General features: G+C 39.9%; 4 protein-coding genes across 10 annotated transcripts in view; all 4 read right to left on the reverse strand.

Moving 5' to 3' along the window:
* Window positions 1-4,917, reverse strand: part of aclyb (ATP citrate lyase b) — a 41,746-nt gene extending 36,829 nt beyond the window's left edge. For all 4 annotated transcript variants that reach the window (XM_017704494.2, XM_037544308.1, XM_017704491.2 and 1 more), the window contains exon 1: window positions 4,783-4,917. The gene's annotated coding sequence lies outside the window, so the exon portion shown is untranslated. The remainder of the gene's footprint in view (window positions 1-4,782) is intronic.
* Window positions 4,918-8,452: 3,535 nt separating this feature from the next.
* Window positions 8,453-20,542, reverse strand: LOC108431365 (dnaJ homolog subfamily C member 7-like). Its single transcript, XM_037544007.1, has 14 exons — window positions 20,398-20,542; window positions 18,427-18,515; window positions 17,627-17,751; window positions 16,420-16,533; window positions 15,831-15,905; window positions 15,286-15,404; window positions 13,335-13,488; window positions 12,763-12,927; window positions 11,813-11,904; window positions 11,663-11,736; window positions 10,922-11,068; window positions 10,242-10,388; window positions 9,094-9,159; window positions 8,453-8,971 (listed from the first exon to the last, which is right to left on the reverse strand). Exons 1-14 carry the CDS (start codon window positions 20,466-20,468, stop codon window positions 8,934-8,936), a joined length of 1,476 nt encoding a protein of 491 aa, XP_037399904.1. The 5' UTR covers window positions 20,469-20,542; the 3' UTR covers window positions 8,453-8,933.
* Window positions 20,543-30,273: 9,731 nt separating this feature from the next.
* LOC108431394 (zinc finger protein 385C-like) lies at window positions 30,274-176,555 on the reverse strand. Of its 4 annotated transcripts, none has more exons than XM_017704495.2 (10): window positions 176,464-176,555; window positions 127,249-127,512; window positions 65,023-65,165; window positions 59,571-59,681; window positions 47,623-47,812; window positions 46,196-46,546; window positions 43,397-43,587; window positions 41,429-41,527; window positions 36,899-36,988; window positions 30,274-35,587 (listed from the first exon to the last, which is right to left on the reverse strand). In XM_017704495.2, exons 1-10 carry the CDS (start codon window positions 176,510-176,512, stop codon window positions 35,357-35,359), a joined length of 1,719 nt encoding a protein of 572 aa, XP_017559984.1. In that variant the 5' UTR covers window positions 176,513-176,555; the 3' UTR covers window positions 30,274-35,356. The 4 variants fall into 4 exon arrangements, with proteins under 4 accessions (XP_017559984.1, XP_017559985.1, XP_017559986.1 ...); XM_017704496.2 differs by having other exon boundaries at window positions 36,841-36,988; XM_017704497.2 differs by lacking the exon at window positions 36,899-36,988.
* Window positions 176,556-195,465: 18,910 nt separating this feature from the next.
* Window positions 195,466-201,940, reverse strand: LOC108431395 (ras-related protein Rab-5C-like). Its single transcript, XM_017704500.2, has 6 exons — window positions 201,752-201,940; window positions 199,572-199,869; window positions 197,987-198,138; window positions 197,229-197,351; window positions 196,749-196,842; window positions 195,466-196,393 (listed from the first exon to the last, which is right to left on the reverse strand). Exons 2-6 carry the CDS (start codon window positions 199,720-199,722, stop codon window positions 196,272-196,274), a joined length of 642 nt encoding a protein of 213 aa, XP_017559989.1. The 5' UTR covers window positions 199,723-199,869; window positions 201,752-201,940; the 3' UTR covers window positions 195,466-196,271.
* Window positions 201,941-217,361: the final 15,421 nt, after the last annotated feature.

The following is a 217,361-nucleotide window of genomic DNA, read 5'->3' on the forward strand; positions in this document are numbered from 1 at the left end:
TGACAGCATAACAGAGCGCCAGTTGTTGGGTTAATTGTTAATAAAAAGCCACTGGCTACTCACAAGTCTCGGACAACATCAACACTGAGCCCGCTTTCTAACGGCCAGGGCACACAGACTGGACTAACGCAAACAAACAAAAAGATTCTAATGTTTGCAGTCGTCCTTATAAATGTTTAGAAAAATAAAATGAACTAGATGTTTAGTAACAAACACTGACATGACACTCCAAGCAGTTTGTGTTTGTCTCGCTTTAAGACAGTTAAAAAAATAAGTCAATAAATAAAAATAACGGTGATATAATACACACAGGCCAGGACCGGCTGCTCCTTTTCCCAACAGTGACTGATAGCGGACTTCACGGCTGAAAGTGCAGTGATGGTGGGGTAATTAAAGCCAGATCTACAGCTTACAAACTATGTAGTCACTCCAAGACCAGCTGAGAAGAATCGCTGTACAATGACATCACTGAACTGTCAACTATACGCAAACACATTAGCATTTATTCCATGCAAAATAAGCTGGTCAAACAAGAAACACCAGATGAGCAGTCCTAGCAAAACGGCTCTTCATAATACCAGATACCAATACTGTACAGCTTTCACTGCTCTATAAATCTAGTATAATTACATCCTCGTGGAGGCAAGGACAGCATAATCTGAATGGCACACATTAGAAGTTCGATTTTCTTCTCCGTCTTTTTTCCCCCCTACACAGTTTAGTAATTTCCAAGGACGACCCATTAGCTAGTTCTCCCCCTATTACACAATGCCATCACGCTGGGAGGATGAAGGCCAGCCTGTGCTCCCTCTGAGACACGTGAAGCACCACAGCATCACTCCAAACTGCCACCAACACGTCACTGAACAGCTCACCGTGATGAGAACTAACTTCCAACTCTGTTACATCACCTAAAAGACAGATGTGTTGACTCAAGTTGAGCAATGAGGTCGAAAGGGAGGACCACCCTACTCAGGGTACTTCAGAGACGGGGAGAGGGAGAGACGGGGAGAGGGAGAGACGGGGAGAGGGAGAGACGGGGAGAGGGAGAGACGGGGAGAGGGAGAGACGGGGAGAGGGAGAGACGGGGAGAGGGAGAGACGGGGAGAGGGAGAGACGGGGAGAGGGAGACACGGGGAGAGGGAGAGACGGGGAGAGGGAGACACGGGGAGAGGGAGACACGGGGAGAGGGAGAGACAGATGTTCCTCGATTTCTCCAGTGCCTTCAACACCACACAGCCAGGGCTCCTGAAGGACAAGCTGGAACAGGCATGGGTGGACCATCACCTAACGCACTGGATCCTGGACTACCTCACCAACTGTCCACAGTATGTGAGGACAAGGGACTGTGTGTCCGGCATGGTGGTCTGTAACACAGGAGCCCCCCAAGGGACGGTGTTAGCACCGTTCCTCTTCACCCTGCACACTGCAGACTGTACAACTCACCAAACTGCCACCTACAGAAGTTCTCTGATGACTCGGCGATCGTCGGCCGCATCACAAATGAGGACGACGGAGAGAACAGAAAACTGATTCAGGACTTTGTGGACTGGTGTCTGCGGAATCACCTACAGATCAACACGGGGAAGACCAAAGAACTGGAGGTGGATTTCCGCAGGCGCACACATCCCCCTCCAACAGTAAACATCCAGGGAACGGATATTGAAAGACTGGACTCTTATAAGTACATGGGTGTGCACCTTAACTATAAACTGGACTGGTCAGACAACACGGCTGCACTTTATAGGAGAGGACAGAGCAGAATCTACCTGCTCAGGAGACTGAGGTCATTTGGAGTGCAGGGGCACCTCCTGAGGACCTTTTTTGACACAGTGGTGGCATCAGCCATCCTCTATGGAGTGGTCTGCTGGGGCGGCAGCATCTCCACTGCAGACAGGAAGAAACTGGACAAACTGATCAGGAGGGCCGGCTCGGTCCTGGGAACTCCTCTAGACCCAGTGCAGGTGGTGGGAGAGAGGAGGATGCTGAACAAGCTAGCATCCATGCTGGAGAACGACTCCCACCCCATGTATGAGACTCTGGCAGCTTTGGGTAGTTTTTGGGTAGTTTAGCGGTTTAGGGCAGTTCCTTCAGTGACCGGCTCCTTCACCCCAAGTGTGTGAAGGAGTGCTATCGCAGGTTCTTCCTTCCTGCTGCTGTGAGTCTGTTCAACCAACACTGCTCCCAGTAGACCACACACACACACACACACACACACACACACACTATACACTTATTCATAATGCAAATTTTTTCATTGTGCAATATGTTCATAAGTGCAATACAGATCTTATTTTCATTCTTATTTTGTTGTAAATAGTTGAGATTTAACTTTTATTATTTATAATATTTGTAATGTTTATACTGTTTCCCGTTTCTATTACTGAGTGCTTTACTTCTATCACTCTGCTGCTGTAACACTGAATTTCCCCGCTGTGGGACTAATAAAGGATTATCTTATAACATGTAACAGAGTCGCTGATCAGTACATAAAGACACTGAAAAAGAACACAAGACGGATGAGCACATCGTTCTGATGCTGAAGCGCAGCTGCAATCCAAGTGAAATCAATGCATGCCGTCCAACCAGCACAACCTGCCCTACACACTCGGCCTGCTGCAGTTGTCTACACACGTCTCTCACACCCTCACCTCACTCTGCTGAGAGAGAGTGTGTGTGTGTGTGTGTGTGTGTGTGTGTGTGTACTCTGCTACGAAATCCTGAAGCGGATGTTACAGGGAACTAAAAATCCTTGAGATATAGCTGCTGGTCTATAGACACAGGTAGGCAGGCAGGCAGGCAAACGCAGCAAACCATCATTGCTTCAAGGGCAGCAACAAATATTCAATGTAATTTGATGTGATAATATTTGGAAATGGAAAATCAATTCGAACAACTGGAACTTCTACCCGCTTTTGTGAAAGATGGTAAAAGTTACCTTTCAGCCGCCGCACATCATTTATATTAGTCTAACAGAAAGAAAGTATTTTATGAAGTTAAACCTGCAGTGCATCTAAAGAGCGGGAGATAAACTGCCTGCAAGTCATGTAAACACCGCAATTAATAGGTGGGCTTTTTCGGTTTAGTCCAAAGGGTCTTCCTTGTTAAAGTTCTGCTCCAAATGCCTGTCCCTCAGCTCTGGATCGCCAGCTGCCCTACACTGCGTTTTTCCCCCAGAATAAACGGCAGGGTGCTGGTCAGTGAGCCATCAGTCCACAGCAGAAAGAAACCGCAATGGTCATTAGCACAGGTGTGACCAGAAAAGCTGTTTTCCGTTTTAAGGACAATGTATTTGAACAGATGCCGTTTCTCTTGTCCTGCACTGCGCATCCCTAACATGCAGTCTCACGAACCTGATCAGGGTTGCCAAATTTGGCAGGATCCCTCTCAAAAACACTTAATGCTATGACAATAATAGTTAAGCAGTGGTTTTTCCATGATGTTATAGTATCAACAACAACAACAACAACAACAACAACAACAACAACAACAACAAATAATTTATGTAATAATTAACATGAAAACATACCCTGTGGTCTTCACTGATAATCTTGTGTATAAACCTTCTTTATTATAATATTCAAGGCGACTTTCAACAGAATACTCAAAAATAAAAACACTGAATTTTACCAATATCATCCAGCCCTAATAGATTTAGTGTGTAAACTGTGGTTCTCCAAGGGTTCGTTAGTAAAGGGAATTGTTCCATTTGGCGTCACGGGAATCTTAAGTGATTCTCTGCATGGTGAAATCGTTCTTCAGACCGATGTGTTGGTACAGGCTTCTATACAGAACCTTTTTGAAAGTGATTCGATATAAGACCAAGCTTGCAACAATAGACGAAACCGTTATGGTGCAATACAGAACCGTATTCAACACTTTCTCCATCAATCTGGAGCACCATTTCATCAGGCACACAACCATTTAAGCATGCAGATCTATGCAGAGCTCATGCTTCTAAACCAAACCATTCCCTTCACCAAAGAACCCTTGAAGAACCACCTTGTTTAAGTGCGTGTGTCCCAAAAAAAAAGCTTCCCTTTCAACTCTATGGCACACACCCAACAGGGAGGTTGTGTATCGTCATTACAGCCATCTCTCTAAACCTCTCCATCCCATCACTTTCTTTAACTGACGTTTCATGGGTCATTTAGACAAACAGTTGGCTACTTCAGCATCCGATGGCTTAGACAGAGATTCAGTAGACATGGTCTCAGCTTCTACAGGCTTCAGAAGCGAAAAACATCACCGAATAAAAGGTTCAAGTAAATGAAAGAGGCACTGCCTCATCAGCTTAAGCCTGCGGGGGAGACAGAAAGGGCTGCATTTCGCGCTGCTGCCCGTTAATGTCCACTCATGTTTAGTCACACAATCTTTTAAGGCTTTCCACGCCGTCACTGCAGCGAAGTCTGCGGTTTGAACAGCGAAAGACGCTTTAAACTTCACCAGGAACACAAGGAGCAACGCAGAGCATCTCCAGAGCCGGCAGAGCGCCCTGAGATAAGGCCACAAACGGCGTTGAGCTAAACCAGCAAAGAGGACAGAAAGAAGCGAGGTTAAACGAGCCGGTCAGCTGCGCCGAGGCGAACCTGAGGTGACTCGACTCGTCAAACTGACTCGAGAATTTGTGCCCCAACTAGAACCGGTTAGCCAGGCAGGCTAAGCTGGCAGGTAAACTTAGCTTAGCCGGTTAGCCTGGCTAAGTTAGCCGTGCCCGGAGCGGGAGCTGTAAACTATTAAACACACTTAAGCTGCGCTTAACACGAACTCGACACGCCTTACCTTCACAGACAAAGAGAAGTAAATGATCCCAGCTGCTTTATTTAATGCCCGACACTGACTCGCCCGCCGTGCTCCAACACCAAACACGGCCGCTGAGGTACTGAGCTCGCTCCCTCAGCCTGTCCCTCACCTCATCATCTCCCCATAGCGTTATCCGACTCTGCGCGTTCTCATTGGCTGCGGACGACACTGCGCGTTCTCATTGGCTGCGGACGACACTGCGCGTTCTCATTGGCTGCGGACGACACTGCACGTTCTCATTGGCTTCTGTCTCACTCTGCATATTTTCATTGGCTCGGTCTGCTCTGCTCATTCTGATTGGCTCCTGTTTGCCTCTGCTCATTCTGATTGGCTCCTGTTTGCCTCTGCTCATTCTGATTGGCTCCTGTTTGCCTCTGCTCATTCTGATTGGCTCCTGTTTGCCTCTGCGCATTCTCATCGGCTCCCGACGGCAACGGGCATCCTCATTGGCTTCTGACGACCCTGTTCATTCTCACTGGCTGATGTTTGACTCTGCACATTCTCATTGGCTCCTGCCTGACACTGTGCATTCTTATTGGCTCCTGTCTGCCTTTGCTCATTCTCATTGGCTCCTGTCTGACTCTGCACATTCTTATTGGCTCCCGTCTGTCTTTGCTCATTTCGATTGTCTCCTGTCTGCCTCTGCTCGTTCTCACCAACTCCTTTTTCACTCTGCACACTCTCACCATTACGTTGTAATGGTCTGGCCTAAGACTAGAGTTTGATGTTATTTGCAGTGTTATGCTCTATTCTGTAGTTGTATTCATCTGCTTCATCAGCTTTACCAAATTGTTTTTTTTTTTTTACATATTCCAAACATTATGCAAATACATCAAATAAACACTTGGAATCCCCATGGCGTCAACTAATGTCCAGCCACTCAGTCAGTAGAGACTATAATGTTGTTGAAACTTGCATCTCCATTTTGGTCATTTTTTTTAGACCATTTAAAATTGCCAACTGCCTTTTACATGGTTTCAAAATTACAGGATGAATGGTTGGAATAGCAATGGTTCAAAAGTGCCTGGAATAAATCATTTCCATTAGAAGTTAAGAACATTTTTCCTTCTCTTGTAAAGTTACCTCTTTGGAGACACGAGATTTTGTTCCAACAGTGACTGTGTGTAAATGCTTAGGTTGCCAAACACTGAAGAATACAGTGATTCGGTCTTTGTTCAGTGCAAATTGGACATCAGGGACATATTCTTTTAACCATATTGACAAATGACCATCTTTTTTTTTCCAAAAAAAAACAAAACCAACACAAAAATTGAGCTTTACAATTTATTGGCAATATTGACTTTACAAATTGTGAGCATGTTCAGTTTATCACGGCGAAGTCTGTACAAGAAAAACCTGATTCAATTTATTTCTCTCGCTGCAGTAAGACTAGTTTCCTGCATAGTGGCCGAAAAGGTTTATTTAGAAGAAGAAGAAGAAAAAAAAAGATAAAATTAAGGAAAGGCAAGTTGCATATACATTGATTCTGGTTTCTTTTATACAGACATAAACCAGTAATGTATCTTTGCCTTTTTTTATCTGTTTTGACGTTTATAAAAAGACCACTGTAGCTGTAGCTTCCGCTTCACTATACAATAAATACAAACATGTATGTCAAAAACTAAGAATAGTTTAAAAGATATTCAATTATGAACACAAGCAAAACTTTACATTCCAGTAAAATAAACCAATGAAACAACACAGGAGCACGAGAGACCCCGTTTGTAAGTGAGAGACTGATGAGAGACCAACCATACAGGCTAATGTTGCAGACAGTGAATGGAAGCCAGCAGCCACACAGTACCATGAAGTTATTTTTCAGAATGCTAACCGATGGCTATTCACTTTCATTCACTGTTAGCGACATTAGCATTATTGAATGAGCCACTGCTTTAACGTTCATCTAGCTGACCTGAGTGTTTTACTATGGACTGAAAACACTTCAGTTATGCGGTCTCACGATCTAACCATGGATCCAAATCTTGTTCATGACCGTGTTTCGATTCTAACTGACACAGCTGGTTCAGGACAAACGGGACGAACCAATAATCAATCTGTGTTGCTGAAGTAGCACCAGTGGTTTTAGCAAACTTGCACTAAAATATTAAAGGACGGTGTACGGATCACGTCTGATTAAAATGGCACTACATTTATTTAATCTACACTTTATAGGAATCATAAACCGTGTGGCCACAATGTAGCCCAGAGTAGCCCTGAGTGTGGACAGCTTTGGTAGAAGAGAGGATACTGGGGGTGTTAAAGGAAAACTCCAGGGTTTTTCAACCTAAACTCCATCTGCTGCATGCAGACAGACAATTAACACTGACGATAATTTCAATGTTTTCCTTTCCTCAGAGCAGAAAAGAAAACGCACCAACTCAGAACAACACACAATAGAAGCTAATGGGCAGTCACTAAATTACATCAGCAAAAATGTACAGAAAACATGCATCTTTGGAGACCACTTACATGACTTTCCATTCAAAGGCATGTTTGAAATGAATATCAGAAAACGGTCTGGAACGTAACCAGGACTGCTTTCCTGTGTTGCTCTGGTGTTGAAAGCTTTGAAGAACAGGTTTGACATTCTGTCCATCTCATCCCAACACCTGAACAGTTGGAACGAAATGATTGTAGTTTGAAATTAGTGTCATATGTTATGTCACATCAAACATTTATTCAGCAACTTACAATTCAGCAACTACCCACTGGCTTCTATTATGAAGCGGTTCCAAGGCAACACTTCAGTTGTTTTTTTTTTCTTCTTCAATACCAAAAAAAAAAAAAAAAAAAAAAGAATGAAAAAAAGAATGAAACTACTGTCCATGGTAATCGATCATATGATATAGATGTGACAGATACACATCAGGTTGAAAAATGCTGAAGCATGCACTGTGCATGTTTTTAATCTAGTACAGAGAGAGAGAGAGAGAGAGAGAGAGAGAGAGAGAGAGAGAGAGAGAGAGAGAGAGAGAGAGAGAGGAGGGAGGAGGGAGGAGGGAGGAGGGAGGAGGGAGGGAGGGAGGAAGGAGAGAGGGAGGGAGAGAGCGAGGGAGGGGGAGAGAGAGCAGGGGGAGAGGGAGAGAGCGAGAGAGGGAGAGAGAGAGAGAGAGAGAGAGAGAGAGAGAGAGGAGGGAGGAGGGAGGGAGGGAGGAAGGAGAGAGGGAGGGAGAGAGCGAGGGAGGGGGAGAGAGAGCAGGGGGAGAGGGAGAGAGCGAGAGAGGGAGAGAGAGAGAGAGGGAGAAAGAGAGAGAGAGGAGGGAGAGAGGGAGGGAGAGGAGGGAGAGAGGGAGGGAGAGGGAGAGAGGGAGAGAGCAGGGAGAGAGCGAGAGCGAGAGAGAGCGAGAGAGAGAGAGAGCGAGAGCGAGAGCGAGAGCGAGAGAGAGAGAGAGAGAGAGAGAGAGAGAGAGAGAGAGAGAGGAGGGAGGAGGGAGGGAGGGAGGAAGGAGAGAGGGAGGGAGAGAGCGAGGGAGGGGGAGAGAGAGCAGGGGGAGAGGGAGAGAGCGAGAGAGCGAGAGAGGGAGAGAGAGAGAGAGGGAGAAAGAGAGAGAGAGGAGGGAGAGAGGGAGGGAGAGGAGGGAGAGAGGGAGGGAGAGGGAGAGAGGGAGAGAGCAGGGAGAGAGCGAGAGCGAGAGAGAGCGAGAGAGAGAGAGAGAGAGAGAGAGAGAGAGCGAGAGAGAGAGAGAGAGAGAGAGAGAGAGAGAGAGAGAGAGAGAGAGAGAGAGAGAGAGAGAAAGAGAGAAAGATGAAACAATATGCTGCCGCTCCTCTTGTCACTTGTCAATCTAGCGAATGTAACGGTGGCTCAGTGTGTCAGAGAGGACTTTGACTTGCCTCCAACCTTTTCAGATTCATCCAGATCTGGTCCTACATTCTAAATTTTTATTTGTTTTTAATCTTTTGTGTAAAAAAAAGTATTCAAGCTTCTTCCGAAATGAGACGAGAAAGTGATCAGAGCAGGATAAGTGCAAACGGATACGGTCTGAAGAAACGAGAGGTTTAGGGGAATTCTGGGTAAGGGGTGAGTGTTGTGGGGACACACTATTAGCAGAAATGGCAGGAGAAACAGGTTGAGGAAAAAAAAAATGTTGCCAGACTTCTCTTTTGTTCCTGAGCTGATGGAATCCACTTTAGCCAAACTGGAAAAAGAAATTTCCAGGTGCAGAGTCTAAAAGGGAAAACAAAGCAGTGTCAGTAATGTGATAAAAGGATATTAGGTTGTGATGTCACTCTGCTGGAAGGCTAAATTAATATACTGTCGTACTGATTACAAACCAAACGTATACTGACTTGTTTCGAAGCTGAAATTTCCAGGTCCACCAAAGAAGGCCTTAAAGATGTTGTTGGCATCGAAATCTGGAGGGTAAAAAAAAGAAAAAGAACAGGAAAACTGTTGAAAGTGCTTCTTTTGTTTTCACGATATATTTACGATTGAGCTCTTTACTGTAACATTGGTGAACTGCTTAATAAAAGAGCAAAGTGTCAATTACAATTAAAAAGTGTCAGATACAAAATACTCATACTGTGATGGATGCTAGGATAGAACAAAATACATGACACTATCATATATATATATATATATATATATATATATATATATATATATATATATATATATATATATATATATAGATAGATAGATAGATACACACACACACGTATTGTATAGAGATATGTAGAAATGTGTTAATGTTTGTTCCGTTTAGTAAAATGTCATCTTTTTGCTTGATGATATTAACAATGCTATTTAATTCAATTAAATTCAATACAATTATGAATGTTTCCACACTAGAATTAGTTCATTTTCCTGAACATAAAAGTGTTTAAAGCTACACTATTCTGTTTGAACTGCTGGAAACTGCAATATATGGGACAACGTTGTGCTTTGGACCTGTCGTGACTGTAAATGTGTTGTAGGGGGAAATAATAAATAAATAAATAAATAAATAAATAAACACTCAGAAAAGAAAAAAAAATAGGTATACAATTACTGACTATAACCCAACTATTGCTGCCCAATCTACCTTGGCCCCTCTAGCCTGTTCATCAATATAAAGAGACCATTGTATGAACCACACTGACCAGACATTACTTACAGTGACACTGACATGGCAGTGGCATAGCAGTGTGTGAGGTACCTATCAGTGTATGCTACAGTTCTGCACATCAGCGTTGCTACTATGCTGAGAGTGGACTATCAACCACAAATTTCCAGCCAAGATCAGGTCTGTGGTCAGAAACCCATCAGTGATGAGGTCAGAGGTTGGTTAATACCAATTGTGTATCAACAGATGAGCCACAGTCTCTAAATGTACATCAGCAAGGTGGATCTACAAAGGAGGGGCTTGTAAATGTGGATGAGAAGTGTGTACAGTACGTAAACTCCCCCCAGCATGTCTGGCTGGTAAGTCGGAGTACATAATGACACAATGACTGACCTCCCATGCCATCATCGTCCAGGTCTTGGCCGCTGTCATAACGAGATTTCTTCTTGGGGTCAGACAGCACAGTGAAGGCCTCACCCACTTCCTTAAACTTCTTCTCCTCTTCCTTCTGAACCTCAGCACTCGCTCCACTGTGCCGGTCTAAAATCACACAAGAAATAAAAGTCTGACTGAATAATGACATTTTAAGGTCTGTTGGGCAACAATCAGGATGTAAGGTTGCTCTTAGAAAGGCTGGTAATCTTTGACTGGTCACTGAGGAGGTCACAAGCTATGTTTCTGTCTAAAGGATTTTTACCCCAATTTATGCATTTTAAAGAAAACAAGCTGTTCAGCACCAAAATATAAATATTTTTTTACACACTTACAATCTTATTGCTTGCAGAAAGCGATGGAAATGTAGCTACAGTGATAAACCTACAGTGCTAGTTTCAAGTTCACGCTTTTTGTTAAATAACATAAAATAGTAATTTTTCTTCATCATCATCATTTTCATCAACATTACTCGTCGCTGTTCTTCATCCAAGCAATGCCGACTCTGAGCAGTTTTTAAAGCACCTAAACAAACCCCTGCAGCTAAACACAATGGAAAATGAAGTGGAAGGTTAACTTGGATAAACTGAAGCGAATATCCTGTGAAGGATTGTTTGCAGGTCTGTGTGTGTGTGTTTTACCTGGATGGTGCATGAGGGCACGTTTGCGGTAAGCCTTCTTTATCTCATCTTCTGTTGCATCCTTGCTGACTCCAAGGACCTTATAGTAGTCTTTCCTTTTGCTTTTCTTCAGCTCTAACTGAGCAGTCTTCAACAAAGTTTTATGCTCTGGAAAACAGACAGACAGTGAGAGAAGGGAAGAATACAATTTACAATTACAAAAAGAAAAACAATGAAACTGGGGAATAAAGAAACTAAATACAGACATATAAGGATGCCTAAAATTTTGCATACAACTCTACAAATCATAATATGAAGTGAAAATAAGGTGCATAAATATAATCCAAAAATTTGAATAATATCAGTTAATAAAGACAGTTTAGTCCTACAATCTACAAAGTCTGAAGCTGTTGTATCATTATTATTATTAGTATTATTATTATTGTACTTTACACATATTATAGCTCACAGGGACTAAATTTAGTATCAATGCGACAAAAAAAAAAATCTTGTAGTTATAACTGTAATAGGCTAAAGTGTTAATTGTGTTTATTATTAACAATGAATTGTTTTGAACATTGGTGTATTTGATCATACCGTATTCAATAACCATTTAATAATGCAATAATACACCCAAGATTAAAACGTAAGTGATTTTACTACACTTAACATCCTGCTTGACATTCCTTAACATGGGCAAATTCACCGTAACTTACGATCTACAGTGGATTATGATTTTATTTTCTAATAACAGAGTTTTACCTTTCGTCTTTTCTGTGTGGTAGACTTTCTCGTAGTCCCGAACAGCTTCTTCGTACTGCTCCAAGTCCATATAACTGCAGAAATCACACAAGTGTAAGCAAGTCGCTGCTATGGAGTGCAAACTGCAGTTCAGAGTGAACCATGTCTCACCACTGCGCTCTCCTCAGGTAGGCTTTAATGTAGCTGTCGTCCAGTTTGATGGCACTGCTGCAGTCTTCAATGGCCTGCTCCAGTTTATTCAGCTAGGAGAGAATAGAAACACATATGTATACATATAAATACTTGGATTTCAGTCTGATATAGTACATACTCTTTTATATAGTACAAATATTTTACTATCAGGCATATGTACACAATGCTTTTCAGTTTAATAAAGTTTTAATAAAGGAGTAAAATAGTGTTAAATGTGAAATGAAGACGGAGATGTGCCCAGAAAAATGAATAGAGCTGTAAGTGATTCTAAAATGACTGAGAAAGTTACAAAGCATCAAGAAGGAATTTATAATTAAAATAACATCCAAAACAACCGAAATTTAACTGAATATTTGATGACGAATAAGCCAACTTTAGCTTCGTACCAATGGTAGCATCTCCATTAGTTCACTAGGTTAGGCAGCAAGGCCTCTGTTGGATTGTAATGAAGGCGCTAGCAGAGCTTCAGCTGACACAAACACAGAATTCAGCCTCTTTCATCTCGCTACAACCGGTAAAACTGATGATCCCATTTAGATGTTTTTTTGGACCTGTACAGCTACACACCTTGAGCCACCAGAGCCAGACACAAATTCAGAACCAGAGGACACTGATCTACCTGAGAATTAATCTCATCGCTCTCACTCGGCAACAGAATTTTTGTTTTTAATTTATTTAAGTTTGCAACAGATATTACTGACTAGCATAGCCAAGCCAAATAAAGTTTTTATGAATTAGGGGAGGGGTCATGATGGGTATGTTTCCAGTGCATCGTTGAGCCTTGAGTTCAGGCCCACCCAAAAAACATAACTGAAATTATCTATCATTTCAAAATACCTAAAATACTGTATAAAACATCTAAAACCTTCTGGCGTGATCAGAGAAAAGCAGATGAAAAGTAAACACACCTTGGCCCCGGCGGTGGCTCTGTTGCAGTACAGCTTGGCGTTGGTTTTGATGTTGTTAGGGTCTATGGTCAGGGCCTCTGTGTACAGTTGATATGCAGCATCATAGTCGCGATCCTTAAAGGCATTATTGCCCTCTTCTTTCTTCGCCTTCAGAGCTTTAGCATTCTGAAAGAAGACAATTCCCTTAGAACTCAATATACCACTGTTGAATCAAAACAAACATTACTTCTAAATGAAATAACATTTAAATCAACTTCTCAGCAAATGAGCTTTGCTTATTTCATCGGTCCACTGTGTATAGGAACTGTGCAAGAACCACAGCAGGTGGAGCCACAAGACAATCGTTTGCACTAAAGCAGCCTGTCAGTGTAGACAGTGCCTTTCAATAAAACAGAAATACACTTATGTTTACGTCGTGCCGCTGATTACTGACACAACTGCAGCGCAGTAAATCAGTAGCAGATACACTCTGAAAAACCCCATTTCTGACTCTGCTGTTACTGTTTTATTTAGACCTTTTAGGAGTGCGGATTAGAGGTAAACCAGAGATAACATCACCAAAAGGAACTTACTCTGCACGCTAGGCGAGCTTTCTCATGATCAGGTGCCATGCGAAGAGCCTGGACGAAAAACTGAACGGCCTTCTCGATGCAGTCCTCATAATAAAGACACAACCCTCGCACATACAGGGCATCAGCATTAGTGGAGTCCATCCTCAGGATATCACTAACACAAAAAAAGAGGAAAACGGCATAATCAGTCACATGAATTAGAGAATTCAGCAGTAGTACACAAATATTCGGCACGAGAAGAGAGAGATTTAACCTTCATAAAACATTAAGAGTGACCCTCTATTTGTATTTTTACCCCACTTCAAGAACCAGGTACTAACTTTTAATAGTAAGCATCAACAGCATGAGTTGAGTTATTAGAAATACTACGTTATTTTATAATTATGGATTTCTGTTATGCAGACGTGTGTGTGGTTGCAAATGACATGTGAAACAGTTTAAAATACCTCTAGTCATAAAAGAAAAACACAAAATCATTGAATAATAAAATCACACATTTTTCTGTTTTGATATGTCAAAGAAACGACTAACACAGCATAGAAGCATCTTTAACTCTCATGAAGAACTCTCATGAAGAACTCTCATGAGAAGTGTGTGTGTGTAGAGTACTTAAATCTGGTGCACATACATACTGTAAATTCTATATATTGTTTTAAATTATTAGTAAAGTGTTTATTTTTACATAAATGGCTGCAACTGTAACAACTGCAATTTCCCCCTGGGATCAATAAAGGAATCTGAATCTGAACATGAAAACCTATGAATATGCATGATTATGTAAATGGAAAAAGTCCTGCTTGCTCTCCCTTTTTAAATCCCAGCCTTCCCTCACTACCATACAAACGGACTATGTTTAAGAGACGAGGCAAAAACAAAAATAAGCTTCCTATCTTTAATAATGAGAAAGATTTTGTCTGCCACTCCAGTACCAGTAACTCCTTTCATTTCATCAGATTTGAGTCTTTATCCTCTCAACTTGCCTTAGTGCAGCGCTAGTGAACAGAAACTGCTGGTGCTTTAGGTTTCTCGCCAAGTTAACGTTAACCTCGTGTTAACAATGATATAAAATAAAAGTAGCTTAAGCTAACAATCTACTTTTAAGGCCTTCTCACCAAGCTAAAGCTATCGTCCAATGCTCTAGTGGCGCAGTCTCTGGTCCATGCTTCACGCTCAACCTAGAGGCATTACTGTAGGTCACATACTGCAGGGCTGAGGCAACTGGGAGAGGAGAAACGAGCTCTCTCTCCTTCTCGGATCAGGTGCTTATGCTGGCCTGACTGAAAGGCCACCTGAACCTGGTTTGGCATCAGCAACATGCTGCTCACACCTGTATTTTAAATGGAAATATGTGAACTGTGTGCTACGGTACCCATCCTAGAGGAGTTAACCATTTATAATAAAACTTTACAGAGGGTTTTCAAAAAACTAGGCAACATTTTCTGTTTATTATTCTAAAGTGGTATTTACTTTCTAACTTTTAAATGGGTATAACAGGACAAACAAAATCAGCCATTTAAACAGTGCTGTTTGCATCATTTTTTGTTTTAAAGAATCCAGTTTCTCCTCATCAGCTTTAGACTTAAAATGAAACTCAAAACCTGGGTGGTTCATGTTCCTGGCATTATTAAGATCAATTCCTCATATCATATACTTTAAAAGACTAAACTCCTGTAAGAATTATAATAAATCAGCCTCTTTAATTTTGAAACATCACTGTGCACCAGTGGGTAGGGAATGATAATACTGCCTAGTAATATGTTTCACCCCCCCGCCAATCATTAAAAGAAATACCCAGCGAGCTCAAAGATCCTCCCTGAAATTGTTTCACAGCACAGAAGGAAAATGCACCATGATTTCTAAATCACACTGACTTCATGCTGCAAGTCATTCATTGTGTGTAAACCCATGCACTTTGTTACTGTCCACTACCGTCTTTCAGAGAGCCGAGTACCTGGCCACAGACTGGGCTTCGTGGTATCTCCCCAGCAAAGCCAAACATTCTGCCTTCAAGATCTTGAATTTGTGACAGGCACTAGCGAACTCCAGCGCTCGATCCATGCAGAAAACCACCTACACAGCATGGATGCAGAGGGGGACAAACAGGAAGCAATAAGGCACTGAAACAAACCTTTGGCCAGGATTGTCTAGAGGACCACACATAAGGACAAAACTAACAAAAATCCTGTAAAATCTGGATTAAATGAGCGGTTTCTATCCTGCCTAATCCTTTGATTAGCAATTAGGATGTTAAGTGTGCTTTTTTGCAATGCAACTAACTTACAGGGGGTTAAATATGCATGAATAGCTCATTCATCATCATCATCATCATCATCATCATAGAACATGCTAACATGGTTAACATTGCCTGGAATCGCTGTACTGTACTACCCGTGCTCATTTATTGTTAATCCAACATTAGCATTAGCTAATACATCATCATACTGTACAACATTATCATTTTCTATCTGATCTTTTCCTTTGAAGTTACCACCGTACCTTTCTGAAGTCCCTCTTCTCAAACCCGTACTCCGCCATCTTCTCAAACTCCAACAAAGCCGCTGCATTTTTGTGCTAAACAAACCAAAAGAAAAACCTCAAAAACACGATTCACTTGTATGATGGCTTTAAGGACGTATGCATCATACAGCCAAATATCTAAATTACAGTTTTTCCCCATGCCAAATGTAGCCAATCAGCCAAGACATGAAACTTTGCTGCTTTAGTTTTGCATTGGAGCCAAGAGGCCAACATAGCTAACAAGAAGTGGAAGGTTAGAGCTAAACAGCACTGACATCAAACTCAGGCATCAAATAGTATTGAGTTGTTAAGCAATCAAATACATTTTCTGACACTGCTTGACACGCTGTTATCTTTAAAAATGGACAGAAGTGCAGAAAATTTCAAGACAGCTGCTACTGCTGTTTCAGATGCATCACATATTTTACCCTATTTACCTTTTTACCCTATTTCATAGACAACCTTTCATCACCTGTTAGCTACAACTGTCAGCCCCATACCTCCAATACAAATGTAAGAAGTCACATGTCTTAGGGAGGTGACGGGGGTACTTATTCTACAAGCCTACCTCTTGTAAGGCCTGAGTGTTTGTGGGATCCAGTTCCAGAACTTTCTGAAAGCAGCGACTGGCGGCCATGGCATTGCCCAACGATAAGTGGCACTTTCCTTCTCTGAGGTGGCCCTGTAAAACACACAAATAAACACAGTGTTATAAAAAGGGAGAACGATCACTGTTTGAAAAACAAACGGGAAAACTTGTTACATTCAAAATGATGCCCATTTACACCGAAAGCCCCACCCTTCAAGAAAAAGAGCCAATCAGCACGCTGATTACCCTGCGAGTGGGGAAATAACTGCCGGGTGGCGTTGCAAAGATGGCCCCTTAGTGAACAGACCTTCCTATAAAGACTTATATGAAATAAAAGAAGGTTATGGTGCCTAAACTACATATGCAGAAAGATGCTGAAGAGAGCGAATGCTTATCGAATCAAAGGGCAGTGTTACACCTAAACTGTGAAAAACGCACATGCAAAAAATCCAGTCTAACAAGCCTAGTATCAGTGACAGTAAAGGCTAGACATTCTCTTAAAACAGCTGTTATAACCCTAAATCACACTGACTGCTCGGCACGCAAAAGAGACACATGACATCCTTCAGAGTGCAAATTAATATCTGTATAAGTTTGATCCTCAAACATCATTCCAGACGAGTAAATGTACTTAGAATTGTGCACCTTACACATTTACTTAACAGTAGTTTTGAAAGGCAAACTGCAGGTAGACTGCACGTACATAATCTCCTCATATTCTGGAGCTATTCTGAATGCAGCTATACCCAACTTACTGGAGACAGAGAGAGTGCAAAACACACAAGAGGAAAAGCATGAGACCCTGCATGTGAAAATCTGGTCCTGAACCCGGACCAAAACCTGATATTTTGATGTGCCCCATTTCATATGAATGCATATGAAAAAGAATGTGATGTGACTAAAAGGAGAAGATACTAAAAACCTTATCTTCCTTAAAAAATTGTGAGGTTGGCCAAGCTCCCTTTCAACCTACTGAGAGTTTATAGTGTTTTGTAAAGAGATGCTTCCAATTTAAAATGCGACACTACTGAGCTTGACAAAGTTCCTGGATCTAACTGAAAATACAGCGAAGACAAATTTGCCAGCATGTTAACTTTAATTACATGACACAGAACTGCAGCCAAACTGTTAATGTACTTTGCAGAAGGGTGTAACGTTGTTGCTGTAAGAATATTTGCCCTCGCACCTTCGTGAAGCAGTCGTCCAGCCGAACAGCCTGCTGGGAGTCCTCCAGCGCCTCTCGGAAACGGCTCAGCATCATCAGGGTGGCTGCGCGGTTGCCATAGTAACTGGCGTTCTTGGGACATGCATCTGTCAAAACAGCAAACGGATGTTTTGCATTGTTTCCTTATTCCAATTAGGATAAAATTCAGGCATAATATTTGTTTTTGGTGATCAGATCATGTTCGGATTTCACTTGACTGCATGAAAATCAACTGTAAACACCCCCAGGACGTCCTGTGTTTGGATTATGATCGGATTGCTCAAACCACATTTGGAGGTAATCAGAGATGGATATCGACCGTGTTTAGCACAAATGTAAATGGAATGTATTTTGGGCAGCTATATACAGTTAACTGACTAAAAATATGCACCTGCCACCACTGACTAGCTAGTTATGCCCTTCACGCAGCCCAGACTGATGAAAGCGTCCAAACAAAGTTTGTTGACTCGTATGGTAATGAGGGGAAAAGGTGTAAACAAAGGTATGTTTGCAGTAACATGCTTCTTATGCTGGAAAACTACAATCGGATCTCACGTGGTCACACAGGACACACATTATAGCGAAGAGTGTAAATGGGATCCGGCCAAAGTTTATCCAGATACGGTCCGGATACAAAACACATGTTAGTGCAAGATGTAAAGGAATCAGAAACATCTCCCCTTTATTGGCAGTGAGACCATGATGATACAAGTGCTGAGCTCCACTCATAAATACATTAAAACTGTTGAACAAACTATAAAACAAATTCACAGATCTCTTACCGATGGCTTTTGTGTAGTAGTTGAACGCTTCTGAATATTCTTTCTTAATGTAGAATGCATTTCCCTTCTCCTTGAAAATTTCCGCCTCCCTAATAACAGGAAAAAAAGGAAGAGATTCAGTTAAACAGGTTTATAGTTTCAGTGACTCCTGCCAATAAGTCCAACATGAGTTGCTGTATTTTACTATATAGTTAAAAAAAACACACAATATGATTCTTGTATTTTGCATCAAAAGATTCAGAAAAATTAAAAAAACAATGCCACTATGCTTCTTAATTTCCAGTGAAACCCGTCTTTCTACCCCCCGCGGCGGCTTAGTCTTTTGATATTACTCATTCGACTGGCACCCGAAAGCTTTAAACCGACTAAAGGCTCCAGTTGTTCTGCTTCCCAGTAACGCCTGGAAATTGTGTAAAACTCAAACTGCTCCGAAGGTAATACTTGTTTCGTGCCTCCGAGGTTGATTTCTTGTGGTCATCTTTGTCGACAATGTTCAGATCAGTCAAAAGCAGAAAAAGCCAAGTCTCCTGACCCGACCTGACTGTGAAACCATGGCCCAGACGCATCAAGTAACTGGGCCGTGACCGGAAGCCGGGCAAGGTGTCTAGCAAGGTCCAGCACCCAAACAGAACACGGCAGCGTTGTGCCCCCTTTCAGCAGCCCCGACACATCTTCAAATAACAATTACAAGAAGTGACCAGACATTACTTCCCAAAAATTACGAAGAGCGGTGATACCAGACCTGTCAACAGACCTCCTCCGGACACTTAGGTAAAATGGCATGACTGAAAGCGCAAAAAAGACGCGGGTGAAAGCGGCGATGCCAGGCTGGTATAGTGGGCAGCGTTAAACCGAGAATGACCACTACAAAGACTGCTCTCTCAGACAAACGTGGTGGGTCACAGAAATGGGTCATTTCGTCTGAGGCTTTCAAACGGCTTAACGTTAGTAGGTCACGGGCTGGCACTGCATTGGTCGTGTTTATGGCCTTCCCAGCTCAGACTGTGGTCCAGCGTTTTGGGGAATGTTTGGTTCCACTTCTCACTCCATCCGTTCCTCTTCATAGTAAGATATTTTATGGCACTGCAAATTTGTCCCCCAATTTTACAGACCTCCTTGAGTTCACTCTGTGAAGCAGTTTGAGCGAATCTACATCGTAATATAGGTGCTATGTTAATTAGTGTTGTTTATTTGGTGTCATTTTTGGATGTTCAGCTCTTGTTATTTCGTTTAAGACCTAATCCCTCGTCTTCATGGCTCCTCCCGTTTGTTTACAGGTTGTCACGTCGGTAAAAACGGGTTTATTCAACAAAACGGTGAGTATTTCTGGAATCTGAGACGTTTAATCCCGTGTGGTGTGTGTAGGACCAGTAATACCGCAGACTGGGGGTCAGGGACGCTTCATCCCTCATTAATCCGCGTTTTTACCAAGTATCGATAGTGGGTGCTGTGCGCCGATAGCATGGTTAGCATGGTTAGCATGCTAACTCAGGCCATAGAAGCCACTAGAAATCCGGCGGTCCTGAGTAAACCGAGCTTTATGGGCTATTCTGACCATTTAGAGCCGCATTTTGAGACGGTAAACACTTCCGAAAAGGGCTGTCAAGTGTTTCACGTTTGGGTGGACACGTTTATCAGGTTGGCTTCCTGTTCGAATTCCCCGTTCCACCTTAAATGTGCAGCATTTTACTGAAGCGCCAGAATGTAGCTTAAACGCTGCACGTTTAAGGTGGAACGGGATATTCGACGTAAACGTCAGCGTTAAACAGCGTTAAACCGGCCAAAACACACGCCGAAGACGATAACAGCGCGGAAAGGCTGTAAAACGTGAGCCGTAACTTTAACCTCGCTGCCCGGACGAAAACACGACCGTTACAGCCGCGATGCCCAGTCAGAGCTACAACGCACGACGACGGCCTTAAAATATGAGATACACATTGTTCAGGCGAAGCTGCCGTCAGGGCTCAGCACCTCTCCAGATCCTCCTGCGTTGGTATGTTACTCTCCGGGTCCACCGGCATATCACAGTCCACAGCTGCCATGTTATTCTTCCACACGGTGAAAAAAAAGAGCCAACATCCGGCCCTGCTGCGTCACGACGAAAACGGCGAGCTGCATGACGTCATGTCATACAATAATGTCATTATAGCGCCTACCTACCACGTGCTTCCGTCGTTTGCCTGCTTTATGAGCTCTACGTCGACTACAAGCACGGGTCTTTGATTATGGTAGTTAAGACCACAGAGAGTGACGCACACCTTTTCTTTTTCAGTTTGGGTGACGCTTAACGTACCGAGCTTTTGTGTTAATACCAGAGGTGGACGAAGTACACAAGCCATGTACTTGAGATAAAGGTAAAATATTACTCCAGTAAAAGTAGAAGTTCCTCCCTTTAGACCTCCACTTGAGTAAAAGTAGTAAAGTATTTGCCTTCAAATGTACTTAAGTATAAAGTAAAAGTACTAAAAGAGTAATTCTGGCTCTGATCTGGTCCTGTTATCATTTTTATAACCAGACTGGCTTCATGAACTCATTTCAGGTGAAAGTCCTCCAGCGTCTCTCTTGGTAAACCAGTCTTTTAATAGAACGTCATTAAATAGTGACGCTGACGTCTATTAAAATGATCAGAAGCACAAAACACTGAAGGTAAACAGTTTCCATCAGGGAGAACCGAGTGGCTCTGAAATCCCTTTTTACACACAAGCAAAGTTTCAGTTTCAGATGACTTTGTAAATTAGTTACAAGCTGAATAAAAACTGGCTTTAAACTCAGGATCACAGATGAGCTCCTTTACTATGTTGATCTGTAGGCGTCTGTTCATAAACATAAACCAGCCCAAACTAATTTACTATAAAATGAAAGTGTTTGTATGAATTCAGAAAAAAAGAAACGCGTCAGTCTCGACTGCATATGTGGACATATTTCTATATTGTGGTGTTTTTACAGGTTAGGTTAGTTCATCATTGGTGCTCTGGCTTTGAGCTTCTTTCGTTTTGACATGTTACATTTTTATACACACAGAAACCAAAAGGAACGACAGATTTCTCAAAATGTAGGAGGAAAAAGTCGGATATTAGACTCTGAAATGTAGTGGAGTGAAAGGAAAAAGTCACCCAGAACGGAGAAACTTAAGTAAAGTACAGATACATGAAAAAACTACTTAAGTACAGAAACCAATTACATTTACTGAGTTACTGTCCACCACTGGTCAATACGTAACTAAGTCTTTACTGACTACCATAGTCAAAATATTATTAGCGCCGAAAAGACCAATATTGAAAATAAAACTAACCTCACTGTGGCGTACTGAAGTCCATCTGTTGGTTATGATGTATCAAAGTCCAGGTTGGTTTGGTGCGAAATGCTCCATTCTAGAGAAAATTACAGACTCAGATGTCTTTACAGTGGCGGTAATAGGAACCAGGCGTCTAGATTTCTATAACTTTAATGTAGCCATTATATTTACTATCCAAAACCACCAGAGAACCTACACGTGTCTTCATAGAGTTTATATGTAATGTTAATAATGCTAAATAGATGAAACAAATACAACTTTGTAATCGAAAAGAAGTTACATTTCAGGCTGAATCTTAAAAAAGTTGTCAGACAACTGTATATTAACTGTGAAATCTCATCCTTTATTCGTATTGCTCTTATTTTGTGTTATAGTTTCGCTGTCTGCTGTCGGCCAGAGGAGGATGGGTTCCTATTTTGATTCTTGGTTTCTTCCTCTTGCTCTTAGGGAGATTTTTCCTTGCCACTGACTTGCACAAATAGGCCTTTGTCTTAGATTTTCTGTGAAGTTACTTTGTGAGAACGGCCAATGTCAAAAGGTCTGGATGGCCGCACGTGATGCTCCAAAACCCGTATATATCATTCAGCACCTTCACCATCACGCATGCCATGTACATTAATCGTGGATGCTGGATTTTGAACTGTGTGCTGATAACAGCCACGCCTGATTTCCAAAGAGAATTTCACATTTTGATTCAGGGACCTTTTGACTTTGCCTCACTCTGTCAGAAATGAGCTTGGGCCCAGAAAAGGCGGCAGCATTTCTGGATCATGTTTATACATGGTTTCTTTTTGCACGATAGAGTTTTAACTGCTTTAGTGGACGCAGTGACAAACTGTGTTCACAGACAGTGGTTTTGAAAAGTGTTCCGGCCCATGCAGTGATTTTCACTACAAGATCATGTGTTTTTATTGCAGTGCGACCTGAGGACTCGAAGATCACAGCCATCCAATATTGCATACAGATATTTCTCTGGATTCTCTAAATCTTTTAATGATATTATGCATTAGTCATTATGTCATGTATCATATACAACGATGATGAAACCCCAAAGTTTTTTGGTAATTTACATTGAGAAACATTGTTCTTGAATTATCTGCAGTTACTGGCAGCTGGTCAGTAGAGTTCAGCCAGCCAATCAGAACACCAATCAGATTCGCCTCAGTTAATTGTAGGTTAAAGTTATTTGATTTGTCTGAATTATTTCCGATTACAGTTTTGGGGCTTGTCCATTGTTCTTGTAGTGTGCTGGTCTTGACAAAACTCCAGGGCTGAATTTACTTCGCAGTTTAGCCCTGATAGAACAGCGTTCTTCTCTCTATACATACTTGACCAGTTGGCTCAACTTTTGTCTTGTCAGTCCACACGATCCTGCTTCAGAATTTTGTCCTAAATATTGCAGACTTCACTGTGCAGATGTGAACTTTAATGCAACTTACTTCCAAGGTCCTTTGCTGTTTGTTTTGAATTCTTACCCAATCTCTACAACAAAAAAATAATTATTTATTTATTTTTTCATTTTCACCGCTTATGTGTTTACTTCCTTCACGTCTTGATTACACTCTTTCATGATGATGGTAATCCTACATGCTTACAGCTTGTAGAAAGGTCCCTCATCACAAGTGAACAGTACATTGACTGACATTGTGATGTGTTGTTGTCCACATACCAGAAGGGGGCAGTAACATTCCAGTGCTGAAGATTAGCTGAATGTGGACAAAAGGTCTGAAAGGTAACTGTCCAGAACCACGGAGCAGAAGGAAGGTAGGTAAATAATTAGTGAGAGGGTGAGTCAGTGTTCTGTTCAGAGAAGAAAATGTAGGGAGAGAGAGAGAGAAAGAGAGAGAGAATGGCAAAGGGAGAGAGAGAGAGAGAGGGAGAGAGAGAATGGCAGAGGGAGAGAGAGATAGACAGAGAGAGAGAATGGCAGAGGGAGAGAGAGAGAGAGAGAGAGAGAGAGAATGGCAAAGGGAGAGAGAGAGAGGGAGAGAGAGAATGGCAGAGGGAGAGAGAGATAGACGGAGAGAGAGAGAGAGGGAGTGAAGTGAGAGAGAGGGAGAGAAAGAGAGAGAATGGCAGAGGGAGAGAGAGATAGACAGAGAGAGAGAGAGAATGGCAGAGGGAGAGAGAGGGAGAGAGAGATAGACAGAGAGAGAGATAGACAGAGAGAGAACGGCAGAGGGAGAGAGAGAGAGAGAATGGCAAAGGGAGAGAGAGAGAGAGATAGACAGAGAGAGAGAGAGAGATCGACAGAGAGAGAGGGAGTGAACTGAGAGAGAGGGAGAGAGAGAGAGAATGGCAGAGGGAGAGAGACAGAGAGAGAATGGCAGAGAGAGAGAGAGAGAGACAGAGAGAGAGAGAGAGAATGGCAAAGGGAGAGAGAGAGAGATCGACAGAGAGAGAGGGAGTGAACTGAGATAGAGAGAGAGAGAATGGCAGAGGGAGAGAGAGAGGGAGAGAGAATGAGAGAATGGCAAAGGGAGAGAGAGAGAGAGAGACAGAGAGAGAGAGAGAGAATGGCAGAGGGAGAGAGAGAGATCGAGAGAGAGGGAGTGAACTGAGAGAGAGGGAGAGAGAGAGAGAATGGCAGAGGGAGAGAGACAGAGAGAGAATGGCAGAGAGAGAGAGAGAGAGAGAGAGAGAATGAGAGAATGGCAAAGGGAGAGAGAGAGAGAGAGACAGAGAGAGAGAGAGAGAATGGCAGAGGGAGAGAGAGAGAGATCGACAGAGAGAGAGAGAATGGCAGAGGGAGAGAGAGAGGGAGAGAGAGAGAGATAGAGAGGGAGAGAGAGAGGGAGTGAACTGAGAGAGAGGGAGAGAGAGAGAGCGAGAGAGAGAGAATGGCAGAGGGAGAGAGAGAGAGAGAGAGAGTGAGAGAGAGAGAGAGTGAGAGAGAGAGAGAGACACAGAGAGAGAGAGAGATAGACAGAGAGAGAGAGAGAGAGAGAATGGCAGAGGGAGAGAGAGAGAGAGAGAGAGTGAGAGAGAGAGAGAGTGAGAGAGAGAAAGAGAGACACAGAGAGAGAGAGAGATAGACAGAGAGAGTGAGAGAGAGAGAGAGAGAGACACAGAGAGAGAGAGAGATAGACAGAGAGAGTGAGAGAGATAGAGAGAGACACAGAGAGAGAGAGATAGACAGAGAGAGTGAGAGAGAGGGAGAGAGAGAGAGAGAGAAAGAGAATGGCAGAGGGAGAGAGAGAGAGAGTGAGAGAGAGAGAGAGAGTGAGAGAGAGAGAGAGGGAGTGAACTGCTTTGAATATTTCTCACTTGGCTGCATCTGTCAGGTGGTCTATAGCTTCCACATAATTAATGCAAAAACATGCAAATAAAGGCTAGGCAGGAGTATGTGTATGGTTTCTCAGCAGAAGGGAATTAATGCATTAAAACTTTAATTTTGTATGTTTTAATGATGATTCTTTTTTGCTTTCACTCAGATTATATTAGTATATTATTGGCTCCTTACATCCATCTTTAAAAATGATTTTGACAACCAATCTTAAAGGGGAATTGCACCAAATTTTCAACATTTCTGCATAATTACGTCACACACCTGTGAGCAAAGTCATTCAGAGTGGTTTGGTGTAAAATGCTCTGTTCTAGAGAAACCTGTTCACAGTGGTGGCGATAGGAACCAGACATCTCAAGTGTTCGATGTCTCTAATAGCTCCCAAACAGAAAGATGTTTTATATTATTAGAGTAGCTTGTTGAGACATTGTGTTACGATAAAATGTGAGATCAAGTTTTGCTCTAAAACACATTGAAGTTTTTAGTTATAAATAATGAACATATGATGCTGTAGGTTGTAAAGGATCTGTCTGAAACGCATGACTGAGTGTACAACCCCAATTCCAATGACGTTGTGTAAAACATGAATAAAGACAGAATACGATGATTTGCAAATCCTTTTCAACCCATATTAAATTGAATACACTACAAAGACAAGATATTAAATGTTCAAACAGATAAACTTTATTGTTTTTTGTAAATATTCACTCATTTTGAATTTGATGCCTGCAACACGTTCCAAAGAAGTTGGGACAGGGGCGTGTTTACCACTGAGTTACATCACCTTTCCTTTAACACTCAATAAGCGTTTGGGAACTGAGGACACTGATTGTTGAAGCTTTGTAGGTGGAATTCTTTCCCATTCTTGCTTGATGTACAGCTTCAGTTGCTCAGCAGTCCGGGGGTCTCCGCTGTCGTATTTTGAGCTTCATAATGCACCACACATTTTCAATGGGAGACGGTCTGGACTGCAGGCAGGCCAGTCTAGTACCCGCACTCTTTTACTACGAAGCCACGCTGTTGTAACACGTGCAGAACGTGGCTTGGCATCGTCTTGCTGAAATAAGCAGGACGTCCCTGAAAAGACGCTGCTTGGATGGCAGCAGATGCTGCTCCAAAACCTGTATGTACCTTTCAGCATTAATGATGCCTTCACAGATGTGCAGGTTACCCCTGTCATGGGCACTAACACCCCCCCACACCATCAGAGATGCTGGCTTTTGAACTTTGCACTGATAACAATCCAGACAGTCCTTTTCCTCTTTGGCCCGGAGGACACGACGTCCATGATTTCCAAAAACAGTGTGAAATGTGGACGCGTCAGACCACAGGACACTTTTCCACTCTGCGTCAGTCCATCTCAGATGAGCTCGGCCCAGAGAAGCCGGCGGCGTTTCTGGGTGGTGTTGATATGTGGCTTTCGCTTTGCATGGCAGAGTTTTAACTTGTACTTGTAGATGGAGCGACGAACTGTGTTCACTGGCAGTGGTTTCCTGAAGTGTTCCTGAGCCCATGTGGGAATATCCGTTACAGAATGATGTCGGTTTTTAATGCAGAGCCGCCTGAGGGATCGAAGCTCACGGGCATTCAGTGCTGGTTTTCTGCCTTGCCGCTTACTTGCAGAGATTTCTCCAGATTCTCTGAATCTTTAGATGATATTATGGGCTGATGATGATGATGAAATCCCTAAAATCCCTAAATTCCTTGCAGTTGCACGTTGAGAAACGTTGTTCTTAAACTGTTGGACTATTTGCTCACGCAGTTGTTCACTAAGTGGTGAACCTCGCCCCATCCTTGCTTGTGAACGACTGAGCCTTTCAGGGATGCTCCCTTTATACCCAACCGTGACCCTCACTTGTTTCCAATTAACCTGTTCACCTGTGGAATGTTCCAAACAGGTGTTTTTTTGAGCATTCCTCAACTTTCCCAATCTTTTGTTGCCCCTGTCCCAACTTCTTTGGAACATGTTGCAGGCATCAAATTCAAATGCGTGAATATTTGCAAAAAACAATAAAGTTTTATCTGTTTGAACATTAAATATCATGTCTTTGTAGTGTATTCAATTGAATATAGGATGAAAAGGATTTGCAAATCATTGTATTCTGTTTTTATTTATGTTTTACACAACATCCCAACTTGGAATTGGGGTTGCATATGGACAGAAATGATGAAACAAAGCAGGCTTGGCAGCAGATGGCAGTAAAGCACTTTCATTTTTAAAGGAAACTATAACACAAGGTCCCTTAAACACACTGCTCTGTTGAGAACACACTGCAAATAAACGTTGTGAAGTGCGAGCAGTGATTCTTGTTTTTTTAAAGTCATGCAGTGTCCACTTTGACTACTTGAAGGGGAACTCTATAGGTTTTTTTAAATGTATGCATAATTCAAAGGTTGAGATGTAAAGAAAGTCATTCAGTGCGGGTTGGTGTGAATTGCTCCATTCTGGAGAAACTTACTGACTCAGAATTGTTTACAATAGTGGTGATAGGAGCCAGACGTCCACCTCTAAAAACTCCCCCACGGAAAGTTATTTCTTGAAATGGTTTGATCTATGTTGTATATGTTGAATGAGACATTGTTTCAGGAAAGTTTTGAGAAGTTTTGGCCTAAAATGTATTTTTATTTCTATCATGGTGGAGAGACACATATGGGGTGTTCTAAGGGGAAATAGTCCCCCTAAGAAATATTTCAGGTTTTACCATCAACATTACAGATATAAAAAGAATCACTGCTGGTTTGAATAGTAAAGAAGTTGGCGACATTTTAATTGTAGACATGTGACCCCTGGTTCCCATCACCACTACTTTAAAGAAATCTGAGTTGGTACGTTTCTCTACAAAGAATCATTTGAATGAATTTACTTCTCAAATCTTGAATTATGCATAATTTTTTGAACAGTCAGTGGAATTTCCCCTTTCAGCAATAGTCCACTTTAGCCTGTGCAGTTCTCACCCCTGCCTGAGATAAAATCACTGTAACAAACAGTTGCAGTGGCTTATTGCTTTAGTAGTCATGTTTCCATGTTTAATATGACAAAAAGTGGCTTTTTGTTTTTGTATAACAATTGACAATGTAAAATTTCTCAATAAATAATGTAGGTTGTTACTAATAAGATAGACATGTATTGCACAAAGTGTCAATTTTTGCAGTCATTTTATGAACTTTTTAAAAGTCTGTTGTACATTAATAAACATATAATAAACCACTGTTTAATTCAAAAACCTTCTTTAATCGCTTATATGCACATTATTGTACTGCAAATGTACACAACATGCACAAAAACCGCCGACATCTTCAGTTGCACGTTGCATATGGCTCGTTCTACTGAATTAGTTCAAAAGGTGGTCCCACAGTGAAAAAACTACAGTAACTAAGTATTCAGACCTAACGCTGCATCCCAAACCACACAGTTCTGTACTTTACCTATTACACTAACAAGTGCACTTCTAATGGTATATGCACGCTTTTATACACTGTTTAATGTGCTATTATACAGTTGGGAAGGGGCGCTAGTAACACAGCAGGAAATCTCAGCCATTTAGATTTTTAGCTTTCGTTATCACTACAGCAACAAATCAAATAAAAACAAGGCAATACACTCAAATATGTCAGTTAATATAAGAATATAATTTCTTTTACTGCCTTTGCTGAATCAGTTGTTGTTTTATCTCATTACAAACTGCTGATTGAACTCGAAGTTGCCTACCAAAAAAGGTGGCAACATGATTGTGACGTCACCAGAACACTATCAACACAGTGGGCCTATAAGGTAAGCTCATAAAATGGCCAGTGAGTGGAAACACAAGAGAGGGCAGGGGTTTCTAATAAATTACATGGGTAGTGATTATATATGGTTTTCTTCTAATGCGCTGGAGAGTCTTCAGATAGAGAAAGAAAGCAGAGAGAAGGCTAAAAATAATCATCATTGCTGCCATTAGTGGAGAAAAATCTTTTCAGTGGCTGGTAAAGCTGCTCCTGTGGATAAGCACTCCAACAACTCCAACAAATGCTTGAGGGTTACAGAGAAGGGCTTTAGTTTACGGCTGCCTGAAGTGCAACGCAAAGGTCAAGCACGCAGTTTGAAATGTTAATTTATGCACTGAGTGTGCATTTACAGAAAAACGCTAATGTGGAACATCTTCACGAACTAAGGAAGTTAATCGTTTGGATGACGTGGCCATCTTCAGATGTTCCTTCAGGTAATAACGGCTGGTAGAATTTGGTCTTGGTATTTTGCTACCATTCAATGTACAATTCAAATTATAGTCGCTGCTCTTTACTTTGATGAATGTTAATGTAATGTCATTCTGAATCATTTCTATTTTTCCACTCGTCACAATATATCCCCAGTGTAAAAGGCACCTGGTGTGTTTTGATCTCACAGAGATTAAGTGTACAAAATGAATGAATTCATATTAATTGGAAATAGGAAAAAGACAGCAGCGGTCTGGAGATCTGGTGTAAAGTATTGAGACGATAAATGCTGGACTTCAGCATCTAAACATTTATTTTTTATTATAATGGGTAAATGGATGGCCTTTCAGAACCAAGAAACTCTTCTCACTTTGAGTCACTCGTCTTCAGCTGTTTGGGTGTTGCCACCAACTCTTTTAGCATTTGTTACTAATTTCAGATGCTTTTGCTTCATGTCTTGAGGTTAATACCAACTAAGCCTGCATTACACATCATTCGTTATTGTGATACTGACCTTTACAATACTGATATCTCAGAATGAGCCTGTAACCAATCAGCGTTCTTTACTGTGTGCTGTCAGCATACTGACCAATCATTGTTCCAGTTGAGTTCTGTGGGTGTTTGATGAATCCCATCTAATCTTCACAAAATCCAACAAAAGTAAAGTATCTTGGTCAAGAATAATGCGGGTCAGGCGTTAATCATGCCACACTACTGATTCACCAGTATGTTTTAATACAATGCAAAGTTTATCACAACCACAAATAACAGCAGGAGGATCGTGATATGGAGTGTTAATAGTGCAACTCCATTACTGACCCAAACACCCCATAGTTCATCATGAACTGTTCAGGCTATAAGGTCTGCCAGATTGAAACCACAAATCAATAAAATGTGCACTGGAGCATTTCACTGAAAACCTACAGCTAAAATCTGACAGAGTTTAATATTTTTGCGGCCATAGTTAAAATATCCTGGTCAGTGTCTGACTCGGATATGAAGAGAATCTCCATATAAACACAAAAAAGGACACCAGACAATGTAAGAAATCAGAGCAGGAGAGAAAACTGTAACGGCATTGTTTTTTTATATGACCAATTACAACAATATACTATACACAAAATCTCTATGAATGGCTTTACATTATTGCAAAGGATACCCAAAAATATCCAGCAGAGACACAACAGGTGAGGTTTCAGTACAACTCAGAACATATGAGCTCATATCCTTTAATATTCTACTGCACAACGAGGTTATAAAATCACAGAGAAATGGGAGATGATAGCAGCTTCATATTACAGTATATACGACCTCCAAATACTTTATTACAGTATAAATCATTTCATACTGTAATAAGGTATGTATGAGTGTCCCAAACTGTATTACAGTACATACAGTACTGTGTAAAAGACAAAGACCACCCTTCATTTATTTAATTGCAGGCAAAACAGCCAGTAAGTGTTCATTTCAACGTCAGGAAACAAAGCATAAAACAGAAAATGCCATGAAGCCTCTAAGACTGTGTTCAGACTGCAGGCAAACTGCATTTGTTTCCCAAATCAGACCTTTTGAGACAACTGTCTGCACTGGTTTCTGCAGGTGATCGGTTCAGATTTATTTGTCCAGACATCATCAAGCTATTTGCCTGGGCTGGTAACGACGCAGCTATGTTGGTGACAGGGATTTCAAACGTGGATGCTGGAGAGATGGGGGTGTATTATCTCCCTCTCCAAACTCTTCAAAGTTCTCTGGGATGAGCATGAATCTTTGGGGTTCTTGATGAATACCCAGCACCTCCGACACTCTGGATCTGATGTTATTATGTTGTGAGGGACCCAAAAGGCACTTTTAAATCAGCTTTAAATGGCCTAGAGTCTCCAGACTGAGACACATCTGTAAAAATTCAATTGGAATTACATTGAAAACCACATCCAAATTGGATTTCATGTGATTTTTTTTTGTTGTCCAGGCTATCAAAAATCAATATGGATGCAGTCTGGATATTACAAAAATCAGATTGACCTGTCAGTCTGGACATAATACAACACAGCAAGTTAAAGGAAAATAAGTATGATATTTTTCAGAAATTACTGTATGCGCTCTTTCCATTATTACAACTTCCATTCTTTTCAGGAGACTTGCTTTCAGTTTTTCAAACAAATCTGCAAGGATATTTTTCCACACCTCCAAAGTCTAGTCTGTTTTTTTTTTGCTTATTCTCATTTGACTTTCTCCTTCCTTATGCAAGTACATCTCATATTCTCTCTCTTTAAAAACATATCCTGAAAAATAATATGTACTTAATGGCCATTTTGACTTGGGGCAGGGGGATCTTTGACTTTTTGCACAGAACTGTATATGATCTCCTCATACTGTAGTTCAAACACATTGTATCTCTTTCATAGGACACCAGTAAAATTGCTTAATATATTAAGAAATCAGATGACACAGGGATGAGGTTCAGGGACACAGAACTGCTAATAAAAGGTAAAAAGACTTTGTATTGCACATACCACTTAATAAACTGTGTAGCATCCCTTATGGCACTGTTATTAGGCTTCGTTATGACAAAATATTACAGTAAGGTGCAATTGTTTAGCAAAACGTGTCATGTTGTAGGAAGGATAGTGTTTTTACTTTGACATACTGTAAAATTGACTTTATTTTGTGCTATTTCCTGAAATATAAAGGAAAATATGAATGACACAACAAAACTTTGTATCTCTGAAACGGCAAGTTTATATTAAAAGGAATATTAAACATTATTAACTTGAATGTACATTAAAGATTGTATTCCAAGTAATTTTTGATAATTTACTCATCATGAATTGGTAAAAAGCATTCAAAGTAAAAATGGGAACAAAAAGAAGCTACAAGGTTCTGATACAACTGCAATGACATGTTGTTTCTAAAGCCAACATGATGTAGTTCTCCCAATACCAACTGATACGATGCGTTATTGTATAGAAATGGATGCAAATGAGGTGTGACAATGTCTCAGCTCTTTCAGAGTAAGTGTAAGACTTGCTTTAGATTCAGCTTAACAAATATATGGCTGTGTGTATATGTGTGAAGTAGCTTTCTGCTTCCATAACAGTTGTGTTTTATCCCATTTACCTGTTTTATTGTCCCTGAAAATGTACTTCTCCCTTCTCTCCTCTCGCCAGGTGTTTGTAGAAGATGCCTTCTCATGCATGGTCTTCATTTTTCCATGCATCAAGCTTAAGATTAGGGCCTGGGTCAGGGCTGATGATCCTTCACCATGGTATATCTAAGGGCATCTTCTACTGAGAGCCTTCCAACAGCCTGTCTGACTGGAACTGATTGTCAATGGCTGAAGAAAACAGTATCTTGGATAACAGGGTGAGAGGAAGAAATAAAAGGAATACAACAGCATTTTTCAAACTAATCTCTGTCACATCTGTATTGTACAAGGGTCAATAATTTTAACATGTTTCTCTGTAAAAAAGAATAGACAATGCTATAACTGGCTCGCAAAAGAAGCCAATGGGCAGTTGGTATGTTCCTTCAGTTATTGTTTGTGCTTAATAAGACTTAAGTAGATTATTTAGCTATAGATATATCTGTATGTATATGCTATACATATAATCTCGTTTTTACAAGGGAAGAACTTGTGGTTAGTGTTTACTAACACAGTGGTGCTGGCGAAGTATTCTGATTGCCATATATTCAAGAAAACCTTAGGATAGGGCTGCCCCATCCTGATCCTGAAGATTACCACCCTGGAGAGTTCAGATCCTACACATCTGTCCCTGATATTCAGATGCCTCTAAAGGCCCTCATAACCTAAATCAGGTGTGCCCGATTTAAGCTGAAGCCAAACTTTGAGTGGGCACCTTAGCGAAAGCGCAGAACTGTGTTTTTAGTTGCTCCAGTGTTAAAAACTTGGATAAAACCTCTTCTAAAGAACAGCTTTGGTAAGAGTTCTATGAGTCGATCTCATTCTAACACATGTAGTGTTTGAGTGGAACGGCCATAGTTTCAAATTTGTGCTATACAAGTCAACAAATCTTCATAAAATTCAGCAACTGGCTGTTATAAGTGAGTTTCAAGGAGGCCTGGTGCATCCAAAAACCATGGAGGGTGAGGGCGAGAAGGGGGGCAATGTATTCACACGACACAGAAATTATGGGGCAAGAAATGTATGGTAGATCTGACCAAAGCCATACATTCGGCAGAGACTCATCAAGAGAGTCACATATAAAGCAAATCACCAAATACCAATTTTGGAAGTTTCACTTTGTTTTAGCCTTCTGCCACCAGGGATGGAGGTGGTCACTTTGGTTGCCGTGGACTGGTCTAGACAAAAGTCCAGAGCTACATTTAGTTCTCAGTCCTGCCGCTATAGAAGCATGTAAAAAGTAGTAGGTTTACTGTGGCATGATGACTGGTTAATGGGGCACTGAGACACTAAATAACTCCCTGATGCTGGACCTGGTTTCACAGAGTCACCTAATTCTGTTTCATAAGAACAGGCAACTATGTTGAAATCATTGTCTGTGGTAGTTGCCTATATGCTACAACTGCAGCAGACAGAGAATAGGTTAAAAACACTGGTGTATTCCTTTAAATTGATTTACTTAACAAATAACTGCCAATTTTTGCCCATTAAAAATGACCAAATACCATTTATGGCAGCTTAAAAAAAAAACCCTTACTGCACTGTTATTTTTCAACTTAATACGGTAAAGCCCTCACCGTATAGTGCACATTTGCAAGTGTGAGAACAAGCAAAATAACAACTTTTCATTGCGTCCCACTTCTAACTCTTCATAGCTTTCTGTTCCTCATTTTCCCCCTCACAACTGCTGTTCCATCTCTGACTATGCCTATTATTCTATCCTACATATTTTTAAAAAAAGCCAACAATATCAATAAATCAAGTAAAGGGATTTTGGCATCTGCCTTATGAACACTAGAATACTCCTAAAGCACCTCTACTAGCTAAAAAACGATAAAACACAAACTAAAACTTCACATTGGTTCCCTCCTTCTGAAACGACCCATCTTCGTTGTTGGAGACAGGAGGTACCCATGGTCCTTTGCAACTGACCAGACAGGAAGAGGAAACTAAAGTATCCTTGGCATCAATAGATACGCCTTGAAAGCACCAGAGGAGTGTATGGACAGGCTTACCAGAGCCTGAAGGAAAGCAGGCCAAGCTTTACAGCACGCTGATGAAAATCCCATTCAACCTAAGGAGAAACTGTAGTGCACAACTCAGCTTTTGTCAAAATACCTTTTCAAGTGCGTTATTAATTTCACATTTGTACGCATGTGAAACACCACACTGTTAGGCTGGCTTTGCACAGTGAAACTTATAAGCAACTTTAGTGAAGTAAAGTCAGCGTTGACTAGCCAGTGTTCATTCTTTTGCCTGATGTTATTGTGAACTGCTATGCTAGAATTTCTCCTATTTTGGTGCACCCATATTTTACAGACATATAGATATGAAATTAAAAGAATGGCAAGGACAGCAGGAAAAACACATAAGATGTTAAAAAATGTTGCAAATATGTAAATTACACTGTCAGGTTGCACAGATATTATGGTGCAGACAACTCACAACATGCAACTATGCATCAAATGTATCAAAATGCATGAAATGCATGAAAGTTTCACTATGTAAACCCAGCCTTAAGATAGTTTTTTTTTTTGTAACTAACGTTTGCATGGTGGCAAAAGTGTTGCTGTTTACAGCCTGACTACTTTCAATTAGCTAAACAACACAACGCAGCTCAATAAAATCCAGCCTAATTTCAGGTTGAATGGGACTTTTGGGAACATTTTGTGAAAGTTGTTCAACTTAGCAACAGTCAATATGAAAGAATGCATTTGCTGAAGGAGCACGAATAGATCAGCAGTTCAAAAGGGAACTCAAACCAGAATATTTTTGACCCCAAGCTAACTGGTGTTTCTGTTGGAACTATTTAAGTGACTGGCTCATATTTTGTAGTACACAGCTGGCTCTTCCTAAATGGTCAGTGTATATCTCTCTCTGGCTGCATAGTTATTTCAGTGATAACCTCTTCTTGAGTGACCTCTTTGCAGTTCTTCTCCATAATAAAGTTTCCACAAAGTTTTTCATGTTTTCTTACGAGTCTATAATGCAGAGTCTCTGGTGGGCGGGGCTAATAAGGAGAGAAGATGATTGGAGCATGTGCTGCCCTCAGGGGTCCAGGGGCAGGTCTAAAGAGGGCAGGGCTAAGCAGGGGGGTTTGAATAATGGTGGTCGGCCCGGTGGTGTGGCGTAAGGTAAGAGGATTTGTTGCCATGGTGCAGAGGGTCGCGGGGGTCAGAGGTGAAGGTAGAAAGCCAGCGGTCAAGGTTTTGGACAGCTCCTTCTGAAGGGCTAATTTGGTCTGAGAGAGAAAAACAAAAACACATATAATGGATAAATGAATGATAATACAACAGTAAATCTAAAGCAATGAACAGTATTGCCTCTAATTTAGTGAATGTGTTCGTGGCAAGTGTGGGATGCATGGGGATGGGGGAGGTTGTATAGCTGGTATAAATTCAAATAATTCTCACTACTGGAATACACAAATGAGACTGTTTATTTTGGCAATCTATCATTGTAGCCAGAAATATCTAAATCCAAAATAAGCCTTGGTTTAGGACTGACAGCTGGATAAATACATGTCAACTGTAGTTCAGTGTGTCCACTATGCATGGATGAATAGTGCACCTACATTGCATTAGCGTCTCAAAGACATGTTGAGAGACTTTCTTTAACAGTGTCCGCAGACGTAGGGTTAGACAGCTGCACGAGCCTTGAGCATGTGCTGAAAAAAAGGTTTACTAACAAAATAACAGTGTTTAAACTCTCTGGGCCAGATAAACATGTGAAAAAGATGTGGGGAAAATTATGATATGATGCAGGTACTTTCTGCATTTGCAGTTTGTTATGATTTCACAACCTATTTTCTTAGCTGTAGAATGTTTCTGTATGAAAGAACACTGTTTATTAACATGCTTTCTCTTTGTTACTTTCATTGTCTTGTCTCGAGCTTATTGAAGGCTCCTTTTAAAATTCACCTTTTAAAACACTGTGCTTCCTGAGTGAGCAGGTAGTGGGCGGCACTACACACAGTTTGCATAGTAAGCAAAATTGAACATTATGTTCAGGCACAATGTGTCATCACATAGATCAACGCGCATTGTGAGCTCTGCCTGTATATATATATATGTGGTGCTCAGTGTCTATACACCTGCTATTCTTTTCACTCTGCAAAGCCATTTCTTTGTTGAATTGGTCTCCTTTACTGATCTACTTTCTCCTGATTTTTCAGGTTCGTTTTCTATATTGCCATTAGAGGCTGGCAATTTCTATTGTGATGTGTTCTTATGAAAAACACTATGTTTTTCTAAGTATACACTGTTAAAAATTTTAACTTGTGTCTGTACTCTCTTAAAAATTTTAAGTTAGGAGAACTTTAAACAGTTAACAGAACAATAATCTGTTTTATGCCCAGCTATCACATTATTTAAAGTTTTTTTTTTTTTTTTTACAAAGATTTCTTTCTAAAAGTGCATAAAATACACCAGAATTAGAACCTTGCAAATAGTTGGAGCTATGTACATGGTCCACAAAAAGAGATTCTGACCTAACCTGCCCTCATCACAGATGAGCCTTTGGGGTTTGGACATGATGTGACCTCCGGGCTCACCTGAGGAGTTATTGTGGTGAGGCTGTAGGGGTGATACACTCCCCCAAAGGCGGAGCCAGCCCCGCCCAACAGACCAGCCAACCCCGCATTCTACAAAGAGAGAAACGGGATGGGGCGCAGTGATGGCGTGAATGAGCAGCGTGTGAACAGTTCATACATGGAGAGTTCAACTGTACTATGAAGGCAACTCTACAGTGCAGTGAAACAAGTTTAGACACTGCTGTTATTGTTATGTAATACACTTCCAGTTCTTATATCTATACATGTACATACTTAATGTCTTTTGACTTGTGTAGTGCCATTAGTTGGAAAGTTGGGAAGATTTTTCACCTCAAGTAACAATCATGGTGAACGTGAAGGATTTTCCTGAATAGAAAAAGGTACAGAGGCCTAGCAAACACCTTAAACATGGCTTAAACATACAACATCCCTGTTATTGCAACTGATAACGTGCTATTGGTATTGGGAACCAAAGCTTTCCATCTTTATAATAGGGAAGGTAAAAGAGAAGCCAGCACTCACTTGAAAGTAGTGAAAAAATGACCAGAAAGCAGCAGAATTAACAGATCAATAAGTAGTGAATTGCACTGTTGTCTCCATTCCTATACCACAGGCAAAACTCTGTTGTTAAAAAAGACCACTCTATGACGTATAGAGTTAGGGGCATCATGAGATTGTTCTGATTCTCTACAAACGGTACTGGGGTTTTACATGGCAGGAAACATGAATAGAGTGATGTACTGTATTAGAGAAAAATAAACACTGTCAAGAACTCAAACTGTGGAAAAGACTGACATTTCTATAAGACTACAACCCCAAACATACAGCCAAAATTTTATTTAATTGACCCTTATTAGTCCCACAGCGAGGAATTTTCACCTCTGCATTTTACCCATCCGTGCAGCAAAATACCACATACACACTCGTGAATGCACAAACACTAGGGGGCCATAAGCACGCTTTCCTGGAGCGGTGGGCAGCCCTATCCCCAGTGCCCAGAGAGCAGTTGGGGGTTAGATGCCTTGCTCAAGGGCACTTCAGTCATGTACTATCGGCTCCTTCTTGTCACAAGACTGGTTCCCTAGCCGCCAGCCCATGACTACCTCCTAAAGAACTTGAATATGTGAGTCCAGGGCCCTATTGATGCTGAGCAAGCGCTCTACCGCTTCACCACAAATGCCATAAAATTACTCAAGACTTGTTTCTCAGAAAGAGGTGAAATGTATTCATGGCATAGTCTCCTGACTCTAAACCCTCTGATGAAATTTAAAATCCATCGGAGAGACCTTTGTAACCTTAGAAGGATTAAAGACTGTTTGGCCTACAGGAATGAGTGAAAACTGAATCACAATGCTGGAAAAAACTAATTAAATTGTTGTTTTATTTTTAAGAACAATGTCAAAAGACATTTGGCCAGATTCCTAAAACGCACCGCCAGATTCAGACATTTAAGACATTTAAGACGTTGAGACATTTACTAGTAAACATTAATTTCTTGCAAGTAAAAAAATACTTTTTACTAGTCATACTGTAATATATACAATGAATTTTACAAAAGAATTCTATTTACACATGTGAAAGTTATCACAAGTGAACATTTATTTCTTACAAATAAAAATGTAACTTTTTACTAGTCAGTCTTGCTGATATCATTTAAATATTTACTAGCTGAAATTTAATTTTCACATGTAAAAACAGAATTTTTTGTCAGTAAAGCCAAAAGGTAATTAGAATTTCAGTACAATCAATAAAAATTTTAGCTGTGTGTAAAAGATTTATATTTTAAACTTTCATTGATGTTATTAAAATTGTTCTTGCAATTATAATGAACTGGAAAAAGGGTTGAATTCTTAAAAATGAAAAATGAAATCTTGCTTGTTAAAATATCATTTCTGCATTTAAAAGTTGAATTTTAAGATGTTATACCTTTTATGCATGTCATTTTTTCTAATATCAAAAACATTTTCTGATAAAGGAACTTGATTAAACCTGATTAAAAGTTAAACAGTTTGTTGTATCTGTGCGCCGGGACTTCCGTTAATAATCTGGATGCATTTTTCCCATTTCTTTTTCTGTCCTGCCCACTTTTGACAGACCATAGCAGCTAATGTTGCATTTTCTGCCACATTTTTATGTTCCACATGACTATTATTTTCAACAGTTCTTTCCTTAAAATTCATATTTTCAGATTTTCTTTGGTTTTGTTTCTTCACTTGGTCTGAGCCTTTAATATGTATGACCTCAATTACATGTGCATTTTGACTAGCTCTTGCCTTGGACACCAGTGAAAATAACACAGTGTTAAAAAGACACCGAGACACTGTGCACTAATCACAGTGCCTTTCTGAACAGCGCTTATTTAAAGCGCTGAAGTGCTGTTGCCACTTAGTTTTATGAAGCTGGCTCAATATGTGTGTAAACTTAAAGTGGATTCATGGACAGGAAGTATTTTAAATAACAAAATAAAAGTGTCTCATTGCATGTTTGTCCTCCCTGTATATGGATTAGTGTGTACCGCAGGCCACTCATGTTTGCTGCAGCTATAAGTTTTTCGCTTTGTTTCATCTTTGGTCATTTGTTGAGTCAGTAAGGCTGACTCAGACTTTTAGCTAATTCCAATTAATAAGCCTGAAACTTTTAGCATATTTTATCAAAGCTCATTTAGAGCTTGTAAACACGGAAGCATACTGGAACAAAATTTATTAAAAATTTGAAAGTTTTACAAAGTTCAGGAGATTAAGATTTATTAAGACTTGAGAGATTGTTGGGGTGCTACCATCTGTCATTTATATAGCTTAAGTCTACCACAATTCAGCGTAGATAACTGTGGAAAGGGCAAGGGAAAAAAACACAACTGAATGATGATGATCTTCAATCCCTTAGATAGCACTGCATTAAAATCCTGCTTACTTTCTGTGGAAATACTTTGACAAACCACTGCTCATCCACAAAACGCAAGTTAATGCACAGTGGAAGTCATCAACGTCCAAAAACATCACCCATTTCTCTGGGCTCAGGCTCATCTGAAATAGACCGGTGCACAGTGAACACATGTATTGTGGTCTGATGAGTCATGGAAATATTCATGTAAATAATGAACGTTCTGTTTTCTGGTCCACCATGGGAGGGTATGGTGGTACTGTATTAGTGCCCATGGCATGGGTAACCTGCACATCTGTTAAGGCACCATTAATGCTGAAAGAAATATATACATTTTAGAGCAACATATGCTGCCATCTAATCAACGTCTTCGTCAGAGAAGTCCATGCTTATTTCATGACAACACCTGTTGTGTTACAACAATATGGCTGTATAATCAGAGAGTTGCTTGCCTGCAGTCCACATTGATGCAAGGTGTAAATAACCTTCAATAAATGCGCAGACATCTGGTTTCCACAGCTGGTATAATTCCTCAATATACAGTGCAAATTTACCAGATAAATATGTGTATATTGGGTTAGCACTGTGCATCAAGACAAGTGGCTCCAAACTTTGATATCAAGGATCCTTTCTTTATCACATTCACATGTGTTTCCTCAGTATTGCAACCAGAGAAATTGCTTTCAAATCACCTTTCAGATGCTTCAATCTAGATTAGCAATACACCTATAGTATCATTTTGTTGTATGCTTGTCTTCTCTTCCTGATCCAAAGTTCTCTAAATTTTGGCACATTATATACTGTCACAGTATGAAAAGAGACGTGTGGAAAAGCTAAACTTTCCCTAAAGGTTAAATGGTAAACTGAATTTTCCTGTTTTAATTACAAAGCTTGATGTAGTTTGTAAATGTACCAGTCTTTCTGTAGTCCATACGGTCCATATAGGGAAACAAAGCTATAGAAACAGGCTGTTTTGAATTCAATTATATTGAATTTACATATATCCATCTATTTACATATTTCCACCTATTCAGCCAACAGGAGTCCCTGTAGCCCCTGCCCATTCAGATGAAGTTTTAAGGAGTCTTTCAGCCTGGAATGCACAGGATAGCCAACTAGAACATGGGTCATTTATATATATATATAAAACTATATATATAAAACTTTAAAGTGGCAATAAAAGAAGGAAGTTTATTTCTAAGGGAAATTTTAAGAAAGGCTGAAAAATGGCCTTGAGAAAATGAATGAAAACGATTGTAGTTTATTTTTTTACCTGTTGTGCGACTGATTTAGAAACTTTCCCTGAATAAAAGTTGCATTATGTTTGCAATTAGGCTTCTGGTTTCATGTGAAGCTTGAGTAAGTGGTAAGACATTCATAAGACAACCATAATTTAAACACTTCAATTAAAGAAAAAACAGTTAAAAAAACTGGTATTCTGCAATGTTCTGATCCATCAAACATACACTACTTAAGACGACTTCAGTGATCATGAGTTAAATTAGGAACATACTTGATTTCAAGAAGTCAACAGGATTTCACAGTGTTTTAAGTCAAAGTTTGCATCTTCTAGTGTGCAGAAAACTGAAGTGATGGGTGAGAGACTCTTAAGGGTGAATGTTGTCTGCGACTGTGTGTGTTGTGACTCACCGCTAGCACTGAGCTGGCTGAACTCTTGTTGTAAGGGCTGAACTTTGGTTTGGGGGGTTTTCCTGCCAGTCTGTCTTTATGTCTCCTGCTGCTCATATGCTGCAGTGAGGACAAACTAGGTCAGATAGCATGCGGTAGCATTTATATAAGCACAGTTTGTAGCATTTAGCAAATCAGTTTATATACATAGATATCAATACTATATACACACAGAGCCAGTCAAAAGTTTGGACACTCCTAACTGAATGTATATTTCTCATAATCTTAAAGACAATTTAATCTAAAGCCTTATTGTTAAATGAAAAGGAAACTTATTCAAAACAAATAAGCAAGACTGTGTAAAACAGCATTAAGGCAAAATGGGACTTAAAAAAGGCACCTAAAAAAGATATCTTGACTTGTTAAATGATTTCTTTTGCTCTCCCAAATGGCATTTCATTGTTCCAAGTGATTTTTACTTATATTGCGTTTTTCCAAACTTTTGACTAGTACTATACGCACAGATGCAGGACTGTGCAAAAATTAGAGATCACACTTTATTTAATTTTTCAGCCAAAACATTTTTAGTGTTAGAAAAATGCAGAAAAAAGATATATTTACAATATAACACAAAAGCCACAGCAACTAAGTATAATACCATTTTTTCAGTATTTAGTGTGCCCACACTTTACCTTTATTACTGCTTTCATTGTTTGCAGAAGACCTGCTTTCAGTTTTTTAAATAAATCTTTGAATTTGAGCTTCAGCTCAGATACACATCCTTTCAGACGCTTAATCTCGTCTTCTCATAGTGGAAGAACACTGGTGGATTTTATCTTCTCTCTCAAAGATGAAAGATTTGAAGTGCTGTTAATCTAATGGGGACAGTTTTGGTGGTCTACCAGGACTTGCAGGTGGTTGCTAGGCATCCCATTTTCTTTGGATCTTTTAATCGTTGTTTGAGTTTGAGGTTTAGGAACTTTCGTTTTTACACTTATTTTGCTCTGAACTTCCTCTGCTTTATGCTAGTGAAATACTGTCTAATCTTTAACCATATCTCTAGAAACATTCATATCTTGTGCTGCTGTTTTGGCTGGAAATTAAATAAATGAAGGCTGTTCTCCTGCTTTTCCACAGTACTGTATATATAGTGGCATGTGCAGATTACTTGTTTGCAACTAATTGCGATTAATTACACAAAAGAATCTGATTAATCGCAACTGATTATTATAGTCATTTGTCAGTCCTAATGTATATAGCATATATACAGCCGTATGCAAAAAGTTTAGCGCCCCTAGTCAAATTTCATGTTTTGTTTATTTTCTAAATAAAAATAAGTTAACACATCCTCTACAGAGAACACACTTCTGCACATTTTAAGTCACAATTTCTCTTTATTTTACTCAATTTAATAATGGAGAAAACCGTGGTCTGTGCAAAAGTTATGGCACAATTTATTTTGTATGTTTTCTTTTTTTCCAATGTTAAACTCAACAGATCCATAAAAATTTAAAGTAAAAATTTGCAAAAAAAAAAAATTTAAATTGAGCATGTTTTAACTTTTACTTAGAAAATCAACAAAACCAATTCAGCCAGGGGCATTCAAACTTTATATCATACACAATGTATATATAAATATACATTAAACATATAAATATGCAAGAACAGTTTTTTTATCTTCAGAACAATCTTGCAGTGTGAAATTTATGTTTTGGTTGACATTTTTAAACATATCAACCAAACTTGAAAGTTTGTTTTTATGTATCAACCACACAAACAGCATAATATTTGCAAAAGGGCTGTGTGCTAAAAAGATGGTATGTTATGTCGTCTCAAAAAGACAAAACAAACAAGCAAACAAAAACTTGACTTCATTTATGTACTCATGCATTATTAAATGCGCATTGTCAAGTTTCTCCCATACCTGTAGAAATACTCAGTGTTTTTCTTACAAGCTTGAAGTTGCTAAACCTAATTTAGCAAACTAACCTGTTTCAGCTGAGTTTCTGAGTTGACAGTTATATCGCACACATCGCAATGATACGATTGGCTGCTGGAGGTGGCACTGTTCTTGTTGCCATGGCGCTTAGAACGGGGATTCATGCGGGAGGAGACCACCTTCCCTCCCCGTCGCCGAGGCTGCACACACTGACCCTCCAACATCAGCTTGTGCTTAGAGCCTGTAACCATGACAACATCAATCAGACCAATCACACAGTCGCCGTGGCATGGCAAATGGCACACTGACTCGAGCAGAGAGGGTTTAAAGCCAAAAGGCGGAGAGACGATAGGGCTACCTGGAACAGCAGAAAGCACAACACGCACAACCACCAAGCTCTGGACTGACCACATGCCAGTGAAATACTGAATGACTGCACATTTTCTAATGTCATAGCCAACTTCCTCCTCCCCACAAGGAAAACAGGCTTCATGCTAAATGTCGGGGTTCTCTAGGTGGCTGTAAGTTTTATTTAAATACATAAGTTACATTTAGGTTACATATAAAACAAGCTGTTCAATAATGATGCTTTATCAGTGGGATCTTCACTGATAATGATAAAGCCACAAGATACTGATATTACCTATAATCAGCCAACTGACACACTGACTGGCCCTAAAACTTACCATAATAACAAAATGCCCTTAAAATGACTTTGTCTGCTGTCTTGTAGATAAATGAGCAAATTTAGACTGTTCGCTGACTTGAAACTTTCTCAAAGCCAGACAAGTCTGTTCTCTCAGACATAAAGAAAGGGCCGACAAAAAGACTTATCATCTCCCATGTATGGAAGACATCTTCTTGCCGACAGCTTCCATAGTGTGTCACTGCTTTGTCAGCATGGATAGATTTCTGTGAAACAGTTAGTCACTTAGCTGTAGTCTGACTGAAGTCCCTTCAATGGGCGAGTTTGTTTGCGCTTAAATAAAACACTGAAAATTTCTTTACATTGTAAAATGAGAGATTTAGCCAGCACCCTATTATAATATTTTTGGGCGCTTACTTTTTGGTCCCAATGTTCTACATCTCTCACTTCTGTGTATAGCACTTATTGTATCATTTGTGACAACAAGTTGACTGTTTGCAAGCAATCTCACAAGTCCTGCCTCCTTTGCCTATGTATGTCAAATTCTGCTCAGTGGGGGCCTTGGAGTGACTTGTCACCTGGTCGCATCCAATTTAAAGAGGATCAGTCACGGAGTCACAGTCTTTTAATTAGCTGTCTGATCCACTAATCAAATATTTAATAAATATATTTAATGGAGGAGGGTGCTTCAGGAAATCTCTACTTAATAAGTCCTCAGATTGTCAGGTCATTAAATCTGTTTCTGTGATATCTAAAAATGTAGTATTTGTTTTAAAAAGGTAGATGTCAAAGATTATTTAAATGCAACAATCAATACATGGCCAACTTTAAAAAAAAATTTTTTTAACCCAATTTTCTCACCAATTTAATCGTCTCCAATTACACCCACTAGTTAGGACTCCCCCAATTACATGATGGCATCAATGCTAGGAGGGCGAAGGCTTGCACAGGCTTCCTCCGAGACCTGTGAAACCAGTCACTGCATCTTTTCAAACTGAAGCTCATGCAGCGTCACTGGACAGCTGAACGCGCTCAGAGGAAAGCATCAACCACCAGATCTGTTACGTCAACCAACAGACACCTGTGCTGACTAGCAGTGCGTTGAGTGGGGGGGGCATACTACCCACCCAGAGAGAGTGAGGTCAATTGTGCTCTCTAGGACTCCCAGCTACAGATGGGTGTAGCATCACCAGGCATCAAACTCACGACCACCTGATAGGACCAATGCTTATATGATTGCGCCACTCGGGAGGCCCCAATATGTTAACAAGTTTTTTACAATGTCACAGAACAGGGCCATGTCTAGGCAAGGTCACTGATTTATCAAGCTAAAAGAAGCAGTTACCTAGTTAGCTAGTATTTTGAACTCCTCCATGCCAATTTTTCAGCAGATCTTGGACTAAATATCTTTTTAGTCTGTGACAAATATATGTGCAAACTTCACCTTTGAGCATCATGACAAAAACGTTCACTAAAAGGTTGATTACTTTAAAAACGATACCATTTCTAGTAACTTATGATGGAGATCATATGATAAGCTATCAGCACAAACCATACTACTAGACATATTGTTAACATCCTGTAATGTTCTGTTTGTTTGAAAAGATACCTTCAAAGTAGTCAATCTGATTCATTACACATAAACACATTGCTACTTTTAGGTTACATTTTCACATTTGGCTCTCAATCTGAAGTACAATAAGTTGGATCAACAAGTTCACCACTATGCAAATTATATACATTATTTACTTCAACCAACTGGCCAACTTTTATTAGAGACAAAAGCCCAAGTGCCCAAGTTCATGCCCTAGCCATGGAGATGAGCCTGCGGTGCTTCATGGTCAAAAGCAAACTTTTGGCGGCTGGGATGAACAATAATGGGATTATTAATGGGATTACAGAATGTGGGGTAATGTGGTAGGCTCCAATTAGTAACAATGCAGTGAGAGTGGGAAGATTCATAACCGCTAGAGATAGCATGATACCACCTTTTCCTTTCCAATGCCAAAAAGCTTGAGTATCAGCTGATTTGATGGGATTTTTTTTTATACCACTAGATTTTTCCAGGGCCTGATCTGATTAACTCCTTTTCCCTCTTTGATATCAGACAAAGGGAATCAGATCTATGCCATCTCTAATAACTGCTCTTATTGGTAGCAGGTCATATCAGGCAAAATGCCTACATACCAAAAGCAACGCTTACCGCTGTAATGAGCATCCATTTGTGATCTGGAGTTGACTGTGACTTTGCAGACAGGACAGTGGAGATTCTGTTTGTTTTTCCGGCCCTCTCTGTTTGGCTCTGCCCCAGTCTCGTGTTCCTGGTCTCCTTTGGGCTGGTCTGAAGGCTCTGAATCTGAGCCCAGGGCAGGTGGGTCTGGGACAGCTTCACATGAGCTTACTGATTGCTGGGAATTGGGAGAAACCTGGGGGGACTGAAGTGGTGCTGGGTCTGTGGAGGAGGAGTCTGAGATGGGGGTGAGCATGACTGAGTTGCCCTGTGCATGGGCTTCATCCAGCTTCAAGTGTGCAACCTGAGAGTCACACATAATTGCTGAAAAAAGAGGTTACATAATAGTGCGGATTAAAGTTAAATATACACGTTCCCCCATCTGCAAAGAAGTTTGCTTCTTTAATTTTACATTGGAGCTAAGAGGCTCATATACCTCACAAGTAATGGAAGCTTATGTACACAAATTAACATCATGCAAAGTGCATTCCTAAATCACTGCACACCTGACTCAAACAGTGTTGTGTGAACTGAGTTGTAATGTAATTTGTTGCTGACACTGAATGGCATAAATATCATGTTTATTTTTTAAAAATGTACAAAATTATATTAAATAGCTAAAAAAGCACAAGCATACATGTCAAATGATGAAATCTGTTCACACTTTTATGTATTTTTATAAACAGTTTGGTTTGTTGGTATAAGCTTCCATATGCGTTAATGACATAAAACTCAAAAAGCAAACTTAGGACAATTTTCATATTAACCTTACGGAAGTATGTTTGCTCATTAACTTTCTTAGTAATTTCTTCAATCTGTTTCAGCTGAGACATTTGTGCAAGCTACACAACACAAGTTTGCACAGCACTATTTGGTGGAATATAAGCTTCCAATTCGTATTGGCTACATTAGGCTTGTTGCTCCAGTGCTAACCTAAAGAAGCTTCAGACAGCAAACAGTCTTGGCTGGCTGACTACATCTGGACTAACAAGGAAAACTGAAAAACTAACCATCACTTTAGCCACATGCACACATACACAATATTTGGTGAAATAGTCTGAAAAAGAATAAATTCGATCTGCACAGAAATCACACGATACATTCATGACAGATGGCTACATCTGATTAATTTATACTGTTTGTTTATCACAAGTATCAAGAGGAGGCACAAGCAGAAAGGAAAGTCCATGCTGGCACAATGACGCCATCTGTAGCCTCAGTTTTTGAAATGATGAAAAAATTCACAAATGACAAAAGAGCAAATAATACAATTCACTTAGATGGCCAACTGTTCTCTGGTGTTATGGAGTTAATAGACACAAGCTGTAGTCTACATGCTGTAATAATTTTAGTGAGTTTATTTAGTGTAAACTGTTTTTATATGTATTATATAAACACACCTGGCCTCTCCAACACACTGCTGTCCATCAATGCAGGAAGGTGTCCAGCCTTCCCCTCTTCTCTCGCTCTCTCTTTCTTTTTCTCTCTTTCTCTCTCTCTTCCCTGGTTCCTCTGTTTGTTCTTCTGGTTATCGATGGCTTTGAGTTTACGTGCATGTTTATGGCCTTTATAATGAGCTTCAGCTTGGTTCTGTCAAAACAAAGAAAAAAGAAATCACAGAGGTATGTGTTTAAACTAACTCAGTATGATGCAGCTACCAGTATAAACACAGTCAGTACAACTTTACAGGTGCAAGACTGAATTTACGTTTTTCATTTTTAGTCAGCGACAACTCAACTGATGAGGACTGCATCATCTATTGCTTATTGACATTTTAAAATATTTTACTGAACATTATCTCACAAATTCTATTACAGGGATCATGAGCTGGAGGGCTGTGGTCTGGCATGGACCCAGCAAAGTATATCAGCAGACTGAGTCTGTCAATTAACCCCTTACATGACCATGGACTTGCAAGTGGGCCCAAAGTTTTATTACACATTTCTATAACATAAGAATAGTTCAACCCATTTGCATTGAAGTCCCTGTAGTTATTGAATAACAAGCCTTAGTATGTAATAAGCCTGGGATTTTAAGGGGTTCATGTGTGTGAGGGGAAAAATGGTTGCATTTCAGCAACATACATGAACACAAACCAGCAAGGCTTCTGTACCACTCCTGTTCTACAGTTTATCCAGTCACATGCATTTACATTAATGTCTCTTTGGAACAAAGACTAGAGAGCTAAATATCAATGACATAAGGCAAATGAATTCACATATTTTCATAGATTTCTAGTTGTAAAGCGTTAACATGACTTGTTAAAATAGAACGTTGACGACAAAACAGTGTTTAAAAGTGACTGAACAGAGAACTGTGTGTATTTCAAGTTCCAAACTGATGTGTGTTAAGAAATGTAAAGCACCAACGAAACAAAACACACACACACACCCAGACACCATTTAAACTGCTTATCCTTCTGGGCTGCAGTGTGAAACAAAACAATCACTTTGAATTACCCTACCCACAAATTTCAAAAATAAAATCAAATAAAATAAAACAAATAAAAATCTCAACATGAAAGGTCTACCAGAACGCTCACCCATCCCTGAGCGCCAAAGCATTTTTTACCTTATGAAAAGAGAGGAAATTTGCCTTCTGTGGACAAATATATTTTCAAGGTTTTTACAAATGTTTCTTCCAATTGCAAACGTCCATACAATTTTATAATGCTCATTTGATTATAAAAATCTGTTCAAAATAAAACTGTTTATGAAATGTTATTTGAAGTGTCTTATTTTAGTAGCCTGGACTTAGAGTGGTTACATTTAAAGTAATGTTAATTGTTATTACATTTTCTTTGGCCTTTGTAAGCAAGTTTAAATGTTACTGTTCAATAACACTAACTGGATAGAACGAAAAAATACTTGACTATTTTATTACTATTATATATTTTTTTACTCTTTAAGCCCATCAAATTTAAAGTTACTTTGTTAAGGGTGCCATGACTTGCTTACAATTGTACATGTGAGATAAAAAATATGCTGTGATGTAAATATGTTTGCTACTATTGCTATTTAATCTGCTCTGCTCTGTTGATTTTTCATTGATGCCACTGAATTCATTTGAGAACTTGATGTAATAAAGTAAAAAAACTTGTGTAACCTTTTTAAACAAGCAAATATATGACTAGGACAACAGTCTCAGTTGGTATTCCGATGAAACAAATTAAGTCGATAATAAGAATAAGGTTGCACGCTTGCTTCACAGTGCATCCAACAATAAGGGAAGCCGTGTGCATGGTTTACATAGAGATAGAAAGCATGGCAGCATACAGAAGGCGGAAATTCTACGTGCTCTTGCACTATGGCTAGCGTGGACATGTGTCGTAGATCTTCTGGCAGCAGTGAAAGTCTCTGAATGTACTGCCAGTGAGATGTTCAGTTTGACAGACTTAATAGAGAGTTTATCCCCCTTTGCTGCAGTAACAGCCTCTGTTCTTCTGGAAAGGATTTGTACTAGAACATTGTGGTGAGGATTTGAAAACAAGAGCACTGAGCTCAGCTACAATTATAAAACATATGTGCACAGCTCAAACACTACTTCATCCTGAACTACAAGCCTGTGAAAATACATCAAACATTAAGATTGTTCACAAAACCAGTACTGTGTTTTAAGTGTGCGAAGAAGTAGTGGCTACTGTTACAACAAACATATTAAAAAAGTAAGCAAATAACCCAAAATATATTTTTCATTCATGTGTGTCTATTATAAAAATGTATTTTTGTTTTCTGTGCATTTATAGAAAAAGCTGGTAATGCTGACTGTGTCTGAGCCTTTCAGTGTGTTTGCAGTTCTGACAGAAATAACTTTCATTTCTTTTTTTATTTTGCAGAATAGTGAATAGTGCTTTTTTGAGAGGTTAGATAGAGCATTACATCCACTAATTGGCATACTATATTAATAATAATTTAGTGCTTCTCACATCACCGTCATCATGATATCCAACAACTTCAATGAATATTGCATGTCAATGAAGTACAGCCCTACTACAGATGTTGGATGATTAGTTCTGGATGACTCAGCCTAAACGTTTTGGACTGAGCTGCATCACTTTAGACAATACAGTTCCACTGTTCCACAGCCCAATGCTGGGCGGCTTTATGCTCCTCTAGCCTACGCTTGGCACTGGGCCTAGTGACCTTAGGTTCATGTAAAGCTGCTATCAAGTGTCCCATTCTATTGGTAATGCTTTCTGGCAATGTCAGTGATTGAATGATTGAATAATGGCTGATATTTAAGCCACCCACTAGCTTCTGACAGGCTTTCAGGCTTGCTTTGTATCCACTAAGTAAAGGTAAAGTGGGTCCTTGAACAAAACTACACAAACCACAGGAACATCACATAATTACTGCTTCCCTGTTTTGCTGTCCAGTCAACCACACAGAGAGGTTTCCCAACATTCTGTACAATTCAAATCACGTACAGAGAAACGTATTATACACATTTCATTTATATTGCAGTTCAACATGTCAAACGAGTTAACCAACTTGTGTTTGAACATGTATCCCCCTTACTGAGATACTGATATATAACATTGACATCTATGAACCTGTTCAAAAGCTGTATGTATGCTGTTAACACTACTTTTTCAAATCCAGTCTTACAGAAGATTCTTCAAAGCTTGTCCAGCCTCGGTACTATGCAATAATGCATCTGTGCGGTTAGCATGGATAGGTCGATTCAACTGAAGGAGAAAGTTTAGATGCAACATAAAATCTATATACATCTTGAAAAAAGCACCTTCTCTGCCACTGCAATTTAGTTGTCTAAAAAACTGACATACTCTGTGTGTGTGTGTGTGTGTGTGAGAGTGTGTGTATCAGTGAGTACAAGTGTGTGTGTGTGTGAGGCTCTGCGGGGGCTGTATTGTCCATTTAATGGTACTTTTATCACAGCAGAGCAGCAGCCTTACAAAGCCTGAGAATGCTTTACAGGCACACCCACACACACACACACACACACACACCCTATGTTTGTCTTACTTTCCATGTGAGGACATTGATTTTTGTACTACTATGCCACGTAAAACTACATCTACAACAAACAAACCTTAACCTTAGTATCCAAAAGGCAGTCTTTCTGCTCTTTTAGTTTTTCCAAAACACTACATGTTCATTGCTCATGTGATGACCACCAATTACCATCATTGGGAGGACATGATTTTTACAGGGGTAGTAAAACAAGTATACACACACACACACACACACACACACACACACACACACACACACACACACACACACACACACACACAAGCATAAACACTAGACTAAGCAGCCTTTCACTACCACATAACAGAAATAAAAAAAGTTGGCACCTATTTACACATAAGAAATCATATCCTGAAAGATGCTTGATGGCAAAGAAATCTTGCTGAGATCAAAGCCATTAACACAATTTATAAGCAATCACAGCACTGCACCCTAAAGCTGCAGTCACACTACATTTTTGCAGTCTGCATCTAATGGCTAATTTGCTAATGATGAACAGCAATGACACAAAAGTGTAAATCATTCACGAGTGTATAGCAAATGTACATATAACAGGTGTGGTTGGTAACAGTGTTGGGATTTGTGATCCTCAGTCCGACTGTGTGTTAGTGGCAAAGGAAAGCAGCTGCTCTTTTTAACAATGTTTTCTAAAGCATCTGAAATGTTGTGGTTTAAAAAGCACCGCATTAAGGGTGGTTCCTAATTGAATCAATTTTGCTAAAGTGTTGATCTCATGCTAAAATTTCCACTAAAGTACAAATCAATTCAGCATCTCTGGTCAAAATTCAATACATTTTTTTTAAATATAAGGAATGGCTAAAAATGTCCTTGTGTTACTATGTTAAAGTTTACATTTGTAGTTTATTGGAGCACCCAACATTATAAACATATAATTTCTGTGCTTTACAGTGTACCAATCTAATGCTCTAGACCAGTGGTTTTCAACCTGTAGGCCGCAGCCCCCAGTGGGACACTGTTATGATCTATATCATAGTTAGGTCGAGCTTACTGATTGGTCAAAATGCAAAATGCATGATATGACATAAATATGCAAAAGTTTGAACACCTCCTGTCATACGATGTTTTGTTGATATTCTGACTGAAAATAAGTGAACACATCCTCTCTCTCTCTCTCTCTCTCTCTCTATATATATATATATATATATATATCGCATATGCAGAGATAAGCGACGTTTATTATGGGCAAATCCAGGGTCATAGTCTAAACGATCCAGGGTCATAGAGCCAACACAGATTGATCGGGGGGGCAGACATGACAGAAACCAGAATCAAACATACAAACAGTACAACCAGAACAAAGACCAGCAACCAGACGGGAAAACACAGGGCTTAAATACATAAGGGTAAATGAGGGACAGGTGGAAACACAGGTGGAGACAATCAGGGGTGGAGTGACGAAACAAGGGGCTGGACTAACAACCATAACAAACAAACATGGAAGATCAAAAGTGAACAAAAAGCACATGGATTGGATTGGGAGGGGCCAATCGTGACGATACGTTATCCTCAAGCTAATGGAATAACCATAAGCCAGCATGCAAGTCAAAATACAACAATACAACATGCTGTGATAAATTCGACTCAATGTCATACACTCTACTGTTTCATCCCTGACCAGAACATGAAGATACACCACCTTAGCAGTGGTCAGCCTTTCCAAGATGCTGAAAAGGAAGTGTGTGAGCATGTGCATACACACACTCGAACTCAAACATAACCCATGCAAGCGCAAATGACCTGTCATGTTGGTTTGAAGGCTATGTGGTTTGTGTGTACGTGTTTGAACATGTGCCCCACCACATGTTTATGTGTGTGTGTGTGTGTGTGTATGTGTGTGTGTGTGTGTGTGTGTGTGTGTGTGTGTGTGCGTGCGTGCGTGCGTGCGTGTGTGTGTGTATAATCACTTCTGATTATGCACACAATCTTTTCAACAAATTCCACTTGGATGGACAACCCTTGGGTGCTCGGAGCATCCGTGTGTGTGGTGGGGGTTATGAAGAGAGGACGGAATAGGCACAACACACACACACACACACACACACACACACACACACACACACACACACACACACACACACAAACCCTCCATGTCACATCACATCAGCCCCCGGCGGCGCTTGGACCCCTAGCATTGCTATGTGACAGTGATGGGAGCGGAGGTTTCTGCCCTTAAGGCTGTCACAACGCTCCAATGGCAATGAGAGATAGACATTGCAGGCGTGTAAATCGTGGCTACGCACAAGAACACACACACAGACACGTAAATTTGTTTTTATAAAATATTAGGACAGGAGTCACACATATGCCTATATGTAAATAGTAAATACTATATGTACATGTGCATGTAAATAGTATTAGTAATACTTTGCATTACATGTATATATTACTATACTCTGTATGTATTACATATGTAATGACTATCCTGTCATTTTTTATCTTCAGTCAAAACAGCTATTAAGTTATTCAAGATAAGTAGAAAACAACAAAAAAATTCAGCGAATAAACTGAACGCCCATTTTTTCAGTATTTATTGTATCCACACTTTGCCTTTAGTACAGCTTCCACTCTTTTCAGGAGACTTGCTTCTAGGTTTTAAAAGAAATCTGCAGGAATATTTTTCAGTTCAGTCTTAGACATTGGTTGCATTCCCAAACACATACAGAGATGTTCCAGACTCTGGGGTGGTCAGTCCACCGAGAATAACAGCAGTTTCTTTGCTTGCCAAGTACATCAAGCAGTGTGCTTGGTGTTGTTAGCTTGCTGTAGAATTAATATGTTCATTTTCTAGAATGCATTGCATAGTGTATTAAAATGGGTCAAGCCTGTCATTGTTCCAGTGGATTACCTTGGTTTTCGAAGCAAAAAATGCAACCTATCACTTAGAACTGGAGGTGCTTATAAGAAGCATGGAAAATTGGAACCTGTAATAAAGGCAACAGGTCATATTTCATATTCTATTTCTATTCTATTCTAATTCTATTCCCATTTCATATTCTATTTAGTTGTTAATGCTTCTGTGTAATTTTCTGTCAAATAAATGTTATTTTTGACACTGAAAAATAAATAACTTGCAGTTAAGTGTATAAAAACAAGTATATATACAAACACACACACACACACACACACACACACACACACGCACACACACGCACACACACTATCAGAAAATCACTCTGCATAAATATAGTAATTTTACAATTACGTCAGAAGACAATTAGTGACTCATCATGACACATGACACTCCTCATTGGCTGCATCTACACTCAGTCTAACCTTCTACACCAATCAGAACTCATTCCTTGAGGGATCAGACGAAATCCAGTGAGAGGGGCTGGAAGTACAAGGGACATACACTAAAACCACTGGTCTGGGTAAACCTCATTATTTTAGTTTAGCGATGGAAAAGTGAACATTTTAATGCTTACATGCTGGACTTGGTACTCTGTCCTATTTTCAGCTGGGCACTGACCAATGAACATGCAGCCATGAAAGAAACATTAAGGCAAATGGGAAAACAGCTTATTTTTGCCTATAGCATGGGGCACAGACACACTGCATTAAATATTTTGTGTCAGTCTACGCTTGCTCATATGTTCAAAAAAAAAGAAACGTCAGAATATATAACTATAAGACATACGAATAATCACAAATCATTTTAACATCTAATCATTAATTCTCATTTGTTTCATAATGCTTTAGATTATTAAGTGGTTAATATGTACTTTTTAAAATGTTAATAGTCATTTATTCAGTTCCTAATATAAATTTGGAACTTCATTATGCAATTATAAAGATATACTGTTTTACTTGCTGTAAATATATATGAGCATTTACAGTGCTTTAATTATTTTCAGTAATTGGTTACTAATTAATTTTAATGCACAAGAAACAATATGATTTTTAACTATCATTAACAAACCTGGTTAAGTTGATTACTGGTTAAGTTGCTATTAACAGGGGCAAGTTATTATATATTTGCTGTTTTTTTTATTAGTGAGGCATATCTGTTTTCAACACAGAAGCCTGTTTGCCATTCTGCTGCTGAACTGAGGTTGAGATAACAATGCAGCAAGTTTAGAAACTTTTTGGAAAGTGGTTTGGATGTTATGAACAGAATGTTAGCAATCAGAAAATTAGGACAATTCATTTTTTAATCAAATTTGTAGAATTTTTAAATTCTGAATAGGCAGGAAAAGAAGCAATTTTTTGGATATAAAATCTACAACATAAGTGGCGCAACCAATGACAGCAATATAATCTAAGCATTCGTACTATTCAAAGTACACACCTTACTATTCAGAGTAAAGAGTCTAAAATTCCTGCCTTAAAAACTGAAATTGATAATATCTGATATGTACAGATCCTGGGGCCTGGGGCTGTGTCCTTCAAATAAATACTACCATTTCTTATCACACTCTCACAGCACTCTCTTTCTAATACACACTCCCCAGCATGATCCACCATCCATTTGAAAACAGCATGCTGGCATTTATTAAATAAAAAAATGGTTCTCATTGGAATTCAGAGTTTTTCGTCTTAACAATCAAAATGCAAATGTGTAACGGAATAACTAGCAGTGCAAAAACTGACGCTGGATTGAAAAAAAAAACAATCTGAGGAAAAGTGGAGAGTGGAGCAAGTGACTATAAAGAAAAAAGTGATGCCCTAAATTTGATATGAATGATAAATAAATAAAATATATTACATCTACAATTTTGTTTTTTGGTTTACTTACCAATTGCAATAGCTGTGCTGATGCAATCTTTTTTATTTTATGAAAAATGTACGTGTTTGAATCAAGTAAATGGTAAATGCAATGTTTATGTGTACATGCAACATCTATGTGTGTATGTATGTATGCACCTGTGGCCATGGGGCATTACCATGACACTACAGTAAAAACATCCATGACTATGCACACCTCTCATTTACAGCAGAAGTAAAAAAGTGGCTGATTCTGACGATTAAGCTCTTACTGATCAGAACTGTGCTCTGAATGAGCATGCATTTTACTCAATTCATTTTACTGTTGCCAAAGGAAGTGTGCACACTCCTCTACTGGCAGATTTAAAAGAGTGGCTTTCTTTTTTGTTAGTTTTTCCTGGTACAGGGCTAGTCAGGTTGATGTGTTTAAAATTCCAGTAGAAGGTTCAGAGCCATCAAAGAAGATTCCGGGGCATCACAGATTCTGGGAGGAGATTCATTGCCATCAAAGATTCTCATAGAATAGTCACAGCCATCAAATACGTTTTTAGTGAATCAACAATTCTGGGCCATCAAATATTCTGCTGAAACATTTAGGACCACCAAAGATTCTGGTAGAAGAATAAGGGCCATCAAATGTTCTGGAAGAAGAATAAAGGTCATTCAAGATTATGGTAGGAGAATAATTACCATCAAAGATTCTGGTAGAAGAGTAAGGGTCATTAAAGATTCTTCTAGGAGAATATTGGCCATCAAAGATTCTGGTAGAAGAATAATGGCCATCAAAAATTCTGGTAGGAGAATAAGAACCTTTTAAGATTCTGGTAGAAGAGTAAGGGTCATCAAAGATTATGGTGGAAGAGTAAGGGCCGTCACAGATTAGGGTAGAAAAGTAAGGGTCATCAATGATTATGGTAGGAGAATAAAGGCTGTCAAAGAATCTGGTAGAACAGTAAGGGGCATCAAAGATTCTAGTAGAAGAATATGGGCCATCAAAGATTCTGGCAGGGGAGTAACTTCCATTAAATATTCTATTGGAACATTTAGGGCCATCAAAGATTCTGGAACATTATTAAGGGCTATCAGAGACTCTGGTAAAACACTGGTAAAAAGGGCCATCAAAATCAACCAGACATGCTTATAGGTTTTTCTCCAGATTTGTAGCCACCGTAACTGCAATGGCCACCCTTAAATCTCCCTTACCGTGTCCTCATACATTGTACTATATACTGTGTATATATAACTGTATTGTTGTATAAATTCTTTGATCTACTAGATTCAATCTACTAGATTTACATGTGTAAATATTTACATATTATTCTTGTTTGCCTCTTTTTGTATCTTGTTAGTTAATAGCCTTGTGTACCTGTCCGGTCTATTAGATGTCATGCATGCGGTCAGTCACCAAGACAAATTCATCTTATGTGTAGCACAACAATTTGATTCTGATTCTGATAACTGGCTGCTTTTTAGCCACAAGCTTTTTATAATTCTTCATTAAAGCGTCACATTAAAAGGAAAGGGGAAGGATGTGAGGACAAAAAGAGAGGAATGAATAGCAATGGAGCGATAAAATGTTTCATAGTGAAAAAGAGGAAAGAGGACACTGATTGGAGCTGCACATTCCATTATTGGGGACTGAATACAGAAAAGAAAAGACACTTTAATTAGCTTAACTGAATAGAACAATTTACGGAGCAATTGAGATTCTACCATATATCAGGCCTTGATTTTCTTTCTTTCTTTCGTTCTGTGTGTGTGTGTGTGTGTGTGTGTGTGTGTGTGTGTGTGTGTGTGTGTGTGTGTGTGTATACCCGATGTGTGAGGAAAATTGGGTTGGGGGTTTTCAAAACCTACAGGGAGCAAGGAAATAACTATAGAGAGGTAAAGCAACACAGAGAGATATCAAAGAGAGAGAGAGCGATCTGGGGAGAGATACAGAGAAAATGAGAAACAGAGTAGAGAAAGGGTGAGAGAGTGAACAGAGAAAGAGAGGAGACAGTGAAAAAAGGGAGAGAGAGAGAGAGAGAGAGCAAAGACAGAATGAGAGGGAACAGAGAGAGGTGGGAACAGAGTAGGAGAGAGTGAACAGAGGTAGAGAGAGGAAACAAGGGAAGACAGAGAACAAGGTGGGAAAGAGAAAAAAGAGAGAGAGGTATAGATACAGACAAGGAGAGAGAGAAAGACAGAGAAAACAAGGGAAGAAAGAGAGAGGGAAAGATAGAGAGCGAGGAAGTGAGCGAGTTAAAGTCTACTATGAGGAACTGCATGAAACAGTTGTATGACATTAGGGATTTTAAGCATGCAGAGCTGCTACAGCAACCAGAAACAGTGCTGATTTCCACATGTGCATTTTTGACTGGCTAGTTCTTTTCCCCGTTTGGCTGAAGCCTGGCAAGCTGGTCTTCCACAGGCAAAAACACTGGTCCAGCATTAATGAATCTGCAGACCACAATATGTTCAGCTCATAATATTACAAAAGACAAAAGTACTATGAAGCGATCATGTTATCTACTCATGTCATCTACTTTATCTCTTGATCTCAGGTAGTTTCTTAACACTTTATTAGTAAATTACAGAAACAAAAGCTGATCAGAGGTTTTGATTTCCGCTGTTTCTGCTTTAAAGACAATTTCTGTAGCTGAAGCTTAAAGTTGTCAAAACGTAAAGTCCTTCTTGTAGGCATGACAGTGAATAATCAGGGAGATGAAGCAGCAGCTGAACTAAAATCAGTGCTATGTTCTAGTGTAAAGGTGAACAGACTGGCAAAAGCAGGTCAGCTGCCAAAGCTAAACCTGAACTGACACTTGCCAAGTTCACTGAGATGTCTGTTTCCCATAGCAGTGCAATAGCAGAGATGGACCACACCATAAGGCTTTTAGAGAACTGTACATTAACGAAAATGAAAAAAAAAAAAAAAAAATATATATATATATATATATATATATATATATATATATTGATAATTGTAATAAATTCACTCCAGTTAATGCTCATAGGTCCACATCCCTCCCCACAAAATGATCTTTCTTTGGATTAGGACAGATTCTAAAATTCTTTCTTTTTCTGTCCCATAAATGTTTAACCTAAGTCAAGAGGAAAGGGACAGAGAGAGAGAGAGAGAGAGAGAGAGAGAGAGAGAGAGAGAGAGAGAGAAAGAGAGAGAGAGAGACAGAGAGAGAGAGAGAGACAGAGAGAGAGAGAGACAGAGAGAGAGAGAGACAGAGAGACAGAGAGAGACAGAGAGAGAGACAGAGATAGAGAGAGAGAGAGAGAGACAGAGAGAGAGAGAGAGACAGAGAGAGAGAGAGAGAGAGAGAGAGAGAGACAGAGAGAGAGACAGAGAGAGAGAGAGACAGAGAGAGAGAGAGAGAGAGACAGAGAGAGACAGAGAGAGAGAGAGACAGAGAGAGAGACAGAGAGAGAGAGAGAGAGACAGAGAGAGAGAGAGAGACAGAGAGAGAGAGAGAGACAGAGAGAGAGAGAGAGAGAGAGAGAGAGAGAGAGAGACAGAGAGAGAGAGAGAGAGAGAGAGAGAGAGACAGAGAGAGAGAGAGAGAGAGACAGAGAGAGAGAGAGAGAGAGAGAGAGAGAGAGAGAGAGAGAGAGAGAGAGAGATCGTCACTGACTGTAGAATTGAAGCGGAGGTGACAAATGTTGCAGGAGATGATCTGTTTCTTTTTGATTGGCTGCGGAAGGCCGAATGTGTGGCTGATAACTGCCTTCTGAACAGGATCCATCTATAGAGAGAAAACACATACAGAAAATACATGTTTCACATACATTTACACATCACCTGGGCCACCCATAAGAGGTGGGCTAAAACAAATAAAACATGAAACTATTAAACCATGAATTACAAAATGTGCCCTAACTTCTCAAAGGCCACGTTTTATGTTTTATTTTCCCCAATATGCTACATTCAGCATATAAACAGTAGTTGTACATTAAAATGTACAACATTCCAATAACTGTCACCTCTGGTAAGTTTTTCATTTTTCAACACCGTCATGTATTCCGTTTGAGTTATGTTTGATGTGTGATGGCCATTACGATGGCAACAAAAAACAACTGTTTTCTAAATATATAGAAAATTTCTAAATATATAGAAATTTAGGTAGTTGTTTTTTTAAATTAAAATGGTCCATGTGAATATTATACACATGCTTGCATTTCTCTACATGTTTATATTAAATAATTAGCGAGGGCTCCTAAGTGGCGCACCAATCTAAGCACCCCCTAAGAGTCCCAGTGAGCTAAATGGCCTAGTGCTAGTGGTATCATGTGACTGGGGAGACCTAGCTAGTGGGTGCAACTGACCATAACTTAACTGGGGAGAAAATTGAGAAAAAATGCCAAAGAATAGCAGAATAACACTGTATAATTAAAGAAAAAAAAAACTTTTAGCTACTGCAAAAAAAAGAGTTTAACTACATATGGTTCATTAAGTCTCAAACTTCACCAGTTTGATTTATTTCAATACGATTCTGATTTTCTTCAAAACATACGCAATACTGATATATATCTAATAAAAACTAGGGATGCATGTACATGTGCGTGTAAAAATGTGTACACATATTTTTAGTACGTGTCTGATACCATACTTGTCACGATTGGCCGCTCCCAGTCCTGTCCATGTGCTTTGTGTTTTGGATGTGCGTTTTTTTTTGGTTCAGCCCCCTTGTTTGTTGACTCTGCCCCTGATTGTTTTCACCTGTCCCTTGTTATCCCTGTGTATTTAAGCCCTGTGTTTGCCCCTTGTGTTTGCTGGTCTTTGTTGGTTGTTGGTTATTCTGGTTACTGTGTGTGTTGTTTGAACCTGCTTATTGTTTGTTGTTGGTCTGTCATGTCTGCCCCCCATTCTATCCGTGTTGGCTCTATGACCCTGGACCGTCTTGACCATGACCCTGGATTTGCCAAAGTAAAAATCTCCACATATGCGTCCGCCTCCTCGCTCCTCATTACAATACTGAGTAAACTACTTAGTATTAAGTAATTAGTGTAAATGAGTGCAATGTACCTTAACAGTTATATCACTGAAATCTAGCTGATTTTAAATGACGTGCAATAACTAGCTATGTTACTTTAGTTACTTTTGATCAAGTAGTGCTGCAGTGGAGAAGAGCAGGTTGTGTTCCTCACACAGGTCTGAAACCTGATCTGTCTCTTTTAACAAGTCTCTGTAGCACAGTGACAGCAGGAATTGCATCTGAGGCTAAAGTATCCAGGGAGCTCACTAGTGGTGTTTTACATCTGAAGTCTTCTGTTTGGCTGTGAGCTGTTGCTGAATGTCCTCTCAAGCCAGACATAGACTTGGTCCACAAATAAGCACTCGAATTAAGCCCTTTTATTCCGGCAGGAATCTAGTAGTTTAAAGTGACCAGCAACTTTGTGTCCAGCTGTCACGGTGTCAGTAACACTCCTTCACTGCGTTTGTTCATTAGTGAGGCACTGTACACTCGGCCTACGTCACAGCAGGTATGAAAATGTTGGTATCGATGCGTTTTTATGAGTACGGGTAAATGAACATGGCATCAGTATCAATGCATCCCTAATAAAAGCCTTAACAACTAGCCCTCAAAATTTATTTTGTCCAAATAAATAAGAGCCAACACTATTAAACACTGCTGTAAAAGATTCTAAAATTCCAAATTGTCCAATCTGACGCCGTCTTAATCAGCTTAATGCGATGCTCAAATCAAGTAAATAGTCTTCCGTCAAACACCTTCTCATTCTCCTCATGGAGACAAACTATTACTAGAGGCTAAGCTGTTCGCTAACAGTCTTCGACAGGGTGGTGTGATGCGGCTGTGAGGTAAAGTGCAGGGGTCATTCCTCCCCTGAGGAGATTTGTTCAGGTTACATAACGCTTAGCCTCGCTAAAGCTTTGCAGCCAGCCACATTTCAGCACTGACAGCCACTTCAAATATAGGTAATATGCTGAAAAAAGGTTAGTAGACTATATGTAAACAAATAAGCATTTTTGCACAAGCAAGATTTGGAAGCATGCTGTAAATTTTTTATTTTTTCAAGAGTTACCCATTAAAGTTATTAGTTATTCATTACAATTTCCTTCTTTAGCATAACTAAAGACCTTATGATGGCCTGGACTGATCAAGATGGCATATGAACCAACATGTCCAGCTAACAGCAGTAACGTGACTAGATCAGGAAGAAGTGGAGACATTTTAAAAACATTATCTAAAGCCACAGAAGGAGACGAACCAGGCTGGAGAGCAGGAACTCTGCTGACATGCTATTTAAGCGTCAAGTAAGGAAAAAATTAAGGGCAATTGTTCCTCAAACGACTGGGAATGTGAACGCAGAACGTGATCAGACTAGTAGTGGTTCAGTATAATGATTCATCCGGTCAAAAATCTTTCTCAGGTAGGAGTTTTGTCATAACCGTTATAGCATTATGCATTAAATTAGCACAGATAACACAATGTACAAACACTGCAAGCTATGCTAAGATGATCCTTTTTAGCAGACTGTTTCAACCCCGATTTAAATGAAAATGAGAACACAGCAGATACTTGATCACCTCCTGCTGTTTAGTCTGTCTCATCTAAAGTAGTCCACTTTGTTTTGAGGCAGCACACAGGGAAGGATAGTCTTCCGTGGTTGGCCTTAGCCTACCATGGACACCAGACAGCCACAATTGTTTCCTCTCATGCGCGAAGCCACCTGACACAGTTAACTACATCAAATCTTCAAATTAAACGAGACACATAAATGAGACATGTGACTTGAGAAATCAGACGCAGCTTAAGTTGACTTCTTATTCTGCATCCTCTTATTCGAACTTTCTGTTCCACCTTTAATGGTGCAGCAGTTATATTGTGGCACCTGAGGTGCAATAATGAACCTGCTGCATCATTTAAGGGGGAACAGAAATTTTGACTAAGGTCCTCAAACTCATAATGGGACAATGTACTGATTTTCTGAATGCTGTGAGTTTCTTTAGCCCTGTCTTTGGTGGTCTTGGGTGGAATGATACCAAACTGCTCATAATTTTTGTTGTAAATGCCCCATCTTTTAGCTACTATATATATAAAAAGATGTGTTACAAGTGAATATAAGTTCCAGGCTCTTAACAACCTGAGGTATGGATTAGGGTTGTATATTGAGGCTTAAGTACTTGAGTAACTTGAGTAAAGCTGCTGGTATTTGAATAATGAAATTACTATTCAGGCAGCAATTCAATGAAAAAATTTTTTTTAACTGGGCTGTAACATGTATATGTGAGTAAGTATGTTTATTACACTGGCCACACTAATAGTGTCTAAATGTGAGCATGTTGCCAAGGATGTGTTGTTAAAGGCATGATTTAGAAGGCAGAGATAGTGTAGCTCTATCGCCAACTGGGCTAACCACACTGCAAAGCATGCCCAAAGCATCTCACTCCCTCCACTGGCTTCTTACACTGTACCTTGGTGCCATCACTACCCTTGCTAAACAGTGCACACATTCTTAGCTTGACATGATGTAAAAGAAAATGGGACTCACTGGACCAGGCAACCTTCTTCCATTGCTCCAGGGTCCAGTTTCTGACACTTGCCTATCCATTGTAGGCGCTTTTGAGAGTGTAGAGGCGTTAGCATGAGCTGAAATGTGCCGCCCCATAAGGAGCAGAGTGTGATGTGCTGTGTGTTGTGGCACATTCTTCCCATAACAATTATTTAAAATTTCTTTGACTTGAGCCACAGCAGACTTTTGTCAGTTCAGACAAGACTAGAAAGCCAGTGTTGCCCTTGCATATAGATGAACATCCTGTTACCTCTTCATGATTTGTCTCTCCCCAGACCAATATTAGCAGATACTCACCACTGCTAACTGAAAACACCCCACAAACCTTAATGTTTCAGAAATGCTTCGGCCCAGTCATCTGGCCATAACGATTTGGCCCCTGCCAAAGTCGCTCAGGCTTCACATCTGCCCATTTCTCCCGCACACAATACAAAGACTATGAAAACCAACTGTTCACTTACAATCTAACATATCTTGACATGTGCCGATGTTACAAGACAATAAATGTTATTTTCTTCAGCTGTGAGTGTTCATAGTATACTGGCTCATCAATGTATATTTCTCTAACAAACTAAAATGTCAGCACATTGTCCACTGAGGAGAAAATACTTCGTGTTTTCATTTTAAGGTTTCATTCTTCTTGTCTTTGCAAATCTCATCTCGTTGCTACTCTCACAGCATCTTATGACCTAGAAGTCTAAAGTCCTCTACAAACCCAGTGATATATTTCCCATATGCACTTTAAATATCCTTAATTAAGCTACAGCATCCTTTTTATTCTAAGCACACTGCTCCTCCGCTGGTACGTTAATTTACTGAAGGCTAACGGCTTATCACTTCCACTTTACCTCGGGACCCTCTCTGCCCCCCCACCCCCCTTTGATAACAAATCATGTTTTTAACCTGCAGCTCAGACTAGAGTGTCTGACTACATTTAGCTAAAATGCCTGTGCATGAGCAGAACGCATACAGATCTGTGCATTAGAACAGGGAGTTTCCTTATCTAGTATCAGCTCCTGTCTACTGAATCCTAATGGATATAATAGCTGGATTGACTGATGGATAGCCGAATGTAGAACAGCAGGTTCACTCTGTTTTCCATATTCTAGAGGAGAAGTCAGAGCTCTGTGCTTGTCAGCCTTCATCTACAACAGTTGAAGTCATGTTGTGTAATGTGTAGCAGATCGGACTAGCTGACTAGGAAAGTGAGAGTCACCAGATCCAGCTTGAAGGCTGGGGCCTTGGATGGAATAGTGGTTATAAAACAATACTATTTATTGTCGTGTTGTTTTTTTTTGTTGCGTTAATATTTTCATTAGCTACAGCAAAACAGTCCAGCTCAGTAGCATTTTAAACTGGTAACTCAAAACGTAATCTCCAACATAAATTCATTGTGTTGTTATTGTATTCATTGTTGTAATTTCTCAGTGGGTTGAATGGGATTTTACAATTATCCCAAATGGAAAGAACACATCGGTTGGCAGAGCACGGATACCCAATAACACTGGGTGGCTGAGGTATATAAACATGTGCAAGTGTGATTACACTGACCGTGTTAAAGTTGGGGAAGAGGCTGAGGGGGGAGGAGCCATTGACCCTCAGAGGAAGAATGTGCTTCAGGTCCAGCTGAGGCTGCAGCGGCCGTCCAGGAAGTGGCAATGACGTCAGTAAAGGACTGCCCTGGACAGGACTTCCTGCACGAACAGAAAACAAGAATCAAAGGTTAATTAACAGAATTGCAACAATTTTTCTTTATTTTTTTGCTGATATACAAAAATATCTGATATAAAAAATACAAAATTGACTCTAAGCAAAGCTTTTAATAACCAGCCTTAAGTCAAGTCAAGTCAAATCAGCTTTTATTGTCAATGCTAAAATATGCACAGGCCATACAGAGTACTGAAATTGCGTTACTCTCAGACCACATGGTGTAGCGATAACAAATAGACGTTAAACAAGAAAAGTGTGAATATACATAGATACAAAAAAACCCCACTAAACACTAATCATAAAAAATAAACACTAATTGTAGAAAAATAGAATAATAAAAAATAATATAAATATAAGAAGGTCCTGAAATTAACACTAAAGTGACATAAGGCACATACAGATTAAGGTCTGTGGGTATAAATAGTGCAAATATAAACAGTAGTGAAATTAGAATGAGCTTATGGAGCACTTAAGTAGTGCTTGAGTAGGCAACTTAATGTAGCTCAGATGTCCAGAACTTGACAGATAATTTGTCAAGCAATGTAGTTTATTAACAGTAGGTTATTTCTGTGAAAAAACATAACAGCTTTCAATAACTTGCTACATTAAAGCTGGCGGTATACTTCAAATGAACACAACGTTTTGAAGGAAAAAAAAACATAATTTTGGGTGCACTGGCTTGAGTTTATCTGAATATCACTGATCCTTATAATCAAGTGTTATGTCCTGAGCCCTCCCTCTGACTGAGATTGGTCCACTGCATGAAGAAGGCTTCTAGTGGTGCTGAGACATACTTTTCTTTACAAATATATTGAAAACAGCCTGTTTGGCAGGACTTCCTTTTGTCATTTGAGGTATACTGCTGGCTTACAACCAGTGTACAAGATCATAAGTGTGTACATTGAGTATTTTACAGATTTCATACATATTCATAGTTTAAAAATAAAAATGAGGCTCCCGAGTGGCGCAACCGGCTAAGTGTTGGCCCTATCGTCAGGAGATGGCGAGTTCAATCCCTGGTGATGCTACAGCCGTCTGTAGCTGGGAGTCCAAGAGAGCACAATTGCCCCCCCTTCTCCCCCCCCTCACTCAACGCGATACTAGTCGGTGCAGGCGTTTGTTAGCTGACGTAAGAGATCTGCTTTCCCCCGTGCGCGTTCAGCTGTCCCGTGACGTTGCGTCACCAGTGGCTGGTTTCACAGGCCTCGGAGGAAGCCTGTAGCATTGTGTAACATGGAGCGAGGAGGTGGACACACGTGCTGAGATAAGCGACTTTTATTATGAGCAAATCCAGGGTCATGGTCAAAATGGTCCTGGTTCATATAGCCGACACGAAGAGCAGGAGGGACAGACATGACAAAAATGAACACAGAACTCCAAACAGCATAAACATAAAACAGCCAGCACAATCAAACAGTACAAAGACCAACACAGACCAGGGAAAACACAGGGCTTAAATACACGAGGGCCAACAAGGGATCACAGGTCAAAGGTGGAAAACAGGTGGAAACAATCAAGGGCGGAGACAAGAAACAAGGGGCAGAACCGGGAGGTAACCAAAGAAGCACATGGACAGTAAACAAAAAAGCACATGGAGGAGTGGGAGGAGCCAATCGTGACACATTGTTAGTTCTAAGTAGTGGGTGGAATTGGAAACGACTAAATTGGGGAGAATATCAGGTTAAAAAAAAAGAAGAAAGAAACACAAGCGGTAGAAATCTCTGCTGTATCCTTATTTTATCTTTTGAATGACTCTTCTGTCTCTGTTTCCGATGGAAGATTAAGTGTCTCTCGATCTTTAACTGAGGGGAAAATTTCCTGAAGGAGATCAGGCACATTAGCAGCTAATCAGGATTAATTAAAACACTCACCACTTTCTTTCTTTATCTGTCCTTCTAACTCTTCCTCTCATACTGCATTCTCCTTCTTTCCTTCTCACTTTCTATTCACCTTCGTCCTGTTCACCCCCTCTCTCTCTCTCTCTCTCTCTCTCTCGGTTCCACACTCTCTCGCCCATCTGTCCTCATGGAGTTCTGCATCAGTGCTCATATTTGCTTTTGCTTGGGCTGCACAATGTATTAGTGCTGCACATTGTAGCCCTCAGGCAAGAAATTACCCTTTCTGCCCTCCACTCCACCAAAATGTGATTTATTTTTTTCAATTTTTTGCATGGCTATGCTTGATGACATGTTCATTGCTAATCCAATGAGGTACACAAGTGTCAGGTTTGAGGGTAGGAAAACAGTACTGTGTTAAACTTATATTATAGTTTTATACCCATACAGTACTGCGTTAAAGTCAGAGACCTTCCTACGTTTATTAAATTTCTGGTCTAAAATACAGGAAAGTAATTTAACAGAAAATTACACTGAAGCCTCGATACCTAAATGTAAAATTGATTTTTCAGTGTTTAGTTTGCCCATGCTTTGTCTTTATTACAGCTTTCAGTCTTCTCAGGATATTTTCACCATCTTTCAAAGATGAAAGCTTTGAGTGTTGTTTATCTGATGAGGACGATTTTGCTGGGCTGCCAGGTCTTATACGATCGCTAGAAATCAAAATTTCTGTGTGTGTTTCAATAACTTTTAGAACTTCCATTCTGGAAACTTGTATTTTAATTTTTTTTTACTTTGGAAGGGGAGGGGCTTGTGTTACGCAAGCACCCATGACTGGGCTTTGAATAAATGCTGTAGCAGGCACTGAAAACGCTCTACTTCAGAACTTCAATTTACCAGAGCTAAATCAGTATGTTTAATATATAATTATAGCTGAATATGGCTGTGGTTGGTTAGTGTAGTGGGTAACACCTCTGCCTTCTACACTGTAGACTGGGGTTCAATCCCCACCTGTGTAAACACCCTACACTATATCAATAAGAGTCCTTGGGCAAGACTCCTAACACCACCTTCGCCTACCTGTGTAAACTGATCAAATTGTAAGTCGCTGTGGATAAGAGCGTCAGCCAAATGCCATAAATGAATAGAATACTTGTCAAAAATCTAACTTAAAAAAAATTAATTAATATGCAAATTGTATCGTTATGCCCCAACTAAACATGCATGAAATCTGTGCACATTTACATTTTGACATTAACATGAACACAGGCCACAAAATCTGTATTCAGCAGTAATTTGAGGGCAGCGCTGACGAACAATCATTGACATCAAATTTAATTAAGCATTTAAAAACAGATACACCCTCCAAAAGAGCACTGAAAGCACTGAAATGTTAAATTATCCAGGTAGTGTAGGCCATTCATTCATTCATTCAAGCGTAGTATGTTTGATCTGTGACTTAAAGGCAGCCATCGAACAGTTAGATCAGACCAAGTTAGTATTAGTATGGGAAATTTGTAGGCCCAAGTCCTCAAAGGAGGAAAAAGTGGTATCGGCGTATCCTTCATGATATTTTGTTCACATGGTGCTGTCTGTTCTACCACCCACCTACCGTCTCTCACCTCTCTGATTACCCCCTCCTTTCTCTCTCTCAGCAGGAACGAGACATCGTCCTCATTCTCTGATTGGCATGCTGATTGTTAATTACTGATTATATGCGTTTGTGCTTTACACTAACTGCAAAGGGTGATGCTGTGCATTTAAACTAGCAGTATCCCTGCATTCAAAGTGGTGAGAGTTTCTCTGAATATGCATTCGGATTTCAATTATTATATCTTAGAAAACTCGAGTGCCATCAAAACTTTCATAAAGACCATGCAATTGTGCATGACATAAACAGATGTGTATAAAGTACTCTTTACTCAGTCCAATTTTTTTCCTAATTTCTTTTTTTGGGATTTATTCTTTTATGTAGCATCTGGACTTGTTTACTATTGCTCACACTGGTAACTTTGTAGCTTTATAATTTAAGACCAAAAAGAAAAATAGAGCCAAAGAAACAGTTTCTATGTTGATAGAGGCTGGATAGACTAGGTTTCACAGCAGTTCTTCGAAATAGTACTTTTTTTAACTAGAAAATAGGTTTCGGTCATTCTACCTTTCCCTCTGCACGGGGTAAGATTGGTCATCCAGTAAGATATAAACAAATAAACATTATAGCCATGATCTCTGATTGATGAAGGGCAAAACTTTTTTGGATGTCTGAATACTATTCATAAGAAACAAGAGAATACTGAATGGCAAGAAAACTGAAAGAAAATCTAAGAAATTTGCATAGCAGTATCATTTCAAACACCCACCATTAATGACAGCACTCTTTCATGAGGCCCATACAAATAAAAGCAAGCCAAAACTGGGTTGAGATCTATATAGGAGGCCATTATGAGCAGTGCTCAATCAGGCGCGCTGATGATAACTTTTTCTGTTTGCTTCCATCATTGGGTTGATGTTGCCCATTTAGCGGGGGCATACTGAGCAATGAGCATAGTTATGGTTTAATGGGCACTGCTGTGTGTTCTCCAACTGACAAAGTTTCAGTTTCAATGTTTTCAAGTTTCCTCATTTACTGGTGTATCTCCCAGATTATTCCTTTGCCTGATCCCTGTGCTGCTCTTTAATCTTCCATAAAAACTTGTCTCCTGGACGACTGGACTGTCTTATGGGCCAGAGGAGGATGAGCTTCCTTTTTGAGGCTTGGTTCCTCTCATTTGTTCTTCCTCATGCTCGTACGTAAATGAAGTAATTGCAAGTGAACTGACAAAGGAGAGGAGGTTAAATTCTCAGAGAACTTTTTGATAATTCTGTTCATGTCTTAAATTTGACACACTGTGTCTACCACTATGTAATGAATGAATCCACAAAGGCAGTTGTAGAATAATAGCTAGGTTACAGCTAAATTACAGTTGATGCGGTGTTCATTGGGTTCTGAATGGTTCCTCTTGCATGCAGCACTGTATTGTTGCTTTTAACAACGTAAGCACTGACCTAAGATAATTTCGTACACTTTACATTCAGTGTCAGATGTAAATATTTTGCAATATGAAATATGTAATGTAGTAAGCCACATAAATCTGTCTACAGGTCAGTTGTCTTAGGGGCTCTGTTTAATTTGAACAATATATATAAACTGAATTAAATGAAATCATATCCAAACACCAGATTTTGAGTTCTGTCTCCTGGTCTAAAAATTCTGCTACAAAGCCTGTCTTCCAAAATCCCTTCCTCAGAGCTACCACATAATGTATCCTCACCAGTAGCATTTAGCGAATGCAGACCACGCCTTGGTAAGTGAGATTATGAGAGAAGGGGAACTCTGAGGAATTTTGGACTAGAGTTCGGTATGGCTTCTGCGGGTCACGAGAAGGCCAACCCCCCATTAAAGATCAATTGCATGCATGGACAAGGTTAAGGAGAAAGGGGAGGAGGCGGGGTGCGAAATTCATCACGAGTAGGAGGAGTGGAGGACTGGTAGAAAGCTAGAATTAAGTAGGAGGAGTTTAGTGGTGGTCCCAAGGCCCTCATTGGGTTACCATTGTCACTTATCTAAGACATACAAATAATTCTGTGAGAAGATAACATGCAGCATTATCTGAAGCAGTATCATTTGAAGCAGGATACTCTTCAAAACAAAGGTTCCTAAATAGTCCTTGGCTTTATGTATGATTCTAGCAAAATAACTCTTATTGGTGTATTTCATAGATCCACTAGATTATTTAAAAGTTCCAGGGGTGCCCAATCCTGGTCCTGGAGATGTACCGCTCTGCAGAGTTTAGCTCCAACTTTCACATGGTCCAGGTATTGAAGGCCTTCATGGGCATCTGAAGCCAGGCCTGTTGTATCTGAACTCTCCAGATGGGAAGATCTCCAAGACAAAGATTGAGCACTCATGAAACAGCACAGGGAATTCAAATTATATCCAGGCTCTAAAACTGAAAGAGGTTATTTGTTCTTTAAAGAATCGTCCACTGTCAAGATCTTTAGGGCGATGGTTCTCAGAGAGCTCGTTGTGGAATTTTAAAGAGTGTAGTTACACTAGTAGCTTTATCTTCATGCAAAGCCATGAACAGGGACGTTACCTTGCATCCATATATGTGCAAAATTAGCAAACTGACTATTGAATGACTTAGTAATTCAGAGGATCCAGTGGCATTCGGGGTGAAAATGTATACTATGAATCATATTGGCTCTGAAACATTTTGTTTTTGTTTACTGTAGGGTGTGATAGCAGGGATTTCTGAAAATGTCATTCATTTATGCCATACAGAACGTCACCAACCACAGAAGGACAGACAACCTCAGAGGACTGTAATATCACACAGGGCAGATTCTGATCTGGTTCATGAGCTGCTGGAACCAATCTTTTATCTTAGTAAGAACCAGGTCACAGACAAGAATCTAACAAGATGTATTTAACGGTTTCTCTAAGCCAATCATGTGCATGACTGAGACGTTAACCTGGAAAGATGTATTAAGTTTGAAAATGGCTGCTCTGATCCTTATGAGAGTGAAAGTGATCTTCTCTGTGTGTCTCTCCCTCCTCCCTGCTCTCTCCATCCGTGATGATGGTGGGATGTGGAGAGAGTGGACTCAGACTGAAATGGGTCGTTCCGCTTAATCGGCTTACCATGGCTGAGTTGTGGAGAGAAGGCCACTCTCATTTCTCGCACTCTCAGTCTATCCCCTCGTTCACTCTGTCTCTGTTTCTCACTCTTTTTTAGCCCGTCCCATTTCAGCCAAGTGATAATTCCACTAACCAATCAGAAAATTGATTGCTACAGAAAATACTGCACATTGATCAAAGACAGACAAAGTCAGAAGAACATTCTCTCCAGGTGTGAGTTAATTTAGCTGATCTATGCAAAATTTCAGTCAATTTAGCTGGTTTTCTTTTTTCTTTCTTTTTTTTTCACTGCAGAGAGTCCCTTCAAGGCAAACTGAAGTTCCAAAGTGGGTCGCCATTAATTTTCATTTCCATTTATGGAAAGTAAATTAAGGGGAATCCGTGTGGTAAAGCTAGCATTACAGTGCATGGCAAAGAGAAATAACACAGGCAGGTTCTCTCTCTCTCCCTCTCTCTCTGTCTTTCTTACTCTCTCTTCCTCTGTGGTGCCCACAAACATCTTAAACATCTCAGTATATTTTCCAAGCTGTTTAATGATAAATTAGTCCTCCCTAATTATCTCTCAGTTCTTTTAACAAAATGGCGATTATCACCTTTTACACATTACTTGCCGTCACCTATTACCAGGATTTATTATTATATTACTGTGAGATTGATTCAAACAGGGCTACTATTACTAAAGGAGCTCATTACATTACAGAAGTTAATTTGCTCGTTAATTATTACTTAGAAGTCCAGGAAGTGGATTCCTACTAGATGAAAATCATTGAGCTTATCAGTAATTACTTAAATCACAGCATCTCACCAGGTAAAATTAAATCAGCTCCATAAGGGCTTTACTTATAAGAAGTAATGCAAATACTGAACATATTTGTGTCACCTGCAGTAGTTTAAGTACTATGTCATTAAAATACATACATAAAGCTCTCTGCATACTTTGTTAGCCCCCTTTCACCCTGTTCTTCAACGGTTAGGACCCCTAAAGGACCACCACAGAGCAGCTATTGTTGGTGCAGTGGATCATTCTCAGCACTGCAGTGACATTAACATAGTGGTATGTTAGTGTGTGTTGTGCTGGTCCAAGTTGAACAGACACAGCAGTGCTGCTGGATTTTTTTAAACACCTCAGTGTCACTGCTGGACTAAGAATAGTCCACCAATCAAAAATATCCAGCCAACAAGAATCCTGTGTGTAGCATCGTGTGACCACTGATGAAGTACTAGAAAATGACCTACACAAACTGTGCAGCAACAGATGAACTATCATCCCTGACCTTACATCTACAAGGTGGACCAACAAAGAAGGGTCTATAAGAGTGGACAGTAAGTATGTGGTAAGTGTAGCTGATTAAATGAACGAAAAGTGTAGATAAAATATAGATGTACTTCATGAAGTGGCCAGTCAGAGTATTTAACTAGATTTTACATATGTAAGTAACCATTATGTTAACGTTTTTATTGTCAATTGCAAAACGATAATAGTACAATATTTCAGACTTTACAATTGCACAGTGAAGTCCATGCAGGCTGGTCAGACATTAATTGCTAACATACAGGCCAAGAGCTAATACATTATCTCCAAGCTAATGTAACCACAAAAGACATTTTTTTCAGGCAAAGTATGGTCTATATATGGTTTGTTTTATTTTGTTTGACATCACATAGTATGTGCAGTATTGAAATAAGCACCTTATTTGCCCATGTCCATTGAATGTATTGGTTGATGCTCTGTGCATATCAAATTGAGAGCCTTGTCTAGAACAGTTAGATATCATTTGTTGTGTTGTTCCACCCAGCAGTGATAAGTGTGACTTCTGAAAGTTAAATCCAGCCCTATGTGTTTAATGCTAGAAGAGAAACAGACACAGCTGACGTAGATTTGAACGTCTTTAGATTCTTATTATGATCAGTTTCAGCTGAAAGGGGATTAACTAACACATACACACACACACACACACACACGCAGGATGTGGAATGAAAAAACGAGGGCTTAATCTCTCTATTATCAAAGGATTAAGCTTTTGGATGAGTCATAAGCTTGAAGAAGACTGTTCTAACAGTGGAGAAAAATGAGGGCAAACATCCTATTCAAGTAAACCCACTGAAAGAGAGAGAGAATGGGAGAAAGAGAGGGAGAGAGAGAGCACACAGAGCATGGAAAATGAAAGTATGAAGAGATAGAGAGACAAAGAGTGGAGAAATGATGGAGACAAAGTGGAGAGAGACAGAGAAAAGAGTTGAGTCAAAGAGAGACAGTGAAGAGCTAGAGAAAGAAAAAAGACAGAGCGAGAGAGTAGGAGGAGAGCGAAAGGGGAAAGACAGTATGAAGACAGAGAGAGAGAGAGAGAGAGAGAGAGAGACAGAAAAAGTGTAGGAAGTCTGAGATGGACAGAGAGTAGGAAGAGGAATAGAGATAGAGATATGTAGAGGGAGTACAAAGAGAAAGAGAGAGAGAGTTAAAAAGAGAGTGAGTAGGCAGACAGAGAGACAAAGTAAGAGAGAGCAGAGAGAGAGCGTAAGAGAGACAGTGAGTGAGAGTAGGAGGAGAAAGATGAGAGAGAAAGAGAGAGCGAGCGTAGAGGTGGGTGATAAATGAAAGTGGAAATGACTGAGTGATAGACAGAGTTTTCAACAGAAAGCCCACTTTAAGATTATCCCCCCTGTCAGCTTCATTCCCTCTGTTAATGGTCAGTTTTTTCCTCACAAACGCTTTCAGATGCTCCCCCAGACAATGTCCGTCCATGTCAATGCTTTAGAGCACAATTACATGACCACTTCTCAAACAAATGCTCTGTGCTGTCAGGATCTCACAGCCTTTTTTGGGATTGCTGCAGGCTAAAATGCTCGATTTTGCAGCAGCTTTTCTCAATATTAATAATAAAACTGTAGAAATTGTTGAAATTTGCATGTTCCTAAAAATACAAAGTAATTAAAAATTGGAAATCGACAGTCTTCTGGACATAATCTTCCTATTCAGCCTACAGCAGTTTAGCCTCGTCCGTTTATATCAATGTTACAAGGAGCATTTCTGAACAGGCTGCTTTTTGAATAAGGCACAGTATACAGTCGCCAATCAGAATACAGATTATTACTTTTAAATTAAACGAGACTGCATTTTTGTACTTCTGCAAATTAAACATCCACTGACCAACACTCATTGGGCAGAAGGCAGGAACCAACCTGGACAGGTCACCAGTCCATCACAGGGCAGACATACACAGTTACCCACACTCACACCCAGGGGCAATTTAGTATCTTGAACTGGCATGTTTTCGCACTCTGGGAAGAAACCTATGCAGACATGGATCCACACAGAAAAGAAAAGCTACACCCCACTTGACAGGATTAGGAGCTCTGTCATCTGGGAGGAGCTCAAATTAGAGCTCCTACTCCTCCACACTGAGAGGAGCCAGTTGATTTTGGTCCAGACACCTGATTAGGATTTTTTCTGTTTGTTTAAAGGATTTTTCAAAAAACTATACACATAAAAATAATTTAATAGCATGGCAGTGAAAAGATTAGAATACACACTTTCAACAGAATTTCTCTGATTGCTTCAATGAGGTACAAGTGAAAAAATTACTATAAAACTACAACATGCTTTTGTTATCAATGGTGATAAGTAAGACTTCTGAGGGTTAAAAAGGTTTTTGTCCCTACCAGTGACTAACACACTTAACTTTGAATAATAACTGTCACCTACTAAGCCTTTCAACCACTGAGTTGTTTGTGCTTGGCTGGAACAAAAGCCCAGATGCACATGGGCTATTAAAAATAAAAGCAATTACATACAGGTTATTTTAGAGAGCCATTTCAGAGCTTTAGGGGCTCAAGCAGAACAGCTGTTAGTGTCCACCTACTAGTCATTTTTCCTTGAGGACCATACACACCATTACAAAGGACATCAACTTCCAGTCAGAGCGAGAGGTACGATTACCTCTAAAGGCCAGAGTGCACCGATGGGACAAAAATGACCAAACACAAACATTTGATACCCATGTTTGATTGCTGAAAGACTCTAGAATGTTCTCTTTCCATTCACTCTAGTTATTTTTCTTTTAAGATTTTTTTTTTCTGAATATTCTAAGAACAACTGCAAACATGCAGAATGTTTTTGTTTGTTTGTGTTTGTCCCATCACTGTACTGGTCTTAAGATGAATAATAGACAGAACAAAGGAAATATTTAACCCTTAGAAGCTGGAGTTTGAAAGTAACTGCTGCATCAGTTAAGAAAAAATGCAAAAATCAAATTAGAAGCCAATTTTACTTTATTTCTTAAGTTGTTTGTTATATAAATGAGTCTCAAACTGTAAAAAAGAAACTAAAGATAGAACTCAGAATTTTAAGGCAACGTGACGCATAAAGATCTTTGAGGCTCACTCCAAAAGTCAGACCAATGTCCGATGCCTCGAAAACTAGGTAAACCACTCCAGATGAAACAGGGTGGTGATCAAGGGCCTACTGCGTTTTCATTGACTGAACATGACTGAAAGCCACCCAGCTAAAGGGACTAACGTTAGTGCCTGAGTCTGAGTTTGAGACTAACTAAAATACAACTGTTCAACTAGGCAGTATGCAGCATCTGCTACTAGTTCCTGCTAGTTAGTTTTTAAGCAAGTACTATACACTGTAAATATAATGTACTGTTTATCTCACTATCATTAAATATATAAGTACTTCATTACATTTTAATTGACCATAGACTTAAAGATAGACTTAAAGGTTTAAGATGGAGTAAAGGTCATCTTTGCCCATCAGCAACACTAATGTATGACACAAACATGTTACGTGGTATGGAATGAAAGTTCATTGGTTTATACATATAAATTTGACCTCAATATGATGAAATATGCCCTTATCATCTAAACTTCAGCACTTAACATTCAGAATCTGAATACTGACACCTCTCATTCCAAAAACCTTTTGAGTTAGCTGGGGAAAAAAGGCCACAATGATTGACGAACGCTACAATTACACAAGCACAGCTGTGGGGAAAGATTAGATTGAGGCTTCTAAATTTAACCGAGTAGGCAAATCGTTTCAAAAGCAGCCATAGTTATTGTGATCTAATTGGGCCACGTGTCAATAATGCATGCCAATCAAGTATACCTTGCAGAATACAGATGGCATAATTGGGGGAATAATAATAGATAATAATGATTTGCAATTATTTCATAGTCTGATACTCTTTATGAAGAGTTCAAGGGAGAATTTCAGAATTGCTTTGAAAAGAGAGAGAAAGAGAGAGAAAAATGCATTCAGAACAGGCTTGTCTTTTATTCTGAAAAACAACTTTCTTTCAGACCAGACCCTGAGCTGTGCCATTATTGCCAGCACTGGCAAGAGTAATTCGCTTTGCAATTGGTTTTAGGGTTATACAATCCTGAACCGGATATGGACTGTTTTTAAGCCGTGATCAAGAAATTGTTGAGCTGCAAGCTACATGAAAATAGCTAAACTGTTTTAAAATGCCCATTTCCACAATCAGGGCAGTAATTAATTAAGTTGAGACCAAACTTAAGACCATAAGAACAAACTGGAAGTTTTTAGCAAACCAACACCAGAAGAGAATTTGGTGTGGACACAAAGATAACCATGCAGAAAAGTACCTCAACCCCACTGTGAAGTATGATGGTAGATCTATGATGCTGTTTTTCTTCTAAAGGCACTGGACGTTTGGACATCATGGTATTACAGAATCCATCATGTGCCAGCAAATATTAAATCAAAACCTGACTGCATCAGCCAGGAAGCTTAAACTGGGCCAAAGTAATTACCCAACTATAAGAGCTCAAGTATGTTGTGCGCTGGAAGTTGTTTAGGTCTCTTGAAAAGAACCAGTACTCTAAACTACATTTTAAAAAATACTATCAAAACTGTGAGTACAATGATACATTTAGCATACTGTGTTGACGGAGCACTGCTTCAAACTAAAGACAGCTAGCCTTGGATGCTAGCGTTCTCCCACTCTCTAATGCCTCACAGCTTCCAAAGTTTACTTTTGTTTAAGTCAGGGCTGTAACTTGCATGAACCCACATCTTTCTGTCACTTTCGTTGCTTGGGAATGCACTAATACTAAAATATGACTGTTTGAGCACTGTAACACAACGTTGGAGTTGTGAGAGGCAGACGGGATTTAGCGCTGCTAAAGCTTGTTACAATGTTAGGAAAGAGGTGAGTTCACTGTAGGACAGTACAGTTACGCTGCTTATCTTGTCACTCGCACTCGGCCACAGGAGAACAGATCACCCATCGCTCCACTCAAACGGGGGATATATAACTGCATATTTCAGACAGAAATATCAGAAATATCTCAGCAAACAGTAATTATAAAAAAAATGAACATAAATAAGGCAAATTAGCATTATGTCAGTAGTAGAAAGGCCTGTCATAGCTATTACATATAATTGCCTAATAGGGCTACAACAAACGACTAATTTGATAGTCAAATAATCTATCAGTTATTGAAAAGAATAACCGATTATTCAGATTATGAATCACTATGTTACCAAAAACCTCTTACGTAGCTATTAGTTCTGTGCATTCTTCTGCCTGTCTACACGCAGCTGAAACTAAATTCTACAATCACAGGTCTTTACTGAAATGGAGGAAAGTCAGCGTCTATGCTCTTATGAGAGACTCGCTCTTCTCTGAGAGCCGATATTCACAACTGCAGAGAAGATGCTCTCTGATGGAGCAGAAGGGAAAGTGGTAAACTTGGTCTTTACACAGTTACATTTGAACGATTTTTGGAAACATTTCATTTCAGCAGCAACCCTCTGTCCAGCTGCCCTGTGAGTTCACTGAGAACTATCTCCTGTTTGCAAGTGAAGCCAAACGTCCGTGGAAAGCTGAAAATGTTCTCTCTTCCCCAAATTTGAACATACCATTACTACAATGATGCAGTGTTTAAAATCAAATAAAATCAAATGAAATCACGTTTATTACACAGGTGGAAAGTGAGTGAAAAACTTAGGTGTGTAGCCCCCTTATCTTATAGAATTTAAATACAAAAAATATATAAATATCTAAGAAGAAAAAGGGAAAAAAAAAAAAAAATATATATATATATATATATATATATATATATATATATATACACACACACACACACACACACACACACACACACACACACACACTACTCACAAAAAGTCAGGGATATTTGGCTTTCAGGCCAAATTTCAGGATGAACCTAAAATGCACTCTAACCTTTACAGGTGAACTTAATGTGACCTTCTCTAAACTTTTGAATGCACATGTGGGGCCACCACCCGCAAGGTCCAGCATGAGGGAGCAGTGCCGTATAGGTAGTGGGAGATTGCAGGGAGGCCCTTGGTGACCTAGACATATGTGGCAGAAGGCCTCAAAGTGGTTCTGGACAACAGTCCGGTGACTCAGGAGTGGTCGGGGTGGCCCAAGCTGTATTCGGCAAGGGTGGAGAAACTCTGAATTCAAATGAGGATATTCTCGTTCGGTGGAAGGAGCACTTTGAGGAACTCCTTAATCCGGGAGACGTGCCTCCCTCACAGTAGTCAGGGCCAGAGGCTTCTGGTGTGTTAAGTTCCATTTCCCGGGTGGAGGTCACTGAGGTAGATGGTAAGCTCTCTTGTTCACGAGTGATGGGAAGAGAGATTGTGAGATTGGCCGCAGGCTGGGACAGGTGGCAGCAGTAATGCGGTCACTGTACTGGAGTGTAGTGGTGAAAAGGGAGCTGAGCCAAAAGGTGAAGCTCACTGTTTACTGGTTGGTCTACATCCCGACCCTCACCTATGGTCATGAGCTGTGGGTAATGACCGAAAGAATGAGATCACAAATACAAGCGGCAGAAATAAGCTTTCTTAGTAGGGTGGCGGGCTACACTCTATTTGATAGAGTGAGGAGCTCGGTCATCCGGGATGAGCTCAGAGTAGAGCCGCTACTCCTCTGCATTGAGAGGAGCCAGCTGAGGCGGTTCAGGCATCTGATCCGGATGCCCCCTGGACTCCTCCCAGTGGGGGTGTACCAGGCACGGACAACTGGGACAAGACAAGATTATATTTCCAAGTTGGCCTGGGAGCGGCTTGGAGTCCATGGGAATGAGCTGGAGGAAGTTGCGGGGAACAGGGTCGTCTGGAATTCTCTGCTTTCTCAACTGCTATCACTACCCTATCTGGACTAGCGGTTAATGATGAAGATGATGATGATGATGATGTCCAACTGTTCAATGTTTCAGTACTTTTTGCACAACTTGCTGTTCTCTAACAAGGAGTTTAATGGCAAGGTGGTGGTGGTGGTGTTACAGTTTGGGCAGGTGTGTCTAGTCAATACAGAACTGCCCTACGCTTTGTGAATGGTACAGTGACCCAGTGGCCCATTCTACTTGAATAACATCATTTATCCAGTCATTGTGCTTCTGCATGATCAACACAGGCCTAATTTCATCTTCATGGACAACAGTGCTCCAGCTCATCGAGGTCGCATCATTAGGGAACGGCTGCTGGAGACTGGGGCACCTCAAATGGAGTGACCTGCACTTTCTCCAGACCTGAGTCACCGTGTAGAACCTCAATGAGCTGAGGGCCGCACTTCAAGAACAGTGGGACGCCATGTCTCAGCAGATAATAAGTCGACTTGTGAACAGCATAAGACGTCGTCGTTGTCACGCTTGACTCCTCCCACTCCCCATGTGCTTTTTGTTTACCTTTTGATAGTCCACGCGTTTTCTTTGTTTTGGTTTTTTAGTCCAGCCACCTTGTTTAGTGACTCAGCCCCTGATTGTTTTCACCTGTCCCTCGTCATCCCTGTGTTGGATTTAAGCCTTGTGCTTTGCCCTTTGTTTTGTTGGTCTTTGTTTGATGTTTATTTGTGCGGTTTGTTGGATGTATGTATTGTACTGTCGTGTTTGGTTCTTGTTTGAGGTTCTGTGTTGGTTATGTATGCACCCTGATCTGTTCGCGTTGGCTCTCTGACCATGGACTGTTATGACCCTGATTTTGGATATGCCCACAATAAAAGTTGCTTATCTCAGCACGTGCATCCGCTGAATCGCTCCGAGTTACAGTTGTCAAGCTGTAATTGATGCTCAAGGGCATATGGCAAGTTATTGAGATGACATTTTTTGTTAGGGTATACCCACCACTGCTATCGGCTTCTGGATGATTCTACTTTAGTGCCCTACTTACTTGATATATTACTGTAGCGTGAACTTTTTATGTTTTCCATAAATTTCACCCGAAAGCCAAATATCCCTAACTTTTTGTGAGTAGTGTGTGTACATATATATATATATATGTATATGTATGTATGTATAAACTGTAAATGTAACTATTTTGGAAAGTGAACAGGGTCATTATGAATAATAGTTACTTGCTTCTCTGTTCCAACTCCATTAACGAAATTGAAAACGTTACAGCTCATAACATGAAGTAGGACATGCCCCACACCATACACTTCTACACTTCACACACTACACTAATGAGTGCACCTCTAATGGTATATGTGCTATTTTACACACTATTTAGTGTGCTAGTATGCGATCTGGGACCAGGCGTATCTTACAGAGATCTTTCATACACTGAGCCGGCATTTCTTCTGCTCCAACATCTCCGTTAAGCGGTAAAGTTAAAACATTCCCAGTGATCGCGAGAAAAGACGTGTAATGATGTCACCAACTAATCAACTATTAAATTAGTTGCCTACTAATTTGGTCATCAATTTAAGTCGACTAAGTTGCATAATCACTGCACCCCTATTGCCTAATCACAATTATTTATGATAACCACAATTATTTAAGATAATTATAATTATTTAAACTAATAGCAATTATTTTCCATCGTCATTAGATTTCACAAGAATGTTAGGCTGCAACAAGCAAAATGTAAACTGGATTTGTTTGGTGTTAGGCAAATAAATATAAACACAAGAAAGCAGTAAATGGTGTTTTTGCTGGATGTGACTAATTCTAATCATTTCAGCACGTATGCTTGCAGAATGAGGGTTGTTTTGCTATTTTTTTCAATCTCCAGAAAAAATAAACTTGGTTGACTTCACATGATTCTCTAACTGCAACATCTGTAAATGAGACTGAGCAATTACTGAGCAACTAATCATCAGCTAAAATTTCATGATCTTGACAGTCTTAGGCAGAAATTTCCTGAAAAAATATCACTTGCAAAGCAAATTAAAAACAGTTTCTTGATCATTTCTTGAACATCGAGGACAAAACAAAACATTTTTTTTTACATTTATCAATTTATATCATTTTGTACATTAATTGGTAACCAGGTACTGGATGAACACAATATTTACTGGGAAAAGAATATCTCATATTTTGGGAAAACAGTCATACTGACCACAAACATAATAGCACCACATCATATATGGGACTTGTATTACACAGCCAATTTAGTGCTTTCTACCCATCCTCATAATCCAAAATGATCACACGCTGTGCTCATGAAGCACAGAGCACCATCACAGGAGGAAATAACAGAAAGAATAATTATAAGCAGGCTTACAGCCAGATAACAAGACATCAAGACAAATAGACCTTATGCCAGTAATAATAACAATTATTAGAAAGGTAGGCTACTCAACAGAGGAAACCAGGCAATAATAGATGAAATGGAAGCCAAGATAGGAATGGATAAAAGCATCAGAAACACTGATGATATACAAAATATTCATGCGTTGCTCTCTGCACATTATCTGGAATTAAGATGCCTATTAATCAAGCCACAAGAAACACAAACAAGCCACCGTCAAACCCTACCAAAGTACATCAAACGATGGTTCAACCATAATCCACATCACTCCGTAAAAAAGTCAAGGTAAATCACACTGTATTGCAGTGCTGTATTACTCAAGTCCAGTCTCAGGGACCTTTTTATATTGTCTCAGATTTGTCTTGGACCTGGCAGTTGGCCAGAGACCAGCTACCATTTATATTTGTTATTACAATTAATTTTAATTCCATTCAAGATTTATTTATATAGGGAATTTTACTTTGGGCGTTATCACAAAGCAGGGTCCAAGCCCCTGATTAGCAAAACAAGAGCAACAGTGGAAAGAATAGTTCACTAACAGCAACAAGAAATAAACCTTGAAAGGAACAAAGACCCAAAAAAGCATCATCATCAGTCAACATCAGATAGCAAAACAACAAGACAACAAAAACAAAGTGAATAAAGAGCAAGATTTGACAGTTTATGTCAATACTGAAAAAAGAAATCAGCTTGCACATTAGTATCAATATATGAAAAACTCAGTATAGTGTGAGGCAGGTGAACAAGGCCTATGATAAAACAGTTCCCTGATGGCACCAGCCTAATTAAAAATAATTAACAACAATTATTTGTATTTTTCTTCTGTTTCAAGATGCAATATAACAACTCAAAATAACTTTGTCTGCATTTGAATGAGCCAACTGGAAAACAGGCATAACTATTCTAATTTTAACCCGCTCCATGGCCAAAGTTTTATTACACACTTCTATAACCTAAGAATAGCTCAGCCAGTTTGCACTGAAATCCCTGTGTCACGATTACACCCTGCAGTTACTGATATTACAGTTATTTTAAAGGGTTAATGTAGTTAATAGTAAAGGTGGGGGCTTTACCTGAGATATGGACAGCAAACAAATGCTGGAGGTAATACTGAGACACAAAACATTAAAGTAAAACATACCACAGACAGTGCAAATTGGTTACTGCAACGAGTTACTCTAATATCTTATAGCCTTTAAAGTGACACCTGTAGCCCTGTGAACTAAAATCTGTACTGACCATTATGTTCACTGCATATGTAAGTATTTATTTATGGTATGTTTGTAGTCAGTGTTGCTGATTTGGTATGACATTGTTTTAGAGAAACATTAATTAACGTTACGTTATTAAACATTAACGTTAATTCTGCCATTTAATCTGTTCTTCTCTGCAAATAATGTGATTTCCTACTTATGTTGTTGCATTTATTTTAAATGTTAAGAAAACGTTCAAGGAGCTTTTTATTTCCATCCATCCAGCCATTTTCTAAGCCGCTTCTCCCTCAGGAGCTTTTTATTTATTATTATTAATTATTACCTGTATTTAACCAGAAAAGTATTCTCTGGGATGAAAAATCTCTTTTTCAGTAGTGTTCTGGTCAGAATAGGCAGCAATAGATAACACGCACAGATAAACATATCATGCATAAAACAACAACATAAAAAGAATAATCAACTAATCATAATTAATGATTTAAAACACTGAGAAACATTTTTACAACTTTCACTGTTTGAAGAATATTTTTAAAACTATTGAATTAACTATTGAACTAACTAATTCAAGTTAGTGAGGTCAATGAGGTCAAAGCTGCTATATGTCACACGTCAGTCACTTTTTACAGTTAATCAGATTAAACAAAACAATAAGCCAGTCCAATTTGTGCTCTGAATGAGCTTGTGTGCTCAGGAAAAAAAATCAGTGCATTCAACCATCAATCCTTTATACAGTGAAAGCAAACATGATACACTGAAGGTGGCAATTTTACATGCTGATACATATTACTAACTCCAATATGAACATGTAAGCCCTCTGGCAGCAGATTTATATGAGTTAAACAGGAGCTAACCAAATTCTCTGAACGGATCACCAGCGAGATGCTGACTTGATAAGGTTAATTATAAGTTCAGGTGACAGGTTAAGAAGCCTGATGGCTTGAGGGTAGAAACTGTCCCTTAGATGACTGGAGCTGAACCAGACGCTCCAATCACATTTCCCAGATGGCAGCAATGTGAAGAAATCTTGGCTCAGGTATGTGGGGTATGACACTGCATAACGTCCTCCCATAATGTTTCTTATCAGCGTCTCAGACAAGTGAGAATGGTGGCCCAATGAGGGCTTTGGGGACTGGTGTGGTGTAGCTGCCATACCAGACCACAACGCTATTGGTAAGGATACATTCTGTGGTGGCTCTGTGGAAAGTGTCAAGGGTTCTGGAACACAGGCTAGACAATCAGGTGAAATCAGTGAAGTGAACCAATGACGACCAGATGATGATCTTTTCTGCAGAATGGCTGCCTGACAATGTGAAGGGATGGAGCCGCACAAATTTCTTTCTTTGGTCAGCATTCAGTTTGTCAGCATTCAGTGAAAAGGTGTTGTCTGTGCACACCAATTCTTCCTTAACATATTTATTAATTCTGATCGGATCGGTAGTACTAACAGTCAGAAAATTTGACAGTATTAAGGCCATGCATGGATGCACCTGCCATGGAAGAAGACAAACTATAAGAGGGAACTTAGCATACAGCCCTGATGGACTCCAGTATTGGTGCTGACTGGTCTAGGAGGTGAACAAGTGGTTTAAAAGCACAGTGGCTAACACTGAAATCTATGAAGAGCATCCACATATAGATGTTCTCCTCCTGCAGGTAAATCAAAGCAAAGCAGAGATGGTGGATGTGAATCAAGAGACATGACTAACCACTCAAAGCCCTTCATGGAGATACTTTCCTCATGGATTACCTTCTAGCCTATTTTATAGACCAACATGCTTGCTGTGCTTCCACCTGCATGCAAACCAGGCTATCTATAATTGCTATAAATCTCTTCTTTATGATCCATGCAGCTGTTCAGTGTTCCGAAAATACTGATGATACCCTTAACGTACTCAGAAAAGAGTTTTGTGATGCAATGTAACATGACAATAGCAACATACGGCATACTGCCCAGCCCGTCTGCCATCCCTGTTTAAATACAGATTAAACTAAAATGTACAGCACGCCAATGTTCTACCAAGTAGGTAATTTGTATGTGCAAGCATGTTGATGAAGTATGAGCCACCAGTCTCCATATGTCAACAGTCTGTCTGTGGATCCTTTCCACCAAACGAATGGAATTTGCATGGATAGACTGAAAGCTGATCCATTCTGAAATGCCTTAACCTCTAAGTCCTACACAAAATGAGGCTATATCTTTTTGTCTACTCTTCTACTTTGATAATGTGATATGAATTGCGCTCTGAATGTGTGTGCACGCCTGCTCAGATACTACTGCAGCATAGAGCTTCTTCTACACAGCGATAGTAAACGTGCTATAGAAAGCAATTCCACATGCTGATCCATTTTACTATGACCAACGTAACATGTGCGCTACTCTGTGGACAGATTTTAATGAGTTAGAGGACAGAGACTCTGACTGGATTTGGACTGGATCACCAGCAATTTTCCCAATTTAAATGGGTTCCAAAACGAGTCTTAGTGGATAGTGTGTAGCTGTTAAAGCTTTTACGGCCCACCAACAGCCAATCGAGCACACAGAGAGGCCATTCAGTCCACAGCCCCCAGAAATGTGAACAGAAGCACTAGAAGAGCCTCTCAAAGCCAGTTAACACTCCACTTTTCTGACAACTTAAAACACCTGTGTTAAATAAATCATTTTTATTGTTGCAAAAGCCAATTTGGAACTGCTAGCAGCCAAAAATGCTAGTTTAGAGTCTGAATGTGAGTGTTTGCACCTCACAAACAGGCAGGCAGAGAGCATTTTTATTTCTCTGAACCTGTTTTAGATGTGTATATGGGTGCTTGTACTGTTTTGTTAAATATATAATGCTAGCTAAAGGCTGAACACAGCCACACTCCCTCTCATGATTTTGCAATTCATCCCTTGTCTTTGAAAGACTGAAGAAAGATAAGTCAGTGAAATGTTTTAAAATGGTAAGCAATGTTTACACAAACAGAACCAGCTAAATGCATATGAATTTAATTGGGTATAAATGACTTTCAAGTGAAGAAGCTTGCTCAGTCACTCATTTAGCTGCTAAATATGCTGACGGACAGATAAAAACAGAGACAGCAGGCTAGCTAATTGGTTGAAGCTGATTTCTATAAGATATAAACTGCTGACTGCCCTGTGATGGACTGGCGACCTGTCCAGGGTGTATCCTGCCTTCTGCCCAATGACTGCTGGGATAGGCTCTAGCACCCCCCCCGCGACCCAGACGGAGAAGCAGCTTAGAAAATGAATGGATGGATGGATGGATGGATGGATAAACTGCTGACAATCTGTGTGACTTTAGGTACCACTTTTCAATAACATTACCCTCATACAGGGTCTATGAATGGTTTAAAATGAGTCTATAAAAGGATATTAATTAGGTCTTGGACACCTTAAATCTTTTATAAGCAGTTAACACATAGATAAAAAAGGGTAACTGACAGGTTTAACGCTGACTGATGGAGAAGACAAAGTAAGATAAGTAACTATCAAGACCTGAGTAGTTACGAATGTGGGCTCACTAGTTGGCACAACAAATCACACTTTCCCTTTTTTTGTGTTATAACTGCTTATTAATGATTTAGCATTTATGACCTCATTAAAACCATTAATAAATTATTTTGAGTCCATTCATAAACCTTTTAAAAGGTTAGTCTTACTGTAAAGTAGCATGAATAAAACTCGCTAAGTTGTCAATCCTGTACAACATTAAGGTTCACCTATCAAGTTTATTTCACTCGCAATGCAATTGAACTTGGCTTTAATCAATAATCCTGCAAAACTGACAATGAAAATGCGTCACAAAAATAAAGATTTTGAAAGATTTGCTTTGTACTCATCATTGCTGCTGATTAGGTAAGCAGATATCTAGTCAGACTCATCTGTCTCCTTATCTGACAAAATATTATAGCACATCTGGACATGTCTCTAAGTATCTTGAGGATGTCCATTATACAGCCCAAAAAAAGGAATACCTTTAAAGTTGGGAATGTTTTTTCCTGCCATGTGTTTGTTAGTGGAGACTGCATATCTATGTGCTTGATTTTGCACCTGTTAGCAATGCGTGAAATGATCAATTAGAAGGGGAGTCCAGAAACCTTTGATATAATGTGCAGCCCTAATACACATATGACTAAATTCACTGCTGTAAAACCTCGTTGCATGTTGTTCTAGCTTGCTGCAGCACTGCTTGTGGCGTTTTGCGTTTTTAGAACGCCCTTCACAAACCCCTACACTCACAGCCAAATGTCTAATCCAACCACTGGCCATAGCTTGACCATGTAACAGGAGCAGAGACTGGAATAGTGATACAATATAAAAAGCTCCGGTTAACATTCTTACACAGGGTCAATGACTATCATGTGCAACCCTTTCTGTTGATACGTTTACGGCATATATTTACAACCTGTTCTAGTTAGAGCCTCTTATGCCGCACACTTTAACTGTCCTATAAATCGGTCAGCAACAAACAACACTGCTTTGCAATGATGATGAGCAATAAGCAGTATATAAATCATAACCAATGCCTTCCATATCAAAATATTTGCATAATATGCAAATAGATCCCTTAATGCACTGTGTGCTGGTTAGCAGGGTCAGAATGAGTCAGAGCAAGTTAGAGGAAATAGGCATAATTAGTCAGTTTTTGTTAAAGGCATTACTGTGTTTACTGTGGTTGTGTTTTATTTTAACGTAATTACGCAAATGACTCAAAAGGAATATTCAGTCCTGCAGTGAAACACTGAGTCACCGAGACAGCGTCTTGTGTACTTCACAGTGTTCCAGAAAACAAGGCGGTCTCTTCTGTTAGATTATCTCGGGAGACATAGGCTTTGATGGAAAAGGATTGCTGAGGTTGACGAGGAGAAGGGCAGCTGAACTCCTGAACTTACATATACAAGTATCTTGCCATGTGGAATCATCTTAAGTCTAGTTAATTCTGTCTAATATTTCTCATAATGAAAAGATTATTATGTGATTACTCAGTTTTTAGACCCACCTGACTTGTTTTGACGTTATCCAGTTAAATAACATTATTCCATCAGATGATTTTGCTTGTTTTAAGCTACAGTAACTTTCTGCCTATTTACTAAAATCATGGAAAAATGCTAAAAACAAGTTTAATAATTTTCTTTTTACAACAATCTCACAGTTACTATACTGTGCAACAGTCTTAGGCATCTAACTATACCGTATAAATCTATTTATCTCAACAGTAAAACACTACATTATGACTGGTCTGTCAAACAAAATTAATTAATAAAATAGTTTGGAGTAATGTGCCAAAATATACATACTATTACAAATTAAGAGTGAATATAAATAATAAACATGACATAAAATATATCGTAATTAATGATTATTAAATTGACTAATGGCTGAATGTATGTGTTTATTTAATTGTTATTTAAAGGACACTACTACCAACATAAAATAGGTCTGCACGCATTTAAATACGGAGGACGCAATCCAGAGGATACTGTTTTATGATTGGCTAAACCTCAAGGTAGCTGAATAAGTTAACCAGTTATGAGAAATTTACTTACCTAGTTTATCAACAATATTATAGACATGAACAGAGACATAACAACCTAAGTTGCTAGATATTTAGAAATACTGTACATAGCTATCCCTAGTTTCAATTCACTGGTGGTCACCACCAATCTGGACTGTCTAAACAAAGGCATACTTGCCCTGGTTATGACTATAGCCATTTCCTCATCACATAGTCCTACAGTCATTAGAAAATACATGTGTAGAGAGAATCGATAGGATGTGGCACTGATGTTAAAATACACTTATAAAGTTAAACAAAACAGGAGCTTTATTTAAGCTAAACGACTTGGTGTACAGTTTAAATTTCAAGACATATTGCTTGTTTCTTTTACTGAAATAAATAACTGAAAGAATAAATAAATAAACAAAAAATAAGGAAATATAATTGTATTATTACATGTTTATACATGTGTATACTTAGTTATTTAATTTGGTCAAAAATAAAGAAAAACATTAGAATAATGTGAATACAGTAAAATTAGCTGCTGTGTTGTGAGCTGGTTAGAAGAACTCAGGCTCGGCCCCACATTTCTCCTTTCCCCCAGCCATCACACACATTTGTTCAAGTCCATCACCAGCACACATGATTAAATTTAATGAAGGGTTGATTAGCAGCTTTGAGGGGAGGTCTAGAAATAGTTAATTGAACGCAAGACAAGAACAAGATAAACATTTGGTCAATGCAGTGTGCTAGAGAATATTGTGAATGTGCATTGATGGAGCTTTTAAATCTAGATTAAAAGCATATCTCTTCAGGCTAGCATATGCCTTCTGTACTGGGACTCTTTTTCTCGTCTTTAGTAATTCTGTCATTATTTAATCTGTAAGGTTATCTTTTATCATTCGAATGATTGATTATATTCCACAGATTCTGTAACTAAATAAAAAGTGCCATATAACTAAAATTATTATTATTATTATTATTATTATTATTAAGAAACGATCACTAGTGAAAACAATACTTATATAAATGCTATCAGTTGGAAAAAGGGCAGATCTGTAACATACACAAACACACTCCTACGTATAATACTATATATGGTGGTAAGAGCATATGTACGTACACACACACACACACACACACAAACCCAACTAAATACACATATACTGCCGGTTTTTGAGCCGTCTCCTCAAAAGCGTATTTTTCACAGCTCTAACGGCCCACTCAACATGGCTACCACTCAATCGGCCCTAAAAATAACCTCGGAGCATCTGCACTGGAGGAGATAAGACTGTTTCAATCAGGCCCGTGAATGGAGCTTACGCTGAGCATATAGCAGCTTTGCAGCCTCTTCTCGCTCACTTGCTCGCTCTCTCTCACTCCCTCCCTCCCTCCACTAGTGTGCGGGCTAATTAGAAGCATTCAGAGGCTTTTAATTATTATTGCTGCTTTGGGGCATTGGGGAAAGATTGGCTGAGCCACTTGGAAACCAAATGTGATCCACACTGGGGAGACAGGCTAAAACAGCCAAGCGATCTGTCAGACAACAAGAACTTCTGTTTCAGTCTCCCACTGCAAACAGCACTAGCCTTTCCAAACGGCACATAGGTATTTGCAGAGAGGACACATTATTATTACATATAGGAACATTATAATTTCATATAGGTAATTACATATATATTACACATGGAGCTTATTATTATTACTATTATTATTATATAGGCACTTACACATATAAAATATATAGAACACATAATTATGTGGGCATACATTTATAATACACATGGAAGTATTATTATTATTATTATTATTATTATTACTATCACTATTATTATTATCAGTACATAAAACAGTGCTTTGTGTTTAGCCTTTTTTTCACCCCTCATCTGAAGGGCACTGTCACCCAGACCTCTTTCTAATTAGACGTAGCATATAAATTAGTGGGCAGGGAAAGTAATCTCAAACACCCACCCATTAATCTCTTCAACAGTTACTACTTCTCTCTCTTTTCGTTCAGTGCTCCTCTTCTGATGCCAGTGTTCTTTACTCGGATTGGCTGCCAAATCAAGCAGAACGCAATATTCTATGCAAATCAATGTAGTAGCAATGCTCAAAACGCAATTCAAGGCTTTGGATTGCTTTGCATCTATTTCTTCTATTAAACTCATATACCATCATTCAAAAAATCACAATGTTAACTCTAGGCCCATAATCAAAACAGCATATGGGATATATTAGAACTTGTAACCTGACTTGTAGCTTCAATAGCCATATATACGTCATGTAGGTTCACCATCTGAACCTCAACTATGTAATGAACCACGTAATGAACAGGTTTCTAGGGGACCAGTAAAAGCACTGACTAATGACAGTCTAGCTAATCACTTAACCAACAACTCTGCTTAAAGTTGCATTAAATGAAGCCTTCAGTTAAATTTGCAATTAGCATGAAATGAGCACGTTGAACGCTTCACACATCTCAATCCAGCAGCTTAGAAAAAGTCTATGTTGACAGTGATGATTAAGAATGACAATTTGGTAAGTTCACAGAATTGGTTGTGGGCTAATTTTAGTCTCTGAATGCCCTTTATGCTGATGCAGTGTTTCCAGCTGTTATATGTGCGTACCATCTGCAGCAGTTCATCGCCTGAATCCCTTCAGCACAGTCGAGGTGTTTAAGTTCCCACATTGAACTTATGTCACAGGCAATAAGTTGCAAATGTTGGTCAGAAACTCAAACTAACAACTGCCCATCATTCCTTCAAAGAGGAATGTGAGAAGTAAGCCTGTCCTAATTACTATATAATCTAAATTATTTAAACTCTCTGCAATAGTCCCGCACAGTCGTTAGATTTCAAAGTAATATGTAATGCAGCAACAAGCAGAATGTCAATCAGATGTGTTGGTTTGATGCAATTAAATGTAAATTAAACTAAAAAAAAACAAACAGTTTCTGCACTTCTTCAAATCTTGGAACTCGTTCCAACCTGGTGCTCTAAAATGTTTAGAGTGCAGTGTGAATAATGTTTATTTATTAGCTAAGTAGCAAATTCTTGCATTGTTAGCATGAATGCTAGCAGAATCAAAGTTTTTTCCTTGTATTTTCATCCTCAAGTAAAGTAAAGCTTTGCTGGATCGTATATATGATCCTATGTGACTGCAGACATTGGATGGACTAAACACTTAAGAAGCAAGATGGCCAGTTAGTCAGTTTAGCCACTTTAGGTCTGCGCTTTAGCAGCTGTATACATTACAAGGAAAATAATAAATAAATCATGAATCGCAATGATTTCTATGACAATTGTCAGCTATTTTATGATCATTACAGGCCTAGTGACAAGTATGTAATAGTACTGTATATGTGCTTACTTTAGAAATTTGGAAATGTAGACTTTTGCTGTTGATACAGACTTTAAATCACGTGTAAGTCTAATTAATAGCACAATTCACTACGTAATTAAGATATAAGTGCTTGCCTACATTTAAGAAGTGTACCAAAATAATACTAATAACTTCTAAAGGCAAAGAAGTCTTGAGAAATCTCCATCTTTGCATCTTTTCATGGTGTTCTTTTCTGCAGTACACCTCCCATGTTGAGTTAACATTTTTTTAAAGTCACTGAATTGGTTGGATATGTTGTGGGATTAGTATAATCTGTAATTGCTTGTCAAAGCTAATCCAATGATTGAGAAACCGTGGATCATAAATAAAGAAATATTCTTGTTTTCACCAGTTAAAATGACCCTTTAGCACTGGCAATGACCAATAAGGATTACAGGACTTTATACAGAGAAAGTATATTTCTAAAATTAGACACAGAAAAGCAGTATTTGCGTATTTTTATGATGTGGCCTTGGATAGAGGATTAGAATAGCCTTAGCCTTGTGTAGGCTTGAACTGCTGACAGGCGTAGAACGACTACATCTTTAAATTGATGGGATAGTTCCCAAAATTAAAATTTAATCCTTTCGGATCACTTCGTATCAAATGTATCTAAAGGACAGCCAAACTGTAAGCCTGTAAGGAGTTTCTGCCAAAAATAGCAATCGGATTCAGAATGTCAGTCATAGTACATGGATAATATTCAAATGCAAGACCATGTCATCCTCCACATACTGTAAAAAAAAAAGATTTGTTTTAAATTTAAGATATCGCAAGGAGTTTACACATGGTGTCCTGATAGTTATCTGTAAATAAGGGTAGGAAACATGGTAAAACCACAGCATCACAATGCTTATAAATATTTTCATGACAAAAAATATGTATCACAATATCAAAACTGACAAAATGTACCAGCAGCTAAATTTAAAAAAAAAGGTTATGAAAAATGGAATTCATGTGTTACTATGAAGGCTGATATCGCTTTATTTGAACAGCCCTTTGGGCCTAAGTACTAATACTAGTCCCAATCCTAACACTGTTGACAATCAACTGTTATCCAAATATACCAGGGCCAGATGTTCAGGCAGTTACTATTCAGTGGTTGTTGCTGTTTACAGGCTCTATATAATTGGTCTAAATTAGAGATGGGCATTTCAATATGTGTCAAATTTGCCATTCAAATTTGTAAGGTGTTAAATCTGGTCTTAAAAGGCTTCAGGCCTGTGCAAAATGGGTGGCACTCAGCATCTTACTGTTTCAGTACAGTACTAAACTCATACTCAAACCGCAAGCGCACAGTAACTGACCTGTGGCTCTAAATTTACACAGAGAAAAACATCAATCTAAAGTCTTCAAGGTAAATATGTACTAAGCATCAGCTAAGGTTGCTAGGCTACTCACATCATATTTCACCTAGTATCGTTTAGCTAGTAACCAGGGGATCTGAGAAGAGCTAGGCAATACCAAAAGTAATTAATTAACTAAATAACATTTAAGGCTGTATTCAGTAGTAGTAGCAAGTTTACTTTTTAGACATTTCGTTCCCTCTTGCTATTGTTTACAACACTATTCATCACTATACAAACAATATAAATATTTTTAAAGGATTTAAGGTTTTAAGGTCCAACTGAGGACCTTAAATAAGTTTGTATTTGTGCCTTTTCTTAACAATAAAATAAAAAGCCTGGAGACAAGACAGAGTGTGTAGAGCTGACTTAAAAATGTTGTAGTGGATTGTGAGATAAATGTGCTGTTGACGTTCCCTAAATAAAGTTAATAAAGACATACCATTGAGAATATCACCCCAGAGACAAGACAGGTACCACCCCAGTGAGAATTGTTTTTCTATGAGTGTGTAATACTGTAATAAATTCAGAAAATATCATGAAAATGAAATTTCTCAGAAGACTTCCCTGTGAACTGTTCTTTGATCAAAATCAGTAAATCGAACATGTACATGATCCTAAGGGACAACAGTAGCAACGTTACAAAAATGAAGCAAGAATCAATAAGGCATCTAAAAGGAAGCAGGTGTGTAATAACCTTTGGTGGGCACACTGACCCGTCAAATGAACAGGCGAAAGGAAGCTACATCTCCCTAAGCGCGAAACTGCTCACTTTTACAGCCCAGCGAGCTGTAGGGCATGCTGAGAAAATTCAATCTAAGTCTGTCTATTTAAGTCCCTCTGTGCAGCCTTAATCCGAAAAGTGTGCACAGAAACACATTTCTGACGGAAGTGAGCGTTAACCGGGACAAACAGACGCTACAACATTACTCACTGCCATCAATACACCACTGTAAGGATGGTCTTGGTTCCTTCCAATTAGGTTATAACGCAGGTACTATTCCTCCTCAACACAGTCACCTTTGGCTCACAGTGTTAAATTAAAAACAAAATTAATCAGAATGTCTAAAAACTGCCTTCTGCAGCTTACGGCCAGTGATTAGCTGACCTTGTTGCAGGAATCAATCTGTAGAAATGAAAAGTAGTAGTATTTATTTTATCTTTTCACTTTATTTTCACTTTAAAGTAAATAAAGCTGCACTCGGATTTGATCATTTTAACAGACTTTTCCAGTATTTCCTTAAGCTGCTGCAAACATTCACCTGTTTTATAGTCCACTGTCTATAAACTATTATTTAAGCAGCTAAAAAGCTCTTTTATGGAACAAAATCTTGGCCTTGTTCAGATTCAGCACATTACCTTTTTCTTCCAGGAGCTGATTTTGGTCACCAGAGTATGCCTGTTTAGTTAATACTAGCCTCAGCCAACTTCCCTTCAATTTAGCTTCAACGGAGGCACATTGTCCAGTTATACAGGATGGGAAGCATCTGCTTCATAATAAAATGTGTGGTGACTTTTCCGTATTCAGTACTACATTATCTTGAGTGATGAAAGCTAGAGACTTCTCAAAAGAAAGCTGCCACGCCAGTGTAAGTTATTTCAGGCTTTGAAACAGTGAGTCAGAAGCCATGGGGCATTTCTGACATTTTATATTCATACCAATGACCTGTCTGACCACGTGACCAACTCCAGTGGCAGAGAAATGACCTTTGCGCCTGTGATCACTACCGTTGTCTGCGGGATCTGGTGTGAGGTTACTCTACTGTTTAAACCTGTAGTCATAATTTAAGACAGATATAAGTAAATTATCTCTATTTTGATTGGCTGTACTGAATTGTGCCTCATTCAAAAAGCAGTCTGGGCTCAACCACTCCCTGTAACCTCATTCACTCATGTGAATAGGTGGGGCTAAACTGCTGTAGGCTTAAAGGGCAGATGTGTGTAAATGTCTTGATTTGTGTGACATCACAAAAACTATGAATTCAAAACAGAGTGTTTTTGCAGCGTACTTTCCATATTTAAACTATATGGACTTTGGAGTGAATAACGCACTGTTGTACAAATATCTGCCTATTCTTTTATTTTTAAAAAACAAAGGCTGTCCTTGATATTTGCCTTTAAGACATTTACATGATCAATAATTGGAACATTATTTAAAAGTGTTACTTTATATAATGTCCAATCAATATACTCTGTGGAACAGCAATCATTTTGAGACTAAAGAGTATAATAGATGTTGAAAAAAGGTCAAATTTCATGTGAAAAGTTTTAAAAGTCACAAAGATTTTTCTAAAATAAATCTCTTTACATTCATGAACTATTACTTAACAGACATGACAATTTCACACAACCAAGGCTTTTATACAGGTCACAGGTTACCTTAAAAGGTTCAACTCTCGAAGAGATTATTTCAGACATAAAAGCTTTTCAATCATTCTCTGCCTTGAATACACATTGTGCCTTCCCTGCCATGTTAGCGATGAGCTGCATTACAAAGCATTTGATGCTATTCTGTGGTCTGCCAAGTTGTCATCTGTGTTTTTGTGCAAACTGATCTTGAACAGTGTTGAGCATGGATAGAGAACGGGATCCACACAAACTGTCTAGATGAAAAGCAGCAAGGCCAAGCACCAACTGCAGAGAAAGACATTAGCATGAGTGTTTATCCGCCTGTAGTGGTTAAAATGGCTTTATTACTCTTTGAAGGCGTTAAGCACCCAATCCTTCTGGAGCAACGAGTGGAAATTCATATTCAGTAAAGCTGTAGCAGTTTCAGAACAATGTGAAAAAAATGAAAAAATAATAAAGGCCTTTTTCAGACGTGTACAGAAACCTCAAACTTTATTTCTGAAACTCCTTTATGTCTGTAACGTGCAACCAGAAAGCAGACGCTCGCAGTTTGTAAACACAAGTGAAGCTTTACTTGTAGAATCAGGGAGGCAGAGAGTAGTCAGGAGACAGGCATGGGTCAGTTCCAGTAAACACAGCAGAGTAAGAATGGCAACCATAACAAACAAGGACAACGCAGAGCGAACAAGCAATGGGTCAAAACCAAGAACCCAACAAACCAGGCAGAAGTACAAAAGAGCAAATCCAAAAAACAGGCAGAAGGTCAAAAAGCACAAGATGGAAAAATGCTCAGCAGTCTCACAAGGAAAACAATACTTTGCAACTAGTATAAGCTAAAGCCTGGGCTTATATACCAGTCTAACAAGTCATATGACAAATACACAGCTGGAGATAGTATTCAAGCGATAGATAGGAGGATGAGGATTGTTCTGGAGTCATGTGGCTTCGCTGAGGAGCCTGGGTAATGGAGTTCGAGTCTGGTAGTAGGAGCGAGGAAATTAGCTCTGCCTTGCGATCCCCCAGACGATTCTGGGGAATGCAGTTCTTGTCCGCCTGAGGACCGGCTGAACGCGTGACAATGTCTCTTCTATCAGAGTAAAGTGCGCAAGGAGGGGGTAGGCTTAGGCTACGCATGCACTTGATATTTCAGAAGGGAGCAAAACACAAACAAGTCTTTAACAAATCATAGTGTTTTCACTTTGTGCTGTGAGCATCATGATCCTGTAAGCATCCTGATGGAGCATATCATCATGTGTTACTTCAAAAACTAAAAGGTTTGATTCATTTACATGGTCACCAAAGAAGTGAAAGCAGCGCATGGTTTTTTCAAGCCATCATTCAAGTGTAAAAAAAACATCTATTTAACAATTAATAAATGCTGCTAAATAGGAGAGAGAAGCATTAGCCTAGCTAGCATAATAAGAGCTCCGCTCACCACATGAACAATTCAAATCTGAGAGAGTGAAGTCGAGCAACTGGAGCTGAAAGGACAGAAAGATGAAATTAAGCCTGTTTGGAACTTGACATTAGCTCAGTGAGCAGGTTATAGACCCACAGTGCGCCACACACTACAGTACACATTGCATTATGACTAACTGGAGCTCTGCGGAAAGCAGTGCAGATGATAAAACTATGCCTGAGAGGGAAAAAGTTGAGTGACTAGTGCTGGAGGGACAAAGTCGAAACTGAGCCACTGTTCTGTGCTGTTTGGGACCGTAACATTTTGGCTAATCTAATGATAGCTTAGCAGGCCAAATCTGCCACACACAGCAGTACGCTCCAGCTAATTCATGCTCAAACCTGTTTAGAGCATATCTGAGACTGCAAAGTCGAGCGACTGGTATTAAAGTGAAAACTGAAATTAAATGTGTGCTTTCATTATCCGTCGCTAAACTGCTTACCGCCTAATGTATCCTGGCTCTGATTTCTTCATCTTTCTATCAGCATCAAATATCAGCGAGCTCTCACACCACTGTTCAGTGAGCCCCTCTAAAATATAAATGGGTGTAATGGGTTTATTCAGACAAGGAAGAGCAATTTGACACATTTTAATTTTGAAATTTCATCACCGTTCATAAATGCCAGCATTAGTTTAAAACACAGCGGCACACCTTATCACCTTAATGACCATTACACCACTCAACCCTAATGCAGCTAAAACGTATCAGAACATTATATCATTTAAGTGATACTGTTTTGATCCCACAACCGGGGAAATTCCATCTCCGCATTTAACCCATCCATGCAAGTGAAACACCACACACACACACACACTAGGGGGCAGTGAGCACACTTGCCCGGAGCGGTGAGCAGCCCTATCCACGGCGCCCGGGGAGCAATTGGGGGTTAGGCGTCTTGCTCAAGGACACCTCAGTCATGGACTGTCGGTGCTGGGGATTGAACCGGCAACCTTCCGGTCACAGGGCCAGTTCCCTAACCTCCAGCCCACGACTGCCCCCAATTTACACTAATCATTTACATTTATGGCATTTGGCTGACGCTCTTATCCAGAGCGACTTACAATTGGATCATTTTACACAGGTAGGCAAAGGTGGTGTTAGGAGTCTTGCCCAAGGACTCTTATTGGTATAGTGTAGGGTGTTTACCCAGGTGGGGATTGAACCCCAGTCTGCAGCGTAGAGGGCAGAGGGGTTATCCACTACACTAACCAACCACAGACAATCAGCATTGTGCATTATCAGACATTTGCCTCAAACTGTGTTAAGTAATCTCAAACAGACTTGGTGGATTCTGAAACTGTAATGTGTAAAAAAAAAGTTATGCATTATGTTTAGAGGCGGATTTCAGGGAGTAGCTTAATAATATGGTTATTGACAAAATATCATAAGTACACATTGTTACATACCTCGATTGTGATATACTTTGTAATGTATTCAAAACGCATTACTGAACCCTTAATGTGACATGGTTAAAGCCAAGCATTATTTCTGACCAGCACACAATCAAATACTGTGTGTGGTTACAGGCTTGCTTGCATGCCTCACATTTCAACACACACCTAGCAATGTGATTAGATCACGTTACAGCTGCAGTTGAAAAATTAAAGAACTCCAGACACTTAAAACAAGCTAGCTAGCGGAAATCATTCACATCACTCAGACTGAAGGAATACACTACAAACAACCTGCCTGCACGCTGCTGAATGCTGTCACATTTATCTTTTAGCTTTCATAACAATCTACAAACCTCACTCATACTGAAACCTTCCCTTAGCTCCAAGCCTGGGCTGCTGCTCAGCTACACACAGTACTGTACCAGGGAGTGCAGGTATGGCACAAAATGGCTAGGAAAGTGCATCTAAATGGACTTCAGATGGCCTGTAATTAAGGTTCAAGGATCAGGAAGACAACGTCTGGTGTTCCGCAGAGCTGCAGTAAATACAGACTGCACTGGCTTTCAGCCACTCAGCCTGAATACACGGCGCTCTGGCTTTCATCTTCGGCTGCACTTATAGACCCAGCAGAAGCAGAGGTTTCCCGTTAATCGCTGCGGTTGACATGCTAGCAGTGCTTACGTGCGTGTGAACATGAAAAGAAAAAGAAGATGGGCAAAGAAATGGATGTAGATCCAAAGATTGAGAGAGTATTCATGGATGAGTGGAGGACAGTGACTTTAGAGCAGTGGTCACTAACCCTGTTCCTGGATATCTGCTTTCCTGTGGACCTTAGTTACAAGCCTAATTAACCCTACCTCATCCACATGATTATTGCTTTCAGAAGTCCTTGATTAGCTGAAGGAGGTGTGGTAGAGTTGGGTTGGAGGTGAAACCTGCAGGAAGGTAGAGCTCCAGTAGAACTCCAGGAAGAGCGTCGGTGACCACTGCCTTAGTATAAGTTGCCCTATAGCTGTGCCCCACCCACAACGCCATTCTTCAGTCGCTACTTATGGGACGTTGCTTTTATGGAATGCTGGCAAAAATGCCATTCAACCGGATGAAAAAAAAACGTTTTTAACTACATAAGTAAATTTAGAGTGTGGAAATAACAACAATGAAGCTGTCACTATGTTAATGTTAATGTTTACACTGCAAAAGAAAAAAGGTACCATAACAGTGTGATTTCACAGCTACAGTGCTGCAGTCCCTCGTTAGTTTGGGAATTTTTTATAGAGATCTATTAAAACAGCAGTTGTCCACCTGTTTTAGACTCTGAGGATAGTAAGTGCCACTACAACCCCGTCATCGGCCCTCCATACCCCGCTCCCCTGCCCTCGTGTCATGACTCTCACCGAACAAACAAGGACCATGTCTTAACAACAAGACACATGGCGCTGTTCCATGATATAACAGGTAACATTTGGTGGACACAGTATAGCTGTGAATTTTAACTGATTGGCACATATTTCACAGGAATAGGAAGAATAATATCTACTATTTTTGAACAAATACCATTTTTAGGCACAGCTAAAGCATATTGCATGATATGCTAAATGATAAACTGACAAAATCTAAATTTATGATGTAGAGATTTCTCTTTTGAGATGTTCCTGTGACCCCTTAGCACCTCATTGCAGCCTCTCAGTTTGAGAACTCTGCTGTAAAGCTTGGTCAACTTCGCAACAGTAGCTAAAAAGCAAAGCATTTGTAAGCAGAGCTTGGATAAACGGGACAAACGCGACAAACGGGATTCAGTGGCAAATTTCATGACGATTCAGTTTGATTGATTCAACTTGACAGATTAATTTGGTCTTTTTTACATTTGAAAATAGCCCAATAATTTCATTCTGGCCAAAATGAAAACTTAGTTTACTGAACATTATAATCAATTACAATCTAAAACCAAAGTTACTAAATCAAAGTTAAATTGCCCCGTTCTGCTGCATTCTTACACTCCTGGTGGATGACAAGGTTAAAGTCTGTAATCATAGAAGGACTTTCATGCTCCAACATATGCCCACAACAGGAGGTGTCAACTGAAAAGCTTTTCTTTCTCTCTCTCTCTCTCTCTCTCGCTCTCTCTTGCCCAGTGCCACCTCAGACAGGGTAATCATGCCCACGCTGGCTGGCATCTGAAGCTGGCACCAGAGTACGTCAGTAATGCTGAGACGCCTGGCAGGGGGCAGCGTTCACTGAGGAGAAACAACATCACCGGAGGGAGAAAGAGAGAAGAGAGAGACAGAGAGAGAGAGAGAGAGAGAGAGAGAGAGAGAGAGAGAGAGAGCAAGCAAAAGATAGAAAACAGAGAGAGTGAACTGAGAATTAAAAATTCCCTTTAATGGGACAATCAAGTACAGCATGGTGCAAAAGTCAGAAACCGCCCTTTCATTTATTTGATTTCCAATCAAAAGAGCCATTAAGGAAAAGCTTTTCATTTTTCCATGTCAGAAAAAACAGGAAACATACATTATACAGAAAATAACACAGGTCATCGTCAAGAACCTGATGACCAGGATTATATCTGCAGTATTTTCTGTAATAGGTTTAGAGGAGTTTAATTACGAAAATCATGAAATTATAATACTACGTGATTTTCCAAAAAACTATGGGTAGGAAAGGATGTGTACCTGCCAAAAAGTCGTAACTGAGAAAATAAAATAGACAAAAATAGAAACAGAAAATCTGTCTCAATTTAATATATTTGGAAATACACTGAATGTGCGCTGTTGAAGCAACGAAAGACTCTTCGAACCATGTCTACAGCCATCCGTCAAGCATAATGGAGAATCAGTGCAAGTCTGGGGATGTGCAATGTATTATAACATCTTTCGTGATGTTTGTGTTTGAAGGCATCAAAAATGCTGGTAAGTACAAACAAATTTTAATACATCACTCTTCTAGAAAACATCTGATTGGAAATATATGTATTTTGCAGCAGGATAACGATGCCCTGTACATTGCTGAGAAGATTGGGATGTACCTGTCAAACAAAGAAGCTGCAGATGTTCTCAGAACAATGAACATCACTGAATGTGTTTGGGATTACTTTTGGGACAGCTAAAAAGCATGTTCAGAAATGTTTGTTAAAGGTATGGAAAAAAATCACGGCAGGTTTCTTTAAAATGGAAAACTAGAATGGAAGCTCTTATAAAGGCAAAGGATGGACACAGTAAATACGGAACAATGATATTAAATATAATTCATTTTGAGGTGTCCAATCTACAGAAGCTATGAAGTCTGCGTCCCTGGCATAGAGAAACACAAAGAACGTAGCTCCTTTCTTCCTATAAGAGGAAGGTATTCACAGCTTAAACAGGGTGAGAACCACCAGTTTAGGGAACCGGGGCTGGGCAATTTAATTTTTTTTATTAATATGATATATATTTTAGCATTATACACAATGTGTATTTCTGAGCATATCATAGACATTGTTAGTACTTAAAGAACATTGACCAACTGCATGTTTCATTACAAAGAGAACATTAGTTCTGTTTACCTGGATTTCGTGCAGCATGCTGTGTTAAATGTTCAATAATAATCACTGTATTGATTTTTTCTTTCTTTTTTAAATGTGACATGACTACGACATGTCTTTGTGTCAAAATATTGTAAAATATTTTTTCCATATCATCTTTTGTAGATGGTAATAAACAAATATGCATTTTAATGAGTATTTTGGAGAAGTCCAAGGTTGAAAAGCCATCAGGTCATTCACTGTGAATCATCCTGAAACTCTAACATTGTAACGTTGTCTGAGACCATTTTGTTATGATTTAGTCATATAGTTTGCCTAATGGTAATAAGGAGGTTTTATCCTTTTACTTGTAGCTACATTGTCTTCATAGCTCCAGTGCAAACCTAAAGGAGACCTAAACCTAACTTTAGACAACAAACATGTCTTGGTAGATCGAATACATTGTGGGATAAAGTGGGAAACTGGAAACATTAGATTTTTCTCTTTCTCTAATGCTTTATCTAATGCTTTTTTCTCTAAATGCTTTTTCTCTAAACACTCTAACTGCTGGCATCCTCACAGATACAGGAAAAGGTTGATTTCTAAAAGTAGTGGATTGAAACTGTTCTTCTGGAATTGAGTTTTATCATAGCCATTACACAAAATAAGCACCCAGAGCACCTCCTGTCTAGGCCATTACTTCTGAAGCAGTCCGCTTTATTTTCAAGACAGCGGACAGAAAGGAACGGCCGGTCTTTTGGAGTTAGCCCGAACCTAACATGGACACCGAAGTGCATTTTTTCCTCTCGTGCCTGATTCGGTCAGCTGCATCATAGGGGACCAAAGTGGCCTTGTGGTCTTGCATGTGCAACAAATGGCATCTTATTCTAATTTCCTGTTCCGTCTCAAATGGTGCAGACATTATACTCAGGCCACAGTAAGGTGCCAGAACGTTAGTGCTGCTCCATTTAACTGCAACAGAAAATCGAACAAAAGGCTGGCAAATAACAAACCTCAGTCTTCTTAAAAATTAAGATGTGAAATAACACTTAGCACTGTTTTGCCAGGCCTGCAGTGATAGTACTTGAAAACAATTTGGACAAAGGTTTATCTATATATTGCTCTGTTTTGTTTTTATTACTTAATAAATAAAAATAAAAATATTTCAGATTTATTCTGCTTGCAAAAACAGTGAACAGTGAACCAAAAAATAGGTTTACTTAAGCATGTATTATGGTTTTATTTGAAAAAAATATACACCGTGATCTAAACCAAAACTGTCAGCAATTTCAATTATACTGTGATATAAATGTTTGACCACACCATCCACTACTAATACGTAATATATATTTTATAGGACAAACAATGGTACGGAACCCACCTGTTCCCCAAGACAAAATATGAGCCCTTTACAAAGGCCTTGAGTGAATGATATTCATTCTTCTTTCAGTATTTCTAATATTAGTGGAAATGCCACCATGCTGAAACACAATGTTGACAGAGGTGCCTCGCCTACATGTCAGCACAACCTTAAAACAGCAGCACAGGCATGAGGGGAAAAAACAGCGCTAGTGTGGGACTAGACACCTACACGGCTACGGTCCATACACACACTCCAGCTGGGGCTAATCTCCTGTCTCAAGCAGAACGAAAGAGCAAGACAGAGAGAGAGAGAGAGAGTTATCAGAGACATAAATGAAGTGGTTCTGCTTAATCCCCTCCTGAAACATTTCCCTGTAATTTAAAATTAAACCGTGAATGTTTACCATACTGGAAACATAGACCAAACTGAATGTAGACCAAACTAGACAGTATGTCCAACGATTGTAGACACCTACTCACGTTTCTTCTGAAATGAAGGGCATTGCGGCTGCAGCAACTCCTACTGGGCAAGTTTTATACTAAACATTGCTGTGAGGGTCTGACTGCATTTAGCCACAAGAGCATTAGTGAGGTCAGGTACTAACATTGAATGATCAGCTCTGGATCACAAACTCCAATTATCATCCTAAAGGTATTGGATGGTGTTCCATCACTCACTGGTTCTCCGCAGATGCTGGCAGGTTTTATCCCCTTTTAGAGGATAACTGGCACTGGGCATGGAGACCATAGACTCATGTGCGGGCGCTCCAGAGCATCCCATTCTATTGGCAATGCTTTTCTCTGGAGACTATACAAGCTGTGGCACAATTTCACGCCTGTGCACTTTGAAGTAGCTGAGTTTACTACACAGAAGGGGTGTCTGGGTTCGTTTTGACATTCAGTGTGGTTTGATTCAAAATGACCAAACAATATGAAAAAATAAAAAATGCAAAGGGTGAAAGTAAACTAAACAGTGAATGTACCCTAAAACAGAAAATGCAGACCAATGAACTGAAGAGACCAAACTGTAAACTGTATGCAGAACAGAACGTAGAACAAACAGTAGATAAAACAGAGTCAGTCCAGACCAGACTGCCTACACTATAACATAAATGTAAACATAACGTATACACCTAGTGGCCACTTCATTAAAACCACCTTCTTGTTTCTACACTCACTGTCTACTTTATCAGCTCCACTTACCATATACGAGTACTTTGTAGTTCTACACAGGGGGCTAACAGGGTATGCAGAGAAACTGATGGACTTTGTAAGTGTATCCGTTTCTCTGCATACCCTGTTAGCCCCCTTTCACCCTGTTTTTCAATGTTCAGGACCCCCGCAGGACCACCACAGAGCAGGTATTATTTGAGTGGTGGATCACTCTCAACACAGCAGTGACACTTATGTGTCGGTGATGTGTTAATGTGTGTTGTGCTGGTACGTGTGGATCAGACACAGCAGTGCTGCTGGAGTATTTAAACACCTCAGTGTCACTGCTCGACTGAGAACAGTTCACCCACCAAAAATATCCAGACACCAGTGACCTGTGACCACCGATGAAGGACTAGAGGATGAGTATTCACAGATGAGCTATCATCTCTGACCTTAAATGTACAAGGTGGACCACCAAGGCAGGAGTGTCTAATCGAGTGGACAGTGAGCGGACACAGGACCAGAATTTCTCACATTTTAAATCACTTTTAAATCATAAAAATGGACAATTTTATACTATTTTATGTCGGTCAGTCCTATCTGTACCCAAACGGTGTGCAACTGCATCATACCGAGCAGCTAAACGCCTTCAGCTTAAAGGGGCATTGCAGTGATTCACTGATTATCCAGTTCTTGAGATGTAAACGGCCATTCAAAGGGGTTTGATGTGAAATGGTTCGTTTGTAGATAAACAGATATTTTTTACAGTGGTGGTGATAGGAACCTGGGTTCAATGTAGGGAACCCGGGTTCACTCACCTTCAATGTAGGTGATAGGAACCCGGGTTCAATCAAAAATGCCTATGATTTTTTACTACCCAAAACCAGCAGTGAACCTACATGTGTCTTTTCTATGTAATGTTGACAATGGAAAAATGCTCAATAAATCTGAACAAAGTTTTATTTTGTCTACTATTTTGCCCTGCAACACCCTGCATGTATTCCTCCACCACGAGCAGATTAAAATAAACTGATTACACTAAAGCCTGAGGCCAAAACCTTACCATAAACCTACCATAAAACAACGTGTCAGACATCAGACAGCACATATCGAACCATTTCACATTATAAACTCCCTGTGAAGCTTTCAGAGGTGGACGTCTGGTTCCTATCACCACCACTGTGAACAGTCCTGACTCTAAGCTTCTCTAGAACGGAGCGTTTCACACCAGTCCACTCGGAAGGACTGTTTACGGGTTAACCATTTAACTGCGCCGAAATTTTTAAAAAACTGGTGGAAGTCCCCTTTACCCTCTCAGTCAGTCCAACACCATGAAGAAGAAGAACTCTCCACGGCGAAACAACGCGACAAGGTCATGAAGGAAAATGAACAGAAAGAGACCATTCGAGAAAAGTCTGGTGAGATAACCCCATAACGTGGTCGCGAAACGCCGCGAGGACAAATCACATCTACACCGCTGTTTTTTTTTCGCTCGCAAAAAAAGCAGAAGAACGTCTGACTTACCTAAAATCATGGCTCCGGCTGAGTTTTGGCACCCGTGTGTTTGAATATGCCGAGTTTTCGTCCTGAATCTCAGCCGCTTAAACCTAAAGCGGCCAGCTTGAAGAGCAACGGTCGCGTCTCGCGCTGCCAGCAGAGCGCACGGGTTCCCGCGCGGAGAGACGACCGTTATGCTCAGTGCGCGCGCGCGTATGCAAATCAGTTAAAGCACCCAACACTGTGCATGAAATGTTTGTCTGTGTGTGTGTGTGTGTGTGTGTGTGTCTGTGTGTGTGTGGGGGGGGGGTTACATTCTTCGAGAGGCTAAAGTGTGTGTCAGAGGCTTCCGACGAGAATCGATTCGTGTTTGGTGTTTGATTCGTGAATCGCTTCGTCCAGCACACTTTAAACACTGGTTTCCTAGAGAATCGGTTTTTTGAACGACTCTTTAAGCGAGTCGGGCCAATTGATTCACCAGAGGAAACAGACTCCACAACGCCTTGCCTTAGGCTGATCGATAAGAGGATCCTTCTTTTTGAAATATCTTTTAAAACGTCGCGAGTAAAGTGGTTTAAAGAGGAAAAATTGCTGCCTGAAGTCTGACACGTTGTTTTATAATAATTTTGAGATAAAGTTTTGACTTTATGTATTTTTATGTATTTTCATCCATTTATTTTAATCCGCTCGTGGCGGAGGGATACATGCAGGGTGTTGTTAGGCAAAATAGTCCCCAAAGAAAACTTTTTTACAGATGAGTATTATGAGTATTTTACCATCATCAACATTATGTATAAAAACTCAGAAGACGTGTAGCTTCACCGCTGGTTTAAATGGCCATATTTGTGGTGTAGCCAACGTGACCCCTGGTTCCCATCACCACCACTGTAAAGAAATAATGGTTTCTATAATGAACCACTTCACACCAAATGACTCTAATTACATCTCAAGGACTGAATTATTAGAACATTTGAAAAACTGGAGGACTTCCCTTTTAAGAAACTTGTCCATTTTGCCAAGCTACCCCTTTTTCACACGGTATTGCTGTATGTATTCGATATCTGACCAAACTTTCTTACAATGCTCATGTATTTATGATCCACTGCCCTTCTGAACTCAAATAATGATTGCATTGCGTAAATGGAATCAACTTTCCTGTCTCTCTGGCTCACTGAAGGGTGAGGTCAGGACAAAGTGGCGTTTGCCCTTATGCTGTTAAATGGAAGAATCACTGACTCTAATGCTGCTCACATGGGCCACCAAGTGCACTGACAAAGTTTCTGTTTAAACTACCAAAACCTAAAAAATGTCACTTGAATGTCTGACATGCTTCAAATGTCCGTGTTTCAGTCAGCTGTAGCGTCAAACCCAGGCTGAATCCCAAACAGCTCTGTGCTCCCTAAACAGTGTGCTAGTCATGCAAGTTTAGAACTTCTAGCCTCTACAGCCAAATAATGCCTCATTTATAGAGCATAAATGTGGCTGAGTCCCAAACGACTATTTCTAAGCTGTAATTTGCACAGTTGTAGTGCAGAATACAGTATTTAAATTCCTATGTAGTGCACTATGTAGGGAGCCATTTAAGACTCAGCTCCAGCACAAGAAGAGGGGTGCCGCTAAATTGGATTGGTGCTAAATAAGAAAAATGCATATGCATATGTTCAATTGTTGTATACAACAAAAAGATAAAAAGTATAATGACTGCAATGTACAGCAATGGGCAACCGAACGTTCTCCTCACTCAGCAGTCCCTGATTCTTTGGCAACGATACCATGCTCTAAAGAAACTATATTTCTTGATGGAATAGTTGTTTATGTCGATTATTATTAATAATAAATTGTTTTCAGAACAATGTATTTTATAATACTGTTTATGTTGACTGCCAATTTATAAAAGCAATAAGCCACTTAAGGCTGTGCATTACTGCAATTTTATCACTGCACTGCATTATCGTGCATAAAAAAATGATAAGATAGCAGTAACACATGGCCTCTCGCCACTTAGTGCTTTAGCAATTTAGGACAAAACCTCATCCCAAAACAATGTTTCATCACACAATGTCTTTTTAACTCTTGCATGTAATAACTTGCTGTGAGGGAACTTTTAAAGGCATTAACCTCTTCAGACGTCTGGTTCCTATCACCACCACCCTCACAACAATTCTGAGTTTCACATCGAAATGACTTTGTTTATGTCTTAATGACTGAGTTATGCAGAAAGAAATGAGTTTGTATCACAAACAAACCCTTTGAAGTGTTATAGCTCTCATCTTGCAAAACCATTAAAGCGACCCATATTACAGAACACCAAAAAAAAACTTTTTTAAAATTCAGTTTGATGTAGTATGTGAACATATGATGCACACCTCTTTTCTGAATTCATTGGTTTTATGAGTTCCTAAAAAGCAACAGATCCGCGTATAAATTAGCCTACAGTTTAGCTCTGCCCATGAAGTTACAGGGGCGAGTTTCAGCCTGGGCTGCTTTTTGAACGGGGCAGCCAAAGGCTGTTCATTCTTTGAAGACAAAATAATAAAATATTTATTCTTCTCCACTTGTTGCATTGAGCTATGAATAAGAAAGATTTATTACATTAATGCTTATGTATATTAATTATGTATATATCAACTGTGACTTCTAGGGATTAAAGTGTGAGTCTAGCATGTCCTCTCTGAAACTGCCTTTCAGTTTGAGTGGTCGCTGGTTAGTTCTGCTAAGGTATCTATTTTACAACACACACACACACACACACACACACACACACACACACACACACACACACACACACACACACACCTTTGATGAAGTGCTTCAGCTCTCACTGTGTTTCAGGCCTGTGGATAGACAGTGGCATCTGGTATTTTAATTTTTTAATTTGCATGAGACCAATACAAAATCCATCAGGCAGCTGCCAAAAGAGAGGCAGGGCGAGAGAGATGGAGAGAGAAAGAGGCTAATAGCATCAAACAAATAGTATAATGAGAGAAGGCATCCGGCCAGAAAGAGAGAAACATGAACAGACGAGAGCTAATTATATGATTATATGTGCAAATAAACAACAAGGCTGTATGATATGGGCAAAAAGTCTACTAGATCCACTACACTCCCCACACCTCCTTGGATCTATACTCTTTATCCATTTTATCAGGTCCACTTACCATATATGAGCACTTTGTAGTTCTACAGTTACAGACTGTAGTCCATCTGTTTCTCTTTATACTTTACATATGCCCCCTTTCATCCTGTTATTCAGTGGTCCGCACCCCCCAGGACCACCAGAGAGCAGGTGTTATTTGTGGTGGATCATTCTCAGCACTGCAGTGACACTGGCGTGGTGGTGGTGTGCTATTGTGTGTTGTGCTGGTACGAGTGAATCAGACACAGCAGTGTCCACTCTATTAGACACTCCTGCCTTGTTGGTCCACCTCATGGGTGTAAAGTCAGAAGCGGTAACTCAGCTGTTTGTGTTGGTCATCCTCTCGTCCAGAGGTTCTCAAGCTTTTTCATCCCAAGGCCCACCTTTAACTATAAAGCCCACAGAAAAACTAAATCAACTTTTTTTTGTTAAATTGTGTTCTTTTATCTTAATAACTCACATTGAAAATCTGTGAATTGGGGCCTGAAAAAGATCAGATCATCCATTTCACTCTAATCACAGAAACCAAAACTTGCATTTATGATGAAAAACATAACATGTTAAAAAAACACATGTTTGATGTCAAAAAAGGGGGAAAAGAAAAAAGATAGATGTAAACGTGGGCTGTGATTGTGATTTAGAGTGATTTAGTCCATCACGATTTCAATGAAAATACTAGTGTGTTTCCCACAGGAGTAACTGTTTGGTGTGGAGTTTTGAGGGTTTTAGCTAAATAAACCTCACTCCACTCACGCTTTTGGATCAGCGTCGCTACAATCAACAATAATAATAAACCTTACCTGATATCTGCTTCTTTCTCATTAACAATAATAATAATAAACCTTACCTGATAGCTGCTTCTTTTTCATTAACTGTAATAATAAACCTTATTTTATCTCTGCTTCTTTGTCGTTAATTTATCAAGTTGAGTTTGAGCACTCAGCTCGCTGATGCTCAGCCAGAAATGAAAAGCAGACCTTCGCTATTGTTTTATGGCTCGTCTGTCATTTTTATCAGCTGCAGGAATGATATTAGAGCAGTAAGTCAGATGTTGAAACAGGCAGATTATACTGACTATACAGCACTGATGTGCTTATAGGAGAAGCGGAAAGCCGGCTCTACTGCTGAATTCCCTCGTAAACTGATCAAGGTTTGGTTGTAAGCAGATCAAGATCCACGGGTTTCAGCTGTTTGTTTCAGACCAGATCACAGAATATTAAATGTTATTCTTTGTTGTCTATTTCCTTTTCTGAGTGGGGCTTCTTGTCAGCTACACGTCTTTTCAGACTCATAACGTTGAGGTGTCTTCTCACAGTGGAAGGATGGACAGAAATTCTATATATTGTTTTAAATTATTAGTAAAGTGTTTATTTTTACATAAATGGCTGCAACTGTAACAACTGCAATTTCCCCCTGGGATCAATAAAGGTTTTGATTTGACACACATACACACTTTTCTTTGACTTTCTCCTTTGTACAAGGATTATATTCTATATATCTATATATATAGATATATCTAATCTCCTCGGAAATATCTCCAGAAAAACGAGTAACAGGTACTTATAGGTTGTTTTGACTGAAAATTAAATAAATAAAGGGTCGTCTCTGTACTGTATTTGCCGTAAAGCTTTTCCGTTGTGGCATGATGTGTCAGTACGGGGGTGGATGGAGTGTCCTCGACCATTGACTTGATACATTTGCTGCATAAAACAGTCACTCAACAAGTTCTATTATGAGCGCCATCCATACTCTAAAGCACCAGGAACCGTTATATCTGGTGTGTTCTCCTCTATTCTCCAGCATTAATGTGAAAGTGTCATTTCTGTTCTATATGAAACGCTGGGCGAACAATCAAAACATACAGCATCCACTTCAGAGTGAAATATGGAACATTACTGCTTTCCGTCACCTCAACCCTCGATTCCAGTTACACAGTAAGTATAAGTAATAGTAAAAAGTAGAAGTTCTCTGTTTATTTTTCTATGTGAGCTAAAGTACAAGAAGTGGTTATACTTCTGACAGAATGAAAATCAACTCGGATATTTAAAATGAATATTTCAAAATGAAATTTTTCTGTTATCACATTAACTAGGACCCTGTTTGTGAAATGTTATGACTCAGTGTTGAGCTGTTAGCAAGTAAGGGGTTAAAGGAGAGGGGTCGGAAGCCCCTGGTGTGAAAATTCACACCTCTCCACAAAGACGGACGTCTTGAGATAAAACAGACAAAACCGCAGCTCTCTTGATATCTAGGCCTGTCGCAATTATTACATAATTATCACAGTTTTTGAAAAGACCACAATTATTTAAGATGACTGCAATCATTTTCCACAGCGATAAGATTTCACTATCATATTCTGCTGCAACAAACAAAATGTAAATTGGGTGGGTTAGGTTGAGGGCAAACAAATCACTGCTATTGGAACAAAATATTGTATCTCAATTTTTGTCGTTTTTTAGGTTTTGACATAATTTGAAAATATCTGTTGTCCTTTACACTGAGTGTATAAGCCATGATGAATGGACCAAAAGAAATGACACAAAATTGCTTGGAAAAAAGTCTGGTTCCATTAACTTACATTAAAAGTAAAGTGTGTTTTTTCCTTCTCCTGTAAGCTTTATTTTAGATATATGAGGTTTTGTTCCGACAGCAGCGAAATGTAAATTAGATAAAGCAGTAAATGCATTCACTGGGACTACATGGGGCTTATGAAAACAAAAAAAAAGTTCTAACTTCTAACTTTGTGCTCTAACATGTTTAGAGGGCAGTGTTTAGAGTTTTACTTTATAGGATTGGTTCTTCATATGTGTTGATATTTCACAATTAATGGACTAATAAAAATGGCCCGAAATTGTGTGGAAAAAAGTCTCATTAGATAAACTTAAAAGCATGGAATTCAAAATGTATATTTTTTTTATTTTAGCAAAAATTTTACTAAAAATCTAACCCTATGTAACACCGGGGAGCGATGATGAGGCGGACGCACACGTTGAGAGAAGAGAGATTTATTAGGGGCAAATCCATTCTCAGGGTCAACACAGTCCAGGGTCAGACAGCCAACACGGATAGATGGAGGAACAGACATGGCAAAAAGGAAAACGGGCTAAACACCAAAACAAAAACTAGGACAAATAACAGAGGCCAGAAGAACAAACACCAAGCAATACCATACAAAGACCAAACAAAGACCAGCCAACTCACAGGGGAAAACACAGGGCTTAAATACAGGTTAACAAGACGTAGGTGAAAATTATAAAGGGCGGAGTTTAGAAACAAGGGGGCAGGACAGGGAAGAATCAAAATGAAGAAAGCACATGGACAAGACCAGAAAGTAAACACAAGCACATGGAAGACTGGGAGGGTCCAATCATGAGACCCTAAATCTGACCCTAAACTGTCAAAAGGAGTACTGTTTGGGTACATCATTCATTCATAAAGATACAAACAATGTAAAAGTTGTACTTTACAATAACAATTGTTTTAAGGTACAACTGTGTGCCTTAAAGATACATAAAGAAAAAGATACGAGTGCCTTTTTATAAGAGAACAATGACATGAAAATGCCAGGAGACTACACAGGAATTGGAGACAATACAACTTCAAAAGCATTATTGCAATTAAATATGTTTATGATCTTACTAAAGACATACCCTTGAAGGAACCACCCAATGACAGTTTTAGTACTTTTTGCAGGGACTATAACTCTAACCTCAATAATAAAAAAAGAAATAATTTTCAGTTTTAAAAAACACTCCTGTCATAAACAAGCACTGCACTGTTCAGTATGCAGGTTTACAGATGATGTACCTGTGACCTCAAAGCCGGTCAACGTTTCCTCCTCTTTTCCGCCTGGCTTCCTTTTTCTCTCAGAGCAAATTAACCTCATAATGATGCAATTCATCATCTCACTGACACACAAACACCTGTGTCTGTCTTATATTATTATTGTATTTAGAAGAAATATACATAAAAGTTAAGAGGTTTTGCAGTCTAAAGCCACTGTTGTGTCGGTGTATCTCTCTTACACTATGTCTTCCTCTGTTCTGTGGTGAGTTAGAATCTCCAACGCACACACTGAGTGGACAGCTCACTGACCCTGCCAGATGATGAGTGACAGTGAGAGTGGAGGCTGCAGTTGGTGAAAACTCCTACTGAATGGAGAAGTGACTGTGAAGAGGGCAGCCACACACACACACACACACACACACACACACACACATATATATTTACATATACACATACAGAGACACACCTACTGACCCAATTCATCATCAGTTCATCATTACTAAGCCCTCATTTAACCCCTTAATCTGTAAAGATAAGACTGTATGTCCTTATCTACAGCACCCAGTCTCATAAAAGTGGCTGAACAATGCATAGTAGTCATGGAATCACTTATAGCTGTTACTGAACCATTTATAGTAATTATTAACATATTTTACTTATAGTAACTTATATATGTGTGTGCGTACATTTTGCACAGTTTGTTCAATTTTATATTATACTACACCATGATATATTCTGATATTCCAAAATCAGTGTGCTTAATTATTGTGTTAATTAATTAACACACTTAATTATGACCAACTCCCTCACAATCATTATAATTGAGCCTTCCTTAAAGGCTCATCTTTAGAGGTCCTCCAACAGACAGCTGGATGGGTTAAACATATCATAAAGTCCTAGTGTGCATCTTAATCTGCTGTGAAGTGACCTTGGGCAGGCCAAAATCATCAAGTTACAGGCCTCGGAGCACAAATGCTTGGTGGAGCCCAACCTGGCTCCTTTTTTGAATGGTCAGTGATTTTGTTATATCACAGCAAGTTAAAGAAGGACTATGCAGCACCACAATAGCAGCAAACTAATCGCAGTGCACCTCACCTCTATGAGCACCTGCTTTTTTTCTTTGTAGCAAGATTGTCTACATATTAATGAGAACATGGCTTAACAAAAGCAACAAGCAGTACAGCATTTCCCTATAAAGCATGCATCCATTCTTGACAAGCAAAGCATTAACCCCAATGTAGATGACAAGCTAAAATTGGACTGAAATGTGCAGAAAGATGAAAACTTAAAAACCCAAACTGTCAAACAGCCTAGCTAAAGTATACTGCCACAGTGGACGTTGAACTGTCTATTTATTTCCATTTATATCTTACCTCTGATGATTCACATTAACTTTTTAACTTGGGTAGTTGGCATTTTATATTTGGCTTTGGAAATCTGTCAAAGTTTCAGATTTCACTTCAACAGATCCCTAAAGCACATTTTCTGAATACCCTGAGCTTCAAGGTATGTTCAAAACACTTTCAGGGGAACAGGAGTTCAAAGCTAAAAACCTGACAAGTTAAGCAAGGTAATGAAAGACAGTGTAATGGTTACTAAGCAGTGATTGGAGGTGAAAAATAAACTGATGTTTAGGAAAATCGTGGAGAGCATCAGCATTATCATCATTTGTAACACAAAATTATACCAAATCCTAACAGCAAGTTGCTGCTCAAATGTAGAATCGTGACGAGGACCTGCAGGATGTCTAAACCAGAAACGTCAACTGTGCATCAAAACGTAAACAAACCACAGACCAATCAAAAGAAAGCTGCTTTACTGACAGGCCTGCCCAGCTATTGTTTGGGGCATGTATTTAATAGAGTTTGTAACAGGTTACGTTTCATCTCCATATTTAACATCAGTAATCTAAAAAACACAGTATTATACCATCCTGGTGTTTGTTTGGCTGTTTCTCTCCAAATTGTTTACTGGAGTGGTCGTGGAGATCCCCGTCTTCTTTACTTCTCGTCCATTTTAAGGGGGAACTGCAGAGCAACACGATGCGTCAGAAACAGAAACAGGGCTCGCTAAGTATAATGGAAGCGCTGTCACTCGCGTAGCTTGCTGGTAAGACACGGTACTAGTCCTTTTATACCACTGCACTGTTTGTAAAGTTTCCACTGTGAGTCAAAACAGGTTCGATTTAAGTAAACTTAGATTTAAGTGGTCATAATTGCTCACATGGGCACCCTAGTGGGTTAGGCCCCTGTGTGCATACCATAAAACCCACTGGATGATCCGGGCCTGACCTTGGGTGTGCCCCATGGCTCAGTGAGTGCTGTTTGCACATTTACAAACTACTTAGTTTTTAGTATATCTAGTGCTAATCCTGTTTGTGGTTTTAAAGGAAAATTCCACTACCACCACTATCACCACTCCTACTACAAAAAATAGCATTTTATATGAAAGACAAAGGTGCAAAATACAGGGGGTCAGGGGGTCAGGGACCACCTATGTAACCTCTTGGACCCCCTAAAAAACTCAAAATCAAAATGGACCAGGGGGTCCATGAATATAAACTTATTATGAAGTTATACTATTCATGAGGGAAAAATAGATGTTTAGCTGTTTCACCTACAATCAGTGAGCTCCTGTCTTTGGTATTCTTAACTAACTAGAGCTGCAGCACTGGTCTGCCTCGAGCACTGGTCTGGCGCTGTAGCAAACTGGTTCACCCAGTTGTTCTTTATAGCCTAGTACCTGTAACTTTGATACCTCTGAAAAACTTAACAATATGCAGCAGCATATTTGTAAATCTGAAAACTTGCCCAACTTCCCAAGAGATTATTGGAAAGAATGAATTAATACTCATTTCTCAAACTGAAGACAAAAGAGATATGTATGCTCTCAGTGAATGTGTGGAATCACCAAACTAGCAAAGAGCATGTCCAAAAGAACGATTGTTAAACCAACCATTTTTTTTTTTGCCATTGAAGCTAGCATTAGTGCTGCTATGGTGAGCATGGGGCCCTCCAAATACCAGGGGGTATTTCACACACTGAGCCACCTAAAAGCAAGCAGTACAGCAGAATAAGAACTTTTTCAGTTCAAAAAGAATTTTTCCGGCAGAAAATTTTTTTAAATCCAGGTAGACAAAGTAAGAGTCTATTATATAAATATAAATGCATGGAATTTATGCTGGCTTTGTAGTCTTTGCTGTAGTTCCCAAGCAAAGAACAGTACTGAAAAGGCATAGTCCTCAGTAGAGATCTCAGAAAAATATTATAAAGAATACACCACAGCAGTTGTAAATCTTTTGTAATTCACTATGTTGTGTGAATCCCTATAGTCATGCAGTTTGTGGAAAGTGCTGCATTAAAATAAAAAAAATGCTTTTAGGCATTGTAGTAAAAGGACAATATTTCTCTATATTATTTTTAAATATATATTATTACTTATATTATATTTTCTCCTTTGAAGCAGCCTGATGTCCTATTAAACTGCTTTCATTTTTACACAGAGTTTATTACAGAGAATCAAAGGCCTTCTTACTGTTTCCCGCTTAGATATGCACACAATCACACACACAAAGATGTGTATATACTTGAGCTAATCACATTGACTGTCTATGAGCAATTAACTCTGGATTTCAGGGATGCTCCAATCAAAATTGGCCAATTGTCATTAGGAATCACTCATAGTGTATATATCTCTTTTTGCAATATGGATCGTTATCAAGGCAAACTTAATTTAGAGTTGATTTAAATTATACTATAATGTATGGACACCTGACAGATAAAGACACCTGATAGACAAATTTTAAAACGTTCCACCCACATTTCTAATGTTAAATCACAACGATTTGGCTTTATCCACCATGTTCTTCAGTCAAATTCAATGGATGCGATAAAGATTGATTGTTATTTATTGCATTGATTGTTATGGATATTTTGATTCAAATTCTTAAAGGTGCAGTGTGAATGATTTAGGAGGGGTTCTATGATAAGAAATGGAATATAGTATACAAAACCATATTTTCATTGGTGCTTGTAAGTAATCGCCTTTAATTACCGTTGTGCCTCCATTAGCTGAGAATGACTCCTTCATATCTACAAACGGGGCGGATCCTCTTTCAATAGAACAAACCAAAGACTGGCTCAAGAGAGAGCTTTTCACATTTTTATGCTGTGAATTTGGTGGAGAAAATTCTGGCTGGAAAATACAGAACGAAGAATCAGCGGTTGCTGCCGGTTGCTAAGCATTCTGTGTTGTGAAAAGTATGGGAATCCAAATTTGGACAAATGGAGGATTATACTTAATATTTTACAGAAAAAAGAATGGGAGGGTGAATCCTTGTCGCCAAAGAAGCAAAGGCATGATGGCCAGCGCAGGTACTACCACACGCTTGGAAAGGGAGGGGTGAGGGAGGGATATTCAGTTGGTTGCAGTCACTAGATGCCAGTAAACCTTACACACTGCACCTTTACTGAGAGATACTCTGACTGTACGATACTGACATAAAATGCAATGTTTGATAAAGCTGTAGGATATCATGATGACAATATGAGAAGTGATAAATTACGAAAACAGTGTGCCTCTGCCTGCACACTCATATCACTACAACTATAAAAATACAATTCATTGTGCAGCACTAATAGATGCAGCAATAAACTGGTGACATTGGCTCATGTATGAATGTGGCAATTTTTTTTGTTTGTTTAATGTATAGCAGTGTTTGGAATGCATTTTGGAAAGAAATAAACATACTTGAAGTGTATTTTACACATTGAAAAATGGTAACCATGAGGTAAACCATTGCAACAACCTAAGAATACCTTAGCAACCACTTGGGATACCTTAGCAACAGCCTAGCAACACCTTAACAACCACCTAACAGCCACCAAGCAACACCATAACAACAAGCAGAAATACTATAGCAACCTCATTGCAAGAAGAAAGCAGCTACTTGGAATTACTATATAAACCCAACAGAGTGTTTTGCAACTGCTTTAACTCTTAGTTCATTTTGTTTATATACAATCAACACAACTAAGGTCATTTTTATTAAGTCAGTCAATGTGATGAGATTTTAACGGCGTTACTTTGTACCACGTAACTTCAAACACGCCTCTGGTCCACCCCAACAAAATAAGTCTTTTTCAAACAGTGGTGGGTCAGGATGTAGAGGAATGTTTTAGAAAAGCTGAGTGTTCTTACAAGCGGTTTGGACACTCAACGTCCCCCATGGTTTTGTCCCCACGGTCTATAAGCAGAGACTTGCACACTTTCACCCCTGCTGTCCCATCCTAATGCTCTTTCATAACCCCCCATGCTCTCAGAAAATGACACTCACTCCATTCTCTGCCGTCATCTCTTCAAGGACTTTAGCTCGTTTGGTTATGACACATACACATGCACACACACGTAAACACACTCGGCTGTGTGTATGACAGAAGTAATCAGCAGAAAGCAGACAGATCAGCTGGAGAAGGAGCTCACACTGTTCCAAAGCCCCTCAGGTTATGTTGGCATTAGCGGCCATCCAGCACGCCAGCATAAGAGAATTGTGGGTAAAATGTGTCAGTTCCGCTGAAAATAATGGTATCTTGGCAAGAGAAATCATCTTATTCCATTCTCATATCATTTTGCTTGTTTTGAGACAATATGCTAGAAGCAGTTCATTACACTACATTAAAAGAACCAAAACAAGTAAAACATTTTTGAAATAAACTAGAAATTTTATAATAATCTAAGAGTGATCTAATAATTGATCAAATCTATATATTTAACATTTCAAATGATTTCACTGCCAAAATATCATTTTTCAGTCACTGAAAACTAGCTATTGATGCTTTACAAAATAAATCATTCACCTAAACTTTTCTTTTTTTTTTTAACTGTTTTAATTTTTTTTAATTGAGGGAATGAGTAAAGGAAAACAAAGAAACAGAACAAATCCAATGAAAAATAAAGGTCTAAACAGTTTCTGGCGTTTGGTTACTAATAAATAAATTAATTAATTAATAAAAGGACCAACTTGGGCTATAATATTTTCCTTTTTTCTGCCTCTTCCCCTTTTTTCCTTTTTCTCTTCCCCCACTAACCTCCCAACCTCCCTTCCCACCCCCTCTCTACCCTCCCTCCATTAACTTTTCCCCTTCCCATTACCCCTAGTGGCACCCAACCAATAACCCCAATCCCCAAAACTAATTTTACATTACTAAGCAAACAGCCCAAATAACCCTAAATAAATACAAATAAATTAAATTAAACAGAAAAATTTAAACTTAGATATGTAAATTAAAAAAAGGGGAAGGGGGGGGGGGGGGGGTCAGTCAGCTGGCATGGTCTGAAGAGAATCAAAATAAGAAAGGAAGAGGTTCCACTTCGAATAAAGCACTGCAGTATTGCCTCTCAGAGTAAACCTTATCCTATCAAGTCTAAGAAAGTGCATGACATTGCAAAGCCACCTTGAAATTAAGGGTTTTTTTTTGGAGATTTCCATAACAACAAAATGCAGTGCCTCACTAATAAGGATGTAAATGCCAAAATGTCAGATTGTCCACTGGTGAGCAGGGGTAAATCTGTAGAAAAGACAAATATTGCTAAAGAACAGTTCATTTGATGTCCACGCCTAGAACTTTTGACATAGTTATAAAGTAAGCAATCCAGAACTTGCATAGAGCAGGACAGAAAAAATACATATGGCTCAGATTACACGGTGAGGTATGACATTTATCACATTAGATAAAATTTTGATAGCTGAGATTTAGATCAGTGAAATCTGTGCAATACTTTAAATTGAATCAATTGTAATCTTGCACAAGGTACACTTACCTGCACCTTGGCGATAGCCTTATCCCACTATTGATCTGTAAGGGCCAGCTTGTGTTCCAAAGATCTTTAAATTTTATTCATGGAACATGGGTCCAGATCAATAAGCTTCAAACAGATGTTGGACATACAAAATTTTTGAAAGGGATCTAGAGATGAAAAGTCATCCAAGGGATATCCGACAGGTAGGTGGGTGTAATCCAAAAAAAGAGAAGAGACACAGTGTCTAATTTGAAAGTATCTAAACAAGTGGGAAGGAGGCAGGTTGAATTCAGCTGATAACTGAGCAAAGCTACAAAAATACTGTCTTTATAAAGATTGTGAAGGGATTTAATACCTCTGCTGTGCCAGGTAATAAAAGCTGTGTCATTCAGGGCAGGTGGGAATAAATGGTTATCCAATATAGGCAATGACGATGAAGGTGAAATAAGTTTAAAGTGGCACCTAAATTGAGTCCAGATCCGAAGGGTAGAGAGGACTATGGGGTTGGAGGTAAAATCTGTAAGCCTGAGAGGTAAGGAGGAAGGTAGAAGTGCAGATACTGAAGATAAAGAAAGGGTCTGAATTTATATTTTAACCCATAGTAAATTTGGGGAATGAAACCAACACAAGACTTTTTGAATATGGGCTGCCCAGTAATAGAATAGAAAATAAGGAAGGGCGAGCCTCCCGTCAAATTTAAATCTCTGCAACAAAGATTTCCTCACTCTGGGAATCTTGCCATTCCATATAAATGAAGTCATGAGCTGATCCAAAGTTTAAAAAAAAAATTAGGGAGAAGTAGCAGAATAGTTTGAAACAAAAAAAGAAACGAAGGCATAACATTCATTTTTACAGCATTGATTCTCCCAATAAGTGATAAAGGGAGAGACTTCCATCTTCCAAGTCCAGTTTCAATTGATCAATCAAAGGAGAGAAATTGTTATGGAAAAGAGAGGGCAAAGTTCAAGAGATGTGGATCCCTAATTAATATTTAAACAGAATAGCAGATTGATTAAGTGATAACGCCATTGAGTTTACTGAGTAACACTCACTTGTCTGCAAATTTACTTCATAGCCTGAGATTGATCCAAACCTCTTCAACGGTGACATAACAGGAGGAAGAGAAATTACTGCGTCAGTCACATATAACAACAAGTCATCGGCATACAAGGATAATTTCAGTTCGATACCAGAGCGAGAGATTCCACGAAAACATGAAAGAGATTTCAGTGCGATCAACAGTGGTTCAATAGTAAGGGCAAAGGGGGATGGCGGGCACCCCTGCCTCGTCCCACGTGATAGTGGAAAATATGTAAAACGGACACAATTGGTGTGAACACTAGCCATGGGGCAAGAATACAACAATTTAATCCAAGAAATTAATGTCTCTCCAAAGCGGAATCTATGCAAAACTTCAAATAAGTTACCCCACTCAACCCAATCAAATGCTTTCTCTGCATCTAACGAAATGATCACTTCTGGAAAAGAGGAGGAATGTTCCGTATAAATCGTATTTAAAAGGGTGCAGACGTTAAAAAAGAGGTGGCGACTTTCAATAAAGCCATTGTGGTCATGAGAAATTATTTCAGGAAGAACGTTCTCCGAATGTAAAGCCAATAGTTTCGCCAGGATTTTCACGTCCATATTTAGGAGGGATAAAGGTCTATATGAAGCACAGGAGGTGGGATCCTTATCTTTATTCAGAAGGAGATATATGGATGCTTCCATAAAAGTAGGAGGGAGAGATCCAGATAGTAAGAATTTGTTATACACATCTAGAAGAAGAGGAGATAGGATGAATGAATTCTCACTGTATGCACTGCAGCTCCATTGCTGCATGCTGTTGCTGTCACGATGGGCCCCTTCCATGCATGTGCTTGTTTATTTTCCAGTCCTGTCCACGTGCATTTGTGTTTACCTCACTGTCCTGCCCCCTTGTTTCTTGACTCCGCTCCTGATTGTTTCCACCTGCTGTCCACCTGTCCCTCATCATCTCTGTGATATTTAAGACCTGCGTTTTCCCGAGTTTCTTGATGGTCTTTGTTTGTATGTATGGTTTGTGCTATTTGATATGTTTGTTGTTTGATCTTCCGGTCCTGTTGTTTGTTTAACCTGTTCATTTTCATTATGTCTGTCCCTCCTGCTCTCTGTGTTGGCTTATTGAATCTGGACTGTTTTGACCATGACCCTGGATTTGCCCCGAATAAATCTTGCTTTTCTCAGCATGTGCGACCGCTTCCTCAACGTTCCACGTTACTGTTGCCATATGGCTTCAAAATACAAAAGACTTTACAAAAATGTTTTTCTCTTTTTTCTCATATTTGGTTAAGAGCTTTTGGGTAATGACCACAGGTTTTCACATTTAGAGCTTTGTGACCCAATTTCAAGGGAAGCCGGACACAAAAGACAGCCTGCATAACTCCATTCTTTAGGGCACCATCATCACGATCATGACAAAACATCACAAAAACAAGCATTAGGCAAGCCACCAAAGCAGCCTTACATGCATCATTTAGCTTTGTGGCATAAGAATAAACACTGCATTATATTTTGCTCTTCTCATATAATATATTTGTTTCTGTTTGCCAACGTATGTGTGTGTGTGTGTGTGTGTGTGTGTGTGTTTCTAGCAGCGTGATCATCCCGGCGCTGTTGGTTTTATGTAGCGCTTGGTGAGGCTCTGATATTTATCTATAATAATTTAGCTTGCTATCCCCATTGCTATCCCCATTTACATTTTATCTGCACTACAGATACAAACTTGCCTCTACTTACTCTTAGACAGATTAATCAGGATTGATAATCACAACTTCTAATGAAGAAATATTGAGCTAATTATTATGTTCACACATTTTTAACATGTGAAGTGAGCAAAACCATGTGTTCATTCACATGTACAATTCATGTTTATTCAGAAAATGTGTGCACATAGAGAAAACACACATATACACTATATTGCCAAAAGTATTCGGTCATCTGGCTTCACACGCATATGAAATTGAGTGACATCCCATTCTGAATCCATAGTGTTTAACTTGATGTTGGCCCACCCTTTGCAGCTATAACAGCTCCTCTGGGAACGCTTTCCACAAGATTTAAGAGTGTGTTTATGGGAATTTCCTACCATTCTTCCAGAAGCATATTTGTGAGGTCAGATGTTGGACAAGAAAGCCTGGCCCGCAGTCTCCGCTCTAATTCATCCCAAAGGTGTTCTATCAGGTCAGGACTCTGTGCAGGCCAGTCAAGTTCTTCCACATCAAACTCACTCATCCATGTCTTTATGGACCTGCTTTGTGCACTGGTGCACAGTTGTGTTGGAACAGGAAGGGACTGTCCCCAAACTGTTCCCCCAAAGTTGGAAGAATTAAATTGTCTAAAATCTCTTGGTGCTGAAGCATTACGAGATCCTTTCACTGGAACTAAGGGGCTGAGCCCAACTCCTGAAAAACAACCCCACACCATAATCCCCCCTCCACCAAACTTTACACTTGGCACAATGCAGTCAGACAAGTACTGTCTCCTGGCAACCGCCAAACCCAGACTTGTATATCGGATTGCCAGAGAACACGTCTCCACTGCTCTAGAGTCAATTGGCAGCACTTTACACCACTGCATTCGATGCTTTGCCTTGCTATGTAAAGCTTGGATGCAGCTGCTTGGCCATGGAAACCCATTCTATGAAGCTCTCTACGCTGTTCTTGAGCTGATCTGAAGGCCACATGAAGTTTGGAGGTCTGTAGTGATTGACTCTGCAGAAAGTTGGTGACCTCTGCGCACTATGCCCCTCAGCATCCGCTGACCGCTCTGTCATTTTATGTGGCCGACCACTTCGTGGCTGAGTTGCTGTCGTTCCCAATCACTTCCACTTTGTTATAATCCCACTGACAGTTGACTGTGGAATATTTAGTAGTGAGGAAATTTCACAACTGGACTTGCTGCACAGGTGGCGTCTGATCACAGTACCACGCTGGAATTCTCTGAGCTCCTGAGAGCGACCCATTCTTTCACTAATGTCTGTAGAAGCAGTCTGCAGGCCTAGGGGCTCGGCTTTATACACCTGTGGCCATGGAAGTGATTGGAACACCTGAATTCAATGATTTAGATGGGTAAGTGAAGACTTTTGGAAATATAGTGTGTGTGTGTGTGTGTGTGTGTGTATGTATATTCATATATATATATGCACACACACTATATTTCCAAAAGTATTCACACACATATACACACATACATACACATATGTGTGTGTGTGTTAAATGCTAAAGGCAACTTAAGGCTGAGCATAACAGTGATTTTTCCACAGGTGAGTACACTCCTTACCTCTGATAAAATCACAGTAACCCATAGCCTCAAGTGGAGAAAAGAGCACAGAAAAGTGCATCTGTTTAAAGAAATCTGTAACAATAAGTTTAAGAAAGCTTTCCATGATGTACCGAATTCTCTCCTCAAGCATGGAGAATCAGCTTATCAGAAAGTAAAATCTGTGTAATTTGTCACAGCACAAGAACAAAAACAGTAAAGGTGAATAAGTGAGTGTTTCTCGGGGTGCTGTTCAAATCAGCATTCTCCACACCTCACCGAAAATAATTTATTTACAGAGTATGAGGACAAAGATAAGGTGGAAATAGATGAGGTTATTTTTGTAGGTGAAGTTGATCAAACTTTTACACTCCTTTTTATATGGTCAAAAAAGACATAAAAACAAACAAATTAACAAACTGAAAATAGCCAGCAATGTACTGAATATAATTCAGCAAACAGGTAGGCTGTGAAGTGTTTTACAGACTGACTGGAACAAACCCACATTCTGGTTAATCTGACATCTATTAAAAAGGCTGAGCTGAACCCATTGCGTCATCTTTATGGCTCTATCCATAATGTAAAAGGTGGGTACTAAGGTACTTAGGTACTAAGGGGTGGGGTGATAAATAGGTCAAAAGAGTGGTGCTACAATGGGCGAGCTGCGGTATGTTTCTGAAAAATACTAAACAGAGAAACGTTCCTCAGTCAGTATGTTGTCGCTGGTCAATCACAGCTGCAAAAACAATAATTGATTGTTGATTAAAATGTTTTGCCATACATTCAATTTACACCACGTACAAAATGAATTACCTAGGTACATATTAAATTACATATATATATTTCAGTTCACATGATTCATAATTGTAAATATATCAGTTAATTAGCCATTTACAATTACTTAATTGATTGATTAATTAATATCATAATATGTACATTCTACACGGGTGTCAGAGTCCGCACTTCTGACAGCAAAGTGTCACTGCAACAGCGAACTAACCATTTACTGAACCGCTTGTACTTGCCTGACTTCTGCTCCACCACTGCAAAGAAAACAGTAAGGTGCGGCTGTGGCTTTGCGAGCTCATTACAGAGGGAGGGCCTCGATTGAACTTAAGAATGACTGAGTTATAAGCTTCAAGGAAAATACTGCAAAATGTTGTTAACCCTAAAAAGGGCCATACTCTCAATAACACTTTAAACCCCCTGATCTATGGTATTCACCCTCAACTTGTGCTTTTGCCCTAATCACAACTGTTATGTTATTTGTGATAACAGGCTCCCTCTTGTGATCTATTGCTGAAGTGTAAGATATGGCAGCATATACCAGATATGTACCAGAAGACTATTTAACTATTTAGAAAGTTTTATCCTTTTTGTTTTTGGTTTTTCTCTTTTTAAAAAGCTTCAAATGAAATTTAAGACAAAATTGTGAAGTACACTAGCCAGGTTACAACAATGGGTAAGCCAAATTGTCCAGACATTTCCCGGCCATTGTATCATAAACACCTTCTATTTAATAGTAATATATATATATATATATATATATAAATATATATATATATATATATATATATATATACACACACACACACACACACACACACACAAAACTGCCCTAAACATAGTTTACCCAATTCATAGATCAATCCTAGGATGCAGATAGTAAATCAGATACCTTAACAAAACATCACAGCTGACTACTGTCTGAACACATCCTCCCATACCTCACATAATGAGGCTGGTGAAGGGAGCTTGAGCTTAAGCAGGCTACAGGATGAGGGGAAATGATTGCTGTTGTCTTCTTTGAGAATGAGCCAACATCAGTTACCCAGATTTAAACTTTTCTAGATCACTAGTACAGCACACTCCATCAAAGCATTCACTTTTGTTTTTTTATACATAATTTTTATGCATCAAAGCAATACGATGGTGCAATATATCGTAGGAGAATTTAAAATCTCAGGAATCTCAGTGTCCTCCCTTCAAAGCCTCGCTGCACTCCACAGAGACATCATAATCCAAAATGTGGTCTTGATAACACGGCAAGATAACACTTAAAAAGGACAGTCCTTTACGCGCTCTTCGGTAAAGAAAATGGTTCTATATACAACCATCAACACTCCAAGAACCCTTTGCGTAATTAAAGCGTTTTTTTGCATCATGAAACGGTTCTTCAGATTGATGGAAAATGTGCAGTAAATGGTTTGTTTTATATAGCACCAAAACAGTTCTTCTACTGTTACGAAGTCAGGCTTGCTACAATAGAAGAACCCTTTTTGGTGCTATATAGGAGACTTTTCTAAAAGGTTCTATATAGAATCATCTACAACACATTCTCCATCAAGCTGAAGCATGCTTTCACCATGCAAAGAACTCTTTAATTATACACAGGGTTCTTTGAATGATAATGGTTCTATATATTCTGTAATAAAGACCCTTTAATGAAGCATCACTTTTCAAGTGTGTTTGAGTCAGGCAGAATTAAACTCCTCAGTTCAATTCACACAATTGTTCTGATGCTTTGGGAAAAAATGTGAGAGTGGTACCTCTAAAATGAGACCAAGACTTTAGCCCAAATATGTAGGACCAGTGCTCCTTTTACTTTGGGCTTGCCATTTCAGGCAAACTTGGGGTGACAGTTAAATGGTTAATGTGAAGTTTTCATTCTGAAGCAGTTGCGTCCTCTGCTTCATCTTTTCAATGTTTAAAAAATGCTGGAGTCGAATATTCAACCCATATGGAATCTGTTGCTCAGTGACAATGACACTGTATTGGCATGGTGGTGTGTGCGTGGCTGGTCGGAGAGTACCAGGCAGAAGAAATGGCTGGTGTTCATTCTCCCATGTCGTGCTCACCTGTGTTGTTGTTGGCTGTCCGGTTGTTTTTGGCCTGGTTGGCCTGTCGCAGTCTGCGCTGGTGCGTTTTTCCATTGTAGTGTATCTGTGCCTGAGCACTGGAGTTAAGCTGGATGTTACACACCTCACACAGCGTCAGGGTCCGCTGCTTACGCTCGCGCTTTGGCCGGGGGTCCCCGTCTCTGTGACGATGCCCCATACATAGCTCTGAAGCTGCAGCTGGCCCAATCTCTGGAAACCCTGGACTGGATGGACGCTTCATACCTGAAAGGATAAAAGTCAGATTAAATTACATTTATCTTTGCACTGGAAGTACATTAATTAGTAAACCTTCACAGTTACCTACATAATATTTATGTTCTATATCAACAGGTTCAAGTACACATTTGTGACAATCATTGATTTGATGATTGATTTGAAATATTTCAAAAGTGACAAAAGCATGGCAAAAAACAAAGAAAAGGGTTTATTAAAAAGACCACAAGGGGGCAGCAGACATACACTTTTCAACTAAATCTTAAGACAGTAGAAACATCGTTCTCCAGTGGGGACACTCTTTTAAGACACTGTTAATAAATCTTTCATCAGATAATTATAACAAACTAAACTATGTATGTATGGGGTGAGTGGAAAGACAAGAAGAAACAGAAAGCAGAACAAGAGAAAATATGATGAGAGAGAGAAGAGAGAAGAGGAAGAGAGATAGGACAGAAAACAGTGGTGAGAGAGAGAAAGAAAGTATGAAGACACAAGGAAGTAGAAAGATAGATAGGGCAGAAAGAAGGAGAGGGGTAAGACAAAGAGGGAGGATAATGAGAAGGGGAAAGAAAGAAATAGCGGAGAGGAGGCAGAAAAAGAAGAGAGAGCGAAGAGAGGAGAAAAAGAGGAGAGAGGGAAAAAGAGAAAAATGCAAAGACAGACACAAAGAGAAAAGAGAGAGAGGAGGAGAGAGAGAGACAGAGAGAGAGAGAGAGAGAGAGAGAGAGAGAGAGGGAGAGATAGAGATCAGATGTGATAAGAGAGAGAGAGAGAGAGAGAGAGAGAGAGGGAAGGAGAGAGAGGATGAGAGAGAGGGAAGGAGAGAGAGGATGAGAGATAGAGACAGAAAGACAGAGAGAGAGAGAGCAAGAGAGATCAGATGGGATAAAATCTGAAAATGCAGGCTTTCTTCAGAAAGTCTCAGCAGTATGATTGAATTTTTAACTCATGAAAAGCTCAACCACTGATTACACACACAGACTAGTGCTAGTGCTGCTGCCTTGGTGCTGCATTGTTGTGGTGTTTTGAAAGACTGCTGCTTTAAGACACTCCGTCTCCGTCAATCCGTCACTACTCCATTCCAGCGCGCGCACACACACACACACACACACACACACACACACACACACACACACACACACACACACACACACACCTGTACGTGAGAATGTTTTTGGAGGGAGGAAGCAGCACACACGCTGGCGCACGAACAAACCAGCTGTGACACCCAGACTGTGTGCCAACCATACACACACTCACACACCCTGCTGGGAGCTTTTTTTACATGAAGTCATCAATCAGAATTGGGCTTCAAGCTGAAAGGTCCCACATCGTCACACACCATCCATTTACAGCACAGTGCACAAGCGAGTACGTGTGTCTTCCTGATTGTCTTCACAATCGATTTCAGGGTTGTTCATATTAAAAGAAAGCGATCTGTCACTCTGAACCAGCACTTTCATAACACTCCACGTATGTTCACTACGGCATGTTAGCATAACCAGAATGTACCTGGTGCACCATTTTAGCTGGAACGGCAAAGTTTTAACACACACTTGCCTTTATCTTATTAAGATTAGAAAGCAATATTGACATCTGTGTACACATTTAAAATTTCTGTTTCCACTATTTCACCCAACAGAAATATTTTAGATCTACTTCAGTTGTTAAATATGGATCTTATTAAAAGTGAAGGGACATCCAGAATAATATGCCATTGTTACTTACAAAAACAGGTTTACTTAAGCATCCAAAATGGTCTTTTTGGGGAACAAAACCCCCCAAAAAACTACAAATACACTTTACTGTGATATATGCAGTATCATTCAATAGATGTAAACCATCAGTAATCTCAATTATACCCTGATATAAATTTTCGCCCATACTGCCACTACTAATTAGGTGGCATGGCAAAAAATATATTTCTGATGGTTTTGGTATTATTTATGTATATATTTTTTTCAAATAAAACCATTTTGAATGATTAAGTACACCTATTTCCTAAGATTAATATTAAGATTAGTATTCTGGGAAACGGAACAATATTGTTTTCTAACCCTAATGAGAGAAAGAAGATTCTCAGAATCCAGAAGATTCTCTGAATCCAGCAAAAATGGTGCTAAACGTCGTTTTTCTCAAGTTATTTGTCTCATACATGCATCTCTTACACTCAAGCGTTCATCTACAGCTGTCAGACTTTGCTGGAATTTGGTAAATATTATAAGTCATTCATGCTATCAGTGTTAGAGAAGCTGTGGGGTCTGAAGAAGCTGACCAAACGAGGTGGTGCCAGGCAGTGTGCACATGGCAAAACAAGGTATTGATTGACAGTTTAAAAGCTGCACTTTCCACAAAATTTCTCCACTGCTGAAAAATAATTCCAATAAAATTACAGCATGTAACTACAACTTTTAAGGCTAACTTGGTGAGACGTGGTGATGCAACTAGAGCATAAGATGAGGCATTTCAAGGTTTACACAGCGTGGGGGGAACTAAATGGGTCAACGGTATGGAAGGCATTCAGATAAACATCACTGGCGGTAATTCAGACGCTCAACCACAAACACACCTTTGCCACTGTTGTCAGCAGCTACTAAATAAGTCTAATGGAGAAGTTGCCAGCAATAGAAACTAGAGGGGGTCATAGTGTGGCAAGGAGGGACAACTTTTCTGTTTTTCTGTTAAATGTACACTCAGTTTATTTTACTTAACTATTTAAATGCAATTACATAAAACGCTGTGCAAAGGTTTGACACGACCCTTCAAGTAAAAAAAATAGCATGTACAAAACTTTGGAAGCCCGACTAAGTCAGTACTAACTAACACTCCCTTTGGATGATGACATCACAGCTTGCAGTTGCCTTTTTGAGTCTTTCTGTACTTGTTTTAGGAATTCTTGGACTGTTTAGATGTTCTTGGACTGTTTTCATGAACAGTATGATTAGAATCTAGACCACAGTTTTTCAACAATGTTGTCAGGGACTGTGAGGGTCATTCTAAAAGCTTTAACTTGCATTTCTTGAAATAATTTGTGATGGACTTGAGGTGTTTTAGACCATTCTCTTGTTGAAGAAGCCAGCTTGTTTTCAGCCTCAGTTTCTCGACTGTCTCACTTGCTTCCAGAATTTGCTGATGTCTTCCATCTACCTGAGCAGTGTTTCCTTGTTGCCACTGGCTGCCACACAACCCCAAAGCAAAGTCAATCCACTCCATGTTTAACAGTCGGCAGGGTGTCCTTTTCATCAAATTCTGCCCCTTTTTTCCGCCAAAACACACCTTCTGTGATTGTGAACCAAAGTGATTGTGAACTGAGCTCCATTTTTTTCCGTCATTTTAGTAATAATTAAATGAAATGGAAAATAATGAGGAAAACATTAACATTAATTTCCAGTCAGATTCCCTCCCACATGCCCCCCCCCCCTCCACTCTTCCCCCCCCAGCAGCGTTCCATTCATGTTTGATGACCATTTTAAAATACATTAGTCCTTTCTGAGTTTTCTTGGTTATACAGATCTTGAACTGACTTCTAATCAAATCAAATCAAATCAAGTTTATTTGTAGCGCTTTTTACAACGGATGTTGTCACAAAGCAGCTTTACAGAATTTCGGAAAAGACAAAGTTTCAACAGGACTGTAAGAATGTACAGAAACCCCCCGGTGGGCAAGCCAGGGGCAACAGTGGCAAGGAGAACCTCCCTCAGAACTGAGGAAGAAACCTTGGGAACCAGGCTCACCAGGGGGGACCCGTCCTCCTCTGGTAAAACTACCTACAAGTGATTATATTACTAATATTAACAGCAGTAATATTGGTATTAGGAATAACTAGGAGTCTATGAGAACATCAGTGTAGGGTGGGCTCTACAGTCCCATTGCCATTTCATAATGACACTTCAGACAGTGGAAACGGCGAGCTGAAAGCACCCTGGCAACTTTTTATAGCTTTCCTCGGCTTTGTATGCATCGGTTGGCTTCATTTTCAGCTCCTAAGCCAGCTGCTTAGAGAAACCCATGCTTGTTGAGAGATGGCACAGATTTGAAGACTCTGTATTACACTCTTGAACTGTCATCAGTGGACTACTCCTAATGGCAACACACGACCTGCCTAATCAGACTTAATGAGTCAATTAAGTTCTGAGACTTCACAAATGGAAGGCTGCCCAAACTTCTGCACATCACAACTACTATTTTTTCTGTTTTTTTAAATAGAAAGTAACTTCTTGTCACTTAAAAAAAATCGAGAAAACATGCAATTACATCAAAAGCAAAAAGTTGCATTTTCTGTTACTTACAATCCAAGTAGCTCACAGTGGAAGGATGTACAGAAACATTTGTGGACTTTTTTCTGAAACAAAAGTGGAGCTAGAGCTGGGTGATATGGCCAAAATTGTGATCACAATAAAAAAATTCATATCATTTGATACTGATACATATCGCAATAAATTTCACTGTTTCTTTAAAGTTTTAAAGGCTGAGTTTTGTTCCTGAGTGCTTAGTGGTTTAAACTACCCTTTATGGTCAGAACATTGAAACATTTCTCTAATTTGTCATGGGATAATAGGAGAAAGTTTCTAGCCAGCTGGTTAGGTTTTACCTGCTGGAAAAGCAAGGCCACTATTTTTGTAGTAGTCATAATCTAAGAAAGAAAACAGATTCCCAACAGATTGCTAAATGTCCAGTTTCTTAACAAAGGCAGCATAATATGACCAGCAAACAGTAGCTGGCTTGGTACATCAATGATGGATCACACCGCCTTACTGCCATCACTCCTACCACATCCATGTCAGAGCATATCACAGTATCCAAACACCAGCTAGTAGATGTCTGGATTTCTCTGTTCTATCGTAGCGTTTGAGGGATGAAAACACACCAGACAAACACAGTCCTCCTTTTAGGTACATTTAAAATCAAATCAGTGCTTTTGTGTCTTGTTTGATCTACAGCCAGCTGCTATGGGAAGCCAGCATTCTCCTGCTCTCCAATGCCACACAGCTTCCTCAGTTCACTTTTGCTTAAATTATGGCTGTAATTTGCATGAACCCACATCTTTCTTTTACTTTTGTTGCTTGGGAATGCACTAATACTGAAATATGAGTTTGAGCACTGTGACTGAGCTGCGGTTGTGAGGAGCAGACGAGTTTTAATGCTGCCAGCTTATTAGGATGTACAGAAAAGTGACTTCACTGTAGGACAATAGTTACACCTCTTATCTCGTCACACTTCGTCACAGGAGAGCAGATCGCCGATCACTCCACTCAAACAGGGAGTGTATAAATCCTCGCTTCTGACGTTGCTCTAGTATATTTGGCGACTCGTTTTACTCCTTGCTCCCTCCCTCCCTAATCACGGATGTGTGCCCTCTCGTGGCGAAAGCAGAGTAGTGTTATTTTCCTTGCAGTAGAAAACACCACCAGGGTTGTCACTAGAACATTTATCAAGCTCATTGAGAAAAGTTATATCACGATAATAAGTGTTAACACTTTATCGCCCAGTCCTAAGTGAAGCTTGATTTTTTTCCTCGCCCTCAAAGATGAAAGTACTGTTTATCTTATGATGGACTGCTGGTGGTCTAGAAGGTCTTGAAGGTAGATGTTAAAAGTTCCATTTCCTCTCTGTCTTGTAAGCAATTTTGAACTCCTGTTTTGGAAACTCCTGTTTTTTTCACTTATCTTCTAATCGTCTCCTGAAAAATGAACTTTCGACTGAAAATTAAATGAACGATGTGTGATCTCTGATGTTCATGTAGCACTGTATATTACAGAAACGTGTTTAAAGAAGTAAAAAAATTGTGAAACAGCTTCCATTTCTAAGCATTAAAAATAGAATGCAAATAAATATTGCTATTTATCTTAATTATTTCGTTGCAAATATTTTGGCTAATTATAATAAACTGTTACAGTTATTACAAATAATTTAAAAATACTATTGATATTAATGCTTATTATTTTAAGATTAATAATTAAATGACATGGAAAACAATGTGGAAAACCTGGCCAAATTCATTTCCAGTCAGATTCCCACTCGCACACTGCCTAGCGCCCCCACTGCTCTTCCTTCCCCGGCAGCTTTCCATTCTCTCTTGATGACTGTATTAAAATGCATTAGTCCTTTCTGTACTGTCATTTCCAGCTGTTCTCCTCATGGTTGTCATCACCCAGGCTGAACTCGGGCATTGTTCCTGGGAGATTAGAGGGCTTCTGGGGGCCACTGGGGGCCCGAGAATATTTCTATTTTACAGCCCTTTCAGACTCTCGCTGGAGAGATTAGAAATCAGGACAGGCCCTGGAGATCAATGTTTAGGACTTTCAAACCAGGAGGGAGCATTTAGTCTACTTAAAAGAATAAAAACAGTATTCTTCTACATTTATTTTGTAGGATTTGTCCATTCAATTAGATGTACTGCTTTAAAACACCAAAACTCAAGTTCTAACATGTACTTTTTGCAGTGCTCTGTTTACAAATGTCTTTCATATGAGTTTTACTGTTACACTCACATTGAGCTTCTTCCACCATGTTCAAACATGTTCTATTAATACCATCCCATATGTGTCCTTATGCTCCTATGTCAAGTTGCGAGTAACAAGTAACGTTCAAGTCTTGACACTCGAGTCCCAGGTCAATACAAGCAAGTCTTAAGTCCTCAACAAGTCAGTGTGCAATCTTCTGCTTATTTAAGGCCATTTCAACAGTGAACACCCAAAATTATGCCAGTATTATGAAGCCTTATAATGACAGCATGTTAGTAGTGTATGGCTGTATATTTATACTAAGATTTTTTTCCCCTCATAATAAAATCCAAAATACATGGCCTATGAAAACAGTGACAGACATAATGGTATACACAAAGAGTAGTCCATAACAGTACTATTAGCTTAGCAGTAAAACTAACTAACTTGCTGTTGACTCGTTATTATCAGGAATGGAATGCGCAGGGAGGCTGGATATAAGTGTGAGCAGATCTTAATAACCAACTAGCAAAATACAAAATAACTAACTACAGGGCTTAAACAAAGAAACACAAAGAGCAAACAAAACACAAGGCAGGGAAAGACCAACTACATCAGACAATGTGATACGTAGACCAGACAACACTGACTGAAACAAAGGGCTAGATAAAGGTTACAACAAATGGGGAACACCTGGGAGAGGGAGGAGACAGGAATTACAGACAGGTGAAGATACTAATGGGGAAGGTGGGGGAGAGGGCGGAGCACAAGAACCAAAATAAAAACACAAGTACATGACAGAAAGCGCATGGCAAGAAACGGACACAGATACAAGGGGAAACTGACAGTTCTTCTCCAGCTTCATAGTGGAATTTGCAGTTACATCCTGACTGCTGCACCATTTAAAGTGGAACGGCAAATTCCATTACGAAGCTGGAGAATAATGAGTCAACTTCAACATAGTGGTGAATGGTGCGCTTGTTTTACGTGCAGAAGCTGTTAAAATAGGTCGAACAGAGACAGCTGTTTCTATTTTGCTACCGTGAGGAAAATGGTCAGTTTGCCTGGTAAAATTCTCCAGTAAGACTGGAGTTTATTGATGCTCCGCTTGTTTCTAGCTTATGGAGGTGAACCTGAACTCTAACACTTCACTTGTCTACTGAAATAAAATAAGGCAAATGTCACAGTAGTGGACATCTGACGTTATTGCTCTATATCACATTTACAGCAGAAGGCGAATCCACTCACATGAAAAGTAGCCGACAGTGTAGAGTCACATCTGCAGTCAGACATATTTCTGCCACTTTGGGTCTCGAGTCCCCCCGCGTCATAAGGCTCACGTCAAAGTCAAAGTCCGAGTTATTTGTGTGTGAAGTCGCAAGTCTTTCTTGATTTTGTTGAGTCGAGTCTGAATTCATCAAATGACTTGAGTCTCACTCAAGTCCATGTCATGTGACTTGAGTCCACATTTCTGGCATTGTGGATTTTGGTTCCACATATGTCGAGCTTTTTTGCCTCCATTTAGCTAGCCTATGCGTGGCTGTGTCCACCTACACTGGGTAAATGATTGTGATTGTGTTTGTTTAAAATTTAGCTAAAATCACAGTGATAGCCTGCAATGTTTGACTTGACCAACACCTTGAGCCAGAAGCACCACTCCGTGAGAGCAGACACCGTTTACGTCACTCAGTACCAAGTGGTATTGGATGTTTGTATTGGTAGATTTTTATTGGTACAAGTAAATGAGCATGGTACTGTTGTCGACACATCCCCTCAAGAACAGATGTATGTAGTTTCTTAGTCGGATTAAAGTCCTGTAGGATACTTTTTCGGTGGGGAAAAAACTTCCAAAGAACATGAGGAACACTGAGTGGAACCAAGACTCAGTAAGGAGACAAGCAGGCCAACTTTACAAAGGAGATTAATTGAAGACACTGAGATCAAAGGAAAAATCCCCTAGGAACAGAAAGAATCTCCTCAGTCATTGCTTTGTTCTGCAGGTTCACCAACCTGTGTTCCAACCATCGGGTCATTCAGTGCTTACGTGCAAGGTTACGGACACACAGAGATTGTAAGTGGTTGTAGAAGAAGCAGGGGCTTAGTGAAGAGTCAGTTGGTTTTTTTTGAGTACTGATGTACCCTAAATACCACAGAAGGTAGGTATGTCCAGATAAAAAGAACTGTATATATTATATGTAGGAGCAGACAGATGCAGATGAAAGGATGATGGGAGACAATAAATGCCCATCCCTTTCACCGTGGAAAGCTTTAGCCAGGATCTGCTCCAAAATAGCATATGTATGTAGCGTCTGTGTTATTGTGTGCTGGCATGTGTTCGCAGCTCATTGATCCTGCCAGCGATTTACAGCACAATGTGCCAAGTGCATCCAGACCAACAATAAATGCCTATTTAAAACCTAGCAAAGGAAACTGTCGGCTCCCTTGCTGCCTTTATGGGAAAACGCTTTTCCTAGAAGGCAAATTTGCTTCGGTCATCCCTCTGGAAACTCTCGGCGAAGACACTAAAACCAGTTTCTGTGACATCATGGTGTGTTCTGTAAAAACGAGCAGATGTCTCTGTTTTAGGCTGGCTGGTGAAACTCCCATGGAACTAAATTTCACTTGGGCTACACTCTTAAAAAATATGGTTCTTCACGGGTTCTTTAGTAAAGACAATGGCACCAAAAGGGGTCCTGCTATTGTTACAATATGAACCTTGTATGCAATAAAAAAAAATATTTTCCTGCTGTATAAAACCACATCCAACACATTCTCCATCAATCTAAAGAACCATTTCACTAGGAAAGGGCCATTTAAGAACGCAAGTGGTTCCTTGAGCAGTCATGGCTCTATATAACCACTGTCTTTAGTAAAGAACCCTTGAAGAGGGTTCTTTTTTAAGACTGTACATATGACAAAGATAGAAAGTTACGAATGCAAAGTAAAGGCTGTTACACACAGAATGTGGCGCAAATAAATGACAGAAAAATGGTAAATATTGCTAGAAAGTGCAGATTCTACATATCACATTTGTATTTTTAAGTGGAGGTATTTTATTTCCATCTGAATTATTTCTTCACATCAAAACAGAAAAATGCAGATGTCATTTTTGATGTGACAAAATACCTAATTATGCTTTATATGTAAATATCATAGCCAAACAACAATAATTACAACAGACCTCTAAGGGTCAAAAACTGACATACCCAAACAAATAGAGTGAGTGTAGAAGAACAAAGACTGAACCCACTAACCCAAATACAAGCCTTACCACCATTTAGTAGTCATTTACCACCTTGGCAGTATTACTGAATGCCAGGCATTTCAAACGCTGCACACTGTGAAGCTTCACTTCGCAACAATCTGACTTCTTTCTAAGGGTTTATAAAGATATTACAGGCATGATATTAATGTTTGTAAAGGAGAATGACCTTTCAGCCCACTGAGAGGGGATCAGTGTGTGTGTTATGTTTGGACGGGAGCAGCTTCTCCAATATCTCTCACACACACAGTAACTACAACTGACCTGCTGTCAATGACACATGAGTTTACCAGAAGGATCATCCAATTAATTTCATATAATTAGGGATAAAAGAGGCCATCTGTGTTACCACAACACACTATATGCAAGGAGCATAAAAACAGAGCAGCAGTTGGAATGAATATGTGGTTAAAAATCTAACAAACTTTAAACTAATAAGTTTCAAATTTTTTCAGGAGATATTTCTGAGGAAGAGGAAAGTCAAATGAACACATGTGAAAAAAGCTCCTAAAGCTAGAGTTCAAAATTAACAGATATAGAGAAAATGGGACTTCTAACAACCACCTGGAAGACCTGGTAGACACCAAAACTGCCCCCATCAGATAAATAACACTTAAAGCTTTAATCGTTGAGAGAGAGAGAGAGAGAGAGAGAGAGAGAGAGAGTGAGAGAGAGGAGAAAATCAAGTTCCATTGTTGCTTCAGATCTGAAAAAATCCACTGTCCATTCTTCCACTGTGAGAAGAAAACACTATGGGTCTAAAACGATGCGTAGCTGTCAAAAAGCCCTCACTGAGAAAAGGGAATAGGCAAGGAAGAGGAATATTTGCAAATCAAACAGAGAAGCTGCTGGTATTCAGAGCTCATCGTGAGGCATATAAAGAAACCAACTTCTACAATTTGTTTAAAACACTTAAAGCAAGTCTCCTGAAAATAATGTAAACTCTAAAAAAGGCCAAGGATGGACGCTACGTACTGAAAAATGTGATGCATTTAGTTTTTGAGGCTTCGTAATTTTTTTCCAACATGTGTTTTCTGCTTTTTTCCCTTATGCTGAAAATTGAACAACTTGTGCTTAATGTTCATTTTGTTTGCAAATAAAATAAATGAAGGGTGGTCTCTGATTTTTGCACAGCACTGTGTTTCATATCATTCGTGCACATTTTCAAAGGTCCAATCAGGAGAGCAGTTCATCCAGATGTCTTGCAAGCAAAAGAGAAGATGGAAGACAGAATCTCTTCCCAAAATGTTAATCGAAAAAAACTGAATGCTTTTTAGAAACTGAATTTCAGATGCTTAATTGTACATCATCAACTGTAAAATTCAGTTTCATATTTTATATTTCTCTTCTACAAACCTTAACACTCAATTTCAGTCCAGAGTTCAGTTTCATGGTACAATATAAACTGAAAATAGCAACAATCAAAACCAAAGTTTTGCATTAGAATTCAAATGTATATGGCAGGAGTTGTGCTATAGAAAAGACCCCAAATTGTGAGTCTTTCAGCAAAATAATAAGAGTTGTCAGCCCTGGCCCAGGCCTAGGGGGGACAGAGGGAAGGAGAAAGTGAGGGACGGAAGACGAAGACGTAAATAGATGATTGAGCCATACGACACTTTCATAAGAGCAGCTTCTCAAATATATTTTCCATTAAGTAAACTATACTTAACAAAGTTGTGACAGCTTCAGAGATTAACAAGTAGCTCAGTTATCAACACACATACACACAGACAAACACACACACAGTCACACACACACACACACACACACACACAGTGAGACCTTTACAAAGGAGATGAGTCAGTACAGTGTGCTATATACAGCTTGGCACTTTCTACAGTTTTAGCAAGGTCATAGCCAAACGTGTTCCAATATTGGGTAATTCAATATAACACAACATTAACTATTCATGGTCATGGACACTGAAATATCATCACTGCGTTTTAGTCAAACAAGCTGCCATAGAATTCTAATTAATAATAATAATAATAATAATAATAATTCTAGAAAAGGGGCTTGGGTGGGGGGGATGAAAAGAGAGATGTTTGATGAGCAGAGAAGTTTAATTTTCACATATACAGATTTCTTTATTCAGTAGCTTTTGGACGGTGGGCACTGATGGAGAAAATATTGGATTTCTGTGAACTGTCGTAACCACAATGAGAGCCTTGCAACTGTTGACATAGTAAGTGGCAATCATCGGGGTCCAAGCACTATGTTATCTGTGATCTGGACTTTTCAGCGTTTTAGATGTTATTAGATGACAAACCGCATGGGGCAAAAGTTCTCAACGACTTTTACAGTGCTTGTCCACGACCTTTCCAGCCCTGTAAATATACATTTTAAACTTTATTCCATGACTTTTCCAGGATTTTCATGACTGTATGAACCCTGAGCCTGGGATATGGGCCCTTTAGATATATTTCATGTGGGCATTTGGAAAATGTGCCAGTGCTTGTCTACCTGTTGACTGGTCTATTTTGGCCGAACTGTAGACTGGTGTCTACAGCTGCTCAGCATCAATCAGCACATCTCTCTCTCTCTCTCTCTCTCTCTCTCTCACACACACACACACACACACACATCTCTGTGTGTTTAAGTCTCAAGGTAAACACATGCGTTGTGTAGTTGCTCAGGTGCTGAGTCCCTAAACACAGCACTGCTCATAATCACTGCTGCTCCTCCTCAAGCTGGCTGAAGTAGATAGGGAGCAAGAGAATAGAGCCAAATACTCTCTCTCTCTCTCTCTCTCTCTCTCTCTCTCTCTCTCTCTCTCTCTCTCTCTCAGAGACACATTCACAGTCAGTCTGGCTAAACAGACTGCATTGATTGCTGACTGCTGCCGACTGATGATAGCGTTGGGAATTGTGGATGTGGATTGCATCTGTCATGGTGGCCATTAACTTGAACTTTTTGAACAGGAATTCTACCAATTTTGCAAAACCTCTTTTAGTGCAATTGTTAAGATGTAAACAAAGTCTTTCAGAGTTGTCTGATGGCACATGACTCATCACAGAGCAGGGGTCTCAAAAGACTCTCAGAAGGAGCCACTGGCCAGGTTCTCCAAGGGGTTCAGTTGACAAAAAAGAAAGAAATCCCATATTTGTTTCCAAATATGAATTTTAACCACATACACTCATTTAAGCACATCTTAGACAATGTTAACTTGCAGGTCAAGTTATTCGTACACAAATATACAGCTACACACTAACACACACACTAACACAGAGTTACATTTATACACATGTACAAACAATAACCATCTAGTTATCTAACATTCAGATGTATAAAGGTATACATCTAAAAGTTTTGTTACACTATCTGTAATTCTGTAATTATATAATTAATGTGTAGATATGTAGATATGTAGATTCATATAACTTGTTTTATTGCTGCATTTACAAAGCTGAAATCCCTTTGAAGGTCATGATGTTTAGATCAAGCAGCATTTATACCGACTGATGCAGTGATGCAGATCTACTAACAGCTTGTCTAGACAGATAGGAACATTTCCATGAACACTATGAACAGAAATCATCACACACACACACACACACACACACACACACACACACACACACACACACACACACACACACACAGGACCATCAGCTGGGTGATGAATGAGGTGATGGTAGCAGTTGCGTTGTCAGTTGGCTCTTACAATCGCTTAGCCTTTGAAGCAAACACACACGCACGCATTCACAGATGTCATTTCTCCATCACTTCATTAATCAAAGTCACTGAAGCTTGTCCACCAACTCTACTCAGGACGAGTGCACAGAGACACTATTACAAGCACTCACAACCCCACCCAGTCAGGCTAATTATGCCAACCAAACTCAGACTTGTTTGTTTAGTTACTGACACTGTTTGACATACTGTTATCTATAAACACGGTACAATAGTACAAGCTTCAAGATGGATATTACCATTTTTAAGTGTGCGACAAACAGTACCGTGCAGATGTTTCGATTCAAAAAGGCAAGTTATTCGTAAATAAAATATTTCACAAAAAATTACACAGAAGCCTCAACAACTAAAGGCAACAAAAATGCAAAAAAGCTAAGACATTTTGCAAAATGCAAATAAAAACAGAATGTAATGATGTGCAAATCATTTATACCCTACACTTAATTGAAAATAGTACAAAGACAACGTATCAAATGTTGAAGCAGAGAATTCTTTGTTGTTTTTTGAAAAACATATGCCCATTTTGAATTTAATGTCATCAACACACGTGAAACAGGGCTGTATAATATAAAACTGTTCAGTATTTATTGTGCTGCGAGACTTTCAGGGTTTAAAAAATCTGCAAGAAACCTTTCCAGACCTCCAAAGTTCAGTCTAAAGAGTTGGCTACATTTTCTGCTTCTCACAATCCAAGTAATCCCAAATACAAATTCATTGATATTGAGGACTCGGGGGGTGGTCAGTCCATTGTTCTGAGAACACCAACATCTTTGTTTGATTTACAAATGATCTAGTTTGCGTCTATTTCTATTTCTCAGTGAGGGCTTTTTGACAGCTACACATCCTTTCAGATTCATAGCGTTGAGCTGCCTTCTCACAGTGGAAGGAAACACCTGCTGAGCAAGAGCGGAGGTTGATTTTTTCCTGTCTCTTAAAGGTGATAGGTTTATGTGCTGTTTATTTGATGGTAACAGTTTTGGTGGTCTACCAGGCTTGGACAGTTGTTCCATTTTTCCACACCTGAGGTTAACAAAAAACAGTCCCCATCTCTTTACTGGAAGCTGTCCAAGTGCTTTTTTGATAATGAGGTTGGAAGTATTTTAGATAACCTACATCTGAGGTTTTGTTGGAAACTTCCTTATGTAAGTGAATTGTCCTTTGTCTTTCTTATATCAGAAATAATCCCTGAAAAAATTACGTTTAATGGCTCTTTTGACTGGAATGTAATAAATGAAAGGTGGACACAGTACTGTACTTTTGTCCATGACAAACATACTTAGTGTGTTTTAATCTTGAGTGGTTTACAATGGTACACACACAATGGTACGATGGTTTGCAGTCCTGCCCAAAGACCCTTATTGCTGTATGATACATCAGTGAAAGAACTGAAGATTTGGTCTCACCAGAAAGAAAACAAATGCATTTCGGCATCCTATCAGTCTGAGAATGGGCTTTACACACTGGGCCATTATGTACATATTGTATTTCTCACAGGGAAATCCTCAGGGGTCCTAGGCCTTCAGCGAAGGCCTAAAACCTTCAAAGAAGTAAATACATACCTGTAATTTTAGTTAGTTCATTTTTATCCAATAGGATCATGTTTATATTTAAACTCTGTAAGTATTATGGTAGTACTACTGTTGGCCCATCAGGAATAGTTTTTCTCTTTCTCGGTAGGTATCTAGGTAGACATAGCTAAGCTAATTCTCCCATTAGTTTGGACTTTAAGAGGCAAAGACAAGCACTAATGTCTTACATTAACAATCCACCAATTACATTTTGAAAAAACATCACTCCAGGCCTCCTGGAAGTTCTACATATGTCACTAGCTGTGAATATGAGCGACAGCCTCATCAGTGGGTTCTTAGAAACGGAAAAGAGTGTTTGCATCTCTACACTAGAGCTCACTACTGAATCACTGTGAAACTGTAAGGTAAAATGTAGAGTTTAATGTAGAATGGCCAAGAGATGTTCATGCAAATTGCCATTAGTTTAGCGCTACTAAGCTACTAGGATCCTACAGGGAGGGTAGCACAAATTAGCATTATATCAGAGGCGATTCTTTCATATTTAACACTCAAATTAAAGGCCTAGCTCTAGTCCTGATTGTTCGCCACTGTTATTTCTATACATAAAATCCTATGCAATACTATATTCTATAAATGTTTTCCCCTTCCTTTAGTGTAGTAGCAACCCAATCAGTGTGTACACAACAGGATGTCCCCAACGTGACAGACAGAGGTTAGGTTCAAAAATAGTAAACTCGTTCTTTAGTTATCTGCCATGAAGTAATCGCAGTGATGGACAGTCTTTAAGTGACAGGCCGTTCAACTCCACTATTTTAAGCCGCTTGAACCTCTTGGTCTGACAGTGCAAACAAGTGTCAAACACTGAGTGTGAGCAGTAGGTGTTGGTATTTTAAAGAGAGGGTATGGTTTACACAGTGAAAGAAGACTACCACCTCATTATCTAAAAGGCTCTTGGACAGCTTCTAGTAAAGAGAAGGGGATTGTGTGGATCTGGTCCGGTCAATCCAAGGTCACAGCAGAGACGTCATCAGCACAGGATGGCGCTTTCTATTTGATAAAATATTAGCAGGCTTGTCACTTTATCATTTAGAAGCATCTTCATAAAAAAGCCCAGTCACTGAGCGAGAGTGTGTTTGTATCATAAGCCCCGCCCACTCTTCGCCCACTTCATGCTGATAGGCTGCAGCCAGACGTCTGCTCCTAAGAGAGACTCTCTGAAGAGAGTGAGGGGAATATTAGTGACTGCAGTTGTATGGTCCTATATTCCATATTTGTGCTTTTCATGCAATTTTTAAATACTGTAATAAAATTGCTACACTGTTAGATAATAATAGCAATACATGCATAATTGTACTGGTGTTAGGCAACAATACTGATACGTGGTTGTAGTTGGATCATGAAGGATAACTAAATCTGTGAATATAATGAAAAGGTATGTCATTTACTGTGTGTTCCAGATCATTTCGAAACAACAGTTCAAATTCAGTAAATAGTATGTTTCTATTTTTTTAAATGTGCATTCTGCCTGATTAAAGAAAGCAGGCCAATCAAAGCCAGCTATGTCAGGTTTATAAAACACTCTTTTAGCAAAGATTATGAGCACTAAGTAAGCTTGGGAAAATGCTGAAATACATAATTATATTAATACCCTACCACCATAAGATACATTATATGGCCAAAAGTAAGAAATCCCATTCCGAAGCGAAGCTATGAGCATTGATGTGGTATTGCCCCAGCCCATTATCCCTCCTCCACCAAACTTTACTATTGGTACTATGCATTCTGGTAGTGTTACTCTGCCAAACCCAGATTTGTCCATCAGACTTTCAGATAGTGAACCATGATTCATCACTCCAGACAACACATTTCCAGTGGTGGCATGTTTTATACCACTCTAGCCATGCATCAGGCGCGTGTGTTTCCAGCAATGGAAACTCATTTTATGAAGCTACTGTGAAACAGTTTTTGTGCTGATGTTCCTTCCAGAGGCAGGTTGGAACTCCAGAGGTGTCCAATCTTATCTGCAAAGGTCCAGTGTGGCTGCAGGTTTTCACTCCATACAAGCTGAAGCAAACCTCAGTTGGTCTTAGTCTTCAAACATTTCATCAGGTGAAAACCTGTAAAAACACTGGCCCTCTATAGATAAGATTGGACACTTCAGTCCTAGACGTTTCCATTTGATAGCTGTTACAGGTGACCAAGGCAGATCTTGCTGAGCAGAAATTTCACAAACTGACTTTTGGTAAAAGTGGCACTCAATGGTAGCTCCATGTATAAAGTCACTGAGTTCTTCAGTCCGACTCATTCTACCGCCAATGTTTGTCTACGAAGATTGCATGGCTATGTGCTTGATTTTATGCACCTGTTATCAATGGGTGTTGCTCAAACACATGAACTGAATAATTAGGAGCAGTGTCCACATAATTCTGGCCAAAAAAGTGTATATTTAAAAAATTGCCTTTAAAGCCACTTTTCCCGTTGCGCAAATTCCAAGTTGCAAGCAGCAGGTACAAAGTAAGGCTACGACATGATAAAAATCAAACGAATGTCAGGAAGAAATGTCAGGATGGCATTTACAAGTAAGAAAGATGTAGTCTTTATCAATAGCTGAATGTCAGATTCTAACATCAGAAAGATCAGAAAAGAGATAAGTGACTCAAAGAGGTATGACAGATGATGGAAAGATCTGAGAAGCAGGGCTATGCAATATTCCATCATCCAGCGCACCCCCCAGCCAGACTGATGATAGAAATGGTGGGCCAAAGGGAGCCGGTTTGGTGGCATACAAACAACAGCCCTTTCCAAAAAAAAAAAACAAACACATGACGCTCCTCTCGTGTTGGCCAACATAATAAGGAAATATCTGTGTGTATGTGGCTCAAGTATACTGTCAGAGTTTTACGCACAGATAAGAGCCACAAATATTGACTAAGGCTGTTTTCAGCCCTAGTTCATTTTCTAAAGTCTGAACTAGAGTTTGGGGTTTTGTGACGTGGCTCTTTTTCATTTGGTTCAATTGGTTTCACACTGCAATGTCTTAAGCGCATCAAATTAAACATGCAGGTGTTTGGGTAGTACTTTATCAATAATAAGGTGGTAATGATAATGAAATGCACTAGTGCACTATTTTCAATTAAATATAGGTTTTAAATGATCTGCACAGCATTGCGTTCTGTTTTTATTTACATTTAGCACAGTAACCCAACTTTTTGAAAACGGTTTTGTAGAAAATGTTCTATAATTGTTGAGGTCTAAATTACGTAATACGTAATTGTCCCTAAATTACTCAATTGCCAATATAATCAATGGTGAGAGCCTTAAAATTAAACTATACTGCTGTGTTAAAACTTAAAATTGACATTTCATTGAATTGGTGGCCTGTATATTTGCTCTCCAAATCCAAGTACTGGACATTACAAGTAAAGACCCCCAGTCACCAAGCCACTGCCTAACAACTGATATACAACACAAAATAATCATTAGATGGAGGAATACAAAAGAGAGGGACAGCAGAGAGAGGGAATACATTGCCCTTTTGTGGGTCCAGTGTGACCAAGGGCTATATATGTACTCTGTCCTTCTGTCCCAGGCCATCTGGTAGGGCCATACAGAATGCACACCCCCCACACACAAAGACACAGCATATAATAAATGCATTTTAAATGGATTTGAAAAGTCACCCTCAAAGTCATTCTGACAATGACACGAACTTGGTGAAAGAAATTTGCTTAAAAATGTGATACTGTAAGACACAGTATAGGTAGAGAAAATGAATTCACTGACCATTCTCAACCATTAACAAGTGGGCAAAGTTTGATATTTGAAGCTATTTAATAATTTAACAGTATGTATCATGTTTGATAAGTTGGAACAGATCATAGTATTGCCCAATTTAAAAATCACTTTAATGTGTGATTTACTTTAATCAGGCAGCACTATATCCAATAAAACTGGGCTAATTCTTCTCTTAGGAACTTCTGGCATCACTGGGTTTTTAAACATAATTTCTTGGTAAAAGCATGATATCTAAACAGATACAGAGTTCTGCTAATAAAAGCTTATAATGATGCCTTTCTAACATGATAACGCCACTGTCATGACTCCCTCCAGCCCTGACACTCCATCTTCCAGAGTCCTCTGGGAGACCATGAGACTCATGACCTTCCACCCTGCTCCAATCACCGTTCAGCTTCCCCTGAATCCTAATCTGTTTCACCTTTTCTTGCCTTTGCTTGCCTAGTTAGAGTAGTATAAAGCCCAGGCTTTTAGTTTAGTTCACTGCGAGCTACTGCATCTTTCGCGAGCTACTGAGTGTTCACTTTGGTTATCGTTATTTCTGGATTCTGAATACCCTTCTATGTTTTGGACTTTGCCTTCTTTGCCTTTGCCCTTTGGACTCTGTTTGCCTGGTAATGTTTGTTTGTTTGCATTTTCTGGATTTGACCTCTGCCTGTTCTTTGACCACGATTTTGGATCACGATTTTACAAGTAAAGCCTTTTTCTCTTTTTTCATCTGCGAGCGTCTGAATCATCCTGGCACATTACAGCTATCATATCGCCATATTGTCCACCCCTACTTAATAGTGCCTATTTATTTTCTTTTTTGTTTGTTTGTTTATATTAGTGTTCTATTTTGAACCTTAGAGACCACTGAAGAAATGCCTACAACTTGTTATGAGCAACAACAGATAACCAGACTCAGAATTATAATGGTTTCTACAATAAACCCTTGTGGCACGCCACACGTTGTGTGAAGGCAAAATCTACGACAGTAGAGTCAGCTGTCTGAAAGATTAGGAGATGAAGTAAACATCGTTTCCCATGAGACAGCACCTAAATCGAAGCAGTGTTTACTAAATGAAAGCTTGTGTAGACTTAATAATTCTTTGCCAAAAGCTAGTGGCTCTTGTAACAAGTGTGAATTTTTTTAAACAGAATGTCTTTTTCGTAGCGCCAACAAGTGCATATGTGAGTTTGCCTGAGAGAGAGAGAGAGAGAGAGAAGGAGATTAATATGTAGTTGTTGAGCTCTCCTAATTCCATCTTTTAATTAATTTATTAATTTAAGATTATTTCCTATCAGCTTTCCCATTATAAATTGCATCCATTCTGTTATATTGGTGGTTGTGTTCGCTTAATGATAACATTAACACAGCAAAACAGAGGAGAACCTTTTTTAAGAAAGACAAAATGGTCAAAAACAGCACTGATGATCTATGACCATAATCAGCAGCACACTTTTAAAATTAATTGTGCCAATTGCCACAGAACAACCACTTTTGCTTCCCTAAAAATCATTTCAAAGAATGGTAATTTTTGTAAATGAGATGTGCATGTTAATCACTTTTTTTACATTTAGAGAAGCCTGTTCTTCACACTGACAAATCTCTTTTTCAAACGGCATTCTTTAAGGAGCCACAGGTGGCATCGCTCAAAAAAGTGTTTTTTTTGTTTTGTTTTTTTTACGATGTAGGGTGTGATCTCAAGATGGTGTGATCTCAAATTTCAAAGGCACAAAACTAGAGAATTCTTCTCACAATAAAAGTGTCTTCATTAAAACATAAAATCGCACCTTAATATCAGTGCAAGTTTGGGCCACACTTTCAACACATGGTTGAGAATGAGAGGAGATTGTATGACAGGAGAGAATGTGGGCTGGAGGTCTGGGTGGTTTTAAGCTAGAAGGCCCTTGAGGAGCTTCAGCATGGTCACCCAACTCCATTTCTCGTCTATATTGTCTACAACTTCTTACGAGTAACAATAGATAACCCTGGTCAGAATTAGAACGGTCCATCCAGTGGAACTGCATATGCTATTTTAAGGAAAAATGATGTCTAAAAGGTTAGGAGATTAAGTAAACAGCATTATTTCCCATGAGTCAGCACTTGAACTGGAACAGTGCAAACTGAATGAAAGCTTGAGAAGGCTTAGTAATCCCTTGTCAAATGCTAGCTGCTCTTGTACAAAGTGTGTGTTTTCTATTTTAAGCCAGAAGGCCAAAGCGCCCACGATGAACAGAGGTCAGACTGAGAGATAGGACTGAGAAACATCGATGAGATGGGGGGAGGTGGTGAAGTGAAAGACTTTGCCATGGAAGAAAGAAGGAAGAGATGGGAAATGTATATGAAGGAAGATTGGATGAAGAAGAGCTTTAGGCATAGTTCTCCTTTTGAACATTGTAATTTCATAACTTCACTTTTGCAATTTTGGCAGACACTGCTTAAATCATGTAGACTTAATATTGGCTAATTATACTGACAAAGCCATGTATCGGTCTTGCCCCAGTCAGCGGTCCTTCTCTGAGATGCTCTGCGAATGCCAGCCGGTGACATGCTGTTATGCTAACTGACAGGATAAGCCACTTTAATGTGTTTGTCCTTGTGGCACAACAAGATGAAATCAAAGGCTAATAGGGGCTGGAGAGACGTGTGCGTGTGTATGTGTGCGTTGGCACTTGTAACTCTTCAGTCCCACTGATTAAGTGGTTCCACACAGGGCTCCCGTTGATGAACTGTCAATCAAACTCCCCCGCCAGTACAGCATGTCCCAGAAACCCTTTCACTCCATTTCTCCATCCGCCTTCACTCCCTCCATCATATCTCTTTGCCTTTTATCACTCATCCAAAGCCTTGTATTTGTCATCAACCTATTCTTTTTTTTAATCCAGTCTCCTCCAGTTTGGGACTGCCATAAATAGTTATAACAACCATATTTTGCTCAGGGTGATTTGATGATTTATGTAACACGTAGCAATATGACTCATCATTTAAGGCATTGTGCTTCAGAATTGCCTACATATTCTCTCCACCGAACAATGGAACTGTGTGGCATGCGAAAGAGAAACGTTAGCGAGTGAAGCTAGATAGTCCACATTTCATCACCTATTTGAAATATCAACCTGCATAAGTTTAGCAAGTTTAACAAATAGCTGAAAAGCTATCACAGGGATGCCACAGCCATCTGTCTCAAGAGTTCACGAGAGCATAATCAACCTTGCTCTTTCTGGATTGGTAGGATTGTCCTCCTTCTTCCTCATCACACATGCAACACAATGGAAACTGACATGGGCATCTGCTAGCTGATGTAATAGAATTGGCAGTCAAAATTCTCCTCCAGGCACTGAATTCCAAGTGTGTTGAGCTGTCCAATGACGTTACATTACTGGCACGAAAGATGTGGTTGCTAGTTTTACATGTATCAAAGGAGGTATGAATGGAGCTATGGAAAACTGAAATTTGGGGGCCATTCACCCTATGAACTCCCATACCTTCTGTTTACCACGACCAAAAACAGGAGTCTGGATTTTTAGCCCCAGGCAGAAGCCACCAAGAAATCCAGGGAGTTACCTCCCCTCCCCTTTTCAGTTTCCCCCCTATACTACTACCATATGTTGAAGGAACTGTCTGAGCTCACAAAGTGCTTACTATAACTCCATGTGTACACATGCAGACTCAGCTGGCATAGTGTGTGTGACATTTGTGCTGAGGGACCACAGACGTGAGCGAAGGGCTTTACGATGTAATTTAAAACGTTTTCCATCAGACTTGTATTCACTGGAGCCTTAATCCCACCTGATTACCAAGCCTAATGAGAGAGGAACACCTGTCTCAGAGTGGCGCTCCTCTTTTACAGCTCATACACACATAATCATATTCATAAACAAGCACACACATAGGTACGCTACATCTGACTAATACTGAAGTCCCTGTCTCTTGGGTCTTCATTAAATGAAATGAACAAGCTGATTGATTTGGACCTGGAGATTTCAGAGTTCTCTCTGATCTTTGAATAAAGAGCAATGAGAGAGTGGGCACACATGAAAGAAAAACACGGCAGCAGCTTTACACACTAACTATGACTTGGTTATGAACTGAATAATAATAAAAATAATTATATGTTTAATTCATAGAGAGCGAGAGAGCCTTTATAGATTCAAAGACACTTTACAACACAAGAATAAAATATCATACACAATTAAAAACAATGGTCTTGCAGGGCCAGACGTATTCTCATACACACATTTGAGGACAACTTGTTATGTTTTGGTGCTGGACTTCATCCAAAACAAGGGTACGCCCCCTCTAAAGAAGCCCCCAGATTCCTCTGTGCTCTTTTAACGTCCAGAGTACCATTAATAATACAGTCAAACCAAGCTAGCTAGTGAAACACTATCACAAACTAACAGAACGGTTCTTCCCTTGCCAGAGGTAATGTTTATTTTTAACATTCAATATATGGTCAAAAATGTGTGGACACAAACATTTGTTAAACCACACCTATTACTAACAGGTGTATAAAATCAAGTACATGGCAGTGCAATCTCCATAGACAAACATTGTCTGGAACTGAAGAACTCACTGACTTTACATGTGGAACTGTCATGAATCGCAGGATGGAAGATTTGCCAAAAGTCTGTTTGTGAAATTTCTGCTATGCTAAATCTGCCCCAGTCAACTGTAAGTGCTATTATTGCAAAATGGAGGTGCCTAGGAGCAACAACAGCTCAGCCATGAAGCGAGAGACGTGGCATGTAAAAAACACCTATATTCTTCTCTCTATGAGAAGGCCTGGCTCGCAGTCTCCGCACTAATTCATCCTAAAGGTGTTCTATTGGGTTGAGGTCAGGACTCTGTGCAGGCAAGTCAAGTTCTTTCACACCAAACTCGCTCGTCCATGTCTTTATGGATCTTGTTTTGTGCACTGGTGCGCAGTCATGTTGGAACAGGAACAGGGCTGTCCCTGAACTGTTCCCACAAAGTTGGGACCATGAAACTGTCCAAAATCTCTTGGTCTGCTGAAGCATTAAGAATTCCTTCTTGCTGGAACTAAGGGGCCGAGCCCAACTCCTGAAAAACAACCCCACACCATGATTTGAATGGGTGACTGAATACTTTTGGAAATACAGTGTATGTCTCATATGCAGAGTGCACATTACATATGGTAAATATTAATATTACCCTTTGCCAGAAAAAAAACAATTTCATTAAACCAGACTATATTTTTTAGACTATATGACTAGGCTAGTGATAAGCGTTGGGTTGCCAGTGGCTATATGTGGCAACTACCATTCACAGTTCACACTCTGACAAAACTACAGCTTGGCATAAAGAGACAATATCACACACATAAGATGTTTTAGGTACGAAAATCCCTCAAAATAACAGATCTCAATGTGATCATGAGTACCAACAAAGCTAAACTGACCCAGTCCTGTCTGTGCCTTTCTAAACATGCAAGACCAAAATGCAAACTGGGGATGAATATGGGGTTCAGAAATTCAAATATCATTCTATATGACTCTTTGCCTGTGTTAAAAAAGCAGCTCCTCTATTTTAGTGGTCTGCTGGAATTGAGGTATGCGTGTGTGTCTTTTCACTTTCTCTTCTCTGTCTTTGACCGTTGCTTGAACCGCTTGTTCATTTACATTCATACTGACCACCTTGTGAAGAATGTTTTAAGTTCATTCATCAAATGAATGAAATCTGTGAAAATATTGAGATGCTTTGATCACTCCAGAGCACGGTCAGCAGGATAAAGACTCAAAGACAAAGATAAAGCAAGAAGCTTATTATTTTTGTCACATTAGTTATTATTTCATGTTATGGGTAAATGTTTTTGATGTGTACGTTTTGGGCATTTTCCACGCATTTTGCCTTGAAATTGTAGAGGCAATCTGGCAACCCTGGCTGAAACAAGTTATTGGAAACAGGAGCTGAAGGAAGGAGCAGCCTCTCAGTCAGTATTCATGACTCTTTTTTCAGAAAAGGGCATGGCAAAGTGTTATTTTTCTCACTCGCCAGCCAACCTCCACTTCTCTGGAACAATACTATTGTCAGTCGCCGATGGCTAAGGGGATGGAGCCAGACAATAGTATCTGTGAGCACACAATCTCACAAAGTTGAAGCTTGTACTACTTGTTAGCCACATTCTCCTCATAGCTCCAGTGAAAATTAAAGAAGCAAACTTCAGACACTAAATGTCTTAGCTGATAAACTAGATTTGAGTTAAGGGGGAAAATGGGATCACATTCAGATTCATCGCATTCTCTTACGTCTGCCTTTTAAAGACCTTACAAATTCTGCGTAATCCTGCTCGGATCTGCATGTCGCATTTCCCCTCTTTTTCTTTGCCTAGGTGTGGAAGCACATTAAACACATATGCTGGCTTTGGACAGTAAAATGACACACGCACATATACTCTACAACACAACCAAACACTGCTCACGAATTCCACCCACCCACACACACACACACATGCACTCTCCAGGTGGAATGGCATTGCCCCCTCCCCCTCAGAGCCGTTTAATGCAGTCAATTACACCCATCTCCCACAAGATTACGGCCAATTACATGCAAATCCACTCCTTAGAAACCATGTAGAAACACTGGAGAGGGATCTCTATTCAAGATGATGGAGGGATAAAGTGATGAAGGAGAGAAGAGAGAGAGAGAGATGAGTGGATGAGGACAGATGGGGTCACCTGTCATAAGTCGAAGGTTAAGATTTGTTACCATGGATACAGATGGCTCAAAATGTAGTAGTTTTATTTCAGCATCTCATCCACCTACAGTTTGAGAGCAGTGAGTCACCAGTCAAAAATCTGTCCTGAGGTAAAAAAAAATAAAAAAAAGATGTGAATTTTAAGGGCTCAGTGGTTTCAACGAGCAGCCTGCTGAGTGGATTAGAGGCCTTAGTTCGTTAGGTAAATTGTTGAGGTGTAACTACACATTTGCAGGTTTGATGCAATGTTCTGTTCTGACGTTCTGAAGATACAATTTGATTTTCGATGTCAAAAAGTCTTGAAACACGCTGAAAATGTTTCTCTTTGAGGTCTTGCTGCACTGCAAATTCCACCTAGCAACTATAAGCAACTTCATAAAAAAAAGATCCAGTTACTGTAGCATAAGCCACACCCACTTAAATAGGTACCCAGTAAAAAAAATGTACCCAGATGTTTGGTTCTGGTCAGAAGCGAGCGAGAAGCATATCAGTGATACGGTTTTACACATGGAGACGGACTAATGATACGCTTTTTGTCTATCGGACAAATTTGAGCACACCATCGCCCACTACTTTGAGCTCCGCCTTCACAAGGTGTTGGATTGGTTTATATATTTTATAGTGTGTTTGATTCCACCCTAATCGCTCTACATTCCTACCAACATTTAGCCCAATATTTTTCATGGTTCTCCCCAGACGATCTCATAACGGGATCATGTCTGGACTTCTGTTATTGTAAGTAAGTAAGTAAGTGATACTTTTTTGATCCCACAAACGGGGAAATTCCACCTCCGCATTTAACCCATCCGTGAAGTGAAACACCACATACACACTAGTGAACACACACACTAGGGGGCAGTGAGCACACTTGCCCGGAGCGGTGGGCAGCCCTATCCACGGCGCCCGGGGAGCAGTTGGGGGTTAGGTGTCTTGCTCAAGGACACCTCAGTCATGGACTGTCGGCCCTGGGGATTGAACCGGCAACCTTCCGGTCACAGGGCCAGATCCCTAACCTCCAGCCCACGTCTGCCCCACTGTAGCTTCACTTTACAGTTATTGTAGCTTATTACTACTATTCTAATGCTATTAATAACAAAAATAGTCTTTGTTTATTAAATTTGATGTAACCACAGCATCAAAATCATTTAAGCCCTCTTTCATATTCAGTAGAAGTTTGATCTGTTTAACAACCATAACCAAAAATGCTACAGAATGATCTGTAGCCACTCAGTATATAGCAATGGAACCCCAAATAGACTTATGGATTCCTTATGTGGTTTCTGACACTAATGTTTTCAGGTAGATAAACAAATAGAATAACTTTTCTGAAGTAAATAAAAAACATAATTGTGTTTATGCCATATATCATTGTGAAAATGTTGTGCCGTGCATTTAACTAAATATCTATTAACCTCAACAACTTTTCCTTAACTTCACTGAACAACAGCACCAGCGCAGCAGGCTGAAACATAACCAATACGAGGCATGAACTGCATTTAAATGTGCGACTGCACAAAACAGCACTTAAAAGGATGCTATTAAAAAATAAGTAAACTTCAGAAAAAAAAATTGTTGATGCATTATATTCTATCCATGCAGAGTGATGAACCCGTCCGATTTATGTAAATTTAATGCATCGCTTCTTTTCAGCAAAGGTTTCTGCAATAGTGTTGTAACTGATGGAAACGCTATGTGTGGATATTTTGGAGTGGTAAAGCAGCATAGCATCTCCTGGTGCCTGGTCCACTTCCAAAACAGTGTCAAACTGTTTCAGCTCCGCGGGGAACAGTATGGTGCTTCAGCAGGAGAGGAACAGAGGGAAACTTCTGCCGAATCGGTCCCTGAGCTAATTATCGAGTTCTCCTCCGTCCGCCGCTCTCTCCAGCTCGCACTCCCTCGTCAATTAACCCTCGTTTGCTTCTCTTGCTCTTTTGCACACATACACACACACACACATGCATGCACACACACCCTCACAGACAACCCAATTCTAAGCCCAAATTTAGAGGAGATGGCTTAAAAATGAGGGCAAGGTGAGAAGACACCGAGATCCGCTGGCAAGGTGAAGCTCGAGTTTCAGTTTTGTAAATAATCTTTCAAGGAAATGCATGTTTATATAATAGGGCTGCAACAAACAACTAATTTGATAGTTGAATAATCTATTGATTACTGAAAAGAATAATCAATTATCACCACATTATCAAACAACTCTTATGTAGCTATTAGCTTTTATATTTAGCTTGAAGTTATTTTATGCATTTGCTAACTAACAGGGAAGACAAAGATGAATAACATTCAAGAATTCACTTTGCAAAGTAGTGGCAATAAAATATAACAGAACTAAATCAGTTTTCCTTTAACCAAATACATTTTTTTAAAAATCTAAATTTTAAACAGTGCAGTCTGTCCTTTATGCGTTCCGCTGTCTGCCTACACTCCGTTGCACCTAAATTCTACAATCGCAGGTCTTTATGGAAACGGAGGAAAGTCATCTCTGCGTGCTCTTTTGAGCGTCTCGCTCTCCTCTGACAGTAGATATTCCGCTGCAGAGAAGATGCGCTCTGATGGAGCAGAGGAGAAAGCGGAGAACGTTTGTGACAAACTTCTTTACGAACAGTTCAATTTGAATGATTTCGTGTAAACATTTCATTTCAATGGTGACCCTTCTTCCAGTTCTTTGGACACGCTCTCCTGTATTCGCCAAATCTGAACACACCGGTGGCCTCAACGTTAAGACGACAATGCAATGTTTACATGTTTGGCCAAGCATGCAAGTCACCGACATATTATGCAAGTACACCCACTCAGTTAATCAACACTGCTTTCAATTTGTTACGTGGAGACAGAATTCAGACGAGTGCAGATCTGGAAATAAGTCGGATTTAATCTCAGCCAGAGGGAAAACCAAAATCGTAGTCAGAATACAGTCCAAGAATTCGAAACACAGATCCGAGAGCGGCGACAGTACAAAAGGGGTAAGGCAAAAACTCGAGCAACGTGAAGACAAGGCAGAGGTCAAAATACACAAGGAAGCAAACATAAACAAACCGTTCAGTAGATCACAATGATGCAATACTTCGCAAATTTCGTGTTCTAAGTCCCTGGCTTAAATACTAACAAGTAAGGTCATCTGATCTAGTTCACAGGTGATTCCCGTTTGTAGTCTGGGGATTGTGAACACTGCTAGGAGCGCCGTGCCTGGCGATCAGTCACGCGAGTCCCCTGTGACACAATTGTGGACAGAAGAACTTTTGATACTGCTTTGTTATGTTCATCAATTGTTTACCAAACATTTTTACTTTCTCTAAATGTTACACTTTTTTAAGTGTGTGTTAGTAGGAAATAGCCCTAACAGCACATTTTTCTTGAGTACAGTGATATGGTCAAAATAATGTGAACACCTGACCACCACACCTATATGAGCTTAGCAGACATCCCAATCCAAAACTATGGGCATTAACAAAGAGTTAGCCCCATATTTGCGGCAATACCAGCCTCCACTCTTCTGGGAAGGCTTTTCATAAGATTTTAAGTATGACTGTGGGAATTTTTGTCCATTCAAGAGTCAAAAGAGCATTTGTGAGGTCCAGCACTCATGTTAGATGAGAAGCCCTGGCTTGCAATCGACTTCAGTGAGGTTAAGGTCAGGGCTCTGTGCAGGACACTGGAGTTCCTCCGCACTATATTGTCAAACCATGTCTTTGTGGACCTTGCACTGTGCAAGGAGGCCAGTCATGGTGGATCATGAAAAAGGTCTTCTCCAAACAGTTGGCACAAAGTTGGAAGCATATAATTGTCTAAAATATCTTTGTACATATATATATATATATATATGGGTGATGTGTGATGTTAATGTATTGTCATTTACTTGCACAATGCATTCTGGTAGGTAGTGTTCTCCTGGAATCCACCAAACGTGAATTCATCCATCAGATTGGCAGATAGTGAAAAGGAGTCATCACTACAAAGAACACATTTCAACTGCTCCAGAGTCCACTGTCAGGGTGCTTTACACTCCAGCCGACGTGCGGCTCTGTGTATAGTTATCTTAGGCTTGTGTGCAGCTGCTCAGCCATGAAAACCATTTCATGAAGCTGCCAATGCATGGTTCAGTGCTGATGTTCATTATTTAATATTATTTGAAGGTGTTAAAAACTGTTTACATTTCGATGGAAGATTATGGGAGAAAAATACTGTCCTTTAAATTGTATGGTATAATAAATTCTGCTTAATATGACCAGGGAGTGTAAAAAGTAGATTCTAATATCAGGTTAACTTTAAAACCTTAAGGCTTACAGGCATCAGCTGTTCTACTTCATGCTCGTGAATATATTACCTTACTGATACACAAATGCGTGCACACACACACACACACACACACACACACACACACACACACACACACATTCAAATACACAAATAGGTGTGTGTGATTTAACACACTACCAGATGGCCTACAGAATAAGGTCACACTACTGTACACTGTACACATTTATCACCTATTACACTTCATTAATTTATTATTTACCAACAACATGATTCATCATTAACTTTCTTCCCCAAAAATAAACATGCTGAATATGATTATAAGTAAACAAATTTTAAGATATGAATACTAATGGTCGGGATATCCATATATGTTCATGGAATAACCACAGGCATCTCTACTTTATACTGCTACGACTACAGTTTACTATTGTCTTCTTCTTCTTTCGGCTGCTCCCTTTAGGGGTCGCCACAGCGGATCATCTGCCTCCATCTTGCCCTATCCACTGCCTCCTCTACTTTTACACCAACCATCTCCATGTCCACCTTCACTACATCCATAAACATTCTCTGAGGTCTACCTCTTCTCCTTCTACCCGGCAGCTCCATCCCCAACATTCTTTGCCCAATATATCCACTATTCCTCCTCAACACATTTCCAAACCATCTCAACCTGGCCTCTCTGGCTTTATCTCCAAACTGATCCACCTTCACTGTCCCTCTGATCTGCTCATTTCTAATCTTTGTCTCTCCCAACGAAAATCTCAGCATCTTCATCTCCGCCACCTCCAGGTCAGCCTCCTGTCTTTTAGACAGAGCCACAGTCTCCAAACCATCCATCATAGCAGGACGCACTGCTGTCTTGTAAACCTTCCCTTTCACTCTTGCTGCTATCCTTCTGTCACACATCAGCCCTGACACCCGTCTCCACCCACTCCATCCTGCCTGCACCCACTTCTTCACCTCTTTTCTACACTGTCCAAAGAGTTTTCTCCACAGTAGTGACACCACTCCAGTGACCCGAGACTGCACATTTACTTGCATCAAGCAGCTCAAGATTTGACTTGGACTACAACCCCAGTGACTCAAGTTCTGACTCAGGGTTGCACTCCAGTGACTCGAGACTCAACTCAGACTCGCACTTCAATAACTTGAGACTTGACTCAGACTCACATCTCAGTGACTTGAGACCTGACTTAGACTAGCACCCTAGTGACACCCCACTGACTTGAGACTCAATGTGGACTAGTACACTACTAACTCGAGACTCGACTCGAACTAGCACCCCAGTGACTCCAGATTCAACTTGGACCAGTACCTCAGTAACTTGAGACCTGATTTAGACTAGCACCCTAGTGACTTGAAACTCAACTTGGACTCGCATCCCACTGACTTGAGACTTGGAGTAGTACACCAATGACTCAAGACTTGACTAGGACTTGGCCTCGCACCTCTGTAACTTGAGACCTGTCTCAAACTACCACCGCACTGACTCAAAACTCCACTTGGATTCGCACCTCAGTAACTTGACACTTGACTTGGACTAGCACCCCAGTGGCTCAAGACCTGATTTGGACTTGCACCCCAGTGACCTGAGATTCAACTTGGACTCGCACCTCAGTAACCTAAGACTTGACTTGGACATGCACTCCACTGACTCAAAACTCCACTTGGAGTAGCACCCCAGTGATTCGAGACATGACTTAGAGTAGCATCCTTGAAACTTGACTTGGACTCGTGATCCAGGGACTTTAAACTCAACCTTAGTAACTTGAAACTCATATTGGCATCTCAGTGACTCAAGACCTGACTTGGACTTTCACCCCAGTGACTTGAGGTATGACTTGGATTTAGGAGCACCAGTGGTCATGTCAGACTGACCTGAGTATCCTACCACTTTGACAGAGATTTACATATACATCCAGATTTTGGTAAATGAAATATGCCACAATATGGCGTTAATTATCAAGTATTTCATCAGCTCAGACATTCCATACCCAAATCCTTCCCTAATGTCAATATAACAAAACTAGAAAGCATTATAACTAATCAGACTAAATTAAGCTGCTGTGACTATATTTTTATGTATGTACTGACTGACCCTGCTCCTCATGTATAGTCATATCAAATAATGAGAGTGAGAGTAAAATATTCAGTCTGGTTAGTCTTTTTGGTGGACATCATCTACCTGGCCTGTAACATTCCCATACAGTGGGTCAATGTCTTGGTTAAATATTAATAAAAGTTGGTTTGTTGTTACACTGCATTCTTGAGAATGACTGAGAATATCATGTAGTTCAGTTGTTCAGTTAATTATAGTGGACCTCAGAAAATGTTGACTGCTGAATATAACACTGTAATCTGACTGATAGTTGGGAATAAAGAGATTAAAAATGCAAAGTTCTTGCGCTTGTAGATTTATCTGTGCGCTCTTGAATTTTTCAAATCTGGAGCTTCACAGCTCCTTGGCCAGAAGCTTTCTGTAGAACCCTGACAAGGTGTGTAAAGGTAATCAATTCTAAAAAGCAGAGCTCAGCTCTTGAGCCATAAAAATCAAAGTTGGAGTCATGAAGCCTCACTAAAACTATAAAAGTTCTTTAAGTGTATTTCTCTTTTCTCCGCATGACTAGCCATAAGACCACTTACCCAACATGCCCTTATTCATTGTCGTGGTTTATTTATGGTTTTCGGTTGCCTGATGCTGGCAAAAGCTACTTTCACCTAAAAAATAGATATGTTTACCTCTATTTTCTCCTATAATAGGAAAGTTTGAACTTTGTGTTGGGAAGATGGTTCTAAAAACATGATTTGGATGATCTGGCCTTCTATACACTTGCGGATGTTGTTGGACAGCATGTGAGATGGCACCAGGAGTGTGGGGGAAACATTTACAAAGCATCTATAGTGTACTATGCAGATAAAGAACTGTCAGCGCCTCATAACTGCCCAGTTAATTAAAACCTTGACAGATTAGTCCTGTTAGTTTTACTTAGTATCAACATGATCACAAAAGTTGATTGTTGCTAATTAAGTTTCTCATTGGTTCTGTTAGCTTCACTTGGTTTCAACATAATCCATGATGTTATGCAAGCCGCTAATTAAATTCCCCATTTTCAGACGGCACTAATGCCAGCTGCTGCAGACCGCTCCAATGTCATTCCTGTCCAGATGCTGAGCAGAAGACCAACCCCTAGAGGGTCAGTCAAAGCACCAGCACCTCCTACACCCTCTGGGCTACAACAGCAGGGCTTTTCTGAACTGGAATGGTGCTCATGTCATCTCAAATAAGCAAACTCTCCAGTCGAGAGCACATATCACAGCAAAATTCATTTTTCTTGGTTTTTTTTTTAAAGAAAGTGTTCGATGTAGTATGTCTAAGATGCCATGAAATCCAACATATTTACATATTACATGTCCGCTTTTTAGCCTACAGCAGCCTACACTTAAGTTTAAGAAGTGTTTCAGCCCTGCCTACTTTCTGAATGAGGCACAATACACGGCAACCAATCAGAACAGAACTAATTTACATATACGCCTGGGCTATATGACAATATTTATCATTATTATTTACATGGCTGTATTTCATAATATGCTTTTCAGAGCATATCATGGGTAGAAAAAAAGATGGTTCTTTAAGGGTTCTTTACTGAAAGATATAGAACCATTAAGTGGTATAGTGTTAAAACCATTAACACTATTTGCTTGACTAAATGGCTCTTGCATGATTAAATGGCTCTTCAGACTGATGGAGAATGTGTTGTATGTGGTTCACATTGTAAAGTTTTTCAGAGGCATTCTGCTCTTACAAACTTGACATCGTAACAATAGCAGAACCCTATATGGTGCTATATAGAACCCTTCTCAAAACCATTTACGACACATTCTCCATCAATCTGAAGAACAATTTCATCATGAAAGCGTTTAATCTTTGTGTTTATGAGTGTTCATGGTTCTATATAGAACCTGTCTTCACGAAAGAATTGTAAACATAATTAGTTCTGTTTAACTGGATCTAATGCAGAAAAAATAAGTATCTCCGTTTTGCTTTGATTGTGATTTTTCTACTTCATAGTAGAAAGCAGAGGCTGCCTTTTACATTGTGTGACAATTTCATGATGAATGGACCAACCAAACCGCTCCAAAATATCCTGGAGAACCTTTTCAGAATAACTTACATCAAATCTAAAGAATGTTTGTGCCCCTTGCTAGAAAGCTGCAATATTGGAGATACTTGTTTTTTGGAGAGTGATGATATATCCATTTTAGGGTCACTAACAAAAAACAGCCTGCTTATTTCTAAACGACAAATAGAGTTTGGAAAATTGTCATGTGGAACTGTGAATTATGACTGAACCTCAGGGGAAAATACAAGAAAAATGTGGGCCTATTAATACCCTTGAGCAGGTGTCTTCAAACTTGTGGACATACAGTGTGTGTGTTTAGGTGTGAGGGGTGGGATGTGGAATATTTCAGCATAGAGGGAGCTCTGTATGGAAGGCAGGAGGAGTGAAAAGGGTTCTATGTTCAAGCCAGTTACTTCTCAGAATATACCCTCTTATAAACACTCAAACTCACAATGTACACACACCAAAACACACTCGCTTACTTTTTCTGCACTTTCTCCCTGCTTATGCTGCACACATCCTCAACGTCACTGCTGAAAGTAAGGTACCGCCCTAAGCTGCTGTTTGAAAAGACTGATAAGTAAGGCTTTTGCTTAGTTTATAACAATTAATATACCAAACAAAAACATAAATGCATCACTTTTGGTTTTGTAGCTCCCTTGTTGGAATAGTTTGATTTTAAAAAATCTGGATTTTACTAAGAAAAGGCTAAAAGACCAGTTAAAAGGCATGCAAATTTATTTTTGCTCGCTATATTTAAATGATCAATTAATCAGAAATGATTAACTGTCATTTTGTCTGATGAACACATGTATGTTCACATTTTACAACACATTTACCTACATTTTGTGCCATCGCACTCTCTATTTTGGTGTTAAAGAGTGACTTTATAATTTACTAAATAGCTGTATCGGGACTTTAATGCCTATAATAAGATCAAAGGGGCGGTTGTTGCTTTTGCATTTTTCTCTCTTTGCGTTTCCCTCTTAAAGAGTAAAGTACTAGGAGGAGATCAGTGTGCAAAACACCCCTTGATATCTGTGGCTGCCTACTAATGTGCTGGCTGGCTGCTCACTCCCTCACCATAGAAGCACTGATGCTAGCTTCAATGGCAACAAAATGTTTGGTTTGACAATCCTTCTTTTGGAAATGCTCTTTTCTGGTTTGGTCCTGTGATCTTCTTCATTAATTGAGATCTTACACATTCAAGAAACGAGTAACTATTCATTCTGCATTAATCTCTTGGGAAATTGGGCAGATTTATAAATATGCTACAGTGTACAGTAAAGTTTTTCAGAGGTATTCTGAGCATAGTTACAGTTGCTAGGCTATGAATGATCAATACGAATGAACTAATATCAATATGTTGAACTAATTTTAGGGCTGAAACGATTATTCGAGTAACTTTACAAAAAATTACAAATTTTTTGCCTCGAGGCTTCATTTAATTAATGTCACCAAAGTCCATCTATTTTAAAGTGTGGGACCATTTTATGCTGCGCAAGGCGGACAATGTAGTGCAGTGTATACACTGTAAAACGGACCTGGCCCACCAGAATAGTACTTTGTCAATGCTGTAGCACCTGAACCGAAAGCATCCTCACGTGAACAGCGCTTCTCCAGGCGGACTCGGAGCCTCTACAGCGTATGTTTACGATTGCTAACTGATATGAACACCAGCGCTTGGCATAACGTACAGTATCTGTAATTATTTGTAGCCCGTGTTATGAGTCGATAGTGACTGGGCATAATAAGTAGCAAGACAGCAAACGTACCAAGATCTCACTCAATTTATCTCTCTTCATCTCTCCCTCCCGCACACACACACTCTCACTCACTCACTCTCTCTCTCTCTCTCTCTCTCTCTCTCTCTCTCTCTCTCTCTCTCTGATAGGTTATATCTCAAAACACGCCTTCCCCATGCATAAGGTAGTAATGATAAATGCAACAGATGGACAAATCCATGTATGACTATATTCACTACACCCTTTTTCCTTTTTTATTCCCGATAAAACTAAGGACAAATAGGCCAACCTATGTTTGTGAAGCTGTACATCCTAGTTTTTTCATGTACATCATGAAAGTTTCACAGAAAGTTTGAATAAATGGGCTTAGTTCTGGAGCCAATAAGCCAAAGGTTTTAAGCTTTGATCTAGTAAAAGTGTTGAGTTTGAATAAAAACCTTTAGTGAGGAATAACAGCCAATTGCTTGCTCATTTTAAGAGGCCTTTCATGTTGCATAACACACTATCGATATAGAAGAGCCATTTTGTCCTTTTAACAAAAAACAATCCAGCTTGGGAGCCACAACATTTTATGTCCATTTTAACATCATGACTATAAATGTAGTATGCGCTAACGTACTAGTATAGAATGAAGAATGCAATATTAATGAAAACACAGACTTACTTTACCCTACTTTAAGCTTTAACTATAACATTAGTCGCTTTTCTCGCATCTCTGGCAGGAAACTTTTCCACAAAAGTAGAACAGTTTCTTGTAAAAAAATCTCCCAACGTTCGATTTTCACAAGGTCGAAGTCAGCTTCTCATTCACAAGCTTCTTTTTTTCTTTTTCCCATTCTACCTTAAATTAATGTAACTGCAGCACCTTTTAAGGCGTAACGGGAAAATTCGAATCAGCAGCTGACTTCAGCTTCACGACTTTTTCGTGTTTGACATTTGCTCATTGCAGATTAAATGCATCAGGAAACCAGCTGGAGTCCTTCTAAATGCAAATGAGTCAATTCATCTCCAAATTATCAATGTTCGTCTTAAATCTCTCTCTTTTTGTCGTTTTTTTGGTTACTAGGCAAGATTGTTGTTGCTGCTATGGTGAACAGCAGTCTGCGTGCCAATTGTCAGTGTTATAGTGTGAATTTGCAGATATAGGCTACATTAACTACAGCAATAAAGACCGTTTTGTGTTAAAAACGATCAACAGAGTTTTATTTTACTGTAAAGGGGGATTATTTTATTTTTACCTACAAATCGAATTCTGCTGTGGAGCTGCAACAGGGTAGTAAAAGAGCCGCATGTTGCCTGCCTCTGGTCTAAATCAAACTCTTTTAAGTCAGAATGGTGAGGAAACTTTGGTTTTCCATAAGATGGGCCCTTCAATACTAGCACAAACGCCTGGAACATCTAACAGCAATCCTCAAGGGGAGGAAAGTCGAACTGTGAGAAACGCATAGCAGAAAAGATGAGGCAATTCGCTGTGTTGTGGCAGAGAGATGACTTATTTCAATCTCAAACATTTACTTTCCTGGGATTTCCAGACACTTCTCTTCTCTTTGTTATATTCTCTCTATTCACCAGCGTTCCTACCACAGAAGCTCAGATTTGGACAGACTCCCATTTTCCATTACCTAGATATCAATCGATCTTTCAGAAAGTAATTTTCACAGCTCAACAATGCTTAGAAAAGACTGTTTCCATTTTCTTGTCTTGATGCAGAGGGTAAATGAGGTTTTCAGAGCCGTTTTGAAATGTTTCCAAAAGCTATACTTAGCCATAGTATGAAACTGCCACAGCTGATCTGCTGTTAATTTGTCTGTAATTGCTTTTGACTTTGATAGAAATGAAATGTAGGGTTTCACAACAAATTTTCAACATCAAACTACCATATCACTGCTGTCAGAAGAAAACCTTGTATCTCTTATATATTATCTTCTATATTTTTGTCATTTTTCAGGTTTTCATAGTTGGGTAAGACCTGTTGCCCTTACACTGGGCCTGTTGCCCATGAAGAATGGACCAAAAAAACGGCCCAAACTGACTTGGCGGAAAAAGTCTGGTTCCATTGACTTACATTAAAAGTAAAGTATTTTTTTTCCTTTTCCTGTAAAATTCTCATTTTGGAGATATAAGGTTTTCTTATAACAACAGCAATAGGTAGTGTATGCATTGTTTGACAGCAGCTTAAGGGATGTAGACAATATTCTATATGTGCTAAGATTTCTTATTTATTAAATTTTTTTTTTTTTGAAAATTAGAAATGAGCATTCCAAGAGATATATGAGACAAACCTCCTTTATAAACAAACAGGAAATATATTTCTCACTCAGTGGCCTTTTATTATAACTCTATAAAACAAATCAAATAATGTGTTTCCACAGCGATGTGACCTGTGTCAGCACAGGTGGTGCTTCTTTTATAGTAATAGAAAACACAGTAATCCTCCAATTCCACATGCTGATCAATTTTACTCTGACCACGTTTGGTCAGACATGTTCGGTGTCCAAATTATGCTCTTTTAGTTTAGTGTTTGCGCTACGAACAAACACTAGAAATCAATATTCATCCAAATCAAGTGTTTGTTATCAATGTTGCATTGTCTTACAGCTCCTTAACTAGGAAGGAAAATTTGGACATCTAATAAGTCTCTGCTTGCTGACCACATCTGTGGTAAGTGGAAAACTGCATAAATTATTTTTCTGGCAACCCATTCCTTTAAGTATGCTTTGAACAACTCTGATACTAATCTAGATACAGGTTTACTGCATGTTCATAAGTTGAGTTCACAGGCCCAGATGGACACAACTCCCACATCAAACCCAACAATATCCTAAAGGTACGGCCAGTGTCCCCATCTGCACCTCATGTGACCTCACTGCAGGGCTTGCGGTTCTGTACCACGTCCATGCCTGACGGTATCTCGCTCCAGAGGGGCTTTTACAGACTGCTTAACTGAAGCGTATAAAGGACAGACGCACAACAGCATGTCAAGCCTTCAGAGGGACAGTAACACACATATACACACACAGGAGCTGTAGGGCTGGCCTACAGTGCCCTACTTAGGCACCCCCCCCCCCTCCAATAGTACCCTCATTAACAGCTCTTCTTATATTTTTGCTTAATTATTTTTTACTTGCAGTGCTTTGAAACAGGCATTTCCTTCTCACAGCTCATTTGAGTGTTTTTCTGTTGCGTTATCTGTGCATATTTGTGATATACCGGTATAACGGTTATGACAAAACCAGTAAACTGCTCCACTGTTACCCAAAAGCAGGCCCCAATCATCCCATGCTTTTAGGGGGGCCCACAAGCAATTTCGACAAAATCTAAACAGCTGTTTTGACTTGCGGTGGAAACTTTACGAGAACAAAAGCGAAACTTTTTCAATTTTTTCATCAAACTAGAATTCCAATCTGGGATTCTTCAAACATTTGTGCCTAGGGGCCGATAACGTGATGCTCTGGAGTTGGCCAAAAGCACTTGAACACAGGTTCATTTGATTTGAAAAAAAAAAAAAAAAAAAAAAAAACTAATTACTACCGTCATGATTCAGTGATTAAAGTGATCATAATGCATACTTTAATATCTCCTATGTTCTCATTTACAGCACTGCACCACATACCTGTAGGTTACAGATTTTTTGAAATGAAGGCTTTCTTGTTTTTGCACAGCATTGAAGGCGCATTTTTTAGATGACAAAATCTGTATATTCCACCTCTACTTTTTCCATTTGACTGAATGTAAACACATTCATTAAAAAAAAAATAATTTTCCATGTCAATCATTATTATAATCTATGTATCTATAGAACGCCCCAAAATTAGCAGGAAAATGCCTATACTACCAGTCTAATGACTACTTGAACGTTGGTCCATGCTGCTGCAGTGTGATGCACTGTTTTTAAGGACAGTATACATGACATCAGTGAACAGTATTACTTATCCTTTGTTAAAATGGCTTCATGACAGACATTTATTGCAATGTTCATAATTATGATTTATTTTTACCATGCGCATCAGTCTTTTGACTTTAAAGTCACTCTAATAACTGAAAGATCTCAGTTGTGAATTGGCATTACAGCCGAGTGCAATTTTGTCCTGTAGAAAATACAGCCTACTGGTGGCAAATGACCACCTGTCACACTGGGCACACCTGCTACCAAATCACTTGCTTCTGTAATATAATTTGCAGTACAGTGCTGGGCCTGTGTTATTTTTGGGATAGAAAAATGATTTTATTCAGTCAGACCTGTCTTTTGCACCTGTCCATCACATAGTCAAGGCATTCGTACTCTAATAGAACAACGTCTGCAACAAGATGAGTGAATTCAGGAGTCCAGCATAGATTGGTGACGTTTCTTCAATTCTCAATTTACTTTCCACTAACAAACTATGTTTTCAAATGTAGTCTTCTATATTTGTGCGCTTCTATTTTTTCCTTTGAGCTGCTGGATTTTTTTAGCCTGCTAGCACAAGAAACATTTATTCGTTGATTTATTCTCATGTGTTTTTTTTCTATTGCAATTTCTATTCAGATAAATGCCTTTAAACAATTTACTAGGTGTTCCTTTTTACAGTACTGTGTATATAAGGCGTACTGGCTATTATTCAAATAATTAATTAATCAAAGCTTTACTACTGCCACAATTCAAAGTTCTACCTGAGCCACAAGTGTCTTACTGTCCTTGTGCAGTACAGTTGAAGCCATATTGAACCCCTACACTTCCTGCAGTGTAGAACAATCTGTCAGATGGATCATAAGAACATTTTGCAGCATTACAGAGCAATTAAATGAAACAATAGATGTCCACACAGACCCACAGACCTCCTACAGTGTACCGCAATCTGTCAGAATGACTGTGTGGATCATATAAACTATTATAGAGTGATGATTAAGCAATAGAGCCCGAGAGAGAGAGTGTGTTACCGCAAATAAACATCAGCGCTGATTTGGTCACCACAGATCATCACAGCCGTGATGTTATTAGCGATAACACACAACCAAGTGTCTCTGTTGCTTTTATACAACAGTTAAGCAAATAAAGTAAGCAAAATAAATAAGCTGGCCATGAAAGCGGCGTTTAATATGTTTTAATGTTCGGTTCCTTCAGCCAAGTTATATCTCCTTAACAAGCTGCCTGTTGCTACGTCAGAGTAACGAGCTCCGCCCACTCGCTGCTCAACCGGCAGTTCGTTCTCCAGCTTCTTACACTAAATTCCCAAACTGTCGTCACCACTGAGCAGCTGCCGAGTGAAAAGCTGCTCAGTGGTGACGACAGTTTCGGAATTTCGTTTAGTCTCATCTTCAAAGTCTGACCAAATCAGCAGTTGGTCAAATGTCATCTTAAGAGCATCCATTTTCTGTTTGTGCGCAAAGTAAGAAGCAAAAACGTTCAAATGGCTTGAGCGTCTCTGACAGCTGTTAAAGTCGTTGCTTATCAACGGCGTCTCAGCGGAGTGATACAGCTTTTGTGAAAAAAAAAACTGTTATGGCAAAATATTAGCACGGTTAGAACCTCCTTAACCAATCAGCTTTCGTGGCCGGAACTATCTGCATAAAGCACAACATAGATCAATTGTTATATCAAATAATAGAACCCATATTGCGCCATACATGTCCTGTAATATATTACAATCTGTCGGAATGACCACATGGACCCTTCTAGCACTACAAAGCCCTTTTTAAATGAAATAATAGAGGTCATACTGCCCCAAGACGTCCTGCAGTGTATTATAATCTGTCTGACTGATTTTGCGGATTATAGGAACACTATAGCGCTTTTTAAATTAAACAATAGTGCGCTTCCATTAGTGCATTACAATCTGTCTGAATGACTGAGTGGATCATATGAACATTACGGAACATTAACTTATGGAATTTTTCTGTAACATTTCTGGAAGACAGTTGGCATCAGTCTGCTGTAAATGCTGCACATTTCTGATGAAAGTTGGTGAAAAGCGAACGGGTGCAAGATGTGGAGATGCTGACGCTGTTCGGAATGTCAGTGAAGATTCAAAGGCAGCACAGGCTTTCCATTCACCCTGTTACAGCTGATCATACTCAATTTCACAGCTGACAGAACCAGAGAGAGAGAGACACACACACACACACACACACACACACACACACACACCTATACACATTCACACACAAATACCGAAATCCAGCCAGGGCTTTGAGCAACAGAGAGAGAGAGAGAGAGAGAGACGGAGAGGGAGAGAAAGAGAGACAAAAAGACAGAGATATAGAGAGAGAAAAGGCAAGAGATTTAGGAGAGAGAGAAGAGATTGACAGACAAGTAGAGAGAGGGAGAGATAAGATGAGCGAATGGTAGAGAGGGAGAGAAAAGAGAGAAAGACATAAGGAGACAGAGAAAGAGAGAAAGACATAAGGAGACAGAGAAAGAGAGGAAAGAAAGAGACAGAGAAAGGCATAAGGAGACAGAGAAAGAGAGGAGAGAAAGAGACAGAGAAAGGCATAAGGAGACAGAGAAAGCAGAGAAAGAGACAGAGAAAGGCATAAGGAGACAGAGAAAGCAGAGAAAGAGACAGAGAAAGGCATAAGGAGACAGAGAAAGCAGAGAAAGAGACAGAGAAAGACATAAGGAGACAGAGAAAGCAGAGAAAGAGACAGAGAAAGGCATAAGGAGACAGAGAAAGCAGAGAAAGAGACAGAGAAAGGCATAAGGAGACAGAGAAAGCAGAGAAAGAGACAGAGAAAGACATAAGGAGACAGAGAAAGCAGAGAAAGAGACAGAGAAAGGCATAAGGAGACAGAGAAAGCAGAGAAAGAGACAGAGAAAGGCATAAGGAGACAGAGAAAGCAGAGAAAGAGACAGAGAAAGACATAAGGAGACAGAGAAAGCAGAGAAAGAGACAGAGAAAGGCATAAGGAGACAGAGAAAGCAGAGAAAGAGACAGAGAAAGGCATAAGGAGACAGAGAAAGCAGAGAAAGAGACAGAGAAAGGCATAAGGAGACAGAGAAAGCAGAGAAAGAGACAGAGAAAGGCATAAGGAGACAGAGAAAGCAGAGAAAGAGACAGAGAAAGGCATAAGGAGACAGAGAAAGCAGAGAAAGAGACAGAGAAAGGCATAAGGAGACAGAGAGACAGAGGGAAGAGAAAAGGAGACAGAGGGGAAAAGACAGAAAGAGAAGCGTAATATTCCAAGAGGTGAACACCTTTAGAACACCTTTCTACAATTTCATCCACCAAAGAACATTAAAGAACATTTCTCTGTACAGAAGAATAAGAGGGAATTACAAGCTTAAAGAAATACTTCAGCAACTAGGACCACCAAGGCTTAGAGAGAAAACTGAGTACTCTTCAAGTTTCAGACCAATCAGAGTGTAGCAAAACCTGTTTGATCTTTTCCACCTGCCTAGTAACACACTATTTAACCACTCGATCTGAATGGATTCTCACCAACAGCCAATGAAAACTGCAGGCGCAAAAAAAGTAAATACAGCAAATAAACAAAGAGTGCCGAATGAGGCCGAATGAGGCCGAGGGCATTTTAGGGATGCAGTGGTCCAGTGGGCCCACAGTTCTGTATCTGTATGTTTCATTATCTTTATATTTAAGAGAAAAAAAAGCACATTACCTTTTCAACGATTTACTCTTTATTCTGCCTACAGACAAATAAGTTTCTGTCTCTACTGTACGAAAAATCATGAGGAGACAAACATCCATCTTCTAAGCCGCTTCTCCGTCAGGGTCACGGGGGGATGCTAGAGCCTATACCAGCAGTCATCGGGCGGAAGGCAGGATACACCCTGGACAGGTCGCCAGTCCATCGCAGGGCAGACAGACAGTCACTCACACCTAGGGGCAATTTAGCACGTCCAATTGGCCTGACTGCATGTCTTTGGACTGTGGGAGGAAACCCACGCAGACACAGGGAGAACATGAACACAGAAAGGACCCTGGCTGCCCGGCCGGGAAATCGAAACCAGGCCCTCCTCGCTGTGAGGCGACAGCGCTACCCACCACGCCACCGTGCCGCCCGAGGAGACAAACATTAAAATTAAAAGTGTTTCTTAGCTTTGACAATCTGTAGGTGCTTTGTCTTCTCTATTTTAAATAATTAAGGAGAGCTAGTCAGGATGTCTGTCAACTCGTTTTCAGTCTCTCTCCCTGACGTTTCACAGAGTTCGCAAATTACTTTGCGCACAGCGTCATGCAGCAGAGCACTGCTGAAGAATGGCAGGGAGTGCCAAGAATAGTCGGGTACATTTTTACACTCTATTCATATGAATTTAATGAAATAAAGCATTCGGCATCACTTATTATGCCTGGCATCCGTTCACTACCTCTTCACAAACTGGCTGTTTTTGAGCTGAAAGATACAGAAAAGATAAAGGCTAGTTTACCAGTAGCTGTTTACCTAAAAGACTGGCTGCGGGAGTCGCGAGCACCGCTTAACTTCTTTCGGTCTTGGTAGCGCTCATCATTATCAGGTAGAAGTTGAGGGATTATTTGTTTTTAGTTCCTCCTCTCCTCTCCAGTTCAGATTTACATACAGAGCGCTGATAGGCTCCAGAGACATTCTGTGGATCTGAATGTACAATGTGCATGTAGTCTGCACACCAAACGGTTCAACAATATACTGTGCACTGTTGCATCCCTAGTGCACTTTCCTACAGTCATATGAGTGGACAAAACAAGTTTATTTACTAGTATTTTTTAATTTCAATAATTCGCTAACATTATTTTGAAAATAATATATATTGCCAAAATATATTGCCAAAAGTATTCGCTCATCTGCCTTCACACGCATATGAAATTGAGTGACATCCCATTCTTAATCCATAGGGTTTAATACAATGTCAGCCCACCCTTTGCAGCTATTACAGCTTCAACTTTTTTGGGAAGGCTTTCCACAAGGGTTAGGAGTGGGTTTAAGGGAATTTTTGACCGTTCTTCCAGAAGCGCATTTATGAGGTCAGACTGGTATTGGACAAGAAGGCCTGGCTCCACTCTAATTCATCCCAAAGGTGTTCTATCAGGTTGAGGTCAGGACTCTGTGCATGTCAGTCAAGTTCTTCTACACCAAACTGGCTCATCCACGTCTTTATGGACCTGCTTTGTGCACTGGTGTGCAGTCATGTTGGAGCAGGAAGGGGCCGTCCCCAAATTGTTCCCACAAAGTTGGGAGCACGACATTGTCCAAAATCTCTTGGTGCTGAATCTTTAAGAGTTCCTTTCACTGGAACTAAGGGGCTGAGCCCAACTCCTGAAAAACACCCCCACATCATGATCCCCCCTCCACCAAACTTTACACTCGGCACAATGCAGTCAGACAAGTATCGTCTCCTGGCAACCGCTAAACCCAGACTTGTCCATCATACTGCCAGATGGAGAAGCGTGATTGGTCACTCCAGAGAACACGTCTCCACTGCTCTAGAGTCCAGTGGCGGCGCTTTACACCACTGCATTCCATGCTTTGCATTGCGCTTGGTGATGTAAGGCTTGGATGCAGCTGCTCGGCCATGGAAACCCATTCCATGAAGCTCTCTACGCTGTTCTTGAGCTGATCTGAAGGCCACATGAAGTTTGGAGGTCTGTAGTGATTGACTCTGCAGAAAGTCGGTGACCTCTGTGCACTGTGCCCCTCAGCATCCGCTGACCCGACCCTGTCATTTTACGTGGCCGACCACTTCGTGGCTGAGTTGCTGCCGTTCCCAATCGCTTCCACTTTGTTATAATCCCACTGACAGTTGACTGTGGAATATTTAGTAGTGAGGAAATTTCACGACTGGACTTGCTGCACAGGTGGCGTCCGATCACGGTACCACGCTGGAACTCACTGAGCTCCTGAGAGCGACCCATTCTTTCACTAATGTCTGTAGAAGCAGTCTGCAGGCCGAGGGGCTCGGCTTTATACACCTGTGGCCATGGAAGTGATTGGAACACCTGGATTCAATGATTGGGATGGGTGTGTGAATACTTTTGGCAATATAGTGTATGAACACAGGGTTCACATTAATCTGAACATGAAAATGAACACATTTCCAGAGTGAACACAGTGAGAGCAACAGCGGCCGTTTGTTCAATCTCCTTAGCAACCGTAGCTTTTGTTGTTTCATTTTGATTGTGGTTAGCCGTTGCTTTTGTTAGTTTGATTGTCTGATAGTTCTCCAGTGTAGTCTGCTGAATTACTGATTTAGCTGGCATCAGGGGTATTCTGATTGTAAATGATGCTTTAGACTCTACATATTTTAATGAAGGGGCGGCACGGTGGCATGGTGGCATGGTGGGTAGTGCTGTCGCCTCACAGTGAGGAGGGCCTGGGTTCGATTCCCTGGCCGGGTGACCAGGGTCCTCTCTGTGTGGAGTTTGCATGTTCTCCTTGTGTCTGCGTGGGTTTCCTCTGGGTTCTCCGGTTTCCTCCCACAGTCCAAAGACATGCAGTTAGGCCAATTGCACATGCTAAATTGCCCCTAGGTGTGAGTGTGTGAGAGACTGTCTGTGTGTCTGCCCTGCGATGGACTGGCGACCTGTCCAGGGTGTATCCTGCCTTCTGCCCGAAGACTGCTGGTATAGGCTCCAGCACCCCCCGCGACCCTGACGGAGAAGCGGCTTAGAAGATGGATGGATGGATGGATGGATGGATGGATATTTTAATGAAGAGTTCACAGCATTACAGTAACTGGCTTTGCTTTTTTAGGAAAAGAGCCAACAGTGGAATGTATTATTTAAAAGCTGTATTTGAACACAGGGCTACAGTTTCAGAGTCGGTGATGAAAATAGGAAATTCTGTGGAAAGGAATTTCATGTTTAGATGAGTGAACGCTGTGTTTACATGATGAAAATGTTTTTTTTGAGTTATGAAAGGAATAAATACATTCTGATGAAGTTTTTTTAGCAGAGGCAGGATAGTTTAGAAAATACGCCAGATGAAAAACACTAGAATGGCTGAATTGATTAGATAAATGCACTTACGCTTCATGTCAAATGAACCCCGAATCAAATATTTATGCTTCTTTTCTCCTCCTTTTAATCGTTCTTTATCTCTGCTCTAACCTTTTACATTCTAAGTGCTAGCCAGTGGATGACAAAGAATGAACAAATACATCAACAAGATGTAAAAAAAGTCATTAAGCAGTTCGATGTGAAATGGTGCATTATGGACAAAGTTACTGACTCGAGTTTCTTTACGGTGGTGGTGATAGGAACAACACAAATGCAGCCATTTGCCACCCAAAACCGCCAGTGAACCCACACATGTCTTCTGAGTTTTAGGTAATACTAAATCCTAAAAGATAAGCCAATAAGGGAAAATTTTGTCTTATAACACCTTGCATATCGTCACTGCCCAAAGAAAAACAGGTATCTTCACTGTTGGCTATTTTTATTATTCTAAGTCATTTGAACATGACAGTTCTCCTTTACACTGTGTGACAATTTCACGATGACTGGACCAAATGGCCCAAAATCAATTAGAATTAAATCTCTTTATATTAACTTACATTAAAAGTTAAGGGCATTTTTGGCCTCTCCTGTGCAGTTACCCTTCTGGAGAAACTTGTTTTTCTTTAGACAACAACAATATACACACCACCATGAGTGGATTTAAAAAGGTACATTTTAGGCCGTTATCATCTTTTAAAACTATTGTGGCGTGGTGGGTAGTGCTGTCGCCTCACAGTGAGGAGGGCTTGGGTTCGATTCCCCGGCTGGGTGATCAGGGTCCTCTCTGTGTGGAGTGTTCATGTTCTCCCTGTGTCTGCGTGGGTTTCCTCCCACAGTCCGAAGACATGCAATCCGGCCAATTGGACATGCTAAATTGCCCCTGTGTGTGAATGTGTGAGTGACTGTCTGCCTGCCCTGCGATGGCCAGGGTGTATCCTGCCTTCCGCCCGATGACCGCTGGGATAGGCTCCAGCCCCCACCACCAGTGGCTTAGAAAATGGATGGATGGATGACACAGTGTGTCAAACACTAGGCAATGGATTCGTAATCACGCCATGCATTAACTCTGTGAGGCAGGTTTTAAATGCCTTAAATGTTCGGGATGTCTGGTTCCTATCACCACCACTGTGAGCAACCTGATTCTATAATCATCTCTAGAACGTGGAATTTCACACCAAACCACTCAATGTCTGAACGAATGTTTACATCTTTATGATTGGATTATCTGGAAATTCACCTGGATGCACATAGAGGCACATAAAGCCATGTCCCTGAACACATTTTAAACCTTGTTTTAAATTAAAACTCCGGCGCTGATCGCTCATTCGCCAAAACCTGAAGACAAACTCAGATAAAAGAGGGCAAACAGGCTAAACACTCTAAAAAAAGACGGTTCTTCAAGGGTTCTTTCGTCAGGGGAATTTTTTTTTTAGAACCATGAGTTCTATATAGAACCATTTCATGCATAAATGATTCTTTGCTTGGTGAATCTTTAGATTGATGGACAATGTGCTGCATATGGTTCTTTATACAAACCTTATAGAAAAAGGTTCTATGTAGCAACAAAACAAAAGGTTCTGCTATTGTTACAATGTCAAGCTTCACTCTTAAAAATGATGATTCTCCAAGAGTTCTTTAGTAAAGAAAATGGTTCTGTATAGAACCGTGAACACTCAAAGTACCCTTTGCATGATTAAAGGGTTCTTTGCTTCGCTAACGGTTCTTCGGATTGAGGGAGAATGTGCTGTATGTGGTTCTGCGTAGAAGCTTTTTGAAAAGGGCTCTCCTGTTGTTATGTTGTCAAGCCCGTAACAATAGAAGAACCCTTTTGGGTGCTATATAGTCTTCAAAAAGGTTCTAAACAGAACCATATAAAGTACATTCTCCTTCAGCCTGAAGAACCCTTTCATAATGCACAAACCCTTTAATCATGCAAAAAGAGGTCTTTTTTCAAGAGAACCAGTGAAAAAAAAAACATATTTTTAAATGTGTAGTAACAATAAAAGAACCCCACCTGGTGCAATATAGAACCATTTACAACACATCCTATATCAATCTGAAGAACCATTAACCATCCCAAAAAATAGCAAGGAATGGTTCTATATAGAATTCGTGGTTCTAAAGAGAACAATTCAATTTACTATCTTTTAGCGTAGTTGGTGAGCCGTTTGTGAGGGAAACTTACACGCTACTCTGAGGTCATTTCTGGACTGAACAGGGGCAGACTGTCCGGTTGTCCAGTGGACGTGTTTTTGTACTGAAACGACATTCAAAAGAAATATAAAACCATATAAATTCTCGCTCTAGAACCACAATTTATCTCAGCTTTTCCCTCACAGAGCGTTCAGGCTTTTCAGCGTTTACCCACTTTCACATCAACTTAGCGCCCACTCAGTTTTCACAACGCTGACGAACAAAATAAGACACCGCACTGTTCAGAAAGGAGAACTAAAACCCGCTCTGAGCGAAAAAACAGCGGTTTTTGTTCCTACCTGCTCTGGCTCGGTGAGGAGAGTCCGTTTTCTGCCCCGGGAAGGACATTCAGCCACATCGCACAGTCACGACCGTACCGGCGATATCCGAGTCCCCGAAGAATCGTTCATTTCAGAATCGGTTCTTTAGAGTATTTCGGACGAGCCGATTCATGACTCCCAGAATTTCACTCTGTGCTTTCATTCATCTCGCCCACCTGTTACAATTCATTAACTAGTTGAGGAACCCATCCTGAGCTGGTTCAGCAGAATATAGTGTGGGATTCCCAGTACTGACTTTTGGGAACGTCTGAACTACGGCTGCGGCTGGTTACGGATAGAAATAGCTTAGTAATTTTTTTGCGTTCTTAAAATAGGCTACCACATAACGGAGAACGAACTCGCGATGTGTTCTGTGTTTGTGTTATGCGATTCCCTTAGTTAGAGGGAGATTAGACTCACTGAACTGAACGTCGCTGGATCATAAAGTTGATTTGACTTCAGTGACTCGCCGAACCGATTCTCCAGATTCGCTGAAATGTGTAGTTGTAAAGAATCGATTCGCCGACTAAACTGAAACTCCACATCAGTTTCCAACGGTCGACAGGGAGCTAGAGAGCGCGCGCCGTCTGGTTTCCCGTCAGTCAGTCTGAGCAAAATATACAAAATGTTGTAAAACTACATACAACTAAACGTTAGAAAGAGCATTTTTCGTCCAAAAACGTCATAATTTGAAGGAACGTCCCGTTCATGAAAAGACCTTTAGAAACTATTAGGACTAGAACCTGAAAGTTTGGCCTTTAATGGGAATTGGCTTACTGGCTGACATTAGAGTCCACTAGTTTGGACTCTATTCCACTTTAATGGGAATTGGCTTACTGGCTGATATTAGAGTCCACTAGTTTGGGCTGTATTCCACTTTAATGGGAATTGGCTTACTGGCTGATATTAGAGTCCACTAGTTTGGACTCTATTCCCCTTTAATGGGAATTGGCTTACTGGCTGATATTAGAGTCCACTAGTTTGGGCTGTATTCCCCTTTAATGGGAATTGGCTTACTGGCTGATATTAGAGTCCACTAGTTTGGACTCTATTCCCCTTTAATGGGAATTGGCTTACTGGCTGATATTAGAGTCCACTAGTTTGGACTCTATTCCCCTTTAATGGGAATTGGCTTACTGGCTGATATTAGAGTCCACTAGTTTCCTATACAGGCCTTTAATGGAAATTGGCTTACTGGCTGACATTAGAGTCCACTAGTTTCCTATACAGGCCTTTAATGGAAATTGGCTTACTGGCTGATATTAGAGTCTGCTAGTTTGGACTCTATTCCCTTTTTAATGGGAATTGGCTTACTGGCTGATATTAGAGTCCACTAGTTTGGACTCTATTCCCCTTTAATGGGAATTGGCTTACTGGCTGATATTAGAGTCCACTAGTTTGGGCTGTATTCCCCTTTAATGGGAATTGGCTTACTGGCTGATATTAGAGTCCACTAGTTTGGACTCTATTCCCCTTTAATGGGAATTGGCTTACTGGCTGATATTAGAGTCCACTAGTTTGGACTCTATTCCCCTTTAATGGGAATTGGCTTACTGGCTGATATTAGAGTCCACTAGTTTCCTATACAGGCCTTTAATGGAAATTGGCTTACTGGCTGACATTAGAGTCCACTAGTTTCCTATACAGGCCTTTAATGGAAATTGGCTTACTGGCTGATATTAGAGTCTGCTAGTTTGGACTCTATTCCCTTTTTAATGGGAATTGGCTTACTGGCTGATATTAGAGTCCACTAGTTTGGACTCTATTCCCCTTTAATGGGAATTGGCTTACTGGCTGATATTAGAGTCCACTAGTCTCCTATACAGACCTTTAATGGGAATTGGTCTACTGGCTGATATTAGAGTCCACTAGTTTGGACTCTATTCCCCTTTAATGGGAATTGGCTTACTGGCTGATATTAGAGTCTGCTAGTTTGGACTCTATTCCCCTTTAATGGGAATTGGCTTACTGGCTGATATTAGAGTCTGCTAGTTTCCTATACAGGCCTTTAATGGAAATTGGCTTACTGGCTGATATTAGAGTCCACTAGTTTCCTATACAGGCCTTTAATGGGAATTGGCTTACTGGCTGATATTAGAGTCTGCTAGTTTCCTATACAGGCCTTTAATGGGAATTGGCTTACTGGCTGATATTAGAGTCCGCTAGTTTCCTATATAGTACACCTTTAGATCCCATTAGGAAACCATCAAATGCATCTGGAATTAGCCCTGAACCACCTGTTAAACCATTCCTTTACACTGTGATATCAACCAAGGGAAACACATAATTCCATTAGTGACACTAACAGGAACCAACAGACACTCTAAAGACTTTTGTTCCTTTCAGAAGAGTCTTCAGGCCTGTCCATCACTCAAAACTAACAAGGCTGGGATTTAAGGCAGAAACAACAGGATGTTTATTTTTATTTATTGGTATGCTTTATGTTTTACGGCACATGGCATTTGTGAGGCTGTTGACGTGTTGACTAAGTGAAATTTGAAGTGCTGCAAGCACATAAAGCTGATGAATGGCTCCTCTAGCACACAGCTGGGCTTTCAAGACAAGCTAGCATGTGAAATATAGCATGGCAGTCCGCAAGGTTCAAAGCTGACAAGGCTGGCATGACAAGTGTGTGTGTGTGTGTGTGTGTGTGTGTGGTGGGTGGGGGGCAGGTATGTGGCCAAGATCAATCCTGACATATACAGGGCAAATAAATCTGTGTTGTGGTTACAGGTGCCGTAGTTTGGTAAGTGAGTGATGGGACTGTTGAGGGCCTCAGATGTTCCAGAGAACCCTGCGCGCGCACACACACACACACACACACACACACACACACACACACACACACACACACACACACACATACACATCCCACAGAGTTTTCATGTGATTTGCATGTATATATGGATATATACATTCAAATAAAGCTGAGAGTATGCACTCATAGTCATTTTTTAATTTTAATTACCATATCCTGTGGTAGACAGGTAAAATTACACACACACACCAAGCTTGTCAGTGACAACTGACATAACCCTACATAAATGTTTATAAAGGCTTATTTCAATGGGCATAATCTGATATAAAGAGTTTTGATCAAAGTCAGCTAAAGTAGCCTTTATGACAGATGATGCCTATTGGAATAAGCATTTATAAACAGTTATTTCTAGGTTTATGTCAGTTGTCATGACAAGCTTAGCTGTCATGTAGCCTTATGAACAGTACCTTGCAGTTAACTGTTGCAACAAGCTTATGTAGGTGTAATATAGCCTTATGAACAGTACCCTGCAGTTAACTGTTGCCACAAGCTTATGAAGGTATAATACAGCCTTATGAACAGTACCCTGCAGTTTACTGTTGCCACAAGCTTATGAAGGTATAATACAGCCTTATGAACAGTACCCTGCAGTTTACTGTTGCCACAAGCTTATGAAGGTATAATATAGCCTTATGAACAGTACCCTGCAGTAAACGGTTGCCAAAAGAGCTCAACAGAAAAAATAATGCAGTAACAAGCAATTGAATTAGTTTTATTCAACTATGTGAAAAAATTCACATAATATATTTAGGTTGAATGAAGCTAGTTGATTTACTTGTTACCACAGGAAATCATTTTATGTTGGTCTGACAAGCCATTTTTACAGTGTACAAAAAATAGACAATTGGGCTGTTCAAAGTTTCTATTTCTTCTTTATGTAAATATTTAGTGGCCTCAAAGTATAAACTATTTGGATGTTTGTGTCATACGTAAACATGTACTAAGTTCATGGTTTTAGGAAGCAAAATATCAAACCAAATAGAACTTATTGTGAAGCACCCTCAGCATGTAAAACTTACTCTTTTCAATGAAAGTATTTGATGTAGAGTGACAAGACAGTTAAAGTTCCACAACATGCCATCCACACCCCAGTCCATAGAGTCCATATACAGAAGCTACACCTGGACTGCTTTCTGAATGAGGAACAACACAGTGCAACCAGCCAGAACAGACAAGTTATATACACTATATGGGCAAAAAAAAAGGACACCCCTCCTACTTATTGGGCTCAGGTGTTTCAGCCACAGCCATTGCTAGCAGGTGGATAAAATTAGCATAGCCTTGCCGTCTCCATAGACAACCACTGGCAGTAGAATGGGTCCTACTAGTCAGCTCAGCAATTTTAAACATGGCACTGTCATAGCATGCCGCCTCTGCCATGAGTCAGTTTGTGAAAAACTGTAATTGGGGGCTGGGGGTGGGGGGTGGGAGGGTGCAATTCCATATTAATGCCTATGGATTTCGAATGGGATGTCATAAAAGTGTAGATGTCCCAATACTTTAGTGCATATAGTGTATAGCTGTCTCAAAGGCACAGTAACAAAAACAGCCTGAAGGGAAAAAACAGCTAGTTTTCGTACATTCAACAACACAAATGCTATGGATATTAAAATATTAAAATACAAGTTAAATGTAGGATGTGGGCGATCTGTGCTTTACTGTACAGTCTGATTGGAATTCCTCTCCTATCTTTCTCCACACAAAGCGTCTAAAAGCCCATTACACAGAAGCTTCAACAACTATCATTTTTCCAATATTATGTGTGTTCACCTTTAACTGTTATTACAGTGTCTACTCTTTTCGACACACCCTCGCTTTCAGTTTTTCAAAGAAATCTGAAGGTATATTTTTCCACACTTTCAACGTTCAACTTCTCACAATACAAGCAAGCCCAAACACATTCAGTGATGCTGAGGTCTGGACTCTGGGCTGGTCAGTTCATTATTCTGAGCACACAAGCAGCTTCTTTGTTTGATTTACAGATGTTCGTCTGTCTTGCCCATTCCCTTTTTCAGTAAGGCTGAGTGGTCTTCTGGACAGAAACAGCTGTGGACATTTTTCAGATCTGAGGCAGCTTGATTTTTCTCCTCTCTCTCAAAGATGAAAACTGTTGTTTATCTGACGGGGACAGTTTTGGTGGTCTACCAAGTCTCGCGTGGTTTCACAGGAGTCATATTTTCTCTTTATCCTTTAATAACGTTTGACTTTGATTTTGGGAACTTTCTGTGGGAACTGTTTTCTTCATCTCCTCAGAATTATCATCATTTTGTACTTAAGGGCTGTTTTGACTGTACATTAAATAAATGAAGTGTGGTCTCTGACATTTTCACAGTACTGTACATGTATATGTTTATTATTATAAGCATCATAACTATTACCATTATTGTCCTTAGGGTCTTCACAAAGAATGTAATGCTTGGCCACACTCATACAAGGCTAAAGTTTAAAAGCCTGTTGGCCAGCTCATTAAAATATTTAAGGCCGTGGTCAAAGGTGGACGGGTATGTATGTATGGTGTGATGACGGGGGGTGTGTGCTTCTGCGAAGTGGGGGGTAAAGACAAAACTCACCGTCCAGCTGTCTGTTGTGCTCTGATGGATGCTCTGTGGAAACATACTTGAAGTTTAAGCTTTGCCCTTCTCTTTCCAGTCCTTTGGCAAGCAGGCCCAAAGGCAGAGACACTAAAAATAGTTCAAAACACAATAACCGTGGTCGGCGGGGGTGGCTGTAAGATAATACGCTGCCCTCTAACAGCCCCTCTGGAGGAGGCATGGGGCAAGAACGACGGCCCGGTGGACTTGGAGGTGTAAAGGGGGTAGTGGGTGAGGAGTTGGCTGCAGGAGAAATCGACAAATGTTATTTTTAAACAGCTGCTAGTGCCCGCCCGACGGAAAATAGACGGGAGTGACATTACAAAGATTCAAAATCATTTGGAGTGCGTAGGCTGCCTGCGTCATGATATTTATCTGAACTCTGTCATAGTTCATTTTTTTATTCAGTTATATATATAAAAAACTGGGTTTTCCTTCCTAAACTAAACGTAATAAACAGCCAAAACTGGTGTCTGAAGTTTGCTTCTTTAGTCTTGCACTTGAGCTACAAGCAAATATAGCGAACAATTGATCAAGGGGGCAGTCGTTGGCTGGAGGTTAGGGAACCAGCCTCGTGACTGGACGGTCGCCGGACCGATCCCCAAAGCCGACAGCACATGACTGAGGTGTCCTTGAGCAAGATACCTAACCCCCAACCACTCTGGGCAAGTGTGCTCACTGCCCCCTAGTGTGTGTGGTGTTTCACCTGTTTTCAAGGTGGTGGGAGAGGGACATGATATTAATTTGCCCCACCCACTGGTGAACAGGTAGGTAGTGATAAATAGTTATATTTTTTCAAAGACTAAGGGTAAGAATTTAGACTTTTAAATTGCAATGTGATATGAGGACTTAAAATGATGATACTTAACCTGGGATGAACTAATATGGTAAAAATGTCTTTTTTTTTCAGGCTGATCTCAAATAGACTTGCTTATGTGATTTCTGACATTATATTACAAACAGCTATCTATCAAAAAAAAATTAAAATAACAGACAAGCTTCCAGATGGTAGTTCTAGGCATTTTAGCTATGTAACACACTCTATTTTTACACATAACAGTATCAAGGGCCAGTTTTTTAGACTGACTCCAGGTCCAGTACTTCTTGCTATCCAATTACAAGCCAAAACAAATGACATAACATTAATAACATTTGTCTCCTAACTTTTTTCTCTCTGTTGTTTGACTCCAGATGAGTACCTCCTTTTTTGAAATGTGATTTTTTCCCCCTTACTTCAGCATCTTAGACAATGGTACAGTACTAACCTAGAAGTTGTTAGGGGGCGCCCTCGTGGCTGCAGGGGCACTAAACAGCTGCTTATGTCACTTATTAGGTAGAGTTGGTACTGACAGTACACCATGCAGTGTCAGAAACCACAGGAGTGGGGGCTCCCGAGTGGTGCAACCGTCTAAGTGTTGGCCCTATCATCAAGAGATCGTGAGTTCGATCCCTGGTGATGCTACAGCCATCCGTAAGGCACAATTGGCTACCACCTGGGGGGGTAGGATGCCCCACCCCCTCCCCCAACACCCAACATGATGCTAGTGAGTGCAGGAGTCTGTTAGCTGACGTAACAGATCTGGTGGTTGGCGCTGTCCTCTGAGCACGTTCAGCTGTCCAGTGACATTGCGCGAGCAGCAGTTCGAAAAGATGCAGTAGCTGGCTTCACAGATCTCGGAGGAAGCCTGCGTTAGCCTTTGCCTTTATTTCACTTGTAAATCATTTCAGAACAATGCAGAAAATGGTAAACGGTCTGAGGGAAGAATGTTCGGGCTGAGGGAAGGAGACTGTTCTATTTAAGTGAAAAAACTGAACGTTGAATTTTTTTCTCTGTGGTAAATATACAGGAGATGGCAGCCGACTGGGCAGCGTCTCAGAATGCCCTAATCAACCCCACTTACCTGGTTGCCACGGCAACCCACTCCGAAGCCGACAGTGTGATTTTATACACCACTGCGTGAAATCAGCTTGTAAATTGGGCTTTTAAAGAAAGAGAGAGAGTGTGATGAGGTTGAAAGAAACAGTGACGTGAGACGACAGACAAGATGCTCTTTTTGTGAAAAGCGTGTGAGCAATAATGACAGGCAGCCACTCTTCCCTCCATTTGCTATATGACCTGAGCTGTTAGCCTCTCTCTCTCTCTCTCTCTCTCTCTCTCTCTCTCTCTCTCTCTCTCCCTCTCCACACACATAGGGCTATTTAATTCAACAGAATTTACATTCAGTTAAGTCTTTTAAAATTATTCTGCACCATCTGTCCCTTTCTGAATCATCCTAGTTGTCTGTTGGCTAGGCTTAGATAGAGCTGAGAAGCAGGAGAAACAAAAACGCAGCTACACCCACATGTCTGAGGGTTAATGGACTGCATTATAGCTTTAGGCTCTATATGCTTTCTCATGTTGTTTCAGCAAATTTCACCAAGATCACAGTCAAATTAGTTTTCTTCATGGCTATGGCCACGTACCCTACCGCTACACTGCTGTGAAAAATTTGCCCCTCACCCGATTTCATCTGTTTTCGCTAATTTGTCACATGTAAACACTTCAGATCATCCAACTCATTTTAATATAAGATAAAGACAAAACAAGTAAGCACAGCTTTTAAACGATTATTCCGCTTATTGAAGTAACTGGTTTTGCCACCCTTTTCAGTAACAACTGCGATCAAACATGATGAGTCTTTTATTTTGCTGTGGAGCAATTCTGGCCGTCTCTTCTTTGCAAAATTGTTTTAATTCAGCTGCATTCATTTTGAGCCATTTAGAGGTGGACCTACTTGTGTCCTTTGGATCGCTGTTCAACTGCGCTTGCGCTTTAAGGGGTTACACTACATGACTTTTACCCTGATTTTAGCTTCGATTCTCAGTCTGGCTGAGTCTGTGCTAGTTGGCTCTTGTCTGCAGATTTTTAGATCAGTCAGAGTTGACAGTTGGCGACAGAATCGAGTCGTGTGCAAGGGGCACAGACTCAGACCAGTGGGAGTTTATCAAACATGTTTGATTTTTTTTCGAACTGACTCTAAGCGTAATCTAGTGTAAACTGATCAACGGCTCAATCTAAATGGATTACTGCAACAGCCAATGAAAACTGAGAGCAAGAACGTGAAAATACAGCAAGTAAACATAGAAAAATGGGGAAAACAAAGCTTTTTACTGAGCTGAGTTAAAGGCACGACCACAATCAAGTTTAACTGTGCTTAAAACTCTACACAATACCAAACTGATCACATTTTTAAATCAGTGTGCCTCACTTAAGCATGTTTATCTGCTGCTTCTTTACTATGTCAGCGCAAATGGCAGAGAGAACAGCAACAGCAGACCCATATTTATTTAAGTCTCCTACTAACTGGAGAATGCAAGAATTCGCGTGAGTTCAGTTGAGCAGTAGATGAAAAGCTGAGTAGTGGAAATGATGTAGAAAACAAGTTGTGTGGTTCCTGTCCCCAAGAAAAGGCAACCGACAGGACTGAATGATTATCAACCGTTTGCACACATCCCGCCTAATGAAGACACTTGAAAGGCTGATGCTAGCTCATCTGAGACTTCTGGTCAAAACATCTCTTGGCCCTCTGCAGTTTGCCTACCAGGATGGCATTGGAGTGGATGATGCAGTTATCTACCTGCTGGACAGAACACATCAGGCAGCACTGTGAGGAGCATGTTTTTTGATTTCTCCAGTGCATTCAACACCATACAGCCTGTACTGTTAGGGGAGAAACTACGGCTGATGCAGGTGGATGAATCCATCATCTCATGGACAATGGACTATCTGACTGGACGGCCTCAGTATGTACGACTGCAGGGCTGTGTCTCAGACAAGGCTGGGTGCAGTGTTGGGGCACCCCAGGGGACTGTGTTAGCTCAATGCCTGTTCAACCTGTACACCTCTGACTTCAGGTACTACACAGAGTCGTGTCATCTGCAAAAATTCTCAGATGACACGGCTATTGTGGGGTGCACAAGGAATGGACGGGAGGAGGAATACAGGAAGCTGGTGAAGGACTTTGTTGACTGGGGTAAGCTGAACCAGCTGCAGCTAAACATCAGTAAGACTAAGGAGATGGTGCTGGACTTTAGGAAGTCCAAACCTGTCTTGTCAGCAGTCACTGTTGATGGTGTTGATGTGGAGGTGGTTGGGACATACAAATATCTGGGTGTGCACTTTGACAACAAGCTGGACTGGAGCTGTAACACTCTCGCGGTGTACAAGACGACACTTACTGAGGAGGCTGAGGTCTTTTGGTGTGTGCGCTAAGCTCCTATGGACAATCTCCTGCTGTCTGAAATGTGCTGTTGAGCGATTACTGTAATGGCACCTTTCAGTATGCACTTTACTTTACACTACAATATTGATGCAACTCAAAGTTATTCATGTCTATAATATGTGGTGTTAGACGACCTCATACCACTCAGTGCCTGCTGTCTTGTAAATACAGCGAATCTGTTTCATATGCCATGTAAATATACTTTTATACTTTATTTTATTTCTCTTGTACTTTAACTTCTGTCTAGATTTATTTCTATTTTGTATTTTTCTGCAAAGTTTATTTAAGTTTATGTATAATTATATGTCTTGCTACTAAAATACTGCAATTTCCCTCCAGGATCAATAAAGTTCTATCTATCTAGTGTGTGATCTCCAACATTTCAGTTGCCCCAAAAAATCTGCAAAAAACAATCGGGTGTGTGAGATGCCCACTGTTTTTATAATCTGTTCAGACTTTAAAAGTTGTGTAGTGAACCTAAGGCCTTAGGTCACAAACTGACGGATGAACATTCTCCTTCAGGATTTCTGATAGAGAGCAGAATTAATGGTTCCATCAATTATGACGTTGTCCAGCTCCTGGAGAAGTAAAGCAGCCCCAGACTATCACACTACCACCACCATGTTTCACTGCTTGTATGATGTTCTAATGATGGAATGCAGTGTTAGCCTTACAACAGATGTAACAGGACTCATGTCTTCCAAAAAGTTCCACCTTTGATTTGTCAGTCCACAGAATATTACCCCAAAAGTCTTGGGGGTCATCTAGATGTTTTTTTTTTGGCAAATGGGAGCCTTTGTGTTCTTTTTGGCCAACTCTCCTGCACTCTCCTCTCTTGCAACTCTTACATGGATCCCATTTTGTTCAGTGTCTTGTGTACGGGGAATTGTGTACGTTGACCTTTAACTGAGGCAAGTGTGACCTGTAATTCTTTTGATGTTCGTCTAGGTTTTGTGTGACCTCCTGGATGAGTCGCTGACGTGCTCTTGGTGAAATTTTGGAAGGTCGGCCACTCCTGGAAAGGTTAGATCCCATTGTTTTCAAATAAATGTGTCCCAAAGTCTGAAAATCAATGTGAAACATTAGGAATTGACACTAATGGAACACATCATCTACAGTTAAATACACTTTTTTGTGTTTTCATGAACAAAATTATGATTTAATGGGTGTAAAATGTTCAAAGCTGTGTATACTAGTCATGTTCTGGCTAGCGTTTTTTATTATCTACCTATTTTATCTTTAAAATGTTGTATTATATTGTGTGGGAATATGGTCAGATAACTATGTGCCAACTGTAGTTATCAGTGGTGAGGAAGTTTTGTAGAAAAGTGATTTTTTGGGGAGGCGTGGTGGGTAGCAAGAAGGGTCTGGGTTTGATTCCCTGGTCACCAGGGTGTGGTGTTTGTGTGGTTTCCCTGTGTCTGCGTGGGTTTCCTCCGGGTTCTCCGGTTTCCTCCCACAGTCCAGAGACATGCAGTCGGGCTAACTGGACTTGCTGGTGTGTGTGTGTGGGTGAATGTGAATATGTCTGTCTGTCTGTCTGCCGGTGGACTGGTGACCTCTCCAGGGTGTATCCTACCTTCCACCCAATGACTGCTGGGATAGGCTCCTGTGACCCAGAAGGACATGTGGCCTAGAAGATGTATTTCCAAAAATATAAGCTGCGGTTTGTGTCGTTTATGGACAGCCATATGCAAAAGTTTGGGCGCTCCTGGTCAAATCTCATAATTTGCTGATATATAAGTTGAAATTAAAAAGATGATGTAACTTTCACACACATTTCATATATTTTTCTGATGTTGAAAATAAACAGCAATTTTGCATTATCATGTGTGAATTTCTAAAGGATATGTTCATTTATTGACTAAGGTTGCCCAAATTTTTGCACATGACAATGTATATGTCTTTTTCCCTCAGTAGCCATCGTGTGACCCACAAAACTGACCTTGTCACAGGGTCTAAATGCACCAGGCATTCTCCTTATCCTATACAGGCCTTAGTGAATGACCAACAGACATTATACATCAGCAAAAGTTTTAACTGCACACCAGCTACAAGAGAGGGGTTGCTAATAAAGTGGCCAGAGAATTAATACCAGGGGAAACAGATTATTCTCTTTTGCTTTGTGTTGGATATGGGTGAGAAGATAGTTCTGAGTAAAGGAGAATAGCTTCAGCACTGCCTGAATGTGCTGTAGTCCCATATGCTCCACTGTTGTCCCTTATAACAGGTTGAAATTGCTAGAGCAGATTGGTTGTGGGTTTTCGAGCAGCATTTTGTTTTTAATGAAGGTCATTAGTGCTCATGCTAAATGAAGGGACTGAGAAATGGTCCAAAACCAGATGGCAAAACACTGAACTGCTTCAGAGAAGCGTGATGAGTCATTTTAGCTTTGTTATTTCCTTCCCATTCTCTATCACAGACTTTAACAAGCTATCGGTCTCTAGCGTCTTCATAATTTAGAAAGTAGTTTTTTTTTTTGCAGTCTGCTTATTATAATGTTAGTTTGTCAGTCTGTATGTAAATTGTCTGTTCATTTGCTTGGTGAAAAATAGTGAATTGCTGGCACAGTTACTTTTATTTTGAGTAATATGAATTGTCCATGATGGATAGCTAGATGGATGGATGGATGGATGGATGGATGGATGGATTGTCCATGATGTATAGCTGGATGGATGGATGGATGGATTGTCCATGATGGATAGCTGGATGGATGGATGGATGGATGGATAGCTGGATGGATGGATAGCTGGATGGATGGATGGATGGATGAATGGACAGATGGATGAATGGACGGATGGACAGATGGGTCCACTTTCAAGTTCACCATGTTGCATCCTATTCATTTCATTGTAAAGCCAGACTGGCATTTGTGCAGTTGCATTGCATTGAGCCAAGAGTAGGCTGGTCTTCCTAATGGTCAACATAAAACGTCTATGAAGGGCAGCAATGAGTCTCTTCACAGTCCATCACAGTTTTACATAATAATGAAAATATCTGTTTTTATACATAACTTCTTCTTCTTTCGGCTGCTCCCTTTAGGGGTCGCCACAGCAGATCATCTCCCTCCATCTTGCCCTATCCACTGCCTCCTCTACTTTCACACCAACCATCTCCATGTCCACCTTCACTACATCCATTAACCTTCTCTGAGGTCTACCTCTTCTCCTTCTACCTGGCAGCTCCATCTCCACCATTCTTTGCCCAATATATCCACTATTCCTCCTCAACACATGTCCAAACCATCTCAACGTGGCCTCTCTGGCATGTCATGCGGATCACAAATAGGTTTTTATACATAACTGTTGACAGTAAAAATTTAGAGGGGAGACATTCCACTGGATGAAGTTTACATGGTTTGAGTTTTAAATCTCATTGATTACTTGCTAAGACAGTTAGCTTGATACTGAGATTAGGCTAGCTTTATAGCTAGTGTGGATGCATAACTTCGGACGCATTGTAATAATGATAGAAACAGCATACGCCTGTGTTTTATTCTCACTGTACGCTCCTGTGTAACGTGAAAACAGCTTAGAAACAGTCATTGTCAATATGAAACAGCCACTTTAACTCACATGAAGCTCTGAGGTTACTTGCTGAGGTAGCTAGCTTGCTAGTGAGAGTGAGCTAACTTTCCGGGTGAAAGCAGAAAAAGGCTGTGTGTATTTTGCGTAACATTGCTGTTGTTGTTTTTGAAATGGTTCATTCATTTTCATGAAAGAAATGGCAAGCGGAGAGATCCAGCGCAGCTCAATACAGCAACAAAAAGTAGACTCTGCATGGATGAATGGATGGATAGAAGCAAAGACAGACAGATTCGACTGCTTGAATGAGTTTCTGGATTTTTTTTCCACCTTGTCCATTAAACCAAGGCTGAGGCAAGCTCAAAAAAACAAGATATCACAACGCATGTTCTTCTCAATGCCAGTATTTAAGCACGACTGTACTCGGCTTCAGCAGCTTATTTCAGTTATTGATTTACTTTTTTCCGCCTGCAGTTATTTTTGAACCTCCTCAACCTACAGTATAAACGGCTCTTTCAGTGTGGGAGTAAATGTGTAGATTGTGTTGCGCTGCCACGTCTAAAGCTGAAGCAGCCGAACACAGACTCCATTCACTGCAACTGCATTAAAACACGGCTGTGCACACATGATGTGGCAGGCGTCACTCTGGGGAAAGAAAACAGCATCACTGTTTAGGTATATGTGGCCAAAGTTGCCACTTTAAAGTAAACGTTTGCCAAAAAAACCCTGATTTACCCTACTCACCTCAAATATGGGTCAGCAGCCAAGATATGGTTGGTATCTGAAGTTTACTTCTTTAGTTGGGCACTGGAGCTACACGGCCAGTGTTGCTAATGAAAGCCTATACTCCACCCGTTTTGCATGGTGCAAACTCAACCTTAAGTGGTTGAGTAATCTCGAATAGACTTGCTTATGTAATCTTCAGTTTGGCTGTTTTAGCTATGCAGAGTGCTTTTTTTCCATTTCTGTATATAACAGTAAGTTAAAAATGCTACAAACCAGTCAGAAGTGCAGATGTAAATCAGTGGTAATTCAAACTATAAAAAAATCGACAAAAGATCCACTTGGAAAAGTCATTTTGCCCAAACTTTGTCCTTTTTTTATAGACAACAGTTTGTCCTGCAGTGCCAAAACCCAAGTAAGCAAGTCTGAGGTGAGTATTAATGGTTTAGCAGTTTGCAGATATATTTAAATAATTTTAAGTCAAAGCCCAGTGATGAACTTGACCTGTACGCTTTGTGAACTTTCTGAGCAGAAAGCAGGTCGCTAGTGACAAATCGGCTGGTGTTCCAGAGGCCTGGCAGCAGCGTTTACCCTGTTAACCTTGTCCCGCATACTCAAATCCTGAGACACTCGGCCTACAAAGAGGAACCACTCACATCACGACACCAAAATACACACCATCACTTACGGGCTCCCACCAGTGTCTGCAAATAATGGCATTTTAACACCCTCCAATATTTCTTTTTCATTGGCTGCCTTGCTTGCACGCTCTTTCTCTCTTTCTCTTGTTAATGGCAAAGAGCCCACATTCAAGAACTGTGCCTGTGTGCACATAAGAAGGACGTAAAGTTGAAGGAGATAAGTCCTCGCCCACGTTAATCCCTGCTCTTTATGGCTGGCATGCAGGACAAATTCGATAATGCTAAGAGGGAGGAAAGTGGTGCGTAACATTCTCCCTTCATGAAAGATTGAAAAATCTTTGAACTGCTGCCGTCAATCAAGAAACGTGATTAAAGGCCGACATCATAGAAAAACGAGTGCAAATAAATGGAAACTAAGCTGCAAATATAGCCTCATGGTTGTGAGGTCATGCCTGTGTGCTTTTTTCTTGCACGCTGTTGTTCTTTCTTTAGGTTTTAAATGATGACGTTTGTGTCATTTTATGTATCAAAAAAGAATCTTAATTCATCCCTTAGAATTAAACAGGCTGTGACTGTGTGAGTTTAAGACTGATATATGTCCATGAGCTCGGTTCTGATTTGCTGCCCTGTATTGCGCCTCATTTAAAAAGCAAACTGGGCTGAAGCGCTCCTTATATCTTCAGTGTGAATGGGTGGGGCTAAACTACTTAATATGCAAATGTATGTAAACAATATGCTTTTTCATGGCTTCACAAAAACAGTGAATTCAACGTATCAGAAAGCTGTGAAAGCTTCATATTGGACTGAAGAGCACAAAATGTTTAGAAACTTTAGCACTTTTACTTCAAAAAAGGCACAGAAGCTGCCATGCAGGCCAGCAAACGCTTATTTCTATGCGATCTGTATAATGTTAATCAAGCAGTTAAATGGAAACTAAACTCTTTGTGTTTGGGAAGTAAAAATGCTTGACATTTGAAATGACCTGAAAACTCCTACTTTGCATTTTAACACTGCCAGCCTGTTAGCACACGTTATTTCTTTCACGCATGTCTAAATTAAACCCAAAGCCTACAGTGGAACAGTTTTGTCACTTAGACAGGGTTCGAGATTCGATGTGAAGGAACGGAGCACAAATACACATTGTCATAAAAAAATAAGCTAATAAGGTGAGTCTTGATTCTGACTCACTGGGCCATATGGCTTAACAAGCATGTTTCCCTTGGAGTACATTGCTGAAGTATATACATCTATGAAAGGCTCAGAATGGACTAAATACTGAACTTTAGTAACACTTTGTGATGTGGAGCTCGGAAACTAGAGAACTATTAGATTTGTAGGCTCAAGGACAGACTTTTAATTTGTGTTATTTCTAGAGAGCAGGGGTTTCTGAATAGAGCAAGTGTATGGCTCCATCTAGGGTACGCGTTAAGCAATTGCATATACTACTCTGGTCAGTGGCATCGGCTGAAATTGCCTTTTCAAAAGCATTCAAGGTCAGTCTGAAATCCACCTTGATAAACATGGATTTTGGGCAAAAAAGGGCCAAGCCCAAAATGACAAAACATTGAAGCTTTAAATGGTCTCAACACATCATGAAACAAAGAATTAAAGGAACTTAATGTGGGAGAGCTTTTTACGTTGACTTCAAATGTTGGAAGTTTTGTGCAAAATTAGCAGACAACCTTTTATAGCAAGAGAAGTCAGTATTTCTCCACTCAGCACTGATGGTTTCAAAGAGGTGGAAAACATTGCCAAGCTAGTTTGTGTTTAATGTGAGAACAAATATTCTCTACAGGTTTTGGATCTGGACTCTGACCAGCCCAAACCTTCAGTAAAAAACACTTTACTTTCCGTTTGGCTCATTTTTGTGCCTGAGAGGGTATATAAATCTACAAAATAAACTGCATAGATAATAAACTTTGTTGTACTAAAATACTGATTAGTACTTTTATAGCCATTCACCACAGAATCTGGAGAGGTGGAGGTTTGCACTGGAGAGGAGAGGAATGAAGGTCAGTAGAGACAAGATGGAATACATGTGTGTGAATGAGAGGGAGGCAGGTGGAAAGGTGAAGATGCAAGGAGTAGAGGTCGTAAAGGTGGATGACTTTAAAAATCTTGGGTCAACCATCCAGAGCAATGGACAATGTAGAAAAGAGGTGAAGAAGAGGGTGCAGGCAGGATGGAGTGGGTGGAGACGGATGTCAGGGCTGATGTGTGACAGAGGGACAGCAGCAAGAGTGAAAGGGAAGGTTTACAAGACAGCAGTGCGTCCTGCTATGATGTACGGTTTGGAGACTGTGGCTCTGTCTAAAAGACAGGAGGCTGAGCTGGAGGTGGCGGAGATGAAGATGCTGAGATTTTTGTTGGGAGTGACAAGGCTGGACAGGCCAGGTTGAGATGGTTTGGACATGTGTTGAGGAGGAATAGTGGATATATTGGGCAAAGAATGGTGGAGATGGAGCTGCCGGGTAGAAGGAGAAGAGGTAGACCTCAGAGAAGGTTTATGGATGTAGTGAAGGTGGACATGGAGATGGTTGGTGTAAAAGTAGAGGAGGCAGTGGATAGGGCAAGATGGAGGCAGATGATCCGCTGTGGCGACCCCTAAAGGGAGCAGCCGGAAGAAGAAGAAGAAGAAGAAGAATCACAAACTTTGTTAAAGTGGCCCTGAGCAACTGGCTAATAAATAATTTTGTGACCATCCATATAATCTTATTGTGAAAGGCTACAAATGTCATCTTGTCACTGATTTGCGGGAGCGGGGTGGGTTAAAAGATTATGCTTCTGGCTCTACTTGATACAAAATAGACAAAATCCAGGCCCTCTAGTGGCCATTCTGCAGGCATAATGGGAATCAGATATTTTTGATCAATGTATTTTTCCCTGCATCCCATTTCCCCATCAGATTAGCCAGGACACAGTTGACTTTCTGTGAAATGTGACTGCATTGAGCCGCCAGTGAGCAATGAGGGGCGAAAGGGGAGAACGTACTGTTGAGAAAACGATTCACATGTTTCCATAAAGAGGGCCGTGTCGGGATAAAACAACACAAACGCAGCTTTCCTGATACTGAAATATCGAAATCAACAGCGACAACAAACAAAAAAGTTTTTAAACACAATGTTTTATGACTGTTGACTTATCTACGCAGACAAAAAGGTTTTGCTAAACTAACATTTCCATCAAAATGTATTCCATTCCTGTTATTGAAATAAAAAAAAAATGCAGTTTACCCAAGGGACCTTTGGGTGTGGGGAAATTGCTGTTTATTGCTACTTTGAAAAGGGGATAACATATAGGGGCAAAAATATATACATGTATATGTGTGTCATTACTTTTGCATGTGTTTTATATTTTCAACCAATATGGTAAATTTATCAGATGAACAGGAATTGTGCATTAAAGTGTGCAGAAGTTTACCTTCTCGGTAAAGGACACGTTAACTTATTTTCTCATAGAAAATGTCATTTGACCACATTTTTGCATGTATACTTTTTCATTTACCACCACGTAGATCATCTTTAACCAATGGAGGACCGGGTGGTCATGTTATACGCCACATCATCTAGAATCCCGAGTTTCCCAGCGATAAATATGACTTGCTCGACTAAATGAGGACAATTTTTAAGTGGGAAAATTGCTATTCCACAATTTCTGACAAAACCTGAATACAGCGTTAATACAGCATGTAAGCCTGTCACAATTATTAGATGACTGCCTAATCGCAGTTATTTAAAATGGTCACAATTATTTAGGCCTGACTGCAATAATTTTCCACAGCCATATTCTGCTGCAACAAACACACAATACAAATTTGGCGGACTGGATGGAAGCATTGTGGGAAACGTAGTCATGCAAGTGCTTATGAACACAACACTAATGCTTATCTGTTTGCTGGCTGTGTAGAAAATTCTAATGTTTTAGCATGCATGCTGAGAGAATGAGCTTTATGTATTCTTGCGAGAAACATGCCTAACTCCACAAATAATTCTGTTACAGCAGACGTTTGCATACACAACTGTACAGCCAGTGTTAGCTACTAAGTAAGCACAGCTAGCAAGTAAGGTGCTAAATTCATTTAGGCTAGCATTTTAATAGTTGCGTACGGTAAACAAGACAATTAAAACAACAATCGCAATTATTTATGAAAAACAATTAAAATTTCATGACTATGACAGCCCTATGAGCATGTAAAAGTAACTTAGTGATCTGATAGAAGCTTAGTTGCGTATTGTGGCCTTCTGGTGTATTTAAGGGGGGAGAGAAAGAAGAAAAATAAACAAATAAAAATAAATAAACAAACCTGATGAGGCATCACGATTCAACAGCATCTGTAAGTTGACCCCCGCACTCACACAAAGAGAATGGTCACTTTTTTTAACTCAGGCTTACTCCTTCTCTTTACATGACAGCACACAATTGTAAATGTCACCTTAACTTTTTTATTCTTCTTTTGAAGCCATAATATCTTACAGATTGAAAAGAAAAAAAAAACAAAAAAACATGACGCTAAAAATGTTTTCAGGTGCAAGTGGTAATGCTGACTGCACTTCAATGGAGTTAACGAATTACACTGATCAGCTGTACACCCATACGCGTGTTATTTAACCCTAGTAATGCCATGATATATCCAAGGTGGAGCTGCTGTAATAAAAACAATACTAGTTCATTTACAAAAAAAGACAAATTTGGAAGTGTGAGATTCATTTTTGCCCTCCCCAAGTCTCTGTTTGGTGCCGACAAGGAAGATATATGAAAGAGGAAAAAAAAAACAAAAAAACAAAAAAAAAAAACAAATAGGAAAAAAAAAATGCTACATGCACCCATCACCAAAAAAACATACATTATACCAGGTATTCATCTCTCGAACTTTAAAATGATTTTTAACACAGAATCATGTTAGTATTTCCATAAAATAATGATAAGAATAAGAATGAGACATGGGGAGAGAGCGAAAAAAAGAGAGAGAGAGGCACTGTGGAACTCCCTCTAGCTTATGATTCTTACAAAACTGATTTGATAAAAAAAGAAGGAAAAAACAAACAAACAAACAAACAAAACACAGACACACACACACACACACACACACACAAAACAAAACAAAAAAATAAAAACACAAACAAAAATCTGCAGAAATAATCTCTCTTAAGTGCGATTGCTCTCCTTCTAATAAACGGTCTGTCTGTTTCCAAGGTTATGTTGTTTTGGACCCTTTGAGGTGATTTGAGTTAATTTCCGCAGCACCTGCCAGTGGAGGCCTGAGGGGTGGAGTCCTGCAGATCCACACCGGTCCGGCCCCGCCCACTCGCCCCTCCACCACCCTGAGGCTCGTTCTTCGGCAGCTTCTTTGCTACAGGACGAGAAGCACCTAAGGTTACCATCCATTCACTCCATCAACATGATGAACAACTGCCAAACAAGCCAACAGTGAAGCCAAGGTCATATGTTATTTCTGCGCTCATTTCTCTTCATTAACTCAGTGCAAGTTCTCAAAGAAAAATATATTTCAATTTAAAAGAAAACGTAAAATGATTGTAATGTCTTGCACATAATGCATAAAGGCGCATACTTCCGTTTCTCCAATGAAAACGCAGGCATTGGCAGCTTTTTAAAAAAAAAATGCATCACCTTATTTTTGTAATATTTATTTGAATTGGCACTAATATAATCTAAAACCAGTTCTTAGACGTTAGAGTGTGCTTTACCAATGGCCATGAAGATCTCATTGACGTTCATTGCTGTTTTGGCGGAGGTTTCCATGAACAGCAGGCTGTTTTCATCAGCATATTCCTGAGCCTCCTGTTCAAAGTTAGATCCACATGTTAAACAGATCTTCACAAAGCAGACAAGCATTCTATGACCTTGGTTTGGATCTGAACAGCATTATTTGTGCTTTAATCAATCAAACAGGTCTTTCATATCAAAGATCCACATCCCTTGCCACACAAAAGAAAATCCATGTGTTGTTTTTATTGTCCATGTTTCACTACTGTGTAACTAGTTCCTCCATCACGTATGTTATTCCAGTGGTTTTCAAAATTATTTCTGGACTGTACCAAAATAATCAGATCAAACTCAATCGCAGTGAATTTTAAGGCTTCACGATGCACCGAACAGTTTTCAAAAGAATCAACCAAATTAAATTGCTGAGGTAAGATAAACCCCAGTTACTGACGTGCACACACCTGGAAGTCGACTGCTCTCTTGTTGGCCAGATCAGCTTTGTTCCCAGACAGAGCAATGACGATGTTTGGACTGGCCTGCCGCTGCAGCTCCTTCACCCAGTTCTTAGCTCGTGTAAATGTGTCCTGAATACACAGCAACAAAGGAACGGGTCATTATCATGTTATCTGTGATACCCATGCAACTAACAATCATTTCTGTAATCAATTAGTACATCTACTTATTGCATTAAAACCATTTTGCCCCCTACTCGTTTTTGGGGTGTACTGCACTCTGTCACAATTGCCATGTGGATCATATGAGCATTTTAAAAACATTACAGAAAATAATAATAGCCACATCGCTTTCTGTAGTGCACAAGACTTGGAACATTATTCTGGTTACCCATGATACATCTACCAAGTCATTTAAACCTGCAGTCCACAAAGCAAAGTGTGCATCAGAGCTCCACATAATACATATCATACTGCTATTGTACGGAAACAGTAATAAGTAATGCAGGCTAATAAGAACACATGGGTGAACAATTAGTTGTTTTGACCTATATTACTACATCTGTTTAACTACTTCACCTTGAATCATAACTTAGTAATCTGCATATTTTGTAATAGATGCTGACCTAGTATCCATGTATGCCTCCAGTCAGTACAAGCATATTAAAAATACAATACAGCACTTCAGTAATGTAAGGAATGTGTGTGTTGTTTTACTATACTGTAATAATAATCCTGTGTATAAGAGTGAGAGCGTATTCTCTTACTGTATTAGTAATATCGTAGACTATAATGGCAGCCTGAGCTCCTCTGTAGTACATGGGGGCCAAACTGTGGTATCGCTCCTGCCCAGCAGTATCCCAAATCTCAAACTTTACTGTCGTATCATCCAAGCATACTGTCTGTGTGAGGAACGCAGCTAGACAGAGAGAGAGAAAAAAAACCTCATTAGTGTGCATCTTAATTATTGTACATTTAATTTTATGCACAGTAATACCCGCTTCATAATAGATCGATGCTCTTCATAAACACTGCGTTTTACTGCCAGTCACATTAGCCATGGTAGGTCTTTCGGTAATTAAATCAAATTTCAAAGCCACAACGTTCACCCCTCCCAACATCTCTAAAGCATTTACTGCATGTAAGATTACATAACATACGGTACTTAAGCCTTAAGCAAAGCCAGTGACACTAATATCATTGAAGTTTCAAGTTCTCTGACATTTCTACTGTATTTTGAACGGAGAGTGGAGGGAGATTTCTAGAATGCTGAAAAACTACATGCATCACTGAAAAAGAGACACACTTGGACAATAATAGAAAGCAACAATGGCTAAATAAGTTAAAAAAACAAACAACTCGACTGTAATAATGGCATAAATTGCATAATAACATAGCAGGTTTATCTTATTTTTTAAATGTTATCAGTTCTTATATTTGCTGATGCAGTTTGCTTGTTACACCTTGTTCACAAATTGCATAAAAAGCCAGTGTCCCAATTCACACTGTGAAAACGTCTCTAAGGGCCTGTTTACACCTTGCATTAACGTGTTTTTGGCGACTGTATCATGTTTGGATGAAAAGACCATATACCAGTTAGGTGAAAAGTGTAACCGGACTCCAGGCAAAGTTTATCCAGATATGATCCGGACATAAAACACGGTAATGCAAGGTGTTAACAGGACGCCAGTGTTGGGACACATTTTTGGTCCTATTGCTCATCCTTAGTCCAGGCTTTTAAGGCTGCACGACATGGACAAAGTGTGCAGTAAAACAGCTGGATACTGTGATGATGTAAAATGCAACAAATTATCAAGTTTATTCAGAGGTATATAATAGTAATAACAGTATTTGCATACCAATAGGCATTCTTTTGATTAAGAGCACATTACTGTAAGCAGTCCTTTAGGCAAATTAGAGAGCAAAACAAACAAAATCACCATTCACTTTTGTGCAAAATAGAAATAATGAAAAAAAATGAATAATGAATTTTCATAATAAGGAAAAAATGGCCACCATTCCCTCAACAGGTTTTTCTGTACAGGTTCAAATACAAACAAATACGAATATGTAAGGGCGTAACAATTTTATGTTGAGGCAGGCTTGCTGAAATATTTTACTGTTTGACATGATGCTTTGGTTTGATAGTGGTCAACTTTTTTCACAGAAAAAGAAGAAATGTGCAGCTGGTGCTGTCAGCTTTATCTTGGCACCGCAATCTTTGTGAAAAGATGTGAACTGTTTTCACAGCAGGGGCTTCTCACCCCCCTCTTTCACCCTCCACTGCTCGCTAGCAGCTCAACACAGTCATAACCTTTCACACACAGAGAGCCAATCCAGGCCATCACTCACCTCCAATAGTGCTCTCCTGAAACTCGTGGAACTGTCCTTTGACGAATCGCAGCACAAGGCTGGACTTGCCCACTGCCGATTCGCCGAGAAGAACTAGTTTAAACTGGCAGATTTTATTCCCTGCGGCCGGCCCGTTGGGTCGACCTGCCATATTGCCAAAAAGATTCTCCTCTCGGGGGCGAGATGCTCAAACCTGGGCCACAGGCCACAGGGCCAGAAAGAAGAGACGAAAGACTGGAGATCCTGAGTTATGACTGGTCAGGTTAAACTGTCTGGTCCCAAGGCAGGCTTGACGTGCCTAAACAAGAGAAGGGGGGAAAAAAAGGTAACGAATCAGGCAAGTCAATGTACTACAAATATCACATTTACTTATTATTAGTATTATTATTAGTTATTTATAAATAAAATACAGAGCAAATATTATATGAATAAACGAGCCCAGCATTTAACATTAGATATCCACAAAACTGACAAAAAGAGTAGGAGCTCACAGTTCATGTGTATGAGCTACAACTTCCAGTTTGCAGCATGACCTACTGGAGGAGAAGGTATGTTTCCGCAGTCCCCAACCACACTTACCAAGAGATTTATCAATTCCTCTTTAGAAAGATGTAACTTACTGGCCTGATCTGGGAAACGTTTAGGTTCAGAGATATACAGTCTACACGTTTCCCAACAACTTTGTAAATCTGCCATCTAGTTTGGAAACATAGACCTTTCCCGAGAAATACTTTCGTTCCCGGTCATACAGAGGACTTGGCGGTCATGAAAGTGGAAAAAAGTATACCGACACCAAGATGAACTACTCCTTCACTTATAAAGGCCTAAAAATTAGTAATGGTCTTGTCAACAGAGATAGACCCATGTATCTAGGTTAGGTTAAAATGACCAATAATAACATATAAGCATGATTAGAGGAAACAGCGGCACGCCACAGACAAAACCCAGTAGAATTACATGTCGGTCACACACCTGAGGCCAGCATATAGTGATATAATTAACGTTTTCTGCTGTTGGTCAAGCTTTTGTCAGGCTCTTTTTCCTCTTGTATCCACGTATTTTTGAGGAACTGAAGAAGACTACAGCGCACCTTTCCACAGATAAGATGAAAAACGAAAGCACTAAATGTGAAACACAAGCTGTGACTCATTAACAGCCCATGACACGAAGGAACTTCCCTAAACCAATTCAACTCTGCAGACTGAGCCGAAAAGCCTCCAAACCAAGTTACCAAGCTAAAAGAGCAGAAAAAGAGTTGAGCTGCCTTACCCAAAACCCTGTCCTCTAAAGGGAATTCCACAATGTGTTTTTTAACACAAGCCATTTTATTCACTATCCAATAGGTTCTACCACAAGCGAACCTACGCAAGTCTCCTGAATTTACATATGTAATGTTGACGATGGTAAAATGAGTGGAGCAAAACACAGCTTACGCCAAGTCTTAGACACAAAACTATCACAAAACCATTCGATATTTCATGCCATATTTTTTCTGTGAGGGAGCTTTTATTTTTTTTTTTTCTTTCATTTATTTGTTTATTTTGTGAGGGAGCTTTAAAGGCGGACGTCTGGTTCCTATCGCCACCACTGTGAGACTTCTGACTCTGTACGTTTCTCTACAGAATATTTCACACTAAAATCGCTCTGAACGACTTTGTTGACATCTTAGCCATTTAATCAGCCATGTAAAAATACATTAAATACAGTGGCGTGCCCCTTTAACCGAGAATAATTACACATTTCGTGTTGGGCACTTTGTTCTAACAACAATTGGGTCAGCTTATATACTATTTAAATATGAAATGCAGAAGGAAAACGGCATAAGTCTGAGTAAAGTTTGTTTCCTCCACAGCTGTTTCAGATGGCTCGATATGACTCGGCGTTAAGTTACTTCTCATTCCTGGGGCGCTAACCGATTAGCTTAGCTTAGCTTAGTTCGCTTTCTGTAAGCAGCCAGGCCTCTTCGCTGGGTCGCCAACAGCAGCTCCGCGAAATATATTTAAAATATTACTTCTGAATGTACTAACTAACTACGGCGTAAAGTCATCATAATGGAGAGCGGAGAGCTAAACTGTGTCGGTTTGCGGCTGTCATCACTCGCTAACGAAGCTAACGTTAGCGTGCTAAGCCGACGCTCGGGGAAGGCGCGAGCCGGTTCGCGCTATTTAGCTAAGGCTTACCCTCCTGCAGAGCCGCTCGTCGACGTGTTTATGCGTTGTTTAAGCAGCGGCAGGTGTCCTCGTCCTCGTCTGCTCTTTCTCAGCTCCTTCCCTGTCACAACATGACGGCTCTCGGCGTTTGTTCGGGCCTTCGCTTCGCCTCCGACTCATATCCGGATACGAAGAGCTCGGGTGATCTGTGACGGAGCGGCTACGTCCCAATCACACACTGTTCACTGCTCACTGTACACTAGTTAGACAGCTAGGTAGTGAACAAGGGCACGCGGAAGAGCCCAAACCACGCAGCAAAATAAAAGCGACTTGTGATTCAAGCGAAAGAGAAAGCACCAGACGCAAAAGCTCAGTACATTAGCCAGCAAAAGTGGCTAGAGACGCATAAAATAATGCTTTTATTAAAGTGAACGAAGCGGGAATTCGAGTAGAAATAACACCCCACCAATACATTATATGTAATGGTGATGATGGTGAAATAGTAGTAAATCTAAAAATCTTGGTGGACTATTTTGCCTTAGAACGCTCTGCGTGTATCCCTCCGCCACAAACCCGTTTTAGACCAAAACCTCATCTCAAAACTATCGCAAAACAGTGTCTCAGGCATCAGGCCATGTATTTGTAAGCATTTAATATAATAATTTTCTGCGAGTGATCTTTAAGAAGCATGAAAAGTGTCACAGGTCTGCAGTGGTGGACAGTAACTAAGTAAATGTAATTCGTTACTGTACTTAAGTATTTTTTGGTGTACCTCTACTGAAGTTTTTCCATTTTGGGCGACTTTACTTTCACTCCACTACATTTCAGAGTCTAATATCCGACTTTTTCCTCCTACATTTTTAGAAATCTGTCGTTCCTTTTGGTTTCTGTGTGTATAAAAACATTAAAATGTTAAAACAAAAGAAGCGCAAAGCCAGAGCACCAATCAGGGCCCAGCGGTCACTTTGTTCTGAGCCTGTTTTGACCTGTTGGTCATACCGACCCAGTGCAGCACGCGGTTCAACGTCAGCGCAGCAGCGTAAAACTTTGGGAGCACATGCGTCACCTAAATGATGAACTAACCTAACTTTGTGTAAATAGAGCACAATATAGAAATATGTCCACATATGCAGTCGAGACTGACGCGTTTCTTTTTTTCTGAATTCATACAAACACTTTCATTTTATAGTAAATTAGTTTGGGTTGGTTTATGTTTATGAACAGACGCCTACAGATCAACACAGTAAAGGAAAACTTATCTGTGATCCTGAGTTTAAAGCCAGTTTTTATTCAGCTTGTAACTAATTTACAAAGTAATCTGAAACTTTGCTTGTGTGTAAAAAGTGATTTCAGAGCCACTCGGTTCTCCCTGATGGAAACTGTTTACCTTCAGTGTTTTGTGCTTCTGATCATTTTAATAGACGTCAGCGTCACTAATTAATGACGTTCTATTAAAAGACTGGTTTACCAAGAGAGACGCTGGAGGACTTTCACCTGAAATGAGTTCATGAAGCCAGTCTGGTTATACAAATGATAACAGGACATCAGAGCCAGAATTACACTTTTAGTACTTTTACTTTATACTTAAGTACATTTGAAGGCAAATACTTTAGTACTTTTACTCAAGGTGAGGTCTAGAGTAAGGACTTCTACTTTTACTGGAGTAATATTTTACCCTGGGTGTCTCTACTTTAACTCAAGTACATGGTTTGTGTACTTCGTCCACCTCTTCAGGTCTGGCTCCTATCACCACCGTTGGGGTAAGCTCCTTCAAAATGGTGCATTTCCCATGATCACTCTAAATGACTGATTGTCTGTTTATGTGACTGCGCTATTATACCAGCAGAGGGCGACATAATCAAGCTTGTGGCTTTTACAAACATGTTGCTCTTTGTGAATCTATTTTGAAGACCACTGGAGGGCGAAAACGCTCTGTATGTGGGCAAATGATGTAATTGGGGTGGTTAATAAGAAATGTCTGGTTTGAATGTGAGTTATTGGAGTTGAATTTGAATTTCAAAGTATCAAATTCAAAAAGCCTAATCAGCAACCCTAAATGTTCAGTCGAAGCATTTTGAGGTTCTAATTAGATCACGTACTGAAACTTGACTTATGGGTTAGAAGATAAGGTACTACCCTGCTATACTCTAAGAGAGCATAGACCAGCATTGCTGTGTTTTGGGTGCTGCCGTGCTGGTCAAACAGCATGACGGTACTGGGGTGACCAGCTTAAACCAGCACTTGATCAGCACTAGACCAGCTTGTGCTGTTTTTTTTTCAGCAGGGTGAAAAACTCAATTGTTCCATGAACTGCTCTGGCCTCTGCTATTGTTCTTTTGTAGTGGCTTGTGCCTCTGTTCTGCTCTCAGCTCTAAGTGGGCTAATATTTTTAGCAGCGCCCTATTTCTGAAGAAGCCTGACATCGTTGGTTCTATTCTGGTCACTTTGTGTGATTAGACAAAACCTTCGCAAAAATGACCTATTCTAAATGTACTACCACAAGCAAAGATAAAAAAAAACATGCCTCATACAGTACAGAGTTAGAACTCTGCATAGCATGCACAAGTATAAGTCAGTGCCAAGGCCCGTTCACTAGTTTTGTCCCTGTTTGCTCTGTTGTACTGAAATGAAAACTGGGTTGAGGTCTGCGATAAAGTCGCCCTCTTATAGGTTATTAACCCAAATCTGTCTGCAACACCGCAAGAGAAGCCACTACACTGACCAGAAAAAAGCTAAGCTGCACTGAACTGACTAGGAACTATACAGGGTCATCCCTATGTTTCAAGGGTTCTGCGTTCTCCCAGGCCTTTTAGTCTCTCATTTCAATTTCTAGGTAACAAACCCATGTTTTTTCAGAAAATCTTTGAAAAAGCCCTATATTGGTAGGGTCCTATGCTCCCTCAGTGAATTTTTCAGGGGAAATAATTTTATGTTCCAATGTCGCCCCAGTCATATTTCTTCAGTATGAAAATAAGAGTAATATCCATACATAACAATTTAGCCTTGCACCATCTCCAGTTTGTTCCTTTTTTCCGATGACTTGCTAGTTAGCAAGCAAAGGGTTAATTAACTAGTGCACCACACTTAGACCAGACAAATGATTTAACCCCTTAAATGGCCAGGGCCCAAAGTTTTCTTGCACACTTCTAAGACCTAAGAAAAGCTTGGACAGTTTGCACTGAAGTGCCTATAGTTACTAAATAATGAGCCCTAGTAAAAAGCCTGGGATTTTAGGGAGTTAAAAAGTTGATGTATTATATACTCTGACTAACAAAGTTTGCTTAGCTAGCTAATTAGCTTAAAAAAAAGCTGAAAAATCTGCTCCTCGTTGTTCCCTGTATGACCTCTGATGGTCCAGTGACCTTAACCAATGACCTTGGGAACCCTGTTATAGATGTCCTGCATGTATAATATTGAGGTATGATGTATCATATAAAGAGATGACCATAGAGCCCTTGGAACATAGGCGTGTTCCCAATTATACTCCAGCAAAAGTGCCATTGTTTTGATGTTTACCAATTTTTTTAGTGCCAGAAACCACGTAAGCAGGTCAAGTCAAGCAAGTGTTTCCCACGTAAATTTTTACAGTGCAAAAATTCTCTTTCCATTCCATGTTAAATGGTGCAGCAGGTACGTCCTGGCATCTGTACATGTGCCTGCAGGTACATGCTGCACCATTTAAGGTGGAACAGGAATTTAAAATACGAAGCCAACTTTAGCTTTGTTGAATTTCTCATACCTGTGTCCCATTCAGTTGTGCCTCCAACCACCAGATGCTCCAGGAACTTGGAAAATATTAGAGTCATTCACCTTCAGTTCCAGTTTGTCCAAGGCTTGTTTCGCACATATGGCCCTGACACCATGGTCTCATATAAGTCAACCAAGTCAACCAGGCACCTTTTCAGGCAATACGAACAAAGCAAAGCAGCTGCCCTAGTGTCCATGTTAGGCTAAGGCTAACCCCGAAAGGCGTTCTATTCCTTTATGTTCTCCATCTTGAGAACAATATGGACTATTTCAGATGCAATGGGTGTTCAAGGGTCTGCTGCATTTTCATGGAATCCGTGACCAAAACATCCCTGGATCAGCCACTCAGCTAAGGAGGGCTAACATTAGCATTGTTATCTGTGGGTATGTGAGGCATACTAGTATAACAGTTTATCACCCACTACCAATTCCAAGATCTATATACTATCAGACTCCAGAACCAAACCGGCAATAGATGCTCTGTGCTATTAATAAAGTATCGGGCTTTGCTCTTTCAATCATTCTAAAGGATTCATCTTGACCACGTGGAGTTGTTTAGCCAGCAGGGAGTTCTGAAGGTTCGAGTGATGTTTGCCATCTGAAGCCCTAGAATGACCCAGAGGATTTAAGACAGCACAGCTGCCAACAGCAATGCACTGTGGGTATGAGATGAGCTGATACAATCATGCAGCTCCGGGATTTAAGAATGGAACTCTCTCTCTCTCTCTCTCTCTCTCTCTCTCTCTCTCTCTCTCTCTCTCTCTCTCTGCTCATTGAAGAAAATAAAAATGCAGTTTTACATTGAAAAAAAAACCTTCTAATTACTTGGACCTAAATCTAAAGTTATTACTTTTGTCTTGTATACGCTGTTCCAATGTAATTACAAAAATTAATTTGTGACATAATTAAGTATATTTACATTTGACATTCTGTATCAATGTTTGAGTGTACACTTTTTTCTTTTTGTTTCAATTTTAAAATAAGGACACAAAATATTGCGAATAAAACCTCTTTTATAAAACACTGAAAACCTAAGAACAAACAGCACCCCCTTGTGGAGAATCTCCAGATTGCTAAACATGAGTGAGGTACAAGTCCATTCCTTGAGGTCTTTCGCATTAAAAGAACAAAAAAAGAAATCTCTCTCTCTCTCTCTCTCTCTCTATATATATATATATATATATATATATATTTATATAAAGAATGGTAGATTAAATGTAACAATAACTTAATCGAATTAATAAAATATCTCCTTTTGTTCTTACAAAACCAAAAATGGTATTGATTAAAAGTTTAGGAAGTGCATTTGTCACACAGTTTATCTTCTTGTTTCAGTGAGTTAAAAGTTATCAATATAAACTTAGTACATACTTTTGACATGGCAGGTGATTACTGTGACTCAACATACACCTGACAAACGCTGTAACATTGGAGCAAGTGAGGAAGTGAATACATTTGCAAGTCAGCAGTGTTGGAATGTAGGTTAAGACAACAAGCAGACAGAAATATCAGAAGGCTACAGTAAGGGAACCCATGAAACGAAGAAACAAAGTCACAAAATTAGGAAATTAGGTATCCTGCCTTCCGTCCGAAGACTGCTGGGATAGGCTCCAGCACCCCCCCGCGACCCTGACGGAGAAGCGGCTTAGAAAATGGATGGATGGATGGACACAGCAATGAAGATACAGAGAAGAGTACAATGTGAAACATGCGCTCTTAAATTAGCTGACACAAAATGAAAAACAGCTGGAAACTGATTACTGGACAGGGTTACAAACAAAACACAGGTGGAGATGATAATGGAGAGAGTGCAGCTTTGGAGAAACAGGGGTGACAAGACTAGGGTGGAGCCTGGCTAGGGAAACCATTTAATACATAGATATAAACAAGGCTAACGAGTCTCTAACTGAAAGAACACAACAAAAGGTTAGGACCCTTTGGCAAATCTTTCATTATTTTTGTTTAAAGCTACGCTATGTACAATTTTGGGGATTTGGAGACCTCTGTGGTGGAAATTTGCAATTTTATACAGTGTGCAGAAGATGTTTTGTACAATGGGTGGTGCTTTAGACCTCTTTCATGAGCAGCTCATTTACATACACATAACTTTGTAGGTATGAGGGCAACTGTCTAACTGTACGTTCGCATTAGCACTTGACAGACAACCAGTCATTTCCTATAGGAGTTGGAGATTTATAGCTGCAATTTAGCAACAGGCAACAAGTTTAGTTGATATTTTTCAACTTTATGCAAATGAACTGTGAAGCGGCGACCTGAATGATTGGCTCAAGCTAATTCCTCAGACTAATTTCTCGGTAAGTGTTGGCTCAATCATCGTGTCCAATGATGATTTAACTAAAACAGTAGAGTCAGTATGCCGGATTGTGGTGTGACTGAACAGCCGCTTCTGCCATCTGTTTCTACCATCTTCTTAAGATAGACACTAATATAGTCCCAGTCGCTGTCCTGCAGTCCCCAATTGCATGTGCGCAGATCACGAGACTAGAGGATGTCCCATTTCTCATTTTGCTGTTCTAAGGAGTGGTCAGGTGTGCACCCTCTAACCATCCTTATTGCACCCTTACTGCGAGGACCACACTGATGCAAGCCTATTATCCAAAATACCATGAGATACAGGCATTTTGGATTTGCATAATACATTTGCATAATCATTTCATTGTGCTTGTAGTCTTAATTTAGAAAATTCAGGTTGGAAAATTAGCTGCATGTTGCATGAGTTTGTGCTTAATGCACACATTTAAACCAAGCACTGTTGAGGTCTCTTGCCCTGGGCATGAATGCTTGGTGGGCCCCTTGGTGGGCCAGCTATCTTTTTTTTTGGGGTGATCAGGGAAGCAGGTTACATGATGGCTGTGCAGTACCATGATGGAAAAATACCAACTGCAGTGTTGGGCATGTCACCACTATAAACTTAACTTTTAAGTTTTCCAATTTCACACTGATGAAAACATAAGTTAATACAAACCCAATAACCAATGCAACATTTTCCTACAAAGCATATGTTTGTTCTTGACAAGCAAAATATTTACTGCAGTGAACATGACATTAATGAAAATCAAACAGCTGAAATATGCATAATAAAGAAGTGAGAAGTGAAACCAAAATCGTGAAGCATCCTCAATTAAAGCACCCTGCCAGGGTAGGTGGGGATTTTTTTTCTTCTCATTTATATCTTACCTCTGATGACCTTATGCACAGAAGTAGACAGTTCGCAATCACTGTCAACAAGAACAGTGTAACTTTCTGTCTCTAACTCTGATGGCTTTCATTTATATTTGGGTTTGGAAATGGGCGTCCTCTACTCTGTCAAAGTGTCTGCTCTCACGTTTACAGATCCCCCGGGCATATATTTTGAATATTTGAAGCTTTAAATTCAAAGTACATTCAAAGCAATGCTAGCTAAGAACTAATAGGCAATGGTGGATAGTTGAATGGTTGCTAAGCAGTGATTGAAAGAGAAAATCAACAAAGACATAGAGAGTGTCAGAAGTGTGATCAGCTGTAACACAACAACAGATTTGAAATTAGTTCATCTTTCTCTGTGATGCTAATGAAGTCAAAACAGCTGTTTAGATTTTCTCATAATTGCTTGCAGGGGGCTATAAAACGCACTGCATCGTCCAGGCCTGCCGATAGGTCTGCATGTCATGGATGTCACCAAAATCTGGACAAAGCACCACAGAGCTTAAGGCAAAATTGTTATGCTACTTGTTTACAGTGTAATGCAAAATCAGAAAAAAATGGTCTGCCCTGTCCTGCCCCCTACTGGTCATATCTTTCAATTCCCTAGATAGATGACTGCGGTGTGCACACATATGCAGTAGTTAAAATGATGTATAAAACTCATCTGAATTGTTCATTATTGCATGTTTCAGGTTTCTGTGTGGCCCAAGATGTAACCTCTAGCTTGCAATTGCTCATCCAAGTCCGATATTGGCTCAGATACAGATCTACAGTAATAGCCAACAAACTGATCCAACCTGGGTCATCTGAGCCAGTCTATAAAGTGATCTCTCCAGTGACCTGTGCACTCGGCGTAATGAGAAAGGGTCAGCAGGGGTCACCATAAGGCCCACAGTCAGGTGGGTGGAGGAAGTGAGGACTGGAGGGGAGGTGTAATGCATGCACCACTCAGCAGTGGACAGAAACAGGAGGACACACTACAAGAGAGAAGAACAATGGGTGCTCATTAAAAATGAAGCTGAGTGAACAGGCAGGCGCTTTCGGCCTGTGTGTGATGGAGTGTGTCTCTACAAGTCCCAATGAAGCACTCTGTCTTTTTTTGTGTCATTCACATCACTTTTGCTCTATCTTATTCACAAGTTCAGCGTTTTCTCTCTCTTATCCTGTCTGTCTCCCATATTCGAACAAGTTGTCCATCTTGCTTGCTCTATTCGTTTTTGCTTCTTTTAGGGGTGTAACAGTTCATTTTAATGTCTGAAGTTGATAAGATTTCCTTTTTAAAGGTGCCATAGAAGACATTTATCCAGTATTTAAAGTGTACGCTAAGGTCTACATAGAAGGTATGTGACTTTGGTCGGGGAAAGAAATGCTCAGACACAGTTTTACCCCAACATTTACAACCAATTTAGCCCTACAATGAAACAAGCTGTTTTCCATTTTTTGGTGGGCTCATGAATAATTTGATGAGCTCTGCTCCGAATTGCTGGTTTACAGTGAAGCACCGCACTTGCACAGAAGCAACATAGGCAGGAAAATAAAATTAACCTCTGTGTAATAAGCTAGGTCATCATGCTATTTAGTTAGCTATGCTAGCTACCTAGCGCTTGCCAGTTGCTAACATTACCTGTAGTAGCTGCTTGCTGTTGATCTGGACAACAACACAAAGTAGATTTAAGTTGTTAGCTCTGTATGAAACTTATTTTAAGATGATCTGGCGTCATCGGTCAAAAAATCACACAGCGTGGCTACTAACAGGCTGCAGCTGGGGGCTGTGATGCTAATAAAGCTGGAACAGCCCCTGTCTGCAGTTTCCAGGGTTTGTGAAACTGTCCAGAGTGAAGTGTGCATGGTAAACTATCAACTTTGTATTAAAGTTGTCCGGGATTGTGTTAAAGATGTGGGAGCTGAAGTTGGAGTTTTGAGAATTTTTTGTTCCACCTTAAATAGCACCACATTTACATTCTGGTGCCTGTACAAGCTGTAGTATTTAAGGTGGACTGGAACATTTGATTAAGAAGCTGGTGCAAAGGAATCGAACCTGAGCCTCGTTTAAAGTTGAACATTGTCATACCCGCTGACCGTTCACTTGCATGGGAATGGTGTGAAATGGAACAGTACATTTCCGCACACAGTCTGCCATTTTCATCGTTGTTTCTCCTTTGACGTTTCGTTCTTCACAATACTTCACAAGACTGTTATGTTACAGCTGAAGATTTTGGAATTGGCCCGTTTTACCACCCTCATTTGGATGCTCCTCATTCAACTGCGCCAATGTAAACACAGTTTTCCATTCTATGGCACCATACACTGGGGCACTAGGCAGAAGACAGGATTAGTGCCCTCATTTAAATGTGTTGAGGCTCCTGAGTGGCTGTCTACACTGAAAAATGATATCCTGACAAGCAAAATCATCGATTCGATATATATCTAATATTTCTCATTTTGAGAATGTTGAAAGAATAAGATTCTTAGAATTTATAGCATTGTGCCACCCCAATAATATGTCCGGGTCTTACCTGGCAACTCCAATTTAAAAGTTAACACACCTGATGTTAAAGGAAATCCACAGATTTAAAAAAAAACTTGCTGCATAATTAAATGGTAAAGATATAAACAAAGTAATTTAGAGTGGTTTGGTGTGAAATGCTCCATTCTAAAGAAATGTACTGAGTCAGAATTGTTCACAGTGGTGGTGATAGCAACCAGATGTCTGAAGAGTTTAATGCCTCATTAGAGTTTAATACCTACGTCACAGAAAATTATTACAAGAAATGGCTTTTGGCCTAAGTATTTTTATTAAATCTACAGTATGTATATTGTTTACGGTATTTATGGTGTAAGATTTAATGCTATTTTACCATCAGCAACATTGCCTATAAAATGTATAAATGGTAAATAAAATGGCTATCCTTGTGTTGTAGGCATTGTGACTCCTGGTTCGCCGCCACTGTAAAGAAATCGCAGTTGGTAAGTTTCTCTACTGTGAACCGTTTCACAACCATTCAACAAATCTTTGTTTACAGCAGATCAATTACACAAAAATATTCATCAGTTGGTGGAACAAGCTTCAAATGTTCATCCAGAACAGCCAAAAAGGGGAGCCAGCGGAAATGAGCATTACAGGAAAGGTGGATTTATTAATTGTTTGTTTGATATGGAAGGCCCAAACTGAAGGTCTCGCACTAAAAGTCATGGGTCACCACTAGTTTTAATTAATTATTGATTTCAGTTCATAATTTTGCTCAATTCTCTTCTTTTTTTTTTCATTCTTTTACTGTCACCTTCTCTCTTTTAGTGGTTCCCTCCATTCTTTCCTTCAACTATACCTCTCCTCAGTGGATGAAGGTAAATGTTGGACAATCCATCTTATTGCTGTCTGACCTTTTCGTACTTGCTGTTGGTGACCAGACGAAGGAGCAAAGAGAGAGAGAGAGAGAGAGAGAGATGGTGGAGGGGAGAAAAGACTTAAAGAAAGAAGTAGGGGGGTGAAAAGAAGGATAAAGAGAGAGTGAGAGACAGACAGAATGACACAGAGAGAAAGAAAGGGCCATCTGTTCCAAGTAAGGCAGAGAATGTAGGAAAAAAGATAGATAGATAGATGGACAGACAGACAGACAGAAAACTTTATTTAACCCAAAAGAAATTTAGCAGCCAGTAGCAGTCACCCAACACAGGACAGTAATAGTAATAGTGGTGTGAACAATAAAACAGGAACAATAAATATAAAAAGATCCTACAGGCATATATACAAATAGAAAAATACAACAATCTGGAATAATATCTATAACATGACATGAAAGACGCAGTGCAATAATGACTGTACAAGAAGGCACAGGTAATGACATATAATGATAATACTGAATGAATAAATATCTGCAGATATTGGTACCAAAATAAAGTGTCTAGTGAGGAGTGTCTAGATGTGCAAGATGCTCAAGGTGTCCATATGTGCAGATGGATAAAAAGATAAAAAGAAACATAAGCTTAGGCATGAGATATAAGACCTATGATTTGTGATTTACCATGAGATTCAGATTCAATCCTCATCTATCCTCTTCCCTCTTCTCTTCTGGCCCCCCTGAGAAGAGGTCAAGAGCCTTATGGCTCTGGGGACAAAGGGTCTCCTTAATCTGTCAGTTGAGCAGTTCTGTGACAGCAACCTGCCACTAAACATGCTCCTCCTGTCCATGATGATGGTGTGCAGCGGGTGGCCATCATCTTCCATAATGAAGAGCAGTTTGTGTAGTGTCCTTCTTTCAGCCACCTTGACCACAGAGTCCAGTTGCACACCGACCACGGACCCCGCTCGCCTGACCAGCTTGTCCAGGCGCATCTCTTCTCTCTTTTTCATGCTTCCACCCCAGCATACCACAACATACAAAGACAGCTGGCCGGAGCTTCCTACAGATGTTAAAGGACCTCAGCCTCCTCAGGAAGTAGAGCCGGCTTTGCCCCTTTCTGTACAGATGTCTGTGTTGGCTGACCAGTCCAACCTATCATCCTGTTGCAGAACGAGATACCTGTAGGTCATTACCCTCTCCACTTCAAACCCCTCAATAGAGATTGGCTGTGTGGGTGGCCTATTCCTGCGAAAGTCCACCACCATCTTCTTGGTTTTGGTGGTGTTCAGAGGCAGGTTGTTACCACTGCACCACTGCACAAAGTCCTTCACCAGGGTCTTGTACTCCTCCTGCCCTCCCCTTACACAAGCCATGATGACAGTGTCATCTGAAAACGTCTGCATGTGTACTGAAAGTCTGAGGTGTACAACGTGAAGAGAAAGGTGGAAAGTACAGTCCTGTGTGGTGCTCCTGTGCTGCTGCCAACAGTCTCTGATGTACAGTCCTTCAGCCTGACATACTGAGGCCAGCTAGGAAGTCAGTAATCCAGGAGACCAGGTACGGATCCACTTGCATTCTTAAGAGCTTATCTCTCAGCTGGAGGGGCTGAATGGTATTAAAGGCACTAGAAAAATCAAAGAACATGACTATTACAGCGCAACCACCCATGTCCAGATAAGAGTGGGCCTGATGTAATTTGACTGGGGTGCCTAAATTTCTGCATATGACTGCAGAAGTGAATGGAAGCAGAAGAGAGGGATTTTTTTTAGTAAAGCGCACGTGAGCGTAAATCTGCATATATAGCATTATTACAATACAAAATTGAAATTCTCATCACCGAGTTCCCTAATCAGTAATCCAGGAGACCAGGTACGGATTGTTGTTAAAACTGAGTTACAATGATCAGCAGAGCTTTATTTTATTACTATTTTTATTACTATTATTTTGTTTTTATGTAAAATCAAATTCTGCTGTGAAGCTGCAGAAGAGCCGCTTGTTGCTGATCCCTGGTCTATAGCGAATAAAAATGTCAAGTAAAACAGGTTTTTGATGTCTGAACTTGTACAAGTGATGCTAGAAATGTCTTTGTTATGTTATACAGGCAGAAAAAACCCTCCTGACCATCTGTAGAGAACACTCAATTTAATTTAGAATTACTGCTTATTTGTTGAGTTTAACATATCGGATTTAAAAGAAAAGCAAAAGTTATATCATATTTTATATTTTATATTTTACTAATATGTTAAACTTCACAAATAAGAAACTGCACACTACAATTAGCAGAAAATTTGCATATTTAAGTGTGTTCTCTGTAAAGGAGGTGTTCACTTAGAAAATCAACAAAACATGTAATTTGACTGGGGTGCCTAAATTTCTGCATATGACTGCAGAAGTGAATGGAAGCAGAAGAGAGGGATTTTTTTTAGTGAAGCGCACGTGAGCGTAAATCTGCATATGAAGCATTACTACAATACAAAATTGAAATTCTCATCACCGAGTTCCCTCTCGTGGAGATGAGGCACTCTGGTTTTTGGAAGGGTATTCATTCTGTCTGTCAGGGTTTGTTGACTTTTATAGAGTGTGTTTGTGTGTGCCTGTGTGCTTAATGTCTCACTCCTTCTGCTTATCCCCGTAATCCGTTCCCAGCAGCTTTTCATTCTGTAAAGCTTTGATGAGGACAAGAAATGATGGACAAAGACAGAGAGAGAGAGAGAGAGAGAGAGAGGGAAAGAGAAAGAGATTGTAGTAGTATGCCTTGAATGGAGCGGGCACTCTAGGAACCTCTGATTGAAACGATTTCATTAAGAATCCTAAGCTCAACTAGATGCTTAACGAATGGAGCATTTGTTTCTTATGGCGATCCTGCCCCACCAAAGCAAATCTTCAATGAATAAGTGAATACATAATGACTGCATTCACTGATTAATGATTTATTAGTAAAGTATAAACTAATTAATAAAACTGTTTATCAGTTAAAACTAAATGAGTAAATTATTCATGTGGCACATTCATTATTAATGCACATTATTCATTTATACCATTAAATTAATATAAATTAATTCTCTTCTGTTGAACAATGCAAATACATTTTGTGTGCTGTGCTTAATAGAATAAGTGCAAGTTAAATGAAGATGATTTGAATTAAACTTTATTAGAAGCCCCCGCCTTTCACTTCCAGTGATTGGTTACTTTATACCTCATAGATTGATAAATGTGATGTTTATTCAGGAACATTGTGTTGATCCAAAATTGTTTGTACAGAAAATCTATTCAGCATTTGCAGGAACCTTCTTGCAAGCCACAAAAGACTACTATCTTCAAAAAACAGCAATCAACTCTAGTCACTGAGACCAGGGAACTCTGACCCTTGACCATTCGCTTGGTCTGGAGACACTGCCCGGATGCCTCAGCAATAGGCATTGCCAGGGGAAAAGTTGTGTCCACCTTCAACTAAGCCAGGGGCATCCTCACCAGAGACCTGCCAAATGGTACATAAATTGTGCCTGTAGACAAGGAGGCATCTACCTTACTGGTAACCAATAGCTGACAGCCTCCCCTCAGGAGTTTGTTGACTTATTTGCTGCCAGGATGATGACTGTGGCTGTCTATCACTGGGGTTGTGGAGCCACCAGATAGCCCTTACGCCAGACCTGTGGTTCTTCCAAAGATGGGAGTGTATTGTGTATCAGTGTATCAAAGACTTCTATGTGATTCCATTGATAATGCAGTAGATTCCATCAGGGCATCCAGATTGTTTAGCCATCTTTATCTATGGGTTATCTGCAGGGGAAAATATCTCCAAGAGCTAAACCAACCACTGAATTCACGTTACGAGATGGTCCATGACAATTCTAACCCATGCCATTTGTAACCCATGCCTTATGTAATGCCATCCTTACATTTGACTGCCTAATGGAGTGTGTTTTGGCTGGTATTCCCTGACCTTTTTCTGGATGACCTCTTGGTTAAAGGCAGAGGTGTTAGCAGCTATCTGTTGTTCTGGCCACAGAAATGCTCACCTGATGCAGAGGATCAGCTTCTTGGGAGGTCAGATTGTGTGGGAGCTGATGGGGTGGCGACAGATCTGGCTAAGTCAGAGGCAGTCAAGCATTGGTCAATCCCCGGGATGTTCTATTACTGATTTTTTTTTTCAAAGAACTACTCAAATATTCCCAGCCTTCCTAGTCACTTAGCTCATAAGAGCCAGAAAATCTTCATGACTCGGTCCCAGGCATTGGTCACGGTTCCATTTCTCACCTACCCAGACTTCTGCAACTGTTGCTTCAGGGTGAACAGAAAAGCAATACTGCTGTTTGGGTCTCAGTTTAGGAAGCATCCGAAGTGCAGATGCAAAGGAGAGTGGCATAATCTATGCAGGTGGCTTAAGGCTGCTTAGATGCCAGCACCATTCTGCCCCCTGCTTGAGCCCTGAAGCGAATCATCTGGCAACTAGCAAGCCAGTTTCCCAAGCATTTCTGCAAGGTGTGCTGCAAGGACTTTATGTGGTAGTTGGGGCAACAACTTTTGGTGTGGCAAATTGCGTTCAGCCTCATGTGTACTGCCCATAAAGAACCTATTAAGGAGTCTGTGATCCTTCACAATAGTGGTGGGTAGGACAGATGGGAGACATCAGGCAAAAAGTAAGGGTTAAAATTCTAGGTTTTCTTCTTTGCAACCCAGACATCTACAGAGTGCACACCAGGAGTCTTGATCCATGTACAGAAACTGAGCACACCAGCAGACCCAGTTTCTGATCATACTCCAGACTCAAAGATCAACTTTGTTCTGCTAGTGGTAAGCAGAAACAGGCATACAACACACACTGTAAGGGCCCTTGTTGGCAACAAGTCTGGGTCCACAGACCAAGGAGGGAATGATAAAAAAGACTATGCCCTAATTAACCTGTCACTGTGAGGGCCCATGTGTTCTCTTGGAATGCTTGTCATATGTAAAGGGTGAAGCTGAAGATGTAAGATGTATTCGGTGGTAGTGTTCTACAGGGACAGTTTTGTTTCCAGCTATCCTCTTGCAGGCAAAGGCATCGACTCCGGTGAGCCATTGGAAGGTGGGAGTGGTGGGATTTCCTAACACTTTTAGTTACTGCCAGCTTTGCTGTCTTTGTAAAGATCATGTGTGTAACCAACTACATCATTTTCCACATCAGAACTGGCCAGTCATTAAAACATGAATTGCGTTGTTTGTTAATTTTACATTGCTTGCAGGCTACACCTAGATCTTTGTTGCTGTCAGTCACTGGTGTCCTGCAAGGATCTTTCCTTTGTGTGATCTGAGTGCCCCTGTTTAATCTTAATCTATTTAATTATCCAGTGCAAGCCAGAAGAGGATAG

The sequence above is a fragment of the Pygocentrus nattereri genome, chromosome 13 (genome assembly GCF_015220715.1).
Source record: "Pygocentrus nattereri isolate fPygNat1 chromosome 13, fPygNat1.pri, whole genome shotgun sequence".
NCBI classification, from domain to species: domain Eukaryota; kingdom Metazoa; phylum Chordata; class Actinopteri; order Characiformes; family Serrasalmidae; genus Pygocentrus; species Pygocentrus nattereri.

What these genes read in the sequence shown, in the direction of transcription:
- LOC108431394 (XM_017704495.2), bottom strand. Translation starts at nt 176,512, where the DNA reads ATGTCCTTCCCGGGGCAGAAAACGGACTCTCCTCACCGAGCCAGAGCA. An exon ending in AATGGATGCTCATTACAGCG is followed by an intron (nt 43,588 to 46,195) that starts GTAAGCGTTGCT and finishes TCATGGTTACAG; the next exon opens with GCTCTAAGCACAAGCTGATG. An exon ending in CAGAAACTCAGCTGAAACAG is followed by an intron (nt 41,528 to 43,396) that starts GTTAGTTTGCTA and finishes TCCTCACTGCAG; the next exon opens with CATATGAGCAGCAGGAGACA.
- LOC108431365 (XM_037544007.1), bottom strand. Translation starts at nt 20,468, where the DNA reads ATGGCAGCTGTGGACTGTGATATGCCGGTGGACCCGGAGAGTAACATA. An exon ending in GAAGCCCAGTCTGTGGCCAG is followed by an intron (nt 13,489 to 15,285) that starts GTACTCGGCTCT and finishes TTTTTGTGTTAG; the next exon opens with TGATATCCTGAGGATGGACT. An exon ending in GGACGATGATGGCATGGGAG is followed by an intron (nt 9,160 to 10,241) that starts GTCAGTCATTGT and finishes TTTACCCTCCAG; the next exon opens with ATTTCGATGCCAACAACATC.
- LOC108431395 (XM_017704500.2), bottom strand. Translation starts at nt 199,722, where the DNA reads ATGGCAGGTCGACCCAACGGGCCGGCCGCAGGGAATAAAATCTGCCAG. An exon ending in TCAGGAGAGCACTATTGGAG is followed by an intron (nt 198,139 to 199,571) that starts GTGAGTGATGGC and finishes CTCTCTGTCTAG; the next exon opens with CTGCGTTCCTCACACAGACA. An exon ending in AGAGAGCAGTCGACTTCCAG is followed by an intron (nt 196,843 to 197,228) that starts GTGTGTGCACGT and finishes AACTTTGAACAG; the next exon opens with GAGGCTCAGGAATATGCTGA.